Here is a 288,358-nt window from a genome sequence, read left to right on the forward strand (position 1 = left end):
AGGGTTATGGTACAATTAGTGTTAGGGTTTGATCAAGGTTAGATTAGGGTTAGGTATAGGGTTATGATTCAACTAGGATAAGGGTTAAATTATGTTTTCAACCAATTAGATTTAGCATTCAATTAAGTCCATGGTTATAATTATGATTCTAAGATAAAGATCAAGGATAGGGTTATGGTATAATTAGGGTTAGGTTTTGAATAGGGTTCAATTAGGGTAAGGATTAATATCAAGGCTAGAGTTAAGATTCAATTTAAGTTATGAATCAATTAGGGTTAGGTTAACTTAGGGTTAGGATTAAGGTTCAATCGATGCTAGGGTCGAGGTTCAATTAGGGTTAGGGATAGGGTTCTATGATAAAGCTTAGGGTTAGGGTTGAGGTTCAAATAATGTCAGGTTTAGGTTAGGTTTATGGTTTAGTTGGGGATAGGGTTGCTATTTGGGTTAAGTTAGGATGATAATTCAATTAGTATTAGGGTTAGTCTTGGTGTTAAATTAGAGTTAGGGTATAATTATTGTTATAATTCAATGAGGGTTATGATTATGGTTCAATTAGGGTAAGGGTTTTTGTTAGCATTGTGGTTAAGAAATTTATTATGCAATTAGTCTAGAGTTTGATCTAGGTTCAATTAGGGTTAAGGATAGGGTTATGATTCAATTAGGGTTAGGGTTTAGTTAGTATTTTAGTTAATTGAGCTCTAGTTCAATAAGGGTTATGGTTATGATTAGGATTCTAGATAAAAGTTGGGGTTAGGGTTAGGGTGACATTACAATTAGGGTTAGAATAATAGTATAATTACGTTTAAAGTTTGATAATAGTTAGGATATAATTAGGGCAAGGGATAGTGTTAGGGTTAGGATTAAGGTTCAATTTGAGTTATGAATCAATTAGGGTCAATGTTTAATTGGGGTTAAGGTTAAACTAGGGTTAGGATTAGGGTTCAACAAGGGTTAAGGTTAAGGTTAGGATTAGGATTGAATTAGGGTTCATGTTTACTTAGGGTTCCAATTAGGGTTAGGGTTCGATGATAAAGCTTAGGGCTGGGTTTGGGATAAAAATGATTATGGTTAGAGTTTAATTAGGGTTAGGTTTAGGGATAAGGTTACATTAGGGTAAAGGTTAGTGTTAGGGTTAGGATTGTGATTTAATTAGGGTTTAGGATTAGGATTATGATATAACTTGGTAAGGTTCAATCAAGGTTTAATTAGGGTTACAATTCAATTAGAGTTAGGGTTCAATTAGGATTTTAACTAATTGGAGTTCATATTTATTTAGGGTTAGGGTTATGATTAGGGTTTTAAGGTAAAGCTTGGGGCTAGTGTTATGGTTATGGTATAATTAGAGTTAGGACAATGGTACAAATAAGGTTAGAATTTAATCAAGGTTGGATTAGGATTGGGATATAATTAGGGTTAGGATTAAGGTTTAATTTGAATTATGAATCAATTAGGGTTAGGGTTCGATTAAATTTATAATTAAATTAGGGTTAAGATTAAGGTTTAGTTAGAGTTAGAGTTCTACAATAAAGAAGGGCTCAATTATGGGTAGGTTTTAATCAATATTATGATACGATTAGGGTTAGTATTCAATTAAGGTAAGAGTTTAATAAGGTCAAGGGTCAGAGTTAAGGTTAGTATTAGGGTAGGTAAAGGGTTAGTAAAAGGGTAGTGTTGGGGTTAGGTTATGAATAGTGTTAGGGTTAGGATTAATATAATGTCTTACATGTGTTGCAGTTGTTACTAGTATATATATTTAAAAAGTTATATAAAATTCTTCAAGAGATATCCTTCTTGGGGCATCTATTGCACTTTTATGTGAGAAATTGATTAAAAAAAGAGTTTCCTTGAGAATTGATTCGTACTTGCATTCATATTATTTATTTGAGTATGATTAATTATCATTGACAATCAATTTGATGTCATTATTTTTTCTATTCAAAAAATATTTTTCTTTTAAATAAAAATATTTTTAAAATGAATAATTAAATAGGAATTGTCAAAAACATTCAAGATTATCTTAAATTCATTACGATTTTTTATTGATAAACTACAACCTTATGGGGTTGCACCTTGATATTAATTTTAAAACAATGGTTACTTTCATATTTGATTTAGTATTCATGCCAACTATCTACCCCAAGTCTGTCTACAAATCAACCTATCTTCACCCTTTCTAGCTATATATTAGTTCATTAATACATATTCCCCTATAGTCTAGTATATTCAAACATATTATGCCAGTCAACACAAAATGGCATCCCTATCGACCTATATACACATATTGTTATTAAAAAACCCTAAAATATGGGACCCTTCCCCTACATACATTGCATCATTTACACAAATTACTAGACAATTTAACCAAAAAACCTTAACCCTGCAGAGCCTAGGCCTAGTTGCGGGCCTTCATAGTGCCCGCCTTCACCAAGTAGTTTGGACTGCATGCACTATGAACCTCCAACAATTGCGTAGAAGTGAAAGATACACTAGGAGCACCCATGTCATTTCCCTCACCCGCAACTAAGACCATATCCTTAGCATCACTCACCAGTCCTTTAGAGACCAAATATTTATGCAACCACCCAACTCCACTTTCCTTTGTTAAATCCACCATTTTCTTGAGAAGCAAAGTGTTTATCTTCACTATTGCCCACCTCTGTGCCACCTTTGCTTTGTCTGCCAAAACCAAAATTGGGTGTTTCTTCACTTCTTTCACGTCCATATGGACTAATATGTAGATCTTATGGACGTGAAGTGAAGTGAAGAAACACACAATTGAACAAAAATGTATTACGTTAGAAACATGTTGTTGGTAAACAATTTCATGGCTATTGTTATTATTTGTTATTTTCCTATCAATGAAACTCTTGGAACTATTGACGATGCAAGTGCTAGTATACTAATTCATCTATCCACTAGACAACAAATATTATTATTACAATATCATAAATACAAGTACTTGCCACTTTGTGATACTTAATACATTTAACACATTCTTAAATATAAAAACAATTGTACAATAACATAGATGTGCAAAAATGTCCAAGGGGTTGAGCTTAACTGGTCAAAACACTGGGTTCTCACTATGGAGACCCAAGTTCAATTCCCAATAGGGACATTTGAAGTGGAATTCTAAGCTGTGACTCTTGGCCTTCCATAGGATGGGGAAGGTCTTGGGGTCAATCTAATCAAACATAATAATAATAATTCAAAGATATGTAATGGGGATGGGGCCCCCTACTATGTCTCCACTGGTTCATAGCTCCAGTCAAAAGCTATTCAGGCTTCGACCAATTACCAATAAAAAACAAACAAACATAGATGTGCAAAAATTGACCATTACAAAATATATAAATTCATAATTTCTAAAAAAATAGGGATTATCAGAATGCTTCAGAAGTGACATTGGGGTTAAGCAGAGGTACTCATTATCTCCTACTCTATTTGGGATATACATTGATAAGTTAGAGGAATGGATAGACAAGTTTGGTGGTGGGGGAGTTCATTTGACCAATTATGTAATAAAGTTGATTATATATGCTAATGATCTTATTTTAATGGCAAAACAACACAAGGTTTGAAAGAACACTTGAAAGCTCTAAAACATGTTTGCCATGAGGTGAGGATGTAGGTGAACACTAGCAAAACCAAGGTCATGATCTTTATCTTGAAGAGAAAGAAGATCCATAGAGAATTTGTTTTTGAGGGCAACCTCTTACAAATGGTCAATGAATATAAGTACCTCGGTCTAGACTTTTATAGTAAAATTAGTTGGGAAACATGTAGAGCAAAAAGGATCCAAGGGGGATGGAAGGCCTTATACTCACTCCAAAATAGATGTAGAAGATTTAAACTATGGGATTGGAAAACTAAGAAAACTCTTTTGGGGCTTCTTGTGGTTCTGGTGGTACTATACAAATGTGTGGTATGGGGCAACAACACTTCAACAAGGAAATTGAGGCAAATAGAGAGATTACCAAGACATTTAATTATAACTAGCCTCAAGATTAAATCATCTATCCCATATGAGGTTATCTTAGTAGAAGTAGGGGCTTTTCCTATTAAGGCATCAACTATGTTTTGGTTGCTAAGTTATCTAAGAAGATTAGAAAACATGCAGATACATTGCTAGCCAAAAATGACAGTGAGAGAGAAACTAGACAAAAGGAAGAGCACATAGATGTAACAAAACATTCAATGGATAAATAAGTGGTATATTAACATAAAAGATTGCCCAAATAACAATGGAGAAATAAAAAAAGAACATTCAAGAACAATTCAAAAAAAATACGCAGACAAGTCAAATAGGGAGGAAAAGGGAATACTATATCAAACATTTTAATCCCACACATGACCATACACAAAAGAGCTACATAAGAATGGAAAACAAAAATGTTAATTGCTTAGATAAGGACCAACTCGCATCAACTTAGATGCGAAACAAGAAGATGGATGATACCTAAAAGAAGAATGAGAAGATAGAAGATTTAGATATTGTACTCAAGGGATGGTGGAGACAAAATGTCATTAAATCATGGAGTGTCCAACCTACAATGACAATCAAATCAACTATGTTGAGACACTAAATGTAAACACCTTGAGTAACCTATTTGACGAAGAAAAGATAACAAGAGTTGCAAATTTTCTTATCAAGATACACAATAAAAGATCCAAGATGTAGAAGGAGAAGGAGGTTTAGCTATCTTGTTTGGACTGTACATGCTTTCTTTGATAGCGACCTCATAGACATTATTAAAAACATTCATTCAAAATTAAAAAACCCCAAAATAGTTTTTATAATTTTTTTTATGTCATCTATTATTGGACACCACTATGACCAACATTTATGAAGATTTAAAGCCAAAGAGACAGGGTTGCTGGTGGCGACGCTACAGAGCTTTATCTTCTGAACTTAACGAGGCTAAGGCATTAAAAGAACGGGTTTTCAAGTGGAGATCACAGCCATTATTTTCCAGTGTTGAGTTCACCATTTCATATTTCAAGGCATTTAAAATAACTCTAGCGCTTCATGTTTTTCTTCACATTCTGCTAGATTATATTGAGATGTAAATTATATTGAAATTTTTTAGTTACTGTCATTGATCTGCTAGACATGTTTTCTAATAATTTTAAGCTTATTTCTGTCTGCAATGGTTTGAAAACCCTAGTTTGCTAGGTTCTGTGAACAAGAGGTGAAAATCCGGATTTCGCTTACAGAGAATTTTTATATATTTTAAGTGCGTGCGTGCAGAGATTGAGAGAAGTACGATCCAATAGAGAATGTGGAAGCTAAAGATCGCGGAGGGGGAAAGCCCTTGGCTGATTACTCTGAATAACCACGTAGGAAGACAAGTGTGGGAGTTTGATGAAAATGCAGGTACACCCGAGGAGCTCCTCGAAGTCGAAAATGCTCGTGCACATTTCTACAACAATCGATTCGTTCAGCGTCACAGTGCAGACATTCTCATGCGCTTGCAGGTAGTTTCCATTCATCTCGGTTTATAATTATTTTCTAGGATTTTTGTAGTCGATTGTTGAGGCAGGTTCTCTTCTCTCTTACATCAAATTGTAATAGAAGTCAATTGGTTCCTGCCTATGAGGTATTGAAAATTATTGGCATTCAAATTCCAATAGGAGGAAATATCAGTGTTTTTTGTTGAAAAGAAGCTCAGGCAAAACTGCACAACTTTCTTTAATATGTATATACAAGTAAACTCAAATAACCATGAATCTGCAACATGCATTCAAAACATCAAAGGGCCGGGACCAGACGTCTAGTGCTTTTTTGTGTGACCAGGGGCTAAATCCAAGCACCCAACGTACAATAATTAATACAACTATCGCTTTCCCGTGCGACTAGGGGGCTGAAAACAACTAAGCAAGCACCCAACATAAGCACTTTTCATCTGTATGAAACCACGAGATGAAATCTCTGAGTAGCCACCTCATGATCAGGAATAAATCCCATATACCAAACAGGAGATCCGGGGAACCTCGTGACCAACTCCAAAATTTTGCATTTTGAACTTTTTCAGCCCAAATTTAATGCTAACTTGGCCATCTACATTCTTGATGTTCTTATTAACTTAAATCTGGAATAAGATCAATTGCTCCCACTAAAACTTGGGTTAATAGCAAAAACTACCTATCCTTAAACAGATAAAATAAACTAGAACTGAGCTCTAATATCAAATGAAAAGCAGCTCAGGTAAAAACTACACCAATCCTTACCTAACCCAGGATCAGATCTAACGATTTGAATAAAAATCAACAATAACATTCAACGACATGCAACACACAAAATAATACATCACACAGTAGATACGGAAAACCCTTTCGATAGAAAACTCGAAAACAGAGTAGCACTCAATGTATTATTAGTAAACACCAACACCATGGTACAATCTTAGAGTATCACTTCTCAGTGCCAATCACCAACTATGTTTGGAGAATATCCATTTGCATAACTCCCTGCATAATACAAGTGCTACATTATCTCCCTCCCAAGCATCGCTTTAATAGATCAAGCCTATAACTAGAATCCATAAATGTTCCACAATCATGTGTTGAAACCATTGACAAGTTCGGCACCCAAATCAAGGCACAAAATCCAATGCCTACAAATCGTAGTGAGACCATCAACCCTCAAGTAGAAACATCACACAACTGTCCACCAATTCCAGGTGTACAGTTGTGGATTTATTCATCTTTTCGAAAGATTTTCATGTGTGTCATTGCTAATCAAATATTTCCCTTGATTATCTAAACTACAATTAACTCCTTTTAATGCTCTTACTGTAATAGCAAGTCTTTCATACCTTACAAATGCCATAGTTATTTTTAGCAACTCCCACGACATCAAGTGCTACTTACAACTTGCTAAATACATATTACAAATATAATGCCCTTTTCCACATGGGCAAACAAATAACACACAAATAATACGTAAAACAAACATCAGGAGTTGCAAGGTGCATGACAACTAATCCAGTATTTATGGGCATTTTTATTAACTAATAATTTTTTTTATGTTAGCCAATGAGCAAATTTGTAAAATAATATTCATCAAATACTCTAATATGTACATAAAATTTTGAGATTTGATAAAATATACATGTATTAGTAGTAAATTTTTTCATTTTTCACAAAATTCACCTAAATACATATGTTTTGTATTTTTTTGAACTACAAACATTCACCTTCCACCTGCAAAAATAAAAAAAATGCATTTAAAAAGTTTTCCTTGGCAATTATTTCAGAATTATCTAAGAACTCAACCTTTGAAGGAAATTGAATTTTAACTTTTTATTCAAGAACTAATAAAATCTTACAAACCACAAGGATTTCTAGATGGCCATTGCCAAAATGACATACAACAAACAAGTAATCCACCAAGGAAGCCTCTAGAATCACCAAACAACACTCATGGAAGGACAAAAATGCCACTGGCAGCCAAACCCCACCAAACTGAAACTACCTTTTATGATCATCATGAATAAGCTTATGAAGATGCTTTGATTTCTCATGATCTAAATCACTCCAATTACCAACATTCCAGCTGTGAATTCCTTTTGAAGCCCACTTAGCAAGCCAATCAGCCACCCTTTTCCATCCTCTTAGGATATGCACAAAGGAAATTACCTCAAAATTCATGGCCAAATGGAGGATCTATTTAGCCACTGCAGCCAATCTCTAGGAAACCTCTTGGAAATTTCTATTATTCTGAATAGACACCAAAATCATAGAATCTGTTTCGCACAATTTTTTTCCATCCCATAGCATAAGCTATTTCTAACTCTTGAAGAATTGCCTAGGCTTCCATCTGATTATTAGAGTGAGAGCCCATTAAGACAAAATAAAATTGACTGAACCTACACTATGCTGACTTGTTCCTCTAATGCTTGCATTGCTAGAGTCAGGGAAGAGACGAAAGGATAGGGGGATGGTTACACCGAGAGTCTTCCCAAAAAAGCATATTATTGCCCTTATTTATTATCTAGAAGGCCCCTTTTTAATGAGCATGACACCATTTTTGATAGTGTTCCAAATTATGGATCCTTTCGCCACCAAATCCATTCTTGGAATATCCTCCTCTAGAACCCCGCAAGATACTTAGAATTAAGAATTTTGGCCCAAGGTTGGCCAGGATTTTTGCAACCACCTCCAATATAATTTGGCAGCTAAAGCTTGACATTTGAGTTTTGGCTGTCACAATCCAAGGCCCCCAATCTCTTTAGGATTGGAAACAATGTCTCAATTCACGAGGATCCATTTATGTCAATCCAAGTTCCCGTCCCATGAAAACTTCCTTGAGTGTAATAGTGATTGATATCTGAATATACTCATGTATCAGTTATTTAATTATACAAGTTTATGACTGAAACTCTTTAGTATTATGTAATCAGTTTCATAAACATAATAAATAGATAATTACACACATTTACTTTAACAATACATATTTATTAAATATTACATAATATTAATATTCTTATATACATGGTAATCATAATGCAATATTGACAAGGCAACAATAACTAATAATACTAATAAAACAGTAATAAACAATATAAAACAATATAGTGGCAGACAAGATCTAACGCATGTCAGATCTGTCTGCCTTCCCATCTATTAAATAAACCATACATGAAGACAGCACCTATATTAAGAAAGTCTAAGATCAAAATGGTAATTGATGATCACATGTTTATCATGGAAATTGCTAGTTAAAACCTTTAGTTGTATGATTAATAAACCAATCCATATTATGTTCACAATTAAGGATTAATAATCAAGACTTTGATTAAATTAAGCATGCAGTGACTAAGGTAAAGACCGGTTCCATAAACAGAAACAAAGGAAGACAACGTTTAACATAAATATTATAGCAATCGTAACCCAACGATGATAATTAGTAATACGCAAATAGTCTAACGATCCAAGATAAGAATTGGTTAGAAATTATGAAGTATGACTCTCCCTTTGTGAAGAGATGTGTCCCACTAACAAGGAGTTAGGTGAGGGTATATATAAAGATGATGTAGAAATAACGGAGGGAGAAAAGGATAGAGGAGAAGATTGCAGGAGAAAGGTCACGTTCTATAGTGACATCCTGATTGGACTTCCTGGTATGTATCTTAATATCCAACCTTGCTGACTGTAAGATAGACAGTAAAAGATATTCCTGTATTTTTGTTATTTAATATTATTAAGGATATGAACACACACACACACACACACATATATATATATATATAGAGAGAGAGAGAGAGAGAGAGAGAGAGAGAGAGAGAGAGAGAGAGAGAGAGAGACCAATTATATGAATATATACACAAAGAATAATTAGTAATCCATTTTTGAAGATTATAAGTAGACAGTACTTAACCAGATTTTCAGTGATACTAAATGCATCAAATATAAATAAATAAATTCATCAAAGAACATGACTACTGATTAATTTAAATATATCAAATAAGAGTTAATCAACCATACAAATCAGAGGTTCATAAATAAATAGATAACAAGATAAATAAATAATTGATAATTCCTGTATCACAAACAAAATGTCTTAAAACTGTCCTAAACCATAATTAGTTCTGTATTTTCTATTCCCCAAGGGAGATGGGTGTTGCTAGGGAAGAGTAGAGTAAAATCATTTCAATAGAAAGCCCCAAGGGTGAAAGGAATCCTCCTGAATTCTAGGCTGCAGGCCCCAAAGGTGAATGGACTGAGTTCCGGTAATCTGGGCTACATTAAGGAGGTGGTGTCAAGCGCCCTAGGCAGCCAAGCCCTCTTCTGGGAATGGGCAGATTGGTTTGGGTTTAGGCATGGTTTTAATGGCATCATAAGTTATATTACAAAGAATTAGTTAGTTATGCTCAATTAATAGTGATAGAAGGTAGTAACATAGATGTTGCTCTTGGGAATTGACAGTGTATAAATAGGGGACATTACATAGAGAGAGCACTGAATTCGAGAAAGCTCTAAGGAGTTGCTAAAATTAAGAACTTGTAGATAGGCAAAGCTTGCAAGATAGATTTTAAGAGAATTAATGGATCAGCAAAAGATAACCACTGGAAAGGTCAAGTGGCTTACTCTCGAATGGCATCTATCCAAAATTTTCTTCCAATGATCCCTTCTAAGACTTCCAATTGAAAGAGGAATCCCTAGATACTTCATTGGCAGAGACCCAATTTGGAAATGGAAAATATTTGCAATCTTGTGTTGAATATGAGCATTTGTGTTGAAGAAAAAGATTTTAGATTTATCCTCATTGATCAATTGACCAAAAGCAGCTAAGTAAATATCTGAAGCCTTCTTGAAATTAATCACTTCTTCAACTCTAGCTACCTCCATCAAAGTCATGCCATCAACGAATTGAAGATTAGATTGGGAAATAGAAGTCTCTGCCCAATACCAGCCTTGAATAGATCTTCTTAACTGAAAACTCTTTAGCAACCTGCCTAAGCCTTCAGCCATTAAAATAAATAGATAAAGAGAAAGATGGCGTCCTTGCCTAAGATCTCTAGAAGTAGAAAAAAGAGAAGGTATACCATTGATTAACATCACAAAGGATGATGATGTCAAAGATGAAAAAATCTTAATTGGCAATAAATCTTTTGGCCGAAAATTTTTAAAAAATTGGGAATTGGCAAAAAATGCTGAAAAAATCGGCAATAAATCGGCAAAATTATCGAACATTTGAAAATATGTAATTTCTTAAAATATTCTAAAAAATCACACATATACACTAAATTTATAGAACACAATAACATATTACTCGTTTCCATCAGATATAAATCATAGTTTGAGTCAAATACATACCATATAGTAATATACCAAAAAACAGGTTCAAGTTCTAAATACGTTTGAGTCAAATACATATCGTAGAGTCTAGACCACGAAACAAATACAATCTCTGAAGTCTGAATACATATTAAGTTCAAGCTTTCATATCAATGAAAACTAGGAATCATAGATTGCGTCTATGACTAAAGCTCAAAAAACTCTCTTGCTGCTGAGTGGGTGCTGAAGTAGATGGTGTTGCAGCAGCTGCTGCTGCTGCAATATCCTCAATAGGTGAGGAATCTGTCTCTTCTAGATCAGCAAACTCATTTCCTGCCTCCTCACATTCTGCCACTTATGTCGCCCATTCAACTACCTCCCTCTCCATTTTAGCTAAGTGATCGTTTGTGAAAAATGGATCCACATCAACATCACCAGTAGCACCATCAGGTTCAGAAATCCAATCCGTTGTATATGGATCAATCTCATCTATGTCAAGTGCATCATATGAATTGTTCCCTTGTACCCTCTTTTCATGCAATCGAAGGTTGTACCGCACATATACAAGGTCATTCAAGCGATTTTGAGTCAACCTATTGCACTTTTTTTTGTGAATGGCTTCAAAGACACTCCAATTTGTTGAATGGTAGTGCTCGATTAACCACAGGCAAACCATCAGATCTGTTTCCTTCCCAACCATAGACGATAAACTCCTATCATCACCCCCGAGCACACTACATATGTTTCTACTAACTGATTGATTGTCCAAGGAATGAGATTGCTCCTCATATATATATGAGGGAGAGGCACCCTTTCACAAAGGGTTGGCCTTCAAAGCTATCTAAAATGATTTTATATTTTATTTTAATCAAATACAATCGCCCTTCTTTATTAGTCGGCCATCCCCCAAATGTGCAAAGCTGAAGGCTAATTGCACATTTGGTGAAGTCGGCCCCTCAAGGATTCTCTCGCAGCTATACATACGCCAACACAATTGCGCTCACAACCAGAAGCACTACAAGGCTGAGATAATATGCGGATTGCAAGCCTTTGAAGATTAGATGTTGTGGCACCATAATCTTCCCACCACAGATTTGCAAGGATACAAATTGGCAGTTATAACTTGGTAAAGATTTTTATAAACTTAAAGATTGAAATAAATGGTAAAATAAATTTAAGAGCACATTTTTTTTTTACTTGGCAGCAGGGTGTCTCTCTTACGAACACAAATAGGTGAAGAAAACAATGGCCCATCTTCCTTCTTGTACCTCTGCAACTCATCAGCAATGAGGTCTTGAATATTTTCATCAACAACCAACCTCTAAATACATGTGTTGAGGCCAATTTGAACCTTTGCGTCCACTTTGAAAGTACGGGAGAAAAAGAACTTGGGGTTCAAATAGTAGGCAGCAATATGGATATGTTGGTGGAGTTGTCGGTTCCACCTTTCGATCAATTATGCACCATATGGGTTCATATTTGGTTTTGTCTGACCCATACAAGTACTTAATTGCCTCTTTGGCCTTATCCATGGCCTCATATAGATACCCTATGGGGTTTTTATCCCCATCCACCATCCGTAGAACCCTCACCAACGGTTCTGACAACTAGACATGAAAAATTTAACAAAAATCGGCAAAGTGCAATACTAGAAAATTAAAAAATAAATCATCAATTGAAGTTTGAAGTTTGAACACTTACATTGATGTTCTCCTCCATGACTTTGGCAAATCTATCATCAAAAATGGCCTTCACGACCTTCTCTGCTTCAGGCTTCCTACAATAAGGACTCTCCAACCATCTTTCACTCACAAACATCTGCTTCAAGTTGGGCAATGCATGTAATATGCTTTGTAAGTTGAGGAAATTAGTGGCAAAACGTGCGACTCCTGAACGCACAAGATCCTTACCATCTGCGTGTTGTCTCATAAGCTCCAGGACCCATGTGTGGTTGTAGATGTACTTGGTGATTTCCCTTCCATCGTCAACCACATTCTTCACCCAACTTAGTTTCCCTATGTCCTCAAGGAGCAAATCAAGGCAATGAGCAACACAAGGGCTCCAAAATAATGTCGGATGCCTAGCCTGTAGAAGTTTACCGGCTGCCACATATGCAGCTGCATTATCAGTCACAACTTGAACAACATTTTGCACTCCCACTTCGGTCACCACCTCATCCAACATGTTGCACAAGGTTTCTGCATTCTTTACTTCATTTGAGGCATCAACCGATTTTAAAAATACCACCTGTCCCCCTGAAGCAACTAGAAAGTTGATGAGTATCCAATTTTCGCCATCCGTCCACCCATCAGATAAAATGGTGCAGCCATTCCTTTCCCAAATCCTCCTTTGTTGTTGCACTAGCTGATGTGTGGTTTGGATCTCATTTTGCAATAATGGCCCACTCAACTCATAATGACTTGGGGACTTGAACCCCTTACCTGAGATGGTCAATGCACTGACCAATTGCTCCCAATATGGACTATCAACAATACTAAAAGGAATATTGTTGTAATACCAAAATCTAGCCAATGCCACCTTTGTTTGTTGATGCACTGCCTTATTCCATGAAGTACCTAACAATCGAGGTTGCGCACCAGGAGTGTTACAAGGAATGGAAAAACTAGATGTATTGCTGCCCACTCCAATATGTCCCGACCCTGTAGAACTGAGATCTCTCATTGGGGCTGCCATTGCCTCTGTTGTCCTCTTTTTTCTGCCTTCTTTTGCACAAATTTTGAAAGCCTTGCTTTTGCCTCCCTCTGAACCTCTTCAGGACAATTGTCACATACCGTAATATTTTGTCCAGTGATCTTTGCAAGGTGATATTTGAGTCGGTGTATGCCACCGGTCATAGTTTTCGTGCAATGGTTACAGATAACCTCTCCTGCCACTACACCTGGTGTGCCATGTTTCCACATAGGATTTCTCTTTCTACCGCCACCTCTAGTTGCAGAAGCCATTGTCTTTTTTAAAAATTCGAAAGAAACCTAGCAAAAGAGACCAAACATAGATCAATAAATATAAATTGAAGATGAACACAAACTAAAATTGGACAATACATCAACTTAACATGGTCACAACCAAATTACTAAACTACAAAATCCAGATAAATGTCTCATCAAGCTAATTGTAGGTGCCTCCATTATCAATTAGATACCTCTCAAGTCTGTTATTTTTAAACCACTATTGCAGTGTGTAGATCGTGATTACAGTTTATTATTACACACCACTATTAGTAATTTATTATTATTATTACACAATACAGTGTATTGTGTAAAATAGTAATAAATTAAATTTTAATAATAGTGTCTGTGTAGTAAACTATAAATTAATAATAGAGTAAGTAAGATTTAGGAAAACTATAGTAAACTATAGTCTTAGGAAAACTATAGTAAACTACAGTCTTAGGAAAACTACAGTAAATTAATAATAATATACAACACAATATGGATTTTACAGTGTGAATTTTAATTAAAAACTATTGTAAATTAATAGTTAATAAAAAAATTGCTCATTCGTGACTATGAATTTTACAGTGTAAATTAATTCTGTTACATTTTTTGTTATTCATACCGTGTTGCAGGAAAACTACTGTAAATTAATAATATACACTATTATTAAATTAATATTGATCCTAGACAGTAATTAATAATAGAGTGTAAATAATAGTATTTTGATCCTAGACAGTAATTAATAATAGACTGTATATTTACACTCTATAGAGGCGATCATCGGATTTGGTGGGTTGTAAGGCGAAATTGCGGATGGTGAATAGGCAAATCTGATCATAACATACAATGATTCTTATTTGGATGTGACTGTAGGTAGTCATAGAAGGCAACAAATACATACAATTATTAATCTCAACAAAATTATTAATATGAATGCCGTCGAATCATGAATGAGCAAAGAAAAAAAACAAAAACCTGCAACACAATATGAATGCCACGTCGATGGGGAAGCTGTAGTCAAACTTTTTGGCCAAAGTCGAAACCGGCGAATTTGCCTTTTTTTTGTTTTTAACTTTACATTTTTTACTTTTTAGGGTTGCGGCTCCTTTTTTTTTCAATGCGCGATTTTAATTAGTTTTCTCGCAATTAAATTGCGATTTGTAATGAAAAAGTCGTATGCGATTTTTTGGCTGATTAAATCGGCGGGCCGAAAACCTCAAGAGAAATCGTGATTTGGGCGATTTTTTGTCCCTTTTTCATCTTTGGATGATGTCACATAACTCATAACCCATTCAACTTAATTTTCAGAAAAATCGAATGCTTGTAAAATGTTATGAAGACAAGGTCAGCTAACCCCGTCATAAGCCTTTGACATTCCAGTTTAATGTAATCTCCCCCAATTGGGATAGACCTGTTTTTGCCCAAATTGACAATCCCAACAATATAATTTATCTTTTAACAATAACATACTAAAGTAACTTCATCTAATCATTAATAACTTTAAGAATCAATGAATATATACATGGAATAGTGAACAAATACATTATATGGAATGATAAACATTATTACTAGCTAACTACCCCATAACCAATCACAGTTTAGTTTGATAGGAAAACCTCGAAAGGGTGCCAGTGTACTGCTCATCCCAACTAAGCCCAAGAGTGTGCAGCGTTGCACTAAGACAACTCGTCCCTTGAGCCACAAGTGGTAAGAACATCTCACTAAGACAATTCCATCCCTTGGGGTGGCCTATTTAGCTTGGGGGAACTGGTAAACTGCATCTCCCCAGCTTATTCCACCAACTTCAAATATAATTTATTATGGGACAGAGTATATATATGATCAATTACTTGTATAATGTACAGTGGCTGTATGCCTGAATGTTATTCACTTATATTAGATCTCCACTTGATCGATTGATCATTGTATGATTGATCAATGGATTCAATGAATTCCTTTGATTCGATGATTTGAGGTATTGGTGAGTGATGACTAAGTGATTGTTGATTAGATGATTGATGAGTGATGATGTAAGGAATGCTGGTTTGATATGATTGAATGAATGCTGATTTTGATAGAATGATTTGCTTGATGATTGATTTTGTGGATTCATGAGTGATGATTGATGATTGAGTGAGTGATCCTTCAATGCTTGGAACGAATTCTCCTTTATACCTTAATGGTGAAAAGGTCACCACCTTTCATAAGAATCGAGTGACTGCTTTTCATTGTTGCCTTTGAGAATAATAAATTATTCTCCAAATTGATCTTCCTTCCATCCCCTCCTCAAATGAAACCTTCTCCCCTTTATAACTTCCAGAGTGAGGGAGATTCACATCTCTTCATCATGCCTTCCCTTTGCAATGGTCACAAGCTCTCACAAATACCACCCTTTCAAAGGGTCACAACCTTTCATCATTCCTGTCCTTGAAAAGTCACTTCCTTATTTTCTGCTCATTCCTTTCTTTTTCTATTAATCCTTCCTTACTCCCCATGCTCCATTCTTTCTCCTCCCTTCATTCCATTCTTTGATCGATGTATGCACTTTTTTGTATTAAACTCAGAATCAGAATTCCTATTCCCTCCTCTTCATATCAATTGCTTACTCTTTTTATACCTTCATATCTCATTGAGGAGACACATCTCTTTGGAAAGAGACATCCCTTTAAAGGGTCATGTCTCCTCATTGCTGTCTTATTATTCAAATCAGATCTGCACTTCTCATTCTTGATTAAAAATCCCCTTTCAAGTGAAGTTCTCTTCTCCCCTTTATACCTCGTGTTCAAGGGAGACAACTTTTCATTTCATGCCTTTTGACCATTCATTTAACTTAACAACTAAATTTTATTTATTTCAATTCTATTCTTTTATATTTTGATTTTGATTTTATTTTTATTCTTTTTATATTTTAATTTTTTTATTAGTATTTATTATTAAATCCTATTTAAAAATGGGGACATTACATTTAATGAATATAGCCTTTTCCTTCAAAGGAGTCATAGAGTGAATGGCTTCTCCTGCCACAATAATACCATCCAAAATTTGACGACCCTTAACAAATCCTCCTTGTTCAGGGGATATAAGAGTACTCAAAATCTTCTTCAAATGTTTTTTAATAATCTTGGTAATGATTTTGTAAGTGACATTGCAAAGAGAAATAGGATGAAATGAGTCCAAAGAATTGGCATTTTCAATTTTGGGAATGAAGGTAGTTTAGGTGGAGTTAATCACCCTTAGCATCTGCTTATTTGCTTGGGATTCTCAAACCACCTCAAGCAAGTCAAAACTTAAAACTTCCCAAAACTTTTGAAAGAATTCAATAGGAAAACCGCTAGGCCTTAGAGACTTGCCTTTCTTCAATTTAAAAACAACTAACTTAAGCTCCTCCATTGAAATAGGATCTAAAAGAGACTAATTCATATCATTAGAAACCAAGGGAGGAATACAGTCAAGAACAAGTCTCTCATCATCCACATGTTGTGGTCCTAGCTCATTAAATAAAAAAGAGAAATGCCTGACAAATTTGCTAGAAATATCTTGGAATGAAGAAAGAACTTCCCCTTGACTAGAGGTGAGGGAGGCTATAACATTACTACTTCTGTGCTCTTTGACCGAGTTGTGAAAAAAAAAGAGGTACTTTCATCTCCTTGCAACTAATCGGTATGAGATTTTTGTTTCCAAAAAATCTTCTCTCAAAGATCCCATTCAACTAGCTCCTTAGAGAGGGAGGATTCCTCTCTCACAAGATCCTTTATCAAACTCTCATCCATAATCTAAAAGTTAACTTTCTCTAACTTAGCTTGAAGATGCTTTTTCATATGAAAAAAATTCCCAAAGTAAACCTATTCAATTTCTTGAGCTTGCACTTGACAAATTGAAGGTGTTTGAAGAAGGAGAACATGCCCATGCCAAATCTAGGCTTGCCTTCTATCTCCCACCCCTCCAAAAGTTTAAATAGATGAACATATCAGAGCCATGTAAGCTGAAATTTAAAAGGTTGATTTTTTGTCAGTGATTCTATTGAGGAGTGAAATATGATGGGCCAATAATCAGACCCCTTCCATCCCAGAATCTCAGAGAATAAGTCCAATTGTCACCAAACCAAATTTCCGAAGTGATCAAAACTTTTTGAAATAGAATTTGTTCCACACCTTCTATTGGTCCAAGTAAAAGTTCCATTCCTTGGCATCACGTCTATAAGATTAAGAAAGGAAATGTTGTTGCTCATCAAGGTAGAGGAAGGACCCAAACACTTTGTAACTCCTCTTTTGTCATCCAAGGTAGTAATAGATTAAAATCACTTGCTATAATCTACAACATGTTGATTTTATGATCAGACTTGACAATCCATCAAATGCAGATCGCTGTCACTGTAACTTCATTCGGCAGCACTGAAGGATTTTCGCTCAGCTTGGAATACAAGTTCGCCAGCCTTTAGACAGATTCAGGAACCCTCGGTGATTTGCTGATTGCAGAGATAGGAAATTCGCTGATTGTATTGATGTTAGAATGATCACAAATCATCTTGTATATATATGAATTAATGCCTCCAATAGATCATAGTCGGCCTTGTAGTTTTGGCGCCAAGAATAGGATCAGACCTTTAATTACAAGTTACATATAGGTTGGCCCTAATTACAAGTTACATAATTGCACAAGGGGTTCGCCCATTTAGGGTCAGACCTAAATGCTTTACAAGTTACACAAATTACATGTTGCCGCCCATGATTACATAAATAACTTAAACTAGAATCCGATTCTAGCTACATATTTCAACACTCCCTCTTAGCTAGAGAGGATTTTATGAATAATCAAGTCACATAGATGCTATCACCATGGCTACTCCCATGGATGAAACACATGATACGTTCACCATAGCTACTCCCAGAGGGTGAACGAACTCATCATGGAATTTCTTCCATGATACCCACCATACCTACTCGCAGAGGGTGGAACGAGGGCTTTCACCTCAAACTTCTCCCAGAGAAGAATGCATCACCACCATGCCTACTCGCAGAGGGTGGATCCACCATACCTACTCGCAGAGGGTGGAACGAAAACTATTACACAAAAGATGAGTCTTCCTCTGAAGCTGAAAGAAATTGGCTCCCTTTGAGCCTAACAAGCTCCCTCTGAATGTTATAGCCTTCTCAGCAAGCTGCATCTCCATTATTCAGCCTGCATGACTTTCCCACAGGATGTATCAAGCTCATCCACCCTAGAATGTAATCTCCGTCCTAAAAACATTCAAGAGAGGTTACCAATAGTTTAAGACTATCATACATGATTCGCTATCCAATGAATTGATAACCGCGAAAAATTCAAAAAATACTTATCTCTTTATAAGTTAGTTTTCAACATAACCATCCACTTAGATCACACTGAATCATCTAATGATGGCTGCATGGCCTTCGGCCCTCGCCATCACTCAGAATCCATTCTCATCTATAAGCACTTCATAAATACCCTCGCCACTGGAGTGTGAATTTAGTTTGAAGTTTGGACACTGCTCTGATCTCTCAGTCTGCAAAAAGGATATAGGATCTACCTTCAAGCTGTTAGGCTTTATAGAAGGAACCCGCTCTGATACCATGTTGATTTTTTGATCAGACTTGACAATCCTTCAAATGCAGATCGCTGTCACTGTAACTTCATTCGGCAGCACTGAAGGATGTTCGCTCAGCTTGGAATACAAGTTCGCCAGCCTTTAGACAGATTTAGGAACCCTCGGTGATTTGCTGATTGCAGAGATAGGAAATTTGCTGATTGTATTGATGTTAGAATGATCACAAATCATCTTGTATATATATGAATTAATGCCTCCAATAGATCATAGTCGGCCTTGTAGTTTTGGCGCCAAGAATAGGATCAGACCTTTAATTACAAGTTACATATAGGTCGGCCCTAATTAGAAGTTACATAATTGCACAAGGGGTTCGCCCATTTAGGGTCAGACCTAAATGCTTTACAAGTTACACAAATTACATGTTGCCGCCCATGATTACATAAATGACTTAAACTAGAATCCGATTCTAGCTACATATTTCAACACAACAAACAATGCACAAGAGAACAAACAAATCTAATGTGAGACCATAATAGAACTTAAGTTGTCAACTCACTGGGCGCATAGGCATTGGTGACAAGATAGAAGCCCTAAAGATAAAGTATGAGGCCACCAAGGAAATTGAAAATGTATTGCTAACCTACCAAGGAGTTATACTATGAGGATCCCATAGGCATGCCAAACCACCCAAAGTACCCTAAGCTCCAATACAAAAACAATAACCACCTCTCTAGATCTTTGAGGTGATGTTAACCATATCTTTGCATGAAAATTTTGTTTCTTGAATGAAAAAAATATCATTTTTGTGATCTCTAATCATATCATGAGCGGCCTTTTGTCTAGGGCTGCTACTCAGACCCCTAACATTCCACAATATCACCTTCATTTTGGAGGAGTAGAAAAGTGAGAATCTAATGTCTTGATAACACCAGATTCATCCAAAGATTTCCCTATCAATTTTATTTTTTCCCGATCCTTCCTCCTTCCTACTTTTACCACCTTATCCATTCCACCCTTGTTAATGTTTATTTGTTGAAGACCTAAGACAAGAGGGGCTTTCTTTTTTCCTTCATCCTTGGTTTCAATATCTTGTATGGAATCTTGCATAACCTCATCCCCATTTACCTCTATCTGATTTTCTGTCAAGGGAGCATAATCAATTTTTCTGACATGAATATCAGTTTCCTCTTGGGGCTTTTCCTTACTCCCTAAATGAGAAGCAACAAGAAGCTCCCCTTCTTTAAATGATGTTTACAATTCAAAAGAAGGATTTGAAAAGGAATTAATACCTGGGTCATGGATACTTGTGTCTTGACCAACTCTTTTAAAGTCCTGCTCCACTGAGTTCAGTTCCTTAAAATTTTCTTGCACATCAAGTCTATTACCATAACTCCCTTTCAGAGCTGCTTTTGTTTTGACGATTAACTGGCTTCATCCTTGGACTAGATTTGACAGGCATGAATCCTTCTGAATCAGGCACCTTAGACTAAATAGGTTCTTTCCCTTTGCTTTTGCATTAACAACTTGAATATCAAGATTAGGAAGAGAAGATTGAGGGACCACTTTTTTGCAGTTTCTTTGAAGATGAACATATTCAAGACACATGTGGCGGTGAAAAGGAATTGCTTCATAATCTATCTACTGGATCCAAGGCATATTGTCCAATTTGATCTCTAGGAAATCAAGGAACCAATTATTTAGATCAATTTCAACACAAAGATGAGCAAACCTAGCAAACTTCCTGCCAAGGGTTTGGTGGGGCAGACTCACTGGTTTCTCATTAATTGCTGCTATACATTGCAAAATATCCAACCTTCAGAACTCCATTGGAAGTCTGGGAAGGAAAACCCAAACAGGTGTCTTGGGAGGCATCTCTTCCATAGGATTGAACCCTAGATGCCAAGGTTTGATGAATAAGCCTGTTTTTTTGAAAGTAAGGGCCTCCTTCAAAAATCTTATTTCGGCCTGCCATTCTGGAGAGCACCACAAAGAAACACCCATTAGCAGCAAGAATGATCTCCTAATCACTTTCTCAACTCCAATTTTTCTTGACCCAGTTCTCTAGAAAAGGCATACAAATTTGGAGCCCCATGAATTTACAAATGAGAGCATGCTCCTATAGGTATAAAACAAACTTCACAAAGGAATCCAAGTTAATGATCAACTACTGATGGCATGTCTTGCTGATCACTAAATCAATAAAGCACACATGAACTTACAATCAAACTAATAGGGCAATAATGATAGGAAGTTCAGGCAGAAACCAGAGACTCAAACACTTCAATACAATTCAGTCTGTCTCAATAATGACAGGAAACAGAACACTAATGCTTATAGAGCACAATGAACAGAAATTATTCTCATACACAATGTTCCACAGTGATTACAATGCTACTCGATCCCTGGAGGAATTGTCTGCAGTATTTGAATCTTGTTACAGACTCGTGTTATTCGTTACAACAGCCATGCTATTCTCTCACAGGCGGCCGTTTCCAGCCCAAACTCTCTGTTCCATCCTCTTCGTGGGATTTTCGACCAACTCTTTTACCCAACATGACCAACCCCGATACACTGGAAATCATCCTTCAAATAGGTGGGCAGTCGGTCCTTGACACAGTTGGTGGCTGTTCCACAACGACTAACTACGCCCAACACCCATCTAAAACAGTCCGTTCGCTGCCCATTGTCTTCCTGTCGCTGATGTGGCAGGAAGTCAGAAAAAAAAACCCGCGACAAGAATTCAAGAGAGATGAGCCTTATGGCAACGAAAACTCATAAAAACCCCTTTATTCCATACTGACCTGCAGAAACAACCAGAACAAAAACAAAAAACCAAAAATTGAAAGAAGAAACACAAAATAAAGAAAGGGAAGGAGATGCCCCTGCATCAACTACCAACGACAGCAAAAAAGAAAAAAGCACAGAAAGAAGAAACTGAACAGAAACGACAAAGGCCAAACCAAGCCCTAACCCAGAGAAGAAACGCTAACCACAAACCATAGCTGAAAAGGAAGCCAAAAAATTCTGCAAGTCAGATCCTTCACAAGACAAAACAAACCCTGCCACAAGATAAAAACCTCAGACTAGACCAATCCTTATTGCCAGGCGGCAGATGCATAAAAAATGCAGCACCAAAGGTTGCCACAGCAGATAAAAATGACCCCAAAAACCACAGGAGTGTGAGGAGCAAGACTGCCCTCACATGCACGCTATGCAATGCATAGAACAGGCCTCTCCCACTTGCCATTGTCCATTGTGCCTCTGAAAATACCACTACTTATCAACCCATTATCTTGCACTCAAGCTGCTTATGTGGCTTTTGAAAAGATGCTCATAATAAATATTTTTGATCTTTGTTGTTGTTTTCTTTTTAAAATTGGATAAAATGTACAAATATGGCTACCATAAATAGCTACGAACCAATGTAACAAAAGATAGCTCCTAAAAAGCACACCTTAATTTTTTGTTTTATGAGCATGGCCTGCTTTTGTATGCAATCTTCAAAAGGAGCCATTTGAATTGTGCATTCAACCCCAATGATATATTCGTACAACCTTCTACACTTCTCAACCCTCTTCTTGGCTCTCTCCCAAATATTCTCATAATCTTCTGAGATGCAATAATGACCTTATTCAATCTAGCACACCTTAATTTTTGCTTTATGAGCGTGGCCTGCTTTAGTATGCAATTTTTAAAAGGAGCCATTTGAAGTGTGCATTCAACCCCTATGATATCTTTGTACAACCTTCTACACCTTTCAAACCGCTTCTTGGCTCTCTCCCAAATATTCTCATAATCTTCAGAGATGCAAGCATGGCCTTATTCAATCTAGAGATCATAGATCTTTTTGAGCACTTGCCAAAATTCATAGGTCAAATGTTAAAGAAGTTATTATTGTAGGAGGAGTCTTTTTAATGAGAAACATTCAGTTTCTATAGGCCTTTAAATGCAGGAGAAAGCTTGGAGGGAGGGCAATGAGTAATACTACATCTCAATGGGGTTGATGGTCAGATAAGGTAAAGAGAATCATCCTAACTATATTATTGTCTAACATGGGGCACATTCCAAATAAGGTTTTATTGACAAGAAATCTATATGATCTTAAAAACACCCTTTTTAAAAATGTGACCTTCTATACAGTATACCTTTGCTCTCTTGTTTGCATCTAGCTAAGAGATCAACCAGATTCCTTCTCCCTTTAAATTTAGACCAAGAAAAACCTTAATTACCTTTCCAATCAAATTTGCAACCCCCATGCTTGTCCTCTCTATTTTTCATCATATTGAACTCACCACTAACAACCAAAGGGATATCCTTCAGGTTATTAGCCATTCAATTTGACAGGTGTACCCTTTCTTTATAGTCATTTTCTCATAACTTTTTAATTTTTAAAAATTATAACAAATCGTAGCCCACAATCATGAGAGTTTGCACTATAAATTGGACCAAGAAATTGCAGTTTAATAGTTTATTCTGTAATCAGATATAATGTTTATTATGTAATTCAGAAAGACCAAATTCATCTTCTGCAGCAGCTTCTAATTTATCTCTATGATTTGAAAGAAAATGTATCTTTGGGAAAACCCATGTAATATGCACATTCTATAATTTGAATATATTGCTTTTTTTTGTGTTGCAGTTTGCTAGAGAGTCTCCACTCCCTCCTCTTCCACCTCAAGTGAAAATAGAAAGTACGAGTGACATCACTGGGGAGGCAATAAAGACTACGCTGATTCGGGCAATACGTTTTTACGGGACTATTCAAGCACATGATGGGCATTGGGCTGGTGATTATGGTGGTCCTATGTTCCTTATGCCAGGTCTGGTGAGTAGCTTTATGGCATGCTCATTTGATTGTTCGATTTCCATCAGGTACACCAATTTGCATGCTTTTGCACCTGCTTCAATTGCTTCATGTCTTTATGCTTTAGCATATAAAAAGGACAGGTGCAAAAGTTTCTTAAAATTGTACATATTGTTACTTACCAAGCTATTAGCTAAGGCAGTGTTGATTCTTATAACACCGTTTTATGAGAATATGAGAGTGTCTATTAGCTTTACAACAGGACTTGCACGACAATCATCAATGTTTATGATGACTTATGTTTTGTCATAGGTAATCAATTGCAGTGTGGTATTTTAGTTTTTTGATGATGAATTTTGTTACTGCCCTTTTTGTTTGGTGTTTTGTAAATTGGATGCCCATTTCCAAGTACTTTTGTTTTGTATATTTTTCAAAAAATTGAGTTTTGATATTATATGGTGCAGGTTATTGTCTTGTATGTAACTGGAGCACTAAATGCTGTTTTATCGGAAGCACATCAAAAGGAAATGTGTTGTTACTTGTACAATCATCAGGCATATATGCTCCTCACAATCTGCAAAGGCATTCTTTCATTTTCTTAGTTTGAATGTTAAGCTTGAGCAAGCAACACCATTAACTTGACATCTTTGTGCATTATAAAGAAGATTGATTACCTATCTTGTCCATACATAATGCTGTGCCAATTCTTTGTATGTCTTATTCTCCATTATGATTATCAAGATTTTGTACCATAGCAAATTGAGAAAACAGAGTTCCCCTTGTGAGTAGAAACAGTGTAATTTATTGTATACTTATTTTGTAGAATGAAGACGGTGGATGGGGATTACATATTGAAGGTCACAGCACGATGTTTGGGACAGTTCTAAACTACGTGACTTTAAGACTTCTTGGCCAAGGGCCTGATGGAGGAGACAAAGGAGCAATGGAAAGAGGGCGTGCATGGATTTTGGACCATGGTGGTGCTACTGCAATACCTTCATGGGGAAAAATGTGGCTTTCTGTATGTTATTAGTTTAACTCATTGCACTAATTTAAAGATTTCCAATAAAGAGAAGACTAACCCAATTATGCATGAACATAGGTGCTTGGAGTATTTGATTGGTCTGGAAACAATCCATTGCCGCCAGAGATATGGCTTCTTCCTTATTTTCTTCCGGTTCATCCAGGTTGCTTATTCAGCATTGATCTTACAGAAAATGTATTAAGCCAATGTAATATTAGCTGTTATTGGAATGCTTTCCTTTCTTACTTTATAACTATGAATTTTTTAAGTTTTCAGACAAATCGTGACACCTGTGACTGTGGTGTGGAATGCGCTGATCTTAATTTCAAGTATCAGGTGTTTGGAAAAAGAAGGGATTTAATTCCAGTTCTTGTTTGTCATGCATTCAGAAATTGAAATGGAAAATGTCGGTATTAATTTGGGAAATAATTTATTTGTAGAAGAGAAAATGTGTTTTGCTCATTGTTTCATTTCATTTACTTGATGGAGAAATGCTCCTTCACTAACTAAAAAGATCAAACAGACATATGAAATGGTTGTGACATGAAGGAATTAACTTACATTTTAAGGCATTCAAACAATTGGTTGCCGAAAGGACTTCATTGGTTTCTCCCTTTTGAAAAACACACAGCTTAATGCCTTGTTTGCAAAATGTACATTTTAATTGTTTGTTTTTTTGAGAAAATTTATGAAGGGTTTCTATTGAGGCCCTTGCCCATGCAAAAGCTCAAAAACGCATAGAACAAGATGGCAACACAAGGGGATGGATCTCAACTGATACATAGCCAACTAGGCCAATAAACTAAGAAAATGGCAAACATGGCATCAATAGAAAACCAAACCTAAACAAAAAATGGCCGCAACACATAAAGATGCCATCTAGCATTGTTCTTATGTTCACAGAGATGTTCCTAGCCCTTGTTCTCTCATATTTGAAAGTTTAACAACTCACTTGACTCAATTCCAGACAAGAGGGTTTGCTGACCACTAGCAAGATACCAAAGGATTGGTAATTCAGAGTGCACTGCACATAAAGATGCCATCTAGCATTGTTCTTATGATCACAGAGATGTTCCTAGCCCTTGTTCTCTCAAATTTGAAAGTTTAAGAACTCACTTGACTCAATTCCAGACAAGAGGGTTTGCTGACCACTAGCAAGATACCAATGGATTGGCAATTCAGAGTGCACTGCACATAAAGATGCCATCTAGCATTGTTCTTATGTTCACAGATATGTTCCTAGCCCTTGTTCTCTCATATTTGAAAGTTTAAGAACTCACTTGACTCAATTCCAGACAAGAGGGTTTGCTGACCACTAGCAAGATATCAATGGATTGGTAATTCAGAGTGCACTACACATAAACTAACGACATGGGTTTAAGGAGGAAAACTTTTGGCATCTCGACTCATCTCCAATCAGGTTCCATCCATTGAGTTTGCTCAGCAAGCCAATTAGTTAGTCAAAATACAGAGCTAGTAGGAATAAGAAGGTGATGTGTGACATCCCCTTCAATTTCAAAGGGGTCATTATAAACAAGAGAAGTGAGCAATTTCTCATGTTTAAGTTGGCAGACCTCAGATTAGAACTCATGAAGACTATTGGATCTACGACCTAGATGGTTTTGAGGCTAGCTGGATTAGGTGCTTGTAGTCCAAAGAGAAATCCATTTATAAGAGTCGGCCAACCATCGAAGCAAATAGGTGCCCCACAAAAGATGTATTAAGCGTTTACATAGAAATATTTGAGTGCCCTATGAGCCTCTCCCACCCTAGGAGAGATGCTATGCAATAGTTCACAATTATGACCCAAGCAAAATCATGACATATGCTATTTTCAAGACCCTTAAAGCCCAGGATTGGATTGAGGAGAAGATTAGTGCCTATTGGAAGTATGGGTAGGAGGTCATGGAGCTGTAGTGGACATTCAAAGAGGTCATGATTGACAAAATATGGGGATATCTTTGGGATGAAGAACATGACTCCTTAGCCTCTGGTAATAATGTTAGCAACATCCAACCCAAGGGTTATCTCTAAAGCGCAATGGGAGCGAGAAGAAAAGAAGAATGCAATCCATTTGTTGAGGCTAGTAGTGGCTTAGTTGAGGAGGTCCTATCAACTCAAGTGACTTGTAGTCAAGCACCATGGTTCCATTTTGTTCATATTCTCCAAGACTAGGCATCACAAGACCTCACCTACTCAACTTAGCAACGTTTGGCATTTGGGATCCTTGAGGTGCAATTACATCAAGCACACTAAGGCAAATGGAGAGGTTTTAGAAGATTAAGCAACCTCACCTATTTGAATCACAATTAATAGGAGAAGCTCTACCCCCTCCCTCTTTGGTAGCTAAAGGAACAACTTGCCTTTGCTACACATACAATTCCGAGCCAAGGCTTGGAAAATCTGAATTCCACATAAGAAAGGAGAGGTTGATTGTAGCATATGACTTCAAGGAGTAACATGTTGAGACAACATGAATATTGTAGCAAGACATCTCTCAATAACTACTCTCATACTTGCTTGTGTAGTTAAGTATCTTTATTCCTCTTCTCTTTATTTTTCCTTGTACCACTATTCTATCTATTGCAACCCATTCCGATCCATTAGTTGTACCAATACAAATCCCATCCTTGTTGACAAAGTCACTTGGATAGGTCTTTCATTTAATTGGAAGCAATCTACTTCCTATCATCTTAGTTGTCTCTTAATTGATGCAAGAAGTTTTTGCTGATGCTACTTAATCTCCAATTGCTCAAGTCATTCCTCCACCTCCCACTTTTATATGTGCTTCTCAATTGAACTTGTTGCTTCACCATCACCTTCATTTCAAATAGTACTTAACCCATTGTTTATATAAAATGGCAATTTAACATTCAACTATGGTTGGTTTATAATCATCCAAAAAGGCTTTGGTTTCACTCGTGGCTCAACTATATAATCATCTTGCTTTCTTATAGTTCCTTATTCCAATCTTAGAACAAGTTGTTTTTGCATTTGATCTTCTTTCTTTTTTGCCTTTCATTGTGATGATCTACTCTCATGTGCCTTTTGGAGTGGTATTGGCTCCAACTCAACAAATAGTTACCTTCTTGTATGTGATGCCTCTCAAGTCTCAGCTCCTTATTTGTGACAATTTTTATCAATTCACATTTGAATTGCACCAACAAATGATGATGGCAACATAGGAATACGAGGCTAAAATTGATAATCATAGACAAAGATACGACACAAAATTAGGATAAAAATGTGTGTGCTCCTTACATAATCTTGCACAACAATCTCTTATGATTGTTTAGATGACCTTGACCGTGGACAAGCTGCAAGGCTTGATGACACTAGAAGACTATTTGGTCCATGTGGTCAATATGACTCGTGCTCAAACCAACCCAAAAGATCGAGTTGAATTCATGGAGGAGACCCAAAAGATGATCATCACCCAATTTCTTAAGGTGAGACAAAAATTGGAAGGAGGGAAGTAGAGCTCACAAACATCCTTAAACAACTCTAGGCCCAGGGGATATCATAGGATCAATAGTTGCAAAATCTAACCAAAGGGCTCTAATGTAGAGTGGTAGGTGATTTGTTCCAAGCGAAGAGGGAGAAATTTGTGTGCCTACAAATAGAGGAGAATAAATTGAAGGTCACTGTAGAAGGCTACAAGCAAAGTATTGAGAAGGCTGAGGGTTACAATAGAGAAGAATTATAGAAACAATTAGGCTACATAAAAGAGTGAGCTAATTGTTGGACTCAAAAGAAAACATTGAAGGAAGTAGTTGCTTCCAAGGAACAAGTTGTCCATCAATTGTAAGAGGAGATACATAGTGCTACACAATTAGCTGGCTATATGCCCTTAATTCTAGAATTGTACATTTCATATCGTATGATGATCTTGTAGATGGCCACAAAGCTTAGCTCCATGTTGAAATTCATAGAGTCTACACAAACTCTCAATATGGAAGTTAAATTTGAGGTCGATAAAGTCCTAGAATCACTCGCTTCTAAGGTCACTCAAGCACAAGGCTTCATGTATAAATTATATAGCGTACTTGATTTGCTAGGTATTGTCAAGATTGACAATAGGAGAATTGTGGGCATGAAGGTAAATAAGATCCTTAGTAAGGATAAAGCCACTCTAAAGTGTAAAGCATTGCTATTTGTTTTGGACTAGGCTATGTAGGAGATGAGAGGGCATAATGTCTCTTTGGTATAGTAGGGGCTTTTGTGCCCATTTGATGATAATGACATGCTTTAAAAGAAGAAGGATTTAGAGAATTGCTTGCGCAAAAGAAAGTAGATTAGACATCATTACAGAGGTGGTCTTTTGCCCAATGACACAACTTGATGTGTAGGTCAAGGCTATTGTCGAAGAAGTGTGTAACATCTCCCACAAAGACATCATTCAATAGGGCAAGGCCTTTGAGGCATTCAAAAGGTGGGAGATCCCAATCGAGTTGGAGTGGAGTCCACTCCAAGCCGCTCTTAAAAAGTTGTGAATTTTGCTAGTGCTTTGTACCAATTTTTTTTGTATTTTGCTACATGCACTAAATATTGGTGTCTTTTCATCTTGCAAGAAAGGATCCAATGAGAGGTCATTAGAATTGTAGAGCATTCTCTCTTTGTGCTTGGTTCAAGCCTTTTGGTTTTTCCTTCATGGGTAGGTTTTATCATGCCCTCCTCCTATAGCCCCAACATCTCTTCAACAATGTGGGCTTTTGAATTTTATCTAAGTGTGGTGGGTTAGTTGTTTTCACGTGATCTTACTGATTATTAGAATCCGACACTCTCCCTTCTAGAATTTGGTCTTTAGTGCGAGAATTTAGGGACCTTTGGAAAGTTGGCTCTTCATATAATGAAGGTGTAGGATGGATCACCTTATAATTGTTCAATCTTCCACAAGATCAATGGTCCACACATTGTATTGATTTTGTTAATCTTGCGAAACATAATATTGATGCGCCATTGGCTAAGTGACAACATATGAGCAAGGTGGGCCCTATTGTTTGCGCAAAGAAAAGCCAAAGCATGCTGATGTTAGCTTGGCAAGATGGTAAGATTTGGTACCTGTAAAAGGTTGTCAATGTGATAACAAATTATCATTGTGCCATTGGCCAATGCATTTACATTGTCATTGGTGGGCCCTTCCACTTTGTGGCACCTTATCATAAAGGCACATAATAAGAGCACTCTATATTTGTTTGATCTTCTCCAAGATTAGTGGTTCAAGCATGGGATTGAAATTGCTAGTTTGGCAACTTCATATTAGTGTGCCCTTGGTTCATGAGTCAACATAAGCAATTTGGTGGCCTTTGCCACTTGCCCAACACATATATAACCAAAAGGCAGAATTTATGCATGGTAACCTAGTGCACTATTTAAAGATTGTTAGTTTGACAACCCTTTCTTGTTGTGTATTGGTCAAAACATCCAATCGTCATTTTGGTGGTTTTTGCTCTTTGCCCTTTGCAATATCCACAGGCCAATCAAAAGAAAGTAGTTGACCCCCCACACAATGTGTCCCACTTGTGGAACATCTTGAATTTTGCCTAAAATTAAAATCTAATGATTAAATCATATAGGGGTTCCACCATAGGGGCTTTGTCTAAAGGGGCTTAGATCAAATCCACTTGGATAGAACCCCTAGCTTGAGTCAAACTCTCGATTAAATCTCCTTTGCAACTATCAAATTGTTGACAAGAACAAAATTTTGCTCCACCTTTGGAGGATCAAATGAAGTCATTTAGAAATGCTATTTTGTAAATATGTAGCATTTAGTATTAGCTTTACTAAAATTATAATGTGCATTATGTTTTCTTTAACACATTTTTTTAATTTTATAATCAATCTAGTCCATTACAAAAAAACAATGACCTCTATTCAAGACATGAGATAAAATGACATTATCAGAAAAATCTCAAAAAATGCATTGCACTCCATGGATGTATTTATTGCAATGGATTTTGTTTTGACAGATATGCTAAGAGAAATGTGCTATGTAATAATCAATGTTCCACAGAGTTTCCTGATGGGGGTTGGGGGGACTTGGGGGTGGGTTTTGGGGACTAGGGGACCAAGGGCCTAAATTTGGGCATGGTGGGTGGATGGCGACAGAGTGGTGATGTGGGGTAGTGCTGATGTAAAAATAGAGGTGAATTGAAATCTTCAAGGCAAAATATGCAATATAACATCTCTGTGAGTGGCCCACGAAAGGCCAACTAGTTCTTACAAAGTTAAAGGTTGCAATCAATATGTAATGCCATGTGCCATATAGCAAGCGACCCGGCGGCGTCCTCGACAGAGGTGGCAGAAGTGTGATATGGTGGGACGTTTCCCCTAATTCCCCAAGTCTTGAGAACGCGCCCCTACAAGGGACGCGGGTTTTTTTTGGTTGGGGGACATGTCCCCGTGGAACATTGGGAATAATATAGGTCTGAAATTTTTGTTAGTACTAACTCAAAAACAAAAATAAATAAAATAATTAATAAAAACTACCAAGATTTTTAAATGCACTAGATATTTGAGTTTATTATGTAATTCCAATAAATCATTAAATTTTTTAACTTGTAGTGAAAGTTATGTCTTACAATATACTTTCAATCTATAAAAACAAGTTAAAAATTTGATTGAAAAAAATAAAAAATTGTGATCAATATATGAAGTTGTGATCATTCTATTCTCTTTTTGTCTATTTGGTAGCCTTTTACTCTTTTAGTGAATTCCTCAAATATAGTTTTTTTTAATTGTTGTTGGGCAAAGTCTATAGTTAGTGAATGCGAAATCTAGTTTAATGGATGCTTTCTCAAATGTTCATTTAGATTATAACTTTGAGTTCAACATGTGTTTAGTTTCTTTTCTCTTTCCACCCTCAATTTGGTTTGAAATAGCTTATTGAAAATCTCACACAAAGTCAACTTTTAGAATCCTGGAGGTTGTCTTGTAAATCATGTCCCATGTTTGATGCAAGTTTATGCAAAAATGTAAACTTGAGTATCAATACTGATCTTGCCAAGGATTTAAGTATAGCTCACAAAATGAGTAAAGTTTAGGATTTGGCTCAAAACATGGCTTGATGCAAAAAAAAAATTGTATGGGTAGAACAAGAAACAACAAATGCTTTGATTCCATGTTATTTCTCTTATAAGGTGTAGTTGATACTTTTCTCTCTCGCTTGATCTTAATTGGATTGATATTATTCCCACACCAACATCCGATATAGGTATTTGGCAGATGTCTATGTCATGTGGATGATCTGTTCTTAACTTCTTCATAATTTCATTAAGTTTCTAACCTACTTTGAATTTCCTTCTGTTATTTTCTTTTTTACTTAAATTGTGGGTTCATGAATAAATTCTTCTGATTCACTAGCAAGGTATGACATACACTTATTCTATTCGACTTGTCTATTATTAGTTACGCGAACCAATGTTAAAGGTCCACATGATCATGTAGCAAAGAATAAACATAAAATATCTATAACAGAACTAAAGAACAACATGGGAAGTATAGAAAGAGTGTAACCTTTTGGCAGTGTCTATTCAAAACAGTAAATAAGTGTTTTAATGTACCCCTTCTGTTTTGTTTTTCCAGTTATTGATTTTAGTTTACAACATCATTATCATGTTTCTAGTCAATGTTGTTCTGAGCAATACTGCTTGCTTTCTGTTTTATTAATTCCATAGCCTCTGGGCCATCTCCATAAAATATGGGTATTACATTTACACTAACGATAAATTCACTGCAGCACTCACCTGGAAGTATGTGAGCATATAGAAAAGCAGTTGTCACCATAGTAACCTTGCAGTTACATGGCATTGATGCGATGTGGCAGAAGTGTAAATAAAATTGAATTACCTCAGTTAAAAACAGGAAAAATTTGACAAAAACTTGGTTAACTAAAAAAATAATATCATATTTGTAATTTTTTATTTTTTATTTTTTAAATTCATGTCAAATAGAGTGCATAGAAATTAGAAATAAACATAATCTATTAAAAAAATTCAAGATATGAAAAAAACAAATAGGATTTTTGAAAACTGTTATTCTATTTGTACCTAAGAGGGTTTATTTAAAAAATGTATGGTTGGTCCTAATGTAGGCAAGTGCTACCTTAAATGAACATAGCCTTCTATTTTAGGGGCAACCCAATGTTTTATACTGAATACTTATTAGGATATAATTATAAGAAAAATCCTCATTAGTTTTAAAATTTTAAGTCAAAAATTAATTTGTTCCAAATTTAACTTGAAAATTTGGAATGCCCTAGCCTTCACCCTAAACTATAAATGTCCAACCTTCCCCTGCTTTTTTCCCTTTTCATCGGTGTAAAAATGAGCCAAAAATGGAAAGGTACACATAAAAACGTTTAAGAACCACTTTTTGAAAAACTTGGGAAACAGAAAGGTAAATGAGGGAGGTGGTGATTACTCGAGGTTAAATGTGGCTTTTTGGAGCATAATGCTACTATTGTTGCCACCTTCAATAGAGAAATCCAATAGTTTTAACTCTAATAGGTGTGCCATATCACTTTGGTAACCATGGAATACCACAATCAATATGCCCATTGGTTACAGCACATACAGCTGAAACCCTGAAACTAGTGTGTTGTCTTTGTTATTTTATTCTGGGTTCCTCTCTATAACACCAGGATGAGCTAGTTCCAGTGGTACATTATTACAAATTTACAAGTATATGATTTTTTTATGCTCATTGAGAGCTTGTTTAACAGGCTCTCTACAAGTTTTTTTTTTCTGTTCTGTAGCTGTTATCATGAGCTTATCAGTGTTTTTTATTTTTTGCAGGGAGAATGTGGTGTCATTGTAGAATGGTCTATTTGCCAATGTCATATTTGTATGGGCGTAGATTTGTGGGACAGATAACAAAGGCTGTTATCTCTTTAAGAAATGAGCTCTATACCATGCCTTATGAGAAAATAGACTGGAATATAGCACGTAGTATGTGTGCAAAGGTTACTACTTTTCTCTTGCTTTAATATCTATTCCTTTTGTTTTCTGCAATATAAATGCTTAAAATTTAGTTGTAGTTGCTAGATTTTTGCTAATTTCTCATATGATACATAAGATCATTGGAATGCTTGTAGGAAAATTTCAATAGACTTCACTTGAAAGAAGAAAAATATATTACTCTTCTCGATACTTAATCATGAGAAATTGTCAACAGAACTGAAGGTTACATATTTTTCTAAAGGCTGGGTGTGTTAGGTATTCTTCACCCTCATTTGGGTTGAAATCCAATTCAACAGTAAAAGAAAATATTCAATCACAGACATGTGGAACATGTGATGGGTGGCTCCCAGTCGTACCCACTATAAAATCACGGCAGATCTATTCAATGGTGTCATTTGAAGGCATTACTATTGAGTTAGCCATGCTTGTAAGCACATCGACACCATTAGCTATTATATTTTTTCAAACACATAATAAGAGGCATATGTAATGCTTTCCAACATGAAGTAGCAAGCGAGCCACTTTCTTGAAATTTAGTGACAAGTGATTGCAATAAATTGTGCAATTATTGCAATACATTTGTGGGAGGCACTTAAAGTAATTAAAATTATGAAATTACCTGTAATGCATTATAATAGAAGTGCTTGTGAACTCTACGATTCTTATACTTGGCTTGTTCACTTGTGTCCATTTTTGTCTCCAAATATTTGCTTCAGTAGCTTCATCTTTAACTGTGCTTCAAATGTTCTTGTAGTTGAATGTTTTGCCTCCATTGCTAAATTTGAATTCTACAGTTTCTAAAATTTAATTTCTTGCTTGCGTTTTTTTCATTAATGCCAGATTATTTGCTGTCTTTATTCAATCATTCACCTTTCCTCCTTTTCCCTCTCAAGGATATCCTCTTACAAAGTGAAGAGTTTGTTGTACCCATATGGGTTTTTTTGTATCGAGTCAAGATTTAAGCCAAAATCCTCTTATTTCTCATCTTGAAGCCATACTTGAGTCCTCGTGCCTAGCGGTTATCAGTGTTGTGATTGTTTTTAGCTAACAAATTTACAGGCTCAATAAATAAATTTTTAGTGAATCAAGTAGGGGTGAATCAAGTAGGGCAAATACAAAAGCTTGTATTATTAAGGAAATTCATAGATGTTCTAAATTTCTAATACATTAAAATGGTGAGTAGGGCTATTGAAGTACATATACAAAAAGGAAGAACAATTTCTGATGATTTCAAATTGGAAAAAGGTTAGTAAATGGTGAGGAACACACTACGGAGAGAGATTGTCATGTTTTGGTGATCTTAAAGTGAAAAAGTAAATTGGAAAAGTACATGAACTTTTCAATGTGAATTTAGAACAAAAATCACTTAAAGTGACTCAAAAAGGTCCTTTATCACTCAAGTGTCAAAGCTCAACATTGGCATATGCCCAAAAGTGCATCAATATCTTTGGGGGCATGCTAGTGAGAAAACATCATTGAGTCGAGTTATAAAAAGAAAAATTAAATTGGAAAAAGTACACAAACTTTTCAATGTCAATTACAATTTAGAACAAAAATCACTTAAAAGTGACTCTAAAAGGTCATCAATATCCACGGGGGCATGCTAGGTGAGATAAAATCATCGAGTAGAGTGAAAAATATAAGGAAGAGTGCAATACATCCCCTAGGAGTGTGCCCAAGCCACTTAATGTCATCATGAAAAAGTACACTAAGGATCTTGGGTGCCTGCTGCATGCCTGAAGTTACAAAAGTTAATTGGAAAATAAAAGAAAATATGCCATTTCATTTTTTGAGCATGCGCTTGGAGGGGTGGATGCCAAAACTCAATGAAAGAACATAAGAAAAGTGACCTTTAAGTGTTAAAGTGTGCTCCTAAAAAGGATAATGCAATTTTTGAATATGAACAAGTGTCATTCAAGTGTTAAAGTGTGCTAGTCAAAGTGAAATGCAAGTGAAAGGTGCATGCAAAGGTCAAAAAGTGCGCCTTATGAAGGATAAAGTACTAAAAAACATGGAGAATTGCTCAAGGAAACTAAAAAGTGTGTTTTAGCATAGAGATGTCCAAGTTTCACTTTCAAAGTTTCAAAAACACCAAAAGACAAGATCTAGCAATTTTTCCAAAATTTGTGATAGAAAAATTGGTAAAAAATCAGAATTGGAGTTTAAGTTTAGACTCTTAGAGCATCATTTTCCACTCAATGCTGCTTCAAAAGTTTATTGTGACCAATTGCTCAAAAGCTTGTAAAGTCTTCTTTCCAACAAATTTGAAATCAATTTTTTATTGAGATCTATGTGAGGTGTACACCAAACAAACAAATTTTGCGGGGGAAATGAGCAGAAAAAAATCGTTAAGAGTTCTGGGCTAAGTCCTCCAATTTCGACAATTCATAGTTGATCTATGGTTTTTTGGGCCCTGATGCAATGGTAGGGTTGGATTTGACTCAAATTGATGGCAACTTAAGAAAAGATTTATTTGTTGGACAGTTCAATGATTGCCACATAGCAGATTGATGAAAGGATCAGTAGCATATTTTATAGCAGATTTATATGTTGAGGTTGGTGCCTCATCTTGGTGAAGTTGGTGCTTCATCTAGTGGAGTTGGTGCTTCACTTGAAGGGGTTGGAGCCTCTTGTAAGTTGGTGCTTACGAATTTGGGGAGTTGGTGCTCACAAATCAATCCAGGGGTTGGTGCCTGTTGGGTCTCAAATCAACAGATTGGATAGGTTCTAAGGAAATGCCAACTCCTATGGTCAAACCTTCCAATTGACTTGGCCAACTTATAGAGTGAACCTGTTTAGTTGTTAACTCTCTCACTTTAGGTTCTGCAGGACCTAGGCGGGTATTCACCAGTTGTCTTTAATGACCGGTGCTTTTTATAGCAGATTAAGTGTCCTGATCTGGTTTCCTCCTATCTCAGGATGGCATAAATTCCTAGGATGGAGACATAGCAGATGAGTTCAAGATTGTTGTTGTAGAAGCTATTCGATCTATTTTTCTTACTTAGTTACTCCTCTTGTTTTAAAATAACATATGATGAATATGATGATAAGTGTAATTTGTAAATAACCAGTGCCTTCTTCGCTGTTTGGGCTACAGAGTCATTATATTTTCTTTAGGACTTACTGTGCGGACCTGTGAGACAGTTTTTTAACCCACCCCTTTATGGACCTGTCGGTTATTATTTCTTTTGAGATCAATTGAATGCTTATATCATAAGTTGCTTAAATGGATTTAACCCTACCTTTAAGGGACCATTCAAGTAAGTACTGCGAAGAACAATTATAATTCGCAAGCAGAACTTTTATTTCAACCTTATAACATACGACATAAATTTCATTCCAAGAATATGAATAACCTCATCTCTTTGGATAATATCACAAGCGATTGCCAAAACAAAATGAAATAATCCACAACACATACGCAAAGAAAAACAACTGATCATAGCATGTATTCCATCAAAATTTGTATAACAAAAAACTTACAGGTTGGCATACATTGCTATCTTGTTCCTATGTGTCTATTGTTACCATATTACAAAAACCTCTCTCACATATATATGAGAGCAAAAGTCATTTATGAAAAGACGTGTCTTTTCAAAATACTAATTGTTAATTTGAATATTCCTAACAAACTTAAGTAAAAAGAGATTAAGAATTCCTAAATGGTGAATATAATCATCTTCTTTGAAGGTCTTGATCTTAACACTCTGTTTCTTCAATTCTTCTCCTTGTGAAAGGTATTCGAAGATCATCTGGTTGACGGTAGGGGCCATGTCTTTGCTTCGGTCCAATCTTGACAGAGCCCGATCCTTGATGTTTACAAGCTCATTCCGCAAATCTTCCATAGACATTACTCCTCCTTTATAGAACGAGGGCATTCCAATAGGGCTCCCATCATCCAATTCTTTAAGATCTCGCTTTAGCATATCTTCGAATTTAACATGATCTTCTATATATGAAGTCCCTTCAGCCTTCTCCTCTGGCGTCATCACATCAACACTGCTTATTACCTCATGCAATCGTGCTTTTAACCTTTCATGCTCTCTTAATGCTTTTATGGTTCCAGTGTACACCCTCCAGTAATGTTCGACATGTATAAGCATGGTGTTGAATCGGTGTTCAATGATGTCGTTAACCAGTTTATCCATCTTTTGCTGGATATTATTTACCTGTTTGGTAGCCTTATCTGCTTGATACTTCCAATATAGAGCATCAGAAACATCATCCAAGCTCTGTCCTGTGGGATATGAGGCATATTCATTCAAGGGAGTGCCTGTCTCAAGTTGTAATATTTTCGTTTGTAACTTTTGGTTCTCCTCTTTAGACTTTTCATACAAGCCCTTATAGGTAATATTTTCCCTGACCAAAAACTCTGTCTGATCCATATTTAATTTGGCTACATCCAGGTTCAACTTTGCAGTGACCCTAGGGTCAGTCTTTCCAACCTGATGAATCATGAGGTGTCCAAAAGTTTCTTCGATATCCACAATAATTGGCCTTTTTCCCTTTGGATATAATGCCCATTGTAGGAGAGCCTTTTGATCAGGATCATACCCGGATCCTAGGAACAATTTATCTACCTCCTGAGGCAACACTTGTTGATTCAAGTCCTGTTTCTTCAAGAATCCGTCAAACAGAAGTGCTGAATTTATGTCCCAACCAGAAAAGATGATAACACCAGCCTCTTTTAATATTTTCCTCCCTTTCTCAGGGGTCATATCTTTCATGAGGGTATCGATTTCATCCTGTAGTCTTTCATCTGTTCTTCTTCTGGTCTTCCAGCCATGCTTTGTTTCACATGGGCCCCTTTATACTGGTACAAGAATGAAAGGAATTCCCTCGAAGAGGCGAATCCGTCATCAGCAACAAAGTCCTCATGCTCTGTCATCCTTATGTCAACTACATCTTTAATGTTGAATTCACCAGTGTCCACATCCACCTCTGCTTCAAAACCGGGGGGATAATCTTCTCTAGGAGAGTCAGCAGGGATGCTACTAGCAGCTGATTTCGGTGACATGTGAGCCAACGGTTGACTATCCTTTTCAGTATTGATAAAATGAAGGAACTGTGGGGGCACTCTATGCATAATCTCTACTTCATGTTGAAGTAGCCTTTTAGCTATCTCCAAAGGGTCTTGGAGGTTTCCAAGCAAGTCTCCATCCACCATCCCCCTTGCTCTTTTCCATTTGAAGGCTTCCCAAGTCATTTCGCTTCTTTCTCTCAAAACCCTGGCCTCTTCCCTTTCAAGGTTCTTGATTAAGTCATCTGGCATTTTAGCCACATGTATTCCGGCTTTTAGTTTTTGTGACACCCTGGCAACTCTTATATATCCCTCAGGATCAAAGTTCTCTCTAGGATCACCCAGAGTCATGCCATAATAATCTAATTTATTTTGAAGTAAATGATAGCTTTTTGAACTTTTAACAATAAAATCAGAAAAAACCAATAACCCTGGAACAATGGATTGTTTACCAAAATCCGTAAGATGTTTGGCACTGACAGTAGATAATTGTCTCACAATCTCCAGGCTAGCCACCCTGTTTGGTACGGTAATTGGAAGCATGTATGGCTTTCCTTCATACCCAAATACCCTGATTTCTGTATGATTATTGTGGCAATACCAGTCACCCCAGTTGTGATCAATCTGGGACTCTGGAGAGAAGTCTTTTGGCCTGAGGAATCTCTTAATTTCAGGGGACAAAGTATAATCTCTATGTTGTCCAAAGGCCGCACTAAGGGGTTTCACAAAATATTCCTGAAAGTGCCAGTATTGGTTGTTCATGAATCTTTGATCCCATGCAGAAACCCATAACTGAACTGGTTTCTTCAAACCATTCTTATCATAAGCTCTGATGCAGAAATCGTCTGACCAGAAATTGATTTCTTGTCCACAATAAAGAATAATGTGCATCAATAAAGAGTACAATGAGAAATGGATATTCACAAGGTCTCCTTTCAACTTTTCCAACCCATGATTTAGGGCATCTGCAACATAAGTGGCATAATCAAATGACCTAGGGTCTTTCGATTGTAAATCAGCACACAGAACCATAACCCCAATATCCATGAGAGGATGAGCCTCTAAGCCTAATACTTGGGCTGCAGCATAATATGTATACTTAAAATACGGATGGAATTGGTTGACATCAAATGGCACCTTGTCATTTTTGCTGAATGGAACAAAGGACCCGCCCACTTTCGGCCGGTGAATGGGTAATCTCCATGTCCTGTAGATGTTTTCTAAGCTAAAGAATTCTCGCGACAGTTTCTGCATATCAATTTTCTCTTCTACTTCCCAGTCTAGATCAAATACCATATCAATAGTCTGTTTGTTAATCACCACCAAGGGATTCCCTTGGTAGTCGCATATGGTTTTGGTTCTCGGATCATAGCAATCCACCAGAGCTTTCATTAATTCAACATCCACAAATACATTCGGGACTACCAATTTCCCTAAGTTTTTCTTCCATAGGTTACTTATGGGCTCAGGAGCATCCCTGCTCTTGTAACTAAACAAAAACAACTCATGTCCTCTGATTTCTGTCCATATGTCTCCCAGACGTTCAAATCTATCCTCCAATCCTTCTTCTTCACTCTTGATCTTTTTAGACCTCACACTGGATGTCGGGCACTGGTCCAGCAAATCCTGAGTCAAAGCTCTACCTTCCTTTTTCTGTCTTTTGGGCTTCTCTTCAGGGTTTAATTCTTTCCCTTTTCTACTCTTTTTAGAAGAAGAAGAAGGTTCCATAATTTCAGCAAATACGAGAAATCACACTTACTTGGAGAATTGTCTAACTCTTCTGATTGTCGTTCACGAGTTTCAGCAAATTCCTTGCAACTTTCAGTCTCTTGGCATCAATCTGGTTCTTATGAAGATTCGATCAGCTCAGCTGTAATTGCATGGGCAACTTGTGCACAGTTAATGTCTCTGCGTCTATAACGGCTATTCAAATGTTTAAACTTAATTGCAGATGTGACATTCCTCACTTGGGCTTTTAACTCTTTTGCGGGAAGTACTATTCAACTAAAATGATCGTAAATCGAGTTTTCGATGAAACCCTTGTCCTCGGCCGAATACTTTGATCTTTCATTGAAAGCTCACTTTCCTCGATATCACTTCATCGGCGAATAGCCCATGTCGAAAAACCATTTTCAAGTCTCATCGAAATCATATTTTCCTCGATGAACTTTCTTTCGATAAGTCATTCGCAAATTTCATCGAAATCATATTTCGATGAGTTCTGTTCTTCGGTGAAAGTTCATGCAAGCTCTTTGAAAGTCTTTTTTCTTCGATATCCCCTTTATCGATAAAACCCCTCTGTTTTTGTTCGATATAATGTTATCAATGAGATTTGCATTTCGATGAATGCTTTTTGAACTTCTTCGGCAGTTGTATCTCCTCGAAATCACTTTTTGCTTTTTGCTTTTCGATGAAACTGGAGTTTCGATGAGCGGCTTCCTTCATTTATCGAAAGTGATATTCCGCCGAAGACATCTTTACGTAGTGCTTTACACGTCATGCTCTATTTCGATGAAAGCATTCTTTCGGTGAAACTCCTTTTTAGATGCTCGATATGATATTTTGGCCGATATCTTTTAGTTTTCACGCCTTTGGGAAGACTTTTTTTTTATTTCAAATATAGTGTTCAACAATGCCTCTACAAATTGTAAAAGAAATAATATACTAGCATTCATTTGCCTTGGTTTTCTCCCTTTTTGGGTTTCCATGTGAAAACCATGTTCTTTGTGGTATCTATGGTTATTTAAAGTAGAAACATAATTTCAAATCAATCTAAAAGCTAAAATTAATTGATATACTGATTCAGCCCCCCTCTCAGTATATTTGTGTGCTCTTCAATTGGTATTAGAACCGGTTCCTTTGGTCATAGTCTCAGCGCTTAAAGGAAGATCCTAAAGAGCATAAATGGCTGACAATTATGCATCAATCAGGACACCACTCTTTGATGGGACAAATTATGCCTTTTGGAGCCTTAAGATGGAAGCATATTTGAATGCTCTTGGGTTTGATGTTTGGCAATCTGTAGTAGATGGTTACACACCTCCATCAACTCCTCCAATGGATCAAGTTGGAATGAAGAAAAGTAAAAATAATGCCAAAGCCAAACATGCTCTCCTACGCAATCTAGCATATTCCGAGTTCACAATCTCATCGAAGAAAATTTGAAAGTCTCAAAATGAAAGAAGATGAAAACATAGCTTCTTATCTACTTCGTTTTGATGAAATTGTGAATACAATCAAAGGACTAGGTGAAGACATTGACGAAAATGTAGTTGTTCAAAAGATCTTAAGATCCTTACCATTGAGATTCGATTCCAAAGTATCAGCAATTGAAGAAATGAAGGTTCTAGATCAATTAACCAAGGATGAGTTGCATGGGATCCTCATTGCTTACGAAATGAGTATTGAAGACAAACCGTCACAAAAGGAGGTATCCTTCAAAGCATCCAAAAAGGAAAAAAGCAAAAAATATGCATCAAACGAGAGTTCAAGTAGTGAATCAGATGAAGCAGAAGCCTATTTCATGAGAAAGTTTAAAAAGGGCAATGCAAAATATAAAGGAAAGTTTCCTTTTAAAAGTAAGATCAGACATTATGCTTCTAAATGTCCCCAAAATGATAGTGTCACAAGCGAAGATGAGAAGGAAATGTATATGAAGAAAAAGGGAAAGAAAAATTCAAAGTACAATTAAAAGAAGAAATCCCAAATACATAAAAAAGAACTTTTATTTAAAGAAAGGTAATAGCTCGTCAGAAGAAAGCAGTGATGAGTGCCAGAGTAGTGATGAAGAAGAAATACTTTTCATGGCCATGGAGGATATAAGTGATAAACATGAAGAAGAAGAAGAAGATGTTGACAAGGCATGCAATGAAGAAGAGGATGTAGATCTTGAAGAAGAGCTCCATTAGGCATACAAGCAGAATGAGAAATTGAAGAAGAAGATCACTAAGCACAAGATGCAAGTTAAAGAAATTTCAGAAACCTTAAAAAAATCAGACAAGATTATTGAAGACTTAAGGACTCAACTTGCAGAAGCCAAACAAGTTGAGAATGAAATGAAGAGTAAGCTAAATGCAAACGAAGTAGATTGTGACAAATTGGAGCAAGGGTTTGTTATGTTGAGAAAGGAATTAGAGAAAACAAGGGAGCAATGTCTAAAATTCGATGAAAGCAACAACAAATTGAATAAACTTGTAAATTCCCAAAGACCTCCATTTGATAAAACCGGTCTTGGCTTTAGTGAAAGTCAATCAGAGAGAGCTACAAGTTCCAAAGCGATAGATCCACCAAATAAGGTAAATGAAGGAAAAAGCTATATCAAGGCTCCTTTGAACATGAGCAAAGATGCAAACAAGGAAATCAGCAAAAACAAAGGCACAATCTCACAAAAATTCAAGTCACTACCGAGACAAAATGAAGGAAGTTGGAGAAGGCCTCATTTTAAAAGGCAACTTATTACTAGTCATTTTTATTCTTTTAATGGGTATTGTTTCTCATGTAATAAGTTTGGCAACAAAGCCATAAATTGTAGAAGCAAACTAAAGAATGTTCCTAGCTTCATTAGGAGAAACTATAATTCCTTTGCTTCATTAATGGATTTTGATGTTATATGCTGTAAATGTAATAATTTTGGTCATACAGCACATTTTTGTAGGACAATTTTTAATAATCGTCCAAGTCAAAGTAAGAAAGAAGACATTTCCAAGATGAAAGAAGAACCATTCAAAGTGTGGAAGAAAAAGGAGGAGAAAAAGGAAATAGAGGAATCTATGTTTGTCCAAACACCTTTACATGCACAAAACAAGAAGGATAGATGGCACATGGATAGCGGTTGTTCAAGACACATGATAGGGGATAAAAGAAAATCCACCTTCCTTGAACCAACAGATGAAGGAACAGTTAGATTTGGAGACAATTCAAAAAAAGAGATAAAAGGAAAGGGAACTCTTAGTTTAGATAATGGGAAAACTATAACCGAGAATGTTCTTTATGTAAAAGGATTAAAACAATATTTGTTGAGTGTAAGTCAACTATGTGATCAAGGGCATACTGTAACTTTTCTTCCTAAAGGTTGTGAAATCAAAAGAGATGGAAAACTAATAGCAGATGCTTATAGGACATCCAATAATCTTTATATTTTAAAATAAATTTATAGTGAAAGTTGCTACTTGGTTCAAGAGGATGAAAATTGGTTGTGGCATAAGAGATTAGGGCATCTAAACTTTGACAATCTAGTCAAACTAAGTCATAAAGGAGCTGTAAGAGATATACCAAAGTTGTCAAAGCCTACAAACATCACTTGCAAACAATGCCAACTTGGGAAGCAAACAAGAAGTAGCTTCAAGACTAAGGAGCATTCCACATCAAAACTACTAGAACTCATACATTCAGATCTTTGTGGACCAACTAGAACGAAGAGCCTACAAGGAGAAAGTTACTTCATGTTGTTGATTGACGACTACTCAAGGATGACTTGGGTTGCCTTCTTGAAAGAAAAGTCCGAAGCTTTTGACAAGTTTAAGGTCTTCAAATAATTGGCGGAAAATGAAATAGGTTCCAAAATGAAATGTCTTAGAATAGATAGAGGAGGAGAATTTACCTCCCATGAATTTGAAGAGTTTTGTGAGAAGAATGGAATAAGAAGATAATACTCAGCAGCAAGAACACCCCAACAAAATGGGGTTGTAGAAAGGAAAAAATAGTGGTGCAAGAAATTGCAAGGGCCATGCTAAATGAATCAAAGATAGCAGACACATTTTGGAAAGATGCAGTTAAAAATGAAGCAATGATCATTGAGTGTTAAAAATGATTCCCAATATGAAATGGCTTTGGAAACACATATGGAATAAACATGCTGGAAACTTATCAGACACAAAGCATACACATGAATACACGAGTCATACACTTGGATATATGCAAACACGGAGCTTACACGTGAATACACATATTGTTAGGTTCATTCTTATTGACTAATTTGATTTATTAATTCATCTTTACCCTGCAGGATGGCAGGATCAAAGCTCTGATACCACTTGTAATGTCCCTCTTCCTAAATTACTCTATTCTGCCGTAGATTACAAATTTTCAGCTATCAAGAGGGTTTTAGGAAGGGAATCTCCTTATTTCCTTGGTAGGAATAACTAGAATGTCTTAATGTCTTAAACGTGGATATGACAGAGAGTTCCTTGCTGTGAGTTCAATCTGCTTTCTTTGATGTTCTTCTTCCTTATCTTACCATGATTGGGTATATTTAGAACATATGAAGGAATTCATTCTACATATAATAAATTAGCAAACTGTGTTAATCAGACGAACTGCTGAATATTTAATATCTTATAAAATTCAATCTGAATACTTTGATTCTTATTTCTTCAGGTCTTTTTGTGCCTGTAACTTAATAACAGTTCTGAACTGATCTGATCGATGGTGATCTCTGTTAATGCATTAGTAGCCTCTGCAAGATAAGACTCTCCTAACTCAGTAATCTCCTATATTCTGTTTACTCATTTCATGTTTTATGTTTATCAAACCATAACATTGGTCACAATTATGATATTGATATTGGATTATATTGATGACATGCTTAACTATGTTAAGCGTCAATCTATAATGCTATCGGGCTATTAACCCGATAGCATATTAATGTCGATTCATATTGGCATTAATATGCTATCGGGTATTAACCCGATAGCATATAATGCTAACAACTATTGTTATTGTTTATGTTAATCCATATGCTTTGATACCGATTCATAATCGGGTATGTTTTATATCTGTAACAATTAACAAAAGACATATGATATCGATCGGATATGTTTAAGCACTATTATCATTAACATATCGATCGGATATGATTAAGCACTATTATCATCAGCAATGATACCGATTCATTATCGGGCATGTTATAAACGCTGTTATCATTAAAGATACTGATGCATTATCGGGTATGATTGAAGCACCGATTAGTTATGGATTGGTTGTTGTTAGTAGGGGTCACGACCAAGTGACATCTTGGTCGGACATGTCTAAAAGACATGTCCGATCAAGGTGACACTTGATCGTGGCCACCCTACTATTTATACATCATTCCAATCAAAGGAGATGACATTGAAATCGATACATGTTCATTCTCCTTACTTGCAGTAAAAGAAAGATAACAACATTAGTGTCATTGACATAATATCAAATTTAAAATACACCATCCTGCATATAACTTGTCCATTAAATTGGAAATTACAATACATTTACAATCTCCCTAGATGCTTTTGATTCCTTTCCTTTATAGCTTTCAATGTGAGGGAGAGGTCACACCTCTTCATCATGTATGTCCTTTGGCAAGAGACACAGCCTTTCACCATTAGCACCCTTTGAAAGAGTGCAACTCTTCATTATTTCTGTCCTTTGAAAGGGACACAACCCTTCACAATCAGATCTGCACTTATTTAAATCAGATCTGCACTTTCATTTTCAAATTCTCCCCCCTTCGAATGAGTTCTCTTCCCCCTTTTATACCTCATATTTGGGAGAGTCACAACTTATCATTTCATGCCTTTTGACCATTCATTAATTTAATTAAACTTTAATTATTTTTAGTTATTTTCTTTATATTTTAATTTTAATTATTAAATTCTATTATAAGAGTTGGGACATTACATCTTGGATAAAAGATATGGAAGAGGAGTTAGAGCAAATTGAAAAGAATAACACTTGGGAACTAGTCCCAAGACCTAAAGACAAAAATGTAGTTGGGACCAAATGGGTCTTTCGGAACGAAATTAATGAGAATGGAGAAATCATTAGGAACAAAGCAAGACTTGTATGCAAGAGCTATGCATAGATTGATGGGATAGATTTCGAAGAGACATTTGCTCCGGTTGCAAGATTAGAAGCCATCAAGATGTTTCTAGCCCTTCCAAGCTACAAGGGTTTTAAAGTCTACCAAATGGATGTAAAATCAGCATTTTTAAATGGAGATTTAGAAGAAGAGGTATATATTGAGCAACTTGAAGGATTTATACTATCTGAATAGAAGGATTATGTTTGCAAGCTAAAGAAAGCTCTTTATGGACTAAAGCAAGCCCCAAGAGCATGATACTCAAGATTAGACAAATATCTTCAAGAGCAAGGGTTCAAAAGAAGAGTTACAGACAGTATTTTGTACAACAAGAATTAAGGTAATGATATGTTAATTGTGGTTGCCTATGTAGATGATATTATTTTTGGTGGTAGCAAAGATAAGATGTGTGAAGAATTTGCCTCTAACATGCAAAATGAATTTGAAATGTCCATGCTTGGAGAGCTCTCTTTCTTTCTAGGATTGCAGATTTCGCAATCAAGTGAAGGGATATTCCTTACACAAACCAAGTACATTAAGCAAATGTTGAGAAAGTTCAGGATGGAGGATTGCAATCTAGTGAGTACTCCTATGGTCACAGGTTGCAAGCTAAGCAAAGATGATGAATCCCCAAAGGCCAATCAAACTCTATATAGGTCCATGATTGGAAGTCTGGCATATGTAATTGCTACAAGACCTGACATTATGCAAGCTGTTGGAGTAGTTGCATGTTTTCTAGCAACACCAAAAGAGACACATTATTAGAATAATATCTTATTATTCAGTTAGTTAATGGTCATCTTAGTGTAATTAGCTAGTTTCTAATTTCGGCTTTAGTTATTGATTGTTTCTTTATGGAAACATCAATTTTGTAACTATATAAATGATCTTTTGATCATTCTCTTAATACATTTAGTTTTTACCAATTACTCTCGTAATATGGTATCAGAGCGAGTCTGAGCCCGTCTCCCTCACGAGAGGGCTCAGGATTTTGGGAGGGCCTTCTTCGAGGGTTGCCATCTTATCTGTGGATTTTGGTTAGAAGATTAGAGATCGCAAAAGAGGGTTTCTGTGTTTTCAAACCCGTGTAGGGTTTTGACCCTTCAGTGTTCGTGTGGAAATCACAACCTGTTCCTTGTTTTTCCGGTGGTGTTTAGCATCCTTCCAAATCTATGAGTTGTGCGTTTTTTTCCAGCACACGATTTTCTTTTCGTGTCTGCCCGCGCAACGTTTTGTGGCCTGCAGAGTTCATGCGTTGCCTGTAACTTCCGCGACAACTTACTCACCATGATCTGCAATTTTTTTTTCGCGCGGGGTTTTTAATTTTTGCCGGTTTCTTCACCCTCGACGTCTGTGGTTTTTCGGCCGCGCCGTGAAGATTTATTGGTCGATTTCGTGCTGCCTTTCTTGGTTTTTGATTTTTGTTTTCCTCAAAAACGATGTTTTGTATTTTGATCTGTCTCGGATTTTGTGTCTTGGGTTTTGATTGATTTTTTCCTCAAATATTGTATCTGGTCATCTATAATTCACAATGTTCGTGTGGAATTCTAGGTTTTGCTTGATTTTATCCTCAAAAATCACAGGTACAGGTGTTCCTATCTTAGGGTTTTTATCGTTTTTTCGAAAAAAATGGTGTTTTGTAAACTTCAGTTTTAGGGTTTGACAGTTTTTCCTAAAAAATCGTGGCTTCTTGCAGTCTGTTTTGGGGCGTCATGCTCATCTGCAAAAGTTTGTGGACAATTTGTGTTCTCCAGATTCTGGGAGTGTCACTGGCAGGCTCATCTCAGTGACAGGGTCAATGGTAGGCTCTTGTCGCAAAATGTTCTGAGAAGAAGGGGGCTGCCTTCTCTATTATTCTCTCGGTTGTTAGGATAATGACCATTAAGGGAGGGTATTAGAATAATATCTTATTATTCAATTAGTTAATGGTCATCTTAGTGTAATTCGTTAGTTTCTAATTTTGTCTTCAGTTATCGATTGTTTCTTTATGGAAACACCAATTTAGTAACTCTATAAATGATCTTTTGATCATTCTCTTAATACATTCAGTTTTTACCAATTACCTCTTGTAATACACATGTACAAGCAGTGAAAAGGATCTTCAAATACTTAAAGGGCACTATGGATTTTGGATTGTGGTATCCAAAAGGTAAAGACTTCACCCTCAAAGCATACACAAATGCAGATTGGGCTAGCAATGTTGATGACTAAAAGAGCACCAGTGGAGGAACATTCTTTCTTGGCAACAATCTTGTATCATGGTTAAGCAAGAAACAAGCTTCAATTTCTCTATCTACTGTAGAGGCCAAATACATTGCAGCAGCAACATGTTTTACCCAAGTGTTATGGATGAAACAAACCTTAAAAGACATATCCAAGAATCTAGTCATGCACTCTAAGACGAAGCATATACCCATCAAATTTCACTTCCTAAGAGAATAGGTCCTTGAACAACAAGTTAAGTTGGATTATGTTGCAACTAAGGAGCAAATTGCAATATGTACTTCGTGATAAAACATTGGACTAAATTGGGCCTTTCCAATCCTTTTAAATTACAATTACTTGCACATCGTCTATGTTTATAATATAACTATCAAACTTGGAGAAAAATAAAATTTAAAATACAAAATGTTTTACTATAGATAATGGACTATAAGTGATGATAACCCCTAATAAAAAGCAAAAAAATAAAATACCCATTGTGACATGTAGATCCTTTTGCACTTTTATGTACATATATATGTATGTATATATACGTATGTACATATATATGTATATATATACACGTATATACATACATGTATGTATGTATACGCAGATATATATGTATATATGTATATCACATTATATGGATATAGATATATCATGGTCACATTTTTTGAAGTATTTATTATTTATTAAGGGGAAGTGCAACATAAGTACATACACTTGTATACATGTATGTGTACCGTCCTAAATTTTACCCGCCTACCATTTTGTTCTCACTTAGGCGTCACTTTGGCATTCGTCTTATAAGGCTTGATTAAAGCACTGATTTTGCTCACACCAAATATCAAATTCAATTCTTCACCATCTTTTTTGACTTTCCAAGATCCTGGAGCTCTGATTTCCAGGACCATGGCATTGGGTGCCATGGTCCTAAATCAGGACCATGATGCCCAATGCCATCGTCCTCTCAAAACAGGCCCAACTTGGGGCCTCATAACGGTCACCTAATTTGGGCGTGGACCTAGATCCCGTGTCTGCCTGTGTTAGAAATTCAATTTGTTTTTCGACTAGCAAGTATAAAAGGAGGTCTACCTCTCTCATTTCAATCCGAAATTCGAATTCATAGTCAACTCAAGAGAGAAAAATTGAGATCCTACATTCAAGTGAGCAAGCAATCAGTCTTCTATCAAGCATTGGAGCGGAAGTGAAGTCAAGATTCAAGCATTGGAGATGACATTCATGTTCTATGTTTTTGAAGACTATCTACATGAAACCCTAATTCCTTGCGAAGACAAACAAAACTTTATTAAAAGCATCTCATTAGGTTTTCATTCATTTTCAGCCTTTCCCTCAAAAGGAAAGTATTTTACTGCAATACTTTATTTACATTTCAATTTCAATTTCCATTTCCTGGTTAATTCCAAAACCGGGGTTTGACTTAAGGCAAATCCCTATTCCCAACAATTTTCCCCTTTTCACTATTTTCATGAACATGTTCAGAGCTGTGTTTCAGAGGAATGACATGATTCACAGAGACGTATAGGTTCACCTTTTGGCAGCAAAAAATTAGGACCAGGATGACCACCACCATGGTTTCAACAATTTAGGCCGAATTTTTGGGAACAAATCCGAACCTTCACGTTCAGCTCAGATCCAAGTTTGTGGCTCCGTACGACAATTGTAGCTCATTGTTTATGCATAATCTCTTCAATAATTCACTATTTTACCCTAATCTTTAACAATTCAAAATTCAATTTAAATAAGGGAAGAGCCCCATTTAGGAACCATGGAATTTGATCAGAATCTTGGTCTATTAGGCTTAGATCTATCAAATTCCATTCTCCCCTAATGTGATGGTAAATTAAGCAAAATTAGTGGTTTTATTACATTCTTTGGTGAAACCCTAATTTTCACCATCATAGTATGTATATTTGTATGTGTATATATATGTAGGTATGTGTACATATATGCATGTATATATATCACTAGCAAACTTGGGTTGGGCACCCAATGGTAGCATAAAAAGAGCATTAGAGCAAAGATTTTGATAATATCAAGCTCATCATATCTATCCATAAAAAAGCATTTGTCTAGGCAACCTATTCACATTTATATTGCTAAAAACTACTGGTAGCCACATTGTCCTCAACCAAAATTAAAAAACACCACCAAGAACTATCCAATATTCTAAGAGGGGAGTGGCAAATTATGTAAGCCAACGCACCCGCAAAAGAATATGAAATTTGATTTATGTTGATGCTTTTATAGGTATTGGTCCCTCTCGAAAATCCTCATCATAACATGTTACATCTTCTACTTTTGTACTACTAGGAATTTGACATGAACCACATTAACTAAAACCTTTAGACAATGAAAGATAGTACCTTGGTTGTGCATCATAGTATAGAGATGTTCCAGAAGATAGTTAAGATGTACCTCTACTTGTTTCTTGACCCTCACAAAATCTTTGTGGAGCATAAAAGAGTTGGTCACAATGGAAAGCTTGGTTACATTGCTAAGGGATTGAGCAACATCAAAGATGTTGTGCCCCCCAATCAATTGCTTAGCATTGAACATCATCTTGATCATTGCGTTTCTGATTATTGTGCGAGTGTCTTTTTCTATCTCTTTTGTGAAACCCCACATGCACATCATCTAGATATGCAACTCAAGGTGCACTAGTTCTTGAGAGATAATTTACAAGCCTTTTTGACAACCTAGTTGAATCCAATCTTCTTGCATCAACAATATTGAATACTTCATTCTCCATCTCAGCCCTTGCCTTGTTCCTTTCCGATTCCTAAATTCAACCTTGAAGCCATCCTCACCACATTTCTACACCAAGTAAGGCTACTTACCACCAATTTGCATCACCGGCTTGAAGAATGTGTCAACATGCCTTCCTCACGAGAAAATACTTTCAATGAGTGTGTCATAATGAAATACTAAACTATCAAAGTATGCATCACCTATTTGACAAGAGCCGCCATCATCCAAAGCATATATATTGATGATTATTAGTCACTACCTCATCTATTATGATCCAAAATTGGCTTGTGACTTAGTGTGGCCTCTATTTATCTCCTTTATTGTATATTGCCATCTTACCACCTCATTTGATGACTAGCCTTTCATCAAGTCCATTGGTTCTTTGACTTTAGAAGATCCCTTACTAGTAGGATTTGCACAACATTTGGGAACTTTTCACTCCATATCATTGAATCTTTATTCATAGTTGAAGCTAAATTAATACCTTGATTAGCTGCCCAATATGCCACCAAATTCCTATTCCTCCTAATGTGAGAGATCTCAAACTTTCCTATCAGTTTTGTGTTTGAAGAGAGTAAAGTCCAAATGTTAAGATTTTTGGCATCCCTTAGTACATAACCAACAACTTTTGCATCATGTTCTATTGAAGCCTATTCCAACCATTTTTCGAAGCTTGCAAGAGACCCCAAAGTAGGGCTCGACCTTCAACCATGTTAGTAGTTTTAATCCCAAGGTCAAGGGCTATGATTAGTAAAGATTGGCCCTTGTTCTTGATGATGAAACCATCTCCAACTTGGCTACGATTGCCATTGACCACCCTATTGAAATTCAACTTGATCTAGTTTGGGTGTGTGCCATTTTGCATAGTTTGACTTGACTATCTTATCTTTGATTACTATTTGTGGCCACCACCTTAATTAAGGTTAAGCCTTCAACCAATTGATCTCCTTAGGATTGTTACTCTAATGCTCCTCTACCTAGCACTCACTTATCTCTTGGATAGAAGCCTCGATCCTAGCCCATATGCATTCTATTGACACCTCTCTCCTCAAATACTTTCCTATTCCTTTCTAGTTAGATCTTCCACATGAGCGAGAGATCCCAAAACAAGATTAATGTCTAGACTCAATTTTGAGAGACCATCCATTGAGTAGGTCTAAAACCCTAGTCAACAAGGGCTAAGAGAGACCCCACTTTTTCATAGACCAATTCTTTTACTACATTGTGAATGAGTAGTACAAGAAAAGATGACAATTAGTTCCATTATTTTTTTTACATAAAACACGATGGGTTGGTCCCTTTGTACCCAAATTCAAGTGGATCCAAAGTGAGAGTGTAATGTCCCCATTTGGGATTTACCATAATTTAGATCTGAGACGACAAACCCAACTTGAGGTGAGAATTGTAATACATTTATGAATATAATTTTCTTAAATCTGAAGACAATTCATTATTGTATTTAACTTAAAATTCTAAGAATAGCTCGGAAGATAGAACTTATCTTGATAGATTTTTCTGATTCTTAAGCTTTTCTCGTGCCATATCTTCTTGATGCTGTGTCTGAATATTGACCTTGTATCTGTGCACCTTAACCTTGCAATGGTTGGGTGGCGTACCACCTTTCCCTCGGCTATTCTAGGCTCTCCTAGAGCACTTCTAAATCTGCCTACTCTTCTTATTAACTCTGAAGCTGATTGTTTCTTCTTAAATGATTCCTCTTCTTGTGCTTTTTGATGCCTTTCCTTGCTGATTCCATAGATGGTTCGATGAGTGCAGATTATATGATAAGTCTGATTCTTTTTTCACCGAATTGGAGTTGTGTTCTTTTATTGATTGTTGGAGGTCTTGAATCCAATCTTGATATTTCTGAATGAGAGTTCTGATATGTGTGACTGAATTTCTGCTAACAGTCTGATTGCTTTCCCTGAGTTCAAACCTTAAAAACATGCCATTGATTGACGCCATCCCGGAAAGCTGGTCTCTTATTCATGCGTTCATAGCCTTGCAACTGGGTGGACGAATACCATCTTTCACTTGCCTGTTCGATGGCTCTCTTGAGTGCTGCAGCTATTAAATTAAATTCCAAAACTTCCATATTTTGCACACCCCCTTCCGTCTTCATTTCAATCTTTATTTATATTTTCAAATCTCAAGGGTCATATCCTTTTGGATGGATGCTTCATTTAAGAGACATGTCTTTTATTTATTAATTGTTGCTTATCCTTTCACTTTCAAATTGTATCTCCACGTTATTGAAGATAATTACTAATACCAAATCGTGCTTTTATCTCATGTCCCTTCGTTATATGAATCGCTGGCTTTGATCAGTGGTTATGTGATTTGTTTCTTAATTGCACCCTTTGGTATGAATCGTTCTCCATATACCTCCTTGATCGCTGCATTTGTTTAATACTAATCTCTGTCTTGATCATTATGTAATCGTTCCTTGCTTGCTTTGTATTGGCCTTTATCAAGAGTCTTTATTAATCGCCATCCCTTAAAGAATTACAACTCATTATAATTATATTGCTTTATTACCAAAACTGTCCAATGCTCCTGAATTGCTGATTTGTTATTTTCTTATAAACATCGCTATCTTGGATTATTGTTTATTGTGATGATCACTGGCTCCTATATTATCGCAGATCATGGAATGTCATCTAACAAGGAATTTTTGCACAGAATAATGAGAGACTTATATAGATCCGTTTGTCCATAGAATTATCGGTGATGAGTAAATGTCGTTGTTTCTTTGCTCATTAATATATTATTCTTATTGTTACATTTATTGTCCTGTCTTTTCTTTGTTTGATTGCTGCTTTCTTCTAATATCCATATTGCTGTAGTATGCATCTCAGTCGCTGCCTCTTGCCATAGCTTATTTCTTACTTTATCTTTACCAATTTGCTTTACTAGGAAATATTAATGTTTAGTATGCATATTACAAGGTTGGCTGCATAGATAGTTTTCCCGTTAATATGATGGAGGTCGGCTTTTATTCAATCATAATAACCATATCTTGGTTGGCTTGCATATTTTCTTCATAGTCGGCAACCTTAATTACTGTTGTTTTAATTGGATAAAATCACCACCTTTGTTACTGATAAGCTTCTTAATAATGTTGCTATTCTTCATGATATAGCTTGCCTATAGCATTCATTGTTGTCTAATGAATTGTAAGCTATTCTTAAGGATAATACAAGGAGCTTTCTCAATATTAATAATACTTGACAAAGTCTTGTTTGGGGACATCACAAAGAGTCTGTCCCATAGTGGCAACACATAGGAAAACATTAGCTTTGGGGGGACCATGACAATTCCAAATCCTAGCCCCAGGGAAGGGATAATTTTTGAAGGGATCATTTTCTATGGGGATTTTAACAATAACTACATAGGCCTTGCAGATAGTGATTTCCCTGGTCGAACTTGTGCTCCTATCAATAGATTCATTCTTATTTTGAATTGGGATGGGCCATTTATGAATAAGGGCCATCAAAAGATTGCAAGCATTAAAGAGGAGCTCTAGTGATGGGAGAAGCAATTTAATCAATACGCTGATCTCCCCTTGCTGCTATATATAATCCTAAACTTGTGATGTATTAAGTCTCTCAAAGTGTGGGGCTAGGGGCTTTAGTGTGTCATTATCCACGAGAGCTATTTTAGATAATTGTGCATCTTGTGAAACATCCAGCTTGTCAACTTTCCCTATCTTGTATCTAATGTCCTTTATCAGTAAAGGCTTGTACACGTTAAGAAATTTCTAGATGCTAGAGCCCTGTGGAATGCTAAGTTGGAATTAAACTTTTTCTTTTTGGTCATTATGTATATATTTGGAATGCAAGACTTTGCTTCATAATCTGCCATTTTCATGATGCCCATGGAAATTTCATGCCTAAAGCCTTATTCATCTATTTACATTCTCTAGAGTCTAAACCCAAGGTCACCTTGCTTCTTTTCCTTGCATACTGACTCCAAATTGACCAAATTGTATTTGCTTTGCTCCCTGGTTCCACACAAACAGAACTTTACCTAAATGTTTGATATTGGCTTTGCCATGAGATTTGAATAATAGACATGACATAGATAGGGATGGCCGAAAGAGAGGATTTAACAAGAAGAATATGCCCTACAAGTAAGAGCCACTTGCCCTTGCATGATGACAATTTATTTTGCATGGAATCTGCTAAGGATTTTCATTTCAAAAAGGTATCTCTCTTATCCATGAGTGACCCCCAAGGCAATAGCTGGGAAATTTACCCAAAGATGCATTGAATGTTTAGGGAATTTTTTATTGTGATCCTTGAGAAAGTAGATTCTAGACTCGACAATAGTAATCTTTTGGCTTGCTGCCTTCTCATAACAATCCAAAATTCTCTTGATAGCCCTTGCTTCACTTGTTGAAACTTCCACAAATCATGTGTCATTAACCTTTGTAGTTCTTTAATGTGCTTGTTAGTTGCTTCAGCTTTTAGTACTCGACCAAGTGCTTCCTCAACAACGAGGAAGAAAAAAAGGGATAGTGGGTCCCCTATTTAAGGCCACTTTCAGCAAGGAATAACTTTGTGGAAATGTCATTTAGAGAAAATGGTTGAGGAGATACAACGAGAAACCCATTTTTGCCAATCTTTGTTGAGGACTTGAAGAAAATTTCAAGACACTCCATATGCCTTTTTCATATTCAGCTTTAGGAGCATTCCATCTTTTTTTTATTCTTTTAATAGAATGAATAATTTTGTAGGCTGTGAGTATTCTATCTAGGATTAGTTTGTCTGCTAGGAAATTGTGTAATGTCCCCTATTAGGAGGCTGTCAATTCCCAAAGGGAAGCATATATTATTACCTAGTATATTACATTAATTCAGAATAGATAATTAAAGTTGTCCAGAATTCATCTTAATATTGTCATTACTCCAGTCCTAATTCCTAATCCCTTCTCATTCTTAATCCCAGAAGAGGGCATTGGCTTGTCTAGGGTGCTATGACACCACCTCCCTAATTCAGCCCAGATGTCAGGAACATCAGTCCTTTCATCCTTGGGGGTATTTCATCTTGGAGTGGATTTACTCTGCCACTGCCTAACAGAACCTGTCTCCCTTGGGTAATAGAATTAGAATTGATTAAGTACTTAGACTGTGAATATATTTGGCTTTCAATTAATATGAATCTATATAAAATTAAGTATGACTGCCATACATATTGCAGTCTATATTAATATTATTAATATTACTACTAAATTCTGCATAAGAATATTATCAGGCTACATATATTAAGCACATCCCCATGCATAGCACCAAGAACAAAGATGTTACTGCCTGCAACTTAATAACAGTTCTGATCTGATCTGATCGATCTTGCTGAGTATTAATATCTCATATATTATCAGTTTCAATTCCTTCGATGCTTTCTGGGAGTGGTCAGTGTATAAATATCCCTCCGTTGGGATGAGAGGTTGTGTCCTTTCATAAAGTCACAGCCTTAAAAAAACGTCCCTTCGTATGTTGACTTTTCATAACCATTGGAACCTTGTGAGGAATGTCACCCCTTCAGGGACTAATAACAACACTTGTCAACATCATTAGTATACACTAAATAATTAATGAGATCGCTTCTATTTATGGTTTGTTCTTTTTCCTTGATCGCAGGGAACTAAGTTAATACTTATATTAATGTTTATGGTTCGCTGTCAGTGCCTTTCCATAATGATCGCTGCACCATAGGGGATGAAGGATCGATCCTTAAGACTGATGTTGTTTAATATCTAGCAATCCTCTGTACAGAAGATAAGTGATTGAGGCATAGTGTTTGATCTTGTGAAGTCTTACTTTGTAAGACAATTTCACACTTAGGTTCATTAATTATTGGATATCAGATCGGGGGCATGACAGTCCGCTCTTCCCAAAATTTCTTGTCCTCAAGCAATGATCGTTCACTAAATTTTTTATTGCAAGGGTTCCTAACTAACCCTAATTGTTTTGTAATCTTAAGACAAGTTTTCTCTCATCAATTGTAATTGTAAGATCTGTGTTTAGTTGCTTCCTTGAGACAAACAAAGGTGAGAAGACACATCTATGACCTTCATATCCCTTTTAGTTCACTCTTGTTATTCTCATATTCTAGATTAACTAAAAATATAGAGCCAAACATGGAGCATATACTTGAAAACATGGAGTATACACATGAATGTATGAAAACATGGAACATACATGAAGCTTACACATGAATGTATGAAAACATGGAACATACATGAAGCATACACATGATTATATACATTATTAAATTCTTTCTTATTGACTAGAATGATTCATTGATTCAACTTTACCCTGCTGGATGGCAGGATCGAAGCTCTGATACCATTTGTAATGTCCCCTATTAGGAGGCTGTCAATTCCCAAAGGGAAACATATATTATTACCTAGTATATTACATAAATTCAGAATAGATAATTAAAGTTGTCCATAATTCATCTTAATATTGTCATTACTCCAGTTCTAATTTCTAATTCTTCTCATTCTTAATCTAGAATAGGGCATTGGCTTGTCTAGGGCGCTATGATGCCACCTCCCTAATTCAGCCCAGACGTCAGGAATATCAGTCTTTTCATCCTTGGGGCTCATTCATCTTGGAGTGGATTTACTCTGGCTCTCCTATCAGCACCCGTCTCCCTTAGGGAATAGAATTAGAATTGATTAAGTACTTATTGTTAGGCACACCATTATACTGAGAGGGGGGGGGGGGTGCGTGAATCAGTATAACTATTTTCAATTAATTTTCAGAAACAATTAGCTTACAATACATGAGAGACTAATTACGTGGAAACCCTTAAAAAGGGAGAAAAACCACAACAACAAATATTGCTTTATTATGATATAGATTATTTACAATAGAGGCACCAACCCCTGGCTCTGTTAGAGGCACCAATCCCTTGCTCTATAAGAGGCACCAACCCCTTGCTCTGTAAAGTTTCCACCTACTTGCAGGATGATGGATGACCCTTCTGGTCTTATCTCTCTTAATAGCTGTATCTCTGATAAGAATCAGTACCAATTACTCCACTGTTAATTCTGTCACAAACTCTGCTCTTAAAACTGATTTCTGGTCTGTTTTAATTCTGCTGGCAGAATTCTTTCTGTATTCTACTATGAAATTAATAACCTTTTTAGAGTTTGTTCTGACTTCCCTTTCAGATTTGCGTTGATTTATATTTCAAATCTTGTCATTGTGCTCTTCGTCATTTACCAGATTTGAGTCTTCTACTATCTTGTTTTAACCCGATATAAATTGGATCAGGAGAGCCTGTTAATATTATAATTTCATACTCCCATATTCTCAAAAAATTTCACCCCCGCATTGTACTCAACTTTTATATTTTATCTATTCGATCAAAGGATATGTCTTTTATAAAAAGATGTAACTTATGGTTTAGTTGTTTTAATGAAATATTTTAAATTTTCAATAAAACGCATCGGGACTTAGGCAAATTTACCAAAATTTGAGCGAAACAAAAGGAAAGCTATCAGGATAAAGTACAAAATCAACTTGAATAACTTCCTAGGAGTGAGAAACAACTCCTAAAGGTCCTAAAACACCTAGGCACTTAAATATCACCGACGAGGATGTTGAAAAACATGTTTACGCTCAAAAGGTCTACACTTGACAAAATTAGGATCATTTAAAATCCCTACTTTTACGCACTTGATCCTATAACTTCAAAACCCTAATGACAATTAGGCACGATCAAAATTCTGAGACTCGGGCACGAGAACTCAAAATTGCCCACTATGCTACCAAAGCCCTAAACTAACCAACGCGGAAAGCAAGAAAGAGGGGGTCTCCGTTTGCAATGGGGCGATGTGTAAAAAGGTCACATCAAGTCCCTACCTGGATGGCTTGTTGAGAGGATGCCAACATTGTTAGAGAAAATCATTGATCATCTTAAATTAGAGCTAAACCACTAGCTGAACCAACTGCGTCAACTGTTGTGCCTGCATTTCTATATTAGATTTAATTGAAGAGACTATTCATGTGATCTTGATTTGTTTTTGTTTCTTGACGTAGTTGAATTTTAGATCCATTTTCTTCCACTAACCACTTAACTAACTGGCTTGTTTTAGGGACATTTAAGTCTTTGACATTCCAACTTAGGAGCTTCATTACCTTTGGCTGAAGGAAGTCTTTCTAATTTGGTAGAATTCATAATAGGTTTTTGAGTTCCTTTTTCTAGATCCTCTTTAGCCACCACCCACACCTTGTTTGCATTTGTCTTCCTACCATTGGGCCTTGCCCCACCAAGATTGATTTTTAGTAAGGAGTTAATGGAAGATGCCTTTGCACAATTCCTTTTTCAATTTTTGCAAATTACACTTGAGTCTTTTGCTCTTGCCTTATCCTCATAGGTGTCTTTGATTACCTCCTCTCTTTCCAAATCATCCATCTACTTTGCATCCTCCTTTAAGTGATAATCTAGGGATGTCCACTCTCTTCATGTTCCATCCCCTTTGGCACCTTTGATCTTTCCCCCCTGCTTGGTTGCCTGAGTACCAATGTCCTTCCTTTGGTTCTCGTGACTGCTAGTATCTTGTGGAGAGTTAACTGACTTTTCTCTCCCTTTGGGCCCTTTCCCTTGATCTAGGTCCTTCACCATCCAAACTTTCTTCTAAGTTTCGGGGAATTGTTCTTTCTTCTAATACAACATTTGGCTAAGTGCCCCACCTGCTCGAATGAAAAGCATCTGATAGGGAGGTATTGAAAATCCAACTCTAGAATTCAAAAGCCGAGGGAGGAGCATAACAGATTGCCTGTTTTATCGGTATGATGAAGTTGACCTTGACAGATATTCTAGCATAGGAAGTCAATTCCTTGGCAGTTGTAGAGCATGAGCTAAAGATATATGACCCCAAAGTATTGCAAATTTCTCTTAATACATTTTTTAACTTGAATTTTTGTGGCAGTTTTAGGATCAAAGCCTAGAGACTACATACAAATATACATACCAGCATTGCCCATGAACTAGAGGCCCACTTTAAATAATCTTACCCCTGTCCTCTGATTGGAATTTAATGCGCAGAAACCCTAGCATAATTAAACTGATGCTTTGCCATGGGTAGTATACACAGTGTTGTCTCATCCAAGCTCTAATACTATCTACTGAAGGTCGGATGCCAATGGATTTGGTAATGGTTGCTGTCTTTTTAAATGCCTAAATTGAGGGATTGGGCCTACTGTCTGGAACCAGGATGTCCAGGATGTGATTATCAATTTTAATATATACATTGAACAGTAAAGGCTCGCGAGTCTTTGCTTCTGTACGGGAAGAGTCCCAATCTTTAAGCATTTCTTGTGCCACTTGATCCAGTATTTTGGTCAATTCCTTACTATCTTTGGGGAGAGAGTCTGTCTTATTTGGAATGTCTTTTGCTAGCATACTCTTGATGCTGTTTAACTCTCCCTTCTTGAAATCCCTGAACTGCGCTGTCTATCTGTGTGTCAAGAGGACAATATTCTAATGCCTATGGTTCTTTTCTTCACCTTACTGCCTTTTATCTTCTTGCTGTATGCCCTTTTCACCGCTGCCCTGCATGTTTTCACTCGGGGCTATTTTTTTCCATATATATATATTTTAAAAGTCAGATTCATTATTTGTTTTCGGGGATGGAGCATAAGTAATGCATTTAATGATCCAATCACATGGCATTAGATATGTGTGGTTGCTTACAATTTTATTATTTCTGATAGTGGCATGGAGTTGGCTATTCAATACTTGTTTTAATGTCACATATGTCTATTTCTTTATCAGTTATAGTGGCTCTCATCAGGGAAACAATACATGCATATGTCTTGACTTATTTGAAATGTACTTACAGGAAGACCTATATTATCCACATCCTTTACTACAAGATGCTTTATGGGCATTTCTTCATAAAGTAGTGGAGCCTTTACTTTTGCAGTGGCCAGGCTCGAAGCTGAGAGAGAGGGCACTCATGACAGTAATGAAGCATGTGCATTATGAGGATGAGAACACTCGTTACATTTGCATTGGTCCTGTTAACAAGGTATGTGAGGATGCTGATCGTCTGTGAATGTCTAATTAGAATGCAATAAAAATTGTAGTCTATAATTGGTAATGTCCATTAGTAAATTTTGGATCAACATTTTCTGTTCTGCAATTGCACTTTGAATAGAACTGCTATAGCTTATTGGTAGAGATTTAAGCTCCATTGGTGGAGTAATAAACAATCTCCAAATTAACATTGATATGCTGATGATTTGAAATTTTGAACCCACCATATAGCAACATGCCTTGTACTGGAGCTCAGTCTTTGCATGCAGCTGCTACAGCTCTGAAATTGTTAATAAATAAAGAAGCAGTTTGTTTAATAATTATAAGCAACAAAGATTCCACAAGAAATGTATATGAAAATATTCCACCATCCAATCTTCTGAAGCAATTTTTGCAATTATAATGTTATCATCTGGAAGGAATCTAGGACACACAAGGAGAAAAAAATAAAAAACAACAATAAAATTTGGATGGAGTTCAACAAGGAGAATTAAAAAAAAGTTCAAATTTGTGATTAAATTTGCCTTATATAAATTTATGATTAAATTTGCCTTATATAAATTTAAGAATATTAAAATATGAATACATTTAAATTTTTTAATTTAAATATAATAAATAAAATATATAAATAATTAATAAACTAAATTAAATATTTAAAATATTAAATTTAAAATTAAAAAATTAAAACTTTTAATCTGTTAAATTTTATGTAACAATAAATAAATAAAAAAAGGAACAAAACATAATAAATTCAATTTATTACCTTGATAACTTTGATCTGGGTATGCTTCGCTTTTCTGTTGAGTGCTGCTCATATTATTTATATCTGCCCTTCTCTATTCTCTGGCCCCCGTTTTGTAGAATATCACTGTAAATTGCATCTCTGTGTGGCCATCTGGTCGAAGAATTAGAGGGCAAAGAGGAAGGGAAAGGTTGTTCTTGCTAGTTCTCACCAAGAATGAATATGCGAGCACTGCCAAGCTTTTCGTGATCAGGCAAGCTGCGAGTAGGGCAAAATTTGGAAAGCCCACAATGAAGCTTGCGACAGGTTTTGTAATCCGAAAAATATATTTGAAACCATTTTAAAGATATATTTTGATAAAAAAACCTCTAACCCATATTTCCCCACGAATTTATAGCAAACTTGAATGCATATTTTGGGGTTTTCAAATATATGTCGGATTTTGAATTTTGTCGATGAAATTTGCCGAGCCCTATGACCAAGTGTGTGTGTGTTTGTATCAATATTTTGTAGGTAAATTGTGGCCTTGGGGGCCACTCCTATAAATCAAATATAAAAGTTATGCATCAGACCCTAAACAAGCGTGCTTTTAAATTTAACAAAATGGTTGATCATCCTATTGTTGGTTAACAGATTTGTCCTTATAAAATAAATGAATTTAATTCTATCTTGCCCAATCAATAAAGATGAATTGTTACCAACAGTTGCGTAAGTTATATGTTAATTAATTTCCCTCTGAATTTTAAAAGGTACAGCTCCCTTATATGATTAAATTTTTGGATTATAAAATAATGAGTGGTATGCTTTTAGCCAAAAAGCAAGAAAGGCAATCAACATTTATCCATAACTATGAAATAAAAGCGGTTAAGAATTTCTTGTACAACAAATGAATATGAATTTTAAAGCAATTCTCTAATACATAGATTGCAAGATCAATGAAAAAATAGGAACTTCAGATGATAAGTTTCACCATTCCAGAGAGTAAATGAATACTTTTTAAACTATTATCACACTCACACAAAAGAATAATAATTGTGAATAAACGGGAGCACACAGACTTTCAATTAATTATAAAACATGAATTTTCAGATTTGTAAGTACACAGACTCACAAATTCCTTCCCCAATCGGCTAAAACTTTTTATTTCTCAATAATAAGCAGTGTCAAGTCTATGAAAGACTTATTTATTGCAATCAGACTTATCCTAAGTCTGAAAACCAGGTTTTCTGAGGACAAATTTTCCAGATTTTGATCAAATCTCTTGTATTTTCCAGAATTTGTGTTACCTAATGTTGAATTTCTGATTTTCATGAGCTTACAGATCTGAAAACTATTTGAAATCAGGACTTTAATTGATTCTGGAAGATTATTTGTGAGGACAAAGTGAGGAACATTGAAGTGTCCTGATGGGGTTCAAAATTCCACTCCAAATGGTGATCAACACAAAATTTTCAAGGACAATGAGTCCCGTTGGGGGTCGCATTTCCACTCGAGGGCAGAATTTCAAAGGAAGGGACAAATCAATTCAAATGAAGATCAATGACAAAGAAGTCCCTATAGGCATCAAATTTCCACCAAGTGAAGGAATGGACAAGGATAATGCAGATGTTTTGGGAATTGATCTGTCCCTACAAGGACCGATTTCCCACCATGGTCGAAACAAGGTTTATCACATAGGTGTTTGATTAGATGTTTGTTTGTTTTGCAGGTCTGCTACAAGGAAGGGATGCAAGATGATCGAGGCTTGATGTAAAAGAGGATTGCCCAGGGCAGGGAGGAGACTTGACAAAGATATATTTCGATGAGGAAGATCAACATTTCAAGGATTGGAAGAGGATTTCAGGACAAGGATTTCAAAAAGGCAAAGATGTGGACTAGATCAAACATGAAGAGGACTTCACCTTGATGGTGAGCAAATGAAGGAAAGCAAGTTCAAGACATATGCACAAAGGATTTCACATCAAGAAATCAAGAACTACATCAGGGAATCTCAAAGTCAAAGAATGTTAAGGATGAAATGCAAAATATCACAAGGAATTCCAACCATCATGAGGAATGTTCAAGGATAAGTTAATCAAATCTACAATGCAAGCTGAGGTGGTATTCCAGTCACCATTCGTTCAATCAAAGGGTACCAAGTCAACGTTCATTCAAGCAGGGAATAAGTGACACGTGACGCTACTTCAAATATTATTTATCTTACCTACCTCATCTCTCATTGGTCAATGTAATGGTGGTTGTAACGGACCCTAATTAGGGTTTCTTTCTTTCAATCTTGGTCATTGATTATGAATCAATCTGAGCCATTCATTGTAATGAGCTATCTATATAAGGCTCAATGCTCTCATTTGTAAAGGTTAATAGAAGAATAGTTAGTAGTAGAAGAGTAGAAGATAGTAGTTAGATCATTAGAAGTTAGAGTAGAGTAGAGTAGAGTAGGAGAAGAATAAATTGTTGCTAAGGCTTGTAAATGAATATACTTTTTTCATAGAAGATATGGTGAGATGTGTTGTTCAACAAGTTGCATGGCTTCCAATTCTCATTTGCTTTCATGTTGATTAGATGAATGAAAGGAATTGTGAATGATTAATGGTGAAATTCGTTTATCCATACCACTAGCTTCGTGCTGATTGTAAGTTCTCCTTGCGTGGTCAACTGGAATTTTATGTGAACTTAACTTCAATTATTGCCCATCCGTTGGTATGTATTGCCTTGATGGTATTGATGTTGATTGTAATAATTTGAACATCATACATTTGCCTTAGAAGATTGCACTAGCTTTGTGGAGTCGTTCAAATGATGTCAAAGCAAAGCCTAGTAGAGTCTCACCAAGTAATCCACTACATCCTACATTCCTAGGATTATATTAGACTCTTTAAACCCTTTCCTTTTGATCTTTCTTTGTTAGATGAGTTAATCCCACGTTCCAACAACGTCCAAGTATTCAAGCATTCATGTACAATGTAAGTCCTCTTGTGATTCCAGCTTTATCACATCAACCATTGAGTTTATCCATGAGTCAAGACCTCACATTTCCTAACCTTGGAGTTGTCTCATTTGATCGTGAAGCATAGCATTTGAGAGACTTTGTTCAAGAGAGGATAAGATACCTTGGTATTTTATTCTCTGTTCATATGTGCATAAAACACACATCAATAGGGCCCACGTTGATTCTGTCTCCTTGCACCTTTCAAGCTGCAATCCTTGCTTTGCAATCTTTGAATGCTTGGGTGATCACTGGCATCTTTGCATGTCGGGGACCGGTGACATTCTTCGTTCTTAATCTCCATAATGTCTTATTTCCCCAGATGTTGTCTGTTGTGACCTTTTCACACATCACCCCATTGCAAATGGGGAGCCCCTCGTTTGCTGTTAGTTTTAGGTCTCAGGCAATCTAGCAGCAGTTAGGTCTCTCTTAGGGATGGAATGAGGTCATTGTAGACCTCAATGCTTATGTGATAGATAAAGGTCAAGGTGGTCACTGGGCGATGTTTCACAGTGCAACCGTAAGGATAGGTCCTAGGCATGAATCTTAGTTAAGCAAGTAGTAGGATTCCCTTAGTTTGGGATGCAGAGATGATGATCAATCCGAGATGAGGCGATTAATCAAGATGGTTCAAGGCCTAAGTGATGATGAAGAGAAAGAAAACACCAAGACAACCTCATGAATAAGTTATCCAACACTTGGTGAAATCAACAAGCAAGGGTGGTTTGGGTGATATATCCTTGACTCACCAAGAATCCACGATCTTGAGGGACTTAGTGAAGATGTTGAATGGAAGCAATAATGAATGAATTTACCCACGTTTGAATCCTTCAAGTTGAAAGCAAAGGCATTGAAATGATCAACTTATTCAAATGAGGAAGAAATCAACTTGGAACCGAAGGTCAATGAGTCTATCCTTGGGTCATGAAAATCCACGACCCACCTAAATGCACGGCATTAGGGTCATGATTGGCAATGGCGAAAGTAAGTGATGCTACGCAAGTGTCTTGATGGGTGATAAAGAGAGTATCTTGGATTTAATTGTTTAAGAAAATCAACAACACATTGAAGGTGGAATGAATGATCAACTAAGTGCTTGAAGGTGGCAAGTTTGAATGAACGATCTTGAGAGAGACTCAAAGGAGGTTGAATGAAGAATCCATGGCATGAAGGTGAAGACAAGGATCAATCCATGACTTTGAGAGTAAAAATCAACCTTGTTTTACCTTGTTTGAATCAATAACATGACAATGAAAGAGACTAATTGATGAAGAGCTTAAGTCCATGAACTTGGAAGGAAACATAAATCCACACTCATGAAGGATCCACGAATTGAGAAAATCCACGACCAAAAGGTGAGCTAGTGATGAAGGAACATGTGTTTGGTGCCCAATGCAAGGATAGGTCGGCCTTTGACATATCCGTTATAATTCAAATTTGAAAAGAAAAACAAATGACAAGTCTGCCCTTGCATTGGAATTCAAAATTGCAAACATTTAAATGAAAGAACATGAAAGAATAGGTTGACTGCATTGGGATATGAAATGTCAAGAGACACACCCTTAAGGAATAGCACCTATATATGATGGTTTGAGCATTTCATTTGCTCAACCATCACAGCAATCTGTTTCCTCCCTCGTGCAGCGGATTTCCTCCGAACAACTACGATTTTGATCTGCATTGAAACAAATTCCAGTAATTTTGTCCTTGGAGCAGCGAAATCCTTCATCCCATCAGCAACAACAAGCCTGAAATAACAAAGGGGCAAGCGAATTCTGTAGCTTTAAGCAGCGGTTTTGCATTAACATCACAAAGATATCCTTTAATGAACTTCTCCAAATCTGTGAATTTTGTGATTGTCACAGCAACTTCTAATCAGCATTGAAGCAAATTTTGCAGCATTGAAGGATAGATTTTGAATATAAGCATTGTTTAAGCATCCATTAGCAGTCATATCGGTCTGATTTTTTTGAAGTATTTTTTTTCGAGAATTAGGTCTGATTTTGTGCTGCTGCAGTCACAGATCAGAATTGCATAAGGGTTTTGAATGCTGAAATTTCTTTCAATATCATCTTTTTTTAAATCTTTAAATGCTAATTTCAGTTCCTAATTGAAATTCATAGCATTTTATAATCATTTTTTTCAAGGTGAATTTGAGTCAAATAGTAGGATTAGGGTTTGAATTGAAGTTAAGGGTATAACAATGCATTAGGTTTTCATTGATTTTCAAGTTTTCTAAGAACTAAATTGCTATCCTCATTAATAAGTTTCAACCCTACATACTTTAATATTCTATCAAAACCCTAACTTAAACAATTCTCATAGGTGAAGCATGGCAGCCCCGAAGGCAGGAGTCTCAAGGTCAGCTCTCATCAAACAAGATTCGAAAGGAGCATTAGTGGATTCAAGGATCACTTCAGTATGGGCTAACGTTGGAGATACCAACTTAGGCAAGATCGACATGAGGAAGTTCCAAGGGCCTCTCTACAAGAGTAAACCCTGCAGAATATCAAAGAAGATGATTGAGAGCGGAATTGTGCAAGCAGCTGGCTTTGCTCTAGCTATCCAGTGCAATGAGCTGATAGTTGAATGCTCCAAACACTACAATGCCAACACACGACAAATAGTAGCACCTGATGGCAAGGTCTTGGCATTCCTTTCAGAAGCCGCCATCAGCGAGGCAGTCAACATACCTGATCACAAGGAGATAGTATATAAGAGCAAGGAAGGAGTGCAAGCAATCTTTGATGATGATCCAGATAAGTGTTTAGGCATCATCAACAAGTACTAGATATCTAAGGCTAGATCTCATCCCTCCAAGATGCCTAATGAGCTTTACCGAACAGACTTCAAGGAAGATTACAGTGACTTGATCACCTTGCTTGATTGGTTCATGGGAAGTCCCTAAGCTTCTCCATTCAAGAATTGGAGTCTCTACTATTGGAGGCAATGGCAACAGGCGGAGAGAAGATAGGGCAAGGATCATAAGCAACAACATTGATCTGCAGTTGAGGAGACTAGAATGCACCAAATGTAACGTCCCCACTTTGAAATAGAATTTAATAATAAATAATAATAATAAAATTTAAATATTAAAAGTTGAATTAAAATATAAAATAATATAATTAATTAAAATTTAAGTTAATGAATGGTCAAAAAACATAGAATGAAAAGTTGTGACTCCCTCAAACATGAGATATAAAAGGGAGAAGAGAACCTCATTTGAGAGGGGATAATTTGGAAATCAGAAGTGCACATCTGATTTAAATAAGAAGTGCAGATCTGATTATGAAAGGTTGTGTCCCTTTCAAAGGGCAGAAATAATGAAGAGTTGCACTCTTTCAAAAGGTGCTAATGGTGAAAGGGTGTGTCTCTTGCCAAAGGGCATGCATGATGAAGAGGTGTGACCTCTCCCTCACATTGAGAGATATAAAGGGAAGGAATCAAAGCATTCAGTAACATCACCATGGATTGGATCAGATCAGAACTGTTATTAAGTTATAGGTAGTAGCATCTTTGTTCTTGGTGGTATGCATGGGGATGTGTTTAATATGTATGCTTAATATATGAAGCCTGCTAATGTTCTTATGCATAATTTAATAGTAATATTAATATAGACTGCAATATGTATGAGTCATACTTTATATATATATATATATTTGCAAACTGCTACCATGGGGGAAGCGCCCTTTATATTAATATCAAAAAACTTAGTTACATAGTGTGTGCAGCAGAATACGGATGGCCTCCACAACCTCTTGGACCCTCTTGATCTATGCAGGAGACAATACATCCTTATTAACCCTCACCAAATATGCAAAAGTATCCATCATGTTTTGTAATAGGCCTACTTGCATAGCGCCTATGTTTACTACCATTAAGTCGGTCATCTCTTCCATGCACACTGCGTCTCCAATGAGAGCGACCTTTGGTCTCATGGAGACCAACTTCAAAGTGGCCTCAGCTTTCCCTCTCAGCTGAGGGTGGACGATGCGCCCAATAGCTCTCACAGTGGCTTCCTTGTCGTCCGTGGCACCCATAACATTGTAGAGAAATCGCTCTAATATCTCTGCGTTGTGGATGTGGGCTTGAGACAACACCTTCTTGCCCACAATATTCCTCATGACACCTTCCTCGATGTCACCTGAAATAGAAAAAACATCTCGCAATTGGCTATCAATACTGCGTTTATTGCAATCACATTTCACCCCCCTGATATGGATAAAATCCGAATGTTCCAGTGAGGAATTAGAAGACTTCGCCATGAGAATGAAACTGGTCTTAGCGAGACATGGAACACACTTTGCAGAAGTGTGTAGAGGAAGAAACTAGACACATTAATAGGCATGTTTAATCCGCATTTAAAGCCTTTTCTCTGTCATTTCGGATGACGGCCTTGATGCCAGGCCACACACCCGGATTGTCCAAAATTTGACTAACATTATTGCCTAACACCGCCTTAGATAAGAAATTGGCGGCTTGGTTGCCTTCCCGATATGTGTGAGCTAGCAAATAGTTCATGCCAACAAGGATGGCTTTAATGTCTCTGATCCATGGATCAAATTTCCAGTTCTCTCTTAGATATGAAATATGGAGTCGTTCACGAACTTCAAGTTCCCCTCAATGTCCAATGAATTCAAGCCACATTTTTGGCACCACCTGAGTCCTTCGTATAGGGCACGAAATTCGGCATCATTGTTAGTCACGTGTGGAACATGGAAAGTCCCTAGCCACAGTACCTCTCCATTGCTGTTTCTTATAATAAAGCCACAACTCGACTGGCTAGGGTTATCGGGAGATGCCCCTTCAAAATTCATCTTGAGGCGTCCAGCGGGGGGCATCATATATATATATACAGACATATATATACATATATATACATACATATATATACATATACATATATATACATACATTTAGATACATATACATATACATACATATACATACATATATATATATATATACGTATATATACATACATATATGTACATACATATATATATATATATACATATACATATACATATACATATACATATACATATACATATACATATACATATGTACATACATACATACATACATATATATCTATACATATACATATACATATATGTATACATATATATACATATACATACATATATATATATATATTGTTATAAGTGTGGTTGTCGTTGCACCAAAAGATCGACCTATTAATGCTCGATACAACCACTAGACTTATAGAATCCACAGGAGGCGGCTAAGCCATGTCACAAACCCGAGCGTGGGGCTGCACAACACAAGGAGACCAAGGGCACACACCTTGCAACAATCCCCCCCCTAGCGCAAGCGAGGGGTTTGAACCTGTGACCAAGCTTTGATACCACTTGTTACAAGTGCGATTGTTGTTGCACCAAAAGATCGACCTGTTAATGCCTAATATAACCACTAGACTTATAGAATCCACAGGAGGCAGTTAAGCCATGTCACAAACCCGAGCGCTGCGCTGCACAACACAAGGAGACCATGGGTGCACACTCATAGTCTAGTCCTTAGTCTTCTGCTAATGCCTACGTTAGGATTGGAATGATTGTGTAGGGAAAGGTGGTCCAAATCCTCACAAGTCAGGCAATTCCAAGATGGGTAAGGACATGTATTTCCAATGCCTTGAGGGAGAGTCCCGAGATGGGTACGAACATGCATTCCCAACGCCTTGAGGGAGTTTGCTTGTAGATGGTCTCTAAGCGCCTTAGCACAATAATTTTCCCTCCTCAATTTGGGTTAGAGAAGTAACAGTGATAAGACCTTGATATATAGGGTTTTGGAATTGTATTATTAAGAAATAAATGCCTATTAATCTAAACATTTAAATTGAGATGTTATAATATTTAATGCTGCATTCAATAATATAGATTAATTTTTGATAAACAACTTGCCTCCAAGTAGGGGACATTATACCAAACAATTCTACATGAGCTCATGCATCATCTACTCACTTGCAAGGGCTTATGAATATTAAGGATTGACATATAGAGGCCCAGTTGCAAACAAAAAAGGAGAGACAAGGGTGTGTGAATCCTACACATAATTGCACTTCCACAACAAGGCACACTTTAGGAGGGTGAATGATTCTTTCTCAATGCACATACCAAGAACATTGCAAGGTGGCATCCATCAGAGGCTATCCCTGCAAGCAAAAGAATTAGTAGAGAAATATGGAGCTTGGTTCATTCAATACCCAAAGTTCACCTACATAAGAGTTTAGGGATGCTCATCTCCGCCATTCAAGCTTCCACGACATCCCACAGTCAAAATGGTATTGTTGGAACTATTGAGATAGTTGGTCACCTACGACAAGATTTAGAAGAATAGGCATAAGGTTGGAATTTCCTTTCCTATCTCAATTGGATAGTTAGTGGAAGTATGCCCATCAATAGAAGCAGTCAAGAGGTCGGAAGAGGAGATGAAATTCTATCCTCTTGTTGAATATCCTTAAAGAGCTAACTTCGATCCATATGGTAACATAAGGAAGATAAATGGTAGTAGGCACAAGCACATGCCGCATATAGAAGACTATTGGATGAATGCCAGGGATGACTTTGAGATTAGAAGGAAAATGTTCTCCAGGCTATCCATAGACATCATTAGGATGTGTAGAGTATTTCCCGTCCCTAATCAAGTGCAGGATGGTGGAAGGTGCCTCTAGTGTGCTTATGAGCAAGAAAAGGAGAAAGAAATAGAAGTCAATTGGATTGACATTGAGATCACCGAATTGGATGAGCTGATAAAGCCTGCCATGGCCTACACACAAAGATGGGTAGATGTCCAAACCAACAAGTTGAAGAGCTAGAATGCACAGTTGACATATGATTTGATGGGAGATCCGAATTTGTTCGATGAAGGGACGAAGAGCATAAGCATGAGTCAGAATGCTGCTCAATTAACTCAACCTATGAGTTCCAAGAGGAAAGGAAGTCACAAGGAAGGGTCAAGACAAAAGAAACTCAAGGCAAATTCAGATCATCCTTCTACTAGCACTTCATCCATACACGAGGTCACAATGAATAGAGTAATCATCAACGAAGGGCAATCATTGAAGAAAGGCATGAATCAAGGCATGAATGAGTCCTTGGAGTCAACAATACAGGACAATTGATGTAATGTCCCTGTTTTAGCCGTTCTCGTTTTATGATTGGTTAGCCTATCATTGGCCCTCTTAGGCTAACTCAGTTGGTTAGAGGGTCCCATTTGGCAAAGATCAGTGTGTTATTTCTCTCAGAGCTCAGTATATGTTCAAGTTTGGCCTTCGTTGGACTTTGTTTGGCTAACTTACTATTTATAGTAAGTCATCATTTCAGGAAAGTCATGGTTTCTATTTATAGCAGGGCACCTGGACATGCTATGATTGCAGTGTCGATCCCTTGCACAACTAGCTTGATCAAATAATGAGGGAAATCAGTGGTTGATAGAGAGGGACTCTTACTATTTTTAGTAAGGCAATTGGATGCACAGTGGACATAATGGTTAACTCCTAGGTTCAGAAGGAATGGAGAAATAATGATTATTTGTGGAGATATGTTACATTAATTATTTATAAAGTGATTACTTTATTAATAATTATTTACTAAGTGCAATTATAAAGTTATGAAGTCACTTTATACACAATGGGGCCATGTCCCTCAATTTAAGTGATTTAAAAGTGAATTAAATGATTATGATTTATGGGGCCAAATATTAAGTAATTTTTTAAGTCAATGGGAGAACATAATATATCGTTAAAAATGATATTAAAGTGCATTTATTATTTATGAGTATGAGTGCCCAAGTTTGAAAAGTTGTTACAAAGTTTTATTAAAACCCTAGAAGTAGATTTCAAAAGGGAATTAAAGGCATTTAAGAGTTGAGAGGATATAAAGGGTTTCAAAAAGCAAATCAAACTCATATTCTTGATGTTATTTGACTTGTGCTTTTTGATACGAGAGCTGAGTGTAGAAATACACAAGGGTTTCAGTCATCTACAACATTGGAGAACGAAAACTCTTTAGTGTTTGTGCAATTTTGAGGCTGTGCAATACCAGTTGGTATTATTGCTTGAGAGGGCTTCATCTAGGAGTTCTATTTGCGCTTAAAAGTGAAGAATTTCATCTAGGGTTTGAATTATTTGGAGGTTTATCTACAGCAGACCCAGGTATTTACCATTGGCAGCCATTAAAGAGCAAAACACAAGCTTTTATCTGCTGCTACTTTCAACAGAGATCACCCAGCCAAGGACGTGTTGCAGTTTCAGGCCAAAACGCCTATGTAAATGTGCTTTCCTTGTCATCATTGAGAACGCCATCATATTGGGAGCCTCTTGAGATACTTCATATGCTGGGGAATGCTTACCAGCAGCAGGACGTGTTCTTCCTAAGGCTATATGCCCCTTAAAATGTGATCAGATTTCCTCTATTTTGTGCATCCAGCATTGTGGAGACACTTGGCATAGATTTTGGGGTGGAAAGATTGATATATGCTGTAGTTTATTTGATTACCAGCCATTAAAGTTGCTGCTGTCACTTCTAGGTTTCAATGCTGTCAGCCTGTCACTTCTAGATGACACCTCAAGTACAACCATTCATAATGCAGTCTCTAATGCCAAGTTCCTAGGCATGCAAAAAGTTTAATTGCTCTTAGAGATGTTTGACGAGATATATTTTTTCACAATTCCATGTATTGGCAGCTTAGGATTTTTTCCTAGTGACATTAACAATTCTAAAAATCTCTTAAATAATATTCCTCATATTTTTAAAAGATCAAGTTATTCCATAATTGCAACAAAAATCCAATTAACCTAGTCCACTTGGGGCTTATAGTCATTTTTTTCTTACCTAGATCTAATTGTGATTTCCATGGTTATAATTAACCATGCATTATTCAAAAGCCAAGCTCTTCCTTGGCAAATGCTGTCGCTATCCTCAAAACTCTCCAAATGGCTAGCATAAACCTCTTTGCTAGGAATTTTATGTTGACATTTTTTCCTATTTTTCTCTATGCATTGCAGTTCTTTTAAAGTACAGGTTAATAACCATGAATTTTCCAATTAGGACTTTCTAGTTAATCTTACGTCTGGTTCTATTAATTTCTCCATGATCATCATTGTGGGTGTTTCTTTGGCTATTCAAAATGATTTGAAGATATTGCCATGATTTGTTGGTGCATTGTTTAGTTTCCTTGTTTTACCCTTTTTTCTATTTGGAACCTCTCATTTTTTGTTATTCTATTCATCATCTTTTCTTTGTAATTGACTTTCATTGTGGTTGTCTACCTTTCTTCTAGAATTTCTAGGCTTTTTTATGCCCATTATATTTCTCATTGGTATGGTTCATCGTCTCCTTTTCTATGACTGATCTTTCTCTTTTTGTTTCAACTTGTGAGTTTCTTCGTTTTTCTTTTGCAAATCCCCCTTCTCTAAACACCAATTTTCAAATCATAATTGAGTGGCTTATTTGTGAAAGTAACTTAAATTATTTGACTCTATATTTAGTTAAGTTAGGTTATGGTATTGAAATAGTGAGTGGATTGAATTTATAAATCATACTATTATTACACTGAAAGTAAACTCAAAATAATATATCATATTTAATTTGGAAATTCATACACATAATCTGATTTTACAGTACATTACATTGGCTTATGAGGCCACTGTTTTAGTTTTTCCCATACTAACTACCAAAACTTACTAACAGGAAAGCAACTCCCAAAAACTAACAATTGTTTTATTTATATTAACTATTATCTCACCTAGCATTTATTTAATATTATTTTTATGTAACTTATATACTATAGATGTAATACTAATTCCAACATTCCCCCCATATTACATCAATCCAAGCGAAGGACCTTGATGAGCCTATAAATTGACCATATTATTTAATGTTTTACCTCATGTTTATAATGTCCTTCCAAGTCATTTCCAAACATTACCTTGGTTTTGTGAAGCATTAACTAGGATTAATGATGTTTGATATGCATATAAGTGTCTAGCTAGTTGATGCTAAATGATGATAAAATATTATAATAAATGGTTATTATTGAATGTAAATTACTTATGAAGGATTAACATGTTGTTTTTGAGTGATTTGAGTCGTTCATACAACTAGAAGAAAGGAGGAGCAAGTTGGCAATTGACAGATATAGCAGTTGACTGAAAGTGCAGAAAAAGTCAAAATACCAGTTTCAGTAAAACGGGCATATCTCACTTGTTTCTTAACGAAATTTAGATTTTCAAAATGATCTGGAAAGCTTAAAAAGAGATCTCAAATGGGTTTAAACCGTTTGAGCTGATTCACAATAGTTAATGAGCAGCTTTCACTAGACGTTGACTGAGACAAACTAGCGAATTTTCAGGCAACAGTTAAGGATTGAGTTCTAGTTCAACTTGGACTCTTCTACCTCTTCATGAGTTCATGTATTTGGAGTTATTAAAGTGAAGAAACATTGGAGAAGATTGTGGAAACAATATTTGATGATTCATAAATAATTATAACATTTTTGTACACATGTTCAGCCATGAGTGCATTTAATGGTTGTAGAGTTCGAAGAGGATTAGAACTCTCTCAACTCTTGTTAGTTTAATTTTTATTATGAGTCATGACTAGAATAAGTCATCTCCTTGCTGTCACAGGAGAAATGACATTTGTAATAAGTTGTTGAGTTTGTAATTACTCCAACTCTCAAGCCTCAAGCATAAATCTGAGATTTTGTTGAGTTGTGAGTAAGTAGGGTTGAAAGAAGTGTTGAAAGTAGTGTTGAGAATAGTGTAGAGAGTATCCAGTTAGTCTTGAGTCTTGTTAATGGTGTCCAAGTTCAATCAGCAAGTCTGATATATGTCCATGTAATATTTGATTTGCAATAAAAAGATTATTTGAGCATTGAAGCTTGTCTATTGAAGATGAAATGCTAATGACAGACTGAAGCAACTCAAGCAAGGGCCACTTGAGGAACTGTGATTTCATCATAGTTTTGATTTTTATTCATTATGCTTTACTTTAATTAGTGAGTTGGTTATGATAGGTTTTGTTTTCAGCATATTTGATTTCACTAGTTTTAGAACAGTCGTCCTGCAGCCACTGCTGTTGCAAATAACCAGTCATCCTACAGCCACTGCTATTGCAAATAACCAGTCATCCTGCAGCCACTGTTGTGTAGTTAGTTTTATTTCCAGGATTGTCATGTTTTCAATCCAGTTTATTATTCTGAGTTTTTTTTGCTTCCATAGTGCATATACAATGCTGTCTCATTTCAAGTTCACGTCTCTGGGTTGATAATTAAATGTAGCTTCTAGTTCATGAAGGGTTGCTGAATTAGTATTCCAACCTCGATTGCAATTAAAAAGCCCAACATACCTGTTGTGACGTTTTCACACATCACCCCATCGCAAATGGGGACCCCCTATTTTTGCTGAATAAACCAAGTCTTTTGCAGTTTGTGTTGTCTCCCGACCCTAAGGAATGAGTTGTAAGGTCTTCTCGGTCTAGATTTTGATCTTTGAAAGTAATGAAATGGCTAAGTATGGAATGGATTCTTAAGGAATATACAGGCTAGATAGGATGCAGTCTTAATATTGTCATCAAGTCGAGAATTAGGGTTTTGATATATTGAGAAATGTTAAGTTCATATAAATTCTGTGATCAAGAGGATAGAAAAGATAAAGATGTAGTCTGGAATTTAAATTTGAACTGCAGTTGTGTGAATGAAGGAAGCACAACACTTATTAATTTTCGGTATTGTCCTCCTCCCCATTGTATGCATGTTATATATCTAAGTGAATGAGAGGGTATGTAGGGAAGAGATATGTCTTCCCACGTGGGAAGACACATCTCTCCCTACGTACCACTCAACACATTAACAAACATATCGCGATTTGTTTAACCCAACCCTTAAACATTAATGGGTGTAACTGATAATATTCCCAGCCCAATAGCAATGACAGGGTGTGACCGTGGCACTCACCACAATTTGATATTTATTTATAGTTTATAGTTAACGTGTATACTACTTATGTTAACATATATTTAATTCATGTATCGGAAATGGTACGACCGATGTTACAAGAATTAACACTCCCTCTTAACTAGGGAGGACACTTTTCATGTTAGATAAAACATCACAATTCATCCATTGATTGTGAAGAGAAGAGATATCACACCATAGTGATATTCAGAGATATGGTTCAACAATGAATATCAAGTCTCGTGATACTCACCATAACTCATAGTTATCAAGTAAGGTATGTGCACTGGCATCAAGTCACATGATGCCTACCATACTGATAATGATTCATGGCATGTCCATGAATATTATGTTCATAATATTCACCATGAATATCTCTATCATAATTATGGTTTATTTAATGATATCGACCAACTGATATCTACCATAATGTCTTAGAGATATATATACTATCATGACATGTCCACAGATATCGTCACATGATATCCATCAAGATAGATACATTGATAATTGTAAAATCGTCACCTTACAATATCAATTTGAAACAAGTGTTCATTATTGAAAAGTCGTCACCCTTCAATAATGTTCACAGAGGGCCCATGAAGTCATGGAGTCACACACATGACAAATAAAAGAGTTTACACACTAATCATCTTTAAATATATTAGTATATCAGAATAAATGAGACTTTATCTCAAAATTAAATAACATTTTCAACCATACCAAGTTTATCTCTAATGTGTTCAATCTTGATCCTGGAGAGAGGCTTGGTAAGAATGTCTGCAATCTGATCACCTGTACTAGTATAATTCAGTCGGATCACATTCCTTTCGACCATATCTCGAACATAGTGATAAGGAATCTCAATGTGTTTAGACCTGTCATGAAATATTGGATTCATTGAAAGCTTGATGCAACTCTGATTGTCACAATAGATGATAGTAGGATTTAAGGGCTGACCAAACAGTCCTACAAGCAATTTCCTGAGCCATACTGCTTCTCTTGCTCCCATGGAGGCTGCAATGTATTCAGCTTCTATAGAACTCTGAGCAACTGAAGACTGTTTTCTACATATCCATGAGATCATTCCTGATCCTAAACTGAAGCAACATCCTGATGTGCTTTTCCTGTCAACTACGCTTCCAGCCCAATCAGAATCAGTGAATCCATGTAGGTCAAGGTCTATATGTTTATATTTCAGACCAAAACCAATAGTTCCTCGAAGATATCTCAGAATATGCTTTGCAACAACAAGATGTATTTCCCTAGGTTCACACATGAACTGACTTAGTGCATTAACAACATAACATATATCAGGTCTTGTGTTTGCCATTAGGATTATAGGAATGTGATCTACTAAGAGCCGGGTGAATGTCTATCTGATCTTCCTTAACTTAGCTCTGATACCATGTTAAGTTTATATAAATTTTGTGATCAAGAGGATAGAAAAGGTAAAGATGTAGCATGGAATTTAAATTTGAATTGCATTTGTGTGAACGAAGGAAGCACAACACTTATTAATTTTCGGTATTGTCCTCCTCCCCATCATATGCATGTTATATATCTAAGTGAATGAGAGGGTACGTAGGGAAGAGATATGCCTTCCCACGTGGGAAGACACATCTCTCCCTACATACCACTCAACACATTAACAAACATATCGCAATTTGTTTAACCCAACTCCTAAACATTAATGGGTGTAACCGATAATATTCCCAACCGGATAACAATGACGGGGTGTGACCGGTGGCACTCACCACAATTTGATATATATTTATAGTTTATAGTTAATGTGTATACTACTTATGTTAACATATATTTAATTCATGTATCGGAAATGGTACGACCGATGTTACAAGAATTAACAAGAAATGCATTGTGCTTATTGCTTTATCCTTCAAACTTTGCATTTTGCTAACTATGAACTTGATTGATACTTGTACTTCACAACATTTCCTTGTCTTTTTTAGGTACATTGTGGGGAGCAAGACTTTGGATGTTGACAGGACATCGTTGAGTAGATGATATCATCATCCAAGGAAGAAATGTAGTGATAGAACAAAAAAATGCATGTACAGAGGAATGAAATGATGGATATTTGGCTAAATGTCAGGATAACCCTGAGAATTGATATGAAGAAATGAAAGAGAAACGACCAAATTTTGGCTTCGTCTGGAAGCGTGTATTGTCTATTTTAAGATTTTTTTATCCTTCAGACTTAGAAATGAGGTCAATAGACTAGGGCATTGCGAAATTTGAGCGAAGTGTTGGAAAGAGAACCCTTGAAGGAGGCTACCAGTGAAATTTGAGCAAATTTTGAAGACTTACTATTTTTAGTAAGTTTCACTGTGGCCCAGATTGGCCTAATTTTGCATTTAAACAAAATTACTATTTTTAGCAATGTCTATTTTTAGTGTCAATGTGTCCTGGTTTTCCTTAATTTGGTTTTTGGAAGAACTTACTATTTTAGTAAGTCTATTTTTGGAAGGTCTATCTCTGGCAACTGACAAGACATTGACGGCAAAATGTTCCCGAATATCCAGTTCTAAATCGAAAAAAGTTGAAGAGCAAGTAGGTGATCATTTCTTGGGTGCAATTCCCAAGAACAAGAGGAATCTTCCAAATTTGAAAAAATCCTTGACGTCACTCGAAATGCATAAGATCTAGAAGAGTGGGCGCAATCCTCATGAAGTGGAGGAATTTTCCAAAGCTTGAAAAATCCTCCATGACCCCCAAAATGTGCCCATCCTCCCTCCTTGGGCGCAAATCCAAAGGCAAGGAGGATTTTCCTTGTAGGAGGAAATTCCTCCTTGATCTCCTAAATGTGCCTAGGTAGGCTCTTGGGGCGCAAAATGCAAGAGGATTTTTTCCTCATGACCAAAATTCCTTCCTTCAGGACAATTCTTGGAAATCGTGTAAAATTGGCTAAGTGTTGGAAATTTCTTCCTCCGGACTCCTAAGCAGACAAAATTCTTGAAAAGTGAAACAATGGTTAAGTATGAGAGAATTTGTCCTTCAAGTCCAAAACGAGCCCAAGCATTCCTCAGTTCATGGAAATTTGAAATTTTACTAAGGCATGGAAAATTCTTCAAGTCCTCCCAAATGCGCCCAACTTCATGATGGCAAGGAAGGATGAAATTTCACCAAGTAAGGAAAATTCCTTCCCTAGGCTCCAAATGCACCTATCTCCAAGAAGGGGAGAAATGATAAATTTTGCTAAGCGTTGACAAATCTTCCTCCAGGATTGATATGTGCTCAAGGATTCCTTAGAAATGGAAACTCAAAAATTTGACTATGTATATTTTGCTAAGTGTTGACAAATCCTCCGCCAGGATTGATATGTGCTCAAGGATTCCTCAGAAATGGAAACTCAAAAATTTGACTAAGTATGGAGAAATTCCTTCTCCAAGCTTCAAATGTGCCCATCTACAAAATGTCAGAAAATGATAAAACATCAAGAATTCATCTGTCCAATCCAAAGACAACATCAGATCTCAAGAGGCATGGAGGTCCAAGATGAGCAGATCCAATTTATGACAACCAAGTTCGAGAAGAAATCTAGTCTCGGGAAGTTCATGGAGGAGGAATTCGAGTTACAGAGATTGCCAGTTGAAAGACCTCAAGATTCAAGCAAGTACAAATGAGAAGAATTTACAACTATCTTGAATTTCCTCTAGAAGTCCAAGTTCCTAGTCAAGAAAGAGCAAGGAGGAAGAATTCCTATTCCAGACATTCAAGGAAGACATTCAAAGTTCTTGAGATCTAGTTCAAGTATGAAAGACTCCAAGAATGGCAAAATTGTCAACAAGGAAAGATATGCGATGGTGTTTGATGAATTTCCTTGGCTCATACTTTTTGCATCTTATTGATTATAAGTTGCAGTGTAAAGTTAGCTACAGCCTTTTATATGGATGCTTAACTTCAATCATTGAATGTGCATTGTTCATTATGATGGTGTTCATTATGATATGAAAATTCTTTGCATAACCCTTGGAAGATTGCACCAGTTCTTGTGGAGTTGTAGTTGATCTTGGCGAAGTAGAATTTGGTTAATATGGAATTCGTCCATTGGAGCACTATCCGTTGATATCATTGTCCTTAGGAGTAGATTTAAATCCTTCTAACCCTTTCCCCTTTAATTTCAGTTCATTTCAGTTGTGTCTGTTCGAAGAAGCATCACGAGATTGCAATATTCGATGAAGAAGTTCTAGCCAACATTGCAAAAAAAGTGAAGAACGATTCAAACGTAAGTCCTTGTGTTACCAGTTTATCTCATCAAGCCAAACTAACTCATATCTAACACAAACGCGCAAGTTAGCAATAGGAACCTTGGAGTCGCAGCTATGATGTTCGCAATCTTAGCATACGAGGGGTCTTTGCTCAAGAGAGGATAGAGTATACTTTGGAAACTTTATTTTGTGTTGGTGTGGTGACAAATACACCCATCAATAGGACCAAGCATTGCACGAACTGAATACAATAGTGCATTTGAAAACTTGATGAAGTGTCTCCACCAAATCTCTTCACTCACCCAAGACACACCAAACTGAACCCATTAGTGGATGTCCTGACTGTTAAACCTTCAAATCTTCTAAGGCACATAAGAGAATATTATCCCATCTTGAATGCACAATGAGAGAGAAAATCTCCTTCGAGAGTCCATTGCTCCTCCAAGTGTGTCAAAATCCTTCCTCTAGTGCATGCATATGAGAGAACTACTCTCCTCCGAGAGTCCACTTACCTCTAAAAGTGTCAATGAGCCTTCTCCAATGCTATGAGAAACATATCTTTCCTCTGGTGTACAAAAGAAACTAAGCCAATGTAGATACATTAATTCCACCCTATTTTAGACATTACCGTATCCTCTAGCTTTTCCAAGCATTGCCAAGCCCCTCCTTACCCACCCTTGCTCCATGGAGGGACACAAATTGAAATTAGTGCTTCCTATGCAAAGCATCATCTTTGAGTGAGAAGCTAGCTTCTTGGGATGATACAAATTTTCACCCCCCAATTTGAAAGTTGTGCTTAGCCCTTAATCTTGAAATTTTTCACTTTTTGCCTTATCCATTGTCTTCAATGTCTGCTTCATAACCATTTTTAAGATTTTTCTTTTCATGTCATGTGCGAGATTGAGTGTCAAATAAAATGTAATCAAATGCAAAGCAAAGTATAAACCATAGGTAGAGATTAGTTGCTAGTTTCCACTAAAAATGCACCTTTTGCAATATCCTCTCTATTTCTTTTCAAAAAATAAAATACCTTGAATGTTACACAAAACCATGTATCATAAATGCAACATTAAATTTTGTTCTTCTTATTTCTTCTAATTCAATTTCTTATTTTTTCTAATTCAATATATGAAAAATATATCCTTTAAATATTTTAATACCCTTTAATACTTCATGACTTCAAAGCACAACCTTATCACTTCAAAATATGCAAATAGTTAATTTTTTTTTTTGTCCATAATAGAACTTTATTTCACTTCAAAACAAAGAATTATCTGCACTCACCAAATGATATTATTTTCAAGTTTTTAAGTTTCGTTGTGAAATGAGAAAGATATTCTATTTCAATCCTCCAGCTTGAGTTTGAAGACCCAGCAGAAACTTTAACATGCCTAGCAGTGAGTTAAAACTCCCAAAAAATATTTTGAATGCCTTAACATCAATTTGGAATGTCCAAGCATGGATTTTACATTACATTACATTGGCTTATAACGCCACTATTTTCCTTTACGAACTACCAAATCTTACTAATGGGAAAGTAACTCCCAAAAACTAACAATTGTTTTATTTATATATTAACTATTATCTCACCTAACATTCATTTATTATTATTTTTATTCAACTTGTATACTATAGATGTAATCAGTACTACTAATTCCAACATATGGAATGTTTAAATATATATTCTCTTGAAACAATACGAAAGTACCATGCAGGGATTGTAGTTCTTTGACATTTAGTTCTGTTTCCCAGAAAAAAAAAAATTAAACTCAATAGGTCTTGCAATTTTGTAGGTGCTGAACATGCTTTGTTGCTGGGTTGAAGATCCAAATTCAGAGGCATTTAAAAGGCATCTTCCACGAGTTGCAGACTTTCTATGGGTTGCAGAAGATGGCATGAAAATGCAGGTCGGAATAGAAATGACTATTACTGGTTATTATCACTCTCTTGATGTTTGTTATTTTCATCTAATTTCTAATACTTTTATTGCAAATGTTTTTGATCAATATAGAAAGAATCCTAATAGCTGGTGAACTTATTGATATGTTGCTGGATCCAATATTGTATTCTTGTAAAGCAATGTGTTTAGTATTTTGTGATTAGGGATACAATGGCAGCCAGCTATGGGACACAGCTTTTTCTGTTCAAGCACTTCTGTCAACTGACCTTCTTGACGAATGTGGTCCATTGCTTAAGAAAGCACATTCATATATTGATAAGTCACAGGTTCATAGTATTTGCATATGTTTTCCCTCTGGCAAAAAGAAAAGTCTTGTTTACATGTGTTTGATATCTATTTCTATTTAAATCATAAATCTTATGATTGCCTTTTGAGCTTCATGTGCCATGCTCTTGATATGTTCTGGGATGTTTTAAAGGTTCAAGAAGACTGCCCAGGGGATTTGAATTTTTGGTATCGACACATTTCTAATGGTGCTTGGCCTTTCTCAACTAGAGATCATGGTTGGCCCATATCGGACTGTGCCTCAGAAGGCTTTAAGGTATATGAAAGAGACAAATGATATTATTTCTTTTCTCTGACTTGTCAGCTGTTATTTTCTAAAGCACATTATATCTTTGTTTATGCAGGCAGCATTGGCATTATCACAATTACCACGAGACATTGTTGGGGAACCTATTTCATCACAACGATTCTTTGATTGTGTGAACTTGATTCTTTCAATGCAGGTAAGCATCCATTCTATCCTTTTGGCCAAACATAAATCTCCCTCTAGCTTAAAATTAATGCTTTAGAGTAAATGTTAAAAACATAGAAATGGTTTAGATCTTTAGAAATTTTCTTTTTGATGCATGTATGTAATGATAATCTGAGAGTGAGATTTTGCTAGTGTACAAAAGGTAACTTGTATAAGTGAGTTTGCGTAAATTATAAGTCCATGAATGTTGTTTTGCTATTTTTTCATATTGCATTCTCTTTTTTATAGGTATTTTAACTGAACCACCATGTAGAAAGTTTTCCGCATCCTATTTATTTTATATTGGGAAATACCTATGTTATTCAGCATTGCCATAGAGCCCTCCATAGTCATGATAGTGTGGTTTTGGTATCAGTACCAGTCCGTGTACTTTGGTATAAACTGCCTGGAAAATGAAGGAAGTAGATAAATGGAGAATAGAGAAATTCTTAGGGTGGAATTTTGGATTGTGGAAGGTGCAAATGGAACCACTGCTGATCAAAGAAGATCTCTCACTCTCGCTGGAAGGAAAAGCCAAGAAGGCAACTATGTTGTTTGATAAGAGTTAAAAAGGCCTTGAAAGAATTATGGGTTAAACTCTCTCCTATGTATGAGATGGCTTTGGCTTTGAGCAAAGTTTTCCTCATGAAGAAGTTGTAGAATCTAAAGATGAAGGAGTTGTCATGTCAAATCATCTCAACGAATTCAATACCTTGATTAGCCAATTGATTTTTGTGAACATAAATTTGGATGACAAAACCAAAGCCATCTTGTTATTGTGTTCTTTGCTAGATAGTTGGGAATGTGTAGTGATGGCAATTAACACTTTGGTATCCGACAAAGGAAAACTCAAAATTGATGATGTTGTCGTGAAATAATAATTGATTGTTGTATTAACAAAGGAATACTCTTTATATTAGCAATTACAGAAGATTTTTTTATATTAGAAATGCTAGAGAACTAAAGACAGTATAGATAGATTTTATATAGTAACTGACTTATAGAATAGAAAGTTACTAAAACTAACTAAACAACTTAAATGATATTATAAGCTAAATATTACAATATTACTTTATTACTCTCCCTTAATGGTCATTCTACTTTTACCATGTTGAAGACTTGTCGAGATCTATTGGTCTTTTGGCCATGAATGCATAGAAGGCGGAGCCCTTATCCTCTGAATGCTTTGCAACATGAACCTGTTGTTGAGATTTTCTTGGTTGGATTTTTTGATTAGCCAACTGATTTTTGTAGAACTTCTTCATATGACAAAGTTTACCACAATAGTGACACTGTCTCCTATCGAGAGATAGAGAAACAAGATTAAAAAAAAACTTCTCAAATACCTTCGATTTTTGTTGATAAAAAATCGGAAAAAAATCGATACCTATGATTTGTTTTCAAAAACTCATGCAAGAATACTTTTTGAAGAAAACCCAGGTTTGATTAAAAATCATAATTTTTGCAAAAACGAACAGCAAGAAACAATGAATCTATAAAAAATCGTCAAAAAATTTGGTCGAAGACAAAAGGCCACGATTTGGTCCAAAAATCATCAAAAAGTTGCTACAAAATAGTGTTGGTGTTGGAAATAAGCCACACCCGGACCGACAATGGACTGGTCCAAGAGGGGCCAGTAGCTCAGTGGTAGAGCACTCCAATAGCATATGGAAGGTCCTAGGTTCGAGTCCTAGCTGGTCCATGTCTCAATATGGTATCAAAGCCAGGTCCAGGCTAGGAGCCCCAAGTACACGAGAAGTGTGGCTTAAGGGGGGGTGTTGGTGTTGGAAATAAACCACACCCGGACCGACGATGGACTGGTCCGAGAGGGGCCAGTAGCTCAGTGGTAGAGCACTCCAGCAGCATATGGAAGGTCCTAGGTTCGAGTCCTAGCTGGTCCATGTCTCAACAAATAGTACCACGATTTTGTGGAAAAATTGTCAAACCCTAGATGCGAGATTTGTAGAAACCCTAGACCAAATTACAACAATAGATCTTCGAGTTCCCTGCAAACCCTAGCTGGAACTGAAAGTACTCACAATTTTGTGGAAAAATCGTCAAAAACCTAGTTGCTTAGAAATTGCCCCAAAAACTCATAAATCTTGCCACACCAAAATCCTAGGCGCACGAGCGAACAAGTCCATTGTGAGCACAAACTGAGGAAAGAACCCAAAAATTGATCAAAAACATAGATGAAGAAGTCACGTGCAGAAAAAAGGCAATGAAACCCATGATTTTCATTTAAAAAATTTGTGCAAAAAAATTTCGAGGGAAGTTGTAGAAGAAGAAAACATGCAAAGCCATCGCTATCGTGCGGAAAAAATTGCCCCATTCACATGAAAAAAACCCACGATTGTGCAAAAAATGGACTGCAAAACTAGTTGCGTGGATGACAAATACTAGGTCGCATAAGCTTGAAAGCAGTAGAAGCGACTTAGAAAAATCCTCAACCAGATGCAATTGAAAAACCCTCGACTAGAAAACACGAACTAGAAAACCACGATTTTTATCCAAAAATTGGTCAATAACTTTGCTAGTAAAAACCCTTGATCTTCAGCAGGAAAAATCACAAATTGTATTCTATACAAAAATCTACCAAAAAATCCCATGATTTTTGTTTTAAAAAAATTGATCAAAAAATTTCTAGAAATTTCGTCGAAATTTTTAGGTGAATGGACCACAAATTTATTCAAAAAATTTGCTAAATAAGAATGTATGCTTTGATACAATGAAATAATAATTGATTGCTGTATTAACAAAGGAGAGGAATACTCCTTATACAAGCAATTAGAGAAGATCTTTCCATAACATAAACGATTGAGAACTAAATACAGATTAGACAGACTCTAAATACTAACTAACTAGCTTACAAAATAGAAAGTTACTAAAAACTAACTAAACGACTTAAATGACCATTGTAAGCTAATTATTACAATATCACTTCAATATGTCGGCACTCTTCTCAGCAAAGATATGAGGAAAAATCAAAGGTCCTCATTTGGTGATGCCTTGATTTTTGGCAATAGAGGACGGCCTCAAGTTAGAGGCAGAAATAACAATAAGAGAAGATCCAAATCTGCATGAAGGTCGAAGTCAAGAGGGAGAAATGGACGTTGCTGGTTTTGTGGTAAAGGACACACTAAAAAGAATTGCTGGTCTTATAAAAAGGTGTGAAGCAAACAAGGTTTGCATAAGCTTCCCAATATTATGATTATAGGCATTGAGGTTTCCTCCACGGCACTAGATTGCACCCCTACATCATTTACTTGAGCCTTATCATTGGCCACCCTTTTTTGAAACTTTCATTTTATCATTTTCCTTTCCTCAAACATTTAATCCTGCAATGGCACATGGATCGATAAATCAAATAAACTCTTCCTTACCTCCATGCCCTACAATGCCAGTTTCAGTTTCACTCTGAAATCTTCGAATATGATGCTCTTGTTTTCACTCCCCCTTTATCCTCTATACCATTTACACCCATAATAGCTTTTAGCACCTTCAATTTCCCAACATTATAGAAATATAAAAATCTTCGTCAATCAATGATTAATGACCTGAAAATCATAGAATGGAACTCTCAATGAACCATCTCTTGCCATTAACAAGGCTTCAAATATACCTAGAAGTAAATTTTGGATACCTATTTCTCAATCCACTAGAGTCAAGAAAAATGCATTGCAAACACAAACTGTCACCACTCTTAAAAAAATCCACCTTTTCTCTCTTGACACAACATAGACCAATTACTCATGAAAACTTGCATCAAGTAACTATCCTTGTAATATATGTGCCGAGGTCTATTTTAACATTTTTACATCGACCTCTGTGTTGACGTGTATTTTGTACATTATCAAACACAGAATAAAATACCTAAAGGTACCTTATCCTCTCTTGAGTAAAGCCTCTGATTGTTGAAGATATCGCGAAAAAGGATCAATCAGGATGACTCCAAGGTTCTTCGTTGTAGGATCTCTACGTGTGGATAAGCTCTCTGTGGTATGATGTGATTTGCTGGAATCACAAGGGGACTTACATTTGATGATTGAACGTCTGATTTGCTTTGAATATTGCTGGAACACAGGATCTTACTAGCTTTGACTTGAAAAAAGGAAAAAAAGATGAGGGCGAGGAAAGGATCTAATCTTAACACTAAGAATGTAAGAGCAATGAATGATCTTTGATGAAATTCTAACTAAGTCTTGTTTTGACATCTCAGGACCATCTCCACAAGGTTAGTGCGATCTTCGAAGGAAAGCTTTATGATGTTCAAATCATCACTGCAGGCATAGACACCATCAGGTTGATGCATATCAATGAAGAAGCGACAATTGAAGTTAAGCTTAAGCTGAATGATTCCAGTTGACTACACAAGGCAAGTCTGCAATCAACAAACTGCTAGTAGTATGGATATACGAATTCCACCATCAATCAAGCACATTTCTTCCACTCATCTAATAACATGAAATCAAATATGAGAAGTATAAAGACCATGCAAATTGTCGAATCGACCCATAAATTTCACCATTTCTTCAATGAAGTTACAAGTCTTTTACAACAACATCTTGGCAACAATCTTTGCCTTCTCTCTCTACTCTACTCTAATTGCTATTCTACCAACTAGCTAATCACCTTCTAACTACTCTCTATCTGTCTTCTAACTGCTTCCAACTATATTCTAACTGCCTTTACAAAATGAAATGCCAGGGCTTATATAGTGCCCTCAATACAATTCGATGGCTTAGATCAATTCGAGATCAAATGGCCAAGATTCAACAATGAAAACCCTAATTAGGGTTTGTTACAACCATTACATAACATTTAATGCTTGACCAATGATAAAATTGTATTGCTTGGACACATGTCCTCTCTAGAAAATTCCACCAATGGATAGCTGGGGTAGGTACATCGGAGTTTGTGCCACCTTCCATGAGTTAGGTACATTGAATCTGGAAATGCTGAGGTGGACCACACTAACTGGAGAAGTGATGACTAGGATGCCACCTCGTCTGACACTTGTAACTTAGTGAATATTCAACTTGATGTTGTTGAGAAGCTAGCTTTAATTAATTCATCTGGAACTATCTGCTTCTTCAACGAACCCTTGTTCTAACTTCTTGTGTCCTTGATGTGCAGGATGATTGATGTACCTTGCCTTGGAATACTGGATTGGAGAAGCCGCCCTTGATGACGTTAGTCCAAAGAAGGCCGTCCTTGTTGATGCTAGGCTGGAGGAGGTCACCCTTGTCCTTGCTTGATTGTCCTTGATGAGAACCTGCTGACTTGTAGATCCTCCGGGCTTTGGAGTCGCCATCTTGATACCTACACAACATTTCAAAATTAGTAATATATCTTGAAATCTAAAAATTAAACTTTAAAAGGAAGATTCAAGATTTTAATTAGGAAACTTCATGATAAATCTTGAGTTATCATTTCCTAATTAACCATGTAATACTTAGATTTTTCCAAAAAATGTCTAAAAAATCAAACCTTGAATAAGGGTGTCAAGATGATTTTGCCATACCTCCTCTTGAGAATTAACTCTAAGAAATGATGTAAAAATAGATGAATTTTGCTAGGCAAAGTGTAGATCAAAGCTCTCCCTTGGATAAAATGCACCTCCTTTAGCTTGGAAAAGAACTCCACCTTCCTCTTCAAAAATCTGGAAATTCGCCTTCAAATACCTTCAAAACATCTGGAATTTATCCTCCAATCTAGCAAGAAATACGCCTCTCCAATAGCCTTCAATATGAATTTCGCCCTCCTTAGTCTCCACACTTAGTAGAAATTCGCTCCACTCTAGCTAGATTTCGCACCTTCAATTAGCTCTCCAATTTCGCACTTGAAAGGATGATTGAATGATTTAAATTGTGAAAAAACACCCCCAATATATAGAGCGCTCACCTTCTACTTACCCATGAGGCCGACCTAGCAAATAAAAGGTGAAATAATAAATAAAACCTCAAAAGGAGTAAGCCGACTTGCCAAATAAAGGCAAAATAATGCCTTGTGCACTCAACTTTTAATTTTTTATTTCACAAAAATTAATTTTAAATGCCTTTTTAATAGAAATTCGATTTTTTTAAGGCCTAAAATCAATTTATTAAATGCCAATTTAATTTAATTTTTTCAAATATTTTGAAGTTTTTAGCGAACTTGGCATCTAATGCGATTTGGAGGATATTAATGCCCAAGCATGGTAAAAAATAACGAATGTAAATAACCTCGCTCTGGTCCCTTGGAGAGGGACAGGAGCGCCTTTTCACTTTTGTCCTCAATCCTTCATTTTTTAATTGCCAATTCACGTTGTGGGGCTAGCAATGATCCCTTTCGTCCCTTCAGTGCATGTTCAACTCGTTTTTTTGCAAGGCAAAATTGATGTTCTAGAGATTTTCGCCCTGGTCCTTCATTGAGGGACAGGAGCGCCTTTTGCATTTGGCCTAGGATCATCAAGTTTTTGGAGTCAAACCTTTGTTCATCATGATTTAGAAGACCTTTCCAATCTTGCTCAACTTTGCCTTAGCATAATCTCGGAGGGAAATTGTTGATTTTATAAAAATAGCCCTGGTCCTTTAGTGAGGGACAGGAGCGCCTTTTGCATCCATTGCGCAAATTCTTGATCATATCAACCTCAAGGCATTTTAAACATTATTTCAAATTCGCGCCTTGGCTTAGATTTGTCCAAACTTGGCGAGAAGGACTGGATATTAGGTTTTTCGCCCTGGTCCCTTGGAGAGGGACAGGAGTGATTTTGCAAATCCAAGCTTATCTGTCCTTTGTTAGCCTTTCAAATTATATTCAATGGATAAATCATGTTTTCCTTGGTCTCTTCAAATCATAAAATTGTCTTGATCCTGCAAGAACAGTGCAAATTTGAAATTCAAGCTCCGGTCCTTCAGTGAGGGACAGGAGCGAATTTTGTCTTCTAGGCCAAAATGCTTCACTTTTCACCATGAAATGTCTTGGCTAAGGAAGATATCATCTTGTTACACGCCATGAATAAGAGTTCAAGTCTAAGAAAGGTCTAAAAATGTGTATATAAAGAAAATCGCTCTGGTCCCTTGGTGAGGGACAGGAGCACTTTTACCTTTGTAGACAAAAACTCCATCATTTCATTGTCTTTGATCAAGTCTGGATGCTCTATCATGCTCATTTCGTCCTTCACCATGCCTTTGATGTTTCAATTTGACCAAACAAGGTCAGGAATGACTCAAATAAGCCTTTTCGCCCTGGACCCTTGGTGAGGGACAGGAGCGCTTTGCCTTGGTCCCTTGGAGAGGGACAGGAGCGAAATTCACTCTGGGTCCTCAGTGAAGGACAAGAGCGAAATTTGACTTTTTGAACTCTCTATCAGGATAATTTTTATGGAATAAAACAGTTAAGTATAAGTGACACTTATACTTTAAGTTATATTCCATATATACTTTCAGGATGTTTGAGAGTGGTTTCAGACCTCCAGGAGTTATATTGCAAAATCTAGTTTTTTGAGGTTTTTCAGTTTCCAGACTTAGTCAAATTTCAGGATCAGGACATTCCAAACTTAGCCAAATTTCAGGATCAGGACTTTCAGACTTAGCCAAATTTTCAGGATCAGGACTTCACTCCAGCAGGACCTGCTATCCTATTGATCTCCCCGACAGCACTCAAAATGCAAAGGCTAACTAACAAAACCCTAAAAGACCTAGAAAACAAACCCTAAAAAGCAAAAAGCAAGGGTCCCCATTTGCAATGGGGCGATGTGTGAAAACGTCACAACACTCTGTAATGACTGTAGATAGCTCTCTAAGGATTTTTGCCCTTTATTGTTTAAGTTATACTGTCAACTTGTATACACAAGGAGGTTAATTGTGATTATTATGTTAAGGTCTTGAATTGGAACGTTATAAGTAAAGAACAAGTCATACAATTTCTATCATCCCACAAACTTTACTAGCAATGATCCTTCTTAGATGTGTGATTCAATAATTTCTTAAATGCATAGAGAGTACTAACTGATATATGATATCTGCCAAAGTATGTAAAGATTACTGAATCGTATTATTACAAGTTCTATGAATATTTATGAAGTTAATATGATTGAGTTCCTGATCTAAAATTATGTCTGCATACAGTTTAAGAGGTTAGGGATCTGCTCCTATCACTCATACGGGTCTGATCCCTTTTCCTGAATACTATCTTTATGATTATGCAATTTGGGGCAGTCACAGATATGATTCTTATATTCTGATCGCTCTTCCTGCGTTATCTCCTTAAAACAATGAGATATCTTGACGCCTTTTCTGCTTAGTTTAATTTCTACACGTGTCCTTAGCCTTGCAAATGGGTGGGTAAACACCACCTTCACTCGGCTGTTCTAATGCTGTTGTGAGCACTTCAAATATGAAGTAAATATATAAAAACAAATCTACATCCTTTTTGATGAGTTCGGCGAGTCCAGGTCTGAGTCATGCCTCTCGAGTCTGCAGAGCTTGGACTCGGCCTCGGCCGAGTCCAGGGGGCAAACTCGCCAAACTTGCCAAGTTGGCGAGTTTGGCCTAAATTCGCCAAACTTGGCGAGTCCCGTGCCTCAAACTTAGCCGCCGGCTAGGTTAAACAAAATGACAAAAAAAAAAAACATTTGAAAAAGTTTTTTAAACTTCTTTTTTTTGTTATTTATCCTTAGCCCCTAAAAGTGAACTTCATTTCATTCACTTGCAAAAATAGGAGTAAAGTGAGTTGTGAAGAAAAACAAGGGTGCATTGAAGAAAAACCAGCAAGGAGGAAGCTCAAGATTTATTCCATTTATCACATTGGGGCTGCATTGTGTTTGGATTTGGTGCATCAAAAGCTGGATAGGAAGAGTTTGCAGCTCATTTCAAGCTTGTTGTAAGAGGTAAGATTGTTTTTTTTTGAGGTTTTTTTGTTTCTTGTATGCAAAAATTCCATTTTCTATTCATTTATTTTGAAAGTTTTACATTTTCTTCCAAAATCTTTTGTATGTTACTATGTAGGGTTGTATGTAGGGTTTGTAATTTTTTTTTTTTAAAAAGTAGGGTTTTGACAAACCCTACAATTTAAAAAAAACAAATTTACAAACCCTACCTTAGTTTTTTTGAATTGTTTTTTCAATGAGAATGAATGCACAACAAAGAATGAATATATTAATTTCTTTTTATATTTGTAATGTTTTATTGCAGCAACCTTCACTTTTTTATTTACCTCAAGTTTCACAAAACTATCATACAATGTCTTCTAGTTCTTCTAGACCCCCCATTAGAAAGGACTCTGCTTGGAAATTTCATGAGGATTTTCCAGGGCAAAAAAAGGGGCAGACAAAGATTTTTTTTTTGCAAAACAATATTCCTTGGAGGCATATATAGATTGAAATACCATATTGCTGGTGTGCGTGGGCATGATGCCGACCGATGCATTGAAGCAACGACTGAGGCCATACGTGAGTGCTATGTAATGAGTTTATGAGTGAGACTAATTTTATTTATTTTTCTCATTTCAAACTCAGATAATTGGTGGATTTTTTTTGGCCCAATGACACCATATCTTCAGAAGTTGGCCATTCGCATCTTGAGCCAACCATGCAACGCATCTGGTTGTGAGCGCAATTGGAGTATGTTTGAGCACATACACTCCAAGAGGCGCAATAGATTATCCGTGGAGAAGATGAATGATTCGTCTTTGTTCACTACAACCTCCGCCTGAGAATGAGAAAGAATGCATTAGCTGACATCTCTCCTATCATTCTAGATAGGCTGTAGCCATGGCAGAGGAGGAGTGGAGAGCACGAGCAGAGACGGCAGATTCAGAGGCAGATAGTGACACATATGTTCTTGATGTTGGTGAGCATGGCATGGTGTCACGGGGAGCGGCTATGGCTCCCGAATCATTCAGGACCTACCTTAGATGCCTTCACAGGGGGCCGGGGCCAGAGGGTGCACGCTCCTCTGAGCCATAGGCTTGTAGTTGTATTTACCTTTGGTATTTGTATGGAACATTTGATGATGATTGAAAAATAAATTGAATGAATGCTTCAATAATCGGATAATTACATTGAACAATATACACGTATATATAGAGGTTACAAGACGATGTTCTATAAATAGAACTAGTCGTTAAAGTGAAATCAAATAAGCTAAAAAGCCTAAAAAGCTAAATATAGCTTAAAAGGCTAAATAATAAAAAGCTAACTTAACAAGCTAAATAAGTCGACTAAAAAGCTAAATAGCTAAATAAGTCAACAACTAAGATGACTGCTAAAAATAGAAGATGACCATTATAGAAGATATTAATATTATTTAACACCCTCCGTAATGGTCATCGTACTCTATACCCTACAGAAGACACTGCAGGTGTTATGATCACAAATGCAAAGACCATTTGCTGCTACGGAGACCCTCCCAGGATCTGTAGAATGTAAATGACCAAGAGTACCAAAAGCCATCCAAGCTAATGTAGCCTTCACACACGAATTAGAGATCTGGCACACACAAATTACTAAACCCTGAAACCTTGATTTTGAGGAAAAAATCAGCAAACCCTTTTGCAGAAGAACACCAACTCCAAAACTGACTGCAAGATACCACGATTGCAGATGTTTTCCCTAGCAGGTGCGACCCGAACTGACTGCAACAAAGCTCGATTTTCGAGGAGAAAAATCGATCAAAACCAGAGAACTTCGTGAATCACAAATCCCATGCGAACTTCGCGTATTACAAATGATTTTTGAGGAAAAAATCGTAAAAACTAGCAAACAATTTTTGAAGAAAAAATTATGAAAACCTAGAAATCCCATACAAGCTTTGCGGATGACAGATAATAATTTTTAGGGAAAAAAATTCGAAACTCTGCGAACAATTGAGGAAAACAAATGTGAAAACCAACAAAACAGGAAATTCGCTTATCACAAAGCATAGAAGGCTGACTCCTCTCCAGAATGCTCTGCAACATGAGCCTGCTTCTGTTCCTGAGACTCTCCCAGCCTAGATTGCACAGATGCGAACAATTTCCTGAACTTTTGACTGTCTTCCAACATGACGTTGGTCAAAGATGCCATCACGAAAAATCAAGGTTGAATGAGGTCAACCGAGTGAAAGCAAGAGGCAGAAGAATCTGATTAAAAAAAATCAAAATAGAAGCAGTTGCACAAAAATTTGAGGCACGAATCCCAATGCGCGAATTGCTGAAAACGCAAAAAAATTCCTACAAACCCGAGGTCATAGAAAAATAATCAGCAAAAATATTGGCATGGAACCCAAGGAATGTCTGCTGGCACGGATCCCAAGATATTGAAATTTTAGAAAACCCAAAAAAGTATCCGGAAACCCAGAACAGTTTGCAGAAAAAAAAAAACTAATTTTTCTGATAGTTTTCTAAATAAAAAAACAGAAAAATATAGACGATTTTTTTCCAAAAAAAACGCAAAAAAAAAATAGGGGCAAAAACCCTAGTTCGGATGTACAACATAAACGACACCCAGAAGACACCACAATTCCCGACATCCACAAAATTAGCAGAAATTGCAGATTGTTTTTAAATTCCAAGGCAAATTCGCAGGCCCAAAATTCGAGGCACGAAAAACGATGCACCCAAAAAATTTGATGACGACTCAGTTGAGGTTTTGAAAACCCTACCAAGAATTTGCAACTAGAATAAAATTTTGACTTGAATTGAAGGGTCAAAACCCTAGTCTTAAATTGCAAAAACCCTAGGAAAATTTTCAACCTGCACAAAAAAAAAATCCGCCCAGGAAGAGAAAAAGAACCTGCAGTTTGTTTACAAAAAAAAAGTTTTGAAAAAATTTCTTCAATAAAAACTTCGAAAATTTTTATTAACAAAAACTTTCAAAATTTTTAATTTCCATGCTTTGATAACATGAAAAATAAATCAAATGAATGCTTCAATAATTGGATAATTACATTGAACAATATACACACGTATATATAGAGGTTACAAGACGATGTTTTATAAATAGAACTAGTCGTTAAAGTGAAATCAAATAAGGTAAAAAGCTTAAAAAGCTAAATATAGCTTAAAGGCTAAATAATAAAAAGCTAACTTAACAAGCTAAATAAGTCGACTAAAAAGCTAAATAGCTAAATAATTCAACAACTAAGATGACTGCTAAAAATAGAAGATGACCATTATAGAAGATATTAATATTATTTTAACAATGATCATATGATGACATGGATTTTTTATTCCATGAGTTTTGTAATATTGTATACGTTTGACAATATTTATATATCTATGTTTGTTATTTCCTTTAGCTGCAATTTACGTTTATGCTTATGTGATTGATGTATACTTGTGTATGTAATCAAATGAGCCGAGTTTGATGATGTTATTGTGTCTTTAAGGTGTATTCAATAAAGGGTGCATGAAACAAGTTTTAAATCTTTTAAAATCTCTAAAGTTCTTGAGTTTTTCACTTTCCCGAGTCTAGCTGAGTTTGAAGCCGAGTCTGACTCCGAGTCCCATTTCTTTGGTTTCAAGACGAATTTCCGGGTTTGAAGATTTATTAAAAGCTTGCTAGGAAAGACTGCGATACCATAATAGAATGAATACCAATTTATGGGCAATTTCATCCTAAAAGTTGGGTGATTGCATTTTGGTGGGTGCTTGGTCATTTGTGATTGGTCAATAGCATTCATTTGTGAAGATATGAGCTTGTGAGTTGGTAAAAGGGATGACTTATAAGCATATTTCTGGCCACTAACACTTCATTCATTGGCGTTGAGATTTTGGATACCATTATACTTCTTGTGGCTGAGTATGGTATTTGAGGAAGGGTTTATTTTAACTGCCCAGAATTCTGAGCAGAAATATTTGTGATTCCATGGTTGTGAGGGGGTCTATCTAGTGTTTGGCGGCAGAAAGAGTGCAACTACAGCAGGTCGAGACTTTTTCTGGGCTGTGAATACAATTTCAGTCAGTACTGGAGGTGTGTGGGGCCTTAGGAGGATGCATAACAGCAAGTATGCAATTCTGGAACCTTTCCCTAGTTCTCAGCATGTATGGAATGTGAATTTGAGTCTTCATATTGCTGATACACTTGTTAATCCTCTGCTAAAGGTCAGAAACAGATATTACTTCCATCTTTGTATTTACAAACAATAAGCTATTAAATATTCCTTGTCATTTATTGTTGTGTGAGCAAGCAGCTTCTGTATGAAGTCCATTCACTGGAAAACTCTATTATCAGCTCATGTAGTATATTGCTTAATCCATGAATTAGTAGGATATATGATTGATACATTTTTTCATGCATTATCTTAAAACTCAGACAAGCAATAAATAAAAATACATTGCAAATCAGAAACTTTATAAACCCGCAAATAGGCTTTATCAGAAGGCTGCAAACTGTTTGACAAAATGAGCATTGGAAAAATTGCACATTTTTGGTGAAAAATTTGTGAGGGATTTTACAGCCTCTGCAATCAACTGATAAATGTGTAATATATTTGTTACCTTGCTTTGTGGTAGAAACATAGATAGTGTAACTGGCAATCCCAAGTCGCATAACAAGACATAAAAGTCTATAGACCTACCTTGTTAACATAAATGCTACTAAATTCCGTACACAATATTTTTTTAAATGCATTTGTTGTAGCTTTTCCTACACCACTATACTCTACTATATATCTGATGAGTAAAATGGTCTTTGTGCATCTTTGCACAATAATCAACTCTCTGATCTCTCTAACTCTTACATCTTCAAACTATACTGCATTGTTGTTCTGTTGATTTGTTTATTACATGATGTGCTCAATATATATAATTAGTTTTGTAATTTGAATACAGTAATTTCAGAGGACCACGTTGATTTTTGATGTCTAATTTAAGATTCTTTCATTCCTTAAATGCACTGCTTGGAAAATGATTATTGGTGAAAGTTTTTAGTTTGTAACATCATATTCGATGTGATATGGACTCTCCTGTTTCATTTTGCAAATTGAGCAGCACTCATCAAATGGAATATTAAAGGAAATGCTTTTCCAGACATAAAATCCTTAAAATAGACAAATAAAAAAACATTTTCTGATCTTGACCCAATAAGTATATGAAGTCATAGAACTATAAAAGTCAGTTGACATTTGGTGAATTTTGGCAGAGGAATCATTTGTTCATAAATTAATATAATATAAAGGTTTGAAGAGTTACATAGATATTCTCCTTTACAATTATTTCATTTTGGTAAAATATTATTCTCTTGTTTTCAGAAGTACAGCATGTCATTGTCTGAAGGGGAGTTTGAAAGTTATTTGTACATAATTTTATTTTGTTTCTGATGTAGAACAAAGATGGTGGTTTTGCTACTTATGAATTGACAAGATCATATCCTTGGTTAGAGGTAAGCTTTACACTATCTCGGATTATGTTTTTTCTTTTTGTGATCCTGGTGTTCTTGAATTTTTTTGACAGATTAGTTTTCCTTTTAGTTTTTATGGGCCGATTAACTTTATTTGAGCATAAACTGAGATTTTCTTGTATAAATGCTTGTTACTGGGGAATTCTGTTTATGAGCTTTTTCTTTCTGCAAATAACAGTATGTACTGATTCTGTAATTCATATAGAATTTTAGTAGGGAATCATAAACAGGTCATCAATCTATAACTAAGAAACAATGGGGCAAATCGAAATAATTTATCAGAACATAAGCTCAAAGTAATCTGTTGAGGATTACTCCATGGTCAAAATGATTCATTATTTCTTAGCTTTCTGCATTCATGCAGTAAGGATTCTTTTTCGTATTATGGAGGAGACATTTCTCTTTGATAAGCACTAAGCATGTCTCAAGGTTGCTGTTCTCAATAAATTTACATTTCTTGTTTATAAAAATAATCTTGCATACTCAAGAGAACTATCAGGAAGGGTATATAGTGACACTATGTTCAGGTCACTTGGATGTTTTTACCATAGTCGCTCGACACTTTAGTTTTCTATGTTGCACCTTCCTTAAAGATTGTGGATGACATCATCATTTAGCCTGACTATTTATAAAATTAGGTCACATGCTTGATTGCCCATGGTCAGTTAAGGGCACACTTTCACTAATTATTGGTTGAGAATGACCACCATACTCAGCTAGGTGACAAGATTTGTCATCTCTGCTCCCTCAAATATGTAGATACTAAGGAACATTTAATTTTCAACTGTTATTTTCATGGTCTGCTCTGAGGGAGAGACCAGAATTTGCGCACCATGTCAGGAGATTCTCTATCCACTTTTTTCCAGTTTTGAATCAGAGATTTTTGGCAGCTTTCTTTAAGAGTGTCATCACAGTTGTAACCCCTAGAGTTGTCACACAATGACTTGTTATGGCAAAAAAACCTCACCTATGTCAAAAAGAAAATTTTAAGGCTTGGAGGGCTTGCACATGCATCCGTACTGCTGAATAAAAGGGTGAACCCAAATTGAACAGAGCGTGCTTCAGATTGCTAGATAAAAGGGTGAACCTAGATCGGATGTAGCACGCTTCAAACCGTTGGATAAAAGGGTGAACCCAGATCGGATGGAGCATGCTTTGGACTAGTTGATAAAAGGTTGGACCTTGCAAAGAACCTTTCAATCTGTTGGATAAAAAAGGTGAAGATTGGACAAAGCACACACTTCAAACTGCTACATAAAAGGCTGAATCTTGTGAAGCACCTTTTGGATCATTGGATAATAGGTTGAACCTTGTGAAGCACCTTTCAGACCACTGGATAAAAGGGTGAATCCAAATTGGCTGCAGCATGCTTCAGACTGTTGGATAAAAGGGTTAACACAGATTGGACGGAGCATGCTTCAAGCTGTTTGATAAAAGGCCGCACCCTCAAAAAACTTTTTAGTCACAGATTTCAGTGATTTGGTAGTCGATTTTACGATTTTTGGGACTCTTGAATGCGATGGTGACCTTCATTTGAGCCCAATGTGCATAGAAAAATCACTCAAGGTTGGATCCTTCAAATATATTGGTAGGAACATAACAGATTTGAAGCTTTGATACCATGTTAGAGCAAAGATTAAGCTCTGATACCATGTTGAATTTTGCAACACAAGTGTTGTCTGTATTTTTGTATTCACAAAAATGGACTACCCCATTAAAATTTTTGTTAAAAAATGAAAATTTTACTCTAAGGCGCGCTTCCCGAGGTAAAATTTTGCTTCGCCCTTGGACTAGCTTAATCCTCAATCCATCCTCAATCCACGTTTCAAATTTCATCGCAATCTGAGTTCGTTTGCTATGTTTTTTCTTCCTGACTGTAGGTGGGAAATTTTCCTTGGATTGCAAGTTTTATTTTCTCTTGTTTTAGTGTTGTATGGAAATTTTAAGTCAATTACAAGTGCACTTTATGTATTTTTTAAACTTGTAACTTGCTTTTTATTTCCCCTTCGTTGTTTTATGTCTTTGTACGAACTTTTTTGACATATTACAAGTAAATTTAAAATTATAAGTTAAAAAGAACTTGTAATTTATTTTAAAAGCTCCTACTTAAGTGATTTTTAGTTGTAATAGGGATTTTATTTCCTTATTACAAGTTTTAAAGTTACCTTTTAGTTGTAATAGGGATTCTATTTCCCTATGGCAAGTTCTTTTATTTTTAAGTTAAGTCATTAAAACTTGTAAAGGGGATTTTATTTCCCTATTACAAGTTATTTTGACATGTCTTCTTGTTCTTTTCTCTCACAAACCGGATTTTGCCTTATGAGTTGAAAAGTGAAGCAAATTAAAACTTGTAAAGGGGATTTACATACCCGATTTCATGTCTTTTGCTTACATTTTAAACTTGTTGCTTCCCACCAAGAACCCGACCCACCTTTCTCTCCAAAGAGTTCGATTTTGGAGGAGCTTGAATTTGATTTTTGTGGAGGAATTCATGGAATGAGGGAGGCATGTCATTTTTGAAGCATTTTTATTGCATCTTCAACCACGGTTTTGCCAAATGGAAGGTGTTTTGCTGATCTTTTGTCACGTTTTTCTTCTCCTTTCAAGCCGTTTTTACAGCATGTATGGAGGCGTTTTGGCTCATCTAACCTAAACGATTTATCTTCTTGCTTCCATTCACGGGTTTGATAGGAACATTGACTGATTCTTTCTCCTTTTTGAATGCAGTTTTTAGTGCTTTTAGTTGAAATCCGAGTTTTGCTTGGACTTGGCAAGGGTTTGGGTTTTGTGGTTTTATTCTCTATTTTAAGGAATCAGTTCTTCCATTCAAGAATTGTTGCATCTCTTGAGAAGGCATCTTGATTAAGCAAGGTAAGGTTTATTTTCAGTTTTGCTTTCATTTCCTTTCTTTTTGTTTTCATTCCTTGTTTGATCATTCTAGATGCTTGTTTTGTTTTTGTTTTTGTTTTAGTTCGGATTTGTGAGAGTTCTTCCCATTCTTTTCAAATCTTGAATGTAATTTGATTATTGCTTTGTCTTACCCTTTCTTCATTTTCCCTCTTTACTTGCTTTCGGGTTTTAAGAACCCAATTGCAAGTAAGATGAAAATGGTTGATCTTTTCCTTTGGTTGAAAAGGTTTAATTATCTTTTGTCAAAATTGCAAGTTCCAAGGTTGAAAAAATACTTATCTATCCAATTTTGGGTTTTGCAAACCTGATTGCAAGTTGATATTTTTTCTCATTTCCACATGGTTAGATTGAAGATGTTCTTCCAAAATCCATTCATACCTATGCGCACTTATTGTCATTATCCGTAAATTCCATTCCCATCATTTTTCCCATGTCAAATATCATTTTCTTCAATTCCTTCATTTTTCCTTTTGCAAGAATACTTGCATTGAGGTTTTAAAAATCCAATTGCAAATTTGTTCTTCCCTACTTGCATACTTGTTGCACGTCTCCCAAGATCCGAAATTTGTCTAAGATCAAGTTTCAAGTATTCCTATTTATTCACTTCTCTCTTCCAAGAGTTGTGAAGTGCAAGAGATAGAGTTTTTTCCCATTGAAAAGAAGAAATATGTTTCATTCGGTTGATCTTGATGTTGCTTTTGACACTTCTAGATCTTCGTCGCAGCGTGCCAGGCTCTTGTTCAATGACTGATTTACCATCTTCCTCTTCTCAAAAGAAGATGAAATACAAATATGATAAGTACCAAAATGAGATCTCTCCATCCCAAGTTTCCACTCCCATGGAGCACATCAAAGATACGGAAATAGGGCATGTTGACATGTCAGAGTTCGTTAAACGGGTGGAGGATCCCAAGGATAGCAATATGCAGCACCTGTTGGACAGCCACATTCACCATGCTTCTTCCTTTCCAGTGGCTGCCTTAGAACCTGAGTTCATTCTTGCTTGTGCCAATCATTTTGGCAAAGAAACAAGAACTATCAGGAATGATGATGGGGAAGTGATAATTTGGCTTGATGCGGATACTATTGAGAAGGTCTTCAGAATACCACCAGCACCTGTTTACATAGAGATCTCCAAAGATAGTGCAGCTGAGTATTATGCTTCAAGAGAAAAAGATTGCAAACGCCATATCAATAGATGGATCAGTGAGCCACGGGTTGCTTTTACAAGATGGGCAAAGTTGTACCGTAGTGATTTCAAGTGAGAAATCGGAGATACAATCACTCTTCTCAGTAGGATGATGGGTTTAGAACATTGTAATATTTTTGAACCATGGTTGTATAAGTTCGTCATGCTCATAAGGCAGTCTCAACACATCTCTTGGGGTGAAATCATCAGTGATACCCTTTGTGAACAACTTGCAACAGTTCCTTCCACCATGACGTTCTACATGAACTCATATTCGGTGTATATAGCAGCATCACTCAGACACTTCCCTGGTCTTTCTACTAAGGGTGATCACTCGCTTATACTGGTGTGGGATTACTATGACCAATTGCCTTTGAGACCTAGAAGATTGCACTTTCAGGAGGGTCCAGGATGCCTTCTTTGGTCATTATATGTGCTTGTTTGATAAGACATTGAAAAACAGGAGAGTATTAGATGCTCCTTGGGAGAAGGTGAATGAATATGGCTGCCTATTTCTTCAATTCCCAACTTTCACTTACATGCAAGTTGGATGTTATAGTGGCCAGCCTTATATGCTTCCTAGATATCCAATTGATAAGATCATTCTTATGGAGTTGGGAAGACAGATCATGGTTGTTCATGCATATCAATCTGTTAAGCATAAGGTTGGAATGTGAATTTCTACAAATAACCCATTGAAAATTGGCCATTATTCCCTCATTACATCCACCAAAGCCAAGGCCATGGAGATCAAAATGCAGGAAATAAAACTCAAGAGGTTCAAGTCAAGAGTAGATTTTGATTACTGAGGCATGGAGGAGAAGATGAAAAAGTCTTTCACACATGTGCATCGGATAGAAGACATTTGGGTTGATCTCCATACAAAAAAGGAGGTTCGTAAGATGGATTATTGTAGGCTCACTCTTGAGCAGATTGTTGACCTAAACTTGGTAAATATTCCAGAGGGAATGATTGATGATGGAAAGATACTTGATCCTGAATATGTTGAAAGAGAGTTGATGAAGCACCACTTCCATCAATTCAATGGTCGCATAAGGAAAGCACTTCCATTCTTAATAGATTTCAGCCTATCTTAGCTAACACCAATACTTGGCTCAAGGGTAACGATGTTAGATTCATCAAGATCAAGGTTGGAAAAGAAGATGATTCTATAGGACTTGTCGGACTCAAGTCTGAAATCAAAGTAGACAACAAGGAAGGTGCATCATCTTCAAGTACAAGAATCAAGTTGAAGGTTAGCAGAGCAATGGTTCTTCCTCCTGAAGAAGTGACAGTTCAAGGGAAAGAAAAGCCTCAGCTTCATATTCATGTAATTGATGCCGAAGATCCAGATGAAGAACTACAATCAGATAATGCTCCCAAGTCACCCATTTCGGAATCACCTCATGAAGTTCCCCCGCAGATTCCTCTAGAATTACCTATGTCTTCTCTTGATGCGAATGTGGATGCTTTTGCCACTGTTCATATTGTTCCTTTTTCAGCGGGTGAATCTCCTCAGAGAGTCATTCCGATTTCAGATGCAAAGCCATCTCTTGATCATCTTCCATGGAATTTGATGAATATCTTTGAGGATAATCCTGCATATGCCCCTTTGTCAGAAATTGATACTTCTGCTTCTAGTTCTGATGAGTTCATGATGCAGTCATTAGGACCTTTGATTGATGAGCAGTTTATAGTTGCTGTTCAAACAGTAACTTCTCCCAGGATGACGACTGTTTTTCAAACAAAAACTGCTTCTCCCTCACTTTCAGCCGTTGCTCAAGGAGAATTGATGACTTTACCTCCATGGCTTAGTTCTTTTACACCTAAAAGAAAGAAGCAAGAAATCTCTCTTGACATCTTTGATTTCTAGCATCTCAAGCAATCAAAACCCAAGGTTGCCAAAAGGGCTAAGACGATCTCGAGGGTAACAGTTGATAGTAACAAGATGAAGGTGGCTGAAATTGTTGAGCCAATTGTAGACAAACCACAGGAAGAGATGCAAGCTGCTGATTACATGATCACAAGGGTAGAGTTGGGCAAACAAACGCATGAAGTAGTCAAACATGATGCTCAACATTTTGTAGCTTCATTGGTGCAGCGGTGTGATGAACTTCTAGCAAAGATCTATAAGCTAGAAGAGGAAAATGTGCAACTTGTTGCGGCAATCGAAAAGATTACCAAGTCTTCAAGTGAAGGGTACAATCCTTCAACTTTCACAAGTACACAGGAACTAGTCCAAGGAATTGAAAGAGCTGCTCAGAAGGTACAAGCGTTAGACTCTTGGGTGGATCAACTTCATGATCTGTGTGCACAAGTGCTGAAAGACATATTTCAAATGATGATTAAGTTGGAGACAATTGGAGAAAAGTTGAACTAGGCCTCCAAGACTTTCAAATAGAACCTGGAAAGGGTTGAAGGTAGCTTGACGATTTGGCGCAAGATGCCTCAACAACAGTTGAGTGTTCTTTAGGAGCATGACATTATTCCTTCTAGGGTCATGTATCTAGAATGTGAATAGCTCCTAGAGAACAAAGCCCTCTTTCTCAAATCCCTCATTGAAGATATAGAAGAAGATTGCTCAAGGATTGAGACTTTGTGCTAAATATCTTGAGTTTGTGTTCAATATTATCTTTCTTGCTAGTGTTTCTATAAGAGCTCAATTAAATTTGATTTGCAGACTTTGTGTTGCAAGTATCAGTTAGAGTAGATATTTTGTTGAGAGAGGCTGTAGGACTTTGTGTCTGCACTTGTTCTTGAGAGAAAGTAGTAGATTTTGTGATTAGAAATAGTTGGGATACTTTGAGCTCACACTGGTTCTCGTTATTTTATGTAGAGAAGATTAGATATTTCAGACTTTGTGCTGCCATACTTTGTTCTTGTTATCATTAATTTAGAAAAGGGTAGATAGGACTTCACATATTCACGACTTTGAGCTTGATATTGCTGTCCCGTACCGAAGGAAGTGACAAAAGTCTTTGTGCTTTCAGGAAACTTCATTTCCTTTCTCTCACTTTGTTTTATAAGTAGTTACTTCTGTTATTTTCAATTGCTATCACTTTTCTATGAAGAGAAAAGGATATAGTTTTTCTTGAAGGAAGAAGAAAAAACTGTTGTCTCAGCCGTTTTTAGTTTAAGAATAGTTTATAGGTAGGGGTAGCCTTCCCTTAATTAGGAGAGTATCATACTCACACGTTGTGGCTGAAACCACAATTTTGTACATTCCCCAGGTGTACAAAATTTTCACCCAACAACAAGCACTTGCAAGATTAAACAACAAACAAGAACACCTTCCACAAATGAGTGCAGCAAGAAAGATATGCTATATTCCTCAAAAGCAAAGATTATAGAATGATGATTACAATGCATAATGACTTGGTTTATAGAAAGCAAGAGATAACCTAATTTGTAATTAGGAGAACAAAAGAAAAAGCATGATGAGCTAAATTAAGCTCAAGTAAAGATAGCATAAATGAATTTAAGCTAAAAAAGCATGACTCTAGATGAAAAAAACATAACTCTAGATAAAATGCTCTAACATCCTATCCTCACTGTGGTCATTACAGTTGCCTATCCTGTATTGGATAGTGACATGGTCTGTTTCGACCAAATTGTGTTGATTGTTCCGTATGAACAAATATGCCTGAAGGACAAAAGAGCCCTAATTGGTTATATATTATGGTTGTCTCGTATTGGAGACATTAGCCCGTATTGGCTATTGATAATTCTTTAGTACTCAGATTAACTTAGCAATTTAAAAAGTTGCTAAGAACTAGAAAAGAATAAAACAAAACTTTTATCAAAGCATAAAAGATATAGGAATTTTTGTCAAATGTTGTAGTTGCAATGCCCTAGTAGAAAGGTATAAAAAAACATGGAAGTTTAGATAAGGCACATTAACTACGTTTACCTATCATGGAATGGTAAATAGGCAGAAACCAAAAGAAAGGGCCTCAGAATGAAAGCGGATAAATATGAACAGCACAGTGCCTCTAATATTGAATTGCTCCAGACACCATGTAACTCATAGAAGTTCAACACGAAGAATAGTTTTCCCTTGGATTATTTGTATAGACAATTTTATAGCAGTGTGCAAGAAAAAAACAAAGTTATAAGAAATATTTGAAACTTGATAAAGGATGATAATAGGGACGCTCAGGCTCAACAGTGGCGTTCCTCTTTGTTTTACAGTTTGTCTCTTTCCACAGCATCCTTTCTCTCTGCCAGATTTGCTTTTGACGTCTCCCTCCAGAGTTGCCTCTAGAGATCAATTTATATAGCTCCAACAATGGCAGATAACTCCTTTTGTTGGTAGACAAATAGTGGAAGTTGGCAGTGAAGTGGTGGGATATAGGATCGAGACCAAAATCAAATTAGATTCTTAACAAGTCTTTTCTGGTAAAATTAGCAATGAAGGGAGCAATGTGGCTTCGCACGAAGTCGACTAATTTTATGAATTAAGAATAAAAATCAAATAAGTCTTTAATTTTTGGCATTAACTAGTAGGTAATAAATAATAATTATTCAAATGAGGGTTGTGACAGAACTTTTTGTCATCACTCACAAAGGCACATGCCCAATAGTTATCTTGCATTTTTCAATTTGAAAATCTATGTTAGTCTTCTCATTGGTGTATGTCTTCTAACTGGGAATTAAATTTCCATACCTTAAAATGAATTTTCTGCCATTCTGCATTGCCTGAACTTCAATCTTTGCTCTGGCGGATAAGCTCATTTGTTGGCCCTGAAATGATACAGTTAATAGATGACAATAATAACATGGACAACCATGGCAAATTATGAAATGTGACTCGTGACAGAAAATACAACAAAGATAAAGCTTGAAATGTAACACAATGTGAATTTTTTTGTATGAGTACAACACAATTGGTTATATATTTGCTAAATAAAATGATTCCTTGATACAATTAATTCAAACTGTTTGTTACCATCATACTTATTTTTTATTAGAACTTATAAGTTTTGTGATTGCCGTTTCTATTTACATTTGTAGATAATCAATCCAGCAGAGACATTTGGAGATATTGTCATTGACTACTCGTAAGTGTAATTCTTCATTCATCCTTTACATGTATAATGTGATTTTTATTGGATGTCCAGGTTAGTAAATACATTTTTTTAATATTTATTTGTATTTTCAGGTACGTGGAATGCACTTCAGCAGTCATTCAAGCTCTTGCAGCCTTTAGGAAACTATATCCAGAACACCGATCCCAAGAAATAGAAACATGCATCTCAAGAGCTGTTCAATATATTCAAAATATTCAGAAGCCAGATGGTTCATGGTATGCTTAGTTGTTGAATGATGTCTCAGTAAAAGCTGTGTTGCATGGCATTTTGGGATGGGGATGGTGGGATAAAAGGGACATGTTTTGGGTGGCAAGTGGAGGGTCTTTTTTGGGGGCAGAGGGGCATGGCTAGAGAGAGAGAGAGAGAGAGAGAGAGAGAGATGTCCAGACCATGGGCAATGCACCTTTAATCTCTTTTGCAACTGACAATAATAACTGTCTCTAATGCCATATCAAATTTTTTTAAGTTTGAGACTTTGAATCGAAGTTTGAATAATGAAATCAGAAATTCAAATTATTGCTATTAGTGTTAACTGTTATATAACTTGTATCATTAACTATGAATCTGAATTATTAGATATCTATTGCTGTGATACTACTGTTGCTGCTGCCATGTTGTCGTGATTAATTATGTTGCTGTTATACTGTTGTCATAATATATTTATTGTTGTTGGTATCATGCTATCATGTTATACTGCTGTTATAATGCTGTCATGATATGTTTGTCTTTTCTTAATGTCCTTAATGTTTTTTTTTAAAACATTATACAAACTTGTGTTGCCATCGGGGACATTTGGCCATCCAGGGGATGGTCAAGAGACTTCTCAGATGTCTCCAGCTATTTTGGGGAAGGCCAAACATTCCCGCGGCATTGCCTATTATTGCAACACATTTTGGAAGTGTTTTGAAGATTTTAAGGTTTTTTGGGACAGCCAGGTGATGCCCCTTGCCGTACCTGTATAATTAAAATGGCATTGAGGATGGGGATGGCAGTTTGAGGTCTGGGGATGCATCCCTGTGGAACACAGTAAAAGTAGTCAATATTGAAACATCCCACTTATAATTTCCAGATTTATATGCACAGATGAATAATAGAAAAATCCCAGATTTTCTTGCAAGTTGCTTAGTACCTCTAAAGTATACAAGCACAACAAATTTGCAGATAAACATAATTATTTTATACAATAGTCTCTTCCGATACCACAATGTAATCCTTGGTTCTTATAGTCCTCAAGAACTGAACTGATTAAATATGCAGGTAGACATCATCACCATTTTCAAATTTACAAATACAGTTCAAATCATTGACTATCATAAATATAGATCAAATCATGATATCAGATCATAGTCACTTACAAGCCTTCGATTTATATCAAACCAGTGGAGTTTGTAATTGCCTCCTCCAAGTTGATGGCTTTAGTCAGATTGGTGAAACGATTAAGGATAGAGTGCCTTAGAATTGGCACATCCAATAATAGCTTCTGTCTGTCACTCTATTTATTTGCTATAAATTCCTTCCTCCATCTATAACAACTTAGGAGCTACAAAATGACTTAGACACATGGATTTGCACAACAATGATTGTGATGTAAGTCAGGCTTGGTAATTGCAATGGTGTCTAGAAACCTTGCAGAAGATCTGAAGGCGATTGGCAGTCTGCTGGGAGAGTTGATTTGGAGTTGATTAGGTACCTTAGAGTGGTGTTGTATCTCCTAGTGTAAGAGTTTATTTGCTGCTTGTGATTGTGGCTTGTGTGAAACTCATTCTGGGTCTTGGTTTTGTTTGTCCAATATTCTTCATTCACTGCCTCCCTTAAGTGGACGGACTGTGACTCCGTGAGTAGCTTTTGAGGTTTTTGTCTCGGAGAGCCAGGTGCACTCAAAGTGGTTGACAAACGAAATTCAATGCCTTTCAAAGAGCTTTTCCACACCATATGTAGGTGCTGGCCAAACACGTCGAACTCCAAGGAAACTTTCTAAATAGGTTGGCCCATGTGAACAAAATTAAATAATACTATGAATTTATTTAATAAAAATATTTAATATTAATATTAATATTATTTTAATATTTTTAATTAATATTATCTAAGAACACTTTATTTCGAGCTACAAAACCAAACAAAACACAAGCGATCATTTGGGGACATGACAGTCATCCCCTCCAAGATGTTGCTTGTCCTCAAGAACCTTCAAGTTTGGATGTTCAAAGATCTCCACACCAAGACCTTATAATGCCCATAATGACACCTAAAAGTTGTTTTGTCCACATCCTCATCTCTTACCTTAATTTGGTGATACCTCAAATGCAAATCAATCCTAAAGAAATGCATTTCTCCATGAAGCTCATTAATCTTTTCATTGATCTTGAGTATGGGATAGCAATTTTTGATTGTCCTTTTGTTGAGGGCTATGTAGTCGACACACATCCTCATGGTCCCATCCTTCTTCTTGATCAAAACTATGGATGATGCAAATGGGTTGGAACTAGGCCTTACATGCCCCATATCCAATAGACCTTTGATTGCCTTCTTAATCTCTTACTTGTATATCTTGGGATGACATTTGGAACAGTCATGGCTGGTTTTGCTCCTTACTCAAGCTCATTTATATGCTGAAAACCTCTATCAAGTGTTAGTCCAGGAGGAACGTCTTCGAAACCTTTCTATTCTTGTCCAAAATAGGTTGAATTTCCATATTGTAGGATCTCCCATCCTTTGGAGGACTTGTGTCTGTAATTAAACATTCAACTGCCAATGCCGCTTGATCTTTGTGAAAAGCTCATTCCATCCTCTTAGCTGAAATTGTCATGGGTCCACCGTTAGAAAGACCATGTAGGACCACCTTCTTCCCATTATATTGGAATGATAACTCCATTGTCTGATAACTCTGTTCATATTTATCAAATGAGTAGAACCATTTGACTCATAAAACCACCTTTGTATGCTCCATACTGATAATATAGAAATAATCTTTGATTTTATACTCTCCCATTGTCAACTCTTTTTGCAGAATCTTCTAATTACAAGAAAGAATTGTCTTCATTGCCATGGATGTCTACCTGTGTAACATAGCTTTTTCCTTTGAAGTTCATTCTTGAAGTTTCTTGGCTTGGCGTAGGAGATGATAACTTAGATTGTAACTTTTCCAGTTCGCAATTTCGTAATTCTCATCCTTGTCTCTCATATTTATACATGACTTTCTTTTACAATTTCATTCCTTGACTCACTCCTAGACTTGACAAAACCAAACTCTTCATTCTAAGGCCAGAGACTTAAATTATCACCAAGCTAAGCAAAACTAGGCAAAACACTAAGCTATCAAGCAAAAAGAGGGGTCTCCCATTTGTAATGGTGTGTGTGTGTTTACAACACTTGGTTTAGTCAGTCCAATCTTCTTTATGCATTGCATTCCTTTAGTGGACTGTGACTTTGTGGGTAGCTTCTGAGTTTCCCATCTCAAAAAGTTAGGTGTGCTCAAAGCGACTTGACAAACAGGTCAACGTCCAAGAAAACATTAAAATTTCCAAATAGGTTGGCCCATGAGAATAAAATTAAATAATTTTATTAATTTATCTAATATTAATATTATTAATGAATAGCATTAAGAGCACTTTATTTCCAATTGCAAAACCAAACAAAACACAAGTGATCATTTGGGGACTTGAGAAATAGCTTGGCACAATTTTTCTGGTTCTAAGAAAGTAATAGAGTATCATAATGTAGGTTGATTGCTTATATGATTTTTTTTCTTTGAAGATGAATTTTAGGAATCGCACAAATGTCCTTAGATGACCAAAAGTAGGTCAACAAGACTTAAAAAGGACAATTAATTTTTATTTAGAAATAATGTGTTAAAGGGGGATAACAAAAAATGTCACCAATTACTTAAGCACTAGAGAAACATAAAATTAAACAATGGGTTGAATTTAAATTAAAAGCTATGTATGAATAGTCCTATGAGGGAGGGACCCCTCAAGGAAGCATGGAGATGGGGAAGATGAAGGCAGGAAATGTTGACTAGTGTTAGTGATAGCAAATGTATGCAATAATTTCGTCTTGGAAGGACCAAATTTATCTCTATCTATCACAATGAGAGAGCTAATGTAGGGTTTTATGATGCTCATAGGGGAATATCTGTTTGTAATATGTAAAATCTATCTTGTAATGGCCTATTGGGCTTGTGGTGGTACATCTTTGGATTATGTTCATCTTATTTTGGTCCTATGTACCTTGTGATAGTGATCCTACTTAGAGTAGGAGGCTGATGTGTGTAAGGAATCTTCTATTGATATATGGGGATTAGTGTTTTAATTGGGTTGGCCTATCCTTTGGTCACATGAGGAAGTTGTATGCGTAGATTCAAAAACTTTTTCATATAATTCGTTCCAATTCTATTTTCTTATATTACAAAACTGATTCTTCTCTTTGGTGTCTTTTGACACATTTACATATTAGTTTTCATTCTCTTTGCTTGTAAAGTTAATACTACTATTCAAAATAGACGTTTTGTGCAATTTGAGATGTTATAATATTTTAGGGCTTAAAACTCCCTTGGTTGTGGCCCTATGCTATTGTAAAGTATGCAGGGGAAGTGGTGATATCATATTGTGTATGAAACTACAATTTTTGTAATTCAAAAGGTTGAATCATCTGAGAAAGAGAAATTCAGTTGTTCTTGTAGGAAAGGGACACATTCTGACCTAAGGTTTACATCTTGTGAAGAAAGGAATAGAGGAGATTGCATTTGAAAAGAAATGGATACGTATAGCTCCACTAAATCTCATAAGAGATAAAGTTTCTAAAGAAAGTCTTGTTAGGGTGCAGCTGAAATTGGATTTGATTACTTTTTTGGATTGCTTGTAAAAATTGTCAATGCTCCATTTTGGGTTCACCAAAAAGTTTGTCCAGACTACTCCCTTAGATTTGCCTTGGAAAATTTTCTTGGCTTAGCCCCTTGAGGAAAGTAGTGAATTGCATTGGTGACATTATTGATTGTGAAGGTGATGTCAACATGCAAGGAGGTGATGCTAGCGTTTGTGAAGATGACATTGATAGTCAGTAAGGTGACATTAATGGTCCAAAAGGTGATGTCAATGGCCAAAATGGTGATATTAGTAGACACATGGCCACATCATTGGTGGAAAAGTTCAGATTAGTAGATGTAAAGGCGAAATCAACAAGTGAGGTGACACTTTATAGTTAGGATTTATGTGCATTACACATGGCCCAATTTAGGTGTTTTCTTACCCTTTCTGTTTTTTGTGTGGTTAAATTTGACAGCCATATGATTTTTATTTGTTGCTGTTTGAGATTCTAAAGCCATTGTTGCTGTTAAATTTTGCTACAAACTGTTTCTAAACTCATTGTTGAGGTGTTGGAAAGATTATTTGTAAGTTCTACATGATGGTGTTCATGTTAGTAGTTGTTGAAGAATTCTTTTGTGGGCTTCATGTTAATCAAGTAAAGTAGTAAAGACAACATGAGTATTTGAGCTAGAAGAGTTAGGAAGAAAGTGCCAAAATATAGGAAGGTTGCTCAAGTTGATATGTACAAGAAGCTTGGGATGGGTACAATGTAGCACAAGGAGTGTGCTGAAGGCATGGAAAGATGCAAAGAAGGATGCGAGTTGCACCCACAAAGCCCAAGCAAAAGATAGAGTGTGGAAAACCATGATTGCTCAAGAAAAAGAAAATGTCTAAGAAATGAAGATAAAATATTTTCAAAAAGAACACAAGTTAAATATTTACCCAAGTAACCTCAAATTACTTGCACATGGGTGATGTGGCATAAAACCCAAGATGATGACTTGAGGATGAATTACAACAAATCAGCATGGGAACCAATCATAGCACAACTTGGGGGGAAGTAGTCACAACCAAGTATATAGAGGATGAATCTAGCCCAAGTATTTGAGGGTCATTTTGCACCACATGATTTGAAGGCCAAAAGTCTCTAAGAATTGGTCTTATCCTAGAAATGAGGGGAGATATAGACTTAAACTTTGTGGTGGTAGGGAGGGAATGATGAGAGGATGGTACAAATTTATATACTACTTAAAAAATAGTTATAACATCTTTGAAAGGAGTAGCAAATGAATCTTTGAAACACACATATTGCATTGAACAATGAAAATGCCAAATATTGGTGTAGTTATATTATATTCTAATTGATGATTACATTAAAAATTCAATTACATTTGGCCAATGGCCTAATGCCTCTAATCATCATTCAACGCCAAAGTAGTACATGCCAAACTTATCACTCGAATTACTGGGCTCATCAAATTTAAAATCCTCCAAAGCAATACCAACCATCCTTGTTTGTGCTACATCAGCATGAAATTGTCTTAGTTTTTTTCACTCTACATCCTATTGGGTTATTGGACTCTCCTTGTTAGTAAGTGTATTGCAATCAATGAGATGCAAGGTGCTATGTACAACTATAAGTCTATTTGCCCTTTCAGAGCTAAGCATATTGCTCTTAACGTAGTGGATGAAGCTATAATTATATGAGTTCCTCTCAACAACAAAAGGACTAGAAATCTAGTATAATAGACAAAAGGCTACTATGGCTGTCGAAAAATTATGCCCATACATAGTCCACCAGAAAATTGGATCCTCCTATGCCATAGTCTCCCTATCCATCTTGACCTCTAATGGATATCCCCGAAGAGTGACAAATTTTGTCCACTCAATATGAATAATATTATAATCATACATCTTTTGAATAGCCTTCAAGAACCTTACCTTCTTCTCAATGTCTTGTATAGGGATAACTTTGCCATGCTTTTGCATGTCTCACTTTGGGTTCAATGCACATGCAACAATGTTGATTGTAGTGTTGAGCATCTCCCATTGACAATGAATGATTGCCTAAATATGTTTTTGTAGAACTACAATGGGGTCTTTTTTGGTACAACCTTCATTTGGTCAAGTAGATGCACTTATAGACCTCTCCAAGGCTAGGTGCATTAGCATCTCCATGTCTAATGACTTTGAAGATTGAAATCATTATGATAACAATGTATTGTGCATAATTCCAAAAAGTATCACTCTTCACCACCTCCACCCTCTCACTTGCTCTATCTCAAAATCGGGCCATTGTTCCACTCTATTGTCATGATCATTAGTTGCAATGCTTGTAGTGGCTCAAGCATCTTCTCCAAGAGAGTGAAGTGAAATGTATATCTAGTCTCTACGGGTTGCAAAAACTACTTGGAGAAGGTCTTGAAGAGCGCATGTCAAATATGATGGTTGCAAATAAACATCAACACATCTTTGGCAACATTAAATCTACGTCTTTGATCCAACTAAAGTTGCCTATATCCTTGAGTGGATTATTCATGTCATGCATACAACAAGGAGTCCACTAAATATGATTGTAGGCTGCCTTAATCAATTGCCTTGTAGCTTTGTACACATATGCCACATTTGTCACTAGTTGTACCACATTGTCTAGCCCAACCTCCCCAATAGCATCCCTAAGCATTTGGAATTGAAAATCAACAGCCTTGTTGTACCCTAAACAATCAATATCCCTAGGAGGTAAGGACCCTTTGTACATTTAACCATGATGTTCATGAGTGGATGATGTTTGATATTTGTCCACCTATCTATGACAATGCTGCATCCTCTAGTGACCAAGATAGCCTTCATTTTCTCAATTAAAATTTTAAACTTGGAATAGTTTATATGTAAGAGTGTTGTCCTCAATTTTGTTTCCCATGGCTGCATATATAATGGTCCAACTATTATTAGTTTTAACACTGCCTTTTCCAATAATGGGAGCAAATCACATGGAATGGAAAGCCATTAGCAAAGAAGAATTTGCCAATGGCATCACAGCCTCATCCTTATTTCGCACATTAAATAATTTTGCCACAATGTTTGTGGTATCAATACTAGCAGTCATTCTATTTTTCTTCCTAGAATTTGTTACCCTTGAACTAGTCAAATTAAGATGGGGATCCCTTGATGGCAAACAAGTACAAGTCTTTGGTCATCACCACAACCACAAAATCTATTTATTTCAACTCGATTTTCAAGTGGCGATTGCTTACATACGTCTATATCTTTGCCTCTGACATAAAGAAGGTGTGCATTAACTCTTGTGATGCTTTCTTGAAATTCAAGTTTACATAAGTGACATCTCCATAATCTAGTGCCCCTCATTGCTCTAGATTTTTTCTTTTAATTTGGTTGCAAATTGTCTTAAAGGGGACTTCTTATTGAAGGGACCCTTAGCAAATTCTTCTTATAACTTGGAAGTGTAATAAAAAACAACACTATCAATAGATTGAGTTCTCCAACACCCCTTGTGTGTCCCCATTCACCACCCCATCTTCCCCATATCTGTACCCATAGTCTCAAATTCAATCCCCATAGGATCAACCTGTTGTTGATCCTCTTCATTGCTCATGTTGTGAGAAGTAAAACTCATAGTGACAGTGCAAGAAATGAAATTTATGGTTATCGTACATGTCATAATGTCACTGAATCTTGCACAAGCTCAAGACACAAGGATTTTCTTTTTGTTTTTCTTCTTTAGTTTGCACAAAACACAAAAGCAGTGGATACACAGAAATAGTAATCTTTGTTTTTCAACCTTCATCAAATAAGAATTCCACTTTTTCTTTTCTTACTTTAGGTCGCACAAAGTGTAGAAGTAGAAGATACACAAAAGACAAAATTCTGATTTGAGTAGTATTGAAAGAATAAATGTTAATCAGTTGTTCAATAACAGCTTATGCAAATTTGCAATAAACAGTACAAAATCAAATAATTTAATTTAAGAAAGTAATTTAAAAAAGTAAAATACTGCTGTCATAAATGTAAAGTTAATACTTAATCCCCTCATTGCTGTTTTTAGGTTTGTTTACTTGTTGATTTGAAAAAAACATCAGTTCAACAAATCTAAAAACAACACTTTTATAACTGAAAAATAAATTGAATGAATGATTCAATAATCGGATGATTACATTGAACGATATACTCTCGTATATATAGAGGTTACAAGACGATGTTCTATAATTAGAACATAACATTAAAGTAAAAGATTAAAGAGCTAAAAGCTAAATTAAGCTTAAAAGCTAATTAACTAAAAAGAAAAAGCTAAATGCTAAATAAAGCTTAAAAGCTAATTAATTAAAAAGAAAGAGCTAAATGCTAAATAAAGCTTAAAAGCTAATTAACTAAAAAGCTAAATGACCATTAAACAAGGAACTAAATATAGGTGACTAAAATATAATTAAATATTCTAATACCCTCCCTTAATGGTCATGCTATCTATCACACCAAGCTGCCCTCTAAATTTGAGAAACTTTGCCGGGCTCAAGGACTTGGTGAGGATATCTGCAGTCTAATCTTCTGTAGGACTGTACTGCAGTATCACTGATCCATCTTCAACATGCTGGCGGATGAAATGACAATGAAGCTCCACATGCTTTGTTCGCTCATGGAAGACTGGATTTTGGCTAATTTTAGAACCCCTTGATTATCACAAAACAAGGGAGTAGGTCCTGGTTGAGACATTTGCATGTCTGCAAGCATCCTACGTAGCCAAATTGCCTCACATGCTGCCTTAACAGTTCCCCGATACTCTACTTCGGTCGAGGAAAGAGCTATTGCCTATTGCTTCTTGCTGGTCCATGTGACTGCACCTGTACCCAAGCTGAAAACATACCCAGAAGTTGACCTTTTGTCATCAACACAACCTGCCCAATCTAAGTCTGTAAAACCAACCAGCCTAGGATCTTTGCTTTTGCTATACAGAATGCCAAAATCAGGAGTGCCCTTCACATATCTAAGCACACGCTTCGCTGCAACCCAATGTTCAACTTTTGGGGCTGACATGAAGCGAGAAATATAGCTCACAGCATAACTGATGTCAGATCTAGTGGCGGTGAGATAGATGAGGCTGCCCACTAGTTGCCTGAATGAAGACTCATCCACTACAGGTGAATCTGATTTGGCTGATAATTTGAGCCCTATCTCCATAGGTGTAGATGCAAGTTTACAATCTTGCATTCGAAACTTATCTAGTAGGCTCTTGGCATACTTTGACCAAGAAATGAAATGTGGCTATTAGTCTGCCAAACCTCTACACTAAGACAATAATGGAGAAGTCCCAAATCTGTCATATCAAAATGTTGACACAAATTCTGTAAACCAAAGATCATTGAATCAGTGAAAGGCATGTACTCAGTAAACCAATCTCGACGATGTGTGAAATGTCGAGAGGCTCCAAAGTCAATGTACCAGGCTGATGATTGAACATCATCAGAGGAGGTTTGGGCCATGAACGCATAGAAGGCAGATTCCTTTTGATCAGGATGCGTGGCAGAATTGGCTTTCTGCTTGGACCCTCCTTATTTGGATTGCTGGGATGCTATCAATTTCCGGCAATCTTTCACCAAATGGCCATATATATGATAGTAGGAACACTCTAAGCTCTTCTTTTTGGAAGACTGCTGAGGTTGACCTTGACCTTGTCCTTTCTGTTGGAAGGACGGAGCTTTACCCTTGTACTTATGCGAAGCTGAGGCTGTGAAAGCCTGTTCAGTGGATGAACTAGCGCTGCTTCCAAACTGTTGCTTCCATCGATCCTGTTGGAGCAGCTTGTTGCAAAGATCAGGAAACTTCAAATCAACACTAGTAGAGGAGATATTGAGCGTATCAATGAAATGCTCGTAGGATCTGGGAAGGCTTTTCAGCGTGATCACTACCATATCCTCTTCCACCATGGTTCAACCTATAGCTTCTAACTGATCACGGATGTCCTTGATCTTCGTAAGATGTGCCTGGATAGATGACTTCTCATCCATCATGATAGAAAACAACATATTCTTCAGAAAGAAAGCTCGGCTCTTGTTGGACGTTTCATGAAGATCCTTCAAAAGATCCCAGATCTCTTTTGCTGTTTTACCTGAAGGTACCTGTGGGAGTTGATCATCTGTGACAGAGAGTTTGATAAGCATGACAACCTCTCGATTCTTCACATCATGTTTGTCTTGGTCATCACCTGCTGTTGTAGGACGAGATTCCTTGCCCAAAACAAGCTGATCAAGGCAACGATACTCAAAGATGGTAAGCATACGCTGTTTCCAGGTGTTGTAGTTGCGGTCATTGAACTTCTGACTGTGTTCCAACATGATGTTGGTTAATGATGCCATCACGAAAATAGAGGTTGATCGAGGTCAACTAAGTGAAAGCAAGAGACAGAAGAATCTGATTTTGAAAAAAACCAGAATAGAAACAGCTGTTGAAAAAACTGAAACCCTATAGGAGAATTTTGGCACGAATTCCAAGGTTTGGAAGAAACCCAAAAATTAAAATTTTCTGCACACTTAAAACAGCATAAATGGTGCCAAAAAAAAAACAAAAATCCCAACGTCCACAGAAATAGCAGAAATTGTGAACTGTTCTTAAATTCCAAGGTAAATTTGCTGGCACAAAAATTGAGGCATGGAAAACAAGGCACCCAGAAAAACTCTCGAAAAACCCACCAAGAATTTGAAAACAGAATGCAGATCTGGCAGCTCAAAAATCGAGGCACAGAAAACGATGCACCCCAAAAAATTTGACAACAACCCAGTTGAGCTCTCAAAAAACCCACCAAGAATCTGCAACCAAAATAAAATTTCGACTTGAACAGAAGGGTCAAAACCCTAGTCGAAAATTGCAGAAACATTAGGAAAATTTTCAACCTGCAAAAAAAAAACTGCCCAGGAAGAGAAAAAAATCTGTTTTTTTAAAAAAATAAAATCTCTTCAATAAAAACTTCGAAAAATTTTAATAACAAAAATTTTCGAAATTTTTAATTTCCATGCTCTGATACCATGAAAAATAAATTGAATGAATGATTCAATAATCCGATGATTACATTGAACAATATACACACGTATATATAGAGGTTACAAGACGATGTTCTATAATTAGAACATAACGTTAAAGTAAAGATTAAAGAGCTAAAAGCTAAATTAAGCTTAAAAGCTAATTAACTAAAAAGCTAAATGACCATTAAACAAGGAACTAAATATAGGTGACTAAAATATAATTAATTATTCTAATAATAACTACATACGATTCTATGAAAAATTTATAATTTTCTTGTATGCTTAAATTGAAAAATAAACCGAAAAGCTATCACATATTGGATCATTTATTTCATATTTATCCATTAAGGAACAAACAGTTAAATCCCAAAAGATGAAGGACTGTGACTTACCTTGAAGGATTGACAACTTTCAGTTTGAGCAATATGCTGAAACTTGAACACTTGGCACTTGCTCTTCCTCTTGCTAATGGTCTCCCTCTTGCTTGCTCACACTCTTAGTATCAGCTATGGAACTTTCAGCCTTGCTCAATGCTTCCAAACTTTGATAGTGATTTTGAGTGAGAGTGAAATGTATTTATAGTTTTTTGGAGTGCTTAGGGTGTTGGTGGGGCCTATAAATTTTTAGGGTTAGGGTTGGGGGCATGAACATAAAGATTTTTTATTTTTTAAAACTGCTTTTTGGATGTGTTTGACATAAGGGATGATAGACAGTCCCAGAGATGACATGAGAGATGCTTGGGAGTTTTCCTAAGTCTTGGGGATGTCTAGAAGTCCCGCCCATGCCCCCAACAAGGGGAGATTTCGCCTCTTGTAGGGAGACGTCCTGGGAATGTTTCCTTTTGGTGGTGGCAGATGTTGATTTTAGGCAATCAAATGTTAATCTAGTTACTTAAATTATAAACAAACTGAGAATAAGCAGAAATAATAATAAAAGCACACAACAAAAGACACAAGTACCCTAGGAAAACCTCCCTCTTGGAAAAATCCAGCATCAAAGATTCAGATCAGTTCCTTTATTTATAAGTAGATTATATGAATCAGATTACTTATCTGATTGAGTGCCAATCTAGGGCAGTCTGAACCTAGTATATGCAATTGTAGTATGTCTTCAGAGAGAGCAGAATATCGACACCACTTGAAGAGGGAGATCACTGAAGTATAGCGCACCACCTTGCCCAGCAAGTTGTCCAATGGATTCACTCAAGGATGAAGATGCGGATCGCTCTTTACCATGCCAGATTCGCTGACTGTTCTTGCATAAGGCTGACGACACTTGATAAGGATGATTGTTGTGTAGAATGAATCTTGTTTATATACAAGATTCATGTTCAAGTTTTCCAAGTCGGCTTTAATCAAATTTCCTTTATTTTACATATTTTACTTTGCACTTTGGCGCCCAATTTGGGGCCTACATAACTTGCAACTTGTGACACGTTTCCTTTTGGGCCCAACCCTATTAGACATGAATTGCTTAACCACATGTTACATTTGGGCCCAACTCTATTAGGCATAAATCGCTTAACCACACGTTACATTTGGGCCCAACCCTATTAGGTATAAATCGCTTAACCTTATTACAATAAGATAATATTTTAATTGCCACAAGGCAACATTAAAATATGTTGAGACATGGACCAGCTAGGACTCAAACCTAGGACCTTCCATACGCTGCTGGAGTGCTCTACCACTGAGCTACTGGCCCCTCTTGGATCAGTCCATCGTCGGTCCAGGTGTGGCTTATTTCCAACACCAACACCCCCCCTTAAGCCACACCTCTCATGTGCTTGGGGCTCCTAGCCCGGACCTTGCTCTGATACCATGTTAATGCAAATTGAACTTAATAAAGATATAGATAAATGTTAACTAAATCAAATTCTGTCTTGTATATGCAGATAGGTATACAGTAATGTCTGATATGAAGATTAATTCACTTATTGTGAATGCCCAACACTTAAAATATATATTCAATCTGCAGTATAAACTGCCCTTAATATGATGTCGATCTGCGATATAGAATGCCTTGGATATTGTTATCAATCAACAATATCGAATGAATATTCGAGTCGCTGGGATTATCTCTGCTGAAGAATACAAGTCATTTATAGATTTCGATGATTGCTTTCTTCCATCGAATGAGGCTATATATGAATTGTAGAACCGATCCATGATCGGTTGTGTCTCTTCAATGTCAAATGGTAGGTCTGAATGGTTAGTTAGTAAGTCCGATTAGTTAGTAAGTACTAACTAACTATTAGTTTGTTAACAATACTGTAGTCACATAAATCCGTCCAGTTTAATTAAATGAATATTTGCTATTTATTTGATTAAAAATCCACTAGCCATCAGTTAATTAAATTAACATTTAATTAATTCATCTTCAAACATTCTCCTATTAATTAAATAAATTATTCAATTTATTTTAATTAATTCATTAAACCAAATTCACAATCAATTAAATGAATAAATCCTATTTATTTCATTTAATCCCCTTTCTTCTTTTAAATAAATTAAATAAAACATTTATTTAAAATCATTAAATCCCCCCCACTTGCATTCTCCTAAAAATGCAACTTCCACCTATTTGTTGAAATAAATGAATTTTATTTTTAATAAAATTCTATTTTCCCTCCCTCACTCACCAAACCCACTTGCAATCCTAAATCCCCTTCTAGACTCTTCTAACCCCTTCCTAATTAGCCTAATCCATCCCCTAAATATTGTCACATTCCTAAGCAACTTCAAGTCACTTCTCAAAGACTCCAAAGTCTTTGAAAAGCATTTAAGGCTTTATGTCTTCAAATGGTTAACCTCTAAAGTCTTCCAAACCATTAAAGGCTCTTACATAACCATTTATGGTTAAATCCACTTGCACCCATGGTTAGAGACTTTGACCCCTAACTCAACCTTCATCTTTACCCTTGGTTATTAATTAACCCTTGCACCAGAGTTTACCCCTTGGATAAAAGCTTTATCCAATGGATGACTCTAACCCAACCTTAACCTTACCCCCTAGAGTAAAATGGTTAAATCCACTTGCACCCATGGTTAGAGACTTTGACCCCTAACTCAACCTTCATCTTTACCCTTGGTTATTAATTAACCCTTGCACAAGAGTTTACCCCTTGGATAAAAGCTTTATCCAATGGATGACTCTAACCCAACCTTAACCTTACCCCCTAGAGTAACCCTCAGGTCATGTCAAGCATTTAGTACTTCTTCCCTCTCCCCTCAGTCCATCTCATGTTGACATTTGTCATCCTAGGATTGGGTTGAAAGCCCTCACATGGATCTTAAGCCCTTCAATTCTGACCCTTGTTTAGATTACTCAATCTCAACCATCCATTGCTCCATTTTTCCTATAAATAGAGCCCATTTCTTCATAATCCAGATCCTGAAAACTTGTATGCATTTACATTATAGTCATTTTTAGAGAGAGCATTTAGCATAAATCATCAATATATTGTTATTTTGGATTAAAATAAATCATTTTCATTCCATATCATCTAATATTAGCTTTTTGTTTACACTTGCATTGCATAAGTAAATCATTTTTCATCTTGAACCTCCATAAGGCATCCATAGTGCAAAAAGCTGCTGAGAGCTACACTTATTTGGAACTTGAAGAGGAGAGGAACAAGGAGAAGCTACCAGCATGGTAGAGAGCATATGGAGATGTTTAGTTACATTTTGTAGATTCATTAAGCTTTCTATTTGTTTTGTAGTGTTTTTCTTGATATGCTTGCTTAGGATAGTGTTTTCCATGTGATTTCTAACACTAACAAATTGGTTTCTTGTTGTTTGTGTTTGGTTATAATAACTAATCCTTCCATTTTGCAGAGCATCAAAAACAAACATGGATCGAACGATAATTCAATCACACCTCCAACACTTTAACATTTGATATATTGATTCATATATGTCTCAAGTTCATCTTAGATGAAGATATTAATTCGAGTCTTATATCGGCATGGTCTGTGCTTCAGTTTAATCTGACCATAGCTACAATATCTTCAACACTCCCTCTTAGCTAGGGAAGATTAACTAAGTATGAACAGGTTTAGATATCACACTACTTGTGATATCAAGGATTATATTAAATATCAAGTCAGCATGATATTAAATATTCTGGTTATGGTATGTGTCCTGACATCATGATGTCTACCTGTTGTGACGTTTTCACACATCGCCCCATTGCAAATGGGGACCCATGTTTTTTTTGCTCATTTTGTTCGTTTTCGCTTTGCTTTTTCTAGGGTTTTGTTAGTTTGTTAGTTGTCTGGATTTAGGGTCAAGCCTTAGGGTTCTAATTACCGTCTTTTCGGACCAAAATCCAGTCGTTTTTGAGGGCTTTTGAGTTTCCTTTTCTAGAATGCAAATTTTGAATGCAATGAATTCGCCAGAATGGTCTAATTTTCAATTGGAATGTTGATGCAAAGCTTAAATTTGTCTAAGTGTTGAAGATGAAATGTGAATTTTTGTCCAATTGAGTAATTTTGACCAAATTTTGACTTTTTTGATATTTGATCCTGGGCATTGGAAATGATTTGTTTTTGCCTTGTGAAGTGATAAAATGTGTAAAATCATGATATTTTGGCCTGTAGGAGCAAAATCGCTCCTGTCCCTCAGTGAAGGACGGGAGCTCGTTTTCAAATATCTTACTATTCTTGCAGGGTCAAGATGAATTACGAATTGGAAGTGATGGAGAAAGGCGAGATCTTTCCATTGAATATAAATTGAAGATTTTCATGAGCACAGAAATGCCTCCAGGGGAAAGATCGCTCCTGTCCCTCAGTGAAGGACCGGAGCTACAAATTCAATTTCGCCTTGTCCTTGCAAGATTTTGATGACTTAATGATTTGAGGACGTCCAAAGGAAGATGTTTTGCCAAATGAATATAATTTGAGATGCAAAAATGAAGGAGAATGACCTATATTGACCAAATCGCTCCTGTCCCTCTCCAAGGGACCAGGGCGAGGTACCTTGTAGCTCTTGTCCCTCTCCCAGGGACCAGAGCGATTTCCTTCATTATGCAAAATCCAGACAAAGGTCAAGGCAAGTTTACGTTCAAAAACAAGGAAAAACATGAGATAAATGCGTTGAATATAAATTGAAGATTTTTGGGACGTCCCTAACAGTGCTAATTGCCTAAATCGCTCCTGTCCCTCAGTGAAGGACCGGAGCTTCAAATCCAATTTTGCTTTGTCCTTGCAAGATTTTAACGTCTTGACGATGTGAGAAGGTCCAAAGAGGTACATTTTATCAAATGAATATAACTTGAAGTGCTGTCGAGGAGATCAACAGGGTAGCAAGTCCGGCTTGAGTGAGGTCCTGATCCTGAAATTTGGCTAAGTCTGGAATGTCCTGATCCTGAAATTTGACTAAGTCTGGAAACTGAAAAACCTCCAAAAACTAGATTTTGCAATATAACTCCTGGAGGTCTGAAACCACTCTCAAACATCCTGAAAGTATATATGGAATATAACTTAAAGTATAAGAAAGAAGAAACATAGAAGGAAATGTCACCTATACTTAAATGTTATATTCCATTAAAATTGTCCTGATCGAGAGTGCGAAAAGTCAAATTTCGCTCGTGTCCTTCTCCAAGGGTCCAGAGCGAAAAGCGCTCTTGTCCCTCTCCAAGGGACCAAGGCGAATCGCTCGTGTCCCTCACCAAGGGACCAGAGCGAAAATGCTTAGTTAGGCCATTCCTGACCTTGTTTGGACGAATCGAGACATCAAAGGCATGGTGAAGGACGAAATGAGCATGATAGAGCATCCAGACTTGATCAAAAACAATGAGATGATGAAGTTTTGCCTAGAGGGTCAAATTCGCTCCTGTCCCTCACTGAAGGACCAGAGCGAAATTCTTCATAAGGTACGATCTGGGCAAAGATCAAGCAAATTTTATGTTCGAAGGCAAGAAAGGAGGTCAATCGAACCCGTTGAAGACAAATTGAAGATTATCAAACGTCAACAAAGGACCAAAATGCTTAAGTTCGCTCCTGTCCCTCAGGAAGGGACCAGAGCGATTTTTGTTGTAGATGATTTTCTCGCCAAATTTCAACCGATCTCAAGGCATGAATGAATGAAAGGAGGCATTGCGAATCCGTTGAATATAATTTTCGAAGGTGATGAAGTGAAATGAGGCCCACAAGAGCAAAATCGCTCCTGTCCCTCAGTCAGGGACCAAGGCGATGAGGTACGTATCTTCCCACTTTTTCATTTTTGGACGCTAAACAAACATTTTTGAATTTATTTAAATGCTAAAATTCGATAAGTTTTGAAAATTCAATTAAATGGCATTTAAATATTGCGCTTGATATTAATTAAATTATTTTGCCTTGTAAAAAATCGAATTTGTTAATTTAAATGACAAAGGCATTTAATTAATTATTTATTAATTAATAGAAAATCAAAAGGAGCGCTTGGTATTTTATTGGTTTATAAAAGTCGGCCTTGTTATTTATTAAAAAATCGTTTAATTTGCCTTATTAATTATCAAGTCGGCCTAAGGTGGTAATTGTGAGATGAGCGCTATAAAGGGAGGTGAGAATCATTATTTTCACATTATCATTTTTCATGCGATCTCAAAGGGAGAAGTGCGAAATTATCTTCAAGGTGCGGGTCTTGTCAAGGAAGGCGCAAACATCATCAAGGGAGTGCGAGTGTGTTTGAAGGAGCGAATTTCATTTCAAAACAAAAGAAGGCACTAGTTTTATCCAAGGCGAAACATCTATCCAAAGGAGAGGCGAACCTGAAGTTTCAAGTTAGGCGAACTTGCCAAGGACATTGAAGAACACATCAAAGATTCTAAGGGTGGCGAATTAATAAGGAGGACGTTCATTATCCTTCAAGATCAAGTCAAAGGCTTTAAATTTTGATTTTTGCCTAGGCAAATTCCTCATTTTGCATTCTAGAGTTAGCTCTCTCCTGAGGTATGGCGATATTGGTTTTATTGTCTTGATTTTGAATTGTTCATCGTCATTTCCTTAATTTTGAATTTTGGAATTTTGTTTTGCCTTAGCTCAGTCTTTTTTAGGAAATGATTAATAAAGGACTTATCATTAAGTTTCCTAAAATTTGCTCTCTAATTTATGTTATGTATTGCAAAATCATGTTACTAATTTTGAAATGTTGTGTAGGCATCAAATGGAGGTCTCTTCAAGGAAAATCAAGCCGGATCAAGGACGGTCTTCGCCAGGACGATCAAGCCAGGACATGGACGACCTTCTTTGGACTAACATCATCAAGGGCAATCCAGCGTTCCAAGGCGAGGTACATCATCCTGCACATCAAGGACAAAAGGAGTTAGAACAAGAGTTAATTAAAGATAGCCTCTCAACGACATCAAATTGAATATCTAGCAAGCTTCAAGTGTCAGAAGAGGTGGCATCCCAGTCATCACTCCTCCAGTCAGTGAAGTCCACCTCAGCATGTCCAGATTCAATGTACTTGACTCATGGGAGGTGGCACAAACTTCGATGTACCTACCCCGGCTATCCATTGGTCGATTTTTCTAAAAGGGACATGTGTCCAAGCAATACAATTTTATCATTGGTCAAGCATTAAATGTTATGTAATGGTTGTAACAAACCCTAATTAGGGTTTTCATTGTAAAATCTTGGCCATTGATCTTGAATTGATCTAAGCCATCAAATTGTATTGTGGGCACTATATAAGCCCAGACATTTCATTTGTAAAAGAGGATTAGAGTGAGGGAAATTTTAGATGATTAGAGAGAGTTGTAAATAGTTGGAAGAGTTAGAATATAGTTGATAGAATAGCAATTAGAGTAGAATAGGAGGACAAGGCAAGAAATTGTTGCCATTGATTGTAAACAAACTCCATTTTCATTGAAGTAATGGTGAAATATGTCGTTTTTCTTGCAATTTGCATGGTTTCTTGTTGAAGTCTTCAATCTTAGATGGTAGATGATTAGATGAATGGAGGAAATGTGATTGATTAATGATGGAATTCGTACATCCATACTACTAGCAGTTTGTTGATTGCAGACTTGCCTTGCGAAGTCAACTGGAATCGTTCAGCCTAAGCTCAATTTCAATTTGTCGCTTCTTCATTGATATGCATCAACTTGGATGGTATCTATGCCTGCGGTGATGATTTGAACATCATAAAGCTTCCTTAGAAGATCGCACTAGTCTTGTGTAGATGTTCCATTGATGTCAAAACAAGACCTAGTTAGAGTTTCATCAAAAATCAATCATTGCTCCTACATCCTTAGTATTAGGATTAGATCCTCTCTTCGCCCTTATCCTTTTTTCCATTTTTTTTTAATCTAAGTTAGTAAGAGCTTGTGTCCAGCAAAGCAGATCGGAAGTTCAATGTAAGTCCCCTTGTGATTCCAGCAAATCACATCATACCACTGGAGCTTGTCCACACGTAGAGACCCTACTAAAAGAACCTTGGAGTCTACCTAACTGATCCTTCATGCGAATCTTCAGCAGTTAGAGACTATTTTCTCAAGAGAGGATAAGATGCCTATTGGTATTTTATTCTGTGTATGATGGTGTACAAAATACACGTCAACACTACCATAACTCATCATGGCATATCCATGGATATTAAGTCTGCATAATATCCACCATGATTCATCCATAAGGAATATTGAGACATACTTGATATCAAGTCAGCATGATATCTATCAATAATTCCAAAGGATGATTACTATCAAGACATTTCCATGAATATCAAGTCAGCATGATATTCGTCGTGATAGTAAGTATTGTAAAGTCGTCACCTTACAATACTGCATACAAGTGTTCATTATTAGAACGAACGTCACCTTCCCATAATGTACACAGGAGGGCAGGCCCATACACGTCATAGAGTCAACACATATGACAATAAAGAGTTTACACATTAAACAACTTTATATAAGTACAAATAAAACAATTTTGAGACTGTGTCTCAATTATATTTCAACCATACCAAGTTTCTTCCTGAAGTGCTCCACTTTAGCTCTTGAAAGAGGCTTGGTGAGAATGTTTGCTGTTTGATCGCTTGTACTAACATATTTTAATTGAATAGCATGTCTCTCCACCATGTCTCTTACATAGTGATAGGGGATTTCAATATGCTTGGATCGATCAGATCATGGAATGTTGGATTTTCAGAAAGTTTATACAACTTTGATTGTCACACAAAAGAGTGGTAGGTTTTAGAGGCTTTCCAAATAGTCCCACAATCAACTTCCTAAGCCACACCGCTTCTCGGGCTCCCATAGAGGCTGCTATGTATTCTGCTTCGGTAGAGCTTTGAGCTACAGAGGACTGTTTCTTGCTTGTCCAAGAGATCATGGCAGATCCTAGACTGAAATAGTATCTAGAAGTACTCTTACGGTCAGTCACACTTCCAGCCCAATCTAAATTTGTGTATCCATGTAAGTCGAAATCAACTTTCTCATATCTAAGGCCATATCTAATAGTGCCTTGTAGATATCTCATGATATGTTTTGCTGCCACAAGATGTATTTCTCGAGGTTCACACATAAACTGACTTAAAGCATTAACTGCATAGCATATGTCAGGTCTAGTGTTGACCAAATACATAAGTGATCCAATTATTTGTCTATAATGAGTACGATCCACAACTTTGGACTTTGCTGTAGGTTCCTTCAACTTGTGCAAGTTTGTTTCCATGGGTGTAGAGATTGGTCTACAGTCATCATTCCAAATCTCCGCAATATATCAATGGTGTATTTTCCTTGATTCAAGGAAATACCATCAGGTTTCTGCCATACCTCCAACCCTAGGAAGTAGTGTAAGAGTCCCAAATCCTATATCAAATTCTGCAGCTAGATCCCTTTTACATTGGACAATGAGATGGTCCTTACCTGTGATTAGGAGATCATCTACATAAAGTATTAGGATTAGCAAGTCACCATTAATAACCTTAAAATAGAGATTTGGATCTGCAACATTCTTTGAAAATTCTAAGTTCATGAGATAGCTGTCAATTCTTTCATACTAGGCTCGGGGAGCCTGTTTTAGCCCATAAACAACTTTCTTCAGTCTTCCCACATGAGTTGTGGCATCATGAACTATAAAGCCTTCAAGTTGTTCCAAGTAAACCTCTTCTTCAATAATTCCATTTAGGAAAGCAGTTTTAACATCCATTTTGATGAACCTTCCACCCTTTGGATGCTGCAATGGCTAATACTGTTCTAACCTAGGTGTATCGAGCTACTGGTGCAAAAGTTTCTTCGTAGTCAATACCTTCTTTCTGTGAGAAGCTTCTAGCAACAAACCGTGCCTTGTGTTTTTCTATACTGCCATCTGCAACATGTTTAATCTTGAATAACCACTTGGAGGACACAACTGATTTTGCTTCAAGTCTGGGCACTATGTCCCAAACATCATTTTTCAAGATGGATAGGTACTCTTCCTTCATGGCATCTTTCCATGCTTGACTTTTGAGGGCTTCACTAACACTTCCAGGTTTTGAGTTCAGGATTTCATTCATCAGTTCATCATAAGTTAGTTTTCGAGGCCTCTTGCTTTCTCTGAATGTACCATCAGATGCCGCGAAGCTTCCTGCTTCCTCTACTATTTTCCTAGCCCAGAGTGGTTGTTTCTTTTTGTTGATATTTGGATTTTCTTCTTGATACTCCCTCTGAATTTCAGCTTCATGTGGGTTTTCATAAGAAGTGTCTTTACGAGCTTCCATCTGAACTTCAGGGAAGTAACATGTTTCCTAGTTTGAGGGAGGATTTTATATTTCCAACTCATCATAATTCTTTGCCCTTTTGAAGGCAATATCCTCCTCACATATTACATCCTGACTTAGCTCTATTTGTCTTTGTCCAAGAATGTGGATTCTGTAAGCCTTTGTAGTCTTGCTGTATCCCACAAAAATACCTTTCTTTCCGCAAGGCTCCAATTTTGTTCTCTTCTCTTTTGGAACATGAATATATACAGGACAACCAAATATCCTTAAATGACTTATGTCTAGTTTCCGGCCTATAAATGCCTCCTCTGGAGTTCTGTTGTTAAGATGAGAATGTGGACATCTGTTTTGGATATAAATTGCTGTTCGAGATGCTTCTGCCTAGAATGAGGTATCTAAGTTCTGATCGAACATCATTGATTTTGCAGCTTCCACAATAGCTTTATTTTTCCTCTCAGCTACTCCGTTTTGTTGGGGATTATAAGGTACTGTAAAATCCCTCTTAATCCCTGCGATTGCACAAAACTCTTTAAACAATTTTGAAGTATATTCTCTCCCATTATCTGTTCTCAGAGTCTTGATTTTCTTCTCGGATGAGTTTTCTGTCAAGGCTTTGAATTCTTTGAATCTATTTAGAATTTCTTCAGATCCTTTGTACTTTAAGAAATAGATCCAAGTCTTCCTTGAAAAATCATCCACAAAAATCACATAGTATAAGGCTCCCCCTATGGAGGGTTTGGACATAGATCCACACAAGTCTGAGTGGATTAGCTCCAATGTATCTTTGGTTTTGCTTGAGCTATTTTGAAAAGAACTTTTGGTGTTCTTTCCTAGAGCACATCCTCTGTAGGTCCCATAGTGCGAGAGGTTTAACTTAGGTAATCTTGTTACCATCTTGTCTAAAGAGTTTAGAGCACGAAAATGTAAATGCCCTAATCTTCTATGCCAAATTTCACTCAAGTCTGCAGTTTCATGAACAAGGGCTTGTTTAGGTTCAGTGCATAATTTGTAAAGATATCCATGCCTCTTTCCTATAACTTGAGCTTTCTTGAGTGTAGATGTTTTAGGCCATGCCAGGACTTTTCCATCCATGAAGGTGATCCTATAGCCATTATCCTCAAGGGCAGAAATGGATATCAGGTTCCTTTTGATTTCTGGTACATATAGTACATCCTTCAACTGAATAGTTATTCCTGATTCTAACTTGATTGTACAGGACCCCACTCCTTTCATTGGATGTGCGGAATCATCTCCAATGGTAACTTCCTCATCAGTTTCTTCCACCATATCTTTCATGGTTTCTCGATATCCGGTGATATGTCGGGATGATCCACTATCAATCATCTAGGTGCAGGATTTGTTGGAAACTTAATTTGAAAGTGGTATGTAGAATGTGAGCATTTCAGATTCCTCTTGAGAGTTTGTTTTTCCAACCTTGGCATATGTTGCTTGCTTCTTTGTTCGATCTGGACATTTAGTAGCATAGTGTCCATATTGGTCACATCGGAAGCAATGAATTTGAGAGACATCTTTTCTTGGTTTGCCTTTTCCATTAAATTTTCTCTTCCTCTTTAAATTCTTCTTCTTTTCCTTCTTCTTAGAGTTGGAATTAGTGTTAAGAACATGAATGTCCTCATCTAAACTCTTTTGTTTGCTTCCTTTGGTGAGTAGTCTAGTTTCTTCTAGAAGACAGTCATATCTTAGTCTGTCTAAGTTAGGAGGTTCAGGTCTTGCACTTATGCCTTGCACAAAAGGTTCCCATGAGTCAGGTAATCCACTCAAGGTAGTGTAGGTTAATTCCTATTCATCAATTTTGCATCCAACTGAAGATAGTTGATCTCGAAGTGCTGTTATCCTCATGAAGTAAGCATTTATAGTTTCATCTTTATTCATGCTTATGTTGTTTATTTGCCTCTTGAGTGCGAGTGTCCTGCCAGTATTATTGATTTCAAATGCATTTTCAAGTGATTTCATCATGAGATGTGCAGTTTCTTGTCTTGCTAGGATTGGAACAATGTGATCTTGAACATCATCTATGATCAATCTCATGGCCTTCTCATTGTTTTCTATCCAATGAGATTTTTCCGGTTCATCTTTAGGTTCGGTGATTTCATCGTATACATATGAGTATACTTTGTTCTCCTTTAGCAACATAGTGATTCTTAGCTTCCATGATGAAAAGTTATTTGCTCCATCTAATCGATTCTCGAATCTGATCGTGCTTGCCATGTTTGATGAAGGAATTTGATTAGTCTTCAAATTATGTGATCTTTAGTTACTCAAGTTCAATTTAGGATCAGTTTATAACCTGGCTCTGATACCATGTTGAGACTATTAGAATATTTAATTATATTTTAGTCACCTATATTTAGTTCCTTGTTTAATGGTCATTTTGCTTTTTAGTTAATTAGCTTTTAAGCTTTATTTAGCGTTTAGCTTTTTAGTAGTTCACTTTAAACGACTTGTTCTTAATTTAGAACGTCGTCCTTGTAATCTTTTTATATACGCTTGTATATTGTTGAATAGATTATCCGATTATTGAATCATTCATTCAATTTATTTTTCATGGTATCAAAGCGGGTCAATGGGATTCTTTAAAGTTTGGCGAATTTTTTAATAAAAATTCATGCCCTTCTTTTTGGAATATTTTCTAGATTTTTTTTATTGTTTTTTAATAAAAAAAACGATTTTGCTTTTTAGAAGGCTTTTTAAAGGTTTTCTGGTTTGTGGGCGAATTTTTGTGTTGGGCAGCAGTTCATGTTTTTTTTTAGAGTTATGGAGATTTTCGAGCCTGCGACCTGGAGTTTTTTTTGCAGATTGAAAATTTTCCTAGGGTTTCTGCAATTTTTGACTAGGGTTTTGACCCTTCAGTTCAAGTCGAAATTTTATTTTGCTTGGAGTTTCTTGGTGGGTTTTTCGAGACCTCAACTGGGTCGTCATCAGATTTTTTTGGGTGCATCGTTTTCCGTGCCTCAATTTTTGAGCGGTCAGATCTGCATTCTGTTTTCAGATTATTGGTGGAATTTTTTAGAGCTTTTTCGGGTTGGTCTCAGATTTTTCTGGGTGCCTCGTTTTCCGTGCCTCAAATTTTGTGCCAGCGAATTTGCCTTGGAATTTAAAAACAGTCCGCAATTTCTGCTAATTCTGTGGACGTCAGGAATTTTGGTGTTTTCTGGGCAGCATTTATGCTGTTTTAAGTTTGCAATTTTTTTTTAATTTCTAGATTTCTTCCAAACCTCGAAATTTGCACCTTAGAATTCGTGCCAGAATTCTCCTCTAGGGTTTGAGACTTTTTGTGCAGCTGCTTCTATTCTGATTTTTGAATTAGATTCTTTTGTCTCATGCTTTCACTAGGTTGACCTCTTTCAACCTCCATTTTCGTGATGGCATCTCTGACCAACATCATGTTGGAACACAGTAAGAAGTTCAACAGCTACCACAACACCTGGAAACAGTGCATGTTCACGATATCTGAATATTGTTGCCTTGATCAGATTGATTTAGGCCAGACCTTGTCCTACAGGTCCTAGGGTTTTCACATTTTTTTTCCTCAAAAATTGTTCGCAAGGTTTAGAATTTTTTCCTTAAAAATTATTATCTGTCATTTGCAAAGCTTGCGTGGGTTTTCTGATTTTTCACCATAAAAAATCATGGGAGGGTTTTGCTTGATTTTTTTCTCAAAAATCAGGGTTTTACCATGTGATGTTGTTTGGTGTTTTCCTGCATGATGTCTGATGTTTTACCGCATGATGTTTGGTGTCTTACCACGTGGTGTTTTGGGTCTTGCCATGCGAAGTTTCAGGGTTTTGTTCGATTTTTTCCACAAAAATCGTTTCAAGGGTTTTTACCATTTTATTTCCACAAAATTGATGATTTGTATCTTTAGTTTTGGAGGGTATGCCGATTTTTCCTCAAAATCATGGTTTCAGGTTTCAATTTGGTTACCCAACATTAGGTTGGATGGATTTTGGTATTTTTGGTCATTAACACTTTTTCAGATCCAGGGAGGGTCTCCACCGCAACAGAGTGTTCTTTTCATTTGTGATCAAAAGACCTGCAGTGTCTTTTGTAGGGTAGTTAGTAGATAGAATGACCATTAAGGGAGGGTATTAGAATATTTAATTATATTTTAGTCACCTATATTTAGTTCCTTGTTTAATGGTCATTTAGCTTTTTAGTTAATTAGCTTTTAAGCTTTATTTAGCATTTAGCTTTTTCTTTTTAGTTAATTAGCTTTTAAGCTTTATTTAGCGTTTAGCTTTTTAGTACTTCACTTTAAACGACTTGTTCTTAATTTAGAACGTCGTCCTTGTAATCTCTTTCTATACGCTTGTATATTGTTGAATAGATTATCCGATTATTGAATCATTCATTCAATTTATTTTTTAGAGACATGGTCCGGGTGTGGCTTATTTCCAACACCAACACCCCCCCTTAAGCCACACCTCTCGTGTGCTTGGGGCTCCTAGCCTGGACCTGGCTCTGATATCATGTTAATGCAAATTGAACTTAATAAAGATATAGATAAATGTTAACTAAATCAAATTCTGTCTTGTATATGCAGATAGGTATACAGTAATGTCTGATTGAAGATTAATTCACTAATCATGAATGCCCAGCACTTAAAATATATATTCAATCTGCAGTATAAACTGCCCTTAATATGATGTCGATCTGCGATATAGAATGCCTTGGATATTGTTATCAATCAGCAATAACGAATGAATATTCGAGTCGCTGGGATTATCTCTGCTGAAGAATACAAGTCATTTATAGATTTTGATGATTGCATTCTTCCATCGAATGAGGCTATATATGAATTGTAGAACCGATCCATGATCGGTTGTGTCTCTTTAATGTCAAACGGTAGGTCTGAATGGTTAGTTAGTAAGTCCGATTAGTTAGTAAGTACTAACTAACTATTAGTTTGTTAACAATACAAACATGGATCGAACGATAATTCAATCGCACCTCCAGCACTTTAACATTTGATATATTGATTCATATATGTCTCAAGTTCATCTTAGATGAAGATATTAATTCGAGTCTTATATTGGCATGGTCTGTGCTTCAGTTTAATCTGACCATAGCTACAATATCTTCAACAAAATATGATCCGAACTAGCTAACCATTTCAACAAGTGGGGGGTGGATTCCCCAACTGTTCCCAAGTCGCGAAGATATCCCTGTCTAATTTGTGATCCTACATTAATAAGTATTTGGTTCTTGAGAGGTGATGTGTTCTTTTGTATTAAAAATAACTTTTTGCAGGTTCATAGAACAAATTTGTCAATCACCTAAGTCATATATGTAGTCTTAGCCATGAAACAGGAGCTATTCTATGTTGGAAGATTTATATTTTCTTTGTGCACTAATTCAAGCATTGCAAACAAGCTTTAAAGAATTTGTACTTCTGTGGAACATTCTTTTTCAGGTATGGCTCGTGGGCTGTGTGCTTCACTTATGGTACTTGGTTTGGTATACTGGGATTAGTGGCTGCTGGTAGAACTTATGAAGACTGTTCAAGTATTCAAAAAGCTTGTGATTTTCTTCTTTCCAAGCAACTTCCTTGTGGTGGTTGGGGAGAAAGTTATCGCTCATGCCAAGATAAGGTGCTGTCTTACTCTCTTTTTTTTCTGTCTATTAAATCAGTTTTGAACATATCTTAGAGTCAATTTTCAGTAAGTTGGTTTTCTCCTCGTGATATTAGATGTATTGCTGAATTTTTTATTCATTATATTGGAATAGAGATCTCTTATTGTGGTTTTTCATAAATGATCGTGATGAATGCAAAAGCCATACTCAACATAGCATTGCTATGTCATGTTTGGGCTTGTTTGTATGTTATTTTGTGTTGTATCCTATGAATTCTTTCTAGATTTTTATTCAACAATTTTTTGTGATTGTTGTTTAATCCTTCAACTAATTCTTTATGTTGATTAAATTTGTAAACTATTATACACGTCTTTTGACATTAGGTTTTGCATTATCTTTGGTTGTATTATCAGTTTAGAGAGGTCATCTGCCACATCTTTATGTCTTTTTTTATTGTATTATCTTTAGAGAGAGAAAATAGGAGAGGAGGAATTGTGTATGCAGCTTTTATTGATTGATGTGATGAATACATGCTTTGTCATATTAAAGCAGATTATTGTTATTTTGATCCATTCTGTTATTCAATTTTTTTTATTTTATTAAAATTTTTATTTAATATTCAACTCAATGACATTATGCTTGTGAACTTGAAAGGCAGCCAAATGCTTACAAAATAAACATGGAATTAGTTTTTTGGATCTTTGTTAAAAACATCCCCGTGATCCGGTGTGTGTTTCACTAAGGGATCATTGCTTAAAACAACTATATGGTTTGGGGTTTAACCTTTTTTGAGTTCATCCTCTCTTGCTATGCGTACTTTGTATTGGGTCTTAGTGTTTAGGCACTTTTCACTACTTAGGATTATCTTTATTATAGTACTATTCTAATGCTATGTTGCCAGTTCTGGTTGGAATCCTGGTTTTGGTTTTGTGGATTCAGTTTGTGGACCTGGTGAATATTTTTTTGGTTCAGGTTTTCTTTTGGGTTTGGTGGTGTATATATTTTCTTAATTAATGTATAAATCCTTATCATAAACTTAATAATAGTAAAAGAACCATCACAATTTATTTAGTCTTTTATAGTCATACTAATATTACCCTTCACAATTTGTAATGCCCAATGTTTGGGGTCTCTTGCAGTGCAGTTGGAGCTGACTTTCAGGGTTTTTGTCGGCGAGTTTAGAGGAGTATTTTGATTTTGGTAGTGTGCTTGGGTGGTTTATCCGAGATGTCTGACACTTTCTAGAGGGATTTCAGACAAATTGTCTGTACTTACTATTTATTTTGAGTGTCAGTTTTGGACATTGATTTGGGAGGGTTGACAGAGTTAGCATTTTTGGATAGTTAGTGATTGCTTAAATTGTTTATATCTTGGCCACACAAGGTGTTTTGAGACATTATTTTAGATAACGTTAAAATATTGAAGTTAAATTAAATTTTAACTTGATGTTATTTAATTTAATAAAGTGACTTTATTTTGGTGCCTAAGGTTTTAAATAATCAAACAAAGTACTTTTTGAAGGTAGGCGCCAACTTAGGGAGACATAAGGTGAATTCAAAATTAAATTTAAATTGCAAAACCCTAATTAGTGCATTGGGCTTGGAGGAGCTAATTAAAAGGCATTTTAGAGATCATTTGCATATGTTGAGTTTATTATTTCTATTATCTCTCTCTGATGAGAAGAAAACCCTACGTGGTTTCAATAGTTGAACTTGGTTTGACTCAACCTTCTTGAGGAAGAAGTCCCTCTTGAAGAAGACTAGCTATGGTAATGAAAGATCTACTTTGGCTGGTATTGTTGGAGATATCTTGCAGGTATTTCACATCGCATTCAAGGATTTAAGATTATCTAATATGTGACTCTTCATTGAAGACAAATTTTAGTTTTGCACTTAGGGTTTTGTGGAAGTTTTTTGAGTTGTCTACTTCAAGATGAAGAATGTTAATAATTTGTTTATTTGGTTTGAGTTTAATCTCAAGCCATGCCCTTTTACAAAAATAAGATAACATTAGTGGGTGTGATTCCAAAATTTGTGTTTGGGTGCTTAAGACAAAATTATTAGATTTCAAAACGCTAAGATAAAGTGACTAGTTGATTTATTTCCTTTAAGGTGTGAGTTTTATTGAACCCTTAAAGGAATCAATTTAAATTTTTGCCAGTATTTGAGGTTTACGTGGCACTAGAAGATAAAAAAAGAAGAAGACAAAAGATAAAGAGTTCGAAGCTTTGGATAGGCATTAAAGTTTAGGAAATTTTCAAGGCACCTCCTGTAGTCCACAGCTATTAAGAAGTCAAAAGTCTGATGTGGCAGGGAAAAAGAATTATTTTGGCACCATTTACCATCAGGTAAAGCTGCAGACCCATAAGTAATCGTGGTTTATTAATATTTTCTATGGGTTGGAGTTTATCTTGTAGTATTAAAGACTTTCAATTATGAATTGGACGCCTTTATATTTTTGGTGTATATTCTCTTTGCTGGGTGGTTATACTTGGTGAATTTCCTGAGCATCAGTGGGGGTGAGTTTCCTGGAAGATTTTTTTGAGTGCATATCCTTGGGGAGTCAAGTCGACTATTTAGAGGAAGCTGTCTTTTTACCAAATCTTGGCAAAGAATTTGAAAAGGAGTTTGGGCTGTTCAAGGTTGCAGGTCAATCAATAACTGAACCATTGTTAAATCAAGTAGAGCTCAAAGAGGCCTCTAGCTGGGAGATTCTGAATGTTGATTGTAATTAGGGAATGGCGGATTCCAATTGCCTTGGGCAACATTGGAATCCGCCCAAGGGGTCAGCCCCTTCTTTGACGTGTAGGGATGGGCCCTATATCTCACGGCACTTCATAAAACCCCACGCTACATGATAAAACCCCACACTACATGCAAGATAACATGCTAACATGAATAGGGCTGACCCTATAAAGCATTTCGGTTAAAGAGATACAGTAAATTAAAGGTTATTAATTTATCATAGGCCGACATAAATGGATCTTGCATCACATATAAGTAAAGACACATTCACCTCATTCAACACACAATCAATATCCTTCCATGCGAAATATACATCTGCCAAAATGCGAAGTTGAAGAAGCAATATTAGTGAACTATGTCTGCCATTAAAGGTGCAAATTTTAGGTGCAAATATCATCATAAGGAGAGTGAACTGATCTAGATCAAGGTGCTAAGGTTGGAGTCCAGCAAAGGTGCAGACTTCAGATACAATATAATGCAGACCTAGGGTGTGGACCTGATTGCTGTTTGAAGTGTTAAAGGGGGCAGACTTGAAGGCTTGATGCTTATGAAAGTGCAGTCTTGTGGAAGACCTTATCAGCTCTAAGTGCAGACATCTTCAAGTACTTGAGATAAGTGTTGCAATCATTATATGAATATAATCCATAATCAGATCTGAGGATCTTTTCTGGCTGAGTTTTTCCTCCTAGGAGGTTTTCCTAGGGCAATTGTGTTTTATTCTTATTTGGTCATTCCTATGCTATGCCTAGATCTAGAAATCTCTAAATTCTAACAACAAACAAATTAATTAGAAACTAAATTCTGATTTCTAAGTTTTACATTAATCTGAACGTATAATTTCAAGTTTCAACATTGAAGGATTTTTAATGATTGCCAAAATTGTATTGTTTGGGCATAATAGCAGGTCAGACTTGTTTATCTATTTGCTGCCATCTTTTATCTATAGATTTGTATAACTTCTCTCTATTGTGATTCAATCTTCATGATGCTCAATGAATAGTATGATCAGTGGTATATGTTGCTCAACTAATTTGATTTGCATATTAAATCTGGGTGCAATATATGTATATTGTCTCCGCAAAGCCAAACCAGTAATAACCAGAAACTTGCTTTCCTACTTTCATGTAAAATGTTTGGTTTTTGAGATCTGAACAACTAAGCTTGGGGAAGAGTGACATTTTGGTGATCGAATTACTAAGAAAGATAAGTGTTTGACAAAATTAACTCAGACTATAAAGGCAAAAAAATATTAGCAAATAGGGCCGGTCCTTACACAATTCTAAAAGGACTCTATTATTAGTTTTATTAATATAAATAATATTGTACAACAATTTTAATATAGTCATACAATTGTCAAAACTTTTGAATGTACAAACATTTTGAAATGATGATGAGTGACAAAACCAAAGTAAGTCTTGATAAATTTCAAATGTCATTGGGAAACCGGATGAACAATTGTTGATTGAAAAATGGGAGCATTAGGTTTTTGTGGATTTTGCATGGACGACAAGGGAACATTGTCTACTGAGTCAATCTCAAAGCCTTGAAATAATATCCACAAAAGTTTTGGGTGGCATTTTTCTTGCAAACATGAGAAGGAAAAAGATCAGGTTCACCCAAAACAAACACAAAAACATTAAAAAATAAAATAATAAATCATCAAAACTTAATCAAATTTGTTTTGGGTTCACTTGGGTTCATCTAGTTAAATCCACAGTTATTATCTTGGCCCCAAAGAAATTCCATACTTTTAATGGTCTGGATCATGAATTGGGTTCAAACCAAATTTGAATCTAGGGCTCTAGGCTATGAACCTGGTTGTTGAGCACACAGCTATATTGAGAGCGGGGGCGGTGTATTAGTATAACAACTTTTTCAAAATTAAACTCTATCAATCACAATTACTACAATCATTCAAATGCAAAGAAAACAAAAACGCGATATTTACATGGAAACCCTAATGGGAGAAAACCACAGCAAATTACTCGCTTTATATAATGATTTCTCTTACAAATTTAGAGGCACCAACCCGTTATTCGATTCGTGAACACTTGTCCGCTAGAGGCACCAACCCCTCATTCAAATTTTCATCATAGTAATATTGCTTAACCAACGGATGATGGATGATCTTGTTCTTCACAATTTACGCTTTAAATCTTCTTCTCAAATTGATCTCAAATCTGATACAAATTGTTTATAGGTATGCCACATAACTCTCTTCACTATTTTGCTATAATGAAGCTTTTTGTATCACCTTCAAATCTGCTATAAATCTGATCACAGTTCTGTCACAATATGATCAGACTTTCTCTCTTCAAAGTCTGCTATAAACTCTTCTTATGTCCTCTCTTTCAGATCTGCAATAATTATCATATATATATATATATAGCTGCCTTGGTGTATATGCTCGATCTATCCTTAGTTATTCATAAATCTGAGTATATAAGCATTCACAAGTCTGCAATTATCTTCATATTTATTGCACTCCCTCAATCGGGTGTATATGATCAGATATATCTTCTTTCTTGCAGATTCTACACTCTCTAACTCAAAATTTTCTCTCTTTTATACCTTTATCCCCTAAAGGTTATGCCTTTTGGAATAGCTATTCCCTTGAGGAGACATGTCTTATCTTTTATTTAATCGCTGCCTTTTATTAACACAGAGTTGACTTTTCAAGATAATAATTGTTTATTTAATGTCCATTCATCAATTGCATCTGTTCACTTTTATTTTAATTACTGCATGGTAATTAATTTATGAGTGCTGTTTGTTGCTTGATCACTTCATATTAATTTCTCATAATACTCTAAAAAATAGTTATGTCCTCTTATAGAAGTTCCCTACCTTCATAAAGTTAATACTGCCTTTACAAAAAGTAATCGCTGGTCGTATTCTTTTTAAGAATTACTGCTTTAGAACTTTTCGTCATTTTCTGCTTTTTTTGTTTTTTTTTCTGATTTTTTATTATTTGTTCCGTCTCTACTTGCTGTGTCAATATAATTGCGGTGCATTCATAATAGGATCGTTATTATTGTTGCTAAGACTTTGGCCATATTGCTGATTGCTGCATATTGGATCACTGCATATTAATCTCTTCTACTTATTGGTTTATTGCTGTTTATTGTCATTTAAAAATCTTCAAGTTTCTTGTCCATTAATGAACATACAATGAACATTAGAATATAGAACATAATTGCATCTCCTCTTTAGTACTCATTGATGTTTGATGTCTTTTCTTATATAATTGCATATATTTGTCGTCGCCCATGGTTTGTATCTATAGCAATAATCTTTCTTTGACAACTCTACTGGACACCATTCTTGGATCGTGATATCTATCAACAATCTCCACTGAGCATCAATGACAATTTGTCCATCAATCTCTTTCTTTCATAAAGATAATGAATATCTTCTTGACATCAATGACAAAAATTCCAACACTGGTAACATAGTTCTAATTTAAAGAAGAGTACATTAATATTGTTTTTCTGTATCTTTTTGTTAAATGCATTAGTGAAAATGTTGCAACTTGATCCTGCATGGGGAAAAATCCTATATGTTTAACTCAACCAAGAAACTTCACCAAGCATTTAGAAATGCAAATTTAGCATATCTTACAAAAATAAATGGCATTTTAATATGTTCCACATCAAATCAATATGAGTGCCATAAAAAATTAATGAAATATATGCTGACATATACGATATCCAGTGTAAAAAGGCAATGTGTTTGGGCACAAAGCAAAAAAGGTTTAGTTTATTTGACGTTTAAAAGCATGGGTTTTACTTTTGATAAACATGACATAAAAAACTGAAACATAATGATAAATAAGAACTAGAAACAACAAAGTAGATTCCAATCCTGCCTTTCTTTTTGGAGTCGTTTCTTCCTTGTCTGGCAGCTGCAAAAAGAGAGTGTAATTTTTAGATGGTTGGATTAATTCTGACTTCAATCCATCATGTTTTTGGGCAGAGTATATGGATAATTAAAAGTTCCTTTAATATTCCTTAATACTCTCCAGTTGCCTGATAATGCAACATACTGGGATAATTATCCAGAAAAAATAGCAGCTGGAAAACTCTGGTCTAGTTGTTGGATAAATCAAACTGCCAACAAGGTAATGAGATATATTTTCATTTTCATGTTTTGAAGTAGTAATGTTACATTCATAGTTTGTGTAAAAATGGTTCTATGATTGTTGGTGTTAAGAGTCTGCTGTTTTGCTGTGCCATGCCCCCGATCATATCATAGTGAATATAATAACGACATTCACTGTCATATCAGAAATTCATAAATGGATTTAGAGAATTGTCCAACTCATAAGACATACGTTACCAGCAATCTGTAGATGACATGCCCCCACCACGAAAGAGATATCTATCATAGGCAGTTGGGCCGATTACAAATAGCAACAGCCATACATAATACTAGAGCACAAACTGCTTGCCTAAAGAAACTACAGGGGGCAGCAACTGCTACAACCAATACTTGCTCGAACATCCATTCAGACTAATAGCTTGAAGTGCATATAACAACAATCATCATTTAAGGTCAGCGATCATCAGTGAGGAACAGCGACCATTATCCAGTGACCATCATTAAGGAACCGCAATCCTTATTCATTAAGCAACAGTGGTCTTAATTAAAGAAGAAATTACAATAATAACATGAAGGGGTGTGATTAAAGAAACCGTTCTTTAGTTAGCAATCAATTACAGAAATATTAAACAGTCATGTCCCCTCACAAGAGGGCAACTATCTCAAAAGGACACACACCTTCAAGGATCATAAGAGATACATAAGGAGGGCTACATCGGGGAGTAAAAGGCATGGGAAAAAGCATGTGAGTGGAAGAAAACAAAATAGATTGGAGAGCAGGCATCAGAAATCAGAATCCACTATCAGCAGCATTGAATGCAATAACAAGAAATATGTCTGTAAGATAAGAGTACAGCACTCAAGAAAAAGAGAGCCATTCATCTAGAGAGAAATAGAACAGCCACAAGGATTACTTCTCTAAGATAGAAAGGCAGCAGACACTTCCAGTTCGATAATCGATTCACAAAGAGAGAATCAGATCCAAGCACATCCAGTAAACTCATCAAAGCGTTCAGCAAAGAGCACATAAGTCTAGGATCGACTCTGAGAGGTTGATCACATATGCACCAAGGATTTATCCTCAGACCAGATGTAATACAACAGATGGGTATTATATCAGATCTGAATTCCGTAGCACTTTCCTTCTCACAATCAAGTATGGTATATATGTGCTGCCTATGCGTAATAGATAATGATTAAATATGTGTATATGATTGAAAGAAATGCTTGATTGTCTGTTCTAAGCATCTATGCATTTAATGATATGATTATAATTAACCATCATGTAGGGTAAGGAAGGAAGGAATCTGCAATGAGAGAGAACAGCTATTAGGGCACCCTATTACACCATGAAAGGGAGAGAACGGCTAAGGGCACCCTATTGCAAATTTCCCTTCCAATCCCTACTTTAAGGGACTTTTAATAAACATAAGGATTTCTAGCCATGAATGTGTGGTGGAGGATTGCATGGAGGGAGAACAGCTGTCTTAGGGCACCCTACCATGCCTCTTTACACGATATCTTCTATGACTGAGATTAACATACAAATCAGATTTGCTGTGTAATGATGAATATATAATTTCCTTAATCTAACCCTAGATTTATTCACGAATGATGTCTGCAATATTATCTAACCATAATGTTTAATATACATATATGCTAAGTCACCGTGTTCGCCAAATTTTCGTCTTCGGGTTCGAAATTCGGCGAACATATAAATATGTATGAAATTTGACAAAATTCGTTTAAAATTCGCAGGAAATAGGCAGAGGTGTTTTTTTGCTGTTGGCAGATACGGGAGGTAGGAGGGCTGCGGGTCAATGGTCGACGCAATGCTTGCCGCCGGTAGGGTTTCTAGACGGCCTCATTGGGAGAAAGAGGATATAGGTAAATGTTAAAATTAAAGAAACTTCATAAAGTTGCCCGATAAATGTGAACCTTTATTAAACATTTAATAATATTAAACGTCTAATATAAGTTGTTGCCGGATGTAATGGTGTTGCCCGATAAAATGTTAAATAATATTAAAATTTAATATAAATGTTAACTAATAATGTTGTTAATATATTAACGTTTGGTATAAAAGTTGTCAGATTTAACATTTAATATATTAAAAATTAAATATTTTAAAATATTTAATTATTCATAAATAAAATTTGACAAATTTAAATGAAAATATATAAATTAAATATTGTTTATTCAGATATTTTTAAGATATATTATTTATATTTTTAAAAACTCAAATTTATATAAAGAGAATTTAATGACGATTTTTTTTTCTAATTTTTGCCTCTTTTCGAATTTCACTCGAATTTTATACTTAGCGAACTCGAACGTGGTGAATTAGGTTGTGAGTCATGTTTCTGAAAGGATTGAGAAAAAACATCCCAGCCAAGTGCTCTCGATGACTTAGAGTTATTTTAAAGTTCTAAAGTCTTTGACTGTTATTGTAAATTGTACCTTTTTGACAAAAGAACATCTTTGCAATCATGAAAGCATATGTTTCCTATGGTTTATATTTTATTAATATGTCATCTTTTTGTAATGATTTCAAATCTATTTATCAATGTTAAACTATTTAGGCAATTTTATAGATATATTACATATATTTATTAAAATTTTTAAAAAATTACATATGGCGAATTTAATTCGAATTTTATGCATTTCGAATTTTTTCCTCATCGAACTTCATTCGAATTTCAAAGTTGTCGAACTTCGAATTCGAATTCGATCCTGGTGACTTACAATATATGTATATGTGCATATGTTGTTCATGATGTGATTGCAGGATTGAAAATCCCAGGATCGCATTATTAAAGAGATATTTATTTGGTAAGATGTAACCCTAACCCTAATTTGTTGCAATTGTGATTTTAGGGCAAATCAGGTAGGGGACAGTACATGCTATTGAAGCAATCTTCTTTAAATGCAAGATCAAGCAAAATTTTGCCTTTCTCAGCACACAAACATATCCCAACTAATCAATTTAATGTCAGATAGACAATCTAATAAGGTCTTTGACAATCTATGGCTTCTTCTACAAGTGCTGGGAGATAATATTGGCTTGTTCTTATGTCAGAAATGCAGGAAATTTGAAGAGTGTTATTGATTTGACATGGCGAGTTAGCATTGCAATTAATTCCCTACACGAAGCATAGGAGTTCCAGACTGCTGGATAGATCTATAAATACAGCCATACCATTTTGCAATTGCAAGTGTTTGTATCCTAGAAACTATCCCATAAAAACTTATATCAGGAGGAAGAATTAGGTTCCGATTCTGCTTCGACAATGCCTTTTGCTGAAATAAACACTTGGACGCCTACAATGATGGAATGCTGACCGTTAAATCAGATAAGGAAACTGGCATCCCCTTTGCACTGCTGCTCTTTCTGAAGATAATGTGAACAACGTTGCTGGTGGTGATGATAATAGTTAGAGTAGTCCTAAATTCCCAATTCCAAATCTGCTCTGACTCATCTTTCCAGTAGGTTAAGCTCTTTGATTGTGTAGCCTCATAAGGTTCCAAACACTGTCAATTTGATCACTAAATCAGCCTACCCCCTTGCTTTTATCTCTCATGCACTACTTCCAAAATTGCATTCCCTCCAAAGATGGATCTTGCCTCTACAGTTCTCCATCTTCATCCCATAAAGCCCAGCTTTGTGAAGTGCACTCACCAATCAAATACACTCCCCTTCCTTGCAAAGAGATACCAACCAAAATCCCTGATAATCATCTTGTTAATAAGACAATTATTCAATTGGCTCTTGCTAACATCAAAAACATTCTCCATGGTTTGATGAATGGCATGGAGGCCCAGTGCAAGTACCAAGTCCTCAATTAGGACAATTAAAATTTTCTGATATCAAAGTTCAAAAAATTAAAAATTAATCTGAGAGGCATAATTGTCTTCTTGTGTAAGCAATATGAAATTTTATTTATTATCGAGACATGGCTATCAGACTGCTCAGAATAGAGCTGATGCTGTAGACCACATTCTGAATGCTGAAAGAATTTTTAGAGAAAACACATTCCTTCAGCAACATTAAGAACAGCAATGCAATACAGCACAAAGAGGTCCAAATCAGTGTGCTCAATCTCTCAATGAGTTTCTCACAGTCATTGACCAATGAAGATACCTAAAATTAATGAAAGTAGATTTAGAAGAGCTGTTTTCCTGCTGGTCAATTTATGGGGAAAAGATATTGGAGCAATTCTTGCAACATCAGCTGAGGACTCTCCATTACCCAGAATCTTTTTGCTTAAGAACAAGTCTGTCTTTAAAAGTTTAATTAAATCATGTTTAGTCTATCTTTAGTTTACTTGACTTTTTGAAGTTTTAGTGGGTATAGTACTGCATAGTATCTGCTAGTTGCACTGTGTGGTGACTCTTTGGTCTCTTGTGTGCGCTATTCAGGGTCTTTTAATCAGCTTTCCGTTGTCTCTACTTGGAAGGGTTTTTTGTAGTTGACATGTAACAATCTTTTCTTTATGGTTAATAATATTATACAAATTATAAGCATGTTTTTTATATTGATGGTCCAAATTATATAATAGAAGTTGAGTTCAGCTAGCAAAGATGCTAATCTCATTCATTAGTCAAGTTTTCCAAATATACAATTTGAATGGCCACTCATTATCCTTAATAAGAAAATTTAGCAGAGAATCGGAGGTTGTAGATGACATAGAGTCCTGACACAGTTGTAGAGTGGTTCATGGTTGATCTCACCATCTTAAGCTAAAGAGAAGTGGTGGAAACAAAATACCTGATGAGTTCATCTACAGTGAAAACCCTCAAGAAGTTCACTACCATGCTGAATTTATCATTCATAGAACATGACATTAAAATGGATTTGTACAAAGTCCAAACCATGCAAAATATAATTTCATGACAGATCATGTGATCCAAGAAAGGTGAAATGGTTGGAATTTTATCTCTTTGAATTATGGTGTTGTTTGGACTCTCTGTTCAGTCGATTGGTTAAGTTTAAATCTATGGTACATGCTCTGATGGACATGTAATTCTTCTTGATGGAGTGTTTCAGAAGTTGTAGCATGTAATGTAGTGCAGGAGACTGTCTTAGAGCAAGTTGTAGGGCATAACAAGGTGTGATCTCCCCATCTTTAACCTAGAGAGTTAACAAACAATAATCAGTTGTGTGATCAAGGGTGGCAGCCTTGATAGCATTTTCAAATAGTCAGGAGTTAGAAGATAATAATTTGTACATAATACCAATAGTAGGTTGTATATTTATATCAATTGTAAAATAGAATACATGGTGTGCAATGTCCCTACTTTGAAATATAATTAAATAATAAATAATAACAATAAAATTAAAATACAAAAGAATAAATATAAAAATTAAATTAAATATAATTAAAATTTGATTAAGTTAATGAATGGTCAAAAGACATGAAATGGTAAGTTGTGACTCCCTCAAACGTGAGATATAAAAGGGAGAAGAGAACCTCATTTGAGGGGGGAATTCAGAAAATGACAAGTGCAGATTTGATTTAAATAAGAAGTGCAGATCTGATTGTGGAAGGTTGTGTCCCTTTCAAAGGGCAGAAAGAATGAAGAGTTGCACTCTTTCAAAGGCCGCGAATGGTGAAACGGTGTGTCTCTTGCCAAAGGCCATACATGATCAAGAGGTGTGACCTCTCCCTTACATTGAGAGATATAAACGGAAGGAATCAAAAGCATCTAGGGACATCACCATGGATTGGATCAGATCAGAACTGTTATTAAGTTACAGTCAGTAGCATCTTTGTTCTTAGTGGTATGCATGGGGATGTGCTGAATATCTATGCTTAATATATGAAGCTTGATAATGCTGTTATGCAGAATTTAATAGTAATATTAATATGGACTGCAATATGCATGACAGTCATACTTAATTTCGTATATATTCTTGATACATAAGAAGTTAGTATACTTATAGTCTGAATCATGTTATTACTGTCAGTATTTAAGAAGATGGGAATGAGATGTTCCAAAGAGGGGCAGTCTAAATCCAAGCAATAGGTTAAGTCCCAAGATAGGGTGGGGATTAGCGACCCATAAGCCTTGAGGGTATAGACCCAAGATAGGTAAGGGCTTGGATCTGTAAACTTTGAGGGAACCTATTGTATTTGGTCTCTAAGTGCTTTGGTAACATACATAAACCCTTCTCCCTTAAAAATAGAGTAGTAGCAGGGTTTGATATTTATATTAAGAACTATGAATAATGAAAGAATGAAGTGTGAGCTAGGTAGTGGATATAAAGATTATAAAATTTTGAAAATCCTTTTATCTCCCAGACTAAGGTGAATATTGAAGTTAGCCAAGAGGAAACGTGCAAACTCTAAGAAACCTTGTGAAAATGTCATCCAATCACTTGCTTTTTCAAAAGCAACTGTACATAATTTATGTAAGTTCCAAACATTTTCTAAGGAATCAATGGATACACAAAGAAAATTTTTCTCCAAGAAAATTGAGGATAGCCTTGTGAATCACCCAATGGATTGAACCAATTAATTTGGGGTATCTAAGACTACTAGACAACAAATGTAAGAAACATCATCCTTTTGTGTTTGCTTTTGTTGTTATGCAGAGGTCACTAGTAATACTTAATGATTGAATACCTGAATTTGGCCTCCTTGTATCAGATTTCTTCTTGATTGATGCGCTCCTTGAATGCTTGGTTTTGTCTTTTATACTCCCCCATCGGGGCTGGAGGGTTATGATCTTTCTCAAGGTTGTGATTGTTGGAAGGAGATGCATCCCTTTCTGTTTTACTTTTACCTCTTTGTAAGTAATCTCTTGCTGTTAGGTTTAAATAATATATTAATGCATTGCTCCCCCTAGCCAATCATTTTATTGATTAGATCAGATCGTTGTTAATAAGGGAGGGAGATCAATTTGCATGGGTAGGTATACATCTATACACATGGTGTTTTCCTTCCACATGGCTTGCTGTGGTAATGTGGAGAATTACGATTCATGCTGAGGGAAATTATGTAGTCTTGCTTATTGTAAGACAATTTGGTGATTGCTGATTGCCTTTGCTATTTTGACTAACGTCATGGTGGGGGCTCGACAATCTGCCCTTCCCAAATTTGCTTGTCCTCAAGTAATAGTTGAATTATCATGGAGTCTAATTCGTTTTCCACCTTTCGTTGTGCTACTTTGATATTATCATAAGCTGTAGATTCGAATTAAGACCTATATGTTATCTCTTTTGAGTTTGAATGTGAGTCATAACCAATAGTTGGAAACTGGCAAGACTTAATTTAAGACAAGTTTTCTCTCATTTTTTAGAGAAAAGGATCAAGGTCATCTTGTAACAGTCATAATTGTATTTGCAAAGACTGATTAGGTTGGCCATATGTTTGCACGTTGGATATCTTTGTGAGTTTTCCCCATATTAAGGTGAGGATAACACCTATGTAATGTTCGATGAAGAGGTTTCAAGCCGACATATTACAATTTTTATTGTGGAGATTGGTTGGATAATCTTATTTCTAGATATAGAGGATGCAAGGGTGCAGTGACCACTAGATTTGTTCCTCTACAAAGCTCCATTTGTTTATTGTCCATTCTTCTTTCGATTGGATGCTCTTAAGATCTCCTTTATCATACCTTGTTTTCTTGTTTGGATTTTCTTTTCCTTCTTCATCGAACATTGCCTCTATTTTACGTATTTGGCTTCCTTTTCCATATGTGTCCTGGTTTCCAATTCTTTTTGCACTTGTAACATAAGTTTGCCCTTTTAAGGTCCTTCCGGTTACATTTTTGTCCAAGCATCCATGGTTCTTTGCACTTGAAGCACAACTTTTTCTCTTGGCGTTCTTTTTAACAAACATGTCCATGCTCCCATTGCCCTTTGTAATTGAAGCATAGATTTTTCTTTTGACGTTCTTCTCAAACGTCTTGAGAGAGAAATATTCTTTCACACCCATCGTTTACATAGAAATGCTTATCCTTTGATATCTCCTTTCTAGAGTGATCATTTTCCTTTGTTTCAATGGTATCAAGTAGTGTGGCTTTTAGGACTGCCTCTTGGAGCGTGGTAGGGTCCAAAGCACTTACTAGGCCATGGGTGGTATCTGATAATCCCTCTATAAATAGGTAGATGAGCCTTTTTCCCTGTGATATTCTGAGTACCATAACTGATAGTCTTTGGAACTTTGCGATACAATCTTCAATGATTATTTTTTGCCTTATTCTTGTTAATTCTTTGAAATATCTTTCAGGATGTTTTAGATCAAACCTCTCAATGAGGATTTTCGATGAAGACACCATAGGTTTTTTATGTTTTGATGGTTTTGGGTGACTAAGCCATGGTACCACCGGTCATGGGAAACTCCTTCTAGATGCAATATGGCAAACTTAATGGTGTCTTCCTCTGTCATGGGGTTAAGAGATAAGTAGGTATCTAATTTTTGGATCCTTGCATGGTCCATGACCGACCTTGATCCATCTAAGTTTGGGAGGGTCAATTTGCCTACTTTTTGTTGTAAATTTTATTAGTTTGATTCTCCCCCTTCTAGAGGTACTTCTTGCTCCAATCTCACAATGTATCGTGAATGGATTGCCTTGTATATGCCTCGACAAGTTCATTTAAATTAGGATTGGGTGTGTCAACTTCCTCCTCTTCCCTTGAGGGCCTGTCCCTAGGTGAGAAGGAAGGTCAAGTTATTCTTGGGGTGGATCCTAATGTAGTTCTATTGTCATTTTCAGATTGGTTAGGAGTGGCATCTCTCCCAATTCCACGGTGGGATCTAAGAGTACTCATGGTGGTGTTTATATTCTGTAGGGCTTGGATTTGTTTGTTCCATGAAAGTCCTAAATTCATGTTGCATTTGTTCACTCCTTGTGTTGTTACTTGTTGCAATTTTCTTCTTTTCCCTCTCTAGAGCCCTTAAAGCCCTTTGGCTAATTTGCATAAACTACTCTCTGTTTGTTAGGCTGGTAGAAACGATGCTTTGATACTGTAATGTCCCATTTAATAAATGTCCTAGTTTCTGGCTCTAAATCACAATTCCAAGAAAAACAAGAAATGGAATAGAGTTGGTGATATCATTTACCTAGTTGAGGTCTTGCAAACATGTTAGGAAATCATTTGAAACATAATCCATAAAATAGATCTTCCCCATTAAAAACATTATTTTAAATCAAAGCATAGATATTTTCTACTAAGGTTAGGAACATAAGCTTAATCATAATATATACCTAATTTATTAATGGAATTCAACCATAGGGGAGTTAGGATAAGGAGGCATGTTAGGGTTCCTGAACAATCCTCTACCCTAGGCCCAAAAACGAATATACCATCCCTCTTGGCCTCATGTGGCCCTTTGCCATCCATACGAGGGGGTGTACCTAGTGAGGAATCCTATAGTCATTCCCCTCTTCTTGCCACCCTTATTCTCCTCCCTATGATTGGGGTTCCTTAGTCCACTGGTCAACCATGATAGAGGCTTGAGGTGAAATTACAATAGGGTGTTTGGATCGTCGTTCCCTTCTAAGCCTAGGCAAGACACTCGTTGCACCCCCTTGGCCTCATGGGACCACTGTCATCCACCATGAGGTGGTGTGCTTAGAAGAGGACCTCATAACTGTTTACCCTCCTTGTGTTCCCTTACTATCGCTATCATGGCTGATTGCAGCATTTAAACAGACATATAAAGAGTGTGACGGGTTGGGAATTGAGGTTCAATTGGGTAGTGTGAAAGTATTTGGGCTGGGCTGGTAGAAGCATCATATAATAAAGAAGTTTCTAGTGGGAGGGCAGGTGGTTCAGCCTAAAACCCTTTATTTCTTCCCCTCAAAGAGCTAGCTAGAAGGTAAGGTTATCCCTCTCCCCCCGGTCGAGAGTTCACAATCACATTATTGCATCCCTATTATTCGTATGTGAATAGATATATATAGAATCACATGATATTGCCTACCACCAAATCACGAGTAATACTTAATGATTGAATTTCTGAATCTGGCTTCCTTGTATCAGATTTCTTCTTGATTGATGCCTTCCTTGAATGCTCGTTTTTGTCTTTTATACTCCCCCATTTGGGGTGAAAGGTTATGATCTTTCTCAAGGTTGTGATCGTTGGAAGGAGATGCGTTCCTTTTTGTTTGATTTTTACCTTTCCATAAGTAATCTCTTGCTGTTTGGTTGCATTAATATCTTAATACATTGCTCCCTGTAGCTAATTGTTTTATTGATTAGATCAGATCGTTGTTAATAATGGAGGGAGATTGATCTGCATGGGTAAGGATTTGTATAGTCTAAGTTGCTGGTTCACCAGTTCGGATTTGAGAACCCGGTTCGCCGGTTTGACAAAATTTTGAAAAGGGGTTTGGGTTCGTTAGTACAAAAACAATGTAAAAATTATATATATATATATATATATATATATATACACAAATACATACATATATATTATATACATACATATACATATACATATACATATACATATGTATATAATATAATATAATATTATATATTATATTTTATACTATATAATAATATTGTATATATTAATATACAATCATTTATATAATAATATATATATAATAATCACTGAATTTATGAAAAAACATTAATCGAATTTATAAATAAAAAGGCTAACTGCATTCATAAATCCTCTTCACATAATTAAAGTTAAATAAAATAATATAAATATTAATTTAAAAATTAATATAAATATTTCACTTATTAAATTTAAATTATTAAAAATAAAACAATATTATTAAAATTAATATAAATGTTTCCTTGTCCAAACATCCAATCGAAAACTCCGTAATGCTCTAGCAAAGATAGATGAGCTTCTGAAGATGAAATATTCAAAAGTTTCCTAAGAATGGAGACCTGGGAGAGCCTCCAGAGATGTTGCTGCAGCCAATGGGAAAGGAGCTGAATCAGCTGGTTGACTCATTTGCTCAGGATAAGCTATCGAATCTACAGACGTGGGTGTTGGAAGATGACTCTGTTCGTGTCGTTGGTCTCTATGGAATGACAGAAGATGCAATCTGAAACGGAAAAGGCACATGAGATTAAAAAAACACACTGTATAGAGCTGGTGAAGCCGAACGTGTGCTTAACCAATACTCGTATCCGGTGCGAACCGCACCCGGATCCGGCCAAGTAACTAGTGAACCTGGTAACTTAGATCTATACACATGGTGTTTTCTGTCACGAGGCTAGACTGACCTGCTGCCCAAACAAGCTTTTTCCTTCCAAAGGAGGTCCAACCTCATGCGGCACTGGCAAACCTTACTCACAACTTCCATTGCGGACAAGTCCTTTCTTGTTTCTAGACTACGCCATCCCTTTTCAAGTGTCCACCACCTGACCACATTAACACACACCCATGTAGAATAGAAGTGCATGCCAACCCTCTCACGAGTTTCCTTCATCCTGATGCTCCTAGCACTCCCTTCAAGTCTCTGACTCTACTCTAGCACTGTCTTGTCGTATCGCCCTTGCACCCCTGGTACAAGCTTACAGGTCTCCTCAATGCCTTCGTCTTCTTGAGTCCCCCATAAGACCCTGACTACTAACACGGACCCTTGCCGAAACTCCTTAAGTCCTTCGGCTCCAACTCTGCACACTCCCTAAGCATGCCCAACACTCCCACAGCACTGGCGCCCCATGTTGGCCTCCCTCAGCTCCTTAGAACCCTCAAGCACCAAACATATCTCATGGGATGACTAGACTCCCTGAGCTAGCTTTATGTCCGTCCATCTCCACACAATGAACACAACACTGGGGCAATAGATAGCTTTATTGTTATGAAGAGATGGCCCTTGGCCCGGTCTACAAACAATTCCAACTCTGTCGCTGGTCACTACCCCGAATACTTCCCAAGCATCCGATTACAAGTTCCTGCCCCTAGATCAATGTCCACTCTTGAAACACCAATACAGATACCACTGCACCTCGCCCTTGGCGGTAGCTTCTCATATAGACTCCTGATCCACGAAGACCCTGTCTCCTTCGGAACTCAACCTAGCGCACCACTGACTCTCTCATGAGCCCGCGACAGCTTACCCAATACACAACTCAGACCCCCTTCCTGAACGGGGACTCCAAGTCACACTGCTTTGGGCCCCTGGCCTATGCCTACATGACTTCACTGGTGAACCCGGTTCCCTGTACATCCTATGCACAATAACCAGCTCCATGCAAACACCCAGTCTAAGTCCCTTAGACTGACAAAACACCTTGCACTCCTACTTGGGCACCAAGCTCTTCGCTCCATGATCCAATCCAATATCCTTGGTCGTTGAACTCTCCTTCAACTCGACTGTGCTCCCAGAACAACTCGCCTATGGACCATGTCCTCTTTTCGGTCATGCAACTCAACCATCTTTGTCACCCTCTTGGACTTGCCTCATGTCTCGGCTCAACATGAGCACACTTTCGGAACCCGGTCCCTACTACCACTCTCGACCCCCACTCTAGGGCCTTGAGATCCCGGATCTCAATGCAAATCCCACTTCAGGTAACCTAGGTGTGCGCCCTCCACATCACCTCACTTGTTCCACAAGACACATGGACTTCTGGCTCTGCAACTCAACCCACATAGCTTGCCCAACTCTCAAGCTCCAACATTCCGACATAGATAGCCCATTGCGCGGCCATCCCCCTTACAAGATCTTGGGTACTCCATTTCCCCAACCGAGACAATCCATTGCACGATCATCCTTCTCGCAAGGGCCTAGGTACTCCGCTTCCCTAGTCCTCGGGTCATAGACAACTCCTCGAGAGTCATCCCCAACATTGGCTCAGTTACTCCACTTCACTGAGATAGGGACCATGAGAATGCATCCACCAGTAAACCTCACCATCCAATGATAAGGCAGGGTTACTCTACTTCACCCCTAATGTCCATTTAGGACCTCTATCTCCCTGAGACTAGAGGGCAGGGTTACTCTTCTTCACCCCTAGGAGGAGGTGTCTGCCACAGACCACCTGGGTGCACTCCTGGCACTCGGCTATTCTTTCAACCGACCCCCATATATAAGTTTTTCGTCCAATTCTCACACAACTGTAGCTTGGCATTAACCATTTGTCAATCACCACAACTTCCACCTGCTGAGAATAACAAGGGACTTACAACCCCAGAAGCCTACTGATCTCCCCGAGACAGCAGCCCCGAGACAGCAGCCCCTTACACACCGTATAGAGCTGGTGAAGACGAACGCGTGCTGAACCAGTACTCGTATCCGGTGCAAACCAGACCCGGATCCGGCCAAGTAACTAGTGAACCTGGTAACTTAGATCTATACACATGGTGTTTTCCGTCCACATGGCTTGCTGTGGTAATGTGGAGAATTATGATTCACGCTGAGGGAAATTGTGTAGTCTTACTTATTGTAAGACAATTTCTCTATTGCTGATCACCTTTGTTATTTTGTCTAACGTTACGGTGGGGGCATGGCATTTTAACAGTGGCTGTTTTAATTTTTGAGAGATTTTTGACTTTGCTGAAATCCATAAAGTCCATTAATTATCTTTGTTGACAAACAAGATGCTTTTTTTTTCCGACAACATATTCATCAAGGACTTTCAGATGAGATTGTATGACTTTTTGCTTTATGTTTTTTTTTCTAAATTTCCTCAACTGCCAGTTTATGCATTTAAGTTTATGTAGCCTTTTAAAGTTATATTAGCTTTGTGGGTTCATTTTCAACATTTTCATTTGCTAGTTACCGTCTACGTGAAATGTTTTTTTTAATCATTGCTTGTTTCATTTATCTTTCTCATATAACTTGAAAGACAGCGATGTGCTTGTAATACTTTTCATTTGCCATTTTCTTGAAACTTATGTCAATGATCTTCATTTTCAACATATTCATTGGTTACCTTCTATGAGATCCACAGTTTTATCACTGTGTGGTTCACTTACCTTTTCTGATATTACCTGAAAGATATATGAATTCAGTTGAAATTTTTTTCAGTTCCCATGTAATGGAATTTATATTCTTGATTCAGGTGTACACAAATTTAGAAGGTGGAAGAACACACATAGTAAATACAGGATGGGCTATGCTGTCTCTTATTCGTGCTGGTCAGGTATGTATACAAAGTTCTTGTAAATGAAATTGAGTTTTATTTGGTGAGTGATGCTTTATTTTGTGCAAAACACATATAGAAAGTTGTTCTTTATGTTGCAATTGAAGGATTGCATTTATGATTTCCATGTCTAGGTTGAAACAATAATCTGAATACCATTTGTTATGATTAGAACACCATGTATTCTGGTTATGATAGATGCTATATAATTTAATAGCATATAGTTTGACTACATTATTTGTATTAATAACTACCTGTAATTGACGGACAAAACTTCTGACTGCATATGTTGTATTATCCATCATGTGATATGTTATATCTCATTTTATAAAATGTATACAAAAGGTGAATTGATTGAAATGTGGGACACATTCACTCTTTTGATACTCTCTGAATATGTTAGAAAAGGCTAGGCTGATCGAGTAAGGATCTAACCTCAATAATATCAAGTGTAAGCTACCCATGTAGGGTACACAGACATATCCAATTTATTCCTGCGAGTTATGTATAATTAAATTCATATCACAAATATTGGTAAATGAAACGGACTAGATAAAATATTTTTTCTTCTATAGCATTTCCTTTAAAACACAACCTGGAGAGCGGTGGCATTAACAAGCCAAATCCACTGAAATTAAAGACAGTGATAAAATTCCTTTAACAATGACTTTGATATTGTGAGCAACTCCCATAATTTGGTAAATGGATAATCTATTATCACCAAGGATGTTATCAGTTTGTTGGAGGACCATGCTTAGTTCAGATATTTCAAAATGTGCCTCGCCTTTCTCCTTTCATAGTTCTTAACATATTCTAGTGAGCCACAACAATCAAAATGTGAGTAGATACTTATTGTGAAAATTATTGCGTGGTTCAATGGAAGTTCTTCACCACTTCTTTCTACTTTATCGAGTTTGTTGTGAACTAGACAAACAATGCGTTGCATCTTACAGCTTGGGACATCTTTGTACCCATCCTTGATATGAGTAAGGCATCTTGATTTCAGAGATGCCTCCCAAGTTGTTGAAGACGTGTCTCCTTGTGCCCTTGCTTATAACTACTATACATATCTTAAATACATCTATCTAAAAGAAATCTATCTAATATGTGACTAGTTTGTTGTGAACTAGACAAACAATGCGATGCATCTTATAGCTAGGGAAATCTCTGTACCCATATTCAATATGGGAAAGGCATCTTGATTTCGGAGATGCCTCCCAAGTTGTTGAAGACGTGTCTCCTTGTACCCTTGCTTATAACTACTATACATATCTTAAATACATCTATCTAAAGATGCTGAGAGATATTAGCCTTGAGGTGCCTATCTATCATAAATACTAATTTCAATATAGGTGCCTTGAGATTGATAAATCTTAGTGTAATGTCCCCTACTAGGAGGCTGCCGGTTTACCAATAATTAACATATATCATTAAATATTATTAGGCCTTAAATTAAGCGTTTAAGATTAGTGAACAACTAATTCTTCATAATACAATCAATAACCAATTATATTAAGGGTTTATCCTTATTACTTCCCTAACCCTAATGGAGGATGGGGGAATTACTGTGTTAGGGTGCTTGGAAACCAATCTACAAGCAGGCTCCCTCAAGGTTTTAGGAACACAAGTCCTTACCCCATCTTGGGACTTCTCCCTCGATGTTTCCGAAACACCTGTCCATACCCCATCTTGGGACTTACCTGTCTTGTGAGGAATTACTCCGCCTCTCCTTACACAAACCAACCTATCGTCATGAAGGCATTAGCAGAAGATAAAGGACTAAACCATTTAATATATTGGCCTTTCGAGTATTACGAATGCTTAAGAAATTAAGTATAAATCTGATTTCTTTATTATTACCAATGCAAATTATTGACAATATTCCCTAATATGCATTTATAAATATAGTGCATATTATAGATATTTGTTCTTTATTACTAATATTCCATATCATATAACTGCAAATAGTCACTTAGCAATAAGTGAGGTACATCATACCAAACTGCTGCCACAGGCAGTAATGATCGATCTTCCTCTTGATGTAGATTTCCCCACATTTTCTTTTGATCTGATTTGATCCATGATCTTTTCTCAAATACAAAACCATCCTATATGGTTTTGAAGTGGAGACGTGTTCATGTGCATTTTATGACACAACGAACACAGAATAAAGATGCCCAAAAGACACTCTATCCTCTCTTGAATAAAATCACCGCGTATGCTAAGATTGCAAAGAAGATCATATGGCAATTCCAAGGTTTACACTGCGAACTAGCAACTTTAATGTTGAATATAGCTCGTTTGGAGATGTATGCTGGTAATCCAAGGGGAACTTGGGAATTTCATTCACAATGAAAACTTTCTACTTTGGTTTTGGGATTTTCTCAATTTAGACTTAAAAAAAGGCAAAAAGGGAAAGGGTTTTAGGAATTCTATACGATTGCTAAGAATTTATGAGACAACAATGATTGGGTGAAACTAATAACCATGCTTTGCTTCTCTACACTGGGACAGCTACACAAAGTAGGTGCAATCTTCAAACGTTGTGCTTATGGTTTTCATACTGTGAATAATACCATCAAAATGAACAATATTTATCCAAAGCAGAAGTTCAACATCCACAAAATATGCTCAGGCTAACTTTGCACAATGAACAAAAAACATCTGTTCATTAAGAGTATGAGCAACAATTTCACCAATCAATACTATCAAATCTTGCATTCATCTAACAACTTTATAAAGCAAATTCTACTCTAAGTTGAAGAAAATATGAAACCATGCAATCACAAGATAACATAGAGATTCAAAGCAATGCAAATGAACTTTATTATCTTAGTAATCTTAAGCAACAATTTCACCAATCTCCCCCATACAAATGAGAGTAGTGGGGTTTATATTGAGTTTTGAAAATGAACAAAATGCCTAGATCAATGACCGAGATTAATGCATAAATACCCTAATTAGGGTTTCAAGAGTTATCCATTAAGAACAAATGCATGTTAGACAAGTGGCATGGGGAGCTTTCATGGAAGAATTGATGGTGACAGCTAGAGAAACTAAGGAATGGATGGCAAACATCAATAATGAAGTTGTCGCGTTTGTGGAAGAATTGATGTTAGCATATGGACAAACTTCTTCAGTTCTCTCTAGAATTCAGGACATGTCAGAAGTATGGGAAGATCTTCATGATATTCAAGATAGAATAATCCCATGCTTAAAGGTGTTGAAAGGAATTCCCAAGCAGGAATTAATAGATGGACAAGTAATTGCAGTTGGAGATATCTATGACTTCAACACATGGTATTGGGCATTGATAGCAAGAATTGAAGTCTTAGAAAAGGTAAAAGTTGATCGTGTCAAAATTGAGGAGCTGATCAAAGAGATTCAGAACAAGATTTTCTTGTGGTTGTTGATATACTAGGGAAAGAAGAAATTCGGGAAAATGAAATGCACATGGAAAATCTGAGTATCAAAGCTCAGGAGAATTTCTTCATTGTCACAGGACCGATCCTTAAGTAGATTTTTTCTTTTCCATCAGGGATGCCTTTTAGAAACAAAAATTGGAATGGGAGAATGCTTTTGCCACATATGCTGACGACTTTGACGTAATGGAATTCAAGATAAACATGCTGCTACATGTCACAATGGAAAAGGTTAATCCTCTTGTGTCCAGGTTCATCGAACATGCTGCTATAGAAAGAGGATAAGCATGCATCCTTCTAGAAGAAAGCTCTCCGTGCCACTTGTCTTTCATGCATTTGTTCTTACTGGATAACTCTTGTAAAACTTAATTAGGGTATTTATGCTTTAATCTTGTCCGTTGATCTTTGATTGATCTGGGCCTTTTGTTCATTTTCAAAACTCTATATAAACCCCACTACTCTCATTTTTATGGGGGAGATTAGTGAAATTGTTGCTTAAGGTTACTAAGATAATAAAGTTCATTTGCATTGTTTTGAATCTCTATGTTATCTTGTGATTGCATGGTTTCATGTTTTCTTCAACTTAGAGTAGGATTTTCTTTCTAAAGTTGCTAGATGAATGCAAGAATTGATATTATTGAATGGTGAAATTGTTTCTTATACTTTTGATGAACATATGATTTTTGTTCATTGTGCAAAGTAAGCCTGAGCGTATTTTGTGGATGTTGAACTTCTTCTTTGTATAAATATTGTTCATTTTGAATTTTTGATGGTATTATTCACAGTATGAAAACCATAAGCACAACCTTTGAAGATTGCACCTACTTTGTGTAGTTGTCCCAGTGTGGCGATGCAAAGCGTGGTTATTAGTTTATCCCAATCATTGCCGTCTCTTAAATTGTTTGTAATAGCATAGAATTCCTAAAACCCTTTCCCATTTGCCTTGTTTAAGTCTAAATTGAGAAAATCCAAAAAAAAAAGCAAAAAGTTTTCATTGTGAATAAAATTCCCATGTTCCCCTTGGATTACCAGCATACATCACCAAATGAGCTATATAATCAATATTAAAGTCGCGAATTCGTAGTGTAAACCTTTGGAATCACCATTTGATCTTCTTTGCAATCTTAGCCTACGCGGTGATTTTATTCGAGAGAGGATAGAGTGCCTTTTGGGCATCTTTATTTTGTGTTCGGCGTGTTTTTGGCGATTTTTTCACAAAAACTTGGCGAGTTTTTGGCAAAAACTTGCATGCATAAAAAAAGAGAGGCCCAAACACGCCAAAAAATTATCTAATTTTTTTTTTCATGTCTGCCTCATTTTCTTCATCAGAATATATACATGAACTATAACATTTAAGTATAAGTCATATTTCATTTATATATTGGTAAGATGTTTGAGAGTGGTTTCCACTCTCTATCTCACTCTCTCCTCTCTCCCCCAAGATCTAGACCTATCTCTCTACCTCTCTATCACCCTTAGACCCCTGCGAGGGGTGCTACCATCAACCTAATTTTGGTGAGGTGGAGAAGCCACATCGGACTCCTAGGACTAGATCCTCTAGTTCTATCTCTCCCCTAGTTTTCACTAGAGCTAGGAAGAGGAAGATGTAAAATGTTTTGATGTAGTATTTACTTTTAGTTTACAAGAACAATTTGCTATTTCATTTTGTTTCAGTCTATCAACCATTAGCGTTCCACAAGTGGATGCCATTTCGTACCGAATTTGCATTTAAATCAATCAAATATATCTTGACTCAGCTTATTTCTTTTGTGTACTCATTTATTGACTCATTGGATGCATCTCCTCATTGAATTTTGCATAAAAAATGAATTTCTATTAAATTTAAGCAATTCTTTAAGTTGTCGAGTTTTTGCCGATTTGTTTTTGGGGGGCCTTGGCAAGTTTTTGTTTTTGGCGAGTAGTTCAACTATGGTAGGAACTATTTTGGTTGTTTTTGTCAATGTCTCAAAGAAAAGGTGGACTTCCCATATATCGAGAAGAGGATTAGGTGCATAACACACACTTGTGACCTCAATTGCAATATTGTCTCATATTCTAGATCAACCCGAAAATATAAACCTTATGATGATATGAATATATTTATAGTAATCATAAACACTCATAGAGTAGACAAGCACATCAGGTATGAACCAATCATGGAGCATACACATAAAAACACGAAGCATACACATGGTTGTATGCAAACACGGAGCATACATTAGCCAATTATTACTTTAGGATGGTTATATCTCTCATTGTGTTTGTTTGATTTATTTGGGATGTTGCTTCTACGCTAGGACCGTCATATATGGTTGTTGGCTTACCACTATTTTTGGTTGGATGAGTTTTTGAAGGTCCCCCAATTCTTGGAGTCTTACTTTTGATCTCTTGTTTTAGGCTATGTTACCAATTCATTGTAGGAAGTTTTTGTTCATCTCAGATACATATAAGTTTCAGTTTCTGGGATCATCCCATATGAACCTAGGTGAACCCAAATAAAACTTAGAGGAACTTGAGGAACCCACAACAAATTCGGATTATTTAGTCTTTAGACATTTAAAAAAAATGGCATTTTGAAATTCTTTAAGACATTTGATTTTGACTTGAACATATCCTTAACCCTAAAAATATCATTCCAATATATTTGACAAAAAACAAAGTAGTTTACTTCATTGTGCATGCAAAATTCAAAAGTCATTCATTTTTGCAGAACTTCCACTCTTGTTCGTCATAAAAAATAGACTTGAAGATTGATCGGTGAAGATTTCTGGGTGATTTTTTTGCTGTTCATATGCATGTGCAAAGAGTTCATTCGCTATGAAGGAGATTGTAGATGATTATTTTTGTAGAAGAGGTTGGTCTTTTTGGTTTTTTTTCCTACAATTTTGTTTTGTTTTAAAATTCTTTTTTTTTTCTTTCTTCTATGAATCTATAGCACATGTTGAAATTTTTTAAACTTAGGTTCCATATATTTATATTTTGTTTTCATTTGTTTCAAACATTTTTATTGATCTTATTGCCTTTGGGATTACATTGGTAGCCAATTCAATCTCCATGGGCCGACCTCTCTTCAAACAAACCCAAATTTTCCCCTTTGGAAATATGTTATTATGGTACAACTGGTTCCAAATGGTGGGGATTATATTTGGATTTGTAATGGTTGTAATGTTCAATATTCAAGCTCATATAGTTAGATATAGGCTCATTTGTGTGGCATCCTTGGGGTGGGCATCAAATGTTTCCCTAGGAAATTATAATGCACCTATTACATGAGAGAAAGTCATTGCATATATTATTGAGTGGGAAAAAAAATGAAATAACAAATTGTAAATCAATTCATCCTTTGCTAAAGTAAGGATCTCAAGGAATGAAGCCCCCTTCACCATCTAATCCTCAACCTATAAAGATCCACCCATCTTTGCTACATTCAAAGAATAGTTTGTAGCCTTTATGGATAATAGATCAAAGGAATAATTGGAAATGACATTTCGTAATGATTCCCATGAGATTTCCATTGAATACATTGTAGGATATGTCTGTGCAAATGGATTGACTTTCAATGTTGTTTGCTCACCATATTAACAACAAATTGTGAAAACAATTAATAAGGCTCCAAAAAGTGTACTAGGGCATAGGGTTTGAGAATTTGCGTAGCACCTTATTGGCAGAGGAGGCAAAGTTTGTGGATTGGTCATTGCAGTTCATAAGGGATTCTTGGATTTAGATACGACTATCCATCCTTTTTGTGGATAGAAGGATGGAAAAAGTTGGTCATTTATCAATGTTATTACAATGTCCCCTAAAGGGGCAATGTTTTTGAAAGCAATAGAATGTGAGGAGTTCAAGGATGGTGCATTTATTGTTAAAATACTTTGTCATGCCATTATGGAAGTTGTGCCTTGAAATGTCATTCAAGTCATAATGGACAACAAAAATTGTAGAGCAGTTGATTTGTTGGTTGGATAGCATTACTAACACATCTTTTGGACACCTTGTGTGGTCCAAATCCCTCAACCTTATGTTCATTACCTACCAGCATATGTTACAAGACATATTCAGAACATTGAAGTTGAAGAGATCCAAATGTTCATCACCAACCAGCATATGTTACAAGACATATTCAGAACATTTTTGAAATTGGAGCTATTGAAGGTAAGTGAAACAATAAAAATTATCAAATATTTTAATATGTATATTTCACTTAAGTAATTTTAATTTAAAAAAAATAGGTTTAATATTTTCTTCTTTGAGAAGTTAAGAATTACTATTTTCTATTTCTATTGAAAATGTTGTTGAGACCCATTCTGCCTACAACATAATTGTCTTTAGTTGACTTGTGAAAGCTTGATAGGTACTCTTTGAGATGGTCATCAACCAAAACTAGTCTATATGGAGGCAATCTAGCATTGAAAGGGCAATAAATATTAAGAGGATGATCCTAGATGATTACTTGTTGGGATTGTGTTGAATATCACCTCAATTCCACCAAACCCATATCGAGTATGATATGTTATACCAACATGGATAGGCCTTGTTTGGGAGAGATACGTGATGGCATCGACTTAATGATTGAGAAAATAAAGAACATCATAAAAGCAGAAGAGTAAATTACTAAAGAAATTTTCATCAAACCACTACACAAAATTAAGTAGAGAGATGAAACTAGTGTTCCACGGGGACATGTGCCTCTCCCCCCCCCTTCCCCCCAACACCCCAAACCTCGCGTTTTTGGGACAAGAGTGTCTCGATGATGTGGGATGGGTTGGGGACATCCCCCTTCCATACGCTCACCACTATGGGTATGCCGGAAACTCCTAGGAGACGCTGGGTACGCCCAAGTGTCCCCAAAACGTCTTGGAGACGTCTCGGCGTTTCCTTGCTTGAGATGTGACAAAAAGCATTTTTTAAATTTCTTTTTTTTCCTGATTTTTGTGCATAGTGTAGAGCCCTAATGGCGTGTGTCCCCCCTCCATACCCTATAAGCTTCACAAAACACTCTCAAATCCTCATTTTTTCCTCACATTTGGTTTTCTAAGGTTTCCAACAGCTAGGTGAAGAGGAGAGAAAAGAGTGAGTGAGATTGAGGTGGTGCAAGTGCAAAAGGTGTAAGAAGGAGCAAGAAGAAGAGAAGGAGGATTCTACATCAACTTGCAGGGATTTTTCAAGTACAAGGTAGGTTTCTATGACCGTTTTTCCAATCTTTGTTCGTAAGTTTCATTTTAAAATATAATTTGATATTGAATCTTAATGACAAACTGAAAAATGAACATTGAAATGAATCTATGAATATGCATTTGCAGCCCCGTTTATGCAATTTTTAATCATAATTCCATAAACATGGCTACAAATGCATATTCGTAGTTTTATTTCAATGTTCATTGTTCATTTTTCAATTTGTTATCAAGATTCAACATAAAATTTTAAATTTTATCTTTAAATTTGTTAAACTAGACTGAAAGTAGGCACATATAGAATTTATATTGTTTATGGTAGTGTCACAATGGGCTCTTATTACATGAGTGAGGATGAGGTAGAGTTTCACACTCATATTGAAACTGAATCTGACTATGAACCTAAGGCTGAGGGGGGTGACCATGGTGCTGATCGTGAAGCCCAAACTAGTTCCATGGCAAGTGTAACAGCTAGTATAGAGTGCCCCTCCACATAATTGCATAAACAGGGCTGCAAATGCATATTCCTAGATTCATTTCAATGTTCATTGTTCATTTTTCAATTTATTATCAAGATTCAACATAAAATTTTAAATTCTATTTTTAAATTTGTTAAACTAGGCTGAAAGTAGGCACATATAGAATTTATATTGTTGATGGTAGTGTCACAATGGGCTCTCATTACATGAGTGAGGATGAGGTAGAGTTTCATACTCATATTGAAAGTGAATCTGAATATGAACCTAAGGCTGAGGGGGGTGACCATGGTGCTGATCGTGAAGCCCAAACTAGTTCCATGGCAAGTGTAACAGCTAGTATAGAGTGCCCCTCCACATAATTGGCAGAGTATACTAGGGGTCCTTTTGATTGTAAGTCTCATATCCGACAATTTGCTATAAAATTACTTGGCAGGCTGCACACAATTGTTGGCACAAGGAAGTGGAGATGCAACTTTTGTGCTCTAGAACGGTATGGAAGCATTACTAGAGTTAATGCACACCTTTTTATTCGAGGAAAAGGTGTGGATATATGTTCTTTTCAGTGCAAGCGACAAACTTCAAATATAGATCTAAGATAAACAAGCTATGGGGTATTCCTGATGACTATGCAACTACAGCTATGCCTACTACTTTGTCCCATAGGACACATGTTCAATAGAGCCAGCCACAAAGTTCTAGTCATACTTTGTGGATGAGAATAGGAGTGATGCTAGGTTCTTCTATTGCCACTGCCCATGCTGGAGAGAGTAAGGGGAAACATAAGTTGCAAAGTAACCCCATAGCTGATTTGTTCAATGCGCCGCTGAAGGATGAGATAGATGATGCCATTGGCAAATTCTTCTTTGCCAATGGTATCCCATTTCATGTAGCGCGATCTCCTTAATATAGGGAGATGATGTCGATGGTAGCAAGGGGAGGACCATCATATGTGCCACCAGGTGATACAAAATTGAGGACCACCATCTTGGATAAGAACTATTCCAAGATCAATGTGTTGGTGGAGAAGATGAAGGAATGTTAGGTGAAGATTGGATGCTGTATAGTCATGCCACTCATCAATATCATCGTTACATGTATAGAGGGCCCATACTTTCTTAATGTAGTTGATTGTACAGGGCATTGCATGCTGATTTTCAGTTTCAAGTCCTCAAGGAGGCTATTAGGTAGGTTGGGCCACAAAATGTGGTCCAAGTAGTGACAGATGCAATGCATATGTGCAAAGTTGTGGCGAAACTTGTTGAGGCAGCTTACAAATATATTTGGTGGACTCCATGTTGTGTGCATGCCATGAACAATGCACTCAAGGATATGGGGAATATTCAGTTGATCAAAGCAGTGGTCGGTGATGCTAGAGATGTGCAAATGTTTATCCGCAACTACCACAGTTAACATGCACTCTTCAGGAGCTTCTCTAAGGAGTTCTTGAAACTTGTTGAGACTAGATATGCATCCTATTTCATTCTCATGGATAGAATGATTTAGTTGCAAGAGTCATTGCAACTCATGGTTATCGGATCGGAATTGGTGGGCTGAGTCTAGGATAGAGTGGGGGAGTAGGGTGAAGGATACAATGAAGAGTGATGTGTCTTGGATTGATGCAAAATATATAGTCTACATCTTTGCTCTAGTTTTCGAGGTCATCAGATATGGAGATGCGGATGCACGTAACCTTGGAGAGGTGTATGAGTGCATTGATTCGATGCTTGACTAGATGACGGTTGTCATGCAAGAGGACCGCATATTAGCTTTTTGCAATGAACACATTCAATCAATCATTCATTAAAGATGGGAGAGGCTCAACACTCTCTTGCACATGGCTGCCTATGCATTGAATCCTAAGTGGTACAAGACTAGGCTTGGTAGGTTACACCAATATAGGATGCTGAGGTGAAGGCAAGGTTCTTTAGGGCCATTGAGAAGATGTATGATCCTCTCAATGCCAGCACGACTTCTATTGAGTGGACAAAATTTGCAACTCTTAGGGGTTATTTTGAGGCAGCCAAGATGGATATGGCAACTATGGCACATGAGGGCCCAATTTTGTGATGGAATTGTCATGGACTAGAACATTTGACTACCACTCTAGCCATTCAATTGCTATCTCAGGTTTCTAGTTCTTTAGCTGTTGAGAGGAACTTGTCTACCTATAGTTTCATCCACTCTCTTAAGCCTCCTAAGAGGAAAATACTTACCTCTAGGAGAGTAGAGAAGCTTGTGGCTATACATAGTGCTCCGCATCTCATTGACCGCAAGACGTTTGTGTACAAAGAGAGTCCGACAACACGATGGGATGTAGAGCTAGAGGAGCCAACATAGATTGATGAGGATGCTACGACTTTAGATACAATGCTTGTTGGTGTTACTTTGGTGGAGCTTGATCATGAGGAGTCTAATAGTTCCAGTGATGAGGAGTTTGGGGATGATTAGCACCTTTGTTCGCTACATTTTGACATTTTGTACTTATTTTGATATGCTACTCATTGTAATCATCTTTATGATATTTTCAATATAACAGAAATCTCCAATTTGTCATTTTCATTTGTCAAATTTTATTTAGTAATCATGTATTTAAAATTTTGTTGTTTATTATTTGCAATTTTGCTATTTTACTAATTTGCCAAAGTTTTATTTGAAATGTAATTCTTATACATCTTTTTATAACTAGTTTTTCAAGTATTATATGTATATCAGTGCTGCCCCCTCACCACCGTTGGCCCTCGTCTCCCTACGGTCTCCAAACTTAGGCCCTTGGTTACCTTGTCCTCGTCTTTGTGTCCCCTTGTTAGGAAACTCTGAGGAATGTTGGATGAAGCAAAATGACCACTTTCCTATATCTTCTTGCATTTGCATGAAGTTCCAAATATCATAGTGCCAAGATCCTTTCTATGTAGAGAAGAATAGCCTAATGTAGAGATCTCGAAGTCAATCAAGGGTACAAGGCAACACTTTATAGACTATTCATTGACCCTACAATGTGTGATGTAGTTATGATTGAGTTCATGGATTTTGTACACTCCAAGGACTTTAGTATTCGTGCTCTTTGTGATAAGTTTAAGGTCAATGCTCATAGTTGGTGGTACTTCCATAGCCAATCGTGCACACCTACAACCTCTTGCAATCAAAATTTTATTGCAAGTTTTATAAAACGATATTTTATATTTTAAGTTTCACTATAATTTAAATTTTTAATTTTTATAACTTGAATTGTCTAATTTCGAACTAATACATTTTTAGTTTATCTGTATCCGAGAGGAATTGAATCACATATTCGTTCATCCACTTAGTAAAGTGCAATTGATTGCACTCAAAATAGTCAGCAAAAGATGTATGTTGACCACCACTGAACTCAGCGTGTTTTTGAGGTGGGAGACATGGTGTTTTTTATGTTACATCCCGATAGACAATCTAATATCAAAGAAGTGCTGAGAAGTTGAAGCCGTGATTCTATGGACTCTACAAGATAGTGAGGAGGATTGATGAAGTTGCTTATGAGCTGGAACTTTTGGAGAACGGCAGGATTCATAATATTTTTCATGTGTCATGCCTAAGAAAGGCCTTTGGATAGTAGATCGCTCCCTCACTAGAGTTGCCACTCTTTGATGATGAAGGGAAATTAATTTTCGAACTGGAAGCCATCGTTGATACGAGGGAAAAATATTTTGGGTAGGAGGATTGTCATGTCCCCTACACCCCAATACCATGATTTTATTCATTTTTAACAATAAAAAGTGGCTTAAAACCTATAATAATAATTTTAAATGTGAGGCTGCCTTGATTTATAAAATAAAAAATAAAAATAAATAAAATATATATCTTTTATTGTGGCCTAGTTGAATTTGGAATTGTTTTGGGTTGTGACCTTTTTTCTGGTAGCTGACCTATTTATGTTAAGGCATTCAAGTATAAATAGAAGTCCTCCATTTTCATTCAGGACACTTGGGGAGAAAATGATTTTCTATTCATCATTACTCTTTGTAGGAGGAGCAGAAACCCCTATCGATTGTAGTTACAACTTACAAGTATTTTGGTCGAAAGCCCAAATCTTGTACTTGGTGCATTCATTTTGAGTGCACAGATCATGGACTTAGGAAATGATTTATTTACAAATTTAAGGAAGACTCAAGGTGGTGAACTCTACTAGGAGGCATAACCTATGGAAAGTTAAGAATCCTATGTGTATTTAGTCCATATTGGTTATCAGGTGCACTTTAGGAAGGCAAACTCAAATCTGATAATATACCACTTCTATCTAAGCATGGCTATTCTAGTTTTTTGCGAGTTGTGATTGTGAGCTAGAGGCACAAGGAGAATCACGCGTGGTTGGGGTCCAACACTATTTTTGAGCCGTCAAAGAGACACTTTATAGGTCTATGTCCAATACACTAAATCAGTTTAAAATAACACATTTATGTGCCAGAGGCTTCAAAGAGACGATTGCAGATTGGTGCAGAGCACCTAGCTCAAAGTTGTCTTTTCTTGCATTTTAGAGTTTTTGTGTGATTTCAAGTTATTTTATGTTGTAATAAGGTGGAATAAGTCCTATGATGCTTTTTGAAGCCATAGTTTGGTTGTCCACACTTTTGTTGTGCTTAGGATCCAAAATTGTCATTATCCTGAAATATTGTCAAAATGTCAATTTTTGGTTTGTACTAGGTGGATGCCTGGAAACTTGCTAGAATGTTTGGAAATGGTTTAAATCCATTGTAGGATGCCATTTGAGTGATTTTTAAGGCCTTGAGAGCCTTGGAGTGTGTTTTTGCACTCATAGGTAAAAGTTGTCAAAATTGTCATGACAACTTTTGCATTTTTAGGCAAAAGTTGTCCATGAAGGAAATGGCTTTGGAAGTTGGTTGGAACCAACTTGAAATTGTGTATAAAACCTTCTAAACATCTCCAATACGAGGTTAATCAACTTTTGGTTTGCATTCAATTCATTTGCCAAGGGTTTCCTATGCTTTTTCTCACATTTGGACTGTTTTTGCTTTGAATTTCTGATTTTGTACGACCTATACAGTCTGGTACGGTGCTCATAGTAGCATAGGAAGTTAGCAATTTGTTTTACCTTTCCAACAAGTATAATATGAAGGTCTGAAGTGCTTTGAATCAAAAGTTATCACTGTTTTTGTGAAAGTTGCTCACAAACCCTTGAAATTTGGGGTTTTGATTGTAAAAATGTATTTTACTTGAGCATCCATGAATGGCACAAGTTGCAATCCATTGGATGGCTTGGGTAGGCTCTGTAAATAGGTTTAGAGTAGGCGTTTTGTGTTTTTGCAGGCCACAAGGAGGAGAATGGGTGAGATGAACAACACACATGCTTGTAGCTAGTGTGTGGGGGCAGCAGAGATTGCTCATTTTCAGAGCCATGGAGAACTGATACCTTAGCAACCCATAGTGTTTTGGAAAGGTCTATGGGTGTACTAAAAGAATCCAAGATTGTTCTGGTTGTAGATTTTGACTGGTGAAGAGTTTGGAGCACATCTTCCAAAACTGCCTGGAAGCCCTAAATCTTGTAAAAATAGCTCGTTTTGAGTTACCCTATTTGTACGACAAACCCAGATGGGAAAATTTGTGATCTTGTTTAAATTCCAAATGGGTATCTGAATATGTAAAAATATCTGGGGGTTAGGAAATTTTTTGGGAAAAGACCAAAAAATAGTCCCAGAAGGGCTAGTCATTTAGGCCTAATAGCAGCCGGTAGAAGCAAGTTGAAAGCCTAGGGCTTGGGAGGAAGGTGAAGACCTTTATAATGAATAAAATGACCTTGAAAATACCTGCAAAACATAACCACAAACTTTAAACATGGTTAGAGTGAAGATCCTTGGTGGAGGTCTTTGGAGCCTAGCTGAAGTTTTGGGAAACTAGTAGGAGACCATCTCAAAATCAGAGATTTGGGGTCAAAACCAACAAGAAACCTCAAGAGGCTATACCTAGGAGGCAAGCCAATATATTTTAGGCCTTGGAGGTCTAAGGAGTGTACCCTGACAAGTTACCTTGGAGGAGCTTGAGTAGAAGGGTGAGTTGAGGAGTTGGGGTGAGTAAGGGTGAATTGGAGAGCTAGGCACAAGATCTCTGCATCAGAGTGGTATCAGAGCCATTCTTTGAAAGATTTGGTGTATGTCAGATTGTGAAGAGTCAGAAGCAAGTTCAATGCCTCCAAAGGCAATGACTCCAGAAGCCATCCGGCAGATGGTGGCAGAGATGATAGAAGGATTGAAGGATACAGAAGGAAGCAGAGGAACCAGAGAGGCAAAGAAGGAGAAGGGAAAGGTTAAGACAGAATGGGGTGATGAGACTGATGAAGAAGTGGAAGATGGAGAGGAACCAGCAGCAGCAGCTATGCCTCAAGACCAAAAATTATTCCTAGATGCAGTCAAATCCATTTCTAAGGACAATTTGGATGGATTACCCACATATGGAGGAAAATTCAATGGAGAAGAGTTGATAGATTGGATAGAAGCTCTCAATAATCACTGTGATTACAAAGAGGTAGCAGAAGAGAAAAGAGTTAATGTGGCCAAATCAAGAATGAGAGGATCAGCATTGGTTTGGTGGAATATGATGCAAGAAGAAAGGATACAAGAAGGCGAAAAGAAGATAACTTCATGGGAGCATATGAAGATCAGACTTAAGGCATTGGTTTGGTGGAATATGATGCAAGAAGAAAGGATACAAGAAGGCAAAAAGAAGATAACTTCATGGGAGCGTATGAAGATCAGACTTAAGGCACAATTCCTTCCAGGAGATTATGAAGTTCAAATTCATAAGAGACTGCAAAATCTGAAACAAAGGGAGCTAGATGTCAATGCTTACACGGAGGAATTCCATAAACTAAGCCTTAGAGTTAAGAAGCATGAGAATGAGGTGGAGAAATTGGCTAGATACATGAATGGATTGATACAAAATATACAAGATGAAATCAGTATCCTTACTCCTGATACCGTTCATAAGTGTTTTCAGTTAGCATTAAGGGCAGAAGACAAAATCAAGAGGAGGAGTGAACAAAATCAAAATTTCGAGGTGGCAGATCCTTTAGAGGAAGGGGCACTTTTAATAGAGGACAACAAACATCAAGGAATGAAGAAAACTCAAGGCAAGAAGGTGGTGGATACTCTTCAAGGGGACCATTTAGAGGATCCTTCAGAGGAAGAAACAATTCTAGGGGCAGATTTGGAAGCTCAGGAAGAGGAAATTCAGTTTTCACTGGTAGATGTTACAATTGTAATCAAGTTGGCCACACAATGGGAAGGTGTCCAGAGAAAGCAACCAGCTCTTCACACTCATACATGGGTGAGAGAAGAACACAATTAGTGCAGGAAGAAGACAATCAAAGTGTGTCTTCCCCTCTCAGCAAGGCAGGCCCAGTGACAGATGGTGAAAGTTTAATGCTAAGAAGGTCTTTGTTGAAGATTCCTCAAGCTCAAGATCCACCACAAAGGAAGAGTTTGTTTAGAACAACTTGTAAGTCTCAAGGCAAGATTTGCAAAGTGATTGTAGACTCAGGTTCAACTAAGAATATAGTTTCAATTGAAATGGTGGATAAACTCAAGTTAAAAAGGTTGCCACATCTCACTCCCTACAAGGTGTCATGGCTCAAACGGGGCCAACATGTCTTAGTTGATGAGCAAGCATGGGTTGACTATGAGATTGGTGAGTATAAGGACAAGATTTTATGTGATATATTGCCTATGGATGCTTGCCATTTGCTGTTGGGACGTCCATGGCAATTTGATGTAAAGGCTCAGCATGATGGAGAGAAGAATAGCTATATCATTATCAAGAATGGTAAGAGGTATCAAATGGATCCATTACCTGATCCAAAAGAGGAAACAAAAGTGGGATCAAGTGTGATGATGATGAGTGGAAAAGAGTTTCTTAAGGTGATGAAACAAGAAGGAGATCAAGGGTATGCTATTGTGCTCAAACCTAGTGAAGAAGGTAAGGTAGATCCAATGGAAGAAGTGCCACAAGAGGTGAAGGGTCTACTCAAACAATATACAGAAGTAATAGGAGAAGATCTACCTGATTCTTTGCCACCAATGAGGGATGTAAATCACCAAATAGATCTGATTCCAGGGGCAAGTTTGCCTAACAAGGCTGCCTACAAAATGACACCTAGTCAAAATGAAGAAATTGCCAAACAAGTGCAAGAGCTCTTGGACAAAGGATTCATCAAAAAGAGTTTTAGTCCATGTGCTGTACCCAAAGTTCCCAGACTCGGACTCGGCTCGGACTCGGCAAGGCCGACTCGACTCGTGACTCGGCTATGACTCGGCAAAATTAAAAAAACCTTGAAATTAAGAGATTTTTAACAATTTAAAACTTGTTTCATGCACCCATTATTGAATAAAGCCCAATTATAATGTGTGCTAGCTTGTTATGCCATGAAAGGCATGCTGGTAGAGTATCTACTTGTTTGGGGCTTCTGTTTAGTATTTTCTTTGGCCAAATTGAAATTTTGGGAGCACCAACATGAGACATCATGAACATCTTCACTTGGAAACTGTAAGGAATGCTTGTGTATGGTAGCATTAAATAGTGTGCTTTTTGAACTTAGGTTTTACCTTGGGACTATAGTTGACCTTGGTCTTTCTTGGACCTCTTAGTTTTTAGGCTATATATATGTTGGATGGAAGGGGGAATTGTGAGGCCAGAAGGGTTTGAAATATGCTCCTCAGAGACATGTCCCTTGCCAAAAATAACCTTGTGCCCCATGGGGGGATTTTTTGGGATGTGGGGATAGGTAGGAAATATCCCCAACTCACCCCCTTTTTTCAAAATTTTAAGAAACATCCCTGTTGTGAGGTACTTACACATCGCCCCATTGCAAATGAAGACCCCCACTTTTTGCTTTCTAGCGTTAGCTCTTTTAGTTTTGTTGTTGGTCGTTTTAGTGTCTTAGCCTTTGCATTGAAGGGATTGAGTTTCTCAAAGGTCATCAAATCAGGTGGATCTCCTCAAGGTGGAGTGAAGGAGGTTAGGTCAGTTAAGTGATTAGGGGTTATTTAGATCATTCCTAGGGTTTTTGTGTACTATCTGGTCACGCTTCAAGTTGCTAAATCAAACCTTGGTTGAATGCATAGTGTCCTCCTAGGTCCCATCCCTTACATCAAGGTCAGAGTGAACTCGCCTTAAAAGTTTGGAATGTCATCTTGATCCTAAAATGGCCTGAAATTTGACTAAGTCTGGAAATTTGAAGGATCCTCCAAAAACTAGATTTTGCATTATAACTCATGGAGGTCCGAAACCACTCTCAAACATCCTGACAATATATATGGAATATAACTTAAAGTATAAGAAAGAGAAAAGACATAAGGAAATGTCACTTATACTTAAATGTTATATTCCATATATGAATCCTGACGAAGATACTAACTTGTCAAACAAGTCAAAACATTGACCTGTGGTGGCCGAGTTTTGGAGCTTGGACTCGGCGAGTTTTGCCATAACGAGTCAGGCGAGTTATGGTCAAAACTCGCCGAGTCCGAGTCCCGAGTCAGCAAAACTTGCCGAGCTTGGCTCGACTCGCCAACTCGGCGAACTCGCTTGACTCGCGGCGAGTTTGGGAACTCTGGCTGTACCTACTGTCTTAGCACCCAAGAAAGGGGGAAAATGGAGAATGTGTACAGATTCCAGAGCAATCAATAAGATCACTATAAGGTATCGGTTCCCTATGCCAAGGATAGAAGACCTGTTGGACAATCTTGGGGGTGCAAGCTACTTCACAAAGGTGGATTTAAAATCAGGTTATCATCAGATAAGAATCAGACCAGGGGATGAATGGAAGACAACCTTTAGGACCAATGCCGACCTCTATGAGTGGTTGGTCATGCCATTTGGCCTTACCAATGCACCTAGCACCTTTCAAAGGCTCATGAATGAAGTTTTGGCTAAGTTCATAGGTAAATTTGTGATTTTATATCTTGATGACATTCTAATCTTTAGCAGGTCGAAAGAAGAACATCTCAAGGATGTGGAGATGGTCTTGAAGAAGCTGAAAAAGGCACAACTCAAAATCAACCTTGAAAAGTGTGAGTTTCTCAAGACTGAACTTGTATATCTTGGTTTTTTCATTTCACAAGGTTGTCTAAAAATGGATCCTAGTAAGGTTGAGGCAATCCTTAGTTGGCCTACACCTAAGAATATCAGTGATGTTAGGAGTTTTCATGGGTTAGCATCCTTTTATAGGAAGTTTGTAAGAAACTTTAGTCATGTGTGTGCTCCTGTGCTCAATACTATCAAAGGGGGAGTCAAGTATCAGTTCAGGTGGACAGAGGAGGCCCAAAAGGGATTTGATTTGTTGAAAAAGAAGATAGCTGAGTTACCTACCCTTAGGTTACCTGATTTCAATCAGTTATTTATAGTTGAGTGTGATGCTAGTCAAAGGGCAATAGGGGCTGTTTTGAGTCAAGAGGGTCTTCCCATAGCTTTTTTCTCTGAAAAGTTGAATGAAGCAAAACAAAAGTACTCTGTGTATGACTTGGAGTTGTATGCCATGGTGCAAGCCTTGAAGAAGTGGCGTCATTACTTGCTGCCCAAAGAGTTTGTGGTCTATACTGACAACCATGCCCTTAGTTTTCTCAATGGACAAGAGAAGTTGAATCAGAAGCACCTCAAGTGGGTAGAATACCTACAATCTTACACCTTCACTATCAAGCATAAGAAGGGCACCTCAAATAAAGTTGCTGATGCACTCAATAGGAGAGTCATGACCATACAAGAGATTAAATTGCATAGTGTGGGGTTGGAGGAGTTGAGAGATTTCTACAAAGAAGACAAAGATTTTGCTGATATATATGCTACATGTTCTGATTTTTCTAACACTTCTCATGTTTCCTACTCAGAGTATATGATACAGGAAGGTTTGTTGTTTAAAGGACATCTCCTTTGTATACCCCAATGCTCTATGAGACAAAACATCATTCAAGAGAAACATCAAGGGGGTCTAGGAGGTCATTTTTTAAATGATAAAACAATGGAGCAGGTTAGTCGGTTCTACTATTGGCCCAAGTTGCAATCAGAAGTAAGGAGATTTGTTGAACAATGTGCCATATGTCAGAGAGCAAAAGGATCAGCAAGTAATACAGGTTTATATCAGCCCTTAGTCATACCCCAAAGGCCTTGGGAATGTTTGAGCATGGACTTTGTGTTGGGTTTACCAAGAACACCAAGAGGATTTGATAGTGTTTATGTGGTGGTAGATAGGTTCAACAAAATGGCTCACTTCATCCCTTGTAAGAGTACAAATGATGCCACCTATATTGCAGGTCTTTTCTTCAAAGAAATAGTAAGAATCCATGGACTTCCAGTTAGCATTGTGAGTGATAGGGATGTTAAGTTTTTGAGTCACTTCTGGAGAACCTTATGGAAGAAGTTGGGTACTAGACTCTCATTTTCATCTGCCTACCATCCACAATCAGATGGTCAGACTGAGGTGGTCAATAGGTCCTTGGGTAATCTCCTAAGGTGTCTCACTAAGCAGCATGGTCAGACTTGGGACTTGGTGATCAGCCAAGCAGAGTATGCATATAATGATTCAGTCAACCCGATGTGGTGACTCCTCTATCCCTGACTCTGCCATGTCCTCCATAAGTGCCGTCGTGGTTGGGCTCGGTGATGCTACCCGTTGCTGTAGGGGGCCAAGTGTAACTGGCGTGCGGCTCTGTCCGAAGGCCTTAATAAAGGTGCCACCTACTCCAGATGATGGCAACGACGTGCCCATCGGTAGCAGGGGTGGGGCAAACAGGACCCGCTCCTCCGTTGCCCTGCTGCTATCATCCTCCTCTTCCGCTTCTGATTCCTCTGTGCTACTGGAATCCCTCCCGCTGTCAGGCTCCCCTGAAGCCGAGGCCGTATCTACCGCCCGTTTCCGCTTCGCGGAAGAGTGCCCAATGTCCAAGTGCCTCCAATACATTATTGGAGGCTCACCTACTGCCAACGATCCGTGTGGCCGTACCTCCAGCTCTGCCTCCGACACTGCTTCCCGCGTGGCCTCCAGGAACAACCCTATAGCATAGTGCGGCATATAGAATGTGCAATGCTGCATCATCAAAAAATCATACATGCGCTCTGCTAGTAACGCGGCCCAGTCATACACGATGCCATTCATCAACCCGTTCATAAGCATAATCTGAGGGAGGGCGATGTCCGATGCCCTACCCGACCCTGTCAATCTGCTCTTGATGACATCCATAATGCACCGCCAGTGGCCCTCTGCAACAAAGGTCTTACGGATTCCCCGACCCTTCGTGGCATTAGCCACGCTGTCCAGCTTTGTTGTCGTCAAGTTCCTGGAGATTAATTTAATCCACTGATCCTTCTCCTCCCGCTTCATCTTTTTAGCCTTCAATTCTATTTTCTTGCCCTGGCTGCCCGGAATGCCGAATACCCTCGTGAAGTCCCTCGCTTTGAAGGATATGGTAACATCCCTCCCGAGGTATTCAAAAGTGCTGGTGCATGTGTGCCTGTTGAAGGTATCCACCATGAACCGTAGGGCACCCTCATACTCGCGGATAGGAAATACGGGCATCCGAATAGCCCACTCCACTTGTGCCTAAAGCACGTAATGCAGAATAATAACGCCATAGATATCAGACAAGTATAAGAGATGTTATTCCATTCATAATAAGTGTGTTGCAAGTTACATTCTGAAATATATAAAGATACCGAGGGGGTGTGAGCACCAACCGTCGCACTGCAACTGCCACCCCTTGGTTGCCAACTAACCAAAACAATTACACATAATTAACTAGTTGTATTTTCATATACAATAATGCTGCCAACAAAGACTGTTGAGGATGTAGACTTTAATATATAGTTTATGGAGGATGAAGCAAGGTCTAAGTGTATGACAATGCTAGCAGAGTCTATGCAATTAGCTATTCATTTTTGTATATGCATTTGCTTTTTGTTATTTGAGTTTTACAATCTTATTATTTTTTGAATTTTTTTTGTACGTATGTTTGCTCTTTTTATCTCACATATTGTGGATGTCAATATATATTTTGATATAGACTCTCCTAGGCTTGGAGAGACTTATAAGACATTTTATCACATGCTTGGACAAATGAGGCAAATAATTTATGATAGGGATCCTAATTTGGGATTATCAGAGCAACATGTTAGGCTCACTATGAACACCTTGCTTTGAATGGAAGGAAGCCTTTGCTCTAAATCCCAAATGGCATTCACCAAAGTATTAATAGAGTGTGTCCTTTTGATGTTGAATTTAAGAGTCAATAAAAGGCCTTTTAAAAGATGTATTCAAGTGAGAAGTCAACTTTACATTGCTAACAATGGCTTGCATTTGCTAATCTTTGTGGTCACACATTTAACAAACTAGAGGCAAAGGTAGATAGAGCCATGCTAGGTTGAATTGAGAGGAGGCACAAACGGGTTTGGTTGGGGTCCCATTGGATGAGGCACCCCCTCATAGTGGTAGTGACTTAGACTTCAATTTTAGTGGTGTTAATAGATGCTGATTAGGGGCAGTGGCATACTTTCCATGTTTTTGTTATTTGTAGTTGAAACTTGTAGCCTTTGAAGTTTTGAACATTTTGTCATAACTTATAAATAATATATGTGTACATTGATAATGAAAACAATTAAATATTGTTAATTTGTTTGTCAACTCTGTGAAATTTCAATTCAACTCTAATGTTATGTATTAATGTGTGATATATTAAATGAATACTTGGAATTTCCTATATTTTTTAAATTCTCCCTCTTTTTAATAGCTGTTACTTGCCTTACCCAAAAAAGGGGCATTCCAAAAAATGGGTCTTAACTTATATATATGTGCTGATTTCTAATAGTTATACATTTTGTGTTTTAACTTTAAATAAATGTTATAGGAATGGTAAATATTAAATAAATTTATGAAATTATAAGTTAAAAGTTTACAGTTTATGGGTAAAATTAAAAGATATTAATTAATTTATTTAATATTCAAAATTCAGAGTTAAATAATATTTTTTTAAATTTTAATTTTAATTCTAAATTCTAAATCATTAATATTAAACTGTATTAATTAATTAATTTTTGTTTTTCTTTATTTCTTAATTAGTCATAAAGACATTTGATAAATGTAAATAAAAATAAAAACATAGCCAACATATATTTGAAAAAAAACCTAAAACTATAAAATAACTCTTAAGTTAAAATAACATTGTAATGTCCCCGATTTTAGGCTTTTGGCTAAAAGGAGGTATAAGGAGAAATTAATTAAATTAATTTCTTATAAAGTCATTAAAATAAATAAATTATTAAAAGGTGACTTTATATTTAATTAATTTAATTAAAAAAAGTGACTAAAATATAAAATTTAAAATAATAAAAAAGTCACTAATAAATAATAAAGTGTACCTACCCTCTTCTAGAAGGAACCTTGTGAAGGGTGATGAAAAAGGATAAATAGAAGAGGATGTCAGGTGATCAGGAGGTTGGAGATTTGGATATGAAGAAATGACTAATGCGTGGCATTGGTGGAATCTCTGAGGACGCAAATCTTCAGCAGATTGGATAGAAGGGCTGGACGAAATCCCAGTTCTTCATTTGGAGTAGGTTCGTGATGGAATCTACATTGGTTTCTAATTTGTGAAGGCTTCTCTTGAAGACAAATTTGCTTAGAGAGTGAGGAGTACTTTCAGTCCTCTCATTTGAGCTCATTGAAGTTTTATATCAGATTTGTGGCAGATTGTTTCAGATTTTCAGACTTCTACGATTTGGTTCATAGATAATGGTGAATGCATCTTATTTGTGTTTGGAAGACAGCGACTTCTCATAAGGAAGAGACTGATGCTGTTTGATGCTTTTGGGAGGTGAATCGAATTAGTTACAGCTGGTAATCAGACAAGTGCAGATCATACTACCCATGACCTTGTTCATTCATTGCCATTTGTGCATCAGAATTCATATTAAAGACAGCGATTTCATTGGGAGGCAAGGCGATTTTCATTTGAGGTTTTTTTTGGGTGATAAGAATCAGCATATATATTAATGTGTTATCAGTCGGACCTGGGCATGAATTAAACCCTCGATTTTTGTATATACTTCAAGCAAGCTGTTAGCTTCACACAAGGGAATTGGCGATTGGTTAGAGGGAAAAGGGCGATATACAAAGAGACTATTTGGTGGTGATTTGTAAGAGGATCAGCCTCAAAATATCTGCAAATCAGAATTCAGATCTGACAGTTATGATGTTCGATTTTGGCTTCTAGTGTATTCAAATGGGGTCATAAACCATACAACTCAAAGGCGATCTTACTTGGTGTATTGAGCGAACACTTTGGAGAAGTTCCTTGGCGATTTGAGGCTATCTATCCCCTACGGTTCAGACTGAGAATGCAGCAGCAGGGGTGGCTTAGGGAAGGCTAATTGGACATGATAAATAGGTCAAGACAATAGACCGTGAATGTTCCTTGAAGGTGTCCTGAATCAGGTTCTAATTAACTTGTTTAAATTAAGTGTTTTCAGTCCATGAGCTTGTGTGTTTCTGCAGACTCTTATGTACACAAAAATCTGAATAATAACGATCAATGTTCTTGTTGATTAGCAATCTTAATCATAACTGTCTATTGAAATGTATTGTGATTCATCATGTGAATAAGAGAGCTAGGAGTTGCTTGAGTCAACTTTCCATTATATGCTGAGGACACATGCCAACTGTTTGACAGAATGACAGTTAGCTTAAGAGTTTGATTTTGAGTCCAATTTGGAGTGAAAACTTCAAAATTTGGTTGTTTATGCATGCTTGGTTATCATATATTCATTAAGCAGCCATATGTGAATGTTCTTTCACATGAATCATGTGGTTGTTGAGCCCTACAACACTCTGAAAATTCTGAGACTACACATCAGCAAGGTATAAATTTGGTTAAATTGCCAGTTGTTTGCAAATATTCCTTGTATCTTTAGTCATACTGTTACAGGGGATACTACAGTGGTATCAGAGTGGTTGCCTGCCATCTTGTTGGGGAGGTACAGAGAGAAGATGGATTTCGACAAATCCACTATTGATTTGATAAGAAACTTGCAAGCTTTGATGAATGATCCAGAAGCAAAACAGGGATTTCTAAGAAGGTTTGGGAAATCGAAAGGGAGGAAATTTCTCAACCTACAAGTGATCATGGGAAAGCATTCAGACAAGAGCATGGTATAAGCAGGAATGAAATGAGAAGACAAGGTCTATTCTTCACTTGTAGAGGTCCGTGGGAGCTGAATCACAAATGTATGGATGAGAGGATGGTTAAAGAAAATGAAGTTCATGTGTCATCAACTAATGGGGAAATGCCTGAAAATAACAATGTAATAGCAGCCACTTATATGATGCCAATTAATGATGATTCTTCTAAAGGAAGCAACGAAGAGAAGGGTACAATTTTGATTTTGGACAACAGCTGCTTACCTCCTCATTCTTATGAGATTGCTGCTCATATAAATGGGGGAAATTGTGAAGATGAGACTCCAAGTGCTGGATTGCCAAGTGCTAGTGATGAGGATGGAAATTCCAAGAGAGATGTACTTGTGAAAATTGAAGAATATGACAGGTGTATTGATGACAGCAGATGCATTTCTTCACTTCATCATGAGAATAATGATACCTTGGAATCATCTATAAATGATACTCAAGAAATAGGAGCTAGAGATGAGTTTGGAGGTATGAATTACAGATACAGTTACAGATACAGTTGACGTCACAGGAGATTTAGCATGTTGACAGGGACATTACACAGTTTTTCATTTGGGATCTAGGTGGTGTTATTCTACAGGATGTTTGGTTGAGCAGCAGTGATTGCTTGGGGAAAAGCAATTTCAGGAGGGGCGGATTGTAATGTCCTCGATTTTAACCTTTTGGCTAATAGGAGTAATAAGGAGAAATTAATTAAATTAATTTCTTATAAAGTCATTAAAATAAATTAATTATTAAAAAGTGACTTTATATTTAATTAATTTAATTAAAAGTGACTAAAGTATAAAAATAAAATATTAATTAAGTAGTCACTTATTAAAAATAAATAAAGTATACTTACCCCCTTCTAGAAGGTGTCTCATGATGGGTTATGGAAAAGGTTAAATAGAAGAGGGTAGGAGAAGGAAAGCAGACTTGGATTTTGGATTGAAGAATTAATTGGTTTTGTAGAACCTAGTGGGTGTCTGCAGACTAAGGGTCTTTGGGAACGGAACTCCCATTGATCGCATAACTGGGAGGGTGAAAGATCTCTCGAGGGGTTGCATAGAGGAGGTGACATTTCAGTCATCTCACTTGAGCTCATTGAAGTTTTATATCAGATTTGGGTGATTGTGCTTCAGATATTCAGACTTGGAGATCACCTTGTTGATGCATCTATTTTGGGCAAGACTACTTTGACAATACCTTATTGGCAAGATTTCAGGTGGTTATGCTTCAGATTAGCAGGATTTTCAGATTGAAGATGACATGAACAGTGGTCATGAACAGTGCCGTCGCTACAGTGTCGTGAACAGTAGCAGACCCAGATTTTGACTCATATCTCTCCATTTATGCATCGAACTTGTTGGCTAATGATTGCATATTGAATATGAAACCAAGACGATAGTTTTGAAGCTAACTGTTGGGGGATTAGGAGCCCATATCATTAATTTGGAGGGCCCGAACCTTGGCAGGTCCACCACCCTCAAACTCCATCGATTTCACCTTAAGACATTGGTTATTGCTCCAAAAACATCAAAGGAGTTAGGTGCTATATGTGGTGTGAGATCCGATCAGGTTAGAAGCAGATCTAGAGACATTTGATGCAGCTACAGTGTCATTTCTGAGACATTCACCTACAGAAGACAGGGCGGCATCCTTTGGGGCACGTTTCAACATTTGGAGGGTCCATTGACTGCTGTTATAGCTACCGACATCACTGTTATACATCAGGTTCTCATTACCCAATTTACATTGTTAATTTTCAGTGATTGTAATGATTCATATCAGTCATATGTATTCAGACAAATCTGAAAGTGTCTGTGCCTCAGTAATGAATGCATTGATGTAAGTCAGCTTAAGTTGTAAGGCCCATTGGTCTCATAAATAAACAATTAGAAGGCTGCCTCACTTGGTGTCATTGTCTGGAGATGTTTGCCAACTGTTTGTAACTATGTCAGACTGCTGTTCCATTAATTCGTGAACACTTTAAATGCCATATGGTCTTACATTGGGAAAGTAGTATTGTTTGGTCATCCCTTATCATTCATATTGTGAAAACAAGAATTTTTCAGTGTCCATTGAAGTCTGAAGTTTTTAATCAGTCTAATGCCAACTGTTTGATACAATTTCAGTCAGCTGTAAGTGCACATATTATATGGTAAAGTCATCCTTATGCATTGGTTAAAGGTCCAAGTGTCAATTAATGCATGGAAGTGTTCATTCCTAAGCATTGAAGACATCAAACAGTCTCTTTAATAAGATATAACAGTCTGAAATTGTAAGACCAGCAAGTTGGAAGGTTGACCGTAAAGTGTTTGTCGATATTCCTTGGGAAGAAAATCATCAATTTCCACTCCTAGTTGACCAAGGGATATTACAAATATTTATTAAACAAAATAAAATAAAATAATTAGTAAAGAATGCAAATAAAATAAATATAGCTCTTAAAGTAAACAAAATAAAAGAATTCTTTAATAGTTCTAAACAGAAATAAAATATTTTTTTAAGTAAAAAACACCAATTTAAATAAATATAATTAGTTTTTTAATAAACAATGTAAATTAAATAAAATAACTCTTAAATAATTGTAAAATATTTCGAGAGTGATATTTCTTAGCATTTTTTAGATAGATGTATTTAAGATAACTAAATTTGAACTTCAAAATTATTCATTTTAATATTTATTAATTTGTTTTTTATTTTTACTTTCAAATGATATGTATAGAGTACCTGTCTCCTTTTTATTTTTAAGATGCACTGGTACTAAAGTTATCCACCGTACCAGTCTCTTGGCAACACTGCACTTTCACTTTATCAATTATAGCTGTTTATTGGCTGTTTACTAGGAATCTTAAATGAAAAGTTTTTTACCGGTCTCTCAGCAACACTATGTTTTTTTATCAACTATAGCTTTTGTATTGGTTATTTACTATGAATCTCAAATGAAAATTTTTAAGCACCCAATAATTGGACATGTCTGTTTGATTGCCAACACAGGAATCTTTAATTGCCTTGCTGCCAATAATTGGAAATAACTTGCTTTAAAGTAGTACTAAAATTTGACTTTTTTTGTGTTTGGTATTAAATCAGGCTAAAAGAGAACCAGAAGTTCTTCACCGTGCAGCAATTTCGCTTGTTAATTCACAGATGCAGAATGGCGATTTTCCACAACAGGTATTATTGGATCATTCAATCTTATATGAGGAAAAGTTAATGCTATGATTGTGGTGCTGGTTAAGAGATATTGCTAGATGATATTTTAGTTTAGGCTAAGAAAAAGGTAGAGCAGATGACACATATAGAGTTCAAACAGTTCTGGAAAACAAAATTACACACAACTCATAACATTGTGACATTTTGAATCAGAATGTTTAGTATGACTCATATCTGAGTATGGTATTCAAATTGGCACATAGAAAGTTCCAACTAACATGAGAATGAGAATACTTGTTAGCATTCTTGAGGCATGTAGCAAGAATGTTTAATTGACCCAAGGATAGCGAGATAGTTCTCATTTTTTGAATAAAACTTAATGTAATCCCCTCATTAGCTCTGCTAGAGCCCTCTAGATTGCATGTTTTTATTTATATGTTAGGGAGTAGCTGCAGGAGTAACATTTCCACAAAATGTTAGGGATTGCTTATAAAAATAAAATATGAATGATATTGAGCAGATAAGATCTTTTAACAAAATGTGGAAAGGAGGTCTTACTAGTATCAGTTTGACGCAACAGTTGTTAAGTAACAAATTACAGGTCAACCTCAAAAGAAGACTAGAGACCAGCATTAAAGTTCTCTAGTGACATCTAATTATGCAAAAGACTTAGCTTAGAATAGCATGCAAACTGATTTGCTACGTCACCCCAAGTTTCTGGGATGGGGATGGTGGGACAAGTTTCCGAGATGACAATTTTTTTTTGCCAAATTTGGGGATGGGGGGACGGCAAAGGGGACGGCTATATAAAACATAAGGAAAATGTAAAATATATAGGAAAATTCTTAATGTTCATATGAAAACATGGATATAGCATGTGTATGATACTATGAAAACATTTTAGAATTTAAATTTTGAACATAGAACATTGTCAGTGCTCAATTTGCATTCACAATTCAGAATTTCAATTCATTCACATTGTCAATATGCATATCATGATAGATATTAAAGAAATAACATACAAAATGCCTAAAGGCTACACTGCTGCCATATGGTTTCATTGTCAATTACGATCTAAAAATCAAAATAGTAAATACAAAAAAACAAAGTATAATGCTGCCCCTAAACTGCATCTCCTAACATTGCATCGAAATTAGAGCCCCCTGAGTCTCTGTCACTATCACAGTCCATGTCCACCTCATACAATGGGATCCCAACCAATCCCTCTAGTGTCTCCTCCTCATCAACCTGGGCCACATCTTTGGGATCAACATCCCATCATAAAGATGGAGTCTGCTGATACTCTGGAGTCTATCGATCCTGAAGTCGAAGAGCACTATGGATGACCACTAGCTTCTCCGCTCATCTAGAGGTAAGTCTATTTCTCTTGATGGAGTGGATAAAGCCATATGTGGACCAATGCCTCTCTGCAGCAGAGGAACTAGCAACCTGTTGAAGTAGGCGAGTGGGAAGCAATTTCAATTGTGGTGTATCCCTCCCATGCCATGTCCACCATCCAATAGGGTCTCTTTGGGCTAATATAGCTATGTCCAACCTCGCCCGTGGTTTACTCAATGTAGGACCACGAAGATTTGTGAATTCAAGATATTGTACACGAAGTATGGAAGCTTGCTCCTTTGTATATATCTTATCAATGGCCCGCGTGAACCCATCTAAAACCTCATCATCATCACATGGAGGCACCCTTCCATCCCTTGGTGCATACCATTTGGGATTCATTGCATAGGCTTCCATATGAAGCGGGGTGTTCATTATGTTCCACCTTCGTGTCACAATGAGCCTAATATGTTTCTCATAGAACCCCAAAGTAGGATGTTGGCATAACTGATGGAGATGATGATGAGATGAGAAGATGACCCGTAAAGTTGATATGATCAGGTATATGTTGTCATGGATGTCAACTAGTTTGACCAGATGCAAAACTAGTAGAGAAGAGAAGGAGAAGCTACTTGGAAAACCTGTGTTGACTCAAGTGTTGCGGTTCAGAATATATGTTCATAACATTGGCATGAGTCTATGATTGAAATCGCATCAAGTTTGGTGAACTGGAAAACACATTTATAATTGATTGTTATGAACTTTGTGAAGAAGAATGAATACCGGTAGATTTAAGGTTTGGTGGTAGATCTTATCATGATCATAACTTAGTGATGACATGTCATAATCCGCGTGTAATGATAAGATGGTATTTGAGCGCGTACAAGGATCAAATTTCTTGGGAAACAACGAAGTACTTACAAGAATGAAACAAGGGTTTGATTGCTTATCAAATCGATGTGCAATGATCATTCAACGGTGGAAATCATCTAGAAATTTGTTGTAATGATCTGTAATGTATTTTGGCGGAGTGTTTTGCCACGCTAAATGTAAATTCATTATATCATGTTGATGTAATTAGGGTTTTTAGCCGCCCTAACTAAAAAGTGTATATAGGGCTAGTTGGAGAAGAAATTTTGTGTCGGTGGTTTGAGAAGAAGGTATTGCCGAACCAGTTTGAAGTGTCTACATGTGTGTAGCAGAGTTGTGCTGAAATAGATCTATATTAGCAAGCAAGGAAGTGTTGTAATCAAATCACTTGCCCTGTTGTTCCCTAACAGTTACAACAGTTTGAAATTCCTTAACCGAGTAGATCCTAACAGGCTTGATATTGTAAATCCCTTCACCGGTGGCTCATTACCTTGAGTTCGAAATCCTTTAACAAGGTTACTCTTAACAGGGTAGAGCTCCTAATAGGGTTGAGGCAAAATCCCTTGACCAGGTGACTTCTAAAAGGGTCCACTCTTAACCGGGCATATTGTAAGCTCTTAACTGGGCTAGGCCTTTAACCAGACGCATTTCTAAATGATGCAAATACATATTGTGGGTGCTAATTCCCATCTTGGTTTTCCAAGTTGGGTTTCCATGTCAAAAATCTCTATGTTCGTGTGGTGGATGCATTGTGTATTTGTGCATTTGATATCTTTACTTTGTTTGCATATTGATGAACACTTGAGTGAATGGTTTGTTAAATCAGCTTAGAAGATTGTTTGAGTTGTTATCGGTACAGTTTTGGAAAGTGTTGCAGATTTGGGTTTATTACTGATTCACCCCCTCTCAGTAATAACTGGATCCTCATAATAAGAATTGGTATCAGAGCACTAGGTCCTCTTTGTGCAGAAACTTAACCGCTTGAGGTAAAGATCCAAGATGATGAAGAAGGAGGGTCCTAAGTTCACAAAGGATAAGTACAGAATCTGGAGCGATAGAATGAAAATCTACATCAAAGTTATGGGGCCATAGTTCTGGCAGTATGTGGTTAATTAGTACACATCTCCTACTGGTACTCTGATTGCAGATCAACTCAAGGAGCAACAGGAGAATGTTCAAGCATTGGAAGCCATTGTAAGTACTCTTTCTAATTTTGAGTATATTGATGTTCATGGTATAGAAACTGCTTATGAAGTATGGGAAAAGTTGAAGTTGATTAATGGTGTTGATGAGCATGTGCAAAAAGCTAAAGAAGAAAGCCTAAGAGGCAAGTTTGATGACATGAGGATGATGGAAGGTGAGAACATGACGTAGTACGAACAAAGAATAAAAGAAGTAGTTGGAGGAATCAAAAGTGCTGGTGGAACCATAGTAGAAGGCACAGTGGTAAGTAAGATGCTTAGAACCTTACTGCCTGCTTATGCTATTAGAGTATCTTCTATCCAAGAATTGAGGTCAGCCAACAAAGATAAAGTTACAATTGATTCATTGATAGGCAAGCTTACTGCTTTTGAATTGAATAGCTTTGACAATAGTGTACCTAAAGTAGAATCTGCTTTCAAAGCATCAGTATCTAATGCACCGGTAAGAAAAGAAAACAATATCTATCATAACCATGAATATAGGTCAAATCATCATGGCGGTGGTAATGAAGAAGGGGATCATGAACATAATTTGATGGAAATTGAGGCTTTATTGGGAAAGAAACTTCCTAGAGGCACCGGTAAGTACAAACACAAGCTTCCTCTTAAGTGCTTCTCATGTAACAAAATAGGACATATTGCTGCTAATTGTCCTAACAACGATCAGAAAGAAAAGTTTAGAAAGTTTAAGGGAAAAGGTAAGAAACAATGTTATGTTGCAGTAGATGAAGGTGTTACCGATGAGGAATCAAAGGATGAAGATAATGAGGAAATTGTTTTTGTAGCAGTTAAGGAAGATCTCTTTGACAAGAAAGCTTTAGTGTCCCATATTGACAGCAGCGATGAGTGGGTCATTGATAGTGGTTGCTCACACCACATGACCGGTGACAAGAACAAGTTCATCTCACTTGAAGAATTTGATGGTGGAGTAGTGAGAAATGGCAACAATACACCATGCATGGTAAAAGGTAAAGGTTCAATTTCCTTAAATGGAAAAAGTAATGCTGATGATGTGTATTGGGTTAAAGGATTGACACATAACTTGTTGAGTGTTGGTCAGCTGAATGATAAAGGTTATCATCTTGAGTTCAAGAATGGAGTGTGTAGGATTTCAGGAAGCAAAGGTGAACTGACTGCTGCCAGTAAACAGACAAAAGGTAACTTATACCATCTGAACACTAATGTCAACAGTTGTTTGGTTGCAAAAATTGAGGATAGTTGGCTATGGCATTGAAGATTTTGTCATGTAAATTTTGATAATTTGGTCAAGGTCAGCAAGTCAAGTATGGTTAGAAGTATGCCACAACTAGTCAAACCAGACAATGTGATTTGTAAGGAGTGTCATTTGGGTAAGATGACTACTTCCTCTTTCAAAAGCAAATCATTTTCTTCTGAAAATATTTTAGATTTGGTGCACACTGATTTATGTGGTCCTATGAGGACTAGAAGTTTTCATGGTGATAAATATTTCATGATATTTAATGATGATCATTCAAGAATGATGTGGGTTACATTTTTGAAGGAGAAGTCTGATGCTTTCAGCAAGTTTAAGGCATTCAAAGCTTTAGTGGAGAAAGAAACCGGTAAGAACCTAAAGTGCCTGAGATCTGACTGGGGTGGAGAATTCACATCAGCTGAATTTGTGAAATACTGTGATGAGAATGTAATTAAGAGACAACTATTTGCACCAAGGACACCACAGTAGAATGGGATTGCAGAAAGGAGGAACCAGACTATAGTTGAAGCAGCAAGAACAATGTTGATACAAGGGGATGTACCTAAAATATTTTGGAGAGAAGCAGTCAGCACTACAACATACACAATGAACCGGATATTGGTTAAGAAAGGTAGTGACAAAACTCCCTATGAATTATGGTATGGTCATACTCCTAATGTTAGTCATTTGAAAGTCTTTGGCAGTAGGTGTTACATAAAGAGAGATGAGTATACCGGAAAGTTTGATCCTAAAGTGATGAAGGAACTTTCCTTGGTTACCCAACTAAGAGCAAAGCATTCAAGTGCTTTAACAAAAGAACCAAGAAGATTGTGGAAAGTGTTAATGTGAAAATTGATAAGTATTCTGACAAATCTGATGATACTAGCAAGTCTGATGCAGTAGATGAACAAAAGCTAGTGATCATTGAACCGAAAGTTCAAAATAATGTTGAGCAGAATAATGCGGAGGATGCTACTCAACCGGTGGAAGAAGAGGAAGAAGAAGAAGAGGCTTCTACATCGGAACCGGTTATACCTAGATATGTAAAGTTGAATCACTCTGCAGATCAGATAATTGGAGATAGGAATGCTGGAGTACAAACAAAAAGAAAGATCAGAGAAAGTGCTTGTCTGATTTCCAAAATTGAACCTAAAACGGTGAGGGAAGCTCTCAAGAATGATGATTGGATAAAGGCTATGAAGGAGGAGCTTGATCAAATAGAGAAGAACAACACTTGGTCACTTGTCCCCAAACCAACTGATAAAAATGTGATTGGTACTAAGTGGGTTTTCAGGAACAAATTGAATGAAGATGGTGAAGTGGTTAGAAACAAGGCTAGACTAGATTGCAAAGGATATGCACAAGAAGAAGGTGAGGATTATGGAGAAACCTTTGCACTGGTTGCTAGACTAGAAGGAGTACGAATGCTACTTGCATTTGCAGCATTCAGAGGATTCAAGGTATACCAAATGGATGTCAAGTCTGCATTTTTTAATGGAATTGTAGAAGAAGAGATTTACATTGAACAACCGGATAGGTTTGCATTGACTGAAGACAAGGACATGGTGTGCAAATTTCATAAAGCTTTATATGGATTAAAGCAAGCTCCAAGGGCATGGTATGAGAGACTCCATTCACACATGATAAAGATTGGATTTCAAAGAACCAGTGAGGACAACAACATTTACTTGAAGACAGATGGAGACAAGCTATTGATTGCAAAAGTGTTTGTAGATGATATCATATTTGGAGGAGATTATGACATGAGTTTAACTTTTGCAGAAGAAATGAAAAAAGAATTTGAAATGTCTTTGATAGGTGAAATCAAATTTTTCATTGGTTTGTGGATCCAACAGATGAAAGGAGGAATCTTTATCAGCCAGTCCAAATATGTGAAGGAGGTATTGAAAACCTTTGGAACGGAAGACTATAAACCGGTTGGAACCCCCATGGTTACTGGTTGCAGATTATCCAAGGAAGATGATTCAGATCCAGTGGATGAAACTGAGTATAGATCAATGATTGGTAAACTACACTATGTTGTTCATAGCAGACCGGACATTGCTCATGCAGTTGGTATAGTGGCTAGATATCAGAAAAGTCCTAAAGATACTCATATGGTGGCAGTGAAGAGAATTTTTAGGTATCTTAGAGGAACTATTGATTATGGATTATGGTATCCATACAAAGGAAACTTCTCTTTGAAAGTGTTCACAGATGTTGATTGGGCAAGTAATGTAGATGACCGGAAGAGCACAACCAGTGGTGCATTCTTTCTAGGAGGAAGACTGGTATCCTGGACTAGTAAGAAACAAAGTTGCATTTCTCAGTCTACAACAAAAGCAGTGTATGTGGCTGCATCTATGAATTGTACTCAAGCAATATGGATGAGACATGTACTAGAAGGATTCAAGGAGAATATGACAGAACCGGTGGTCATATATTGTGATAATACAAGTGCAATAAACATTTCAAAGAATCCTGTATTGCATGCTAGAACAAAGCATATTGAACTGAAGTATCATTATCTGAGAGAAAGAGTGCAGGAAACGAAAGTCGGGATGGATCATATGTCAAGCAAGGAGCAGTTGGGTGACATCTTCACTAAGCCATTGTCTAAAGCAACCTTTGAGTATCTTAGAGGCAAGCTAGGGGTTATATCCCTACAGAAGGTCAACTAAGATGCTGTTGTAGCATCAATCCAGTGGACTAATTGAAGATCTTTCACTGTGGATTGATGAGAAAAGGGCTGCCCCTCAGGGGGAGCAGCAGAGATGAAGAGAACAATAGCAACAAAAGATGAATTTGACACTTTGCACCTTTGGCATTGTTGTCAAAGGGGGAGAAGAAAAGTAAAGGGGGAGAAGAACAGTGAAGAGCAGAAAGAGAAGAACTGGTGAAGGGAGAAGAACATGTGAAATATAATAGAAGAAGAAAAGATCAGTACAACAGTTTTAACACTTAGAGTTCCTGTTTTGCATGGTGAGCTTTTGGTGTTGCCATCAATGCCAAATGGGGAGATTGTTGGCATAACTGATGGAGATGATGATGAGATGAGAAGATGACCGATAAAGTTGATACGATCAAGTATATGTTGTCATTGATGTCAACTAGTTTGACCGAATGCAAAACTAGCAGAGGAGAGAAGGAGAAGCTACTTGGAAAATCTGAGTTGATTCAGGTGTTGGGGTTCAAAATATATGTTCATAACATTGGCATGAGTCTGTGATTGAAATCGCATCAAGTTTGGTGAACTGGAACTGTGAAGAATAATGAATACCGGTATCAGATCTCTAACCGGTAATGATTTAAGGTTTGGTGGTAGATCTTATCATGATCATATCTTAGTGATGACATGTCATAATCCGCGTGTAATGATAAGATGGTATTTGAGCGCGTACAAGGATCAAATTTCTTGGGAAACAACTAAGTACTTACAAGAATGAAACAAGGGTTTGATTGCTTATCAAATCGATGTGCAATGATCATTCAATGGTGGAAATCATCTAGAAATTTGTTTTAATGATCTGTAATGTATTTTGGCGGAGTGTTTTGCCACGCTAAATGTAAATTCATTATATCTTGTTGATGTAATTAGGGTTTTTAGCCTCCCTAACTAAAAAGTGTATATAGGGCTAGTTGGAGAAGAAATTCTGTGTCGGTGGTTTGAGAAGAAGGTATTGCCGAACCAGTTTGAAGTGTCTGCATGTGTGTAGCAGAGTTGTGCTGAAATGGATTTGTACTAGCAAGCAAGGAAGTGTTGTAATAAGATCATTTTCTCTGTTGTTCCCTAACAGTTACAACAGTTTGAAATCCCTTAACTCGGTAGATCCTAAGAGGTTTGATATTGTAAATCCTTTCACCGGGTGGCTCATTAACTTGAGTTTGAAATCCTCTAACAAGGTTATTCTTAACAGAGTACAGCTCCTAACAAGGCTGAGGCAAAATCCTTTGACCGGGTGACTCCTAACAGGGTTTTCTCTTAACCGAGCATATGGTAATCTCTTAACCAGGCGCATTTCAAAAGACTGCAAATAGATATTGTGGGTGTTAATTCCCAGCATGGTTTTTCTAGTTGGGTTTCCACGTCAAAAATCTCTGTGTTCATGTGGTGGATGCATTGTTGATTTGTGCATTTGATATCTTTACTTTGTTTGCATATTGATGAACACTCGTGTGAATGGTTTGTTAAATCAGCTTAGAAGAATGTTTGAGTTATTACCGGTACAATTCTGGAAAGTGTTGCAGATTTGTTTTATTATTGATTTATCTCCCCTCTCAGTAATAACTGGATCCTCATAATAACATAAGATCCTTAGCCAAAATTGTCTACTTAATCTTCGAAAGCATATTGTCAAATGTTTCATATCTCTCTCCAAGACTAGGAGAGTCTATATTAGCATATCTGATGATTTCTACAATAGGTGAGATGATAGAGAAAACATATCTGCAAGTGCAAAGTTCAAAATATTTAAATGACAATATAAAAATCAGCAATATAATATTTAATTTTTAAAACAATCAACTATTTAATACTGAAATCAGCGATGTCTTACCGCACAGTGGACCACTAATTATCGTCAAGAATATTTTGTTTGGCAGATTTTCCTTTAGTAGAGTTTGATTCCCGCCATCTAGCCCACTCATGATTCACCACCATCAACTGTAGAAGATCATGCACCTCAAACATCCTCTCCAACAAGATGAAGTAAGCGGCATACCTACATTCATTAAAATAATAAAAAAATTAAGTAGCATATCTATATTTTATTCAATGAGAATTAAAATATAAAATTGGAAGTTTGATCCAAAATTAAGTGGCATTAGCATACCTTGTTTCAACAGGTTTGAGGAACTCCTTTGAAAATGATCTAAAGAGAGAAAGCGAGGTGTGGTGGTTGCGAATGAACATTTGAATCTCTCTAGCTTCTGCCACCACTTGCTTCACCCAATCTATTTTTCCTGTGTCTTTTAATGCATGAACACAACATGGGGTCCAAAAGATGTGCTTGTAAGCACCCTCCACCATCAAACCTACTGATTTGCACACACGTGCTGAATCAATGATCACCTATACAACATTAGCAGCCCCAACCTCCTCTATGTCATCTCTCAAAATGCCAAACTGAAACTTTGCGTCCTTACGCTTCCTTGAACAATCCACAACTTTCAGAAAATAAGAACCCGGAGAGAATGTGACAATGATATCGATGAGTGGCCAATGTCTAACATCAGTCCACCCATCCATTACAATAGAGCAACCAGTCCTCATCCAAGTTCGTTTCATATCCTCCATTAACCCATTAACCTTGGAATACTCTTTGTCTAAGAGAGTAGTCTGTAGCTTATGATCTCTAGGGGGTGTGAATGTGGGACCGAAAGTGGCTATATCTTTGACCATTTGTTTGAAGTAAGAGGAACGTGCCACATGAAATGGAATGACATTAGCAAAAAAGAATCTACCAATGGATGACTCTATAGCTTCACCTCCTTGTGTATTAAACAAAGCTTCTACTGACCCCTTCCTTCTCACTACTCATCTTCCTCTTTCCTCTTGTCTCCATTTGACTACTACTACCAATAGTGGATGCCATAGGCCTAGATGTTTGTGAAGATTCAAAAGAAGGTGTCCGTATTGCCACACCTTGTTACCCCATTTCTGCCTGCATATGCAATCTATGACACTCTATCCTCTCCTCATCTATTAAGTTTGGACAAGGTATGACCCCATGTCCTAGAATACCCAAAAAGTGATTTTACCCTTGTGTAGCTGCTCCTAAATTCTTTCAAACAAACATGACAATCCCACACCTTACTCCCTCCCGAACTTTTTTTTTTTTCACCCCTAGGCCTAGGTGTAACATATTGGAGAAGAGGTTTGTTTTTATTAAAAGGGCCCTTTGCATATGTTTCCCTAATTTTTGAAGGGCATTTAATATGCTAGGTTACTGCACACTACTTTTCTCAGCACTTCCATTTGCATTTCCACCAACAACTTCCACTTCATTGTCACTACTACTGTCACCCCAACCGCTGCTCATTGTTTTTTATTTTGATTCTTTGAATGAACTGATAAAATACAAAAAATAAAAAAAAATCAGACTCTTTGAATGAACTTATAAAATACAAAAAATAAAATAAAATCAGACATTTCTATCATAATATATCAGATGCTAAAAGATTCATTGCGAATAAAAATTAAAATAGAATGGTACTGGTGGCAATACATGCCCTGTAGGCTAGAAATTAAAAAACTAGATTCTCAGAAGTTTCAAATTACATAATTATTAATAAATCATGATAAAATCTGAGAATCTAGTTTTTTAATATCTAGCCTCTACGACATGTATTTTGAGTTTTATTAAAACTTAAAACTATAAAATTAAATTTTAAAAGTCTTTATCCACTGTCAAATAATGGGGAATGATAGTGGACACAAAAGCCTTAAAACAAATCGCTTACCTGGCGGCCTTGTTGACGTGTATTTTGTACACAATCATACAAATACCATTAGGCATCTTATCCTCTCTTGAGAAAATAGTCTCTAACTGCTGAAGATCTGCAAAAAGGATCAGTTAGGTGGACTCCAAGGTTCTTTTAGTGGGGTCTCCACGTGTGGACAAGCTTTTTAGTGGTATGATGTGATTTGCTGTTTCCTTCAACGCTTCTTACGGATTCAATAGTTCGAAGGTTTTACTAATCTAAAAGGAACTTTCAAAAAAAAAAAAAAAAAAGGAAAAAGGACAGGGTTTGAGTAAATCTAATCTAATCTAATCCTATGAACGACTTAGCATGAATGAGATTCGGCAAGACTCAACCAATTTCAATTTTGCCATAAGATAACAACTCAACTGAAACTAGTGCGATCTTCTAAGGTAATAATGGTGTTCAATGCATCAAAGACCAAGGACACTACTACGAAGGTACATATCCTAGATGCGAAAATGCTTGAAGGTTAAGGACTCAAAAATGTTTTCCAGTCGACCACGCAAGGCGTTCCTACAATCAGCAAGAAGCTAGTGGTTTGGATAGCGAATCCTACCAAATATCAAACCTCACACTTAGCCTTTCAAATTAACAAACTACTTTGATTGAGCGTGATTCAAGTACATCCAACAACCATGAAGATAACTTAAGAAACTTGCAACAAAACACCATATCTTCAATATTTTATTGATTTCCAAGTCATCATATACAACAATTGCTTGAACCTCTCTCTTCAAGACTCAATCTTGCTACAAAATAAAAATTGCTTACAATTCTAATCTCTCAACTCTATTCTCTATTTCTCTATTGACTATTCTATTACAAATGAAATGAAAATGGGGGTATAAATAGCATCCCCAATTACAATGAAAGGTCCAGATTGAAAGTAAATCAACGGACAAGATCATGACACCTAAACCCTAATTAGGGTTTGTTACAAATGACCTCCTTTTTACTGAACAATATTAAATACATAGCCAAATATTAAATTTGGCACAAAAATCTAGGAGGTATCAACCAATGAGAAATAAGATGTCATGTCATCTGTAACAACCTTTCATCTAGAATCTTATTCCCTTTCCAATTTTCCTTCTTAGCATATGCAATGAATTTTGTCACAATTCCTTCGATTTCTGTGATTGGAATCTCGGGAAGATTCTTGATACTCTCTTCTAAGTGGATAACCTGATCAAATGCATCTAGAAGAGCTGTGTCCCAAGTAGGTTCAAGTTCCTTTGTTCTATCAATCAGGAGCATGGTGGCATACATCTGATCATACTGCTCATCTGTAACATCTGCGTCCTTGCGAAAGATGATAGTGATTCTATCCTCAAACTCTTGTAAATCCACATCTGTCTCGACCTCGATCCTTCTGCCAAGAATGGTACGAAGTACCGCAAATACTCTGTCCTGGATCGGATTGATCACCTCCTCAACTTGACCACATCTAACACTGATGTCCTCAAAGAGAACACTCTTTATATGGAGTAAGGTTGACCACTGAAACAAACTGTGAGAATCGCCTTCCAAGATCTTCTCTTGTGCTAAAATTCTTCTGGATGTATGTCTTATAACTTTCAAGACAGGAATGACAACGTCTTTGGTATGGGCAAATGCAGCTACTGTTGCCATCAGTCTGTGGATTATCTCAAGGACTTGGATAGCCTGGTGGGTGATCTTCGACATCCTTGTAATAAACTCAATGGCCACCGTGTGAGATCTATCCATCCAATTACATGTACGCTGGACCATATTCCTGAATCTTTCTGCTTCATTGATTGATTGAAGGGGCAATGCCTGCAATGGCGATCTAACTGGATCCTGACGTCCCAAAGGTTCATTGATGTGACTGAAATATGTTCTCCATGCACCGACCTCTCTCTCAAGCTTTCTATTCTTTTCTACTTCTTCTCTAAACTTATCCTTCAATGCCTCAAATGTGTCGGTGGCATCATCTAAAGTCTGCTCTGCTGTGGATGGTCCTAACTCAATAGTCTGTATATGATAGTCCTCTGCTAGGATCTCACCCTCATATTTGTCTGCCGCCGGTGTAGCTATCTGCAGTTTTCTAGATCCAGTCTCATCTCGAATCATCTTGGACATCTTTGTAGCCTTCTTCTCTGTTGTCACATGTGAACGTCCAACGAGGCTCTCTAGATCGATTGCACTGTCCTCGTCCTCAATTACGATCACCTTAGTCAATCTTTCCTTCAACCAATCTGGGATATTTGATCTTGTCTCTTGAACTTGAATTTCTTTGTGTACTACTTCTTCTTGTCTGGGAGGAGATGTTACTTCAATATCTTCTTCTAAATCATAGTCTTGGAGAGATCCATCGGATGAAACATGCTGTGCCTGTTCTTCCTCCTGCCTGTCATTCTGTACCATCGATTCCATGGATTCTTCCACTCAAACTGTTCTATCTTCTGGCCTGGAAGAAGTACCTGGTGTTTGATCTTTGTTGGCACCTTGCTTTTTCTTGGAAGACTCTTTCTTTTCTGATCTTTCCTTTCTCTTTGAACCTCTCGAATGGAGATTGCCCTCACTGGCACATCGAAGGTTACCTTCACCTGAATTCCTAGGATTAGGATTGCCTTCACTAATACTGGCTCCACCTTCGGCTAGTTTCTCTTCCAAAGTAAAAGACATGGCTATGCCTTGTTCTCTCAACTTCTGATGCTGAACATCTACCCATCTGCGAGTACAAGACAAGACTAGTGCCATCAATTCATCTAAATCCACGGCCTCGGGCTCATTCCAATTCAAACTTATTGTCTTGCTTTCTCTATCATATGAAGATTGGATGTGCCTGCCATTGTCCTGAGCTTGGTCGGCTACTCTGTAAATCTTACATTTCCTGATGAAATCCAGAGGCAATCTAGAATGTATCTTTCGTTTCACTTCGAGATCATCTAGGAGATTCATCATAAAATCTTCAATCTGGTACTCATGTCTAAATCTTCTACCGACTGTCTCCTCTAAATGTCCATGAGGATCAAAACTATTCCTCCAAGCAAAAGATGAAAAAGGATACAAGGCTAACTCCCTCTCTGCATCATCCATGGCTGAGACACTGGGACATACCTCAACTGAATTACCCAAAATAATAGGTACCTGAACTCCATTCTGATGTCGGTGTCTGAATGCCTTCACATATGCTGCCAGCTGCCTTGTTACTTCAAGTAACACAATCCTGTCTGTCGGGTATCTCGGCAACATGTATGGGGGTAAAGGACATCCATACACTCTAATGTAAGTGAACTTGGGAAACTGAATGAACCAAGCACCGTACCTCTTGATTAATTCCTGGGCATCTTGAGATAATCTGTTGTGAATCCCTCCTTGCAACGTCCTTGTGATGTTCATCGTGAAAGTATCATTGATTAACTTGTAGTTCTTCCCTGGTGGATGATGCAAGTAGGTATAGGATTCGCAAACTCTGACCTCACCGGGTCCTCTTCCAATCACTCCTCTGTGAGGTAGTCCTGCGTACTCAACGCTCCTGATTAAGGCATAGATGACATATGAACTCATGTGGAAGGACTTAGTAGCCCTGAGTCTTCTCAACTGTACGTCTAAGCAATGGCTAATTATCCTAGCCCAATGTATTGTACCCTTCCCTTGAACAATCACCTGGATGAAGTAAAACATCCATTTCTCAAAATAGAAGGCATGAGGTGCTCCTGTGACTCTGTTGAGCATGGTGATCAAATCTCTGTACTCCTCTTGGAAATCAATCCTGTGTGGTGTGTTCGGTACTTTGCTCAGACGGGGACGACTCTTGAGTAGCCAGTTCTTGTTGATTATGCTTAGACAAGCATCTGGATCATCATCGTACACTGATCTGGCTCCTTCAATGCTCTTGTATATCATGTCCCTGTGCTCTGGAAGATGGAAGGCTTCACTTATGGCCTCCTCTGAAAGGTACGCCAAAATGTTTCCCTCATTGGACACAATTGTCCTGGACTGTGGATTGTAATGACGGGCACACTCGATCATCAACTCGTGACACTGAATGGCTGGAGGAAAACCGGCCGCCTTAATGATGCCACTTTCTATTATTCTCCGGGCGACAGGTGATGGCTTGCCGATGTACGGGACCTCTCGGAACTTCTTCGTGCTAAAGTTCCCCAAGTTTGTATCTCCAATGTTGCTCCACTTGGACACGATCTTGGTTTCCACTTCTTCAGTCTTCTGATCTTCTTTCATGAGGGCCGAGCGACTGGTGGATGCTCCCGCCTTTGGGGTCGCCATACCTACACAACATTTCATTATAAGAAATAGATTTTGCAATAAATAACGCAGATAAGAGAGATAGATTTTAGGAAACCTCATGATAAGTCCCTAGAGTTATCATGTCCTAAAATATAACGATTGAGCTAAGAGATTTTCAAGGATCAAAATTTGAAATATGACGATGAATGAATAAAACAATAACAATAAATCGCCATACCTCGATAGAGAGCTAACTCTAGAATGCAAAAAACAAAATTTGCCTAGGCAAAATTGAGGTATAAAGATAATCTTCAATATGATCCCCTCAAGATTGACTTCGCCACCTCTGGATAGAATGTGATCTTCAATTTCGTACAAATAAATCACCAAATCTTTAGCAAATTCGCCTTAGGCGTGATCTTCAAATGGATCTTCAAATTCGCACAAATAAATCTCCAAGTCTTTAGCAAATTCGCCTTAGGCGTGATCTTCAAATTCGCACCACCTTTGGTTTGGAATCGCACCACCTTTGATAGCTAAGCGTGCCACCCTTGGATGAATGAAACTCGCACCACCTTGGATAATATTCGCACTATCTTTGAACACACTTAACACGTTCCTTTGTCTTCTTTAATTCGCATGTAGAGAGGTAAAATAATGATGTGAAAATAATAGTTTTCACCCCCCTATATATAGCGCTCTCATCGATTTATCTCTTTGGCCGACTTGATGAAATATAACAATTTCAAACGATTTTTAAATGATTTGCAATGACATAACAAGGCCGACTTCCATATATGAGCGCTTGAAATCGATTTTTTATTGATTAAATAATTAATTATTAATGCCTTGCGTTTTTTATTTGCAAATTTCGATTTTAATAAAGGCAAAAATAATTAATAAATGTTTACGCCATAATAAATGCCAATAAAAAATAAGATTTTCAATTTTTAAATCGATTTAGCATTTAAGGAAATTCGAATTGTTTAATTTGGCGCCAAAAATATGAAAATGAAAGGGACGTACCTCATCGCTCTGGTCCCTTGGAGAGGGACAGGAGCGATCTCCATGATTTTGGTCTAGATTCTTGCGTTTTTAACGTTCAACTCCTTCATTTTCACGTCCCAAATCGATCATCTGGTGGTCCTTCGAATTTGAATGCCTCTCTTGTGCGAGCAAGTGCGTCCCATGACCATTATCGCCTTGGTCCCTTGGAGAGGGACAGGAGCGATCTCCATGTTTTTGCGTTCACCTTGCATCTTTGACCTTCGAAATATCATTGCTTGTGTCCTTTGCGCTTATTTCCACTTGCTTTTGCAAGGTACCTTCGATGTTATAAGGATCATCGCCCTTGTCCCTTGGAGAGGGACAGGAGCGATCCACATGTTTTCCTTGGTCTTGGCGATTTTAAACTTCGATCTCTTTTGCAATGTCTTTCAAACGTTATCCTTCGCACTTCCTAACCCCATTTCGCCTTGATCTTTGAAGGGACGCGAGTGTTTTGATAGGATCGCCCTGGTCCTTGTCCAAAGGACAGGAGCGATCTTGATTTTTTCACGTTCAATATGCATTTTTGACCTTCGATCCTTTATTGTGATGTTTTCCAAACGCCGTCCTTGGTCTTGCTTAACCTCGCCTTGCTTCGATTTTGGAGGAATATGAGCGCTTTTGATAGGATCGCCCTGGTCCTTGTCCAAAGGACAGGAGCGATGTGGGGCCTTTACACCATTTGGCGATGTTTGGACGTTCAAAACTCTTGTTTATCACCTTGTTGTCATACCATGGACCCTCCAGAACATTGCAATACATTGTCCTTACGCGAATTTTGCATGAATTGATCAACACATCTAATATCGCTCTGGTCCCTTCCTGAGGGACAGGAGCGATCTATGTTATAGGGTGTCAATTTCTTCATTTTAACGTCCTTTAAGTGTTTACGCATGATGAAAGCGCCTTGAAATGTCCTCGCCACCTTTTGTCCTGGCTTGGATCGGCCTTGAACCTTGGAGGGACGACCTTGAACTTGAGAGGGACGTATCTTCACCATTGTATCGCCCTGGTCCCTTGGAGAGGAACAGGAGCGATCCTTCCCTTGTGGATTTCATCTCACCTTGCCATGTGCTAAGTTTATATTCAACGGATTCGTCCTTCTTTACTCTATCCGTCCATGCCTTGACATTGTTTGGAATTTTGCAAAAGAGGTAATTATATCAAAAATCGCTCTGGTCCCTTCCTGAGGGACAGGAGCGAACTAGGCATTTAACACTGGTATGGACGTCCCAAAAATCTTCAATTTATATTCAATGCATTCATCTCATGTTCTCCTTCGTTTTTGAACGTAAACTTGCCTTGACCCTTGTCTGGATTTTGCAAAATGGAGGAAATCGCTCTGGTCCCTGGGAGAGGGACGAGAGCTACAAGGTACCTCGCCCTGGTCCCTTGGAGAGGGACAGGAGCGATTTAGTCAATATAGGTCATTTTCCTTCATTTTTTGCATCTCAAATTATATTCATTTGGCAAAGCATCTTCCTTCGGACGTCCTCCAATTGCTAAGTCATCAAAATCTTGCACGGACAAGGTGAAATTTGAATTGTAGCTCCGGTCCTTCACTGAGGGACAGGAGCGATTTTCTTCCTGGAGGCCTTTCTGTGCTCATGAAAATCTTCAATTTATATTCAAATGAAAGATCTTGTCGTTCTCCATCACTTCAAACGTAAACTTCGTCTGGACTCTGCAAGGACAATGAGATATTTGGAAATGAGCTCCCGTCCTTCACTGAGGGACAGGAGCGATTTTGCTCCTACAGGCCAAAATAACAAGATTTTTCACATTTTAACACTTCACGAGGCAAAAACAAATCAATTCCAATGCCCAGGATCAAACTTCAAAAAAGTCAAAATTTGGTCAAAATATTCAATCAGACAAAAATTCACATTGACGGTCATCATTTAGACAAGTTTAAGCTCTGCATGAATATTCCAATTGAAAATTAGACCATTTTGGCGAATTTATTGCATTCAAAAATTTGCATTCTAGGAAAGAAGCTCAAAAAGCTCTCAAAAGTGACTGGATTTTGGCTTGAAAAGGCAAAATTTAAAACCCTAAGGCTTGGCCCTAAATCCAGACAACTAACTAACTAACAAAACCCTAAAAACGAAAGCGAAAAACGAACGAAAAACAAGCAAAAAGAGGGGGTCCCCATTTGCGATGGGGCGATGTGTGAAATGGTCACAACATCTGGCGACACCACTGAGAAATGTTGCAAAACATTTGGGAATCAATCTTTCTAAAGGAAGACTCAGAAAACCTCTCTCAACAAATCTAGGAGTTAAGAAACACTTACAAGAAGAGACCATCATATTGAGACAAAGTATCAAGTCCACAGTTACCCATGTGTGTGCAAATGCGTTAATTCCCCTCAACAAGACAATCATGATCTCCAGGTTCCCCTGTGATAAGCTACATGGTTCGTCTAAACTCCAAAAGCATCCTGGATAGAGCCTCGCTGCCAGTCAGACGTCCATAGTCCCGACGAGGTTATCGCCGCAAGCTCACGAACATTGCTCCATTGCCAGCCAGGCGTCTATAGCCCCGATGGAGTTATTCGTAAATTCCCTTTAGCCAATTTGATATTTCCTCTTAGCTCATTTCTTTTCTTTTGATTTGATTTTTTTTTTTTTTCATCTTTTCTTTTGATACTGCTTTTCAGTTCTGTCAATTCTTTGGCTCGTGAGTAATGAAACTCACTAGGGTTTGAGGATTGCGGTGGCGCTGAAGCTAGACTTTAGATTTTTCACTGATCACAGCTTCGCCTGTAAACCATAATGACTCGGAGATTATAAGTATGTGAAAATATAATAACTGAAGGACAAAATACGTGAGTTCAATAAGCTAACCTACTTCAATGCAAATACGTCCTGACTCAAAGCTTCATTAAAAGAAACTCCCTTAGTAATTCCAAAAGACCTCATGATTTTCCAAATGCATCCAACAATCCAGCAGGAAGTCAGAGCGTAATATAACAAAATCACCCAATGTCAAATGGATACCCCTCAGGACAAAAAAAACTAACCTAAAAAAAACAAAAACACCTAAACTACAACAAAACGAGAACAAAACAAAACAAAAAACAACGAAAGCGAACTAAACTAACTATGTACAAGGGAAGGCCTTGGCATTTTAGGATTGAAAATAATGTTTGAGATATCTCCCATTGACAGGCAACGGGATGTCCTCTCCAGTTAAAGTCTGCAATCTAAATGCGTTTTCTCCCAATATCTCTGAAATTTGATAAGGGCCTTTCCAAAGCTTATCAAACTTATCATGTTCTCCCCTTTTCTCATGAGCTTTATCCCAATACAGGACGAGATCCGAAATTCGGAACGCCTTGACTCTTGCTTGTCGATCAAACCATCTCTTCACCACTCCTTGGTGTTTAGCAAAGTTATCTAGTGCTTGATCTCTTTTCTCTTCTAGGTTCATCAACTGTGTCAATCTGGCCTGCACTGCATTAGTGTCTTCCATGTACTCCTGAATGAATCTCAAGGTTGGAATCCTGAGTTGCATGGGGAAGACTGGGTCCTGACCATAGACTAGAAAATAAGGCGAAATGCCTAATGCGTTCTTTGTTCTGATTCTGTCTGCCCATAAAGCAAATCTCAACTGGGTGTGCCATTCTCTGGGGCTTCTCTCTATTAATTTCTTGATAACACTGAGCAAATTTTTGTTTGTAGATTCTGCTAATCCATTACCCTGAGGATAATAATTTGATGAAAACTTGAGGGTTATCCCGTACTCAAAAGCCCAATTTGAGAATCTCAATGATGTGAATGCCGATCCATTGTCGCAAACCAACGCATAGGGACATCCAAACCTCGTGATTATGTTCTCCTCTAGAAACTTGATTACAACTTCAGTAGAACAAACCTTAAGTGCCTGTGCCTCTGACCATCTGGTACAATAATCTGTAGCTGTAATGATGTACTTGTGTTGTGCTGAGGATGCGGGGTTGATAACACCAATAAAGTCCATTCCCCATTTAGCAAATGGTCTGGCTTCAATCACGGGATTCAGTGGCATGGCAGGATTTTTCTCTCTAATAGCTGCGACTTGACATGTGTGGCAAGTCTTAATGTGATTGAATGTATCTTTGAAAAGCGTAGGCCAATAATATCCTGCTCTTAGGATCTGGTGAGCTGTGGCGAGGTTGGCTCCATGTCCGGTTCCAAACTTAGAATGGAAATGTTCAATTATCTGCTTTGCTTCGTCTTTGCCAACACATCTCAGGTATACTCCTTCATAATTTTTCCGGTATAGGACAGATCCTTGAAGCACGTAATGTTGACATTTTAACCTTAATGCTCTCTTTTGTGTAGGTGTCATGTGAGCAGGACATCTGTGATTAAGCAAATATGTCACAATGTCTTTGTACCATTCATCAGGTGTGACATCTTCTAATTCATAAATTTGTTGAACTAATCCTGGCCCATCTATTGCTAGTGTCTGCGCCAAAGCTTGTCCTCGGACAAGTTTCATGGGCTGTATCTCAATATCAAATTCTTGGATAATGGCGACCCACTTTCCTCTTCTCTCTCCTAATTCATTTTGCATGAGAAGAGTCTTGACTGCCGCATCAGGCACTATTGCATAAATCTTGGCTCTCAGGAGGTAATCTCTGAATTTTTTAACTGCCTTTACTAATGCGTATGCTTGCTTTTCAACATTTGGATATCTTAATTCTGCGTCTTTCAACGGGGTGCTCATGAAAGCAATGGGATTTTCATCCCTCTCTTCACTTCTTTGGGTGAGAATGGCGGCACAAGTGTATTCGGAGGCGAAGGAATATAAATAAAATGGTTTGAGATAATCAGGACTAATCAAGACTGGCGCCTCCATAATTGCGGTCTTTATTTCTTCAAATGCCCTTCTGGCTTGTGGAGTCCACTCGACCTTTGCATCTTTCTTCAACATTTCATTCAATGGCCTGACAATCTCGGCAAATCCAGTAATGAATTTCCGGACGAAGTTGATTTTGCCAAAAAATGATTTGAGCTCTTTCTTACTAGCTGGCAAATTGATAGTAGATATGGCCTTCACCCTTTCAGGATCAATAGATATTCCTTTCTCTGAAATGACATGTCCTAAAAGCTTTCCTTCTGTGACTCCAAATATGCATTTCTTTGGATTAAGGGAGACACCGTATCTTCTACATCTTTGGAAGACTCTTCTCAAATCGTCCACATGATCTTCTCTCTGTCTGGAAAAAACTGTGATATCATCCATATATATAATAATGCTTTTACCAATTAAATCTCTGAAAGCGATATCCATAGCTCTCTGGAATGTGGCCCCGGCGTTTATGAGTCCAAAAGGCATTCTCTTATAGGCAAATGTTCCCCATTTGGTGGTGAAAGCAGTCTTTATTCGATCTTCAGGTTCGACTAGGACTTGATTGTATCCTGAATATCCGTCTAGGAAGGACATCATTTGCGATCCATTGACGATCTGCAGTACTTCATCTAATGATGGAAGCGGATAGTTATCTTTCTCTGACGCTCTATTGAGATTTCTAAAATCAACACACAATCTGATCTCTCCATTTTTCTTTCTAACAGGTACCAGGTTGGCGACCCACGTCGAGTGTCTTACTGGGAAGATGATTTTAGCAGTGAGTAACTTCTTCACTTCTTGGTATATCAATGGTTCCAACAAAGGATTGACGGGTCTCTGTCTTTGCCTGAATGGCTTGCTTCCTGGTTTCAACGGGATTGTGTGAGTGATAATCGCAGTGTCGTAGGTCTTGAGATCTTCATAGCTCCATGCAATGACATCTGGGAAGTCCCTCATGTTCTTTAGGATTCCATCTTTTTCAGTTGCTGTGCAGGACTTTCCAATGAAAACATTCTTAACTTGTGTCTCGTCACCTAGATTGATTGCGTCACACATATTGCCTTCTACACTGTGATTCTTCTTTTCTTTCAACTTGTCAGGATCAAAAATCCTTTCTAATTCAACCATTCCTTTCGGAATAGTGTTTGTCTTTAAGTTCAGGACTCCTTCGGCATCGAACTCAGCTTCACCCACTTCATCTTCATCTATGATCTGTGTTAAGAAGACGTCCGTGCTAGTTAGGAAGTCTAGAATGTGCTTGTCGTCTTCGAAAACTTGGAAATTGGTGATGTTATCTGGGACTGAAGGAACTGATATTAACTTGATGGTAAACTTCTTTAATCCTTCCATTGCTAATGGAATCAATGAGCTCGCGGCCTGTGCAAGTGAATTGGCCACTTGATTCTGATGTCTATAAATTGAATTGATATTGAAAGCATCAAAACTTTCAATCAGATCCCAGACTCGATTTCTATACTTAGTTAGCCTTTTGTCATGGCAGACATATTGCTTCCTGATTTGTCTTATTGCGATTTCTGAGTCTCCGTATACTTGTAGTATCTTTGCCCCCTTTTGGATGGCTAACAGTAATCCATGAACCAAAGATTCATACTCTGCTACGTTGTTGGTGCAAGGGAACTGCAATCTGTGAGCGGCAAGGTATGTTTCTCCTTTTGGACTAATTAATTCATATCCAGCTCCGGATCCTTGTTTGGACTTAGATCCGTCGAACCTTAGGGTCCATATTTGATTTTCTTGATTGTCTGTTTCTGGACTTTCATAGCTTTCATTTATTGTATCGGACGAAACTTCATCTTCCACAGAACTTTCGGTGTCTGTAGGGCTTTCATTCTCTGAATCTTGAGTTTCTTCTATAATTGGTGTCTGTGGGACCCTTTTGTATACTTGTTCCAATGCGGTCTGGCATAAAGCACAAGATAATTCTGAGTGGACGGCATTGTGGATTCTACACCAATTCGGAAGAAGCAGATCTCGGACGGATGCTATATTGCCAAGTTGTACACTTTGCTGGATGTTTCTTTGTACAAACCTTCTGAAGTTTTCAAACATCCCTTCGTCCTCTTGGTCGGATCCTTGATCGCTTTCAATGACGATCTCGGTTGACTCCATGACCTCTTGTTGGGTATTTTCATCTCGTATATCTTGTATCATTAAGATCTCCTCTACTTTTGGTTTATATGTTCCTAGGTCGGACTCTAAAAATAGGACTTCATTGTCCTCTCCATACTCAGTTATCATCAATCTCAACCTTGGGGTGCTATCAATTTTAATCTGGTTCGGGACTCCTCTCCATGGTAGCCACATGTGTGCGAAATCGGTCGATACATATCCATTCAATTTTCGGGACCAATCTCGACTCAGGAGCATTCCATATGAATCTGGAATATCCACTACTGATATATCTATAAAATTCTGGACTCTTGGGTCTGCGGCCAATTGCATATGAATGTTGTTCAATTCTCCCATGACTGGAACTTCTGTCTTGTCAAGCTGAGTGACTTTTCTCTTGGTAGGTGCGGGAGTTATTCCAAGTCTTTGACAAACGGCTAAGGGCATGACATTGCTTGAGGCTCTGGAATCATAAAGGCAATTGTGTAATAATTTTCCAAATATTCTGACTGATAGTAGGAACGGGGCCGGTTCGTCCTTTCCTTGAGAAGGCACTGAATTTTCTTCACTTGGTTCTTGATGTTTAATTTGATTGATCTTTGAGTGATCTTCCTTCGCTGGGCTCTCCTCTTTTGAGTGACTGGCTTGGTTTGCAGATTTTCCTTTTTTAACCACATCTTTCTTGATTGTAACTTCCTTCTCGGGCAGAACCAAGTTAGTAGTGAGGTTCTCTTTGACTGTAGGCTGAGCTTTCTTGGTTTCGCCTCTTTTGAGTAATACTTTTCCTTCCAACATATCTTCCTTTTTAGCTGGGAAGGTTATCGTTTGGACCATACACTCGTTTTGCTCAGGTTGTTCTTGAGAATCAACTTCCTTTTGAGTCACATTGATAGTGGCTTGAACATTTGACCTTGTTGCACTAGGTTCACTTAAACTATTGATCACTGCCTCTTTAATTTCAGACACTTTGAGCAACTCATAGAGTGGTAAACTCACCTTGACTTTCTTGAGTTCATCCAATACCAAGGCGGCCAATCTTTTCATTTCATTTCCCACGGGAGGTGAAATATTTCTTTGTTTGTATTCTTGAGTGTTTTGTGGATATTCAGGGACGTTACTAGCTTGGGGATCCGGCGGAGTCGAAAAATTGTTTGGAGGAATCGATGTTGTTAATGGTTCGGGATTTCTCTGATTCCTGTGATAAACTCTTTGGTTTGCACCTCCTGACGATTGGTGGAACACTTCCTTGATTCCTTCTACTAGGACACTGTCGTTCAATGGTGGGAAATAGTATTCTGAATCCTCTACAGGTCCATTTGCAGATGCTGGCGGAAACTGAGATCCTGGTGGCACCATTGGTCCATTGGCCGATTCCGGAGGAAATTTCCCATTTTGTACTTGACTAATTTCTTCTTGTGAATATCTGCAGGCTTCAACGATCATGGCTTGACCATACTGCGTGGTTGGAACAATTTCGTACCCTGTGGTGGGAGGATTTTCAGGTGGATTGGTAGTACGCATCTCTTGTTGGAAAATGTCGGCCGCAATTTTAAACTCAGGACATTGCAACTCGGAATGTTGGTTCGTGTTGTGGAGTCTGCACCAACTAGACAAGGCTGCTTCGGCTAAAAACACTTTGCTCGAAGAGGGGTTCTCTTGACTTTGCGTGTTTGGTGGATTGTCCAAAGGCGTCACCACATTTCCATTGTTTGGAGCCGTGTTCCATGGTCTTCTTTGGAAACCTTGATTGTTATTTCCTTGATAGTTGTTTCTGAATCCTTGATTATTATTCCCTTGGAAATTTTGGTTGTGATTGATCCTTTGCATGCTCTGGAGTTGATTATTTTGGTTCCTCAAATGGGTGACCTCAGTTGATAACTTCTTGACTTGCTCAATCAGTTCTTTCATTTCATCTTTCTCTTCTTGTGTCCTTGACGAATTTGTGGCATTTTGCAGGTACACAGGTTGAGCGGGTGGGGCTTGAGAAATTGGAGCTCCTGGGTGAAGGACCAACTGATTTGCCGGCTGTACATTTGGATAGGTCGCTTGCGGGATTGGATTCATGACTGGAGTTTGGTTGGCTAAAGCCGTGCCAACTGCTTGCATCTGGTTAGGTGCTGCGACGGATCCCATATGTAGTAGTGGTCCAGTGATGTTTTGTCCCATGTGCTTACTTACTTCAATGGCTCTAGTATAGGCCGCATTTAGATCATTCGGAGTTGGGTGTGTCCTTACGAACATGGCCGTGAGATGATCTAAGGCTCCATAGTAAATTTCCCTTGGATCTGCAATAAGATAAGGAGGACGTAGCATTGTGTATGCTCGGTGAAATCTGTCGTTGAAGGAAGTAATAGGTTCATGCTCTCTCCTTCGAACCTCAACAAACTGTCTATATAACTCCGCTGGCGTAGTTGGGATGCCAAATTTAGCAATGAATGCGTCTTTCATCGCGTCCCAAGTCCTGATGGACCCTGTAGGCAAATGAATAAACCAAAAGTATGCCTCTTCTCCCAATGAGTAGGGAAAAAGCCTACATGCCACATCTCCATATTCAATTTGTCTGTTACGAAGAATGTCCTCGAACATCTTGATGTGATCTTCTGCTGTGCGATGGAAATCACTAACATTAAACTTGGAACAAAAGTGTTCTGGATTTTTTGGCATATCATGATAGACTGCAAATTCCAACGGTGATGGATTGTTGACTAGCCACGTCGCACCATTGAGTACATGAGGAGGAGGAGGTGGTGGTGGAGCACGATGAGCCATTGTATTCCTTGAACTTGAACTTGATGAACTAGCTTGGCTCTTTGTTTGTGAAATTGCTTGGATACTAGATTGGATCGCCGCTTGGACTTGTTCTTGGAGAACTTGTGATGACTCAGGAGATCCTTCCAATCTCAGTTCGAACTCTTTGGGAATGTCCTCTCTCTTAACTCGCTTTGCTTTGGAAGTAAACTGAAGTTCACTTAGATCTTTGATGCCTGGTGTGGACCTCAACAACCTTTGATGTTTCTCGGGCGAGAATGAACCAATGCGATCCAGCGTGAAGTCTTGCAAGGATTATTGTACGTTCCTTTGATTGCGAAGATTCCTAGCTATGATCCTTTGATGCTCTTCGGCTATATCTTCCTCTTGCTCTAAGATGATTCTGACCCTGTTATATTCGACTTGGCTTCTCCTTGCGTTCCAAGCTACTTGATTCAATTGGGAAATGATGTCTTCTTGGGTATTGCCTACTTGCAAATTGGGTTGCACCACTTGATTCAGTCCTTCATTCGGCAACACCATCGTACTTCATGATCATGTTTGCAATATTTTTCTCTTTTCAAAATCTTCGGACTTCGAACTTTGGAAACGGAAGAGAGCCCTCCTTCTAGCGCCAATTCTGTTGACGTGTATTTTGTACACAATCATACACAGAATAAAATACCATTAGGCATCTTATCCTCTCTTGAGAAAATAGTCTCTAACTGCTGAAGATCTGCAAAAAGGATCAGTTAGGTGGACTCCAAGGTTCTTTTAGTGGGGTCTCCACGTGTGGACAAGCTTTTTAGTGGTATGATGTGATTTGCTGTTTCCTTCAACGCTTCTTACGGATTCAATAGTTCGAAGGTTTTACTAATCTAAAAGGAACTTTCAAAAAAAAAAAAAAAAAAGGAAAAAGGACAGGGTTTGAGTAAATCTAATCTAATCTAATCCTATGAACGACTTAGCATGAATGAGATTCGGCAAGACTCAACCAATTTCAATTTTGCCATAAGATAACAACTCAACTGAAACTAGTGCGATCTTCTAAGGTAATAATGGTGTTCAATGCATCAAAGACCAAGGACACTACTACGAAGGTACATATCCTAGATGCGAAAATGCTTGAAGGTTAAGGACTCAAAAATGTTTTCCAGTCGACCACGCAAGGCGTTCCTACAATCAGCAAGAAGCTAGTGGTTTGGATAGCGAATCCTACCAAATATCAAACCTCACACTTAGCCTTTCAAATTAACAAACTACTTTGATTGAGCGTGATTCAAGTACATCCAACAACCATGAAGATAACTTAAGAAACTTGCAACAAAACACCATATCTTCAATATTTTATTGATTTCCAAGTCATCATATACAACAATTGCTTGAACCTCTCTCTTCAAGACTCAATCTTGCTACAAAATAAAAATTGCTTACAATTCTAATCTCTCAACTCTATTCTCTATTTCTCTATTGACTATTCTATTACAAATGAAATGAAAATGGGGGTATAAATAGCATCCCCAATTACAATGAAAGGTCCAGATTGAAAGTAAATCAACGGACAAGATCATGACACCTAAACCCTAATTAGGGTTTGTTACAAATGACCTCCTTTTTACTGAACAATATTAAATACATAGCCAAATATTAAATTTGGCACAAAAATCTAGGAGGTATCAACCAATGAGAAATAAGATGTCATGTCATCTGTAACAACCTTTCATCTAGAATCTTATTCCCTTTCCAATTTTCCTTCTTAGCATATGCAATGAATTTTGTCACAATTCCTTCGATTTCTGTGATTGGAATCTCGGGAAGATTCTTGATACTCTCTTCTAAGTGGATAACCTGATCAAATGCATCTAGAAGAGCTGTGTCCCAAGTAGGTTCAAGTTCCTTTGTTCTATCAATCAGGAGCATGGTGGCATACATCTGATCATACTGCTCATCTGTAACATCTGCGTCCTTGCGAAAGATGATAGTGATTCTATCCTCAAACTCTTGTAAATCCACATCTGTCTCGACCTCGATCCTTCTGCCAAGAATGGTACGAAGTACCTCAAATACTCTGTCCTGGATCGGATTGATCACCTCCTCAACTTGACCACATCTAACACTGATGTCCTCAAAGAGAACACTCTTTATATGGAGTAAGGTTGACCACTGAAACAAACTGTGAGAATCGCCTTCCAAGATCTTCTCTTGTGCTAAAATTCTTCTGGATGTATGTCTTATAACTTTCAAGACAGGAATGACAACGTCTTTGGTATGGGCAAATGCAGCTACTGTTGCCATCAGTCTGTGGATTATCTCAAGGACTTGGATAGCCTGGTGGGTGATCTTCGACATCCTTGTAATAAACTCAATGGCCACCGTGTGAGATCTATCCATCCAATTACATGTACGCTGGACCATATTCCTGAATCTTTCTGCTTCATTGATTGATTGAAGGGGCAATGCCTGCAATGGCGATCTAACTGGATCCTGACGTCCCAAAGGTTCATTGATGTGACTGAAATATGTTCTCCATGCACCGACCTCTCTCTCAAGCTTTCTATTCTTTTCTACTTCTTCTCTAAACTTATCCTTCAATGCCTCAAATGTGTCGGTGGCATCATCTAAAGTCTGCTCTGCTGTGGATGGTCCTAACTCAATAGTCTGTATATGATAGTCCTCTGCTAGGATCTCACCCTCATATTTGTCTGCCGCCGGTGTAGCTATCTGCAGTTTTCTAGATCCAGTCTCATCTCGAATCATCTTGGACATCTTTGTAGCCTTCTTCTTCTCTGTTGTCACATGTGAACGTCCAACGAGGCTCTCTAGATCGATTGCACTGTCCTCGTCCTCAATTACGATCACCTTAGTCAATCTTTCCTTCAACCAATCTGGGATATTTGATCTTGTCTCTTGAACTTGAATTTCTTTGTGTACTACTTCTTCTTGTCTGGGAGGAGATGTTACTTCAATATCTTCTTCTAAATCATAGTCTTGGAGAGATCCATCGGATGAAACATGCTGTGCCTGTTCTTCCTCCTGCCTGTCATTCTGTACCATCGATTCCATGGATTCTTCCACTCGAACTGTTCTATCTTCTGGCCTGGAAGAAGTACCTGGTGTTTGATCTTTGTTGGCACCTTGCTTTTTCTTGGAAGACTCTTTCTTTTCTGATCTTTCCTTTCTCTTTGAACCTCTCGAATGGAGATTGCCCTCACTGGCACATCGAAGGTTACCTTCACCTGAATTCCTAGGATTAGGATTGCCTTCACTAATACTGGCTCCACCTTCGGCTGGTTTCTCTTCCAAAGTAAAAGACATGGCTATGCCTTGTTCTCTCAACTTCTGATGCTGAACATCTACCCATCTGCGAGTACAAGACAAGACTGGTGCCATCAATTCATCTAAATCCACGGCCTCGGGCTCATTCCAATTCAAACTTATTGTCTTGCTTTCTCTATCATATGAAGATTGGATGTGCCTGCCATTGTCCTGAGCTTGGTCGGCTACTCTGTAAATCTTACATTTCCTGATGAAATCCAGAGGCAATCTAGAATGTATCTTTCGTTTCACTTCGAGATCATCTAGGAGATTCATCATAAAATCTTCAATCTGGTACTCATGTCTAAATCTTCTACCGACTGTCTCCTCTAAATGTCCATGAGGATCAAAACTATTCCTCCAAGCAAAAGATGAAAAAGGATACAAGGCTAACTCCCTCTCTGCATCATCCATGGCTGAGACACTGGGACATACCTCAACTGAATTACCCAAAATAATAGGTACCTGAACTCCATTCTGATGTCGGTGTCTGAATGCCTTCACATATGCTGCCAACTGCCTTGTTACTTCAAGTAACACAATCCTATCTGTCGGGTATCTCGGCAACATGTATGGGGGTAAAGGACATCCATACACTCTAATGTAAGTGAACTTGGGAAACTGAATGAACCAAGCACCGTACCTCTTGATTAATTCCTGGGCATCTTGAGATAATCTGTTGTGAATCCCTCCTTGCAACGTCCTTGTGATGTTCATCGTGAAAGTATCATTGATTAACTTGTAGTTCTTCCCTGGTGGATGATGCAAGTAGGTATAGGATTCGCAAACTCTGACCTCACCGGGTCCTCTTCCAATCACTCCTCTGTGAGGTAGTCCTGCGTACTCAACGCTCCTGATTAAGGCATAGATGACATATGAACTCATGTGGAAGGACTTAGTAGCCCTGAGTCTTCTCAACTGTACGTCTAAGCAATGGCTAATTATCCTAGCCCAATGTATTGTACCCTTCCCTTGAACAATCACCTGGATGAAGTAAAACATCCATTTCTCAAAATAGAAGGCATGAGGTGCTCCTGTGACTCTGTTGAGCATGGTGATCAAATCTCTGTACTCCTCTTGGAAATCAATCCTGTGTGGTGTGTTCGGTACTTTGCTCAGACGGGGACGACTCTTGAGTAGCCAGTTCTTGTTGATTATGCTTAGACAAGCATCTGGATCATCATCGTACACTGATCTGGCTCCTTCAATGCTCTTGTATATCATGTCCCTGTGCTCTGGAAGATGGAAGGCTTCACTTATGGCCTCCTCTGAAAGGTACGCCAAAATGTTTCCCTCATTGGACACAATTGTCCTGGACTGTGGATTGTAATGACGGGCACACTCGATCATCAACTCGTGACACTGAATGGCTGGAGGAAAACCGGCCGCCTTAATGATGCCACTTTCTATTATTCTCCGGGCGACAGGTGATGGCTTGCCGATGTACGGGACCTCTCGGAACTTCTTCGTGCTAAAGTTCCCCAAGTTTGTATCTCCAATGTTGCTCCACTTGGACACGATCTTGGTTTCCACTTCTTCAGTCTTCTGATCTTCTTTCATGAGGGCCGAGCGACTGGTGGATGCTCCCGCCTTTGGGGTCGCCATACCTACACAACATTTCATTATAAGAAATAGATTTTGCAATAAATAACGCAGATAAGAGAGATAGATTTTAGGAAACCTCATGATAAGTCCCTAGAGTTATCATGTCCTAAAATATAACGATTGAGCTAAGAGATTTTCAAGGATCAAAATTTGAAATATGACGATGAATGAATAAAACAATAACAATAAATCGCCATACCTCGATAGAGAGCTAACTCTAGAATGCAAAAAACAAAATTTGCCTAGGCAAAATTGAGGTATAAAGATAATCTTCAATATGATCCCCTCAAGATTGACTTCGCCACCTCTGGATAGAATGTGATCTTCAATTTCGTACAAATAAATCACCAAATCTTTAGCAAATTCGCCTTAGGCGTGATCTTCAAATGGATCTTCAAATTCGCACAAATAAATCTCCAAGTCTTTAGCAAATTCGCCTTAGGCGTGATCTTCAAATTCGCACCACCTTTGGTTTGGAATCGCACCACCTTTGATAGCTAAGCGTGCCACCCTTGGATGAATGAAACTCGCACCACCTTGGATAATATTCGCACTATCTTTGAACACACTTAACACGTTCCTTTGTCTTCTTTAATTCGCATGTAGAGAGGTAAAATAATGATGTGAAAATAATAGTTTTCACCCCCCTATATATAGCGCTCTCATCGATTTATCTCTTTGGCCGACTTGATGAAATATAACAATTTCAAACGATTTTTAAATGATTTGCAATGACATAACAAGGCCGACTTCCATATATGAGCGCTTGAAATCGATTTTTTATTGATTAAATAATTAATTATTAATGCCTTGCGTTTTTTATTTGCAAATTTCGATTTTAATAAAGGCAAAAATAATTAATAAATGTTTACGCCATAATAAATGCCAATAAAAAATAAGATTTTCAATTTTTAAATCGATTTAGCATTTAAGGAAATTCGAATTGTTTAATTTGGCGCCAAAAATATGAAAATGAAAGGGACGTACCTCATCGCTCTGGTCCCTTGGAGAGGGACAGGAGCGATCTCCATGATTTTGGTCTAGATTCTTGCGTTTTTAACGTTCAACTCCTTCATTTTCACGTCCCAAATCGATCATCTGGTGGTCCTTCGAATTTGAATGCCTCTCTTGTGCGAGCAAGTGCGTCCCATGACCATTATCGCCTTGGTCCCTTGGAGAGGGACAGGAGCGATCTCCATGTTTTTGCGTTCACCTTGCATCTTTGACCTTCGAAATATCATTGCTTGTGTCCTTTGCGCTTATTTCCACTTGCTTTTGCAAGGTACCTTCGATGTTATAAGGATCATCGCCCTTGTCCCTTGGAGAGGGACAGGAGCGATCCACATGTTTTCCTTGGTCTTGGCGATTTTAAACTTCAATCTCTTTTGCAATGTCTTTCAAACGTTATCCTTTGCACTTCCTAACCCCATTTCGCCTTGATCTTTGAAGGGACGCGAGTGTTTTGATAGGATCGCCCTGGTCCTTGTCCAAAGGACAGGAGCGATCTTGATTTTTTCACGTTCAATATGCATTTTTGACCTTCGATCCTTTATTGTGATGTTTTCCAAACGCCGTCCTTGGTCTTGCTTAACCTCGCCTTGCTTCGATTTTGGAGGAATATGAGCGCTTTTGATAGGATCGCCCTGGTCCTTGTCCAAAGGACAGGAGCGATGTGGGGCCTTTACACCATTTGGCGATGTTTGGACGTTCAAAACTCTTGTTTATCACCTTGTTGTCATACCATGGACCCTCCAGAACATTGCAATACATTGTCCTTACGCGAATTTTGCATGAATTGATCAACACATCTATTATCGCTCTGGTCCCTTCCTGAGGGACAGGAGCGATCTATGTTATAGGGTGTCAATTTCTTCATTTTAACGTCCTTTAAGTGTTTACGCATGATGAAAGCGCCTTGAAATGTCCTCGCCACCTTTTGTCCTGGCTTGGATCGGCCTTGAACCTTGGAGGGACGACCTTGAACTTGAGAGGGACGTATCTTCACCATTGTATCGCCCTGGTCCCTTGGAGAGGAACAGGAGCGATCCTTCCCTTGTGGATTTCATCTCACCTTGCCATGTGCTAAGTTTATATTCAACGGATTCGTCCTTCTTTACTCTATCCGTCCATGCCTTGACATTGTTTGGAATTTTGCAAAAGAGGTAATTATATCAAAAATCGCTCTGGTCCCTTCCTGAGGGACAGGAGCGAACTAGGCATTTAACACTGGTATGGACGTCCCAAAAATCTTCAATTTATATTCAATGCATTCATCTCATGTTCTCCTTCGTTTTTGAACGTAAACTTGCCTTGACCCTTGTCTGGATTTTGCAAAATGGAGGAAATCGCTCTGGTCCCTGGGAGAGGGACGAGAGCTACAAGGTACCTCGCCCTGGTCCCTTGGAGAGGGACAGGAGCGATTTAGTCAATATAGGTCATTTTCCTTCATTTTTTGCATCTCAAATTATATTCATTTGGCAAAGCATCTTCCTTCGGACGTCCTCCAATTGCTAAGTCATCAAAATCTTGCACGGACAAGGTGAAATTTGAATTGTAGCTCCGGTCCTTCACTGAGGGACAGGAGCGATTTTCTTCCTGGAGGCCTTTCTGTGCTCATGAAAATCTTCAATTTATATTCAAATGAAAGATCTTGTCGTTCTCCATCACTTCAAACGTAAACTTCGTCTGGACTCTGCAAGGACAATGAGATATTTGGAAATGAGCTCCCGTCCTTCACTGAGGGACAGGAGCGATTTTGCTCCTACAGGCCAAAATAACAAGATTTTTCACATTTTAACACTTCACGAGGCAAAAACAAATCAATTCCAATGCCCAGGATCAAACTTCAAAAAAGTCAAAATTTGGTCAAAATATTCAATCAGACAAAAATTCACATTGACGGTCATCATTTAGACAAGTTTAAGCTCTGCATGAATATTCCAATTGAAAATTAGACCATTTTGGCGAATTTATTGCATTCAAAAATTTGCATTCTAGGAAAGAAGCTCAAAAAGCTCTCAAAAGTGACTGGATTTTGGCTTGAAAAGGCAAAATTTAAAACCCTAAGGCTTGGCCCTAAATCCAGACAACTAACTAACTAACAAAACCCTAAAAACGAAAGCGAAAAACGAACGAAAAACAAGCAAAAAGAGGGGGTCCCCATTTGCGATGGGGCGATGTGTGAAATGGTTACAACAGGCCTGAAGACCAAAAGAATTCGCTACAGTGCTAACCTAGGTGATGATTTCTTTCACCCAGCACGCACAATAAGTTAAATCCACGATGCCAGCAGCTAGTGAAGTAAATCCGAAGCCTCCCTCCCTCAATCACTAGTCAAATATGCTGAAAATGAAGAAAACCTGATCGCTCTGCTTCAATGATTATCGGCTGAAATAATTGTTTTTATCGCCCATATGGTAAGACTTGAGCGATGAAATATTTATATCACATGGTAAGACTTAAGAGATGAAATATTTATAATGATATATGTTCCCTTTTAAAGTTTTAAATATATCATATAGTCAAATATCGCCCGATATGAAACATACATATTGGGAACAAGGGGAAAAGGTCCACTGGCCGTCCCCAAGTCCCCGAAACGTCCTCGAGATCAGGACGAGTGTTTTTAGGCCGGGGACGCATCCCCGGGTTATGTAGATGATTTGTGATTAGTATGAAATTGGAGTCATGACGCAATCAAGATTGGGGGGTCTTATCAACCTACCCAATCTTGCAGCCTTAATATCATAACAAAATCTGAAGCTTGTCTTTATCTCAACCTTCATATGTACATTCATATAGTAAAATTCTTCAAGAACAGTAACATCTATGAAAGATTTTAAACAGAGACAAAATTCAGAAATTTTATAATGTGTGTAGACACTTCATGCCTACAAGTCTTTGAATCTTTAAGCCTTTGGACTTCTTTGCTTCACTCCTCATCTAAAGTCAGATATTTTCTCCATCCTACGGCTCTCATGGCTGCCTTAAACACCTCCAACACACCTCCAAAACTCTTCTATTTCTTCTTCTATTTCTCACCTCTTGGCAAACTTATTGCCTACACTCTTCCCTACGTAATTCTTTGGAGCAACCTGCAAGCGCTTTCTCCAACTGTGCTGCTGTTGATTTCCGCTCGTTAACATCATCAAAGGCTGCATCCAAGGGAGGAGAGGCTAAGTTATGTGAAAAATCAGAGACGAGAAGCTGCGTTGGGAGAGTAAAGAGGAACGTGGCTAGAAGGAAAAGCCATTGCTAAAAGTTGGGAGAGATGAGGAGTGTGCTGAGAAAAGAAAAGATTGCAGAAATGAGGAGGTTGGGTTATGGTGGAGATAATTCCACATCGAAGAAGACAAGAGTGTAGAAGAGTTGTCAGAGGAGGATACTTATTCCAGCTAGGTGTTAGAAGAGGACAAAGAAGAACCATTTGGAGGTACCTGTGCAATGAGGGAGTTCGCTGAATATTGTTGGCAATCTGAAAAGGTGGCTCTACCATCCAACTCCATTTTGTAAGACTAAGTCAGAGAAATTTCCTACCCAAGGTGTCTTATACAGGAGCATTTGGGGGTGTAGGACAATCATACGTCATCCAAAATAATTTTAATTTTTTTTTTGTTAAGATTAGGTGAATAAGAAATGCAAGCATCTATGGGTCTCCAAATACCTAGGAAAGTATCCAAGGGGGCATAGGGGGTTGAAAATATTCAATATTTGTGGCCTATGTGTAAAGGCAATTGTAATTTTCAAGAAGGGACACCGTTTTCTATCATTTATGATGCTAAAATCATAAAAAGTACTTTTTTGGGCATGGGAACAAGGGGAAGAGTCATGCACTAATGTTTATTGAATGGCTACATAAAAATTGGAAAAGACACCTTTTTAGGCATCCACTTGGTAAAATTGAAAAGACACTTCTTTAGGTGGCCTCGTGGGGAAGTTGAAGGGTCATCTATTGGCTATTTGTTGCTCTCTTAGAGGGCGTGTGAGAATTGCGAGAGGCATAAGAGAACTATAAATAGGGGCTCGGGATAGAGGTTTAAGGGTCTAGAGTTGAGTGGATCATGGAAAGTTGATCGAAGGTGGAGTGGAAGCCAACACATTTATCAGCAGAATTCTCCCAGCTAATGATGACCAATTATTTTTCCACGAGGCTATCCTGTTCTTAATCAATGAAACTATGGAATACCAATAACAACTTTTATTAACACCTGAGAACATAGGAATTCCAAGATACTTACAAGGTAAAGTCGCTTTCTTAAACCCAAGAGTGGATAACAACTTACTTGAAAGCAGCGATGAGCAATGAAAGAGAAACACTTTTGAGTTTTGACTTAGCTTCACTCACTTTTTGGCTTGAGACATCACTATATAGCTGCAAGGCTCTTTTGATCACCTTTGCTTCCCTAACACAAGCCTCCCCAAACAATGTGTTTGAGGAATACATAAACCCTTCCAGCAAGAAGAATCGTGTAGAGCTGATATCATTATACTAGTGCCTCTGCCATAATGATGAAAAGGTAAGGCAAAAGTGGATCTCCTTGTCTCACCCCTTGGGAAGAGGAAAAGAAACATGCTGGGATACCATTTACCATAACTGAAAATTTAGCCCCTGACAAACAGGAAAGAATCCATTTACACCATAACTTAGAAAAACCGAGTTTGAGGACTTGATGCAAAAAATTTCAATTGACCCTATCATATGCCTTCAACATATCAAGCTTAACCGTCATTGCTTCTTCCTTCTGAGGCATGACCAAATGAATAATCTCATGGACGACAAGAGCCCCTTTAGCTGTTTCTCTCCTTGGTACAAAACCTCCTTGCTGTTTAGAAATAATCCTTGGAATAAAGTGAGCCAATCTCAAAGAGAGTGGTCTAAAATCTGCAAAGGATAATGGATTATACATATTAGGGATAAGAACAATGAGGGTTGTGTTAAATTGCTTCAATATATTACCATATTTTCTAGATTCTTCTACCATCTTCCATACATCTATATCCAAAAACTCCAACATTTTTGAAAAAAGAGAGCTGGAAACCCATTTGGTCCTGGAGCTTTATCAAGATGCATAGAGAAAATTGCAGTCCTAATTTCCTCTAAAGAAAAAGGTTTCCAAAGGAACAAATTATCCTGATTTGTAATCAAAGAAGGTATATACTGAAGAATGTCTTAGGTCTTCCTATTGAAATCATCATCCTCAACCACCGTATTTGAAAAAAGAGAGGGAAAAAAAGGCCACAACTTCATCTTGTATTTTTCTGACATCCGAAACAATCTCTCCTGCTCCATTTCTAATTTGTGAAATAAATCTAGTTTCTCTCTTCATTTTGACAGCTGCATGAAAAAACTTAGTGTTCCTATCCCCCTCTTGAAGCCAAACCTCCCTAGACTTTTGCTTCCAGAATAACTCCTCTCTTGCCAATATTTATACCATTTATACCATTTTGGATAATGTCCTCATTGTGAAGTCTAATACTTTCGCCAATCTGATCCTTTGACTGAAAAATATTCTTAAAAATTGAAGCATTCCGTTCTTTAACTCGTGTCTTGATCCATTGTAACTTCTTGCAAAACTGGAACATCCTTGAACCGTGAACAAATGGAGCAGATAATCACCATTCTTGCAATTTAGGCAAAAAAGTCACATCCCTAAATCATGTGCTGAAACTTAAAAGATGCAACACCCTTCTTCACTGTAGCTATCAAAAGAACATCCACTTGGAGAGAAAAATGATCAGAACCCATTAATGGCAAAATTTTGGTAATAGGAACTCCAAATGCAAGAATCCGCAATGGATTCACAAAAAACCTGTCTAACCGCTCTGCAATATGGAAAAAAACCTTGCCTTCTGTTAGACCAGGTAAAAGAACCATTTGATGGAACACAACCCTTAAAGCATAGGAACTCACAAAGTGATTAAAGTCTTGCATGGTCTTTGGAGGTGGTATAATACCTCCTGACTTGTCTCTTGAAGAAAGAATTGCATTAAAATATCTCCCTAAGATAAAAGGATCCTCCGGGTAATTCAATAAAGACAAGGCAAGATTGTCCCAAACTGCTTTCTTCCCTGCTGTTGAAGTTGGACCATAAACTGAAATCAAATGAAAATATCCAAAAGAGGTTCCAACCTTAACATGATTAAAGTTTGCCTTCACTACAATAATTTCTAATTTCCCCACATTTGCCCTCCAAAGAATGGCCAAACATACTTCCAATTTTTCCAACCTTTAAATGGTTGTCTCAGAAATCTTTGAAAATTTTGTTTCTTGAATTAAAAAAATATCAACCCCACAATTCTCTATTTGAGACTTGATAAGGCGCCTTTTGTTAGTGGCGTTACATTCCAAGTCACAATTTTCGTTGCTGTCCTGGAGAGTCTTCCACTCTCCAAGGGCATAACTTATCATCTAACGTGGTTTGAATCCCTGCTTTTACTTCCTCTTTAGTCTTCTTTGCCACTCTCTTCTTCTTCGGTGGCCTACCCACTCTCCCTTTAGGCTTCCTACCTTCTATTGCCTTTCTTGATCTTGTTTGGTAGATGGAAGACACAACTAAAGGGGATTGTTGACAACCCTCATCCAGTTGATCTTTAAACAAAGCAATCCTTTGGTCTGCCTCATCATTTTTCTGACTATTTCCAGTAACAATGCTAGGTCCCTTATCCACTAGTTAGACAAAACAGAAGTGAGGCAAAGAAGTACCAATATGAGAAACAGACCCAATCTTGTGCTCTGCAATCTGGTCATATAATACACTTAAGTCTTCAAGCTCTAAAGAACCACCTTCTTGGTCCATTAGCTCATCCAAAAACAAGGAACGTGCTTTATGAAGTTGTTCTTCTACAATCTGATCCTGATCACTCGCCAGAGAAGATTTAAACTGCATTAAGAACTCTCTATTCTTATCCAAAGAAGATACTAATGATGAAGAAAACAACCTAGGCTGATACCAATCTGCAACCGAATACTCCACAGAGATGTTTCGAAGAGAGCTTAAACTTTGGAACCAAGACATGATTTTGATACGAACTGATAACACTTTTTGTCCCAGTCCTAAAATCGATGCACTTATCAGGATACCTAGAAATGAACTTGTTACCTCTAAAATATGCAATCACTCCTTTGGCAGTAAACTAACACCAAAATAAAACTCAACCCCATCATAAATTTTGCCTATATGTTTGTTTACAACTAGATCCCTTTGTAAACCACCTTCACCTGTTGAATTAATCGCATATGTTGAATCAAAACAATTCTGTATTGTAACAACTTCTTTGTCAAATCCATTCTCAAACAAGGACACAACATGACCATTATCTGTTGGACACAAACGGTCCTCCTGAACAATTACATCTTGCAACTTTGCTCCTTTCCAATCAATTGCTAAATTACCCAGCGGTTCTTCCCTAATTGATGGAGGAAACAACGAACACTGAAAAGCATCCGAAGAAAGTTCCTCACAAACTCGAATATTTTGACAATCAGGCCCTTGACAATTAGAAGTTAGATGACCCAAAGATTTTGATCGAGAATCAACCGTTTTTGGGCCTTGCACTATCAGTGTTTGATTCCATTTGTCAAACTTCGAATTGATTGCCAAATGCTTGGGGAATGGTTTTGAAATATCCAATAACAAACAAACCCTTAATGGAAGATGTGGACCTTCAAATTGGATGTAATCATGCTTGACAAAAATTCCCAATTGATTTCCAAACAGCTCGATCAACTCTAAATCCCTATATTCTAAAGACATGCTTGGAAAGGATACCCATAAGGGCGCGTACCGAATTTGTGCACTCTGAGGATTAAAATTTGGGGACCATACCAAAGTGAAGAGACCATACCCATTGCAAAACCAACCCTTATGTTTATGAATCTTATCCCTACATTCTCTTGAAGAAAAAATAGCAATAAAGAATTGTGAACCATGATCCACAAAAAACACCTCCTTCACTCCATCCCAATGTTTCTTAGCTCAAATACATAAATTAGAAGATTGAGGAGACCCCCAAAACTTACCAATCTTCGCTCGATTCGGCAAATTTGAAATTTGAGATTCCAAGAGGTGTTCCAGCAAAGAGATGTTAAACATCCTACCAGCTTGGCTTGAATCCACCCTGGACTAAGCCTCACCTCTATCCACTTTAATAGAAGGAAAAACAGCCTCATTCCCTGCCATATGAGAGGGTTGTTTATTCTTCCAAACTTTAGAGAAAACTCTATTATGATGGCTTTTTCCTACAAAATAACCCCTCAGCTTCTAATTACCAATCGGATCAAGACCACCCTCGTAGTGACTCTTAATATTTGGCTTAAAGGGAGTTCCCAAAGGTATATTGTTTGGATAGGTAAGTACAAAAGGTTTGTGATTGCTGAAGGATCCTGCCCAGCCATGAACTCCCTTCCTATTGTGAAGAGGAATATTATTCGGAGTGGTCAAGCAATCCTGATCCAAAGAGGACTCCTCTAAATCATTAATAAAAAGGCGATCTAAAAATCTAGAACATTTCTCCTGCTGCCGATAATATGCTTTCGAAGACCTATCCTCTTCACAAATATCAAATACTTCCTGTTTATCCCTGTTCAATCTTTTCAGCCCAGTGGATGTTATCCAATCTGGTTTTGAAAACCTATGTTGAATGCCGGCATTGAAACATTGTTCAGACAACGTCCCATAAATCTTCCCTGCTACCTTTCCCTTATCTTGCCATTTCTGCACCTGCCTCTGTCGATCCCTGCTCTGCATTCTGCCATAATACCTGTGAACATTTTGAAAATATTTTCCTGCCTAGGGCCATCCGCCATATGCGGTCCCCATCGCTTAAACATAACGTTCAAACATCACCTTGTTATTGACCTTTTCACCTTGTCTCGACATTTTTCGTGGTATTTTTTGGTCGTTTCTAAGGAGATATAAGACCTTTTGTTTTTGAAAAAAGTATGAACTTTACATCTTGGTTTTGGCTCTTTAAACGTTCAACATTTTTACGGGGCTGTGTTGTGACGTTTTCACACATCGCCCCATTGCAAATGGGGACCCTTGCTTTTTTGCTTTTTAGGGTTTGTTTTTTGGTCTTTTAGGGTTTTGTTAGTTAAGCCTTTGCATTTTGAGTGCTGTCGGGAAGATCAATAGGATAGCAGGTCTTGCTGGAGTGAAGTCTTGATCCTGAAATTTGGCTAAGTCTGAAAGTCCTGATCCTGAAATTTGGCTAAGTCTGAATGTCCTGATCCTGAAATTTGGCTAAGTCTGGAATGTCCTGATCTTGAAATTTGACTAAGTCTGGAAACTGAAAAACCTCAAAAAACTAGATTTTGCTATATAACTCCTGGAGGTCTGAAACCACTCTCAAACATCCTGAAAGTATATATGGAATATAACTTAAAGTATAAGAAAGAAGAAAGATAGAAGGAAATGTCACTTAAATGTTATATTCCATAAAAATTATCCTGATAGAGAGTTCGAAAAGTCAAATTTCGCTCCTGTCCTTCACTGAGGATCCAGAGCGAATTTCGCTCCTGTCCCTCTCCAAGGGTCCAAGGCGAATCGCTCATGTCCCTCACCAAGGGTCCAAAGCGAAAAAGCTTAGTGGAGTCATTCCTGACCTTGTTTGGACAAATTGAGACATCAAAGGCATGAAGGAGGACGTAATCAACCCATTGAAGATAGTTTTGAAAGTTAACAAGGCATAAATGAGCTCATAAAGGCCAGGGCGCTCCTGTCCCTCTCCAAGGGACCAGAGCGATTTTCCCTCAAGACAAGTTTTTGGCAAAAGGAAGGCAAGTTTCGCGTTTGAGGTGGGTGAAGGAAGACGCAATCGATCCGTTGAAGATAATTTTCGAAGCTAGCAAAACACAAGTGAGCTTATAAATGCAAAATCGCTCCTGTCCCTCTCCCAGGGACCAGGGCGAAAAACACATTAGCTAACCTTCCTCTCCAAATTCGGACGAATCCAAGTCAAGACCAAGGACAAAAGATGAAATCGCTCCTGTCCCTCACCAAGGGACCAGGGCGAAAATGCTTTAAAGTGCACTCATTTCAAAGATCGAATAAATTGAACTCGAAATTCTAAGTAAAAATGCCATCTTGGACGTCAAAAATGTGGTCTTGGACGTAAAAAACAAGAAGTGTGAGGTCCAAAAGGTATAGGCGCTCCTGTCCCTCTCCAAGGGACCAGAGCGATCTTGTTGATATCTATTATTTTCCCATGCTTGGGCGCCAATATCCTTCAAATCACATTAAATGCCAATTTCGATAAAACCTTGAAATATTTTTGAAATTAAATTGACATTTAATAAGTGTGCAAAACATTTAATAATTAATTTATGCCTTTAAAAAATCGAAATTTTAATTAGAAAGGCATTTAAAATTAATTATTATTAATTTAAAAATAAAATTGGGGCGCTTGGGGTATTATTTAATGTTTTTATAAAGTCGGCCTCTTCTTTTATTAATTTTGTTTATTTTTGGTTCTATTTTACCAAGTCGGCCTATGGATAATGAAATGGTGAGCGCCTATATAAGAGAGGTGTGTTGAGTGATTTTAATCCATCATTCACTCATCATTTCAAATGCGATTTGGAAGGGCAAAGAAGAAGTGCGAAATCTAGCTGGAGTGGAGCGAGTTTCTACAAAATGTGGAGACTAAGGAAGGCGAAATTCATCTTGAAGGCTATTGGAGAGGCGTATTTCTTGCTAGATTGGAGGATAATTTCTAGATTTTGAAGACATTTGAAGGCGAATTTCCAGATCTTGAAGAAGCTAGTGGAAGGTGGAGTTCTTTTCCAAGCAAAAGGGGGCGCATTTTGCTAAAGGGAGTCTTGATCTACATTTTGCCTAGCGAATTCTCCTATTTTTGCATCATTTTTTAGATTTAATTCCCAAGTGGAGGTATGGCGTAATCACCTTGGCACCATTTTTGAAGATTTAAATTTTGCTTTGAAAATCCTAAATTAGGAAATGATAACTCAAGATTTATCATGAAGTTTCCTAAATTAAAATCTTGAATCTTCCTTTTAAAGTTTAATTTTTAGATTTCAAGATATATTACTAATTTTGAAATGTTGTGTAGGTATCAAGATGGTGACTCCCAAACTCGAAGGATCTACAAGTCGGAAGGCTCTCATCAAGGAAAATCAAGCCAGATCAAGGACGGTCTCCTCCGGGACGATCAAGCAAGGACAAGGGCAACCTCTTCCAATCCAGCATTCCAAGGCGAGGTACATCATCATCCTGCAAATCAAGGACACAAGAAGTCAAAGCAAAGGGTTCGTTGAAGAAGCAGATAGTTCCAGATGAATTAATTAAAGCTAGCTTCTCAACAACATCAAGTTGAATATCTACCAAGTTACAAGTGTCAGACGAGGTGGCATCCTAGTCATCACTTCTCCAATCAGTGTGGTCCACCTCAGCATTTCCAGATTCAATGTACCTAACTCATGGAAGGTGGCACAAACTCCGATGTACCTACCCCGGCTATCCATTGGTCAATTTTTCCAGAGAGGACATGTGTCCAAGCAATACAATTTTATCATTGGTCGAGCATTAAATGTTATGTAATGGTTGTAACAAACCCTAATTAGGGTTTTCATTGTTGAATCTTGGCCATTGATCTCAAATTGATCTAAACCATCGAATTGTATTGAGGGCACTATATAAGCCCTGGCATTTCATTTTGTAAAGGCAATAAATTAGAGAGGGTTAGAATAGTTAGTAAGCAGTTGGAAGTATTAGAATAGCAATTAGAGTAGAGTAGAGAGAGAAGGCAAAGATTGTTGCCAAGATGTTGTTGTAAAAGACTTGTAACTTCATTGAAGAAATGGTGAAATTTATGGGTCGATTCGACAATTTGCATGGTCTTTATATTTCTCATGTTTGATTTTATGATTAGATGAGTGGAAGAAATGTGCTTGATTGATGGTGAAATTCGTATATCCATACTACTAGCAGTTTTTTGATTGCAAACTTGCCTTGCGTAGTCAACTGGAATCATTCAGCTTAAGCTTAACTTCAATTGTCGCTTCTTCATCGATATGCATCAACCTGATGGTGTCTATGCCTGCAGTGATGATTTGAACATCATAAAGCTTTCCTTCGAAGATCGCACTAACCTTGTGGAGATGTTCCTATGATGTCAAAACAAGACTTAGTTAGAATTTCATCAAAGATCATTCATTGCTCTTACATTCTTAGTGTTAGGATTAGATCCTTTCCTCGCCCTCATCTTTTTTCCTTTTTTCAAATCTAAGCTAGTGAAAATCCTGTGTTCCAGCAATATTCAAAGCAAATCAGAAGTTCAAGCATCAAATGTAAGTCCCCTTGTGATTCCAGCAAATCACATCATACCACAGAGAGCTTATCCACACGTAGAGACCCTACATACAAGAACCTTGAAGTCATCCTGATTGATCCTTTTTTGCGATATCTTCAGCAATCAGAGGCTTTACTCAAGAGAGGATAAGGTACCTTTAGGTATTTTATTCTGTGTTTGATAGTGTACAAAATACACGTCAACAGGCTGTTGGCAGGGTTCGGGGTTCATTTTGGCTTCAGAAAGCCGGTGATCACATACAAAAAAAAAACGGTTTTATTTAAATGAAATGCCCGAATCTTTATATCTATTTCTTATTAATGCGGTTCAAGTGCTAAGTTTTTCGGTATTTCTAACGGGATTATTTTCGGCAAAAATGAGAGGATTAGACAAGTACGATTTCACCTGTTCTGAAGGCTTCGACCTTTCTTTGCTTACTGTGTTTCTTCTCTAAATGAAATGCGAGCTCGAGGTTATCCTCATCTTGGACAGAGACAAAAAATGAGCAAACAAAAATGGTTTCAACTCCCCATCATTCCAAAAAACAAGGCCTTGATGCTCCCTCGACATTTCTATCGAACTTGAAAGGGATTTGAAACAAACACCTTTTGCACTTTGTTCTTGACGCTTTAATAAAAATATAAACTTTTATTACTTGCTTTGATTTTTAGTAATTGGCTTTTTCGGGATTCTTATCAGGCTTCCTATCGGGCTTAGCAGGGGCTGAAACAAACGATTTCTTTATTGAATAGAATGAACATGCTTGCAGGGCAATCAGGAGAGGGGGGTCCCTATCACAGAGGCGGGGATGGATGTGCATCGCACAACAAGTCCCTATTTGCCAAGGAGTCAAAGTGTGAGTTTGGATTGACAAAATTACTTTACGTTGGTCACATAATCAGCTCTAAGGGTGTGTGTGCGGATCCAAGAAAAAATAGAGCAATAGTTGATTGGCCTCCTACAAACCTTTCACAACTTAAGGGTTTTTTTGGCCTATGTGGGTTCTATAGAAGGTTTGTGAAGGGATTCTCACAAAAGGCTGCCCCACTTACTGATTTAACCAAAAAGGTGGCCTTTGTTTGGTCTACTGTAGCGTAGCAATGCTTTAATCAGTTCAAACAAATCATTAGTTAATGCCCTGTTTTGGCCATTCCTTATTTTTCCAAGCCTTTTGAGCTTGAGTGTGATGCTTCAGGTTAATGGATATGTATTGTTTTAATGCAAGATAAGTATCCTATAGCTTTTGAGAGTAGAAAATTGAGGGTTGCAGAGAGAAGTTATTCAATATACGACAAGGAGATATTGGCCATTATGCATGCATTGGCCAAGTTCAGACCTTATCTTATGGGAGTTCACTGTCGAAACTGATCACAATAGCCTCAAGTATTTTCTAAAATAGTAAGACTTAAATGACAGGCACCGGAAATAGGTAAGCAAAAATTTTGACATTGTTTATGTCAAGGGGAAGAGAAACATAGCAGCTGATGCACTTTCTAAGAGACGACATTTATGCTCTATGGTTGAGAACTTGAGATTATAGCAGATTGGAGGGATTAAATTACAACTGAATATGCTAAGGATACTTGAGCTTCTAGCATTCTGGAGGGTACTACACAGGATGATAGGTATATAGTTCATAATGAGCTTTATAAAGGTAGAATATTTTTATTACCCACTTCTCAGTTTAAGTTGATAGTTATAAGGTCTTTTCATGGTACTCCCATGGCTGGTCACCCGGGTTTCTTCAAGACATAAGCAAATCCAGGAAAGGTTTACATGGAAGGGACTTAAGAATGAAGTCCTTAAATATGTTTAGGAGTGTCCCACATTTGACATTGTTTATGTCAAGGGGAAGAGAAACATAGCAGCTGATGCACTTTCTAAGAGACCACATTTATGCTCTATGGTTGAGAAGTTGAGTTTACAATAGATTAGAGGGACCAAATTACAACAGAATATGCTAAGGATACTTGAGCTTCTAGCATTCTGGAGGGTACTACACAGGATGACAGGTATACAATTCATAATGAACTTTATAAAGGTAGAATATTTTTATTACCCACTTCTCAGTTTAAGTTGATAGTTATAAGGTCTTTTCATGGTACTCCCATGGCTGGTCACCTGGGCTTTTTCAAGACATATAAGCAAATCCAGGAAAGGTTTACATGGAAGGGACTTAAGAATGAAGTCCTTAAATATGTTCAGGAGTGTCTCACATGTCAACTAAACAAATTTAAGCATGCATATCCTGCTGGTGGGTTGCAGCCCCTGCCCATTCCCAATCAAAAATGGGAAAGTGTTTCAATGGACTTTATCACAGGGTTGCCCAAGGTGCAAGGGAAGGATTGCATCTATGTTTTGGTGGATAGGTTAACCAAATTTGCCCATTTTTTTGCTATTTCAGCAGTGTATACAACAGCTTCGGTGGCAGATTTACTTTTTAGAGAGCTTTTCAGACTACATGGGCTACCTAGGAACATAGCGAGTGATAGGGACAGCAAGATTTTAAGCTTGTTTTGGCAGGAAATTTTCAGATTGAGTGGGACTAAACTCACTCTCAACACTTGTTATCACCCACAGACTGAAGGAGGGACTGAAATTGTTAAAAAGTGGGTGGAGGGATACCTTCGGAATTATGTTTCAAGGCAGCAGAAGGCATGGATAAGTTGACTTCACCTTGGTGAGTATTGTTACAACTCCACATGCCACATGTCACATGTCAATTAAGATGTCTCCCTTTATGGCCATGTATTGTTATGAGGCCCCTAGCTTCATGGATTTATTATTTGGGAGTGATAGAGTGCCTAATGCGAAAGATTTATTACATCAGATTTAAGACATCATGAGATCTTTGAAGGAAAATTTAAAATAGGCCCAAAATCAGCAAAAGCAATATGCAGATCAGCATCTTATTGAGAAGACTTTTTGAAGTTGGTGACATGGTCTATCTAAAGTTGCAGCCGTATAGGAAGTCCACACTCAAAAAGAGTGGATCAAAGAAGTTGAAGCCGCGGTTTTATGGCCCATTTAGTATGTCCAAAAGGATTGGGGAAGTGGCTTCTGAGTTGGAGTTACGGACAAACAGTAAGGTGCATAATGTTTTTCACGTTTCTCGCCTCTAGAAGGCATTGGGACATAACGTAATTCCTTCTTCCGAGTTGCCACCATTGGATGAAGAAAGGAAACTAATTCTTATCCTAGAAGCTATCATTGACACCAGAGAGTACTCTTAGGAGGAGGGTTATTAGAGAATACCTAGTAAAGTGAAAAAACCTGCTGGTTGAGGATGCTATGTGGCAGAATGAGCAGGTGTTGCAGCATCCAGAATTGAAATTGTTTGAGGACAATCAATTTTGGGAAGGGAGGACTGTAATGCCCCCTCTCTAAGTTGGAGTTTTTTGGTGGTTGTTAGGCTATTATTATTTTCCCCGTAGGCTAATGCGTATGGATGGGGAACCATGAGATATTAATTAATTAAATGCATTTAAAGAAATAATGCAATATTTTATCTAACTATATTTTGTGGTGCCCTTATTATAAAAGTGAAATATTTCAATAAAGTCATGGGCGTGGAGTTACAAGGAATTCTTATTTGTAAGTCCTCCAATGTTGACATCTACAGTGGGACCAACAAACATTTATATTTCTCATGGGCGTGGAGTAGCAGGTTTCTAAAATTAATTGATTTTTCTATCTTTGGCGTGAGAGGAAAAGAAGAGAAATAAGGAGCTTTGTTGATTCCTTTTTCACTGAGGGATGTGTGAGAAATTGGTGAGATTTTTGCAGGTATGGTAATCGCAGAGCTCTTGGAGGACTGATTTCTCCATTGAGGACAACATCTTCGGGAGTGGAAGACCTCTCCAGGATGATTTTCTGTTAGTTTCCATTCAAGGGCTAAGCTTAATTTCACTGTGCAGGGTTTTGTTGAAGAATTTTTGATATCAGGGGTTTGATATAATGAAATTTTTCTGCCTTTTGATTTGCAATAATGTGGAGTTTGCTTGAGTGTTTCTTCTTGTTTTGGAAGGTTCGAGCTTTATGTATGTGTTGATGGTTGTCTGTATCTTCTCAGAAGTAATGATTTGCAAGCTGGGTTGATGTTTTGGTGGAGTTTGGAAGCATATTTTGTTATCTTGGTTGAGATTGCTCTTGATGTACTGTTTTTTGAAGGTTAAACCTCACCTTTGGGCTTGACTTGCTTAAGGATGGACAGTATCAATTTGGGTATCGCTTAGATGTGTTATAATATTATGGGTGCCTCTTTTTGGATAGGAATCACATTTTTACAAGGGGTTTTAGATTTATTTTGTTGGTCGATCTCCCCCAGCTGGCTGCCATTGTTGGAAATGGAATATTTTGAATAAGGCAAAGAGTGCAAAGGTTGGGGTGTTGTTCCTCGAGCCATTTGGGATGCTTAAGACAATCAGACATTTGCAGATAAAAAAAGAAGAGGTGTGGAGGTTTTCTTAGCAGTTTGAAGCCAAAAGATTACATCGCCCCTGCTGGGAGAAATATATTTCTGGGGATTACATAAAGTTCTGAAAATTATTTTGTGGTTTGAGAATTGATTTGTGAATCCTTCTGGGCTTGTTGAGCTATGAAAGTTTTGACAGAGTTGAGATAGGAGTTGGAATGCAGTGTGGTTAGAAAGAAGTGTTTGAAGTTCACACGTCCTGTTTTTTTGAAGGCTCAGTCAGCTGCTATATTCCAATATTGATTTACTGAGAATAAGTATGCTCCAACGTCGGAAGGCTGCTAACTTAATTCTGAGAACAAATAAGGAGTCTAACTCAGATCTGGAAATCGTTATGGAGTCCATTCCTTGCCTGGAAAAAGGTGCTTTTCAAGTCCTGACTCCTGAGTGCAACTTATTGTTGGTTTTCGTATACTGACATTACATAAGGGTTATTTTCAGACCTGCTTTTTGAAAAAGTCTGCCCATTCAAGGTACCTTTAATGATTGAAATCAAGTCATTCATTTTGTATTTATCTTTAAGCAATGAAATAAACATCGAGCTTTGTATAGAATTTGTTAATGAATGCCAACTCTCTGTTTCAAAAGCATATGCAATTACATTATTCGCATTGGCAAGAATATCTTCATAATTGGCAATAAATTTCAAAAAAATTAAATTTTGATGGTTGAACACTACATGACAACAAATTAGACCTGCTGAAAGAAAAGCTAAATGGATTATAGGCTTAAGGAATGTGCATTTTGTCTTCATGACTCAACTTAAGTATTTGGAAGTTTTGATTAGAAAGATCGTTCACATGGTTATTAATTTGAGTGGTGTATGTGAACACGGAATAAGGTCTAAGCATGTAATCATACCGCATACTTTTCCTTCTCAAAAAATGAACCGATGACACTGAGAATGATTCAAAGGCTGACCTTAGACCGACATAGGGAATCTCTTATGGATTGTGACATCTTCGGATTTTCTATGAAGCTTTTTTTTGACAAAAGGGTGTCAACATGGTTGTTGTAGTCATTATAACATAAAACTCTAGATATAGACACCAAAAAACAAACAAACAGTGGATCTTTGTAGGCTACCTCAAAATTTACTCATTAGTTTAACAAGTTAATGCCCTGTAATTTTTAAGTAAACATGTTTTGTTGTTTTAGTTTAGAAAATTATAGTGAGCAAGAAGCAACACTCCCATCTCAATATGTTTAGATTGGTTTGATCAGCAGTTTAACAGAAAAGATGTTTTTCCTCGATTTCTGCCATAAACATGTGATTGATTGAAATTTTCTTATGCTATAATATTATATTATAATTTGGGGAGGACTCAAAGATGCTTTTAAACAGAAAAAAAAGAATTTAAACAAATATTTTCATTCAAACACCCTGTGGGTGTTTTCTTAGCATCTAGCAGTAATCAATTTTCATAGGCTTTAAAACTGCAAAAGTAGTGCTTGAAGTTCACATATTTTATTACTCTAGATATTCTGAAGGGCATACTAATTGAAATATCTTCAAAAGAAAGAGTGAATTGTAAATTATTAATGATCACTATTAGAACTGCTGTATGAATTAGCTAAAGTCTAAATTACATCATTATGAGCTTTTAAGGATACGCTTAGGTTTGTCAATGATTTGACTATACATTTCACAATGACAACAGGAACAATGTCTGTATATGAGAAGATACAATGAACTCATATTTATGCGCATTGCTTCAATTAAAACTCAACCTCACCTTTATCTAATTCATACAGCAGTTCTAATAGCGATCATTAATAATGGGAAGCTTAAGTATTCAGTTATTATCTAAGTTGCCGAATCGGGTGCGGGAACTGGAACGGGTATGCAGGTACGAAACACTGGTACGGTAGAAATTGTTTTGGGGGTTGGGTACGTTTTCAGTACGTTTTTATATATATATATAGGGAGAGAGAGAGAGAATTAAGATTAGAATGCCATATACCAATACATGTGCTAAACAAAACCATTACAAATTGCAAACTTTGAAACATAACATACTAATTTAAATTCAGTTTTAAATATCAAAAAGATCAAACTAGAATCTCATGATAGATAAGTTCCGAGTTCACTAATCAGCACTGTAGGTCTTAAGAATATCAAAAAGATCAAACTAGAATTACTAAACATTTCGGCATCTAAAAACGCAAACCCCGGATGTACCCATAGGAGATTCTTTTCAGAATCCGATTCGTGGTACGTTTCGTACCCGGAACCGCCCTAAAAACCTCATGATTCAGCAACTTAGGTTATCATGTTGCCACGTGCTTAGCATTACTATTTATAAATCTAAGGTTTTCTGATGAGTTTCCTTGGTGATAATGGCTTGATATGTCACTGAAATAATGTCAAAGTTTTAAAATGTTTCTTTATTTCTAATCTTAACTATCGCATCTTTACTACTTGCAGGAAATTATGGGCGTTTTCAATAGAAACTGTATGATCTCATATTCTGCTTACCGTAATATTTTCCCAATATGGGCTCTTGGGGAATACCATCGTCATGTACTTAGATCATAATGCATATAATTCCCTGCATTGTTTAAATGCAGTTTTGTAATTTGTTCTCCAGCAATCAACATAGGTCTTTGTAAAAAGATGGGGAGAGATTGTCAATTTTAGAATGAATAGACCAATTATCGTGGCCTTTGTCAAGCTCTCCAGTTCGTAAGTCTAGTCCTGATTGGAATAATAGTGTTAAATTTCATGTAGGTTGTCCTTATGCTTTTGTATGGGACTTATAAAGGCAGGTACTAGGAGAATCTTTCAAGTTTATCTTATTCATTTCCTTCTTAATAAAAAATCTTGAAACAATTCTGAGCACAAAAAGCCTGCTTTTTTAGATCTTGGCATTTATTAGTTTTGTATCCTTTTTACAATTCAATTTCGTTGTAAACATAAACTCATAAAGGTTGTAGATGGAGTATGTAACAATGATGAAAGCCAATATATACCCATCAATGATTATCTTTTTTTTTGTCATAGTTTGTTTCTCTATTTTTATCAAATGCTTGACACCATTGGGTTCAACAAATTTGATTAACTCAACTCAAATAACTCTGGATTTCTCTACATTCTATGTTTCAATAAGGACCTTCTTAAGCTCTTGTCAATATTTTTGACGTTGATGGATCAACGCTATCAAGCCTCTTCATGAATCATTTTAGAGTACTAAAATATATAACCATATGTAAGGATGTGTTTAACTTCTCATGCCTCCACATAGAATGACTAAATATGCTTATAGTTGAATTGTAGGGTGGGTTCTCTTTGATTTATGTCTTCTTTTAGGCAAACACACAACCAATGCACTCATAGATCTTTGCTTTGTTGGGATCATCAAAATCTCCATATTTGATGACGGTAAAACTATGGAGTACAACAAATGTATCTCACATCTAATCGTAATGTATTTCTAACTATTACTTTCAGCACCCTCTTCCATGATCTATTATAGAGTCCTCTCAATTACCTTACTTTGAAGTTGACCTAGTCAAGGCTAGAGGATCCAACTAAGGACTATAAAGCTTGTAGCAAAATGAAACACTCAAACCTAGTACACAATGGGAAGGCAAAATTTCATATGAAGAATTGAATTTTTATTCATTCAAATCAGAATATCTTCATGAGCTTGATACAAGCTAGAAATAGCCTTTTGATTAAAATGAAATGTATTAAGAACACTTTCTCCAATTAGAGTTGACCCTTTCTTGTCTCTAATTCTTTCTTGCTGCTACCAATTTTTGTCAAAATGATATTGAATTTCGTTCATATAGATGTAGAAATGATGTCTGCATATTGAAATTATAGTACTCAAATAAAGGTGCATGTGATAAGAACTAAAGGCCTCAAAATCAAATGATTGCATGCTCAACTTGCCTTGGAACATGGTGTATCACCTTATGTATTGTGTAGAGTCATCACCTATGATTTACCTTAAGGTAGGAATCTCGAAATTTAATGTAGTTTTTTACATGGTCATGTTAATGCATTAGTAGCTTCTGCAAGATAAGATTTTCCTAACTCATTAATCTCCTCTATTCTATTTTGTTTTACTCATCTATGCTATTAGATTATCTGAACTAAATATGTTTATCAAACTGTAACTTTGATCTTGATAATGGATAAAGATGGATTATATCGACGACCTCCTTAACTATGTTAAGCGTCGATCTAATGCTATTGGGCTGTAACCCGATAGCATATTAATGTCGATTCATTTATGAATCAACATTAATATACTATTGGGGTATTAACTCGATAGCATATAATGCTATTAGTTATTGTTATTGTTTACTTAGACATCGATTCATTATCGGGTGTGCTTATATCATACTCTGCCTTGACACCGATTCATTATCGGGTGTGTTTATATCATACTCTGCCTTGACACCGATTCATTATCAGGTGTGTTTATATTGAACTATTAACATATGCAAATGACACCGAACTGTTATGATAAACACCGAAGTGAATCAGTAGATAGTCACGACCAAGTGACATCTTGGTCGGACATGTCCGATCAAGGTGCCACTTGATCGTGACTGCCTTGATATATATACATCATTCAAAAGAAAAGGAATGACATTGAAATCGATACATGTTCATCCTTCAAACCTACAGAAAAGAAATACGATAATATTATTGTCATAGTAATAATACCAAAATAAGAAATACACTATATAACTTGTTCATTAAATTGAAATTGCAATAATATTTACATGGTATCAGAGCCAGGTTCAGGCTAGGAGCCCCAAGCACACGAGAGGTGTGGCTTAAGGGGGGGTGTTGGTGTTGGAAATAAGCCACACCCGGACTGACGATGGACTGGTCCAAGAGGGGCCAGTAGCTCAGTGGTAGAGCACTCCAACAACATATGGAAGGTCCTAGGTTCGAGTCCTAGCTGGTCCATGTCTCAACAGGTCATTCATAGGATCTAGAATAAATAAGGTACTATTAGTAATTAATACAAGTTTCAAATACTTGTTATGTGGTTCAAACAAGCTCTTGACATATAATGAAAAATCTACGAGTGAAAATTAGATGGTACAAGTAGAATGTTTTATAGGAGTTATGTTCTCAATTATAATTCAATATTTTGAAAACTAGTCACATAGCTTACTAAATGTCAATTGTGCTTGTTATTACAAATATGAAACTTTAACCAATAAACACAAGTGTAGTAAGTTGTGATTTTGCAAACTTGATGCACACTACCCCACAACATTTGTGAAATTACAAAAGTTTGCAAAACAAACGACCAAAAAACATATTTTTGGTTGATGCAATATTGCTTTTACACTCTAAATGATCTTGCATTTGACAAGTCAACTAATTTGAAAAGTGAGCCTTTCACTTTCATTTAATTCTTTGAGCCAGAGGAAGATCAATTTGGTAAAATTTATTAGGACATCATTGTAGGGTTTTTTATTAGTGTATCCTTCCACTTCACCAAATATTTTTCATATGTATTGTTTCTTTTGCTCCTTCCTATCCTTATATCAAGTATCTCTTTGTTTTATCTTTTCTATTCAAGCACCTTTTTCACCAATCAATCTCTATCATGTGATCTTCGAGTTATCCTTATAATATTCATTTAAATTTGTAAAGTTAAATACTGGTAATATACTAAGATCTTATAGTGATTTTGTCTCGTGTGCATTCTTGAATCAATTTCTTATACAATTTTAATAGGACCAAATTTATTTTTTCATCATTGTTGCCTCAATTAAACCATCATTTATATTGTATTTTGTACTCCTTACGTCCCCTTTCTAGGTGTGTATGGTATGTATACTTGTAGTTCATCTATTCTGATTGCATTACTTCTTGATGTAAATTTATTTCATGTTCTATATAATCTTCATATCTATGACTCTTCTTGTGGTTTGGGAACATATATTTCTTTTAAACAATTTTTGGATTTTGTGTGTTTATGATTTCTAATAGTATTTTACCCATACTTTTGTTTATTAAATTATTGTATGCAATTTCAGTTTGCAATTAGATAAGGACCAATTTCTTGTCCTTTGCCTTGATAGACATTTTAACAAGTTTCTCAAACTCCGATTCGCAATGTCTATTTGGTCACCTCTTTGTGGATATGTTGAACTAAACTTTAATTATTTACAATGCCCTAAATTGCCAACAAATTTTGCATTCTTGTTTGATATAATACTCCTAGAAAATCCCTCCAATCTTACAATTTCGTTGAAAAATGAATTAGCAATGTGTATTTCATCATTAGTTTTTTTAACAAGCAATGGAATGATGTCACCTTGAATTTTTTGTCAAGAACTATAGAAATACAACCATGGCTTTTGTTCTTGATAATCATAGCACAACATTTATACCAATGCTCTCCTAAGCATTTTCTAGAATCATTAATGGTTTATAGAATCCAACATTTAAACTACTGCTCTAACAAATTAGTAAATTTTGCGATTTTGCACACCTTTCCATTTTTTTATGCATTTGTAGCTAAAAATAATATTCTCCTACCAATGCCATTAATTTGTCAATTCCAAAACAACTTATTAATCCACTAATATTGTTTTTCTTATTTTTATTATAAAATTCTCTTATATAACTCATAAGAATACATAAATTGGTTCTTTTAAACATCACCTTGAATCAAGTAATCTAACTATCTAGTTTTATCTCCATTTATTGGTATCTTACATCCCTTTCATGCCTTAGTAAAATAATTGTTAATTTCATAAAAAAAAAAAGTTTGAATTCTTATTTTCATCAACAAATTATGTCTTTTCCTCAATACATCAGCAACCCTATTGGGTTTACCATTTCTTTGTTTTAACACATGTTCAAATTTGTAAAAATTCAATCCATTCTACATGTTTTTTATTCAACTTACATTGATTATTTATTTAAATAGTGTTGGTAGTAGTAAGTCTCCATTCTTGATTGAAAACAACTCCAATTGCAATCTAATCTGCATCTCAATTTATTTGAAATAACTTATCAAAATTGATAAAACTAACATAAGTTCAATAACTTTTTTAAGTTATTGAAAAGTTTTTCTACCTGCAATAGTTCACTTAATTCTTCCTTATCTTGCCTAGTTGTTTTAGTAATGGGTGCACATATTTCATTGAAATTTTCATGAAATTCCAATTAAAATTAATCAATTCATGAAAGAATTAAAGTTGATACTTCTAATTTAAGCCATTCAATAATAACTTTTAATATCTTAGTTGATTTCTCATAACTAGAAAGGATTTGGACCTAGCATAATTTTTTTTAATGTGGTTGTCATTACTTATGAAATTCATTAGTGTATAGAAATAAAAGTTATAAGGAAGGTATGATACTAAAGTTGGATGGCTCTAATACCTATGATTGTGGTGGCAAAAGTTCTTGGTAAAAATATCTCTTAAATGACCATGAATAGTGTTCTCTAGGGAATTAAAGCAACTTCTTCATCGGCCTCCTCTTCTCTCCAATAATTTATGGACAACACCATCTTTTTGGCAAGTCCTTTTTCATTGAGGCGAAAATTTGAAGAACATTTTGGATAAGTATGTTATCACTTTTGGGACAACTTATTGATTATGAGAAAAAAAAAGCTTGTATTTTTCAATAAATAAATCTTTGCAACAAAAGATTGCTTTGATTTTGAATTGTGTTTATGCTCAATTGTTGGTAACCTACTTGGGATTTCCTTTCTCAATCAAGGTCCAACCTTTCTATTGGAATACGATTATAGAAGATTCCTCTAGTCTAATGTTGAAGAGAAAGAGATTTGCTCTTATCAGCTACGACAAAGTCTCTAGGCTTAAAGGAGAGGGTGGGTTAGAGCTTAGGAAGATTCACTTATATAAGAATACCTTATTGGCTAAGTTTGCTTGGGGTCTATTGATGGAGGGTAATTAATGTGTTTATATTATGAGAGCTAAATACTTGAGGGATGTTATTTTCCTCGTAATTATTGATGGCATTTCCAAAGGTTTCATCATTTGGAACAATGTTGTGAAACCTAAAAGTCTCATATTAAATGGCTCCAATGGAGAATTGGAAATGGTCTTAATGTTCCTTTTTTGGGTGATTGCTAGTTGGGCAAGTGCTCCTTGAACTCTCATCAATCATTTCAATAGTTACAACCTTTTGTTACCATTCTTTTTAGTACCTTGGTAAGTGATTATATGACAAGGCATGTAACAACTACCCAATTAATCACTCTTACCAAAGTATGAAATTTGATCAATACAATAAATATAATGGTTACTTTGAGTCAAAGGGTCCAACACTTCCATAATTGTTTTGTTTACATATAATGAAAAAATATTCTACATATCCAACCTACCATGACGCTTTAGTTTTCTTGTGCTACTCCATTGAAGAAGCTTGACCCAACACAAAGGGTCTAGTAGTATGCGGCAATATGCAGGATGGAACCTGGTTCACTTTGTGAATCACTATCAACTAGCATACCTACATGCTCATGTAATGGATATCTAACACATTTATAAGGAAGAAAATGTAAATCTAAGTAATGCATTCAGGTGTGAATCGGTGATAATAAACATTTATTGTAACCTACTAAAAATTTTGTACTTCTTTCACTCACTTAGCTATGAAGGTAATTTGTCAAACAAATGGCACCAAAACTGATTTCATTCATTAACCATCACACACACACACACACACACACACACACACACATTACAATATATTAGGGTTTGGTGTATTATTCCACTAGGACTTAAGAAATCAGCTCAAGCTTCCTCCATGAATCTCTTTTATGATTTAATTCACTTCCATAACATTGTTGTTTAGATTTGAATCCCACATTCCCTAAATCTAACTTCTAATTCACACCTAGCTAAGGCCTAAGGTTTGACCAACATAAAGATCAAGATGATAGAGAATAATTGGTAATGTCCTCAGTACACTTGTCTATTGATCTTCTAAGCCTTATGCTAATCCTCGTGAAGTACCTTAATTCTTCCAACACTCCCACAACACCACATAAAAATTCCCCATTCAATGAGTAGAAACCCTTCAGGACCTTAAAGCCTTGCATCCACCTTAAGAGGAATAAATAGCAGATTTGTCCTTTGTTGATTATTTAAACCATGTCATGCCAAAGGAAATAATGTTTTGATTAGATTAGCACAGGAATGGCCCAAACCCATTACAAGACAACCATCAAGGCAAAAAGAATGAATCTCACAAGAGGTGAAATTGACAAAGAGGAGAAGAAGAGATAGGAACTGGTGAGAAACAAGGGTCCCAACCCTAGAAAAGTAATTATCTTTCACGAACCTAAAAGAGCAAGCGGATAAGGAGAAGGGTCTTTCCTTTTTAAACGAACTATCATCCACACAATACTATCATCCATTATACTCATACTTGGAGAAACAAGAGGTGATTCTCCAAGTGGAGGATCAACAACCACCAAAGGGGAACAACAATATTACTAGTTGCATCAACAATTGCAAGAGAAGATTGTAGCTAAGAGGAAGAGCCTTTGTGCCCAAAGACTAATTAGGAACAATAGGAATTGCAGAAGGGACAACTGGACACAACGAGGTCCCACTCAAAACACAATGCTCAAAAGTCTCCAAGCCAACACCCACCATAAAGGTAACCTAAACCATTAAGTGTTCATCATTTGCATCTTTCCACTTTGTAAGAGAACCTTCCCTATGTGACTAAGAGAAATCCAAGGCTAGGTGGTTGGTAGTGAAGCAATTATGGTTACGAAAGGGGAGGCCCTCATAATCCAATGATTGTGTCCAAGGGTTGTCCTTGACCATCAGAACCACATCCCCAGGGAGAGGTTTTGAGATGTCAATGTCAACAAGAATATGAGAAATGATGGAAGGACCCAAGTGTGAAGTAGAATCATCCAACTTTAAAAAACAACCAATAGAGTTGTCGATGACCTCATAAGTGGTATCATCCCAAAACTGGATGCACAACGTGGTTCAATGAGGGGATTGAAAGAGGGATTCCAAGGTTTAATTGCAAGAGAATGCTCTCCCAAACCCACAAATGTCCCAAAGCAATATTGCAGTCATCAAATGAAGAAAATTCGACTGTGAAAAAACCCAAGCCTTGAATTTAAGATAAAAATCCCACGCCAAATTTGAGGTAAACCCACACAAAGGAAATAATATCAATTGTTTCCTCTAAATCCTTCCAAAGATTAAGCAATTTCTTCTAAACCTTGCTAAGTTGTCACTAAAAGAAAACACCACGAATGATAACTACAAATCTTTGAATACATTGTGAAAGACTTGATTGGTATCTCTAACATATCCTGGCTATGGTAGATCTTCCACAATCAAAACTAATTTCTAAAAGAGGGTTTTTCATCCTCCAAAGGGTTAGATGAACCATCTTTAGAACCAAATAGGGTTTTCTCTATCATAGAGTAAAAAAATGAATAATCTTCAACATGTTTTTGATATTAATAGCATCAAAACATGGGTGTTGTCCCAAAAAAACAACAACCCAGAGGGTGTGCAGCCAACCATAAACTAGTAGCAGCATGTTAACATCACATTAATCGCAAACTACTAGAATCAAAACTAAACCATATCAACACTTACAACAGAAATAAACCCAATCTTAGAGATTCCCAAACTAGCACCCACAACACCAACACTACTACAACATATTAGCATACTTAATATAAAAAACACTCGGAAAACCAATCTTAGAAAATTTAACCAAACTACTAAAGTAAACCATAAACTAGATTCTTTCAAGTCAAGCCAAGTCTGGCATAAAGCGGTAAAAGAGAAAACATAAGGGATCATATCCTTAGCGATTCTTTCCAATCTTGCATACTGCCTGCTGCAGCATATTTTGACTAGTCTTCAATCAAGAACTTGAAGAGTTCCTTGCAGTTCACATCCTCTTTGTCATTTTGTCCAGTAAGTTGAACGAGGCACAAAGTGGTGGTCAAGCTATGCATCACTCTCAAAATAAACCTGGAGAGGCTAACCATTTTTCTTTCCATCTCGGTCAATCTCCCATTGATTGTTTTCAACTCCACTTCCAAATCCCCACATTTCATACAAGTCCCCAATTGATCCATTCTATACGTCCCTGGTGAGTTCCATATAGTCTCTTCCACCTCGTCTGACATCATTTCCTGGGTAAGATTAATAGGACCATCATTGCCAGAGTCAGAAACATGTATTGAGCTATTGGTAGTCTCGGAGTCCTCTTCATCTTTCTCCTCTTTCTTTTTCAACATCACCTTTTTACATTTATTTACCATCTCTTCATTCCTGTGATCTTCCTCCTCCGACGACCCTGAGTTTTCAATGATTCTTTTCATTCCTGTAATCTTCAACATATTGCAAATAAGCTTCAAAATACATTTTTATAACACCTCAAAGTTCAACACCCTAATTAGGGTTGTGTAAGAATTTTAATTTAACTTTATCAACTCATTATGTCTACCTATGTTTGCGCTCACATTTAAAATGTACTTTATTAAATAATTTAAAACCTTATAGCTCCCTAGGCTCCAATATAAAGTTACTTTATTAAATTTAAATAATGTTAAGTCAACTATACAATTTAAGGCTAATGCTCTAACATTATTTAAATAAATCCTCGAAACACCATAGGTCACCAAGATATCATTATTAATGTAATCATTGACTATCCCAAAATAGTAACACTACTTGAACCAATTGAAGTTATCAGAAGTTAACGAATTTTGATAAGATCTCATACTATTAATAGTAATGTTTTTTGAAGACCGAAGAGAATAAATTGAGAAAAAACCCAAATAGGTTGGTGCCATGCAACCACTTACTATGAATAGCAACATTCTTTAGGAACCAAAGAGAACAATCCTAGGAAGACCTAGAAAGATTGGTGTCATGCAAGCACTTAATATAAATAACATTGTTTGTAGAAGTTGATGATTCAACCTCACAAGCCAAGAATCATCTACAAGAACACTGTTTGTCATAAAGAAAGATCAAGCAGGAATAATTTACTCAACACAACCTGAGAATTTTATATTGATTGCACAGAAAGATTGTGACTACAATAAATGAATGAATCCTTATGAAAGAATGAAAGAAACCCTAGATGAAAAACCCAAAAGAAATATTAAATTAGCTAGTGCCAAGTATCACAATCATAACGAATGAGACAACTTAAGCTATTATTAGCCTAATTAAATAAAAGAAAAAATCGCCTAAGTTTAGCTTAAGTAAATAAAGTAATTAAAGGACCTAATTAATCAAATGATTAGATATGATGTCCTAATTACCCCAGTACCCCTCCTTAAAATTAACTTAGGGATAAGCTAAAGAGATAACGATTAATGCAAAATTCAAGCATGAATGGATGGGTCCTAGCAACAAAGGCCTGATTAGGTACCCATGTACAAACCAATGCAACTCTCATAAATGGAGAAAAGGAGAAAAACCTAGTGGGAGAAAAGTTCTCTCCAAAAGAGAGAAAAAAAATTGAAATAGAGTACATGTGACTAAGCATGAAGGAATCCAGATTTTCCTCCAGGTATTAAATCAATCACATAGGTACAATCAAGATGCCCCTCAAAGGATAGAAAAAAGAGACAATGTGTCCCCCCATAAGAGAGAAACTCCAATGTGAAAGATGAAGGCTCAAGGATGAATATTTATGAAGATCCAAGAGTGTCAAACCATGTTCCTCCCCTTGGGAAGAAACCTATTGTCACCTCCCAATCCTATGCCACCTTTATTGTTTTTTCATGATTGCATACTTTCTTTCACCCGGAAAATAAAATCATCTCTAAATTTACGATGATAATGTAATTGACTTATTAGAGAAAAATAATATTTGTTAGCATCTATTTTCAAAGTAGTCATCTTCTTGAAAGAAAAATATATATGTGTACAAATATGTATATATATTTAATTGTTTGTTTAGAAATATAATGATGATGTATTAAACAATATTTTTGTTTGAAGGCGAGGGCTACAAAGTAAGATGTACACCAAAATCTTAGGAATTGTTGCACAAGTAACAATACGACTAATATAGATGTAAGAGTGAAGGAGATCATAGTCTTACAGAGGAAGGGAGCGATGAAGCGATCACAGCTAGGGTTTCGACCTGGTTAGTATGGTTGATTGTCTCAGTACAACTCTAGTTTTGTTGCGCATGGGCGGCTATCATAGCGTCCATTTGCTCGAGTTTGGGAGGATTTGTTAAAGTATCTTAATAGACACATGGAGGCTTTTGATCGTCAAGGTTTCAAATGATGGAGCGCCCCTCCTAATTGTTGGGGCTTCGCAAAATTTCTTTCGAGGCCACTAAGGTGGCTTCAAAAACCGGGAAGGAAAGTTTTGGCACTTGAAGAATGGGGATGTCCCAACTGTCAATCACAAGGTGAGTATTGAAACATCTAATTCCAAATCCCTCTCTTTAAAATTTGAAAATGTGGAGTGGTGTGAGGCTGTTGAGACAGTGATGGATAGGGCCTTTTTTATGAAATGGGTTGGGGAATGGCCTGCTTATGTTAGGATTCAAAAGTGGTGTGATGATTATTGAGGCAAAAAAGTCACACTAAATACTCTTCCCACTGGGTTTTATCTTGTCATCTGCGTACATTCTCGGGACAAGCAGTGGATACTAAATAATGGGCCCTTTCTCATGGGTATGGGTTTGTTCATTAAAGACTTGTGCCCTAACTTTGACCCTCGAGTGGCTACTATTGATGAAGTCCCCATTTGGATCCGGTTTTATAACCTTCCAAATGAATATTGACACCCTGAAACTCTCAAGTTGATTGGTAACAAACTGGGTAGGTTCATTAAAGCAGAAGAAGCAATGGAGAAAAAGGATTTTAACATTTATGCCAGGATCTACATTTATTAGAAACCTTTTCCTCCATTGCCAAAGGAGAATGAGTTTGGCAATGAGATTGAGTTGTGTTTGACAAAAGGTATATGGAAGCAAAAAATTGAAGTAGAAGAGGTGATTGGGAATTGTTAGATTTGCAAAGATATGGGTCATTCAACCGATGAGTGTATTAAAGGCAAAAAGGGAAAGGAATTAGAGAAGGATCAAGCTATTAATAGAGTCGTCAGTGTGGCTGGGGACTTGGTTTCTACCCCTCCCCCACCCCCCACCCCCTCTTGAATCATAATTTGAAAGAAGTCAGTTCCCTTCTTGGAGAGGGTAATACTGAAAGTATTGTTTCAGTTGATTACACAAGTGAGTTAACTAAACCTACTTTTGAGGTTGACAAGGATATCAAGAAAGCAGAACCCTCTATTAAGGTGCATCAAAGGGTCCCTTAGTTAAACATGAGACTGGTCCTAGACATTTGTCAAAAGAGTTTGGTGGGGGTTTCATAAGGGCTAGAAAGCCCTCCAAGTTTGCAAAGGTGCAAAGTTTCTTTGGAGTGGTGATGGGGCTGATATGACGAGGGGTGATTTTGAGGGTTGCAGGTTCTCTTTCTCCCCTCTTGACTTAGGGTTGGAGTAGATTCATGTTGTCAAAGGATTGTTTGTTGGGTGTGAGGTTTCCATGGAGTGTTTAGCTGGTTTTGCCCTTCTGGAAATGAAAGAAATTCTTGTCTCCCCAAGTAAATATGGTGTGGATACTCCAAGTGAGAAGGCATGGAGTCTTTTGGTTCAATATTTCCTTGAGTATTCCTGGACAAGACGACCATAAGTCAATCCGCCTCCTTGAATGAATTAGCCAAGATTGGAGAAAAAAAATAAAGAGGTCCTAAAACCATCAAAATAAAATTGGAATTGGTCAAGAGTGTTAAGGGCCAAAAACAACTTAGATCTGGGAAGTGATTCCCATTCCCAAACGGCTATGAAGTTGATATCTTGGAATGTTAGGGGATGTAATGCCCTTGACAAATCTTGATCATATGAACTCAGATTGTGTGATGTTACTAGAAACAACGTTGAATAGTATTGAACTAGAATCACTTTTGGGTAGATGGCATTATTGGAAACATTTTGGAATGGATGTGAAAGGACCCTCTAGAGGTTTGGGTTTTCTTTGGAACCCATGAAGGGTGTGGTGTGATCTTGTTGTTCAAGAGAGATGTTGGCAACTAGTGAAGGTGGGTTTAGTCTCTTCTAGATTGACGTTTTTGGTCCTTAATGCTTATGGTCCGGTAGGTAGTAGTCAGGAAAAAGAATTGTGGATTTTGTTGTCAGGTGTAATGGCTCAATAGGATGATGGGCTTTGGATCATTGGAGGTGATTTTAATGTGACTCTAGAAGCACATGACAAACGAGGTGGGAAGTTTGTGATTGTTGCAGTTCAAAAGGACTTTCAACACTTTGTGTCATCTAATGGCCTTATGGAAGTAAGATTTAAAAATGGAACTTTCACATGGACTAACATGAAATCTAGTTTCTACAACATTGCAAAAAAGATTGACCATCTTTTTCTTGTTGGGAAACTGGCCTCTCTTCCAGTGGTGTATGAAGCTACGATTGAACCCCTCACTTTCCAATTGCATTGCTAGTTCAAAATAATTTGGTGGCCCTGCATTGTCATTTTAAATTTGAATAAATGTGGCTCCATGCGGATGGTTTTGAAGAGTTGATTTCAGACTGGTGGAAGAGTGCCCCACCTATGGTAGGTAACAAATCTTTTTCCTTCTTCAAACAACTCAAACACATCAAAGCCTTCCTCAAAGAATGGAATCAAGTTCATTTCAAAGATATTTTTGCAGAAAAGTTTTCTTTTGAACAACAGTTGGAATCCCTCAATTCTTGAGTTTATAGTTTGGGACTGGTTGAGGAGGATTTTCAGGAAGAAAAGAAGCTCCATGCACAATATTCAAAGATTTTATCTAGAGAAGAGATCTTTTGGAAACATAAATCTAGGGAAGATTGGTTAAAAGGTGACAAAAATACTAAATGTTTCCATTACTCTATTAAAGCTAGGATCTCGATGAATAGGATCTATAGAATTAAATCTGAAGATGGTTTGTGGGTGTCAGATCCAGATGCCATTAATGAATTGTTGGAAAAATTCTTTTTGAATCTTCTCTCAAAGGATGCCAATATGGTGAGTCGGGACAATTCGAGGTTGCTTAATGTTATTCCTCACTTAGTTTTGGAGGAGAAAAAGAGGATGCTCATGGATCGAGTGTCTTTAGAGGAGGTAAAGATTTCCCTTTTCTCAATGGGGGGGACAAGGCGCAAGGGTCAGATGGTTTTACTGCCACCTTCTTCCAAAAAAATTAGCACATTTTTCACATGGATTTATGGGAGTTTGTGGATGAATCAAGGAGGGATGGTTTTGTGTTGAAGGATCTAAATAATACTTTGATTGCCCTCATTCCTAAAAAGGATCAGGTTGAATCCTTTGGATATTTTACACCTATCTCATTATGTAACATAGTTTACAAGCTTAGCATAAAAGTGATGGCCAACAGGATGAAGAGTGGTGTTGTGCCATATTATCTCTAAAGAACGGATTGTCTTTGTCCCTTTTCATTGTTATGGATGAAGCACTATGAAGATTGATTTCTAGGAAAAAGGAGTAGGGCCTATGGAAAGGTGTGAAAATTACAAGGCACATGGGTGCAATCTTCCATCTACAATTTCCTGATGACATTACATTGATGGGTGAAGCTTCATTTTGAGAGGGTAGATGTATGAAGGCTACTCTAGAGGATTACAGTTTGGCCTCTGGTCAAAGGGTGAATTGGTTCAAATTTGAGATCTTCCTCTTTAATACCAACCTTCAAAAACAAAGAGAAATTGCTTCTATTTTGGGCATTAAACCTAGATCTCTTCCAGGGAAATATTTAGGTATGCCACTTTTTGGAGGCCCTTCTAGAGGGTCCTTTTGGAATCAATTAGTAGACAATTTCTCAAGCAAGCTTGAAGGTTGGCATAGTAAATGGTTGAACATTGTTGGGTGGATTCTTCTTTTAAAACTTGTGATTTCGGCAATTCTTGTATTTTCTATGACGTGTAGCAAAATCCCCTCAAAGATTTTTAAAGTTATTGAATAGAAAATGAGAAGGTTTTTCTAGAATGGTAGTTAGGATCAAAATAAGACCCCATTGTCAACATGGGACACAATTTGTAAATATAAGGTGGTAGGCGGTGTGGGTTTGAGGAATTGGCATATCATGAATGAAGCAATGGGTGCTAGGTTAGTTTGGGTGATGTATGATCATCTGGATCAACTATGGGTCAAAATTCTTAAAGCAAAATATTTGGGTGATCCAACAATAGAGTGGATCTTCACTATCTAAAATCCTCCAAGTCTCCACCATTTGGAATTATATGATGTCATGCAGACTGGTTACTATAAATCATTTAACTTGGAATTTGGGAGATGGTAGGGCAACTAATTTCTGGGAGGACTCATGGGATGGGCATGAAGTGTTAGGGGAGAGAGATGATTTAGATGATATTAAAAGGGTTTCAAAATTGTGATGGGGATCAAAAGTGTGTGATTAATTAGAAATAAAATTGTGGATGGAATACCGAATTGGGAATGGAAGAGGATGGATGTTTTGAATGTGGATCGAGGTTAAACTTCTCATTTCTACGTAGAACTGTTGAAGAGGAAGATTATTTTATCAGGCTCCAAGGATGAAATGGTGTGGTGTGAGTCTAAGAAAGGCAATTACTCTGTGAAAATTGATTACAAATTGATAGAGGCGAAAGGGGAATTAGAGGGATGGCCGGTGGATTTGTGTTGGCATAAAGCTTGTCTTCTGAAGGCGGGCTCCTTTGCGTGGATGGCAATGAAAGGACATATTATAATGAGAGATAGATTGTAAAATATTGGATTCACTAGCCCTTTTAGGTGTTTTCTCTACAATAAAGCTAAAGAATCAATAGATCATTTATTTCTCCACTATGAATTTGCTTTTGAGTGTTGGCATTTTGTTGTGAATAAGTTGGGGTGGTTGTCTCCTTTTCTTAAGACCTTGAAGCATATTTTTCAAAGTTGGTTTAGGGGTGGTTTAAAATTAGTTTTTTCTGGCATTTAAATACTTTATCCTGTTAGATTTGTGCGAATATTTTCATTGATGTCAAACCTAATAATCCGGTTAGGACCGGATGTGGTGTGTTGTTGGAAGCAATTTTGGTATTGTAGGTCGAGCATCAATAAAAGATAGGTATGCATGTGAAATGAACGTGATATGAAGCAATAAGGCATACATGATCTACTAGAGTCATTTTCAGAAGATACGCATTCCCGGAATCCTATGTTGTGCTTATCTTGGTTTGTATCTAGCTCCGGTTGTAGACACCCAAAATTGTCCAGTCTAATTAAATAAATATTTTATTTATTAAATTATCTAAGCTTAATTCTTCTATTAATTAAATAAATCTTTATTTATTTAATTAATTCATTTATCCTCTTCTAGCCTTATTTCTCATTTAAATAAATATATTTATTTATTTAAATTATCCTTTTCCTAAATTAAATAAATATCTTATTTATTTAATTGATCCCACTTCTTCTATTAATTAAATAAATCTTTATTTAATTAATTAATTCATTAACCTTTTCTACCCATGACACATGTCATTCATTTCTTAATTCATACACTACCTACCCCTTTCATTATTTTATTATTTTCTATACCTACCCTCTAATCATAACCGACCTCCTTTTACACCTCTCAATCTTATCCCTCCATTTCATATAGTGTCTTCTATATAAGGAGATGCTTCCTTCATTATCAAACCCTAATCAATTTATGCACTTGACTACACTACGCTTTTGACATATGCGATCCTACTTGTAACCACATTCCGTTCTTTGTTGAGCTCTTGTGCACACATAAAATCTGAGAGCAAATATATCAAGCAAGATCAATGAAGATAGGAAGAATGGAGATTCAAACCCTATTGGACATGTGATGGTATAATCTTTGTGATTTCGTTTGATTTGCATTGTCTTAGGTAATCTTCATATGTTATGGTGGATCTTTGTTGTTGTTAGGCTAGGGTTTTGTGGTTGAATTCATTTAGCCTTTCAATATTGTTATCATTGTTGTTTTCCATTTTCACCATATACATTTTGGCACGCCCCGTGGGACATAGATTTTTCTTAGATCTGTATTTTTTGCAGATTTTTCTAACCCTATATTGCTATTTTGTAAAACAATTTGGAGAATAACCTTGTGCAGCTAGGGTTTTGGACACAAAATCAAGATCTTAGAGAGATTCGATCATATCTCACAAACGGCTAGGAAATTTTGCACCAAATTATTTTTGCAGGTTGAAGAAAGTATTAGGAGCTCTCAATCCAAAATTCAGAATTTTTGGAGCACATTTTCGTTTTCTATGAATTTTTTATGATTTTTCATAAAAAATTATATTTGAGAGCAAATGAAAGAATTTTTTGGATTTTCTTACATTTTTGGAAATCTCTCATAATTATACACAGGATCTGTTCTTTGTGATTTTAATTTTGATGCAAAATATTTCCCTAAAAATCGGATCTTTAAAAATTAGGGTTTTTCCTTATTTTGATCCGATCTCACAAACGGCTTCGAATTTTGACATCAAATTTTTTATGCAGGTCAGGAAAAGTATAAGAAGAATTTTGTAAAAATTTCAGATTTTTTGGATCATTTTGTCAATTTATATGAATTTTTTATTATTTTTCATAAAAATTAATTTTGAGAGCAAATTAGCAAATTTTTCGGATTTTCTTACATTTTTGGAAATCTTTCAGAATTTTACATAGGATCTGTTCTTTGTGATTTTAAATTTGATGCAAAATCATTCGTCAAAAATCAGATCTTTGAAAATTAGGGTTTTGCATTATATTACTCATATCTCACAAACTGCTTGGATTTGTTGCATAAATTTTTTTATGCAGGTTTGGAAGACCATCAAGACTCTAGTAAAAATTTCAGATTTTGTGGATCGATTTTGCATTTTATATGAATTTTTTATGATTTTTCATAAAAAATTAATTTTTGGAGCAAATTAGCAAATTTTTTGGATTTTCTTACATTTTTGGAAATCTCTTGAAATTTTACAGGTGGTATTTTTTTTATGAAGAATCAGATCTTTGAATTGGTCAACAAAATGTATTGTTGAAGGCCCCTATTTCACAAAGTTTTTTGGATCTAAAATTTACCTAACTTGTGTGTTTGCAGGAAGGGGTGATTATTTCAAACAATCCAAACTACTAATATATCTTTGTTGCAGGTCCTTGGCAAGGGTTTTTAGATTTTTATTGTGTGTCTTGTTTTCATAGACTAGCAAACACTTCAATTGGTGCACTAAAATTGAATCATTGTCTTTTGTGTCTTGAGCAATAGGCTCTTTTTGTTTAATCTTTAGAGGGTCTGTCTTCCCGTGTGGTTATTAGGACTACTAGTGAGAAGAGAACGACCCAAGTGGTAGCAAAAGAAAAGCCATCTTCTTCCAAACCACTACAAATAACTGTATTCATGGTGAAAACTATGAATAACGTGTGCTGATTAGTTCATTCCGACACTATGTCTCCCCATAAACCCGTTTGATCAAATTTATTTGATCAGTTGTAGGGCATAACCCCTACCGGCTGGGAGCCTTTTGTATTTACAGAGCTGAAAGTGCCGCATGTATGGCCACACGAGCGGATGCCCTTACTAGCACCTTTTTGTTTTAGAAGCCAAAATCCTTCTAGTTGTTGAGGCAGGAGGTCGGACCTCTGGTAACGACCCACACACATACGGTTCTCAGTAGAGATACAAAGTTCGCCATGGGGAGTTTTCGTGGGGACTAATGCTTGGCTGACCCAAGAAGTGAGTGCCGAGAGTGGAGCCAATGAGGTCAAGCATCTAAGTATCCGCTCTGAATAGCGTAGCCTCGAGGGTAAAACCTCATGTCGGATCAACAACTATTGTTTTGGCCAACCATAAGAATTGTGCTTGACTTATTTTAAACATTCAAAACATTGTGTCTTTTGTGCCTTCAAGTGTATGCAAAACATTTTTACATCAAACAACAGACTTTTCTTGGAGTCATTTTGAGTCTAAACACTTGCAAACATTGAGTCCTCATCAACATTGTGTCCTCTTGTCACGAAAAATAGTCAAACATTCAGATTTGGTCACAACCAACAACTTCACAAACTGGAAAAATTTTACAGTCCAGCAAACAAGAGCAATCAGTTTCGGAATTCTTGAGCTTCCTAGGTTGTTTCTCCAAGTTTTCATCTAACATTCAACTTGTCTTTGGGTCTCACAAAGTCTATCATTGCTTTACATCTTGCATTAAATTTACATTTATATAAACTAGAGTCAAAAGGTCACTTGCTTGTCATCACTATACTTTGTCAACACACTACATACAACAACATTTTGTTAAGTGGTCCCTCATCAAGGTCTATCACCTTTGGGTCTCATTTGGTCTTACTTAGAGTCAAGCTCAACTTACCTCATCAAGAGAAGCTATCCTCTCTTTGGAAGTCACACCTACTCTACTACATACATACTTGGTCTTATACTTTGGACATTGCAAGTACACTTCAGATTCATTTACATCCCATCCATTTCTTGGTCTTCCATACTTTTTCCATTTTCATCTAGTCTCACACATCTCGGTCAATACCTAGTTCATGGTTGAAACCCATTCCCAAAAATCTAGGAGAGAAACTAAAGAGGCTCAAGAGTCCGCAAACATGAGTGTTTATGAGTATGACAATGATGTCTTTTTCAATACTGATCATAACACATTACCTGACATGGATGCCTATAGAAACATTCCAAATGTTGAGAACATGGACACTACAAACAACAATGATACACACAATGATGATATGGACAACTTTTCAGTACATTCAGTAGATGTGGAAGAATTCATTATGGATCCCCATTTCAATCGATTGGTTGAGGAAATAATGAGGAGGGATAGACAATACTTCTTACAAATGATGGCACAAAGTGGAGCCAAGATACCTCATGATTTTGACATGTCTCAAATAATGGAAAATCGACCTTTGCAACAAACTCACTCCAACATGGATCAAAGGAGGCCTAATAGTGGAGACAATAGAAGACCACATCTTGTGCCTGAATCACCATCATCTTTGTTTCAAAAACCAGAGGTCCCACATACACATGGTCAAGCATATGATACTCACCTTCGCAGACCATTATGGAGGTCTTATGCAAAGAAATATGCTCAATCACATATCAATGCTAAGGATCAACCACCGAAGCAATTGGATATTCAAAGGCATGCTCAAAATTTGGACACAAGGAAACCCCTTGTCAAATTTGGGGGCAACACATTAGAACATGACATGCCTGTAGAGTATGGTATACATGGACAAAATAGATATTTCATTCCTCAACATGAATCTATACCAAGTGGTCCATATATGTAGCATCACTATAGACCTCCTCCATATGAACATGTGTATGATCAATATCATCCATATATGCAACATGCTTCTCCTCCAATTGGTGCCTCAAGCATGGGGTATGGTCCAAGAAGTCGATCTCCACCTAAGAGCAATTTGGAGCAACAAATCAAGGACTTACAAAAGAAAATGGAGGACATAAATACACCAAAGACAACATACACAATGAGAGACATATGTCCCTATCCATTTGAAAAGAGCATTCCAATGCCTCCTTTTCCTACACACTTTGTGACGCCTAAATTTGATAAGTATAGAGGAAAAGGGGATCCTAAGGCACACATAAGACAGTTTTTCACAACTTGCATTGAGGTAGCTTCAGAAGAGACATATTTGATGAGATTATTCCCACAAAGCGTAGGTGATCAAGCTATGGAATGGTTCTCCCAACTCCCACCTGGTATTATGTCATGGGGTGGTCTAGCAGAGGCATTTATTCAACATTTCTCCTACAACATAGAGACAGACATATCAATCACTACTTTGTGCAACACCAAGCAAAAACAGGGAGAGTCTTTTGCATCATTTTTACAAAGATGGAGGAATCTAGCAAGCAGATGCTCTTGTGAAATTCCACAAAAACAAATGGTAGAGATGTTCACCCAAAATGTTAACAAAGACATTGGTTATGACTTAAGAAAAGCTTGTTTGTCCACCTTCAAAGACGTCATTGAAAAAGGCTTGGCAACAAAAAAGGTCCTAATTGAACAAGGAGTCATTAAGATATTCAAGGAAAACAAAGATGACTTTAAAGGAAAAGACAAGCCAAGATTTTGGAATAAAAACAAGAACATAGTCAATGATGGTGTTGTTGATGCCAATACAGTGCGACCCAAATTCATTTTTTCCGGATCAAATCAGGTGAATACTCAAACAACTTCTAAATCACGAAGGAAGTATACTCCATTGGGAGAACCACTTGAGTCAGTTTTCAAGAAGGTAGTGGCAAACAAAGTAATCACAATTCCAGATATTCCTCCATATGAACCAAAGGTTAAACCAAATTGGTGGAATGATGATGAATATTGTGAATTTCATAAGAGCAAGGGTCATAAGACAGGAAATTGCCATTGACTGAAGAACATCATACAAGATCTCATTGATAGGGGTGACATTGAGATTGAAGGACACTCATCCAATCAAGAACATGAGATGTTTAAGGAACCATTCCCAAAACATGACAAAGGAAAAGCTAAAGTCACAGATGATCAAACCAACTATACCAGAGCATCCTACAACTATGATTCAACTATCAATCGCATTTCGATGGACAATTACGTCTCTACCATTATCATCAAGGACAAAACCCCTGAGAATTCTACCCAGAGACCCAAGATCGTTCTGAAAGGCATTGGATCTTCTTCCAAACCTACCTCTGAATGTCATGTTACAACCCGCCGAGGTAAATTCACTTTGCAAGGTGCTCCAGCTAAAAACACCGCTTCCTCATCAACCAAACCTGAGTATGACCTTGTAGAATAGTTAGGGAAGACACCCGCGCTCATCTCCATACTTGAACTCTTGCGCATATCCCCCGCACATAAATCCATTCTTGACAAAATCTTGAGAGAAACTGATGTTCTTACTGATCTAAACGTGGACCAGTTTCAAGCCATGGTGGGATACCTTTCCATTCCACACTCCCTTACATTCACAGAAGATGACGATGCCTCCATAAGTCAGCCACATAATGCACCTTTACACATTGAAGCCTTCATACACAAACATCGAATAAAACAAGTCTTGATAGATGGAGGAGCAGGTCTGAACATTTGTACATTGAGCACTATTAAACAAATGGGATATTCTGATAAAGTTGTGAATTCTACAAACAAAATTACCATCAAGGCATATGATGATGAAGAGCGTTCATCCAAAGGCACAGTCACCTTGCCTCTCAGAGTAGGGCCAGTTATAAAGGATGTGGTTTGTCAAGTCCTAGACCTTGATCTCACATACAACATATTGCTAGGATGTCCATGGATTCATGAGATGAGTGTGGTACCATCTACATATAATCGATGTATCAAGTTTCCACACAATGGAGTTGAAGTGACCATCAAAGCTGACCCTAATCCATTCATATATTGCAACAATCTGCGACCTAGATTAGAAATAACAATTCCAACCAATCGAGAGGCTATTCCTTCATCAGCATATGTGGATCCAGAATCCTTGAAATCTTTTACATCAAAACAAGTAGAGATCAAAGAAAAGTTCAAGATTAAAGACCTGGGATGTGGTGAGTATATCTTTCACGTTGATCAACTTTCACTATCTCCTAACACATTCAGTCGACAGGAACAACATACAAAGAATTTGCAATGCCAAGGAATTGGGTATGAACCACCTAGTGTTGTGGCTACTAAGTCTGAATGTAAATCTCCTATAGTGGTGCAAGCAACTCTTGATATCAATAGTCCTAAGAGTGGATCCAACAAAGAATCTATTGAGCGTATCGCCAACCCTCTTGAGAAATCACATAGCTTTACCATTTCATCCGCTCATTCCATTTCCACTCCACTCCCAGACTTGGATCAACAAGAATCAAAAAATCCCTTACTAATTGGGGATCAAGAATCAAGCTTTGAAAAGAAAAATTTAAAAGTAAAAAATAAAGGAAAGTCCTTTAGTCCAAATCAAAATAAAAAGCTATTGAACTCTGCAAAAATCAAGGTCAAGGATAAAAATCCAATGAAAGAAAAAGAGCAAGAGTTGATCTCCCCTAATATCAAAATAACTGGGGGCAAAAATTCTACAATTGCAAGTCAAAAAGATTACTTGTTGATCCTAAGTCTCCATCATGCTATCCTACTTTCACTTCTTTTCGCAATCATAAGCCTTCATCACTCATCTACTTGTTCCACACATCCTTTCCCTTCTGGTGATACATCATGGACCTTTAATGGAGCTTCCTTGAAGGACTTTGTTATCAAGGATGCCCAAACTTCTTCAGGTGACACGCATATGGGCCTGTGTAGTCCACACACTAGTAATTCTATCTCAGTTCCTTCATCGAGGAAGACATTCAATCAAGCTACACATCATTCAGTCAAGGAACAATGCAACTACAATCACAAGGTAAAGCCTCACACATTTGAGGTAGGTGACTTGGTTCTCATAGAAAATCCCAAAAATCAGCAAGACAGAGAGAAGAAGGGCAAGTTCAAACCAAATTGGCTTGGTCCTTACGTCATTACAGCAGCATATGGATCTGGGGCATATCAGCTCTCAACTACAGAAGGTGAACCTTTGGAGAATCCTATCAACAATATGCACCTTTGTAGGTTCTAAACATAGCTCTTTGGAATATCCTAAATTCAAAAATACAAAAAAAAAATCAAAAATTTCAAAAATACAAAAAAAAATTCAAAAAATTCAAAAATACAAAAAAAATTCAAAAATTTCAAAATACAAAAAAAATCATAAAATAAAAAAATCGTTACTTGGTGAAAACCTAGTGAACGGGTGCCTTGTGACACAAAAAACATTGAAAAATCGAAAAAAGTAAAAAGAAATAATTTCGTCCAACGGTGAAAACCACTTTGGTGGCGCCCTCGGAAAGTACCATGGTGAAAATTGGGTCACCAGTGCCATGTGTAAAGACATTGCTCCTCCCTCCTTCAAGATTCTCTTTCATCACTTCACTTTGCACACACTCATGACCAATTCATCCATAATAAACTTACCCATTCCCATCATGGCTTGTTATTGATCTACCCAAGATTGGTTAGCCATTCATAATAAACCTCCCTTTTCACCCCTTTCCATTCATAATAAATCAGATCCTATCTGTGGCTAAGGCAAATCTTACGTCTAGTGATGGGTGTGGAACTAAGAACATCACATGTTTCGAGGAGTATAGTTTCTTCCAGCTTCCTTCAGTCTATCCGTGCACAATCCGCAATAAAGCAACATTTGCATCACAGATCCGCAATAAAGTATCAGTTTCATGGATTCAGTCAGTTTCAGATGAGACACATCAGCAACAATGGGCTTCAACAAATCAAATCTTTCAACAGACTCAGACAACATTATGGTTCAGTGCTATCTATCCATTTTGTGAAAGTAAACATTGTGACCACAATCAAATAAGACTTATACAAGTGACAAGAGACACTAAACTTGAGGGCTACAGTGGATGTTGGTGTTGAGTCTTGGTTTTCTTTTGATTTCATCTTTTTTGGTGACATGTCTTTTAGCTTTTCCGGGATGTCTCTGACTAGAGATTCTATCTCCAAGATGTCTTTGACTAGAAAGGCGAGGATGGGGTATCGTCACCTATTTGTATTTGTTGTCTGTGGATTGTCTCTTAGTAATGCTATGACTTGTCCAAGGATATGAGGACATTGTGAGTCTAGTGTGAACTGAGGCATTCCTTGTTTGTGACTGTCTTATCTCCATGCAAACAGGTACAATGACTTTCTCGGTCAAACATATGCCTCGATTGTCATAACCTACTTGCCATAATAAAGCTCAATGATGATAATGCACAAGAAGCTCTTTCACTTTCATATCTTTTATCTTCCATCCCCCTTTCTTGATTGACTTTCATCGTCCTTCTCGAGTCCACGTAGCCTGCTATCACATGACTGAGTATAATGACACACCAAAAATATTTTCATTTCATGTAGTTGCACCTGCATTACCACATATAAGCATTTCATACATATAGATATCACAACTGCATCACATCCTGCACACAACACCTATTAGCACATTTTACATTCTCATCATGTAAATAGTCATTTGCATTATCATATTCATCTGCATTCCATACATTCACAATTGCATTTGCATAACATATAAAACATAAAAGAAAAAATATATTGCATTTCATCATGTACATATTTGCATCCATATCATAAGCATCACATAGAAACATACATCATGAAACATCTCATCACATAGGTACACATGCATATAGTTGCCGCAAAGATGAATCATCTCATATATATATATAAAGTGTCATGATACAATGATGTCAAAATCATATGGCTACAATCACCCGAAGGTGTCTACATCATCATACAAAATGGTACAAAATTGATACATAGGGAGCCCTCTACGGCTACGATGAACTCCCTCCCTCAAAGCCTGCTGGCCTCGACAGAGTCTGAGCCCTAGAAGGACCCACCCCAAGATCATCTCTCTTGGCCCCTGTGTCCTCTGTAGCCACCCCTCGTGTCACCCTATCCAGACAGAGGAACCCACTGATAACACCTGCCAACACTGTTGGTAGTGCTAATCCTGTCCATGTCATGGTATCCCATGCCATGTGTCCCACCCTCATCTCCAGTCCCGGATCCTAGAACATTCATCTAAGGGCATCCCTATCTCCATCTCGATCGTACGGAATCAGCTCCCCATCAATCGGTATCCACATAATCCTGTATACATCCTCCAGGGTGACTGTCATCTCCCCCATTGGCAAATGAAACGTACAAGTCTCAAAGTGCCATCTCTCAGCCAGTGCAGTCAGCAATCCCATGTTCGCCCGAAACTCAGGCACATACATAATAAATCGCAAACCCATAACCTCAATGGCAGTTCGATCCTCAAATGTCAGCTCAGGTCGCAACCTCTAAGTCGATGGGAATCTCTCCCGTGACTTAGCATAGGCAAATACTCTTGTAGTCACACAAATCAATCATCTCAATCCTAGTGACACTCACTGTTCATCACAAAGTGTTGCTTCTATCCTAGTGGTACTCCCTGTTCATCACAAAGTACTACGTGTTTGACACTCCCTGTTCATCACAAAGTGCTGCTCACATTTGCACTCCCTGTTCATCACAAAGTGCTGCTCATATTTGCACTCCATGTTCATCACAAAGTGCTGCTCATATTTTAGTACTCCTTGTTCATCACAAAGTACTCTAACTTGGCACTCACTGTTCATCACAAAGTGCCTTGATCTATCTTATCCTAGGGCCTATGCTTAAGTGAATCCTCTTGAGTAGTTTCCTAATTGGCAACGTATGTTCTATCACAGAATTGTCAATCCTAGCCCTATTTGTTATCCTAGTCTTCCCTAGAGGACCTGCTTGAGTGTATCCTCTCAACAGCTTATACTCTACCTAGCATGCATTAATGACAATATTTATTGCAACAAAGTACAAGGAGGTTTTGTGGTACTTACCGGCTCTCCTGCCTCTACTGGCCTCTGGAATCGGCGAATGCGATCGAATCTGTGAACAAAGGCCATCGCTGCTGACTAGTGCTACTTTATCTTGCTCTGCACTCTGATCTTTTGGATGTGTGGATGACAATGAGGATGTTTTCCCCTCGTGGTCTATCTTATAGACTACCCTAGCCCTAGTCTCCTGTGTCGGTCTTTGTTATCCCATGACTTTGTCACTTTATCCGGTCAGTCCATTCTATCCCGTCTTTCTTATCGAGAGATTGTCTATGATCTTTTCAGACATTTTTTCATCCAATCTCTCGAGGGGGCATATCATTCCCATCTTGGGGCAACTTTGTATCAGTTCGTATTATCTTCTTTGAAACAACGCGACAAGCCGCATTGTCTCAAGAGGGGCAAAATGTAGACACCCAAAATTGTCTAGTCTAATTTATTTATTTAATTATCTAAGCTTAATTCTTCTATTAATTAAATAAATCTTTATTTATTTAATTAATTCATTTATCCTCTTCTAGCCTTATTTCTCATTTAAATAAATATATTTATTTATTTAAATTATCCTTTTCCTAAATTAAATAAATATCTTATTTATTTAATTGATCCCACTTCTTCTATTAATTAAATAAATCTTTATTTAATTAATTAATTCATTAACCTTTTCTACCCATGACACATGTCATTCATTTCTTAATTCATACACTACCTACCCCTTTCATTATTTTATTATTTTCTATACCTACCCTCTAATCATAACCGACCTCCTTTTACACCTCTCAATCTTATCCCTCCATTTCATATAGTGTCTTCTATATAAGGAGATGCTTCCTTCATTATCAAACCCTAATCAATTTATGCACTTGACTACACTACGCTTTTGACATATGCGATCCTACTTGCAACCACATTCCGTTCTTTGTTGAGCTCTTGTGCACACATAAAATCTGAGAGCAAATATATCAAGCAAGATCAATGGAGATAGGAAGAATGGAGATCCAAACCCTATTGGACATGTGATGGTATAATCTTTGTGATTTCGTTTGATTTGCATTGTCTTAGGTAATCTTCATATGTTATGGTGGATCTTTGTTGTTGTTAGGCTAGGGTTTTGTGGTTGAATTCATTTAGCCTTTCAATATTGTTATCATTGTTGTTTTCCATTTTCACCATATACACCGGTATCAGCTACGTGAGTTCCAATATTAGCTATATCAGTCATAGTAGTTATATCAGTTGTATTGGTTGTATGATGCATATGTTTTTTTTGTTATCTGAATGATTATATTGCATCGTGTTTTATCTTGGAGTTGAGAGTTGTTGTGCTTGGAGGTTGTGCTTATGGGTTCGAGTCTATGGGTCTAGTAGACCCCTGTTTTGTTCTGGTTATTAAGACATTTGTTTCAATAAATGAAGTCTGTGAAGGAAGCATGTAGAATATTGGTGAAGGCCGACTTTTTCATCTTATTTTTGGTAAAGGCATTTTTTGGATAACGTGTTGATTCGAGCAGCATATTATTGTGTAAAGCATTTGTGCTTGGATGACATATTATCTTGGTGCATGAGCTTATCAATATATATATCGAAGGTGTGTGAAATGAAGAAACAAGTGTGAAAGAGTATGAGATAGAAGAAAGAAGAGTGTGTATGGTATAGAGTAATAAGTATGCGAGTGACAAAGTTGTGGATAGTAGAGCAGTTGTAGTAAGAGAAGCAATTTATAGTGTGAGAAATATATGAGCGAAGGTATGTATACTATTGCAGTAATCCTTTACTGGACCTGCTACAAGCAGTTGGTTAGTAGAGTGCAGACACAGTGGTGCAGTGATCCCTTGCTAGACTTGATGCAGGCGATTGTGGACAATGGTACAGTGATCCCTTACCAGATTTGTGGTGAGTTTTTATGAGTTGTTATTTGAGCTTAATTTGGAACTAACCTCATGCATTAGGAGATGCACTCCCTTGGGAGAAGGGGCCATATCTTCTAGTAGTATTAATGGATGGTTCAATTATTTTCTATTGCAGTGAGCCGCTTTGTAATATAGCAGTGTGCCACCCCATTTTGTAAACACCATATAACTAGTTATATTATCTTGAGAGCTAACACTCTTCATAGTTTTTCCCATTTGGGTTTTCCACGTATAAAATTTGGTGTTCAATTTGTGGTTGTATTATTTGTTTAAAATTGTATTATTTGTTTATTCTACATTTGCTACTTCATGTTGATGCGATTAATTGTTAAGGTTGATGTATCAGTAAATATTTTTAAAGTGTGGGAATACTGATTCATCCCCCCTCTTAGTATTCCGGTCCATTCAACCAATTCAACAATTTGTATCAGAGCCTTGGTCCCTTGCTTGAAAGCTTAACTGCTTGAGGGAGATCCTTGTTGGTTGAATCATAGCACCAATGAGTATGACCAAAGAATATCATCTAGATGAGGAATTGAAGACAACTCTTGAAGATCTAGAAAGTGTGGAATCTAAGAATGAAGAATTAAAAGAGAATGTGAAGGTAGCATATGAATGTGTGCAGAAGCTGAGAGAACAGATCTAGAAGTTCAAATTGAGACATAAGGAAGTTAACAATCAGTTGAAACAGATGAATGAAACTGTTAAACATTTGATGCATAAGATTGAGGAGAAGAACAAGGTAGAGGAAACCCTAAAAGAATCAATCAAGATGAAGACCGGAGAATTTGAGAAGCTAAAACAAGAAGTGAAGAAGTTGAAGGCAAAAAGTAAAGTTCTTGGAAGTAGCAAACTTTTGGTAGATTTGATTAACATGCAGAAATCTCATTTAAATAAGACTAGACTTAGATTTCAGACCGATGAATACATTCAAATCAGAATGACAAAGACAAAAGCAAAGAACTTAAGGTGGAAGTAGAGAAGAAATGAGGAGATGCAAGAAAAACTCGGAATCAGAGATCTACTACAAGGAGACTACATGTTCGTCAACTGAATGCACAAAGGTATCCATCATTTAATGGTTATTATTTTCAATTCAATAAATTCCCTCATAAGATTGCAAACTGTAGAAGCATTCAATGTTACAACTGCAAGAGGTTTGGTCATAAAGAAAATTACTGTAGAAATCATGCTATGAGTCAGAATCATAATCTAGTTGGAGCAAATAAGGTGAATAGTAATTTTCATGGATATTGTCATAAATGCAATGGTTATGGTCACAAAGATAATCCGTGAGGATCTAGAACACATTCAACAAATTCAGTGTAAAGGAACATCAATTGTTACAAGTGCAAGCAATCCGAACATTATGCTTATCAGTGAAAAAATGAAGGTGGTATGGAGAAGTCTACTGAGAAGAGTGCGGTGAAGACTAATGAATCAAAGAACAAGGAAGGCAATGGTTTGGAGAAAGAAGGAGGTGAATAATGAGAGAAAGCTTAGTGTACCAGAATCTGGCGCCTGCACCTCTTCCTCCAGTAATTGAGCTTATTGTTTTGGCTCAGGGGGAGTTTCTCAAGGAAAATATTTTGGTCCCCTCTCCTGAGTTGGTTCATGTCATCAGTCCAACATGATTGTGTTTGAGATATAATATGGTAATTCAAGGTTTGTGATGATGTCATTGACAAGACATCATTTTGGCAACAAAACCCTAGAAGGAATTGGTAAGTTAAATTTTGGAATTTGAGATCATTTTCGTCATTATGCGAAAAAGAATTGAAGAGCAGGAGCAGAGTTTAAAAGAGCGTAGAACAAAGAAGCAGAGAAAGCATGGAATCAAAGATGATTTTTGGAGAATCAAGAAATGGAAGCATTTGGTGGATGGAAAATGTATAGCTAGATGAATTTGACATAGAGAAGATTAAAAAAATGGAAAGGAGTCTAAGTGAAGCAGATTTGCAGAAGGTCAAATAGTTAATTCACAAAGGAATGGTTTTATGGAGTGAGTTTTTGTGGTTCGACAATGAGGATGTAATTAGGTTAATTTTAAGTCATGTGCAGAATGAATGTATCATGCTAGATAAACCCTATCTGATCACGAAGGACGTTATTTCAGTTGTTATTGACTTGTGTGACAGTGGGAGTGTATCAGTTAAGAAGACACTAAATAACAAGGAGGTTGAAACCCTAACCGGTGTGACAGGTCATCAAAGAGTGTTGTTGATCGACAAAATCATCAATCCTATTGTGAGGGATGTGGCATACAAAATATCCTATGTTTTATTTCAGAAATAGGGAAGGTTCTACTTCGGCTACTGCAGTGTATGTTGCACACATGATTTCTATGGAAGATGGTGTGTTTGATTTGTGTGAATTGTTAAAGAATCAACTATTAGAAAATATCATAATGACAAAAGAGAAAGTTTACCCCTTCCGATTTGGATCATTACTTGTGTGCTTGGCTATGTATTGTCTAGGATCCCTTCCGACTAAGGAGAATGTGATATGGAAATCCGGAGTCCCGATTGCTAGGAAAATATTTTGATATCTTAATGGATTGGATAAGAGAGAAGATGCATGTAATGCTTATTTCAAATCATTTATGAATATGTGGAGTATCGGTTTGGTATCCCTGGCTACCGGTTTAGCTAAGGAGGGTTCTTCCTCAGGAAAGAGAAAAAGGAAAGAGATTGTGCGTACTAGTAATTTTGAATATAAGAAGCAAAAGAAGGATCAGAGAGTGAAATACATTGTTGTGATTGAAGATCTAAAATCCCCTGTGGCTAAGGGAGAAGTGGTTGTTGCAGAGCATAAAGTAAAAGTATCCGAATTTGATGATTTTGAATCTGGTTTGCTGGAAACTATTGGCAGAGGAAATGGAATAAAGAAGATTAGAGAGATGTGGCTTACTTCTATTAAGGCGGATATAATTGAGAATGTCCTAATAGATTTTTTTTTTTTCGAACAATGTTAAAATTGAATATGTTAGTGATGTGCTTCTGGAATCTATGTCTGAGTTAGTTAAAGAGAAATTGATTGTGCAACTTGTTAGTGTAGAATATTCAGAAGAAGAAGCTGATTATATGCAGAGTATGTTGGAGAAATACAGTGATGCACAAAGGACTCTATTCGAATGCATAAATAAAATGAGAGATTGTATCGGCAGTGCCAGTTAAATTTACATGTATTGTCTTTCATGGCCAGCTACTATGGTGAAACATAAAGAAAAGTGAGAAATTGTTGAAGAAGAACTGAGTTCCTTAGGTAAGTCATTTGATTTTCTGAGTGACAAGGATGGAGAGCAAAGGAAAAAGGTAAATTCTCTCCAGGTTGAGTTGTTATTTTTGCAAAGGAAAAGGGAAGACTATGTAAGTATTTTCTGGAAGGTCAAGGAAATTGTTCAAGCTAAACTAGAGCACTTTTTAGTATTGCTTGGTTATGCAGTTGAGTATGAGCAGAATCTGACTGCTCCGGACAATTTCTCTCATGTTGTTGATCTATTGGTGGAGTGTAGGAGTTTATCTATTAGAATTAAGTTGGTTGTTCACTCTTGGAAGGTTCTCCTTCCAGAGCTTAAGGAGAAGTATAAATAGACATTTCAAAAGAAAAGTAGTTGAGAATCCTTTTTGGTTGGCATATGATTCTGACATTATTTTTGCAGTTGAATGCATTCATTTCTTTTCTTCATTTTTTTTTCTCTTTTTTCATCAAAGGAACCCTTTGTCCTTGATGTCAAAGGGGGAGAAAGATAATGGAGTAGGAGAAAGACAATGGAGAAATAAGGAGAAAGGTAGAATAATGAAGATATAGGAGTAAGGGGGAGTTATATGTAGATATGTTTATGATTTTATTCTTTTTGAGATGTTTTTTCATCAATGACCAAGGGGGAGATTGTTATATTTGTGTGAATGTTGTTATTGATGTCAAACCCAGTAATCCAATTAGGACCGAATGTGGTATGTTGTTGGAAACAATTTTGGTATTGTAGGTCGAGCATCAATAGAAGATAGGTATATATGTGATATGAATGTGATATGAAGTAGTAAGGCATACATGATCTATTAGAGTAATTTCTGGAAGATCCTCATTCTTAGAATCCATGTTATACTTATCTTGGTTTGTATCTAGTTCTAGTATCAGCTATGTAAGTTCTGGTATCATTTATATCAATCATAGTAGTTATATCAGTTGCATTGGTTGTATCATACATCAGTTTGTATTTCTATTTGAATGATTATATTGCATCATGATTTATCTTGGAGTTGAGAGTTGTTGTGCTTGGAGGTTGTGCTTATGCGTCCGAGCCAATGGGTTCAATAAACCCCTATTTTGTTCTAGTTATTAAGTCGTATGTTTTGGTAAATGAAGTTTGTGAAGGAAGTGTGTAGAAGATTGGTGAAGGCTGACTTGTTCATCCTATTTTTGGTCGAGGCATGTTTTGGTAACGCATTGAACCGAGCAACATATTATTTTGTAAAGCATTTGTTCTTGGATGACATATTATCTTGGTGTATGAGCTTATCGGTATATATATATATATATATATATATATATATATATATATAGAAGGTGTGTGAAATGAAGAAACAAGTGTGAAAGAGTATGAGATAGAAGAAAGCAAAGTGTGTGTGGTATATAGAAAAGTAAGAAGTATGTGAGTGACAAAGTTTTGGACAACAGAGCAGTTGTAATAAGAGAAGTAGTTTATAGTGTGAGCAGTATATGAGCAAATTTGTGTATAATATTGCAATAATCCTCTACCAAACCTGTTGCAAGTAGTTGGTTAGTAGAGTGCAGACACAGTGGTGCAGTGATCCCTTACCGGACTTGTTGTAGGCGATTGTGGATAGTGGTGCAGTGATCCCTTATCGGATCTGTTGTGAGTTTTTGTTAGTTGTTATCTGAGCTTAATCTAAAATTGACCTCATGCAATAGGAGATGCGATTTTCTTTAGTTCAATTATTTTCTATTGTAGTGAGCATTTCGATAGTGAGACGCTTATTAATCTGGTAGTGAGCCACCCCATTTTGTAAACACCATATAACTAGCTATATTATCTTGAGAGCTAACACTCTTCATGATTTTTCCCATTTGGGTTTTCCACGTATAAAATCTGATGTTCAATTTGTGGTTGTGTTATGTGTTTATTCTGCATTTGTTACTTCATGTTGATGAGATTAATTGTTAAGGTTAATGTATCAGTAAAAGTTTTGAAAGTGTGCAAATACCGATTCACCCCCCCTCTTAGTATTCTGGTCCATTCAACCAATTCAACATGTCCATCTATAGTGATCTGGGAGTAATGGAATTAAAGAAACGGGAGAATTTTCTAGGACAAACTAGAACCAATCCTTAGGGTGCAATGTAGAATTGAGAATGCAATATCGGAATTAGTCAACACTGCTACTGCTTAGATAAATAAAATTCCTTTTCTAAGGTAAGATACTCAAATCCAATCTCATTGGTCTTTGATCAAATTTCAACCTATTAATGGGCCTCTTCAGGTTAGTCTAGAAGTTAGGGAGCTCAACATGATTCTTTGGCAAGCTCTGGAGATTAGTTTGATCAAACTAAATTTTGATGGAGCCTCAAAGGGTAATCTAATCTCTTTCGATGTTGGATGGATGGCTCGTGATTGGAGGAGTGATCTAGTGGCATTTGGGGCACAAATGTTGGTAGATAGTACCAATAACGAGGCAAAGGCTCAGATTGCTTGGGGGTATATTTGATTGGGCAAAAAATTGGTGGTGGTTTGCTTGCACCTAGAAGGTGATTCACAAATTATTATAAATGTCATTTCCAAAGGTGATACCCCTATTGGAAATTAAATAAATTTATTCGGGCTATTCAAGGAGAGTTGGCAAAATTTAATTTTTTTTTGTATTTATCATGTTCGACGTGAAGGAAACTCCACTGTCGATATTCTTTCTAATGTGGGAGTATCATTGGAAGATGTGGATGGGGAAGAGATGTACAAGAACTACCAGGAAATGAGTTGGGTGTTAGGGGATGAGTACAATATCATGCACAAAAAATAAGAATGATATGATGGGGGAGGCGGTTGTGAGTTTTGAGGCAAGATTTCTTGCCATTTTCTCTTCTTTCTCCAACAATATTGTTTATGGTGCACGTTGTGAGTAAAGTGAGAGCTGAAAAATGGAAGTGAACTTTTCTCTGCAATCCACAAAACAACAAATCACCTTCTTTGGAAAGGTTATAAAAAAGTATCTGGGCGGTGTGTTCAAATTCAACGACCCAATGTTCATGCAGTTTTTGGATGTCCTCTTTGGTGAAGAATATTTAATGAAAATTTTCTACCAAACGAATGTGGATTTGGTGTCAATGTTGGTAGTGTGGAGGTTGGAGTTGGGCTCGAAAGAGGATCTATTGTGGGTAGTTAAAGTTTGTGTATTGGAGTAGCTCACTTGCAGAATCACGTCCATTCTGGAGAGAGGGAAGGCGGGTAAGGGTTTGCATCGTCGGTTTGGAGAGGGCATTCTTCTGAAGGGGGTGACACATAATTCCACCTATTCATTATTTGGAATGATGGTTCAAGACCAGGAGGCTCGAAGGGAGGAATCTCAAGTTGATTGGGAGATGCTATGTTCGAGAGTGCGAGGTGGAGTTGTGGATGGCTAGGGAGGTTAAATGACAGAAGAAGGACAAAGGTATGTGCTTCGGTCTAGGTGACTACTAGGAGAACTACCTTGGAAAAGGAAAGAAGACATGGGCTTAGCAAATTTAGGTGTTTGTAGAGGTGGGGAGTCTCCTTTTTGTTTTGAAAATAATTTCTTTGTCTGTAGGGTGTCGGCCTTAATGGCCTGTTTTGATATTTGTTAATACTGGACTGTAATGTACTGCTTGAATCTTCTCTTCTAAAACTCTGATAGGGATGGATAATTGTTGGTAGTGATGGCGGATTTACAGGAAAGGTCCCTAATTTTATTAGGTATTTATAAACTTTATTAATTAATAAAAATACATATCATCACTGAAAAAACAATGATGTATAAAACATATATATAATATAAATTTTAAGTAAAAGCATAATTATTTTAGTTTTAAATTAAATATTATAAATTCTCATATGCATGCATTAATAACTTCTTTTAAAAAAACAATTGCATGGTTTAACGAACCTTTATAAAAAAGCAAATTATAATTTTCATATAATAAAAACAAATTTACGTCTTATAAAAAGTATAGTTTTATTAATATTAAATAAACTGTATTGTCAATGCTATTTGAAAAGCATGTTTAAGCAAAAAAAAATTTAAAAGAAAAGAAAATAGAATCTAAGTAAAGTGAATAAATAAAGTATAAGTGAATCTTTACTTAAAACACTTAAAGGAGAAGCTTAAAATATGAAAATATCTATGTTTTTTTAAGGGAAGTTTTTAAACTAAGAGAAAAAAAGGTTATAAATTATTAGTAACCTTTCCACGAAGAAAACTCATGTGTTAGAAACAAAGAGGGGATCACATGTTTTAGAGATGTTTTATTTTTCAATGCATGCAAAGGTCATGTTTGCAACCCTATGCCCTTTTTTCGTTCTCTTCTTGGGGATCCATGTAGAATGTGTCTTGTGCGTAGGAAATGATTTCTAACAGTCATAGTGATGTATCATAATACATGCACTCTTAAGCATAAATACCCTTTTAAGTTAAAACCTTAAGTCTTTAAAGAACTCTATGATTTGGTATGTGGTTATGTTTGGTCCCTCTTTGATAGCAATACCTGTTTATGTAGATACCTTCAATGACAATCTCTAACATGAATCCATTAATAAGTTATGCTTTGGTATATGGCCATTGGGATTTTCGAGTTAATTGTGTTTGTGTCGATATTTATCTATTTCAATTTGACCTATTTGAATCACATGCATTATCCTTGCAATCGAAATTATAACAAACTAGACCTTCTATTCTTTGCACTTGAAATAATAGCTTAGTCTATATATAGGTTATGTGTGTACCATGCCAAGAGTGTTATAATCAAGTCCTTTGATCTTGAGGATGATTGCGATTAAACTATGCATTGCTAGAAGAATCATGTATTTTATATCGGTCTTGGACTGAGAAATTTTTCCTAAGAGATGTTGCACAAGAATATTCATATAACATTCTTTAATTAGAATAGAAAATCTTTGCATGAAATCTTTACTTTTTGAGCCCATACATTTGATATTTTGGATAGGTATGAAATTATCATTGTATTTATCTTTGAAGTCTTAGAAGCCATAAATCCCTATAAGTCTGAAGGTTTACTTAGTATTAGAAAGTATCATTCAACCGATAGGGAGATTGTAGATTTCCTTCAACTAATTCTCTTAAGCATTGATAACATGTGAGTTATCATTATCATTTTGAAATAAACTCTTGAATGTATCCATGCATATCTTTTAGATTAACTATGTTCTTGACTAATGCTCTTACATATTCACTAAGTTATTGTATGCTTTCCAATAAGCTCTTGTACACTTTGAATGCTTTATGCTTTATATGCAATCTTGTGTTATCGATATAAGCTTGAAGTTCTAATTGATTTTCATATGGAGCAAGTTATCATATAGATATGCAATATTTGTGGTTTTCAAGTAATGATTCGACTTAGGGTGACTCATGTAATGTAGCGGTTAAAATACTTGCTTGGTGAAACTGCCAACAAGGTTCAAATCTGCACTAGGTGCTTGCAGGCTTTGTGCTTTCTCTAGGTACTCACAGATTTGAACAACAATAGTGTTTGACACCTTAAAAAGTGCCCCTTACCAAATAAAAAAAGAAGTAATGGTTCAACCCACTATCTTTTGCCTCATATACTAAAGGGTACAATTACAATATGTGATTGAAATGTTCTTTGACCTTGACTCCAAGATTAGATGCAAGGTTGTCTTCTAGTGATTGTGATTATCATAACTATGTTTGAGAAGGAGGTGGAACTAACATCTTGCGATGATTTTGATAGTTAGGAAAAAATTGTTGCTCTCATCTTCATATATATATTATATGCATCTTGTGTGCCCATGATATCATTGTATTATTGTTAGAATGTGGATATATCATGTTGTACAAATTTTATTACTCTTGTCAGTATCACATTGCTAGCCTCCCTCATGTTTGGTTGGGTATCTTTCATGTCATGAAATATTCTCGGGAAGTGTAAGTACTTTGAGGGAGGGAGGAAACACACTTCGACAATGTTCTTGCTTGTAATGTATTTGAGGGAGATTGATGCTAGGAGTTCCTATCATGGTGACTCTTCATTTTTTTTACATTATGTATTTATGGCATTCATCCTTATAGTATATTGTAAAGGTATATGCTTCCTTATGTTTAGCCTTGTAATTGGCTTATGTACAAAAATTTCATGTAGAAATGTGATTTTCAATCTCTAGTATCGTATATTTGAACATGTAGCATTAATTTAGGTTTGATTATGTAATTTGTGGTTTATGTAAATTAGATATTATGGTGGTCCTTACACCTATCCGATAGAAAAGGTAGAAGAAACTCCATGAAAGAAGGTGGAAGCAATACTTTCAAGATGTGTGCCTTGGAAGATTGCTTAATTATCCACTTCTGAATCGTGATATGCTAATACAATTGAAGCAAGATCAAACAAACTCAAAGATACATGATGAACATCCTTTGAAGGAATTGAAGATGGGATGAGAGGAATGCCTACCATGAAAGAGGAATGGAATATCCTCAATCATGTCCCAAATGTATGAAGTGAGCGATGTATCGAACAACCCTGCAATATATGACAAGTACTCATCCCACAAAATGGAAATCAGAAATGAACAATCAACCTATTTAACTAAAATTATCTTTGATGAAGTAGGAGGTGGACGAGGCACAATATAAGTCTTAGGAACCACTGTGGGTGTTTGAAGCACACACAAGTTCAAGTGACCAAATCTCTCCTCAAATACTTGATCTACTCTTGATGCATGAGAGTTATGACTAGTCAAAAGAACTACATGCTCAATGGGAGCAAAATGAGAGAGCTCATACAATTGATAGGCATGATCAACAATCCCAACTAAAATAATCTCTCTACTATGGAGGTCTCTGATAAGCACTGAATTATGTGTAAACTCTATTGTCTTACCCTTCCCACTGTGAGTAATCTGATATATCGAAAGCATATTGGATGATAAAGAAGGAACACATAGTTCATTATTAAATGTGCCATCATCAACCTTAGTAGAACCTCTCCCAATAACACTTGTATAAGTTTTATTACCCATCAAGATGTGTGGTAAAGTGCAAGGATCATATGAAGAGAACATACCCATAGATGAATCTATATTACAAGGGACTCTTGAATCAAGAAGCCACCAACTGGATTGAATATGTGTGCATGCAAAGAGAGCATGGCCCCTTCATTGTATCTTCACCACATGCCATAGAAGAAGACCCAAAATGTGTAGGTCATGAAGTTGTAGGACAAGATGAATTGGATGAAGGTGGCTCAATATTTTTTTTCTAGAGACGATGTGTCATCTCATCAATCTTCTTTGCATAACACTAATGTTCACCATGTCCTATCTTAGTGTAATATACACACTTAGGCTTATCCTCCTTTGATGATGACCTCTTAGAAGAGGAGGAAGAATCCAAAGAATTATGTGATTGGATGTCCTTGGGCTTCTCATGTCACTTGGAATCCTTGTGTTTCTATTTCTTCCCTTTTTCATGCAATGCCTTATGATCTATAGTTCCCTAGGATGCAAGGAGAGCCTATGATTTTCAAGACTTCAATCAACCCATCTGAACTAGCTTGGTTTTATCTCAAGCGGGTTGATAAGAAAAATCATCAAGTGAAGGCATGGTATAACAAGCACCAAGTGCATCTTTGGTGGCATAAAATATAGAAACTGAAACTGAATAATCATGATGAATCTTGGCAAGGATAGATAAAATCAACTAAGAGTCCTCCTTTTGAATACCACACTACTACAACTATAATCTAAATTTGTAGGATTGAAGCCAATGAGCTCATTCTCCAACTAAAATCCCCTTAATGCATATGGCTTCCCAAATAAGGACTCCAATGTAGTCTACATATGATTGGATGTGGTGCAAGAGTCAACATGAAAGAGAATATCTAGAGACATAGACATGCAAAATGTCCCAAAAGCCTCATCAGACCTATTGAACCACTTTCTCTTCCTAGCAACACCTATAGGCTCAAATTTTGTACCCTTGGTCACTTTGTATAACCCTTGTAGTGGTTGAATGGAGTGAGGGGAGTAATATGATTTGGATCCATGATAAATCATTAAAAAACTACAAAAATGGACTAATACAATAATTTTGATCCTCTTAATGCCAAAAATTTTTACTTTAATTTCAAAAAATCAACTAATTTGCATGTTTTCCAAGAAAATATATGATATCTCTGAGTACTTATTCTACAAAACAAGACTTGAGATTTGCATAGAGGAATCCGCTAGCTTTCCAATACCTGTGTGTGCAAAAAAAAAAAAATTGGATGTGTAAGATATGGCCCCAAAACTGCAAATTGAAGATCTAACTTTGCAAGAATGGTACAAAATATAGAAACAATACTGGCACCATTGGATTAGTGTTGAATCTAGCTTTCTAATGACATCTTGTTGCACAATTTTGAGTCCATATGACCAAGTTATTGCCAAAACCCTGAAGATTGTTCAAAATGGCTTGGAGGGCAACTTGGGTGATGATGTGGGATTTGTACGGATAACATCATGCTAATGTCAACATGGCATAAGAAATGGAATATTCTTGGAATAGTCACCCAAAAAGAATATGCTCCAAATATTTCTTGGAATATGCCTTCAATAAAGAATTTTTTCCATTTGTAATTAAAAAACTACAAAAATAAGAAGGCTTGGAATATTCACTTGGAAAGGATGCCTATGCTAAGTGTACTTGCATGGAGATATGCTATGACAATCTATGTAGGCTTTTATAGTCTTTAAACTTTTATATTTTGTTTAAAAAAACACTTTTGTGCAATACAATTTGTTTGAAAAATTGATTTTTATAATAAGAATTAAAAAAAAAATTGTATTGTGGTGAATGAATTAGTGTTTCACAAGTCATGCTTTGTAAACTAGGAAATAGCCTAAGTTTCAATTCCAAATATTAAAAGGAGGATAAATGCAATAGATTCAACCTCAATTCTATTAAAAAGAGGGTTGAATGTTGAATATAGTCCTTATTCCCCTTTTGTTTGAGTTAAAAATGTAATTGGAATTGTATAGTTTGAATTTATGGAAAAACTATTGAACACACACTGGATGTTGAGAGTGGGGAGGTGAATCATCATTAACTAATCTGGACTTCAATCTTGCATCAAACAAACTTATCGAAGCATTTACTTCAAAGAGAATTAAATGAAGACATCATAATATCATTCACACCAATCACACATAAACACTAATATTTTATACGTGGAAAACCCAAACTGGGAAAAACCATGGTGGGCGCCAACTCATATAAATGATCCACTTTATAGAAATGTATTTTAAAAGGGAGCTAATTGCTTTGTACTTGCAGAATGAGGCTAACTACACTTGGTGCAAGATACAACAAAAATACTTCCACCTGGATGCTAACTACAATAGGAAAAGATACAGAATTACAGTAGATAAGAAAAGTACTATAAGAATAAAGACATCTTAGTATGTTGATTACAGTCACTGTTATAGCACAAATTCTGACCTTTACTGAAATATCTGACCCATTGAGTCTCCAAATCACTGCTACTATATTAGTTGTCACCTTTGCACTACAATCCCTTCTGATGCAACAACTTCAATCACATTGTCATCCTTACATCAAGTTGGACACATATTCACCACTGAATTCCACACACACTCATATATCTCACACTTTCTTTTCAACAAATTATCACATATATACTAATCTCAAATAAGAACATCCAAACCAAGTCAGCCTAAAGAAATATTGTAACATGTATGCACATCTCTGAGTCAAACTATATAGCCGAACCAAAATATAAAACACATAGAACTTAATCCAGATCGAAACCAAAACCAACGAGCAACTACAAACCAAAGGATACTTCACATGTCATCACCAGACTAAAAATATATGTTACACCTAACTCTGATATCATAGCCCAAACACATGTACCAATCATATCATTTCACAATTGTGAAAGTCCAACCAAAACAAGCAACACCCAAACCAAAACAAGCAACACCCAGACCAAAAAAAGATCAAACTTCCAACAAATATCAATCGAATCAACTGTCAATGCAAGCTATCCAAGTCCAAACCAAAGCACCAATCCATAGTGACCTCTGGTCGAAAAGCATAACTGCAAATACTTCAACAGTAAAACTAACTCTACTGATGTTTGAATCAGAACCCATCTAGACCACGCTGTTTGACATAAGTGACAACAAAGCATACAATTGTAACAATCTCCCCCTTTGACATTGATGAAAATAATAATAAAAAAAATGTTTTCACCCTCAGTAAACTTTTCCTTGAATAACAACTCCCCCTAACTATAATAATCCTTCAAAATAGATATAAAACATTTTTTAGTATCCTTCTCCCCCTTTTCCATCAAAGACAAAGGACAAATCACAAAGTATAGAGATTATTCAGAATTACCCGACCAAATATCTTTGAACTATTTCTTCAACTTAAACACTGAGGCATTCCAAGCATGAGTAGCAACAACACGCGTCCTTCTCTAACATTCACAATAAATACACTTATTCACTGCATCATCAAAAGAATCTATATTTTTGGCATCTTTCTCAACACTTTCTGCATCTGCCAACAATCTTGAGTAGGAGAAAAATATTAGCTCCATGTCAGATCACAACTCTCCAAACATCCTTATGTAATCATCTCTTTAACGTCTTCTCGGGGATAATTGATCATGCGATTTTCGAGCCTCATCTCTTTCCTTGCCATAAGCATATTCAAATAATTTGTAATTCTTATCCATTTCCACTAACTGAGACTCAATTCGATCAATTTCATCTTTGAATTTCTGAGTGGCAGCAGGCCACCTCTAATAGAACTTGTATAGCACCTTCTACAAATTTTCTAAAATTCATCAACTTAAAGATTAGCACTTGATGTGCTCTTTTACACTTTTATGTCATCTTTTCTTACAAATTTGTTTATGTAAATTCTTCCTTTGAACCACTATCATTTCCTTCAACCATTCTCTCTATGAGTATCTCCACAAGCTCCTTCGGAAGACGATCAACCATATTAGTAGCAACCAAACTATTTTGAACCAAATACCTCACAAATGCTTTTTCAATAACATCTTTCTCATGGAAGACATGATTGTGATATGAATCACCAACAGACTGCACATTGCTAGGCTTCATGATCATTTCAAGTACCTTCTCTTCAGTAAGTTCATCCTCATCAGTCACTTCATCAAAATCTTTTTGTTCCTTTTCTACTTCCTTGCATTGAGCAACATCTTGTTCTACCTTCTTCTCTTCTTCATCATCATCACTATCAATTGTCTCCGACTCAATATCCGTCTTCTTTGGAACCCTCTTTCCATTCTTCTGACTCTTAGAACTAGAGGTAGAAGCCTCTGTATATAGCTTCCTTGATTTATTCTCTTTTTTCTTCGGTTTCATCATTTTGGACCTTTCTAGAATCTCCTTTTTTGTTCCAAACCTTTCTATACATTCAGATCCTTTGGCATCTTCAATATTTTTTTTTACTAAACTCATACATTTATTTTCAGACACTTACATAAGGTAATAGAGTTACTGATGAAACTCTTAGAACCACAACTTCCAAAAAGCAATTATATTTATCTACTAGAAATACAATGTCATTTCCATATTAATCTATCACCTCAGGAGGAATCAGATTCCTCGAGATCAAACCACTTATTAGCTTCACAAAGAAATTTCTACATATTTTCGAGCCATCATCCAATCCATCCAGATAACTCTTAATTTGTGATCTAGCAGTCATATCATTTCTCCATGCAGCATTTTCAGCACTAGGAAAAACATTTAGAAAATAGAAAGCTAAATAGACAATTAGACTCTTTGACATTTTGGTGTTATCTAGCAACGGTCACCATAGAATTTCACACAAATCATATTATGCATTCTCTTTAACCATTCGATAAGCCACATACACATAGGTGGATGCTCAAGAACCTTCTCTATTTTTGTAATAAACCTTGTAAGATATTCTCATTTTCACATATCTAACATCCACATCCCTGATAGTGTCAATCTTTAAAGCTCTTCCATCTGAAATAATCTCGGTCAAATGATTAACCTCAACATTCTTCACAGATTGAACAACACTGGTATTTCTCTGGTCACATACAACCCTATCATAATTTGTACCACCTCCTTCAAAATCAAATATGGTCTATCAAGACAGATATATTCATCATGAATTTTTCTAAGAACAATTCTAATAACCTCTTCATCATCAATCATCGGGAAACAATTCCAAGTGTCCAAACCCTTGTGCCCTAAATTACCAAATTCACTCTTCAACCTCTACAAATTGTCAACCAAGTGATTCTGTTTAAAATCCCTAATCTTCTCATGATTAATCTTCTAGTCTGCATCCATCGGAATGAAGGGTTTCAATTCATATTCAAGTCTAGGTTTACCATTAATACTTACATTTTTGCCATTTTGCCAAATTATTGCTCTATAATATTTTCTCTCTTCTTTTGCTTGATATCACTCCTTCGCTTCTAAAGTCACAAGAGCACAAAAGATCATAATCACAAGAAATAAATACTCACTAATTAGGTTTTCAAAAAGTTGATACAATGTTTGTTGAACCATCAAGAATCACATCTAGACCACAAGATATGCTCAAAACCTCTGGAAAATCTTCACACATCTGCCATACTAAGAAGAAAGTCAACAACAAACCAAGAGGGGTCAAAATATGTATTCATTAAAGCTCCCCCTTAGACCTTGTTGTTTGAGTTAATTACCAAAAGAGAGAACTACATCCACAACAGATGTCGAACCACCTTCTCATTATATTTCTTCACCCACAAATTTTTCTCTTTTCCTTTAAAATCCACTACACTTGTTGGACCAACAGTCTTTCCTTTACTACTTTTACAAAATTTCGCAATATGTCCAAACACGTTACAATTATAGCATATTGAACTATTCTGCATCATGCTTTCATTCACATCTCTTCTGAAGTTATGTGTTCATCCTACTTTCAATAGCTTTGTGCCCATATCCATTGCAAACATAGCAATATCCATTGAAAGATCTGGCATGTCTGTTGGCATTCCATTTTGCTTCTATATTCATTAGCCTTATGTCCAAACTAATTGCAATAACGACAATTTTCATTGAAAGAATAATCCCTTATTTGATTTCTACACTCATTTGCTTTGTACCCTACTACATTACATGAAAGACAATTTCCTTTGAAAGATAAATACCTGGAAGAAACAGGAGGAGGTCTTTGGTTCATTATAGACTTTTTAAAATTATCGTTAGCCATTAAATTCTTCTTACCTTGAGCGACATTCTTCAATTCTTTACCCTTTTCTTCATTGATCTTCGAGCATTCACTAACCTTTTTGTTATTATGAAATTGCAAGATAGATTCTTGTGTCTTCTTTCCACCTTTTAGACTTAAGCCATTACTAATCTAATGTTTATCATCTTTGAGTTCCTTTTTCATATTCATCACTTCTTCTTCTAACTTCTAACATTCTCTAGTCTTCTTATCAAGCTTTGTTTCATGTTCATCAATAACCTTCTTTCCTTTGTCCAACAAACCCCTTAAGAAAGAAATCTTCTCCACTGCCTTCTTGTATTTGTCTCTACACTCATCTAGATCTGCCAATGTGTATCTTAGTTCTCCTTCCATATCAACAAATCCTTCAACATCATCCCAATCACCTTCATTTAAACCATCCATATAATTCATCTCTTCTTCAAACATTGTGTTCAAAACTTTGGATCTACCTCAAGCGATTAAGATTACTAAAGAGGAACCTTGCTCTGCTACCAATTATTCAACACACATTGGATACTGAGAGGGTGAGTGAATCAACATTAACTAAAATTAGAACTTCAATATTGCATCAAATAGACTTATCCAAGCATTCACTTCAAGGAGAATTAAATCAAGACATCATAATATCATTCGCACCAATCACACACGAACACCAATATTTTTTACTTGGAAAACCCAAATTGGGGAAAACCATGGTGAGCTCCACCTCACAAAAATGATCCACTATATAGAAATTTATTGCATAAGGGAGCTAACTACTTTGGACTTACAGACCAAGAGTAACTACACTTGGTGCAAGATACAACAAACAGACTTGTGCACTGATGCTAACTACAACAGGGCAAGATATAGAATTACAATAGATAAAAACGTATTGTATGAATAAAGGAATCTCAGTATGTTGATTAAAGTCTCTGTTATAGTAAAAACTCCAACATTTACTAAAATATTCGGACCATTGAGTCTCTGAATCACTTCTCCTATATCAACTGTCACCTCTGTACTGCAATCCCTTCTGATGAAGAAACTTCAATCACATTGTCATCCTTACATCAAGTCCAACACATGTTCGCCATTGAATTCCACACACACTCATATATCTCACACTTTATTTTCAACAAATCATCACATATATACCAATCAAAAATAAAAACATCATCACCAAGTTGGCCTAAAGAAAGATTGTAATATGTATACATCTTTGACTCAAACTATACAACCAAACCAAAATATAAAACACATAGAACTTAATCCAGACTGAAACCAAAACCAACAAGAAACTCTGGACCAAAAGAATACTTCACACGTCATCACTGGACCAAAAATATATGTTACATCTAACTATGATATCATAGCCCAAACACATGTACCAATCATATCATTTCATAATTGTGAAAGTTTGGGCCAAAACAAGAAACACTTGGACCACAAAAAGATCAGACTTCCAACAAATATCAACTAGATCAACTATCAATGCAATCTATCCAAGTCCAAATGAAAGCACTAATTCATAGTGACCTTCAGTCAAAAAGCATAATTGTAAATAACTGTGTTGATGTTTGAACGAGAACCCATCTAGACCACAGTCTTTGACATCAATGACAATAGAGCATATTATTGTACAAAAAACAATAGATAATTGAGAGGAAACTGTAAAAATAGACTGCTACAAATATTTAATAGAGCCACAAAAACGGATATTGGCAAAAGAAGATGTTTAGAATCTATACTTGAAAGTTTTACCTGATTTTTCAGGACTAGGTAGCACAAATCTACCCTGATCCTTCAAATTTCACTCCATTGAAAGATAAACATGTTCATCACCTCATCTTTGTTGAAATCCCTAAGTACATCTCCTTAGTCGACTCTTTGTACATAGAAAGAGAGGAGAAAGTATTGTGGATAGGGTTTTGCCTTGGTTTGGACAAACCCCGGTTTAGGAATCAACCAAGAAATTGAAGTAATAATTGAAATGAAAATTGTACAAAGATGCTTTCTTTTTTAGGGAAAGGCCAAATTTAATAGGAAATTCATGTAATTAAAATTTATACCTTGATGAAACTTATTTGGATCCCCATGCAAGGGTTTTTAAATGTCTTGTAGAGTGTCTTCATAGAAACTTGATCATGGATGTCATTTTGAATGCTTGAACTTGACTTCACTTCTTCTCTAATGCTTGATGAATGTTTGATTGCTTTCACACTTGAATTTAATTTTCTAGAGAGTAAATTGAGATCATAGAGGTCATTAGATTAGGTTTTACCTCCTTTTATACTTGACTTTTGAAAATTAATTGAATTTTTGGAGTATATCGACACTGGATCAAATTTTCTGCTCACTTGAGCTGATCATTTTGAGGACCGAATTTAAGTCCTGATTAAGAGGACCAAGGCACCCAATGCCTTGGTCTTGAGAATCAAGACTCAATTTTTGGGAGAAAGTAGGGGAAGTGATGAAAAATGTAAGTTTGTGAGGTGGTGTGAGTACAATTAGAACATTCATTAGGCATCGAGAGACAAAGCTCCAAGGTGAGGTCTAGGTGAGGACAAAATTGTATGCGAATATAATTTATGATGCTACAACATTTTTTTTTCAAAAAAACCTCTTTTTTTGCAAAAAGATTTTGGATGCAAGTATAGGTTGATGTAGGTGCAGGTAAGGGTATGTACCTGCACAACAAACATGCCCTCCAAAAAATCACCAAAAACTTTTGTCAATCTCAGATTTTATCATTTGGATAGGTGATCTTGAAGTTTTCGATGTTTTGAGTGCAATTGTGACATCATTTTTTATTGAAAGTGCTCCTATTTTTCATTAATCCCTATATTTGCCTCTATTCTTGTGTCTTCAACCAAATTTACCCAAAAATTCAACTACTCATTTTGACAAAATGACAATCGATCTATAGGTTTTGGAACATTGCAAACATGATAGAATCCTCCATTTGAGTCCAACATGTAGAAAAAATCTCTCAAGGATAGATCCCTCAAGAATATAGATAGGAACTTAGCAAATTTGCTATGATAGCATGTGGAAGTTGATGACCCAACCTCACAAGCCAAGAATCATCTGTAAGCACATTGTGTGTCACAAAGAAAGATCAAACAAAAATAATTTACTCAACAGAACTTGAGAATTTTGTATTGATTGCACAAAAATATTATGATTACAATGAATGAATGAATCATTTAAGGATGAAAGGAACCGTAGATGCAAAACCCTAAATAAATATTAAATTAACTAGTGCCAAGTGTCACAATCATAATGAATGAGAAAACTCGGGATAGTATGAGCCTAATTAAATAGAATAAAAAGGCATCTAAGTTTAGCTTCATTGAATAAAGTAATTAAAAGACCTAATTGATTAAATAATTGGGTATAATTTCCTTATTAATCCAACAACTATTTTAGGGGACCAAAGAGAACAAACCCAAGAAAACTCAAAAATAGTGATCTCTAGGGACTAAGGAGAACAAACCTAGAAAAACATAGAAATTTTGGTGCCATGCAAGCAATTACTATAATTAGTAGTGTTCTCTAGGGACTAGAGATAACAAATCTAGAAAAAAACCCTAAAATATTGGTTACGTACAAGAACTTGTTGTAGATAGGAATTGTTGATGGAACCTATTAAAATTGAGAACCAAGCTCACCAATAATATATGAACACTCCGTACAAAACTTGAAACCTCTAGGAAATCCTAAAAATTGACCAACACTAGCAAAATAGGAAGACATAAAAATGAAGACATTACATTTACAACATAAAATATCCCAATCATCTCACTATGATATCTAGACATTCAGTGTGATAGATAAAGACCACCAATAAACAAACCCATAAATGACATTCAGTTTTTATGATGCTTAACTTATATAATGAACTTTCAAAGTGATAATATTTACATATTAGTCCATTAGAGAGGAGTAGTTAGCAAATGATTAATCCATAAAGGGTGCTAATACACAAGAAAAACACACTTCATTTATTCCACTCAATACCTAAAAATATGAAGAATCTTACTTCCTCTTCATTATTTACTTGATTGTAGGTCATTACTGAAGAGGGGAAAACAGATTTGAAGGTCAAATAATCAAAACATAATGAAATAACATGCAGAATGCCAAAATATCATTAAAATACCATGTCACCTTGCTATTTTACCTTCTCCTTCGGATTGAGCTTGATGAAGTGAAGGCGCCCCTTGATAATGTTCCACTTGATGTGCTCCTTTGATTACTGGATGTGGATGGCTCTCCAATGTTGTGCACAAATGGAATGGATTTGAAAAATGATAAGGATGAGATGATAAAGTTGCCAAGATGATTTCTTGGGCTCAAAAGGGCAGCATAAACTTATTGGATTTCAAGATGTTTTGAATGAAGGGATGGAGCCCTATTTTATAGGAAGAGGAGAGGAAAATAGATGGCTAGGATGAATTCGAGATGAAGGGCTAAGATTTACTTGTGAGCTCACACAAGGTCCAAGAGAGGGTGTGGAGACCAAGAAATATGCCTTAAAGGCATTTCGTATCTCCACACTCCACAAGATGCATTGGAGGAATTAAAAAATCTCCAAAAAAGGATATCATGGGGATTGGAGGAATAAAAAGGAATTAAAAATTCCTTGGAAGAGGGGATGCCTAGAGGAATGTGTGATTTCAAAAATCTTACATTCTCCTAGGAAAAGAGCATTTAAAGCTAGTGGCTGGATGAAAAAGACAAAGAGTTGATTTTGTGGCTAATCATGATGATTAACCATTAACAACTCATTAGGAGAGGGATTAGAGGAAATGTTAGGTGGGATTAATATTTGTAGGAGAATTTGACTAGGAGAGAGAATGAGTGGAGGGAATAAAAAATTAGAAGAATAATGTTAAGTGAGTCTAGGGAGTTTCTAGAAGAATTTATTAGGTTAATGATGAATTAAGAAGATGATTTGTAGGAATCATGTAGGTTAACTAATTAATTGAAATTAATTAGCTAAGAGGAAGATTTGTGAGGATTTGATTTTTTAGAAGAATAAAGAAAGGGATTGATTTATTAAATAAATCAATCACATGCTATAGTGACAATATTAATTATATTTAATTAATATTGAGAGGAATTTGAATTAACATAATTAAATAATTAATTATGCGAGGGATTAAAAATAATTAAAATAATTATTTTTAAGTGTCTACATTTTTCCCCTCTTTGAAGCGAGGTGTGATGACACATTGATTCAAAAAATAATCTTGTTTTGATGCTGATATTGGTTTGATAGGATGCCCCGACTCTTGATTGATAGATTATGGTATGGTGATGCCCCCTCGGGAGATCAATTGAGGTATTTGATCTTTGGAGTTTTTGCGAAATTGATATCCCGATAGATTTGATTTGATTCGATTGATAAGATCTAGATTCAGTTTGGTTTCAAGAAGAATTCATCCTGTATAAAACAAAGATGATCAAAGTGTCTGGTTTCAGGAAGGAATCATCCTGTATAGGACATGATTGATCACAATATCTAGTTTCAGGAAGGATTCATCCTGTATAAGACATGATCGGAGTGTCTGGTTTCAGGAAGGATACATCATGTATAAAACATGACTGATCACAACGTCTGGTTTCAGGAAGGATTCATCCTGTATAAGACATGATCGGAGTGTCTGGTTTCAGGAAGGATACATCCTGTATAAGACATGACTGATCACAACGTCTGGTTTCAGGAAGGATTCATCCCGTATAAGACATGATCAGATCACAACGTCTGGTTTCAGGAAGGATTCATCCTATATAAGACATGATTGATCACAACATCTAGTTTCAGGAAGGATTCATCCTATATAAGACATGATTAGAGCGTCTGGTTTCAGGAAGGATACATCCTATATAAGACATGATCGATCACAACGTCTGGTTTCAGGAAGGATTCATCCTGTATAAGACATGATCAATCACAATGTCTAGTTTCAGGAAGGATTCATCCTGTATAAGACATGATCAAAGCGTCTGGTTTCAGGAAGGATTCATCCTGTATAAGACAAGATCGATCACAACGTCTGGTTTCAGGAAGGATTCATCCTGTATAAGACATGATCAGAGTGTCTAGTTTCAGGGAGGATTCATCTTGTATAAGACATGATCAGAGTGTCTGGTTTCAGGAAGGATACATCCTGTATAAGACATGAATTAGGATCAAAATTGATTATGTGAGGAAAAAAAATACAGGAAGAAAAATTAAGGTGGAAGGGATAGATGAGAAACAAATATGAAGCAGTCGTGAGGTATTTGGAAAGAAGAATAAGAGATGCGAGACTGCGGAGGAAAATGGGGGCAATTGAGAACTCCATGGGATTATTGAGTTTAGGATTTGATGGAATGATGGTGAGATTTTGTGCACAACAAATGTGGAGAGCCAACCTAGTTTGATGTTGCCCTGAGTGACTTGCACCACTAATTATAGAAATCAGGATGCCATGAGAAACCCAGGGCATGGATTGACTCTGTAGACAAACAAGAATTTCTTGCACACAACAATGCAAGTGTTAAGAAACACTAATACAAAATTGTGGGTTCGTGTAAGGAAACCCTCAAACACACCGATACCTCTTGTACATGAGAAGGTAAGTGTTGGTAAACACTGGTACCAGGTCACCAGTTTATACAAGAAGAATCCAAAACATTCCATGCTATGAAATATGCCCCAGTATGCGCCTATCATAATGTACATGGATATGAAAGAATCCAAGCAATTGTAAATAGTGGCAGTCGTAGGGCAAAGATGCAAGTCTATATGAAAAGATCTAACAAAATCTAACAAGTCTCTTCCTTGCAACCAAATGATACCTCTTGCCAAGAGTAGAACTAGGATGGACTTGGGATTGTTTCTCAAGACTTCTTGAAGCTTACACAGAGGCATAAAAAACTCAGTTTCAATGGGACATTCCCTATTCATGACTTAGGTGAAGACTTCATCATCATATGTATGTTTTATTGGGAGGCGGAAAAGAAGGAAT

General features: G+C 36.8%; 1 protein-coding gene and 1 non-coding gene across 4 annotated transcripts; both read left to right on the plus strand.

The window, feature by feature from the left end:
* The first annotated feature begins 4,834 nt into the window (after window positions 1-4,834).
* On the plus strand, window positions 4,835-237,401 carry LOC131076472 (cycloartenol synthase 2). Of its 3 annotated transcripts, none has more exons than XM_058013678.2 (19): window positions 4,835-5,004; window positions 5,239-5,478; window positions 23,942-24,127; window positions 24,571-24,660; window positions 24,930-25,127; window positions 25,209-25,293; window positions 33,926-34,092; window positions 61,780-61,968; window positions 83,706-83,819; window positions 84,016-84,138; window positions 84,291-84,413; window positions 84,502-84,600; window positions 98,896-98,952; window positions 108,083-108,129; window positions 108,231-108,374; window positions 136,112-136,289; window positions 157,105-157,185; window positions 185,540-185,623; window positions 236,827-237,401. In XM_058013678.2, the coding sequence occupies exons 2-19, from the start codon at window positions 5,281-5,283 to the stop codon at window positions 236,935-236,937; spliced, it is 2,274 nt and encodes a 757-aa protein (XP_057869661.2). In that variant the 5' UTR covers window positions 4,835-5,004; window positions 5,239-5,280; the 3' UTR covers window positions 236,938-237,401. The 3 variants fall into 3 exon arrangements, with proteins under 3 accessions (XP_057869661.2, XP_057869659.2, XP_057869660.2); XM_058013676.2 differs by having other exon boundaries at window positions 5,252-5,478; XM_058013677.2 differs by having other exon boundaries at window positions 4,837-4,977; window positions 5,252-5,478.
* Window positions 86,239-86,310, plus strand: TRNAA-AGC (transfer RNA alanine (anticodon AGC)). The gene has a single exon. It is a non-coding gene; the product is annotated as a tRNA-Ala (tRNA).
* Window positions 237,402-288,358: the final 50,957 nt, after the last annotated feature.

This window comes from Cryptomeria japonica, chromosome 5 (assembly GCF_030272615.1).
Source record: "Cryptomeria japonica chromosome 5, Sugi_1.0, whole genome shotgun sequence".
Classification (NCBI taxonomy): domain Eukaryota; kingdom Viridiplantae; phylum Streptophyta; class Pinopsida; order Cupressales; family Cupressaceae; genus Cryptomeria; species Cryptomeria japonica.

Bases quoted from the DNA above. Each gene is read 5' to 3' on its own strand.
- LOC131076472 (XM_058013678.2), top strand. From the start codon at position 5,281: ATGTGGAAGCTAAAGATCGCGGAGGGGGAAAGCCCTTGGCTGATTACT. The intron at 25,128-25,208 runs GTATGTTATTAG...GCATGAACATAG, and splicing joins GGGGAAAAATGTGGCTTTCT to GTGCTTGGAGTATTTGATTG. The intron at 136,290-157,104 runs GTGCTGTCTTAC...TTCTTGATTCAG, and splicing joins ATCGCTCATGCCAAGATAAG to GTGTACACAAATTTAGAAGG.